General features: G+C 31.2%; 7 protein-coding genes, 2 long non-coding RNA genes and 1 pseudogene across 11 annotated transcripts; 6 read left to right on the forward strand and 4 right to left on the reverse strand.

Annotated features, from left to right (window-relative positions):
* The first annotated feature begins 9,107 nt into the window (after nucleotides 1–9,107).
* Nucleotides 9,108–59,778, forward strand: LOC123268596. Its single transcript, XR_006510260.1, has 3 exons — nucleotides 9,108–9,567; nucleotides 59,298–59,426; nucleotides 59,491–59,778. It is a non-coding gene; the product is annotated as an uncharacterized LOC123268596 (long non-coding RNA).
* LOC123268582 (potassium voltage-gated channel protein Shaw-like) lies at nucleotides 18,560–42,764 on the reverse strand. The gene is made up of 5 exons (XM_044733805.1): nucleotides 42,294–42,764; nucleotides 33,432–33,830; nucleotides 32,959–33,249; nucleotides 28,378–28,719; nucleotides 18,560–19,259 (listed from the first exon to the last, which is right to left on the reverse strand). Exons 1-5 carry the CDS (start codon nucleotides 42,597–42,599, stop codon nucleotides 19,248–19,250), a joined length of 1,350 nt encoding a protein of 449 aa, XP_044589740.1. The 5' UTR covers nucleotides 42,600–42,764; the 3' UTR covers nucleotides 18,560–19,247.
* Nucleotides 59,779–59,893: 115 nt separating the features above from the next.
* Nucleotides 59,894–60,521, forward strand: LOC123268597. Its single transcript, XR_006510261.1, has 2 exons — nucleotides 59,894–60,083; nucleotides 60,153–60,521. It is a non-coding gene; the product is annotated as an uncharacterized LOC123268597 (long non-coding RNA).
* A 1,401-nt stretch (nucleotides 60,522–61,922) lies between these two features.
* Nucleotides 61,923–89,827, forward strand: LOC123268575. Of its 2 annotated transcripts, XM_044733791.1 has the most exons (15): nucleotides 61,923–62,733; nucleotides 63,021–63,439; nucleotides 64,004–64,284; nucleotides 64,344–65,047; nucleotides 65,126–65,625; nucleotides 65,693–66,065; nucleotides 66,413–66,631; nucleotides 66,713–67,213; nucleotides 69,923–70,210; nucleotides 70,268–70,553; nucleotides 70,650–70,922; nucleotides 84,792–85,222; nucleotides 85,291–85,476; nucleotides 86,268–86,614; nucleotides 88,706–89,827. In XM_044733791.1, the coding sequence occupies exons 1-15, from the start codon at nucleotides 62,563–62,565 to the stop codon at nucleotides 88,755–88,757; spliced, it is 5,031 nt and encodes a 1,676-aa protein (XP_044589726.1). In that variant the 5' UTR covers nucleotides 61,923–62,562; the 3' UTR covers nucleotides 88,758–89,827. The 2 variants fall into 2 exon arrangements, with proteins under 2 accessions (XP_044589726.1, XP_044589725.1); XM_044733790.1 differs by having other exon boundaries at nucleotides 69,923–70,553.
* Nucleotides 89,828–95,460: 5,633 nt separating this feature from the next.
* LOC123268578 (protein bowel-like) lies at nucleotides 95,461–104,966 on the forward strand. Of its 2 annotated transcripts, none has more exons than XM_044733801.1 (3): nucleotides 95,461–95,483; nucleotides 99,964–100,751; nucleotides 101,049–104,966. In XM_044733801.1, the coding sequence occupies exons 2-3, from the start codon at nucleotides 99,985–99,987 to the stop codon at nucleotides 101,878–101,880; spliced, it is 1,599 nt and encodes a 532-aa protein (XP_044589736.1). In that variant the 5' UTR covers nucleotides 95,461–95,483; nucleotides 99,964–99,984; the 3' UTR covers nucleotides 101,881–104,966. The 2 variants fall into 2 exon arrangements, with proteins under 2 accessions (XP_044589736.1, XP_044589735.1); XM_044733800.1 differs by lacking the exon at nucleotides 95,461–95,483 and adding an exon at nucleotides 98,113–99,244.
* LOC123269740 (1-phosphatidylinositol phosphodiesterase-like) lies at nucleotides 104,794–109,563 on the reverse strand. Its single transcript, XM_044735576.1, has 2 exons — nucleotides 109,165–109,563; nucleotides 104,794–104,802 (listed from the first exon to the last, which is right to left on the reverse strand). The coding sequence occupies exons 1-2, from the start codon at nucleotides 109,561–109,563 to the stop codon at nucleotides 104,794–104,796; spliced, it is 408 nt and encodes a 135-aa protein (XP_044591511.1).
* Nucleotides 109,564–111,665: 2,102 nt separating this feature from the next.
* Nucleotides 111,666–114,168, reverse strand: LOC123269741 (annotated as a pseudogene).
* Nucleotides 114,169–121,470: 7,302 nt separating this feature from the next.
* LOC123269742 (pescadillo homolog) lies at nucleotides 121,471–140,415 on the reverse strand. Its single transcript, XM_044735577.1, has 2 exons — nucleotides 140,082–140,415; nucleotides 121,471–121,751 (listed from the first exon to the last, which is right to left on the reverse strand). Exons 1-2 carry the CDS (start codon nucleotides 140,413–140,415, stop codon nucleotides 121,471–121,473), a joined length of 615 nt encoding a protein of 204 aa, XP_044591512.1.
* Nucleotides 140,416–156,505: 16,090 nt separating this feature from the next.
* Nucleotides 156,506–159,864, forward strand: LOC123268586 (protein odd-skipped-like). The gene is made up of 2 exons (XM_044733811.1): nucleotides 156,506–157,280; nucleotides 159,037–159,864. The coding sequence occupies exons 1-2, from the start codon at nucleotides 156,823–156,825 to the stop codon at nucleotides 159,341–159,343; spliced, it is 765 nt and encodes a 254-aa protein (XP_044589746.1). The 5' UTR covers nucleotides 156,506–156,822; the 3' UTR covers nucleotides 159,344–159,864.
* A 53,596-nt stretch (nucleotides 159,865–213,460) lies between these two features.
* On the forward strand, nucleotides 213,461–215,821 carry LOC123268584 (protein sister of odd and bowel-like). Its single transcript, XM_044733809.1, has 2 exons — nucleotides 213,461–214,623; nucleotides 215,351–215,821. Exons 1-2 carry the CDS (start codon nucleotides 213,800–213,802, stop codon nucleotides 215,655–215,657), a joined length of 1,131 nt encoding a protein of 376 aa, XP_044589744.1. The 5' UTR covers nucleotides 213,461–213,799; the 3' UTR covers nucleotides 215,658–215,821.
* Nucleotides 215,822–288,358: the final 72,537 nt, after the last annotated feature.

A 288,358-nucleotide genomic window follows, 5' to 3' on the forward strand; every position in this document is an offset into this window, starting at 1 on the left:
ATAAATATTGAAATTTAGGAAAAAAAATAAAATTTTAAATCGTAAGCATTACAGTAATTATTTTAATGTTGTTAAGGACGATGCAGATTTGATTTTTTTCTTCATATTCAGGATGAGGTTGATATTTTTGCGACGATTGTTTTTATTGAAATGTATTTTCTAATCAGTATTCGTTTTACGCGACCTGAGTATTATTAAATTATTAGCCAAAGTTAAGAATGGATATGATTATAATATATATTTATTATTTCATTTTTAAATTAACATATCCGTTTTGCCCGTCCTTCCCCTATGCATCCTTATTCACTTGCTTTTACGAAAAAAAAAAATTTACTAAATAACATCGTAATTTTCAATAATTCAAACAATATTCTGTAGACGGCAGCATCGTAAGAATTTTTATGTTACTTATTACTTACATTATTTGTGATAATTACGATGTTAACATCGTAAAAATTAATGAGTAAATAGTAATTTTCGAAATATAAAATCATAGAAGTTAAGATATTGAAAAACTAGTCCTGGATTAAAATGTTACTATTGTAATTTTTCATATGATTTTTTTCCGTGAACTTTATTCAAGATTATCAATTTTTTCAAAATGATTTTCTTTGTTCAAGATGTTTTCTCTTAAGCCCGTTCAATTTCATCTTAGTGTAATAAAATTTTGAAATCTGTAATTTATAAGTAAATTAATTTTTTGCCCTTCAGTGTAACGAAAATTTTTGTTCCGCTTAATTTATCAAAATTCAGCAGCTTGTTTAAAAAAAAAAAATAGATCACTTCAACAATTTTTCATATTTTTTATACCCCAACTTATAACCTTCCTACTTTATTAATAACAAAATTTATTAATAAATTTCAGACGAAAATAAACACCCAGGTGTGTATCAAAGGCTCTGCACCTGGGCTGCTATCAACAAAATGAACGACTTCCTTATTGGTACATGCCTGTCATGATTTACGAGTTACCTAGCTGCAGAATAGAGCCTAGTCTAGTCTAGTCCAAGTCTCAACCCGTTCCTCGGCCATTAACCACAGCTAAGCCCGTAAAACATTCGTTGATGCAGTATCTGCGAATCCATGTAAATCGTGCAGTTGATAACCCAGCTGGGAACGCCGACATTACACAATCGTACCTATAAATACAGTTCCCGTCTTCAAGCTCTTTAGCTTTCTACTCTCCACTTCACAAACTCCTTCTTTCTCTCTCACTTCTGATGCACGGCCTCTTTCCGCTGGATCACTTCGTCTGCCTTAGTCGGGCGCGCTAACCAGCACGATCGTAATTTAGATAGCTCTATTGAATCTGGAAAGACAATCAGGTTTTTTTTATATTCTGTGGTATCTCTGATCAGGCATTCTTATCATCATCACTTTTTACGCCCGCAATCAGAAGCTCCCTCCTATCACCCGGGAATCTCGACTTGATATTTCAGCGACTCGGTGTTTTTGTTTACCATTTTATTTCGTTATCGCGATTGTGTGTGTACTGGATGTATAATACACGATGTAACAAGCCCCTGTTATAGATAAACAAAGTCATTAGTTTAGATCTTAAGTCCGTAACAGACCGGCACTCGGTTATCAAGTGAGTTTTCAAGACCCTTGAGCTTTACTTGGTTCGAGCATATCCAGAAGAGGGTGAATCTCAAGAGACCTTAACTTCAAAGCTTAACTAACATCTCTGGCATATTCACACAGTCATCAGCTGGAAACACCCACAAGGATCTACTAATTATTTACATACTTTATTATTATTGATAGTATAATTAGTGTTTTTTTTTAACTTTGCGCTATTAAGACCGATGATTTTTGAAAAATAGGAAAGTTATTGGCTTTACCACACGCAGAAAAAAATTTTGTTAAGATAACCTAAGATATGTTGTAACAAATGAATTTGTTAACATAGGGTTAACAAATTATATGTGAAAATAACAAAATTTAGGTTACAACAAGTTATTGAAATGTTATAACAACAAAACAATTTTGTTACTATAGTAAAATCTTTAAGTTGATTCAGCAAAATTAATCTATTAAGATAAAATAACAAAGAGAATTTGTTGAAGTAATAAAGAGAATTTGTAAGAATCGCACTGAGAATTTGTTGGGATAACTTTGCCACAGTAAATTTTATACGAATACATTTAAATATATGTTATAATTCGGAGATTAATTCAAACATAATTCAGACTTTAATAACATATTTAAATTTTCTATTCTTTATTTTTACATCTATTTTTCTTCTGATTGTTTTCATAAAATGCTATACTATATATTATTTTTGTATGGACGGCCGCAAGAAGTTTCGACTTCAAGGTCGATGAATAAAGAAATAATAATAATAATAATAATAATAATAACAATAATAATAATAATAATAATAATAAGACTGTAACACCATAATAACACCATAATAATAATAATAATAACACCAAAGACCGATGTTACCGGGAATTATCCAACACCTGAGCGGGTGGAAGCTTTTTGGACTGAGTTGTATGGAGATCAACCAAACGTGAACGCCAATACTCCAGCTCTGCACGACTTTAAAGCATTCTGTCGGGAACACCGTAGACAGAATGCTGATGAAGAGAGCCCTGCAGTCAGTGTGAATGAAGTTCGTTCAGCTCTAAATGGCAGCAAAAATTGGGCTGCCCCGGGACCAGATGGCATAAATGTCTTTTGGTGGAAGAAGTTTACTTCTACCCACCTCCATCTGGCCCGTATATTTACATCGTACATTAGAGCTGACGAACCGATTCCAGACTGGCTCGTGGAAGGGCGAACCGTACTGATACCAAAAAAAAGGTGACTTGTCTGACCCAAAGAATTACAGGCCTATCACCTGCTTGAATGCGGTATATAAAATTTTTACAAAAATTTTAAACAACCGTATTTTGCATGAGATAGAACCTGTATGGCAACAGATATATGAACAGCGTGGCAGCAAAAGAGGCCTGTCAGGTTGCAAAGAGAACTTGATAGTTGATCGATGTGTCACACAAGATGCGATCTACTATCAACGCAACCTGTCAATGGCCTGGATCGACTATCGCAAGGCATTTGACTCAACTTCTCATGAGTTGATTTTATATCTCCTCAAATGCCTGGGGGTCAATCCTGAAATAGTGGAATGCATTCGGCGTACAATGCAGCTCTGGCGAACGCGTTTTCACATTAGAAGTGGAAACGCATTGCACATAACCGGAGTTGTAGAGTACAAACGAGGGGTCTTCCAAGGTGATTCCTTAAGCCCTCTGCTGTTTTGCATCTCACTGCTGCCTATATCTGTTGCTCTCCGTAAAACTCGTGGGTACTCTGTGGGGCCTCCGGGTGATCGAAAATACTCGATTACCCATCTGCTTTATATGGATGACCTGAAGCTTTATAGTGCTGATGAAGATCATCTACAGGCGGCTCTTAACATCGTAGCAGAGTACACGCGGGATGTCGGAATGTCTTTTGGGTTGGACAAGTGTGCGGTCGTACATCTGGCGAGGGGTAAGTGCTCTGTCACGGGTGATGATGTCGAGTTGGTAGATGGGAGCGTTTTAAGACAATTAGACGCCGGAGAGTTGTATAGATATCTAGGAATGGAAGAGCACCGCATGCATGCGGTCTCCGAAGTCCAAGCAACTCTCCGTAGCGAGTATGTTAGGAGACTCCGGAAAGTTTGGTCCTCCGAACTTTCCGGTAAAAATAAAGTCTCCGCTACTAACACGCTCGCTGTCCCAGTCTTACTATACTCTTTCGGTGTCTTAAAATGGGCCCGAAAGGATCTGCGAGATCTCGACATCAAAACCCGTAAGACTATCAACATGAACCGGAGCATGCACCCCAATTCATCAGTCGCCAGATTATACCTCTCCCGGTCCATCGGTGGGAGAGGTCTGCAGAGTTTGGAGCGGCTGCATGATCGTTTGGTCCTGGGTTTAACACACGAAGTTGTCAATTTCACTGCAGACGAGGATGACTTTCTTATGCAAATTGTTCATAAACATGAGAATGCGCATAAGGGGTCGTTCTTGTATAAGGCAGCTATATATGCAGCAAGAACCCTTGGTCTTGGAGAGATAAACGCTCTTATGGAACTCCGAAAGGAGGAATTCAAGAGCGTCATCAGGAACGCCGAGGAAAAACTACTCCTAGGCGAACTGATGGACAAGTCCATGCACAGCGTGTTCTTCAAACACGTGCGTGATCATGGCTTGTCCACCCAGCTGACGTTTTCCTTCTTAAAGTCAGCTGGCCTGATGTCCGAGACTGAAGGGTTCATATTTGCTTGCCAAGATGGTGTCATTAACACTCTAGAATACCGTAGCAAGGTGCTCCAGGTGCAGCTTCTGGACACGTCATGTAGGATGTGTAAACAACACCCGGAGACGCTCATGCACCTTTTGTCAGCATGTCCTGTGCTGGCGAGAGGTGCATATATCCAGCGTCACAACGCTGCCCTGAGAGTACTGTACTACTATCTTCGTCATTACTACGGTATTGACGTGACACCGGTGCTGCCTTATCTGCCAGGAGATATTCCCCAGGTTGTTGAGAATGACAGTTGCAAAATTTATTGGAACATGCCGTTTGCAACAACTCGGCGGATAGATCACAACAAACCTGATATTGTGCTCTTCGACAAGGCTACTCGTGACATTTATGTCATTGAGTTCTCGGCCCCGGCTGAATACAACATCTCAGCCAAAGAAGAGCACAAAAGACAGATATATCAGGATCTCCTGTTTGAAATTGGCAAACTTTACCCAGGTTACCGTGTCAAGCTCGTCGTCCTGATTGTTGGCGTCCTCGGAGGGATGAAACAGTCTTTTGTATCCTCACTTGCCAGAGTTCCAGCTTGCTCATCAAAAGCTGAATTCTTGGCGGTCAGGATGCAGAAGGCTGTCATACTAGGTTCCCTCCATCTACTTAGGAAAATGACTTTGGCCTGCTGTGATCACTAACCGCCTTGTTGTGCGGAGTGGTCCAGCAGTAATGGATGGAGCTCAGGCTGGGCCCTCGGAGAATCGGACTCCGGGGACAACCCCCCTGAGCATTTAATAACATAATAATAATATAATCAGAACCCTTGGTCTTGGAAACGCTCTTATGGAACTCCGAAAGGAAGAATTTAAGAGCGTCATCAGGAACGCCGAGGAAAAACAACTCCTAGGCGAACTGATGGACAAGTCCATGCACAGCGTGTACTTCAAACACGTGCGTGATCATGGCTTGTCCACCCAGCTGAACTTTTCCTTCTTAAAGTCAGCTGGCCTGATGTCCGATTTTGGGTCCACACATATCGCCGCATTTGTAATAAAAAATAGTATGTGCAACTCGTGCGACGTTGTCGATTATCCACTCAAGCAAAATATTATCCACTACCAATATACTATTAGACTATTTTTAAGCAATTATTTATTTTAGCATTCTAAATTTTATTTATTTGGAATGCCCCCCCCCCTCCCCCCACTCGGGGCTTTTTTCTTGGACCCCAATGGAGCTTGCGGTTCTGCTATGCACGATATACTATTTTTGCTTTTCCTTAATTAATTTTTCTATTCAAATTTGAATAAAACTGAAGACGAATTTAGGACACTGGTGCGACAAAATAGTGTAAGATACTCGTGGCTTAAATTAAATGAGCGATCATTCACGGCGTGTCATAATCGCTCATTTAAGCGACTCGTATCTTAATGTACTATTGTGACAGCAACAAAATGATTTTGTGATTTAACAAACTGGTTTGTTAGTACAACTTGAAACATTTTGTTAATGCAACTAATTGATTTGTTGTTATAACTATACTTATTTATTACCACAACATATTTTTCAGTTATCCCGTCTTTTGTTATTTCAAAAAAAAAACATTTTAATGCGTGCACCGTTTCCAAAAATTGAATTGTTATTAGATCTCCACAGTCTGAGGTTCTAAAAAAATTCCATTGAAATGTGACATGTATAGATTGATAAATAAATTTTTTCTTAACTATATCTAAAATTACAAATTTATGAAAAATTTTTTATAAGAAATATAAACAATAGAAGATTTAAAACGGGGTTTTTGGGGGATTAAAAATGTATAGAAAAAAATTTTCTTTAAAAATAACCTTAAATTAAATACAATCGTGTGACATAATGCGGCCCTTCATTATTACCATTTTTTACACAAAAATTATAAAAAAATTTTTTTTTTGTCGTAATCGCTTCAAAAGCTCAACTTTTGAGCGCTGGGTGGCGTCCGTAAAGGGATTCTTTTCTAGAGATTCTACCATACCGTCTTTTTTTTACAGTCTAAGCCGTGAAGTTTACCTCTCCCTTTTTATATGGACTTTTCGTGTACACCGAGATGGAATTGAGAGAAATTGTAAAAAAATAAGTCACATTCTAGTGTACCGACCGACGACGAAATGCTCGGCTTCGCCTCGGACGTTAAAATTACGCTCGTTCCAAACCTTCTCGCCACAAACCTTAAGCTCATATGGAAATATCGTCGCTGTCAGAAAACCGCCACTTTACGGCCTTATGACATAAATATCTATATTTTATAGTAGAGTAGATAAAATTTATGGAAATTTTTTTTTAAAAAAACCTAACAATTATCTCACTTACCGACAAATGATGAAATCATGCCATCCGTCATACGATTACCGTGAATTTAATGGTAATTTTTAAGAAAAATTTCTTTGAATGTAAGTATCAATTTTGGACTTCTATAAAATGTGCATTTTGATTTATTAAACTTTTGTTTATAATTTTAACACAATATATTATCTATAGATATTAGTAACAATGAAAACCTGTTCATTATATTTGATATTTGTCATTTTATCACAAATATTTCTCAGCTATACTTTATTACTTGCAGGTGGCTCAATTCTTTGATTTAATTATTTTTTATTTAATCCTGTATTGAAAAAATAAAAATTAACTTACTTTGAATACATAAAAACTTTTATTTCATCTAAAAATACATGATCAAAGAAAAACCTAATTTTATACAAAACTAGGGTGTGTTTTTTTTCATAATCTCATCGAGTAAAAAGTTATAACCCGTGTTTAACGCTCTTAAGCAGGTAAGTCTTAAGTATGCATAGTTAATAAGTGTTTATTTTTTTATTTTAATTATTATAAACATGATTATGCAATGCATTTTAATATTCTAACTACCTAGTTAGATTTTAAGAAAACTCCTCACGTATTTTTCAGTAGAGATTCTTTTAATAAAAAATTAATAATGATTTTTCGTATGGATCAACATTCACAGAAATTTACCACAGCTTCAGAACAAAAAAGTCGTAAAAACTTTCCTGTGGTCTAATTGTGAATTTCACACATTTAAATGTTATCTCTGACTCCAGTAATATGCTAAACAGTAGCGTAATGTCGTCTCGTGAAAATTACACACTAACGTTAACATTTTATTTTTTACTGTAACTTTATTTGCAGCGAAAGTTTTTCTGATATAATTTTCTGTCCCTGGATACCAATAAAAAAAGTTTAGGTGCAATTTTTATTTAGTTCGTTCTAAAATTTGTTGAAAACAATCCTCCAAAAATAGGTAAGTCCAAATGTGAATGTCTAAGCGATCATGTTTTACGTAAATTGATCAAAGTAAAGTTTTAATGTACAAGTTTTTACTGATAATTTCAATAATTTTTTAATAATTTTATATCAATAAATAAGTTAATTAAAAATGAATTATAAGAAATTAATTTTTATTTAGAATTCAATTCCAAGACTCAGGTTAGTTTTTCAGCGAATAGTATTTTTTCCATAAGAATTGAACGCCCTCTTTCGTTCCAATGCATGAATCATTAAAAAAGAACCAATTAAAGACTGTATTACTGACGGTCAGCAAGCGAAACAATTGAGTCTATAGACTATAGTTTCAGCTATTTTCAAACTGTATTTAGAAAAAATTTTTATATCTGGCTGATCAAAAAACAAAAATTTCCCCAACTGCCAGCTCATAAAAATGAATAATAATAAAAAAATAAAAAAAAAACAATTTTAAGTTGCAATTGCGATTCTAGAACTTTTCAGAAAGTAGATGAGAAGATTAAAAAATAAATTGAATTGAAAAATAGATTACTTAAAAAATTATTGTGTTAACTCATTTATAAAGACTTGATTAATCCACACTATAAGCAATTAATCGATTAAAAAAAATGACTGTAAGTTTAATATCATTTTTCTCCTTAACACTGTTTTATTTTGTATAGTTTGTAAGTACAATAGGACTGTCAGCTACAATTTATAGGGCAAAACCTTAGAATCTTGATTTTGAAGCGTTATTTGAGAACGCTTCCGTGCTCACGCTTAAAGCATACTAAAATTAGTAAATTCAAAAGTACACACTTCAAAAATCTTGCTTTGAAATTATACAAAATGTGTTTTATCTTTCGACTTTAAATTGTATAAATTTAAACACTAATTACACCGTGAAACTAAAGTCATTTACAAAATTGTCTTTAAATTCCAGATACTTTGAATACGCACCGAATTTACACGAAAATCCCTGAATTCTACAACAGAAGATTGAAATACCAAGAAGTAAATATTTCGCGTGTTTATTTGACTCAAACTTTAAACTGAGCTTTTTCGAAGAAAATGTAATCAACAACTCTATATAGAATCTTTGAAAATCGTGTCTCCAATTTTTAGAAAATGAAACTTTTTAATCCACTATAAAAACCAGTTCATGTTTCGTGGATTTTCCTAGAAACAACATGCTTTTTATTTACTCCGTTAAAAAAAGTTCCATTTCATTAATTAATTTTTCCGGCGGACCGTTTTATCCACCATTGTAATTTACTAATTCATAAGTTACGATAAAAATTATAGTGATAATTATAAGAATTATAATGGTACTTGATACCCGAGGTACAATTGAATTGACAAGACAAAAGATATGAAAAGGAGCATAATAGAAAAACTTGACTCTTGTTGCATGTCAACTTACTTCAAAAGACATTTCTAAGTTTTTTATGCTGTATCATGATGATAATCATAATCATAATCCACATTTTTCTTGAGGCACATATATGTGCACCGGTGTATATTTCCGTCTCAGTTACTCTTATTGTCAACGCCAGGAGCCAGCCAGATGATGCTTTTTCGCTCGAGCAGTATAGCCCAGAGTGGCGAATTCAGAGCCGGATACTTCAGTGAGTGACGTAGTGGCTGGTCGATGCGACGCTTGCGCCGTCGACGGCAGCGTCATGTAGTTAATGACAACCATACCATCACAGACCGTCTTCTTTCACCCCGCTTACTGTTTTATTTTATTTCGCCCGCACTTTCATTATATTACACAGTTGATAGACACATATGTTTTTTTATATCAATTACTGTCATTATCTTGTTATTTATAATTGTAGTCATTCCATTTGAGGATTAATGTTTGGGTAATTATTTTGCTTTTACTGAGAGGACCGGGAACTTGCAATTTCATTTCGTATTCATGTATACGTTCACATTTCATATGCATGGAAATCTTGGAAATTATCGTTAATTAGTATGTTATGTTTACTTATACGAAAAGATATTGAATTTTCCACAAGAATAGTAAGTATAATACATATAATTGTTATAATAATGAGAAGTCTATTAATGTTGGAATTCATAAAGACATTGATTTGCACAATTTCAAAATTTCAATATTGTTTCAAAATATTTACATTCCTTGATCAAAGAAAAAGTTTCATTTGAATGAATAAATTATAACTCTTGGATGGAGATCAAAAAATATCTATTCAAGAATTTCATCCTTTAATCGAGTAATTTATTGTGTTCAAACAAAGTACGAATCCATTTTTACCCTATTAATTTTTTCTCTTGATTTCAGGCAGGTAAAATTGATTCAAGATGATAGTAATTTCTTTAGCCAATTTCACATTGATTCAATCAAGTTATTACTTTACTTGTTTCAAAAATACATTTTTTGTCATATCAACCGCGAACGTTGGATTTTCGAGCAACATACAGAGAGCGCAAAGAATACGATTTCTGGCAATCTATACTTTAGTTAAGTTACCTCGCACTAGTATCAAAATAGTTATTTTCGATACGTATGCGAAAAGATTAGTATATTACAACCCTAGGCCAGAAAGTTGGATTTCCTGGCGCATGGGATATGATGGCCATCATATCACATACGTCAGGGCATCCAACATTCTGGTCGTGGGTTGTATACTATTTTTCTGCCCTCCAGGCGGAAAGTGGCAACTTTCGGCCCGCTGCGCTAAACGAAATTGCCGCTTTCCACCTCTGTCGGACAGAAAAATAGTATACAAACCTATGGCAGGAAAATAATAAATATCTCAGATCACATATATGTCGACCTCGGCTTCGCCTCGGGCAACATATATGTGTTCTGAGACATTTCTCATTTTCTTGCCACAGGTGTGTAATATACTATTTCTTGCTCTCCAACCGAAAGAACGCAACTCCGTGGAAGGGGTTTTGCCGGGCGCGAAGGGGGCGCCGCCCGACTTTTGCAAAGCCGAGGCTTTGGTGGTCGGGGCGGACATAAAAAAAAAAAAATAAAAATTAATAAATTAAAAAAAAAATATATTATTTTAAAGTTTTCTAACAACTGTTCTAATTAAGAGTGATAAAATGCACAGAACTTGGCACAAATATTTAAACTCGTTCTAATAACAGAATTTATTTTTTTGAGTTGATTAAAAATTAATTTTTAATTAGTAATCGACGACTAAGAAAGATTAAAATTAAATTATTAGAAGCTTGTAGAGTACATGTACTTATTGTTTTATAAACATTGCTTGACTAGCTGTCAAAATATAAAAGAAAGCAAATAAAGTCCACAAAACTTTTATATTTTATTTTGTATAAACTTTTTATATAAATCATTTGTGTAGTGTTATTATTAAATAGTTCATTAATAATAATCTAGTTATAAATTATTTTTTATTACTTTGACATATTCTGGTTAGTTTATACGCTGACATGTTACATGCGGACGATGTTGTGACTGTTAGACAGTTGAAATTCGCGCCACGAAAATATGAAAAAAATGCGAGGTTCTGTGCTGTCCGGTCAGAAAATATGCGTAGCGGGCATGCGCCAAAACGAGCTACAAATGTTGCTCTTTCTGGAGTAAAATGCGTCCAGAAAGAGCGTACTTTTGGCTAGGAGAGCAAGAATTAGTATATTACACACTTAGGGAAGTAAAGTAAGAAATGTCTCAGATCACATGTAATTGTTGGCCGAGGCGAAGCCGAGGTCAACAAACATGTGATCTGAGGCTTTCTTATTTACTTCCCGTGGAGTGTATACTATTTTTTTGCTCGACGAAGGCAGAAAGCGGCAACTTCGCTTAGCGCAGCGGGCTGAAAGTTGACGCTTTTTGCCCGTCGAGCAAAAAAAGGTATTTTGGTAAGCCTGAAGTGACGTCACGAGGCGGAGATTATGGGCGCATTCTCAACAAAACCGAGTACGTTGTTATTGATCGAGTGAAGCGAGACCGGATATTACGTACCTGATTTTGTTGGGAATGTATCCATAACCTCAGACGAGTGTCATCACTTCGTTTATTACCAAAATACCTACCTTTGCGGATTTGTATCGAACAAAATTTGTCGTAATATCAACGGCAAAACTCAGATTTGAGAGAATGTAAACAAAATTTATTAGAGTTTAAATCAATATTTTTAAGCGGATATAAAAATCTTGTTTACAAGAATCGACTTGTCGCCAAAATTTTTTTTTTCGATTTATACTTTCCCTGGCGGACGATTGTAGAAGTAAACGAAACTAAATATCCTATAGTAATTTTTAGCATCTGTGTGGGAAAACAAAGACAGATAGAAAGAGAGATGTCACTTATCGATACGTGTGCGAGAAAAGTAGACTCAACTATAGCTGGCCAGATATCATTCATTTTATCCCTCTTAACTATAGCTCAAAAATTCAAGTTTCGCGGTTGGTATTACAAAAAGTAACTTCTCTCTCTTTCTATCTGTTTCTAAATTTCTGCACGACTACTAAAATACGCTATAGATGAGTCGAATTATCTTTTAATTTAACAAACGTCCGCTGGGTGGAGTAAAAATCGTAAAAAAAAATCTTAGTAACAGTCGATTCTTGTAAACGATCTCAGCATATACGTGCGTTTAATCCATCGCTATTTAATCTCGTGTTACATAATTCTTGTGCCTTTAAATAAAATAAACAGTAATTAAATATTTTTGACTGTTTTCTCAAATCCAACTTCCGCAATTGATATATACATTTTTAATCATTAACCAGTGAATTTCTACAATACGGTTTCACCGTATAAAGTTCGTTCTTACCGAGCGATCTGTCAGTCAGCATCGGATACCCAGGGGGTAATCACTTCTTGCCCCCTCCACGCCGAATTTTGTCAGTCCGTTTGATTCACTCCGATAACTTGACAAACCAAAATTTCGAGAAAAATCACTACCGTTGATTTGGTAGCCCTGAGTTATAGATAACAAGTAAGAATTTCTATATTATCTACAAATCGTTCAGAACGTTCGCCATTTTCGAACACGTGCTTGTATTGCTGAGATGTGAAGAGTTGTGATCAATTGCGATTCAGTTTTATAGCAGCGCTAAGCAAATTTATAATCGTGCTTTAATTAAATTGTTATTGTGTGTATGAAAAAGAACATTAATATGTCTTGGTGTTGCGTTAATAGTTGCCGACACACAAAAAAAAATTCGTGCCGATTTCACAGGTTCCCGAACGACCCAAAAGTGTAAGTAAAATTTATTGTTTGGTTAGGTTAAGTTATATTGATTATGAAATTAAATGATATTTGATAATTATTTTAATGAAATATTTATGACAGAAAAAAATTCTTTTGAAATGCCACTAGTAGAAATTATATGAAACCAAGAATTCAAATTTTCAGAAATAATACTTAAACCTTTAAGACGTCACTCTTAACAAATTTTACAAATAGTAACCTACGGGGAATGAATTCCGAAAAAATAACCTCTCCAACAATCATCCATCTTCAGGATTTATTACATTTCGCTCCAACATCTTCTGTTGAAAACCTTTACAGTTCATTAACTCCTGAAGAAGAGATGACAATAACAGATGACATCCCAATATTACAACTGCAAGACACAGAAGATAATTTCGATCTACAAATGAATTTAATTTTTGGTGATCCAGAAGAAAGTGATGATGGTGAACTAGTTACAGAGAAAGAATTAATTTCGGAAAAATTACTAATGTAAGACTCGAGGTTTATATTTTGTATACCACTCATATTTATTTATACATCTACAAGTAATAACCCGACAATGACTACGGAATGTGACAGTTAATGAAAGCCAATATAATTAAGGGATGACAATGACTGGGTGACGTTGTACTAGGACCCATCGCGTGAGGTCCTCATGAAGGGTGGCGTCGGAATGCCCCTAACAATCTCTCTCGTAGTCCTCTCAACCCTCGTTGAGTGGGGGCGAGTCTTGTCACGGGCTGGGGGTAAGACCTTACGTCACAGATCTCGGGCCTCACGATACTCGACAGTCGTCAGCCTCGGCAATAAGAATAGCGCTGCTTACACTAAGTAATCTGTGTAAGCTTATTCTTACGAAATCTTGTCAGCAATGCAAGTCGTCTGTTTTGACTACTGACACGAATGGCTATTTCAGCTTGTCATCGGTCACAAAACAAAAAATTGTAAACGCAACAATTTTTTTTAATGATAGTATAAAAGCACGACTCCACGAACAAAATATACTCAGAATAGCCAGAGAAATTATTACTAATGAATTATTACTAAGTTCAAGTGCTTGCTTGAAACACTTCAAAGCTTTAAATGCAGAATTGTCCGAAAAAATTATAAGTTTTCTCGTCCGGCAGCAGTGTTTTTTGTTGAATCGCAAAACCGAGTTAGAAGAAATGAAAACCGCTAATGCTAATAAGATATCAGTGCTAAGCGGAAAGGGTAAATAATTGATAAATCTAGTCGTTTGCCAAAAATTTATATTGTACTGATGTAATGAGCTTCATCATCACTTATTAATACTTAAAAATCATATTTTTAAACTACGTATACTTTTGACACTAAAAAAAAATATTTTAATGTGTTAGCAAAGAAAATTATATAAAAAATCTAAGTTTATGAATGACTATTAAAAAAATTTAGGCACATCAAAATGTATGTAATAAAAAATTGCAATATTTAAACGAAAATTTTTATAGTGTTGATAACAATTGTTTGTTGCAATAAAAATTTTAAAAATAGTATGATTCAATTTTTGTCGTTTCAAAGATTGAAAAAAAACCATTGTGATAGTATTAATAACAATTGTTTGTTGTTAAGATAATTTAGAAAAAAGTATTAAAGACATCCTACCATATAATAATGTTTGTAATAAAAAATTGTAATGCTGTGATATTTTGCAAACTGATGTATGATTCAATTTTTGTCGTTTCAAAGATTGAAAAAAAACCATTGTGATAGTATTAATAAAAATTTTTTTGTTTTATAATTTGTGATAATTTTTTTGAATTGTTTATTTAAATACTCCTAATTTGGTAAAATTTTTTAATGGAACTCACCTTAAAAGTAAAGCCTACTGTCTTATTTCTAATTTTTTCTTACAATATAAAGACATAATTTCATTTTTTTACCGCTTAAATTCGTTACATCTCTATTTTCTTATTATCTATTTACTTAACTATATATCTATTAGTTTTATTTAATTAACATAAATTTAAATTAGGTTCAAAAATTAAATTTAACATTTGTTTTTCGAGTACAATAAAAAAAAAAAAAAAAAAAAAAAAAAAAACAACTGTGTATCGGACTCGAACCCCAACTCGAAAATCAATAGACCGAGCACTTCAATATTTGATCATTCGGTGCTATGATGTAAATGTTAAAGATATTTTAAATATTCATTTTGGTACATCAAGTTATTTGAAAAAATTTGTTAATTATTGTTTTTTATGAATTAAGGTCAGAGCCCCAATAGATGCTTAGGAACCAGTATATTCACGAATATAGAAAGATGGTTGGTAGATGTGTGGTTAAACTGGAGCGGCTTGGAAGGGCTGGTGCTATGAATCGCAATGTACGCGTTAAGTTCGGCAGTCAGAGGTTTGTTGATGAGGTTATGAAGAGTGTAAGGAGTAATCCTGTGAAGCTGGGTGCTGTAATGCCTAAAGCGCAAGTTCCTGATGCTCCTGTGTATGTTCATAGGCGTTATCCTTCTTCTCTTTACAAGCTTCATGCTGATGTGCGTAAGGCTTATCCTAGGATCCAGGCTAGGAGTGTCTGGATTTCTTTTGCGTGTGTTAACGTCCGGTATGCGGAAGATAAGCCTCCAGTGAAGCTGTTACCTTCAACGGGAGTAGGTCCTTTGCGGGGTCTGCTTGATTAGCAGCGAGTTGCTCCCTCGGTATCATCATCATCATCACCTGGAGGCGTGTCTGACATTGTGGTTGGCACTCTGCGACCTCTGTTTAATAAAAAGTGTATGAGAGTGTGTCATGTTAATGCTCAATCGTTAAGGAATGAGCGTCATTTAGAGATTTTTAAAGAATATTTTCGTGGGAATAAGTATGATGTTATTGCCGTGTCTGAGACTTGGTTAAATCATTTAATATCTGATGATATGGTGTTCCTGCCGTCGTTTGTGCTTCATCGTCATGACCGGTGCCTGCGGAGCGGTGGTGGAGTTGCTCTCTATATCAGGGATGACCTGATGTCTAAGTGTGTATAATAGGAGGGGTGATGTAAGGGAGGATTATTTACGCCTGCCTAGATCTAATTGTCGGATATTTGAGAACTCTTTTCTTATCCGCGGGATACGCATTTGGAATGCGCTACCCCCAGAAGTAACTAAAGCTGAAAATTATGAACTGTTTTGTAGTGCGTGCTATAATTGTTATTTGCTAAAGTATTAATTTATGATATTGAGCTTCGATTGTCATTATTGTATGCTGCTGTGCCTTGAATGATATTGAATGATATTAGTTTTGCTTAACTGTGCTATTACCAGGTTTTCTGGCAACTTGTCTCATATCTACCACGATTATAATTTATAATTTATAATTCACGTTATTATTTCATTATAATATGTTATTATTTTATTATTTTCAATTTATGTAATTACATGCTCTGTATTTTACACTGATTATAATGTATAATTATGATGGTCCTGAGGGAGCTAAGGCTCTAGGGTCAATAAAGTTTATTATCTATCTATCTATCTATCTATAGATATACAAATACATGGAGTGATCATATACTGGTTCCTGAGCATCTATTGGGGCTCTTCTTACCTTATAGGCTTGTAAAAATTATTGAATTTTTGAGGATGAAATTATTATCACCTTTAATTTTACGTTTTCAAAAACTCCCGCTTCTTCATTTCGGCTTCAGGATACACAAGCAAGAGTGCACTCCCATATTCTTTTTACATTGCTGCCTTATTAAAAAAATGAAATACCGTAGATCACGCTTTTAAGTTGGTATTGAAATATCCAACCGACTGACAAAATTCGGCCCCATCTAAATACATTAAGTGCTTGTCCCCTGCGGATACCGTTGTGAACGATGTTTACTATAAATTTATTGAATATATACGGTGCATACGCAAGTGAATCTACGACGTTATGACCGACACTGTACGCTCAATATACTGTCGAAATACGGTAATTTTACGCTACTGTCGCGGACAATAAAATAGAAAAAAATACTTTGGACAGTCTAGACCGGGACTCGATCCCGGCCCATCTAGTTGCGCGCCCAAGACTTTACCAGTTCGGCTATCTGAGACACAGTTTGACACAACTAATTCAGTCACCTCATAAAGTGTCAAAACCAAGTCATTTTTTTCATTGTATAGATAAAATATCTTAAATAAATTTATATTTTTTCCATGACTTCAAAAAAATAATCGTAATAAATAATTCAAATTTTTGATGATTACGAAAATCTTGATTTCGAAATTACGGTGAAATTATTAACTGTTTAAAAAAAATCTGGAAAAGAAATTCCTAAAAATTTAATTGTTAAAAAAAATATCTCATAATAATTTTTCTTGATAACAAACAATTTGTTCGTAATTTTTAAATTAAAGTTTTCGTCTCTAAAAAAAAAACTCAAATCTTTAATAATGGATTCGAATTTTGAAATTACGGTGAAAATATTTGACGTGCAGAAAATATGTTTATAGTTAAGTTGAAAATAAATTATAATTTATTAATTAATTGTTGAATAAAATATCTGCCGATAAAAAAAAAAAAAAAAATAATATTGATTATTATATTTTTCATAAACAAAAAGTATTATGGTTTTTCATTTAATACTATGAAAAAATACAACACTTGTTGTAAGCCATAAACTCTTCTGAAAAGTATTGAAATGATGAATCTCTGTTGATTGCATGTAGTCTGATTAACTTTTTATGATTTTACTTTGAAATAAACAAAATTACAATAATTTTATATTTTTTAAAAATTTTTCATCCCGATTATTTACTGAAAATTTCTCATTTACCTATTTTTTTATAAACATTGAGTATTTTTAATGAAATAAAAAAAATAAAATATAGTCAACACTTTTTCATCGTTGACTAGTAAAAAATTCCTGACTTACCGACATTATACGCTCGTTTCACGGTCGTTTCACTTACAGACTACGGTGCATCTAATACCACCGAGTTACGGTTTTTTGACAATTTATATGTTTTCGAATGACTGTCAAATGACGGATGATCGATCGATGATCTACGATTTTTACTCAGGTAAAAAATCGGAGAAGTCAAGTAAAAATTTGGTTTTTCGAAGAGTGAAGTATGATAACTATACAGAATAAAAATCATAAAGTAACAGTGAAAAGCTTTCACAATGATACTCGTCGTTCACTGTCAAATGACGGCCGTTCGATAGTCAAGTGACGGTCATTCGACGATCATTTGTCGACACTGTGAATTCACGGTACATTCACCGTCGTTTCACGATTATTTTATCGTGACCACGAATCCGCCAGGGAAATTATTATTTATCCGAAGAAAATATGTTTGGTTTGAGAATTAAATTATATTGGATTAAAAATTTACTTCCAAACCAAGCATGAATAGATTTCGGTAACAATGATAATGATAACAATAATAAATTTTTATAATTCTTCTAACCCGTTATCACCTATTCGATCATTTTTCATGCTAGTATAAATCTAATTTCAAGTGGATGGAAATTCCATCTTCACTAACAATTTGAGACAATTCGTCTTCGGATAGTTAGGTCGATGGGCAACCATCGAACTTGAACACTAGTTAGCTGGTGAATGCTAGTATCTGTTCGACTATATGTTAAGTATTAACGATGGAAAGCTACTGAGAATAAAGGGCAACTTTGAAAAATCCATGAAAAATTAACCAAGCCAGGAATCGAACCTGGATCTCCCCGATTACATGTCAGGATGCTTTACCAGTTAAGCTACCGGGTCATTCTCCACTTACTTTCTCTCAGTATACACTTAACTCTCAGTATATACATTTTTATATTATAAAAAATTTTATTTAAACAACAAATTATTTAAAATTACAATTTATCAATCTACTGGATCTACAAGTTTATCAACACTTGATCCCTGGTCACGGTATTAAAAAATATTTTCAACTAATAAAAAATAAAATTAATTTAAATGCAACGAGTAGAATGCAATACTTTGAAAATTGAACTGGGATAGAATAGAACCTTTCTTTGAGAAAAATAAATAAAAAAAGTATTAAACTAAAAAGGATATCGGCTTGCAAACATCTCTAGGATCTTTTATCCACAAATAGACACGAGGGTGATAGGTTGAGTGAAGCCTTTTTTACGTGGCTTCTTGCGTTAACATTTCTCGAATCCAAGGGGTAAAGACGCAGAAATCCACCACGGAATTTGTCAGTCGATTCTTTTTCACTCAGCTCCCTCTCCTTTTTCTTCTTCCAGCCAGGCTACTTTTTCCTTTTTTGCTTAACTCTTTTTATCATATCTAGAATGTCTCTAGGAAACGATTGAATCCTTTAGCAATTCTTTTTTTAGACCCCTCTGGGTTTATCCATCTCGCTTCCTCGTCTTCCTTTCTACATTTCCCTTTTTATACTTCATTCTCATGCGCTACAAAGAGACGCATCACTTGTTCTCTTTGATATTTTGATATCCGGTACAGGAAAAATACTGAAATGTTTGGCTGCATTCACTCAATAAACTTAGACCTCGCATTTCTCCTCTTCGTTTATATAATTGACTGTCGGAAAAGGAAAATTCTGATTAGATATTCTGCATTTCATTTTTTTCTAATAAATTTTGTAAGAAACAACAAAATTTTCAAAATTCATCATTTATTTTATAGACAATGCTTCTGTCAATCAAAAAAAAATTTCGGTTTTGGACAGAACTCTATCAAAAGTGAATTCCAAAAACTACACTGAGAGACAATTTTATTCACAGCGAATAAAAACGCGTATTTGGAATTTTTTATGTTAGTACTACTTGTCAATAAATATTAATAAAAAAGACCATTCGGCAGCCGAAATGGAAGTAGATTTCATCATGAATAGAAAAAAAATATAACGAGGATTGTATACAAAACTAGGGTTTTTAACTTCTATGCAATCGACAAAAATATATATCGACGGAAAAATTTTAAAACCAGTGCAACAGCAAATTTCATAATTGGCATAGCGGAATAGGACATAATTTTAAGACTACCCGTGAAAAAATTTTCTGATCAGACTATATCAGGCCTGATATAAACCGTCCATATCAGGCCTGATATGGAAATTGGCCATATCAGACTATATATGCCTTGATATAAGTATATCAGACTATGTACCCGCCCGGGTAAAAAAAATTATATATCATTATATTACATAATTATAAATGAAAAATGGCCCTATATAATTATGTATAATTAGGTATAATTATATATAATTATTTCCATAGGAAAAAGAAATCGGCGCGAGTGGCAATCGAACCGAGGACCTACTGCTTGAAAGAATAATTCACTACCGGTTTACCAAAGAGACTTACTTGGAGAACAGAGTTTATTATAACTACAAGTAATGCAAATCGTATACATGATCGATTCGTAGTGAACGAAATTTTTTATCTAATTTATTAATTATTAATTGCCAATATTTATATATAATAATGGTATCTATATGTAGATTTATAAAATTATCTATGTATACATGAAATCGCAAAAATGATTCTACGATATATTGTTAAGGTATTTCGTTGCTTTAGAACTTATAATTTCTTTGAAATTAAAAAAATAATTGGGGTAAAATCAGAATTGAAAGCTTAAATTTTGATGGAATTATTTGTTTAGTATATGGAACTATATATTGCTGGAGGGCCTGGCTAACAATTTTTGAACTTGACAAAACTAATAATTTTTGTGAAATAAAATTTTTTTTTAAGTTCCTATTATTTCATCCGAAAAATACTATATATTAAAAGATTGTTAATCATTGGAGTAACAGACTCTTAGATAGAAAAAGAGAATGTTTTATGGTAATCACAAAATACCCACTGGAGTAAAAAAATTATTTAGAATTGTATATGATTCATATATAATTGTATATGAATTATATATACATTCATAATTATATATAATTAGATATGAATCATATATAATGATATATAGATTTTTTACTCGGGTATGCCTTTATATGAGTACATAAGACTAGTTATGTGCTGGTAAGGGTATGAGTATATCAGACTATATGAATCCATATCAATCCTGATCAGGGATTTTTTTTCAAGTTTATCAAAGTATATATAACTTTATAAGGTTATACCAGGGCATATCAGGACCTATTAAAAAATAATGTAAAATTAGATATGAGCATATCAAGCTATATCAAGTCTGATATAGACATATCAAGTTGATAAGGCTTGATCAGGCCTGATATGGCCAATTTTCATATTAGGCCATATCAGGACATATCAAAAATTAAATATGGACATATCAGATCATATCAGGCCAGATATGAACATATCAAAAATTTTTATATAGCCTTATCAGCTCATATCAAGCCTGATCAGAATATTTTTTCACGGGAGTCGATAAGTTGGCTTAATCAAAAGGTATTAACAAAAGTTTAAGTGTGTTGAATTCTAGTATAAGGTTCGTTGCGAATTGTAAACGCTATCATTGTGACAAGCCGCATTATATCGTATAAATATATAAATACCCGGGGAAAAAGGTTTAGATCTCACCAGATATAATTTTATCTGGTCAGATCTATTTATATCTGATCAGATATGGGATTGGAGACATAATCAGATCTAGTCATATCTGATGAGATCTAAACAGATATAACTATATCTGAATTGGAAAATTCATCAGACATGATCAGATCTAGTCATATCTGATCAGATCTAAACAGATTTAACTATATCTGAGTGGAAAAATACATCAGACATAATCAGATCAAGTCATATCTGATCAGATCTAAACAGATATAACTATATCTGGGTTGAAAAATACATCAGACATAAAAAGATTTTATTATATCTGGCCAGATATAACTATATTTGTGAACTATTAATAAATACTTATAAACTATTTTAATAAATATACTTTCCTCCCAAATAAATATTTATTAAATGTTAAAAAATATTTAATAAAATTTAATAAATTAAATAATTGTCTTTGAATAAATTAATTTGTTAATAGTTAATAAATCTTTCTATCAGCGTATATTGATAATTAATAATTTGCAAATTTGATAAAAAACTTTGTTCATTACGCATCGATCATGGACACGATTCACAGTACTTGTAGTTATTACAAACTCTACTCTTCAAGTAAGCCTCGTAGGTAAACAGGTAATGAATTAGTCTTTCAAGCGTCGGGTCCCTGGTTTGATTCCCGCGCTCGCCGTTTTTTTTTTTTTTTTTTTTTTTACGGAAATAATTCTATATAATTATATAGGGCCATTTTTCGTATATAATTATGTATGAGTATATATAATCTTTTTTACCCGGGGAATTTAACAATCTGACCAGATCTGTTTATATATGGCCAGATCCAATCTGTTTTTCCCGGGTATACATTCATAAATAAACTTTCAAACTAACGGAATTTTCGGAACGAGCTCGATGAGCTAAATCAGAAAATTTTTCAAATGTTACTACATGAGAAAAAATGCAATAGTTAGATTTATATAAAATTTATGAATAATAATTGCATTGATATTAATATTAATAATGATAATAACAATGATCTAATAATAATAATGTTATTGATATTGATTAAACGATGATAATGATTACAACATAAAAATTCTGAACAGACTTACAACGTAAAATTGAAAATATCAAACCATAAAATTTATACCAAGTTTAGGTCGTAAATAAATGGGGAGGTGTAATGTCAGACGATCATTGAATAATAGCCGCACGGGTTGTAATTGTCCATGTCCAGGTAGTTTTTATTATGAATATATATATATAACAACACATGCTAAATTATTCCCACTATTCGCAATTCTATTTATAGGCTGAAAGTTTTATGAGAACAAAATTGTGAAAAGTGGTCGTTAACACAATTTTGAAGGCAAAAGTGAGTTTTATGATTAATTTTTATTGTTCCGGCCTTTTCTAATAAAAAAGTATATCCACGAAAAGAAATAATTGATCAGATTTTTATTTCACTTCACTGCTTATAACCTTAATTATTATGATTTATCATAATTTTGAAAATTTTTTCAAAAACCAGTACAATAACAAATTTCATAATTGGCATAGCGGAATAGGACATAATTTTAAGACTAAACATATGATATGGTACTCAAATTGAAGCTTATTTAAAAAGCTTTCAGATGCAATTTACAGAAATTTAATAAGTTATCCTATTTCGAAGTTATTCGGGTAAAAAAGTGAAAAAATATGAATTTTTATAATTTTGAAAATTTTTAAATCCTGGCATTTATAAAAAATTTTACGACTACACATATGATAGAGGTACTTAAATTGAAACTTATTTAAAGAGCTTTCAGATGCATTTTACAGAATTTCAATAAGTTATCCCATTCAAAAATATTCGAGTAAGAAAATGAAAAAGTATGAATTTTTATGATTTTCAAAATTTTGAAATCCTGGTATTTCTAAATGACTTGGCCGATTAAGCTCATCTTCGAACTTGACTTTGGTATTTATCTGTAGAATAAGTATGTTGAGTTTGGTAGAAATCCGTTGTAAATTGGCGACGCTATCGTCGTGACAAGCCGCGTTATACCCGATATATATATATATATATATATATATATATATATATATATATATATATATATACATACATATATAAACTTTTGAACCATATGCATTTTCCGACTCAGCTTGACGAGTATAGTCGAAAAATAGCAAAATTTTTTAAAAGTTCCGTCATGAGGACCAATGCAATAGTTAGATTTCTATGAAATCTACTAATTACGTATAAATATCATTTGTTTTGCAGTGGATAAAATTTTATTAGTATTTAATAAAATTTTATTAGATACTAATATGTGTTTATTAAAACCACCGCCAGTCTCGCTTTAACGGTAGCCATCTTTAATGCTGAAGTCAAGGCGTAAAATTTGGAGTTATTGTTTATTAATAGTGAATAAAAATTAAAATAATTATTAAACAGTGAAGAGTGTCTATTAACCAATGGATGTTTTATTAAAAGAAAGGGATTTAGATGCATTGTGGCCAATTTTTCAACGCAAATAAAAATTAAAATTTCTTTAAGTAATTCAATGTACATATGTGTATATTTATAACCTGCTTGTGGTTAGCCTTATTTGATTTTTAATTTTAATGTCAGCACAAGTGCGAATGGTACCATTATTATATCATGTAGTGATTTTCAATAAAAGAAAAGTTAGTTAAATATAACAAATTCTAATTATTTTTTTATAAATATTCATAACAATGAAGTTAGCTGTCAGCTGTCAATTTTAAAAATGTTTTTAACAAATCAATCACAATAAAAAAATGCTTCTGAAAATTTTCACTTGTAATTTTTATTAATTTTCACATGCAGAACTTTTTTATCATATTATTTTTATAATAATTTAATTGCTATAAAATAAAAAAAAAATTTTTTAATTTATCTGTCAACTTCAGTGTCATAAATATTTATCTTTAAAAATTAAAAAAAAATTTCTATGTATTTTCATTATAAAATTCCATTTCCTGATATACATTTTTTAATTTGAAACTATGGATAATCGTCAATAGTTTACCATTATTTGGTGATAATAGATAGATTTATTATAAAATTTGTTGACAACCATTTATTAACAAAACAACACCGATTATGACGTTTTTGTCTTATTATTCATTGATTACTAAAAAACTAAGTTATTTTGTGTATAAATAAAAACGTATTATACACTAATTAACGCGTATTAAATACTAATAAAATCTCAAAACTGGTCCAAATAAAAATTTTATTTGTATTTAATAAATTTTTTATTTGCGCATGAGCCAAATACGTGCCTTACTAAATACAAATAAGCGTTTATTAGTATTTAATAAAACTGTCTCTCAGTGTAGATGAAAAAACTTGATAAAATAATTTTTAAATATTTATACTTTATGCATGATACATAAAGTCAAATAAATGTTCTGTTTATGTAATGCACTATTATCAACTAAGAGTGCTTGTTTAAAAGTTTGTAGAAACTTATATCAAAGACGTAATTATTCCATTTATAATGTAATATTTCAATTAAGAGACATTTAGTATTTATGATGACGATGTTCATAATGCAGAAATAATTTCTCAGAAGTCTCAAGTGAAAAGGATTTTCAAATTTAGTCTACTCAAAGCTTCGAAATCATCATATATTAAATTTGTGAGTAAAGGAGTTCATCATTATATAATATCATTAAAAAGCAATTAAAGATCAGCCATGTGCAATAATGAATTTAACAAAGAATTAGTATCAACGAAATCGATGTAATTTACGGAAAAAAAAAGTATAAGTCATCAAATAGATACACAAATAATAAAATATTTTCTTCTTTGGCTGGAATGACTCGAAACTTTATGTAAAAAATTCAGCTATTTATTTTTACTCGCTATCAGTTTTTGAAAAAAAATAAAAAATTTTGTTTACTTGTTTAAAGTTCTATTTTTTCATCCAATAAGCAATAATAATAAGCTTTAATTATTTAAAAAAAAAATAACCTTAACATATGAAAAAAATGCCATTCGGCCTCATCCGAAATGGAAGGTAAATTTCATGTGATATGAGATTTTCTTTATTCATGTTATTTAATTTGTTGAATAAAAAATGTTTATGTAATTTTTAAATTTTCAATCCGCAATAACTTTTAAACGAGTTAACCGATTATCACGTAGTTAACAACAGTCGATGCAGTTTTTTTGAATTCTATGATGAATTTCAAACCGTGAATTGATCAGATAAAAAATTTGGAAATTTGTTTAAAAAAAACGCTTTTTTCGATTTTTTTCATCAACGATATCTCACAAACGAATCAAGCGATTTTGACCGGTCCGGCGGGGATCGACGTAGTTTTTTGATGTTAAAAGCTGATTAGTTTATGAAATCGGTCGGTAAAGCTGTTTAAAAGTCATTATAAAAAAACGACATTTGAAAAAAAGTTTTCATTATTTTAAAATTTTTGAATGGCCCATAAAATTAATAAAAATCTTCATAAAGGATGAGTGTTATGGGTCAAATTGAAGGTAATATAATCAGCTTCACCATAAAGTTTCCAGAAATGAGCTCTTTTCTGTCAGTCAAAAGTTATTCGCGGGTAAAGTTACAAAGCTTGAAATTTACAAAATTTTGAAAATTTTAAATGGCCGCCATTTCTAAACTAATTAACCGATTTTGCTCATCTTCGAACTCGACCTCGGTAATTACCCAAAGAATATGTGTACCAAGTTTTATCAAGACCGGTTGAAAACTTTTCAAGATATCCTGATGACAAGACTGGTTATATTACATATATATATATATATATATATATATATATATATATATATATATATATATATATATATATATATATATATATATATAAATTTTTAACCAATGGTGTTTTTGGAATTTATTTGACTAATTATGACATATGATAGCAAAATCAGGTGAAAATTCCACCATGAGGACTAATGCAATAGTTAGATTTCTAACAAAATCTACCTAAAAACCTAATACACATAATTTTTTTGAGATTAGATTTATAAGTTTTAGCCTCTGGTCCGAATGTGAGAAAATTCAAGCGCTAGTGTCCATCTAGCGGATGATCGAGGTACTAAATTTGTAATTATGTAGATACTTCTTATAGTTATATTCGATATTGTCTAAAACTATTTTATTTACATGCATTAAGCGCGAGTGTGCACACACGGAAAAAAATAGTCGGTAGAGGCTGCCGATTGGCGATCGGTAGCAGCTACCGTATTTTTTCGGTAGAGGCTACTGATTTTTTCTGGGCGCATTATTATCAAAACCGAGCTATTAATCCGGACGAGCGTAGCGAGTCCGGATATAGTACGAGGTCTTGATGAGAATGTATCCATAGCCTCAAACGTGTGCCTTCACTTCAAGTTTGTCAAGATCCCTACCTTTGAGCATAACGTATCGAAAAAAATTTATTGTAATATCAATTGCGGACGTTGGATTTGTGAGAACAGTCAAAATATTTAATTACTGTTTATTTTATTTGAAGGCACAAGAATTATGTTAAACGAGATTAAATAGTGACGGATTAAATGTACATATATGTTGAAGTTGTTTACAAAATTCAACTGTCGCTAAGATTCTTTTTGCGTTTTTTACTCCACCCAGCGGACGTTTGTCAAATTAAAAGATAATTCGACTCTTCTATAGCGTGTTTTAGCGTAGTTGTGCAGAAATGTAGAGACAGATAGAGAGAGAGAAGTTACTTTTCGATACTAGTGCGAGGTAAATTAACTAAACTATATTGCCAGAAATAGTGTTCTTTGCGCCCTCTGTGTGTTGCACGAAAATCCAACTTTCGCGGTTGATATGTCAAATATGATATGAAAAGCACATTCTTAAGACGAAAAATGATTACTTAATTTTTCAAAATTTTTTTTATGGTGTAGATTTTTCAAGTTTATTTTTTTCTATCTCATCTGCACGGAAAAAAAAATCCTATGAAAAATTACAGTAGTAACATCGTAATCCAGGACTAGACTTTCAGTAACTTGATTTTTACGATGCTGCCGTCTATAGAATACAATTTGAATTATTGAAAATTACGATGTTATTTAGTAAATTTTTTTTCCGCAAAGCAAGTGAATAAGGACGCATACTATATGTTTTAATAAAAGAGAGACAGAGTCCAGTAGTTTGCGACGCCACCACCGAAAGATGACCAACTACTGTATGGAGGGTCTTATTATGTGACTGAACAGAAATTCACATATTCCTTCCGATAGTGTAAGGGGATAAACCTTGGACTTGTGGCGGAGAGGACACCGGGTTCGATTCCTCGGTGATACAGAATTATTTTTTCGGTAACCTAAACTTCTTTTTAATTTGAGTGATAGAAATTTACGATGTTTTATCGTATAAATTACGATGTTTGAGTTCTGGTCCGACACTACAATGTCCTATACTAAAAATTACGATGTTTTCATTGTAATTTTTTGTACAATTTTCTTTCCGTGTGCTAAGTAGGAAGTTCTGGAATGACAATAGCAGCTTATTTTTTTTTTTTTTTCTTTTTTTTAATATAATTAATTATTTTTGACTGGCAGTTGGAGAAATTTACTGTTTTTTGAACTGTCATTTATAAAAATTTGAAAGGGCAGCTAATACTATTGTTACTCAATTGTTTCGTTGGTTGACTGCCGGTAATATAAACTTTGATCGTTATTGTTTTTACGAATCAGATATCAGAACAAGAGAGAGCGTTCCGTTCATATAAAAAAATACTATCTGCGGAAAAATTTAGGATTCAATTGAAAGTAGAAGTAATGACTTACAATTTATTTTTAACTAACTTATTATCAAAAATTTTTTTCAAGTCATTTTTGTAATTTTTAGTAGATAATTATTTTTTTGTGTTGATGTTTGATATAAAATTATTAAAAAATTGAAAATAGTATTAAGTTATTAGTAAAAATTTATTGTATATTTAATTTTTACTTTGATCAATTTGGGTCTGTCACAAGCGTTTAAGACATACTCATTTGGATTTACCAAACCATCTGTAAATTTTTGGGTCTAAAGAATATAAATGACCTACAAGATAAAAAACAATTCTCAAATATCGTACACATGGTTTCGTCCCTTAGATTACAGATGGGGAAAAAGAGGGATCGGAAAATAATTGGGTTATCAATAAGAAGGGTAAATGATTACCTGGTCAGTGCCGTCACCAAAAGAAGTCTCGAAATGGTCGTTGATCTTGAGCTGATTGAGCCTCTGACTACGTCGGCGAGGAATTTCCGCGGGTAGAATTTTTCTTCTCTGCTTGGGTAATTTACTGCGTGCCTGGCTGTGTGAGTAGAACATAGAAAAATTGCTGACGATAATGGGCACCGGTAGGGCAATAGTCAATACCCCGGCGAGAGCACACAGTCCGCCGACGAACATCCCAGGAAATGTCTTGGGTGTAACGTCACCGTAGCCAACTGTCGTCATGGTTACTAGTGCCCACCAAAGTCCCTCTGGTATACTATTGAAGTCGTTCGACGGATTTTCCTATATTGGAATACCAAAGTCGCCTTACATATACATTTAAACATATATACACATTTAGCAACCCGTATTTATTTACTCACATATTGACAGCTCACAAAATATTACATTGTTTTAGTTTTTTTTTTTTTTTTTGTATTATTATTACTTCTGACGCTTAAATTTCGTTTCACGCTAAAACTTTTTTTCAATAACACAACAAACTATCCGATGACAAAGCAACCGCGACAAAATAAATGGATTTATTTATTTTTTGTTTTTTTCATTTTCTTATTAATTTTTCACATCTACGTCTATTGAATTGTGTCCACAATTCTCAATCGATCTCAATGAAACTTTGTGTACAAATACTTTAATTCAATTAAAAAATTAACGACATCAGTCAATAAGTTCAAAAGTAGTATTCAAAATTATTCTATTTTCATAAAAGTCACAATTCAGTCTGTTTTGAAAAAACTTTTCAGCTGAAAAATAATTCAAATTTGATGTATATGTCTTTAAATTCTAACGAATAGGTTTAATTAAACCTACTTATTATTTTCGAGATTTTTTCAATTTTCTTGATTTTATTAAATTTGGAAAAATATTTCAAAAAATTAATTCTAGGGCTTTGTCTTAGAATAATTTTGAAATACCATATCACAAATCCGATTTTTTTGAACAGATATTGATGATTATAAAATAATTTTCAATTTTCACCAAAATAATATTATTTTAGAATGTGTTATCAACCCTTTAAGCTATATATACGTTTTTTAGTAAATTATATAAATATGTAACTGATCTTACATTGTATGCAATGATTCTCAAACTTCATATACGGAAATAATATTGTAGAAAAAATTGCAATTGTCACATCGCAGTCCAAGACTAGATTTTCAAAATCTTCACTTTCATAATCTTACATTTTGTACGCCTCCTAACGCAAAGCGGTTGAGGTAGTGTTTTACTCCCGAGACGTCAAGGTCAAGCAGTTTTGTGATCTTCAAATGCCTCTTTCACAACCATAATACACTTATACGATAATATGAGTAGATGCACATCAAAAAAACACTTAAATTAAACCATCTTATACTTTCTAAAAATCGATTTATGTTGCTAATTTGAAAAAAAAAAAAATAGTATATTACGACCAAAGGCCAGAAAGTTGGATTTCCTGGCGTATGGGATATGATGGCCGAGGCGTAGCCGAGGCTATCATATCACATACGTCAGGGCATCTAACATTCTGGTCGTGGGTTGTATACTATTTTTTTTGCTCTCCAGCCGAATGTACGCAACCCCGTGGAAGGGGTTTTGCAAAACCGAGGTGAAGCCGAGGTTTTACTCGTCGGGGAGGGTATAATAAAAAAATAAAAATTAATAAATAAAAAAAAATAAGTTATTTTAAAGTTTACTAACAAACGCTCTGATTAAGAGAGATAACATGCACAGAACTTGTCACAAATATTTAAACTCGATTTAATCACAGAATTAATTTTTTTAAGTCGATTAAAAATTAGTTTTTAATTAGACGGCTAAGAAAAATTGAAATTAAATTATTAGAAGCGTGTAGAGTACATGGATTGTTTTATAAACATCGCTTTACTAGCTATCAAAATATAAAAGAAAGCAAATAAAATCTACAAAACTTTTATATTTTATTTTCTAAAATTTTAATATAAATTATTTGTGCAGTATTATTATTAAATAGTTCATTAACAATAACCTAGTTAGAAATTATTTTTATTTATTTGACATTTTTTGGTTAGTTTATACGCGGACATGTTACATACAGACGATGTTGTGACTGTTATATACAGTTGAAACTCGCTGTATAGGCCGGTCGCACCACGAAAGTACGAAAGAAAGCGAGGTTCTGTGCTGCCGGCCAGGAAATATGCGTAGCGTGCATGCGTAGAGAGCAGGCCATAAAAGTTGATCTTCCTGGAGTCCAGTGCATCCCGGAAGAGCGTACTTTCGGCTAGGAGAGCAAGAAAAAATCGTTTCGACAAAAATTATTCGTGGACGTCCTGATGTCGGTACGTTGATTTGTACGTACCAACGATAACTCCCAAAAAAGTTGATTTATCGAGACAGGACTTTTTTTTATTAGTTCCAGAATTTGATGAACTAGTGCTGTATTTCATGACAGTAGCCTAGCTTACGTAGTTTTTTTTTATGAGTTTTTATTAAAATTCACTATGATGCACACTTACAAAAACAATAGTATATTACACTATTAGAGCAGAAAGTTTGAGATTTCTGCACTGCGCGCCATGATCACGACGCGCAGTTCAGAGCTCTTAAAATTCTGCCCGTGTAGTGTATACTATTTTTTACAACACCTGCTCTGGAAGTTGACTTTTCGAGTGCTGTGTGTCATCTCCGAAGTACTCAATAGTTGCATACTTGACTATATGTGTTTCATAAACGCACATGTTTGGTTAAGACCACATAACTACACGGATTCCGCCTAAACTATACTACTATAGAAATATAACCCGACGAACACAATCTGAGTTTGACTCAGTCCGTCGTTTTTATTTTACTAGAGACTACTGAAACGTCATCTGATGCCGCGATAATAATTTATTTTTTATTGTTCATGTGAATCATACACTAAAAACAACGATCAGTCCTAACCCTTATTTATTTATGTTGCAATGCAACTGTGTTAAACGCAAAAAAAAAGTAATTAAAAGAAATTATTTATAATATTCCTCTCAAATTCAATTTCCAGAGCAGTAATTGTAAAAAGTATTGTATGCTACAGGTGGGATAAATAGCAAATATGACAGTCGTGATTACGACATTCGCTGTAAGGTTTACGAGACATTCGTATGACGACTCGTGTGGTTGTCGCAACTCGCCTACGGCTCGTAGCGACATCTACCACACTCGTCTTCATAAGAATGCCTCATAAACCTTACGCTCATGTCGCAACAATACGACTGTCAGATTATTTGCTACTTATCCCACATATAGCATAAATAACTATTTCTTTATAGCCGGTCGAAAGTACGTAAAATATTTAATGTACTGCATCGAAAAAAAATGAATGCCTGTCCCCGACATTTGCGGCACGAGCGAAGCAAGTGCTGCTGGTCGGGGGAGGAGGGGGGGGGGGCAGGCATCAAATAAAAAAAGTTAATGTAAAATCAAATAAAATATAATTAACAAACATTTTTTTTGAAAAATTTTTAGATTAAATAAAACTAAAGTTTCTTGAATTCAACAAACATTATAAAGATTATTCTCGGTTAAAAATAAAAAAAAACGAGCATTTTATTTGAAAATTAACAATAATTAATAATAATCAAATTAAATTGTTGTTACTGCGTACATTTTTAACTTCCCGCTAAGAAAATTGAAAATTTTTTTAAATGATTCATTAATTAAATAAAGTTGATCCATTTTACACACGTCACTGTCAAACTGAATCTTAGTTCAGTACAACCTGGTTATAAGTTACATCGGATGATCTACTCACTCTTATGGCAGTTATATCTATAATATATAAAATATTTCATGTAAGTAGAAGAAAGAAAGAAATATAACCAAGTTGTATTGTACTATCAATAGTAAATGATCAGCGTAAACAAAAGATAATTAGTAACAAGTGACTAATGTCAGTCGCGATAACGAAAGCATATTTTGCTCCCACTGTTATAATAGAGGGCGAATGTGCAGCTTTACCAATGCACGAATCTTTAACTTTCTGCCTCGAAATAGGTGCAAAAGATGCGTACTTTCGACCGAGGTATAAAGAAAAAGAACTTTTCTTATTTCTCTTCGCCACTTCATTAAGTTAAAATGAGATCAAGCAATCTTATTATTACTACATTTTTTTAAACTGCGTGCGCATATGATAAAGAAAAATAGGCATCAATTATTACAAAAAAAAAAAAATTAGAAAATACTCTGTAAGAAATTACTTAATTTTTTTTTTCTTTTAAAAATCAATTATACGATTTATTTTTTTTTTTTTGTCTTTTTAGAAAACAAATGAGCGTTATGAGACGTACACTTTTGAATTTCCCAAACTTATAATTTTACGTCGTAAAAATTCTTATATTGGCTACTTTTATACGCATTTTTTTCAATGTAACATCGTAATAAATTTTTAAGTGTAAAAATATGAAAGTGAAAATATTCAAAGTTAATTTTTTTCCGTGCGGTCTGCTAATTTTTTCGATAAATTAAACATTAAATTTTAAAGAAAATTTCTTCTTATGTATTGATAAGAGAAAAAAAAATTACCTGCAATCGCTCAGCGTAAAAAATGAGACTGGCAAAAACAACGATCCCCAGAACAAGAAAGTAGACCAAAAGTCCCAATTCTTTTGCAGAAGCCTTGAAAGTATGGATAAGAATCCTCAGTCCTGGTGAGTGCCTGGTCAATTTGAAGAGTCTGAGCACGCGGACAATCGAGAGAACTTCTAGGTAAATGTTTGATTTGGTCATGAAAAGTTCGGTGTAAAAGCTGAGTGTCGCTGCCATATCGATTACATTAACCGGGGATACTACGAACCGTTTGAGGCTGGGACTGACCTAAAAAAGTCATTAAAAATTACAGAGCGCTCAGTGGTCATTACGATTAATTTAACGGCGTGCACTGGCGGGGCTCCAACTGGTGGACTGGTATGTGGCGTTAAACGTAAAATCCACAATGGATCAGATGAAAGATGAGAAATGTGGGATGAGACCGAACGAATGGATAAAAATAAACTTACGAGACACCTGATGATGATTTCCAGAGCAAACCAGGCATTGCAAACGTGCTCGATGTAATAAAATGCTTTACGAGCGGAAGACGCTCGCGGATTACTGCCCCCGTGATTTGTTTTCAGGCAGAATGATAGGACTGAGAGACAGATGAAGAGGATGGATAAACAGGCAATATATTTGGCAAATGCTGATGAATAAGGCTCGTCTACCACCGCCCAAATACGTGGCTTTAGACGTTGCCATCGTGTTAACGTTCCACGCGCGTACTCTTCCTCATATCCGAACAAATGTGCTATTTCTTGCTCGGACAGCTTCATACCCTCTACGTCGAGCTTGTCGAGAATCGCAAGGGTCGCCTTTGTGTCCTTGTAAGTGCTGTAAGTGCTCCAGCAGCATGGCTCAACCTGGAACATTTATTTTATTTTAGCTATTTTTCGGAGAAAAAATGGATTTCATTTCCCTTCTTGGGCTTTTCTCCTTTTTGGGATGCTTTGTTGTCAGATTTTTAGTGAAATTGATTCTAGCCAGTTTTGATATAGATTTATTAACCAAACCAAAAAATATACACTAAAAAAAAAGTATTCTTCGACTGAGAATATTTTTTTTTGATAATAAAAAACCTTGGTATTGTGTTACTCAGAAAACGCGATATTTTGATGATCACAATAAGTTTACTGATTATCACAAAACCTAGATAGACTGATTATCACTAAATGTTAATTTACTACACAGTAAAAAATTTTGCGTCATTGCGTCAAAAAATTTTGTGTTAAAAATTTTTATGTTAAATATTTTACACTTTTTTGTGTTAATTTAACATTTTTCTGTGTTAATTTAATACAATTAATGTTAAATTTACACAAAAAAGTGTAAAATATTTAACATAAAAATTTTTAACACAAAATTTTTTGACGCAATGACGCAAAATTTTTTACTGTGTATAATCAGATGAATGAATAGACAATTAGATGTTTATAACCTCACTTTATTGGCATAAATCAATTGACTTATAAAACTAACAAAACAAATTAAAATTAAAAGTGTAACAATAAATTTTTTTTCAAGCTAACATCACACTGTAAAAAAAGCGGTGTTAAAATTGACTCATTTTACACACCGCTATGTAACACCTGTGTATTAACACCGGTGTAGCGGTGCTCTTTTGCGGTGTTAAAAATCCTGTGTTAAACCGATGTTATACCGGTGTAACAGTAGAATAAATTTACACCGTATCGGAGTATGAATATTACATGATACATAAAACACAATTAATATTCAATATTTATCAAAATGAGACAAGTAACATTTAATTAAGAATTTTTAATTCATAAAATTACGCAGAAATCAATTTAATGAATGTTATACAACAAGTTAAATAATATTTACAATATTAAGTCAAATAAATAGTACATTACATACCTAGGGCAGTAAAGTAAGAAATGTCTCAGATCACAGATAATTGTTGGCCGAGGCGAAGCCCAGGCTTTCTTACTTACAGCCCATGGTGTGTATACTATTTTTCTCCTTGACAGAGGTGAAAAGCGGCAACTTTTAGCATAGCGGGGCTAAAGTTGACGCTTTACGCCCGAAGGGGAGAAAATTTTCTTTAACCAAAAAAAATTTTTCAGTTTAAGAATTTTTTTATTCGAATCAAGACGATTAAGTTTTTCAAAATTATTTTCTTGATTCAGGTTAATTTTTTTCCGGTGACCTGGAAATTTAAAATCCGAACAAAAACAGTTTCACTGTAAAAAAATCGCGCCAAGTCCACGTTCATAAGACTATTAAGAGAAAAAAAAATTTTTTTTTTCTTCACAAAAAGATATAAAATAAAAAAATTGAAAAATCCAAGTAACCGATATGATTGTATACGATTTTCGAAAATTAAAAAAAATTTTGTTGTAAATTTAAAAATTAAAAAAAAAATTTTTGAACGTACTTGGTGTGCGTCATTGTGTATTTCAATTTTTTTGAAAGTCCTAGTAAATAAATTTTACGAATTTCATTAAAAGTAAAATATTTTGCAACCACGCACACCAAGTACGTTCCAAATTTTTTTTTTTATAATTTTTAACTTTACACCAAAATTTTTTTTAATTTTCGAAAATCGTATACAATCATATCGGTTACTTGGATTTTTCAATTTTTTTATTTTATATCTTTTTGTGAAGAAAAAAAATTTTTTCTCTTAATAGTCTTATGAACGTGGACTTGGCGCGATTTTTACAGTGAAACTGTTTTTGTTCGGATTTTAGTATTTTTGTAATTATAATAAAATTTACAATTGGTACCAACTTAAGTATCGCGTTGGCTGCATTTTTTATAGCAAACTATCCCTTTGAAGCTACAGTTTATGTAAAAATAATTCAAGCGCACCCTGGCGGATGTAGATGCAAGCCTTGAAATATCTTTTTCAACTGTAGTTTCCCATCTATTGAGGATTACCATGTATTCTCGAATTATTTAGTCTGTGGCATGTCACTTTTTACATCGAAAAAAAGTCAGGATCTAAATTTTTGCGTTGCTATAGTTTGTGCTGATTAAATTTAATAATTTCAAGCAGATTAATTGTTATGATCGACTATTGTTAATTAATGTCAGTAAAATAAAGTATGAATTACTGTTATAATATACAATTTAGAAAAAAAAAGTACCGTAGAATTAAATAAAATTTGCAACCTCAAAATATCGTCCTGCTTACAGTAAACACAGTCGGTAGTCTGGCGCTCCGTTTACAACGGATTTGAACGGAACTTGGCGCCAGATTCTACCGAATCTGTGGATTACATGGCTTTTTTTATTTCCAGTCCCACTAGAATTCTCGACGGAGAGAAATGTATAGGAACCTTTCCAAAAATTATGGGAATAAAATGATCATTATAGGTATCAATTCTATGCTCATTATGGGAACCATACCCATAGTTTATTGGAAACGTTCCTATACAATAATGGAATAGCTTCAATATATTATGGAAATGGTTCCTATAATATTATAGGAATGGTCCCTATATTATTAAAGGAATGGTTCCTACAATATTATAGGAATGGTTCCTATACTATTAAAGGAATGGTTCCTATAATATTATGGGAATGACGCACATAATAATAGAAAAATGTTTATGTTCATATCAATGAAGCAATCATTTCAAAAATATAAAGTAATTATTATATATTTTTTTGCTAATAAATTTTTTTTTTTTCCACGGAGAAAAAAGTATTGCTATTACCACGATACAGTATAGTGATGATCACGATCCCCGCATGACTATACTTTAGATGCGCATATGCCTAATCTAGTGGATCGTGATTATCACGATCCACATGGATTCGGATATCGAGTGTCTATATTGCTATAGTTTATAGATGATTAGTTGTCTTGAATTAAATATTAATTATATTTTATTGCAGATTATTATTTTTTTGGTATATTATTGTTATTAACATGAATACAAATTCCTTTTGTAGCTTGATTAGTTAAAAATTTTTGTGTAGATTATGACAGTCAAGAATTGGGTTAGGTTTAAAAATGTTTAAATAATAACTTACAGCAGTACTGTAGGAATTTATCTCATATGACTTTTTTTTTTATTTTTACAAATATTATTATTATTAGTTTAGAAATTTGTATTATCGAAGTATTCATTTAAAAGAGGCAAATATTTTTATCATAAGAAAAAAATTTTTTAATGGAATTTTTACTCCTTTATTACTGTACATTAAGGTGTGCCAAAATGTAACTTCCGTGGAGAATCTTTTAAAATTGCAATTTTGAGTTCCGCTTTTAACAGGGGCTGCGTTTGGGCATTTCCTGAGATATTTTGGTGTGAGACGATGTATTTGATTTTCATAGAATTTTTTAACAGAAGCTTAGTTTGGGCATTTCCGGTGAAAATTCAAAATTTGGCCGGAAGTATCCAATTAAATCTCCTGTTAAAAAATTCTATGAAAATCAAATACATCGTCTCACATCAAAATATCTCAGGAAATGCCCAAACGCAGCCCCTGTTAAAAGCGGAACTCAAAATTCCAATTTTAAAAGGTTCTCCACGGAAGTTATATTTTGGCACACCCTACTGTACATATTTCTTACAATAACATATTTTTGTATAAAACAGTATGGGATCAAATCATTTATGCTAAAAAAGACTTTTATGAAAACAAAAATTTTATTTATTTAATACAATATATAATGTACATTGTTTTTCCTTATCAACGCAGTAGAATTATATACAATAACCACGGACACAGCATTAACACAGTTAACATAGGAAGATTTATTTCTTTACTAGCCTTCAAAAATCGACACAAGTTTTTCAAGATTTCACTCGAGTAATTTATCAACAACCCAATCATCTATATCGCTATTATTATTAATTCACTAATTTATGTAATTATCACTATTTCATCACCAAAATTATAAGCAAATCCACTCGTAAGTTTCAGACTTGGTTATGCGTGGTGGCGCTGAAGGCGTCGTGGATCGTGATAATCACGATCCGTTTCGCCGTAGTAAGGAAACGTTTCTTTATGATCACAATACGTTTTGACATATTCACATACCACGGCAAGTGAATAAAAGAATCCAAAGTATTGAGTATATCAGGTTATAATATAGTGAAAATGACAATACTGTTTTGAGCTAATCACAATACTACGTTCACGATCCACTGGATCGCTACAATAGCAATACTTTTTTCTCCGTGTTGTAAATAAAAATTGATCTTTCAATAGAGTGAAAAAATTTCTTTTTTATAATTTTTATTCACGTGTGTACTTAATCTTAAATTGTTTATTCCAACTCAGTTATTATTATTTTAGATAATATTGAAAAATATTGTAGCAATTCTAAAATTTCTCTAATAAAAGGGATATTTTCTTACTATATAATTAGAGGAGCAAAGTAGATATGGAAATTGATTGTTTATTTTTACAATTTCATTTTATTTTTAAAACAAATTATTTATTTACAATACATACGTTGAATATTTATTAAATCCACCTTTTGAGTATGTAACTTTTATTGTTTATATAAACAATATTACTTACTTTACATATTTCAAATGATGTTATTGGGAAGCAAGTAAAATTATCGAAATTATTAAATATTTCAAATGCTTCAAACTGGCCATCGAAGTCACAAATAACTTGAGTTGTAATGATAAATATCTCAATATTATAAGACATCATCACTATAATATTATTAGAATGGTTCCTATAATATTATAGGAATGGTTTCTATAATATTATAGGAATGATTCCTATAATATTATAGAAACTATTCCTATATATTATGAGAACCATTCCTATATATTATGGGAATCATGCCGATATTACAGTTATAATTATAGGTATCGTTCCTATATTATAGGAACCATTCCCATAATTATAGTAACATTTTCCAAAAATGATGGGTACAATTCCCATAATTTAAGTAATCGCTTCTAAAATGGTATAGGAAAACATTTCATTAAAATTATAGGAATTATTTCCATATTTTTTTCTCCGTGTATTAAAATCCATATATTCAATACTTGATTGCTTAATTATTGTTAACATTAAAATTTCTCAGTACTCGCATACCATTTACACTCTATGACACCTCTAAATCGACGATTTTATCCAGTACAAAAGATTGGGAAGATATTACGTCCCAGATATTTTTATTATTGCAAAGAAAAAAAATCGAATTTCTATCGAAGCCGGGGATTTTACTTTAAAATGAGTGAATATTTATCATTGATAAAATGTGCACAAGAGTATAAATAGATATTACTATAAGTATGAGCATAAGTACAACTATAATGGTAAGATGATAGTGGGTTGAGTTATCACTATCAGTAATATTGGATCGGGTGAATTGTCAAGTTTGGTCGAAACTTTTGTTGTGTTGGTACATCCGTCGCGCTTTAACGTGTCTTGCTCTTGTGCTCTTCTACGATAAACTTTCTCGTTCATGGATACGTATACTATACTGTACTATAGTACTATACGATAGTATACATATAATGTTAGAGGGGGGGGGGGTTAGGTGAGAGATCACATGCAGAGGCGAAGAATGAGAATAGAAAAACCAAATGGCAAAGAATATTGTACCAAGTTCTGGCACGAATTCTCAAAGAAGTGTGGAGTAAAAGTCTAGTCGAGTCGAAAAATAAACTAGACTGGCTATACTCAACTAAAAAAATAAACAAAATGAAATTCGATAGAATGAGATAGAGTCCCAGTCTAACATACGAGATGTACTTTACCGGTTATACGACTCCTTAAGCTTTTTATAATGTGTAAGAAACTTTTCACGTTAGATAAATTATTTTAATCCTACTTTTTTTTATTCAACAGCTTAACTTTTTAATTTTGTTTTGTTTCGAGTATAAATTGCTTTTCAGAGTTTTATCGCTGAATATTAAACAGGGTTTTTGTTATGTGATCAGACTATAAATTCCACGCCTCGTAAGGGGGAATGTTTAGAAAGATGCTTTATCCGAGTTGTCAAGTTCAAATGAATTTTTTTAGTTTAAGGCTGTTCGGACATAAATGCACTTGTAAAGATCAAAAGCTAATTTTTTTATATGTAAAGAATTACTATCACATACGTCTAAATTAATTTTTTGGAATAGATCTGACGAAGGATTATCGTTAAATAAATTATTAAAAAATTGAAATTTAACATGTAATCTATAGAGAATATTGGGTAGATGCACAAATATCGATTTATGTGACTACCTCTTGTAACAATTAAAAAACAAAAAACTTCTATTTTAATTAACCAACTTTCTTAAAATACATTAAACATAAAATGAAAATTTTCTGACAAAGGCTTTTAAAAATATTTTAATGCAAAAGATAAGATTTTCACGACAATATCAGTCTACCATACTTAAAAATAAATAAACCACATGATTCAGCGCAGTGTGGCAACGTTGCACAGAATAGAAAGCGCCAATTTCGAATTTTAATAATTCCTGTGTAGTTTTATGGGTTATGTTTTTCAACAACATTACATAGTGAGATAAACATAAACAGCTGTTAAGCGCGATGTTGCCAGGTTTACGTTTTGTGAAAAAATCCTTGAGTTAAATGTTGACTATTTATTGTTCTTGTTAATTAAATTATTTAATTAACTAATAAATAATAACGATTGGTAACGGTTAAATTATAATAATGAATTTTCGTATTAAAATTTTTAATTTTAATAAAAAAAAAAGTTTAAATTCTATTGTGACTAACGGAGTACTGTTCAAACAACCTTAATCACATTAATTGGATAGTAATAAGCAGCAACGTTTTTGAAATAAATTTTTTTACAGTATATTTAGTTAATTTTTTCAATTTTCTTATCATAAGTTGGAACATGATATGAATTTTTACTTAATGAAATTTCATAGAATGAACAATGATTAAAATTTTTTTTTTTAATTGAATTGTTGGTTTTCTCAAAAAAAAAAATCAGAAAAACGGTTGACCCTGAAAGCCATCCCTGCAACTTCCCGCTAATTCCATACCTAGGCGCTTAAAATTGCACTTATGACGTTTGCGAGCTATTCGAGCATAAAAATACAATTTATGTGTTATTTTGAGCTCTCCGAGCTCAAAGAGATAGCTTTGCTATGCTTTTGAGCTCTTCGAGCTCAAAAGTCTTATCAACATTCGATGAAACACGATTTTTCTAATTTTCAAACTGCTGTAACTTTTTAATAAATCAATCGATTTTCACGCGGTAGGCGGCGATCGATGTGGTTTTTTAAGCTCTATAAATGATTTTGAACAAAAAAATTGATCTGATGAAAAATTTCGGAGTTATTACAAAAAAACACTTTTTTCGATTTTTTTCGACTACGATATCTCACGAACGCATCAACCGATTCTGACGCTCTATGTGGCGATCGATGCGGAATTTCAAGGTTAAGAGCTGATTAGTTTTTGAAGTTAATCGGTTCAGCCAATTCGGAGATATTTCAAAAAATTAAAAAAAAAAAAACAACTTTTTTTGTCACTTTTCTTTCACATTTTTTGCAATTTCTCGAAATCTACTGGTCCGAATCGGTTCCAACTTACAGGAAATCTAAGTTTGGCAAAGCCCTTTCGAATGACATCAACCGCGATGAAATCGGTCAAGCCGTTCAAAAGTTACGAGAGGTTTACACACACACACACACACTCACGTACGGACATCATCGTGAAAATAGTCAGGAAAGCTTCTTAGGACCTCAAAACGTCGAGATCCGATGAAAACTCGATTTTCGAAAAACGGGGTAAAACCAATAACTTCCCGATTTTTGAAAATTTTCAATTTTCTTAGCGGGAAGTTAAAAAAAAAGAATCTCAATAAATATTTTCCATAATCAAAGCAAAAAACAAAAAGTTTTTTTTTGTGATGAAATGAAAGTTGTCAAGCGATTTTTCTTTTTTCCAAATTTGCATTTATGATTTTTTTGTTTAATTTAAAATTTTCCACTAACACTTTTTTTTTCAACTTTAAATTTTAGTTGATTGATCATATAACACCGATCACAAAATTTAAATTCGATTCCCACATTTAACTTTTAGATTGTTTTTTCAAATTTGAGATTTAAAATAAAAATATGTTGTCTCGAAATTTTTTAAAAATGATTAATTTTGATTTTTAAAATTAAATTTTGAATTGTCTACAATAAATTTTCACTTTCTAAAATTTTTAATGACAAAAAATCTTTTCTGAAATTTTACTTTCCTTTTTTTTAGAAAAACTGAATTTAAGAATATATTTCTTCAAAATGAGAAGTCTAAATTTTCCGAAAATTGTTTAAAATACGAAACAACAAAAATTAAACACCGAAACTTTAAAATAAAATTGTATCATCACAAGCTTTGAATTAACAAAGAAATACCTGATTAGAGTCGAGACCCCAGAATTCAAGTTCCTCTTCAAATAATGGACCGCAAACATCACTGGGATAATGAAGCTTGCCGGTTCGATAATAATTAAGGACTTGATTAAACACGCCGGGATGCCTGTCGAAGAAATATTCATTTAAATTTGAATCATAATTAACAAGTGCTTCTGTTAGCCGCGATAATCGAGTAGCTGGTATTTTTTTAAGTGTAGATTTATAAGTCTCATGCCTCGTGCCACCAACATTCAAAATAACTTTATTTAATTCCATCTGTATTTTATTATTCGTTAGATCTTTCATCGAAAATTTAAATTTATCCACGATAATACAACACAAACTTCAAATTAATATTTAATTACTCGCGAAAACATGAATACATTGATCAAAATTAAAAAGCAACAGCACGCTAATATAAAACAATATTTATCCACTTGTACTAACTCTATAATTCGTGTATGCAGATCATTAAATTTAAACATACTGATTCTATTCCAGCGAGGCCTTTTTACGCTCCTATAAACTCTACGGTTTATTTATGACCCCAGATGGCGTTCGCTTCTCATTACTCAATCTACATTATCAAATTTAATAAATCATTCATTAATTTCATTTCATTTAATTACTATTCATCGATTACATTATTTATTAACCTATCGATTGATTGAATTATTATTAATTTTTGAGATCAACAATTATTAAATATTCATGTTTTTAATACCATTTGCATAATTTACTATCAACCCTGTTTAATAATATTCATTGAAAAAATTAAAAAAATTTGTTATATGCAAATTATATATCTATAAATATATACTGAGAAATTGAAATTATTGAAAAAAATTCAAATCTCATGATAGTGAATTTTTTTCAATGAATATTTTTAAACAAGGAATATTCAACCACATTGAATGATCGCGTGTTTTTTAACTTTCCGCTAAGAAAATCGAAGATTTTCAAAAATCGGGAAGTTATTGGTTTCATTCCAATTTGCAAAAATCGAGTTTTTATCAGATCTCGACGTTTTAAGGTCTCAGGAAGCTTCCCTGACTATCCCCGCGATGGTGTCTGTATGTGTGTTTTTTGCAATAATTACCGTTCAAAATTTTATGAAATTTGTAGATTATTAAATAATTGTAGTTAGATAATAAGTCCACTAAAGTTTTGAAAAACTCAAGAGACCATCCTTATCAGTAAGAAAAATTTAAGCTTTCAATGTTTTACGATTAAACATCGTCTTATGAGGAATTACAGTTTTTATATTACACAAAGTACCGTTCAGATTTTTTTAACTTCCCGCTAAGAAAATCTCAGATTTTCAAAAATCGGGAAGTTATCAACAGACTCGATAGAGTCTGGCGCCAAGTTCCGTTCTCAAGCCAGACTACCGAGTGTGTATATACCGTAAGCAGAACGATTTTTTGAGGTTACAAATTTTTTTTCAAATTTATTTTGATTTTTTTTTTATATGATATTTTATAATAGTAGTTCATACTTTTTATTACGCGTATTACTTGATTATTATCAATTATCTTTATAATTTCTATTTAAAATTACTAAAAATAATCAGCACAAACTATAGCGACCCAGATTTTTAGATTTTAACTTTTTTCTTATGTAAAAAGCGGACGGCCAGAGACTAAATATCATAAGAATGCATACTAATCTTATAATAGATTGGAAACTACAGTGAAAAAAAGATATTTGACAGGTTGCAATTACACACGCCAGGCGGCGCAAGAATAACTTTTACATGAACTATAGCTTAAAGGGGATAGTTTGCCTCCGGAAATGTATTAAATTAAAATTGTCAATTTTTATTATAATTACAAAAAATACTGAAATCCGAGGAAAAAACAGTTTCACTGTAAAAAAATCGCGCCAAGTCCACGTTCATAAGACTATTAAGAAAAAAAAATTTTATTTCTTTACAAAAAGATATAAAATAAAAAATTAAAAACTCCAAGATACCGATATGGTTGTATATGATTTTCGGAAATTAAAAAAAATTTTTTTGTAAATTTAAAAATTAAAAGAAACCAATTTTGGAACGTACTTGGTGTGCATGATTGTGTACTTTAATTTTTTTTAAAAGTCCTAGTAGATAAATTTTAGGAATTTCATAAATAGTGAAATATTTTGTAACCACGCACACTAAATACGTTTCAAAATTGGTTTCTTTTAATTTTTAAATTTACAAAAAAATTTTTTTTAATTTCCGAAAATCATATACAACCATATCGGTATCTTTGATTTTTTAATTTTTTATTTTATATCTTTTTGTAAAGAAATAAAATTTTTTTTTCTTAATAGTCTTATGAACGTGGACTTGGCGCGATTTTTTTACAGTGAAACTGTTTTTTCCTCGGATTTCAGTATTTTTTGTAATTATAATTGATTTTACCCCGTTTTACAAAAATCGAGTTCTCAGCAGATCTCGATGTTTGAAGGTCACAGGAAGCTTCCCTGACTATCCCCGCGAGGGTGTCACTATGTCTGTATGTAGACATAGTCTGTGTATTGTAGAACGCAGACGTGCTTTTACATTGGCATTTTTATTGTGTTATTTGTGAACGATATTTTGGTTTCCTGATATAGATAATTATCTTATACTGTACTCTTAATTTCGGACTCTTTCTGAAATAATAATTTCTTACTCTCATTATCAGAGAAATTTTATATTTAAAAAAAAAAAACGGTGATTATTTTTGATTTAGATTAGATTTAGTTTAGCTGTTTTGATTAGAAATTTACGTGTGCTACCATCTTACGGATTGTGCTAGAATGTCTATGTGGTGTGGACTGTGTCTGAAGGGCATTAGTGAACCTACGTCAGCTGTACAAACAAATGCTGTTTGCAAACATTACTTTCATGACACATGTGTAAAGGTGCGATGTGGTTTATCAACTGTCACGTGCGGCCACTAAGGTTCATGATTATTGCCCAGCTTGTGTTGTTGATGTCTCACCGATATTAAAAGAAATTAGTGAAAAGCTGAATAAAATAGATGATGTAGATAAGAATGTTGTTAATTTTGGAAAAAAGTTCGACAATTTTAATGATAAAGTTGACAAACTAATAACTGACTATGGTCTACTGCAGAAAAATTTCAAAGAATTGGAGGTTAGGCTTACTAAAATTGAGAAAGCTACACCTGCTGTTGATAATAATCTTTTGCAAGAAGCTACAGCTATTGCTAAAAGCCTTGCTGATGGTGATTTGGAGGCTAGGACTCTGCAGCTGGAGTCATGTTCGCTTGAAGATGAGTCAACTATCAGTGGTCTTCCTGAATTGGATGGAGAAAAACTTGAAGGCGTAGTTGTGCAATTGACACAAGTTTTGAAAGTACCTGTTAGTGAATCTGAGATTGCTATTGTGGAACGGCTTGGTAAGAGGAGTGGCAGGGGTCATCGCAGTGTTCGTGTCAAATTTAACAGCCTGAAGCATGTTAATAAGTGCGTAAAGTGTATTAAAAACAACAAGGTGAAAGTTAGTACGTTAATGCCTGGTGTTCAGCTTCCTGATGCCAATGCTACGATATATCTTCATCGTAGACATCCATCATTTCTGTACAAACTTCGTCTTGAAGTTCAAAAAAAGTACCCGACAATTCATCCCAAAAACATTTGGATCTCTCATTCTTTTGTGAATGTTAGGTACGCTGATAACAAGCCACCTGTTAAGTTGAGACCTTCAACGGGAACAGGTCCATTGGAGGATCTTATTCAATAACGAGCTACTGCTCCCTCAACGTCTTCAGCTATCTCGATCCCTACTGTGTCTATGGCCTTGCTTTTGAGTCTTTCGACTTGTAATTTAAAGATTGTCATAGACGTGGTTATCTCCGCCTACCACAGGCGAATTGTGTCATGCATGACAATTCATTTTTAGTTCATGGCATACGAATTTAGAATGCTCTGCCAGCTGAGACTGTGGCTGTGGATAATTTGGTTGAATTTAAAAATGCTTGCTTCAATCATTTCTTTCAATGTGATACTTAAATTTGAATTAGATTAAATTATATTTAAATTCGATTTTCACTATCAATTTCAATTGGAATTCTTGAATACCTATGCGTCTTAGATTTATTTGTAATTATTTTAATTATCACTCTGAATTATTGCTTTAAATTGATATTAAATTAAATTATATTTTATAATTATAAGATCTTTCTATCTATCACTAAAAAGCTGTATGTGAACGTTTCATTAATTAATAATTAATTTGTACTTAGTTTTATTATAATACGTAAAAATGTAAATTAATGTATTATTATTGCTGATGGTCCTGAGGGAGCTTAGGCTCTAGGAACAATAAAATTTATTATGTATGTATGTATGTATGTATGTATGTATGTATGTTTGTATGTATGTATGTACGTATGTGTGTGTGTGTGTGTGTGTGTGTGTGTGTGTGTGTGTTTTCAGAGGGGGGGAATCCTTTTTGCGGATTCCAGGCATAGCTGTTTCGCCTGGATATGTGAAGACTCGATGCAGCGTCATACTAAAACTCGACGCTAACGCCCCTACTCACTAAACCCTAAACCCCTTTGCTCTTCCTTCTGGTGGCTAAGGTGTTAACTACCTTCCTTCTATCTTCTGATATTTGCTCTTCTTCTTTCGGTGGAACGCAAGTCTTTGAAGACTTCTGTTGCAAACGTGTTGGTAGCGTTCTAGGCAGCTTCTGATGACAACATTGCTTCCACTAGTGAATCTGGTTGCATTCTCTGGTTCAGGATCCTCTCCAACTCTTCACGCTATGGATCGAAACGAGGACATACAAAGAAGACGTGCTCCGCATCTTCAGCAACTCCCGGGCAGGACGGGCACTCCGAAGAGTCATCGTGCTTAAAGCGGTGTAGATACTCTCGAAAACACCCGTGTCCCGAAAACATCTGCGTAAGATAGTAATTGACCTCGCCGTGATTCCGGTTAATCCAAATGTCGAAAGAAGCTTCCCTGACTATTCTCGCGATGGTGTCTGTGTGGCTGTGTGTGTGTGTGTGTGTGTGTGTGTGTGTGTGTGTGTGTGTGTGTGTGTGTGTGTGTGTGTGTGTGTATGTATGTAAGTATGTAAACCTCTCATAACTTTTGAATGGCTCGACTGATTCAATCGCGGTTGGCGTCATTCGAAAGGGCTTGTCCAAACTTAAATTTTGGATACAATTTGGATCGATTCGGACCGATCGATTCAGAAAAATCTAAATAAAATTGTAAACAAAATTTTTTTCAAAAGTGGTTTTTTTGGAATAACTTTCGAACGGCTCTATCGATCAACTCCAAAAACTAATCAGCTGTTAACCTTAAAAAACCACGTCGATCGCCGCTAATCCAGTCAAAATCGGTTAATTTGTTCGAGAGATATCGTGCAGGAAAGAAAACCCAGAAAAGTTTTTTTCAGAATTACTCCGAAATTTCTAGTTTGATCAATTCAAACTTAAAGATTTTTCATAAGACTTAAAAAACTGCGTCGAATGCCGCCAACCGTGTGAAAATCGGTTCATTCATTCAACAGTTATTGCGGTTTGAAAATTTAAAAAATAGTGTTTTATCAACCTTCTATCAAACTTTTGAGCTTGAAGTGCTCAAAAGCATAGTAAAGTTATCTTTTTGATCTCGGAGAGCTTAAAACAACATATAAATTGTATTTTTGAGCTCGAAGAGCTCAAAAACGTCGTAAATGCAATTTTAAGCGCCCAGGTATGGAATTAGCGGGAAGTTGCAGGGATGGCCTTCAGGGTCAACCGTTTTCCTAATTTTTTTAAAATTGAGAAAAGTAGAGTAAATAATATATTAAATAAAAAATCGAACAAAGTTGTCCTAAAACAATTCTTATATTTTTAAGGTTACTAATAAACTAATTAGCAAATTTTTGAATATGAGAATGGCGAGAAATTTTTATTTAATAACATGGACTTTTCTCGAATTTATTAATCAAAATTTTTTCAACTTAAAGTTTCTCATAGTCTGGGGTCAGTATTGATCCGTTGAATCTTTTACAATTCTGTAAATAATTATCGTGATCTGAATTTTGAAGCATCTTCTCTTCGGAGTGACGTAGTACTTAGGGTTGTCGAAGTATAGTATTAATAGTTTGCGGAAGCAGTAGGTTCATTAGAAGCTAAATCAACTGGAAAAATTCGGCATCATTAGGAATTTGATTTGAGTAATACTTTCCTTCAAAAATAAATAATTTATGAGATCGTTACACAGGAATTGCATTACAGTTTTATACACTGATAAAAAAATTATCTTGACTCAAGAGCCAAAATCTTGAACCAAGAATACCATTTTAAAGAAAATTGTTTTCTTGAGTCAAGAGAATAAATTCTTGAAACAAGAAAATTTTCTTAGAACAAGAATAATTTCTTGAGACAAGAATTTATTATCTTGACTCAAGAAAATCATTTTCTTCAAAATGGTATTCTTGGTTCAAGAGTTTGGCTCTTGAGTCAAGTCATTTTTTTTATCAGTGTAGGAATCAATAATGCTTATTGGATACTGAATGGTATTGAAACTTGAGTAAAAGATTTTATAATTACCTATTTACTATTGATTTTTCGCTAATTTTATTTTGTCTAGGTCTTCAAAAATTAAGTTAAGCTAATCAATTGTTGGCAGAAGTTCTGTTTTGTTGCTTATCACTTGTTGTTCTTCGAATACCTTGGAAACTAGCCGCAATCAATTGATCTAATTATGGTCTTGAGATCTCAGGCTTGATAAATTCTTTCGATTGCTAAAAAAACACAAAAGGTTAAATAGCTTAAACTAATAGATTCGGTGTTGGAAAAATATCGTAACAATGTCGATTGCTATGTGCCATAATTTTTTTAATCATTTAAACTTTATGTGTGACTAATATTTTAGTAATCTGCGACAAAGAACTAAAATTAATCATTCTACTAGACGAAAATTTCAGAAAAAATTAATTTTCAACAATATTAAATGTGTGGGAATGATAAATTCATTAAATTTAAGGATTTATTACCTTGTCACTCCACTAAAATAGATAAATTTAATTTTGCAAAGGATTGAATAGTCAAAAAAAAAAAATTTCGTTGATAATTAAATTTGTATTTGAGTTAAAATTTTTTTTATGCTTGAACAATTTTTATTTCTCAGTCAATTATTAAATTGATTATGTGAAACTGATTTGACTTTATTAAAAATTTAATCTAAATGTCTCAATGGAAATTAAATTTATCCTCGTTTCCTTTTTAACTTAAGATTTAATTCAATTTAGTTTAATAAGTTTCGATAAATGTTAAAAATAAAATAAAAAAGAAAAAAATTTTCTTTAATAACTTCTCAACTGCTATGGCAACCAATTTCAAATTTTTATTTGCTCTTAAGCTGTTGTCAAAAAATAAAAAAAATTAGGAAAACGGTTGATCCTAAAGGCCATCCTTGCAACTTCCCGCTAACTCCGGGAAGTTAAATTAACATCTCACTTATTTTGTTTTTGAGCTCTTCGAGCTCAAAAATATAATTTTTGTGTTATTTTGAGCTTTCTAAGCTCAAGGAGATAGCTGTTATATGCTTTTGAGCTCTTCGAGCTCAAAAGTGTGATAGAAGTTTCGTAGGACATTATTTTTTGAAATTTCAAACCGCAAAAACTTTGGAATGAATTAACCGATTTTCTCGCGAATTACGGCATTCAACGCAATTTTTTGAGCTCTTTGAAGTATATTAGAGCGTGAACTAGTCAGATTAAAAAGTTCATAGAAATTCTGAAAAAAAACATTTTTTTCAAGTTTTTTCGACAACGATATCTCACGAACGAATCAACCGATTTTTATCGCACTGGTGGTGATAGACGTGGTTTTTCAAGGTTAATAGCTGATTAGTTTTTGAAATCGATTGGTAAAGCCGTTAAAAAGTTATTCTAAAAAAACCATTTTTCGAAAATTTTATTTTTGAGATTTCTAAAAATCTAGCGAACCAAATCGATTCAAATTTTCACGAAATTTAATGGAAATGATACTCTTTTGATCGCCACCCATCTTGATCCGATCAGTTGAGCTGTTCAAAAGTTATAAGAGGTTTACACACACACACACACACACACACACACACACACACACACACACACACACACACACACACACACACACACACACACACACATGTAAAAAACAATAGCTTCCCAATTTTTGAAAATTTTCAATTTCCTTAGCGGTAAGTTAATTTTTTTTTTTTTTTTTACATAGCTTTGAATTTCTTCAGTCGATTTTTTAAGTAAGTTATTTTTTTCTTTCAAGAAACTACTCGAATGCTGCAACATGCGTCAAAATCGTTCAATTCCTTCGGGTGATATCACTCATCAGAATTATCCGTATTTTCCGACACGACAACTTGATTTATGTGCTCAAAAAGCTTAAAAACGTATAGAAGTTGTGTTTGTAAGCTGAAGAAGGTCAAAAGTTTGTATAGGAAATTTTTTAGCCAGAAATTCTAGGGATGGCTTGCAGGGTCAACTGTTTTTCAGATTTTCATTTAATTCTACTGTTTGAGTTATTATCAGACTCCAACCCATTGATATTAAATAAAAAATTTGATTTTTCTTTTAAATTTACATGTAATTTCTTGCGATAATGTTTCTATTCAATAAACGTAAATATTTTAAAAATAAGAAGATTTTTATTAAATACAGAAATTGTCTACCGCGTACTAATGAATAGAATATTTACAAACGTACTAAAAGTTTATTTTTTTCCGCTTAACCTCTAGGTATTCAGGTCATCGAATTAAGCGTTTCCATATTCGATTAGGTCGGAAGCTTAGAAAAATAGCTCGACGTAAAATCAATAAGATTGTGATTTTCAGCAGTGGGTCCATTTCTGTGCTTATAAAAAACAGCTGGTATATATTCCAGGCTATAGAGTACTCTATTGTTTAGCTCTAATTATATACTCAGCAGGTGGCCTGAGCTTTCGCATGCAGATTTTTCGTAAATAAAATTGCAGTAAATTTTCTTAATCTAAATAAATTTCCGTGCAAGTAAGAAATCTATAATCTAGGATATGGTAAATTCTTCTGCTTTTAAATTTCTGTGCTGTAAAATAGAGCGGTCGAATAAAAATAAAATGAACAAGATCTTAGAAAAATGAGGAGTAATTCTTATAACCTGACTGTTAAAAATAGTCAGTCTATTTGAAATCTCCATAATTCATTGTTATTTATCGCGTAAACTTTTTCTTATAATACATTACCGAAGCGACGGTAATTTAAAAATTTAAAATAAACTTTGGGTGTTTACGAGATGTTCCTGTGATTTATAATGTTCTGGTGAATATTATAATTGAGCTTATACATAATATCCTCCAGCAGTTTCAAACTACTAATTTGTTTGCAACAATATTTCATCGTTGATCCACTACGCTGCACACACAATTATTCCGCTCTAAATTAGCTTCAGAGAACAACATATATTCTACATTTTCATTCTCTGCATTATATTTTACATCATACCGTACGGCATCATCTACTCTTTATAATTACCAACTTTCCGTCAAGTAGATTTTGACTTGATCTGCCGAGATTTATTTTATCCGCCACCACTTCAAAGACTTTCTTATTAAAAACTTCGGTAAACTTCCTACATCCAATAATTATTTATAATCCGACCATCGTTTTCGACATTTGATACAGTTTTCCTCAGCCTATAAAATCATAATTTTGAAAATTAAATGCCTGAAAATTTTTTAAAGTTGAAAGATTCGAAATAACATCCTGCTAGCGCTTATGATGTCATAAAAAATTTTTAAAAAAATATAGATAGTTATTGACAAAAAATAGATGTGCAGCTTTACATTGATCAAATTGTTTTTTATACTTAACAATTAATTTATGACCATCACTCATTAGAGATGTAAGGTAGAAGGACCGGCTTTGGCCATCTTAGGAACATTTTTGGCCATTTGATATTCTAGTTAATTTGTAAAAAATTTAACTATTCAAGTACAACTTTTATAGAATTTATGAATTAATACATTTAAACGAATTGAATTCACAAAGTCTTGCACTCATGGAAATATTTATACAATAATTTGAAAATAAAGTGGCCAAAAAAGGTACATTGGCCATAAACTGTACTTCTACCCTAATGAAAAATATCAAATCTATGATAGTATAATAAATAATCTTAATTAACTTTGGAAATGAAAAAAAAAAAAATTAGAAAAACGGTAGACCCTGAAGGCCATCCGTGCAACTTCCCGCTAATTTCATACCTAGGTGCTTAAAATTGCACTAATGATGTTTTTGAGCTCTCCGAGCTCAAAAATACAATTTATGTGTTGTTTTGAGCTCTCTGAGTTTAAAGAGATAGTTTTTCTATGCTTTTGAGCTCTTCGAGCTCTGATAGAAGTTTGATAAAACACAATTTTTTAAATTTTCAAACTGCAATGACTTTTGAATAAATGAATCGATTTTTACGTCGTTGGCAGAATTCGACGCAATTTTTAAGCCCCATGAAGAATCTGTAAGTTTAGTTTGATCGAACCAGGAATTTCGGAGTAATTCTGAAAAAACCCTTTTTTCGATTTTATTTCGTCAACGATAACTCACGAACGAATGAACTGATTTCGACCGGACTGGCGGCGATCGACGTGGTTTTTTTATTTTAAGAGCTGATTAGTTTTTGGAATCGATCGGTAAAGCTGTTTGAAAGTTATTCCAAAAAATGTCGGAGTTATGTTGAAAAAATCCTTGTTTCCAAATATTTCGTCGAGGATATCTCTCGAACTAATCAACCGATTATTACGTTATTGACGGCGATCGATGCGGTTTTTTAAACTCTAAAAATGATTTTATTTCACCAAAAACGATCCGAAAAGAAATATCGAAGTTATGTGAAAAAACACTTTTTTCGGTTTTCTTTCGTTCACGCTATCTCTCGAACGAATCAACCGATTTTGACCGAATTAGCGGTGATCGACGTGGTTTTTCAAGCTCAAGGGCGGATTAGTTTTTGGAGTTGATCGATGAAGCTGTTTAAAAGTTATTCCAAAAAAACCACTTTCAAAAAAAAATTTTTTCCGATTTTTTTTGAGATTTCTCGAAATTTCTCAAAATCTATTGGTCCGAATCGATTCAAATTCATAGGAAATCTAAGTTTGAGGAAACTCTTTAGAACGCCGTTTGGTATATTCCGATCAGTTCAATCGTTCAAAAGTTATAAGCGATTCACATACTTACACACACACACACACACAAACACACACACACACACACACACACACACACATACATAGTGACAACCTCGCGGGGATAGTCAGGGAAGCTTCCTGTGACCTTCAAACGTCGAGATCTGATGAAAACTCGATTTTTGCAAAACGGGGTGAAAACAATAACTTCCCGATTTTTGAAAATCTTCGATTTTCTTAGCGGGAAGTTAAAAATCATATCAAACAACACTTGCAGAGCAGTAAAAAAATTTTTGAAGTAAAACTTTTTTAGGCGCGACTAGGGAGTAACTCAGATTTTTTTTCTGATGGAAGTAACGCTTACTATATAGTCTGTGTAGTTTCCGCTATTCAAAAATAATAATTTGGATTCGTCGTAAGTAAATGTTATATACTCCACGCTTATTGACTTATACGCCAGCTAGTGGCAAATATTATAATCAAATAGGATTATTTATTTTCAATATTTTAAAACGGATTAATTGTGAATAGGTAGCAAAGTGAATAAAAATTCAACAGTTTTAAAAACATTATTTAAAATTTTAAAGTTTTTTGAAAATCTCTTATGAGTATACTTGTTTATTTATTACTTTTGTAATAAATAAATTATTAATAAATTTTCTGACGATTGCGACATTCTATAAAATTCAATTTGTAAAATCCAAAAGTTCACGACTTATAATGCTCATTTAATTATGAAATATTAAAAAAAAAAAAAAAAAAAAAAAAAAAAAAAAAAAAAAAAAAATTGATGCATTTTTTCGCAAGTTATAGTGTTTTCAAAGTTTCATACATGACGGACAGGAAAATTTTTTGACTTATTTTGAGGTTTTTTCCGTTTCTAGTAAACTAAATCAATTTTTGAAGTGTCAAATTAATCTCCATTAAATTATCTTAACAATAGTATGCAAAATATCGGTGACCGTCTCTTTTTTCTCATGCAAAAATTTCTCGCGACAAAAATTGTCAGCAATAATTTCTTGTACAATATTTTTTCACACAAAAACCATAATAAAAGGGACATGTTAATGTTTTTTTTTTTAGAAATAATTGTACTTAATTGTAAATAATTGTGAGAAATTTTTGCTGAGAAATTTTGGCGGGATTAATAAAGGCGGGGAGCCAAATATAATTAAATTATAATGTGATATTTATTATTCAAGTTAAAATTTAATCATTCCAGTGATATATGCCGTCAACACCAAAGAAGTTTTACTTCAATCGCGCGTAAAGGTTACACGCACACACTTTTTTTTTTTCTCTAATCACGCTGAAATGATAAACCTCTAATTAGGTATTTGGTCATTCCGTGTCTGATAAGGATAGTCAATCACAATGATAATTCGGTTTTTTCTTTAATTTTGTAAGAATCAGAAAAGTCCCACTAGTTTTTTAACTGAAATTTAAGAAGCCAAATTCGACAGTACGTATTTTGCGTTAGAATACTCAAGAACAAGTAACAATGTGGCAAAAGGATCAATTTTTTGGTTTTTATATTTTTGTTGTAGTTATTTTTTGTATAGAATTTAAATCTGCTGATAGTCAGAATACCAACACCGAGTCGTCAGGGTAATTAAACTATCTTTCCATTTGATGCAAATCTATTCTTGGGCGGTAAATTTATAATTTTTTGTAATAAAAATAATAAAAATTATTTCAGAACTCACAATACTATTACAAATGATTTGTCAGAAAGAACGAACATGCGTTGTCGAGAAGGATTCTATCTAGCGAGAGAGCTTTGTTACAGATTCCCAAAGAGTAAGTTAACTATGCACACAGTAAAAAATATTGTGTATTTGCGTCAAAAACGGTCTGTGTTAAAAAATTGTGTGTTGATTTTTGTGTGTTAATTTGACACTTTTTTTGTGTTACCTGGATTTTAACATGAAAATAGTGTTGTTTTCAAGACCAATGGTTAACACTTTTTGTGTGTTACTAGATAAAATGACACAAAATTAGTGTCAAGCGGGAAATATTAACACTAAGTTTGTGTTGTTGGCGCGTCCTTTCTTCAGTTTACGCGCCAAACGCATTGTTTTACCGGACAGCTACTTAACCACTCGGGCGTATAAATTAAAGTGTCTAATTTTATGAAAAATAGTTTATTTAATTATATTTGATAAAAAAAAACCAGTTTGTTCACAATTAAAAAAAAGAAAAATTGATATTAATTAAAGTAAGTAAAAGTTTACTATATTTATAATTATATAAAATGCTCAACTAACCTCACTTTCTTATAATAAATTTGCTACAAAAATTATTATTTAACGTTAAAATTTATAATATTTATTAAAAATGAAAGACTTTGAACAATTTCTCTGTTAGTTTAACAAATTCATCAAAAAAATATAAAAAAATTTATTGATTTTATGTTTTTCTTTTGCAATTTTACTTTACATTTTCTGACACTAGTTTTACTTTTTGTTTTGTAGATGACAGATAGTTCACAAGGGAATATTATGTTTATTTTTCATTGGCTAAATAATAAAGTTTGGGCGAAATTACAACTACCTGTTACATTAAATGATTTCATTTTCAAACGTTAATTTCTATACTTTTTGACATTTATTTATCAAACTCATTCTTTATGTATGTTGTAAAAAATAATTGTTTATTACAGCTCGTGAAGTCTTTCCCAGTTTGATTGAAACAGAGTTTTATTTCACTGATTCAGATGATGCTAGGTTGGATGATATTTTGGTCGACTACGTTCTCTCAGGTCCCAGAGGTGTTACATTAAAAATAAAATGTATTGATCATAACATCTCGGATGGTGAGTTTTTTTTAATTACACTATTAAGACACATTACGTCTGATATTAAACATTAAAAATTTTAATCCGACAAACGTAACAATTCCAGAAAATTTAGAATGTTCACTGAATTTACCAGTTATTGAGTTTGTAAATTCATCATCATTGGAAGATATAAGTCCTGTTGCTGGAGAAGAACATTATGAAGTTCCTGCTAAAAAGCAAAAATTAAAATCTCATGCTCAAGCAACGGTTCTTACCAAAGAGGTGAGTCATGTATAAAAATTTATAAAATTCTTCGTTTTTACTTTGAAATTACAAGTTGAAAATAAATATTTAGATTCATGTGAAAAGAATAATAAATTGTTCAACTAACAACTAATTTTCGTTTTAGAAATTACAAAAAATAATTCTTAACAGCCCAAATGGTTATTATTTTTGCTCATTCATTTTTATTTACTCAAATATTTTTTTCTCTTATTTTATTTATAAATTTAATTATTACCTTAATGTCCGTATTTGATGCTAAAAATAAAATTAAAGAAATTAAATAAACTAATTTTCTTGATAAGCGTGAAGATTTATTTATTTTTAATTGATTCCCTAACCTTTATATTCAATAAACTCAAATAATAAGTGAGTTAACACTTTTTTTTGTGTAAAATCAACACAATTCTAGTGTTAGATACAGTCGACACAAAATTAATCTTAATTTTAACACAATATTTGTGTTAAAAATTCAACACTATTTTTTGTGTTGAAAATTAACACTAAAATTGTGTCGACGGATTCTAAAACTAGGATTGTGTTGATTTTACACAAAATTTTTTACTGTGCACGCATAAAATGATTTTGTTGAAATAACAAAAGACGGGATAACTGAAACATTTGTTCTGGTAACAAATGGGTGTAGTTACAGCAACAAATCCATCAGTTGCATTAACAAAATGTTTCAAGTTGTACTAACAAACCAATTTGCTAATTCACAAAATCAATTTGTTGCCCTAACGAAATCATTTTTTTGCTGTCACAAAACGACTTTGTTGCTATTACAAAATGATTTTGTTGCAATAACAAAACTAATTTGTTGCTAAAATATTTTCCGAATCAGCTATAGCTGATTATAGCATATTTTTAAATCATGTATTCACTTTATTACTTTAACAAATTGTCTTTGTTACTCCAAAAAATTCTTTTTGTTATTTTAATAGAATAATTTTGCTGTTTCAACAAAAAAATTTGTTATACCAACTAAAGTATTTTGTCGAATCAACTTAAAGATTTTTCTATCGTATCGAAACTGTTTTGTTGTTATAATATTTCAATAACTTGTTATAACCTAAATTTTGTTATTTTAACTAATAATTTGTTATCCCTATGTTAACAAATTCATTTGTTACCACAAAATATCTTACGTTATCTTAACGAAATTTTTTTCTGCGTGGGGTTAATAGATATTTGTATTAAAAAAAAAATATCGATAAATTTTGATATTAATTATTCTTTAAAGACACTTTATACAAAGTATCAACGAAATAATTTTTATTTTTTTGATAAATGAAAACAAAATTTAAAATGTAATAGGATAATGAGCGTAATATAGCTCTTGCACGCTTTTACTAGAAGAGTTAAAAAAAATTGACAATTTTTTTTTTTTTATATTTAAAACGTAGCGAAATACTTTTAGGAGGATGAGGGCAGATTCCTGTTAACAGCGGAGCCCTTAATATAAATATTTAGAGGTCGCTCATTGCAGGTTTCTATTTTACATTCAAAAAACACCAAAAATTTTTTTCAACTTTAAAGTTTTATATTTCTTCAACGGCTTATTAGATTAGTTAGACAAAATATGATTTTTATAAAGAATTGATCTTTATACAAAAAAGGTCTGTTATAGTTTTCGGATAAATTGAATCCTTTAAAAGTTATTTAAGGTGAAAGTTCAACTTATACGAAATTTCAGGATTTTTTATTTTTTTTTTGGTAAATTTATCCGATTAATTTCAAAATTTTGCTCTAAATAATCTTCTTTGATCTTTTTTTAAAGTTTTAAGATTACCTCCGTTACATCATTGAATCAGTTTTGTTAAAACAACTTGATTTAGATACTTTTTACCAATATAAATATCATAAGTATTCATTTCTATTATCAAACCTAATATTTTTGCACTATAATTATTTTTTCTGATCTCTTACGGTGAATGAATAGCTTTCGTATATTTTAAAAGAATTTTTTGTAATTAAGCTAAGCTTACAGGTCTTAAAAATGGTTTTAAATTTTGCAAGCTACAACAAAAATCTATCAAATTATATATTTGACCTCAGTGAACTCGAAAAAATTAAAAAAAACTTATTTTTTGAATTTGAAGAACTTAATAAAATTTTGAAATCAATAAAAAGGTCCTTAAACAAGGTTTTTTTTTGGAAAAACTGATGTTTCAATTTTATTGACATTATTTCAAAAAGTATTAGCAATAAAATTTCGGAATAACTCAGATAGATTCACCGAAAAAGTTAAACAACCCCAAAATTTTACATAAGTTGAACTTTGACCTTAACCCGTAGTGGTCATTATTGGTCTAGATGACCCGAGGCAATTTTTGAGTTGCTCTTGCTTCGAAGATAGCAACAATTTTTTCCGTGCATGGGATCAACTAGACTCAGTATGACCCCTACGTTATTTTTAAGAAGTGTGACCACTACTGATTTAATAACGTTTAAAAAATACAATTTATCGACAAATTATAAGAGACTTTTTCTGAATAACTTTCTACACAAGTATTCTATAGTCTTATTCCTCTACCTACACTGAAAAAAAAAGTTCTTGACTGAAGGGTAAATTTTCTTAGCTCAAGAAAATATTAAGGAAAATTGAAAATTTTTTGAATGAAGTCGGTTTCTTGAGCCAAGAAAATTTTTTCTTGTTCGAAAATAACTTTTGTCTTCCTTAAAATTTTCTTGGTGCACAAAGTTTTTTTTCTGTGTACTCTATTATCTTAACCAATAAAATATACGGAAAAAATTCATTGATTTTGCACTACAGTTGTCGAAATTTTTCAGAACCTTACAAATTAGTCAACCACCGCAGGGCTTGTGATCACCTCGCAAATACGACCTATGCCAACAGGATGTGTGTTTGTTTAGAGAACTATTATCTCGACGACAATCACTGCTACAAGATCCCCTTAGGTATTATCCTATTATTTGAATCATCAATACCAAAACTAACATTCTTTTTTTTTTTTTTATCTAGGTCCCAATGATCCAGTTGATTCTGCCAAAGGTTGCACTTACCTCATTGGTACCTTTTTCGACGGAGGACACTGCAAAACCAATAGATCTATAACTTTCGAAACAGTTGAAGATTACGAACCTCCAATGTACGACCACTTTGATAATTTTAGTTGCCCACCAGAGTTTTTCCAGTACAATAATTTCTGTTACGGATTTTTGGATGCGAATTGTTCAGCTCCATCAGACTGTCTCTCTACATCCTACTCATGCCAATCAGGCACTTGTAAAAAAGTAGATAGCCAAATTGGTAAAAGTACATTATCATTGGAACCAGGAGGTAAATATGAGATGCTATTTTTCATTTTTTCGATTCTAGTCATCTTTTATCACTGACATCTTCTAATTGATCTTTCCTTAGTCTCAGCTTACTGGACAGACGATGAAGAAATCTACGTTTCACGAGGATTTCACATCAGCGCATCTCGTGCTCTTTCTTGTAGTAGTTATTTTCTTAGATTGACACTGTCCTTTGCACAGAAACTCTTTCCTCAGAACTTTGCTTCATGTTACGTCACAAGAGGACTCACAAGTACAAATTCAAAGTTTACCCAAGTATGTTCATGTAATTTTATCAACTTATCTTGTAGTTACCCTACTTTACTTTTTCTTACATTTTTTCAGATGCTAATAGCTCCCTCTGCAGAGTGGGCAGCACCTCCGTATCCTTTCGATAGAGCCATCTACGGAGGACACTCTGGGGTCGATCAACCAATTTTTATTTGTCGCACCACGATCTCTAATTTTCAACATTCCGGAATACTCCTGCCTCCCTATTACGATATTTGTTATTATAATGCTTATACTTTATCTTCAAACTCCACGCAGTTTGAAGTGTTAGTTGAGAAAGAAATTTCCACTACAACATCAGTACCAATAATTTATCCCTCTTAGATTAAATCGTATAGAAGCAGATCTATTGATGCTTGATTAGATGTAATGGGTCAAATGACTTAATCAGTTTTAAAATAAATAGAAATTTTTAATAATTTATTTAATTTAACTTCATTTTGTATCCTTTTTTTAAAACACATTTTCATCTATTTTTGTATGCTATTCGCTGAGAGAAAAAAGTAATATTCAGAAAAAAGAGCACTCGTAAAAAAAATTTGATGGAAATTTTGAACACCTTTATTTATTAGCTGAAAATATCATATTTTTCTTGTTGTATTTTTTTTTTTTTTTTTTTTTTGTAAAATAAAGTTTTTTTTTTATACCAGAAAAAAACAATTTGAAAGAAAATCAATAAGTATTTCATTCAAGAGCATCATACTAGTAGAATCGATTAAATATATTTATTTTTCTGTATAGGAGAAAAAAAATTAATTTAAAAACAAAAAAAAGAAAATGCGATCTCTTTAGCTGAATAAGAAAATTGTTAAAAATTTTGAACAATTTAACTTCTTGTAACAAAAATGCTATTTTTTTTTTCAAAAGTAATTTTTTTCTCTGTGTTTCCTATACCTTAATTAATCTTATCTTTATTGTCTGAGATAACAAAAAGACAACACTATTTCGATAAATTTCCGATCAAAATGTATAAAATTTAAAAGCAAAATAGCTAGTTCAATTACAGACTGTTTAGACTAAGAACAGATCAATCTTTTTGGCCCAATTTGATTAAATACAATATAAAGAGCATATATGTTCAATTATTTCAGCTACAAGTCATTTAGACTGAAAACAGATCGAAAATATGCAACGATCGAAATTCGACCTCTGAAAATTTAGACACAATTGTAAAACAGATTATATCTATTTATTTACGATAAATCAAATTCCGTTTCTTTCAACCCTTACTCAGTAAATAAAATAAAGATCAACAAATTGTTTTCAATTTTTTTGTCAAGCTCACATAAGTTTTGTGTCAACTTTGGAACTTGCGACAATATGACTTCAAATTACTCAGTAAGTTAGCGTCAAACTACTGCCAGAAATATACATAAAGTTGCCCACAAAGTTTCATCTGAGTTGACATTAATTCATTCTTAAGTACAACTGTTGTTGTACTGTAGCCGTCAACTTGATGTCTTATTCCGGCTATAGATTTACGTAACTTTCGCCATACCTATAGCTAACAGGATACCTTTGAAATTGAAATTTCTTATTGAAAAATCACCGAAATTATCATTTTGCATCACTGGTATTGCAGAATTCTTATTACTTCCCATCAAGTGATAAAGTTCTTTACAGTCGTCAACTTTTAATCGCTTACCCTAGTTCCAGCGTAAGCAACAGATTCCGCTACGAGTAACTTCCTCAGTGGTAAGTGATAACGGCTGGACCAGCGCGCGCGCATCGGATGAAACCCTGCGCTCTATCCATCGACTCTCCCCACCCAGCAAAAAAAACACGACAATTCTTCATCCCTCGGTGGGTGAACATCCCTCGGATATGCAGCAGCAGTAGCAGTAATCCCCGAGATGTCTTGCCCCACTTTTATTTCGCGCGCGTGAGAGAGAGTAGGCGTCAGGGCGCGCGTTGAGGACGCCGCCCGTGGTCGTTCCTGGTCGCGGATTCCTCGTTTTTCTCAATAAAATATATATTTTCGATAAGTAAAACTAAAGTTGCTTTACTGGGCAAAAGCTTGCTCGTTCGAGCGACAACGACGGGTAGCAATGTCCTTCCAAGTAAACAAAGGAATGAATCCGAAGTGAATTAACTAAAAAATCCATATCCGTCCGTGTAATATTTATAAAATTGACAAAAATTATCCTGCGCCCAGTCATCGATTAAGTGAAAGCTCCAGCTCGAGGATGTGAAACGTAACAGTGTTTTTTCTTGATTGAGTGGCCTGGGTGCTGTCCTAGGCGAAGATGAGTGTGAGGGTGGCGACTAATATAAATAACTGGACTCATTGCTATTAAGCAGCCTAATTTCCGTTTAATCAAACATCATCATCATCGTTATCATCATCACTCATCTTCCATAATTACATTCTTACCCACTTTTTCTTATCTCCGATCGATAAGCTCAAGGAGTCCACGATTAAAGCGGGTGCGGCTTTTAATTGGAAATAATTATTCAATAAGGGATGGCTGGTGTCTCATCAGCAGCCATAAGAACACCCATGGGTAGAGCACGCATTTACCGAGGCGCCGGTTCACCGGCCTCTGAAATCGCCATGGACCCAAGAAGTCTCCAAGATTCATTCAACTCCAGCTCCAACACCTCATCCGGTGTTTATCTCTCTAGCAATCCACAGGTCTGCTTAATCACTAAGTATTTCTTAAGTCTACTCTTTCTTTCTATCTCCAAAGTTGAAAATCCGAGAAATTTGTTTGTTTTGCTGGGCGAGATGACCTGTGAATATAAGCACTGAAGGTTCGACAAACGAGCTGCTAAATTTATCCTCACGGGTCAGAGCCTATTGTTGTGATAAGCGACGAGGGTGGATCGTGTGTTTCTCGAATGATTACTCGCGCCTCTGACCCTCGTTCCAAACCTACCCATTCCTTGTAACTCCTCCTCACAAAATATTTTAATGTCCAGGTTGACGTTTCGACCCAAGTTGACCTCAATTCAGCGATGATCCACGACTGGGACAGACGGGCGACTCCTTTGTACTCGAGAGAAGACTTCAAAGAGCAGTACTGTATAACGAGCCGCCAATTGGACGCAGTTGAGAAATCCAGCGGTGGAATCTTTGGTTGTCTCTCTGCCAAGGGTCTATCACCCTGCACAGCCACCAGGGTTTCAATCTTGTCAGCGTGTGTCCGAAGTGCGTCAAGTGATGAAAATCTGTGTGACGCACCGTACCCACGAAAACCTTTTCAGATATTTTACCAGCAGCCTTATCCGTCATACCACCGAGGAATCACTCGCTATGATCTAGATGATGAGGAGTGGGTCAATACTTCGTACTTTCGAAGGCGTCCTACGTCTTTCTGCACCATTGCTGATCCGAAAAGGTAACCTACTTTTGTTTTTCAGGATATTGTCATTCAGTAGCTGTAAGTTTGTAGAATAAAATAAATCAGAAAGAGAATTGTCGGGAGAAGCTTTAGACACTCAACCCTCGGTCAATTTACAGGAGTGTTGTCATCATACATTCACTGTTGCATGATATTCTATTGTCCCGTATATATTTTTCTTCTGTCCGATCGTGCCCAATGGCACGCATCGTTTATACCCGGTTGTTTCCGTAGTATCATATTGGTATTGAAAAACAAGTTTGCGTTTTCAATTCAAGATAATGCCATTCATCACACTGTAGGGTGAGTCTCAATAGCAGGGATACTGAAGTAAGTGAGGCTGGAAAGTGATACAACAGACATAATTCTTTTTTTCCTATTCCTCTTTCCGTAATACTTTGTCTAGTTCACACGTACATACACACACATGCTGCCAGACAATTTAACACGGTAAATAAGTACAGAGAACTATTGGAAATGGCGATAGGGATGAGGATGGAGCTTAGTTTTATTTATTTATTAAAGCTAGGGTAGTGATGCAGTGTGCCGTTTTTTTGGCAGATACACATGGCTGCAGGAAGACGAGGAGTCGATGCGATTAGAAGGCCCAAGATCGGTATTGACAGCGATAAACCAACCACATGGCATCCACAAGCCGAAGCACGTAAGCTTTGCTCGTTCACATACGTTAACATCATTTGAGATTGCATCACGTAGCAAAAGTCCACCGAGACCACACGCTCAGGAACGTCTGATTGATACTCAGCCGACTGCGCAAGCGTGTGTACCAGCGGGAATGATCCACCCTTACCCACCTCCGGAACCTAAAATACTTATCTTAGGTAATGTTTGTCCGCGGAAATAAACCTGGATTATACTTTAATTAAACCGTTGATTGCAGAGAAAAATAAGCGGGGCGTTATGAAAACTCAGGCTACGCAAACAGAATTGCCAACGGGCTTGAGACGAGAGCCTCCGGTGACACTTAGTCCTAGGACGATACATCGGGTGAAGATGGTGTCCCAGGGCGCCCAGACCAACGGGATAATCAACGGCAGGAAATTGACCAAGAGCTATTCGGAAGCTGGCCAATTTGGCGCGCCTCTAGGCACTAATGGGACCAATAAGGAGGAGCCAGTCGAGCATGAACCCTTGCAGAGGACACAAAGTGAAGAGCCACCGAAATCTCCGTTTCTCATCGACTCGCCGCCAAAGTCACCAGCCAGAGACCAACTGGGCAACGATTCACTGGTAAACGGTGACCTGGAGCTCACGGGAAAGCGGCTCTCGAAGGAAGAAGAGGAAATTTTGATTGATTTTAAACCAGCGCCGGTTTCTCCAGATGCACGTGCGATGCTGAAACAGATGCCGTTGGTCTGGCGGAGGCCTATTACTCTCCAGAAAACGTTCTCTGATGGGGAAATCCAAGTAGAGAGACGCGAATTAATTGACGAAGCCGGAGCGCCAAGCTATCCTCACACTTGTCGTCGTAATTATAACGACATATGGAGTCGCAACATCAGGCCACCCGTCCAATTTTCATCTACGCCTGATGATTTATCGCTTCTACGCACTCAATCCCCTCATGATGATAATCACGAAGAGGTGACGAAATTCTTTATCCCAATCCGATCGATATTATGTCGTGCTAACTCAAGTATGTTATGTTCTAATAAATTCCAGGAATTCCACGAGAATATCATTCGCCGAGGACTATTTCGTAAAAGAAGTGTTTCACTAGAAGACGGCGTTCAAGATCTTGCTTCCAGTGATTTCAATCTACCCCGATCGCTTCCTACCTCCCCGACCTCGCCGACTGCTAGTCCGAGAATCCGAAAAATCGAAGAAACTCCGCGTTATGAAATACGCCGACCTAGTTTCCTAAGAACATGCCCAATAGTTGGACCAATTACTTCTCCATTTGCATCAAGTGACTCGTTGAATAACGACGTCACCAAGGACCACAGCGACGGGATTTGGAACGAATCTCAAGCTACAGTGCTTCAAGCAGACACTCTCGCTCTTCTCACTCCTTCGTCTCGTAGAAGGCATTTGCTACTACTCCAGCATCAGCAGCGGTCTTCTATGGACACTGAGACCCTGGACGTGGAAGATGACATCGAAATTTGTCCTCCCAGTCCAAGGATTCTTCTGGAACCACCATCGATTGTCAATACCCCCAGGTAAGGCATCATCCACTTATTGGTTATTTTACAATCTAATCTCCCGTTATCGATTTTTTTCTGATAGTGAGCCACTGTTGACCAATGGTCGTCCACGAAGTGGCCTTCGACGACGCAGTCCTGGGCCTCCCTACTCCTTGCCACAATCACAGTCATCAAGTGAGCTGGCTTTGAGCATCAATCGCACAGATTCCGGTAGAACAGATACCACCGATCGCTCAGAAGCCTCAACTACAGAAGACTACGTCACTGCCAACACCTCAACTGGCACAGGAACCACCACCGGAACATCAGCTACCATCAGTTCATGGTCACGACCTAGTGGGTACCATGCGTCGTCAAGTGCTGCGGCGTCTGCTCCCGCTTCTACAACTGCTACAGCTGCTGACGGTAGCTCATTTGAAAGTGCTAGCTCAATTTATAGCCTTGCCAGAAGCGAGGTAAGATATAATATTCACTATTCAATATATGATGATGATGATGATGATGGAAGGAGAACAGATCCCCCTTTCTTCTCTCTCAAGATGTGTGGATGATAAAAATCTTGAGCCGGGCTAGGTTCATTTATCATTTTTTCTATGCTTCTCCATTATTTTGTAGAATCATCCCCTTTTTCTGTACAAACGCCTCAATCATTCATAACACGCTCACCCTCAAGGCGCTTTTTTTTTTAAACTACATTCATATACGGTTCTAAGCTTTTTATAAACATACCATAATGTTTTCTTATGAATATTAGATGCGTTATTAAATTGTGTATGTCATAATATCACTAAAAATAATACAGGCGGTCTTAGAAGAACTACCACCGAGCCCCAAGGCTATCTTCGAAGAAATAGAGATGCCATTTGACCTAGCAGATCTAGTCCCGCCCTCACCCGCGAGATCTTCCAGCAGTAGCAGTTCTGGCAGCTACGATCTTGAAGATGCTATGCCGGATCCTTGCCCTGAATTCACAATGGCTCCACTGAGCGGACACGCCTCTGAAGCTGAATTGGATCACGACGTACGTTTTCTGAATATTTATACCCTAATTACTCAGATAACTAGAGTTTCCATTTCTTAAGCTGTCATTTTAACGTTTCAGTATACCAGAGCAACAGAGATCAGGCGACTGTCATCTGGTTACATTGAATCGCCTCCGGAACCTCACACCTGGACAGACGAGCCAAGACGGAAATCATTTGTTCTTGAGTTTCCGACTGGACTGGAAGACCACAGTCATCATTTAGACCGAGCAGAGTTGCTGTTGGATCCAGATGTCAGTCCAACTCCCAGCCACCGACATCGTCCACGTACGAAAGTTAACGCCGGAAGGTCTCCGTACAGGAACAACAAGAAGCGGGACCCGCAGTCTCCAATTTCTGCTTTATCGAGAAGTCCTCAAAAGGAAGAGTGGAACAGAGACATTGGAGACGACCCGGTCCAAATTCCGACCTCAGATGATTCTAGTTGTAGCCATCACTATCACATGCATCACCATCATCATCATGTACACAGAGACAATATGGAACGTCATCGCAGGACCAGAGAGAGCCCACGAAGAAAAACTAGTGGATACGTTTCAACCCGTCGACGAAGCAATGAGGTATGTCTATAGTAGACTGCGTCAGAATAAAAAAACTTTTTTTTTTGAGTAAATACATCTAAAAAGTTTCTTTGTTAGACCAAAAAAAAAACCTCCTAGAAGATGAGCTTGATATCTTGAAAATTAAGCTGGCGCATGGGGGGGTCCCCTTTCCCATTTAAAATACATTGAAAAAAAACTTTTCAGAAAAATCGAAAAGGGTCGGGTTCAAAAATGGTCGATTTGGCATAAAATGCCCCATGTATAATATAAAAATATAATATAAATAAATATATTTTTCTTGCTCTCCTAGCCGAAAGTGCGCTCTTCCTGGACGCACTTTACTCCAGGAAGAGCAACTTTTATGGCCTGCTCTAACGCATGCGCGCTACGCATATTTTCTGGCCGGCAGCATAGACCCTCGCTTTCTTTCGTACTTTCGTAGCGCGACCGGCCTATACAGCGAGTTTCAACTGTATATAACAGTCACAACATCATCTGTATGTAACGTGTCAGCGCAGAAACTAACCAAACAATGTCAAATAAATAAAGATAATTTCTAACTAAATTATTGTTAATGAACTATTTAATAATAATACAGCAAAAATAATTTATATAAAAATTTTAGAAAATAATATAAAAGTTTTGTGAATTTTATTTGCTTTCTTTTAAATTTTGACAGCTAGTAAAGTAATGTTTACAAAACAATCCATGTACTCTACAAGCTTCTAATAATTTAATTTCAATCTTTCTTAGCCGTCTAATTAAAAACTAATTTTTAATCAACTTAAAAAAATTAATTTTGTTATTAAATCGAGTATAAATATTTGTGACGAATTCTATGCATGTTATCTCACTTAATCAAGGCATTTGTTAATAAACTTCAAAATAACTTATTTTTTTTTTATTTATTAATTTTTACTTTTTTATTATGTCCGCCCCGACCAGCAAAACCTCGGATTTGCAAAAGTCGGGCGGCGCTCTCCTCACCCCCGGCAAAACCTCGGCTTCGCCTCGGTTTTGCAAAACCCCTCCCTCGGGGTGGCGTACTATCGGCTGGAGAGCAAGAAAAATAGTATACAACCCACGACCAGAATGTTGGATGCCTTGACGTATGTGATATGTTGGTGATAATATCCAATACGCCGAGAAATCCAACTTTCTGACCTTGGGTCGTAATATACTATTTAACTTCGCGCTAAGAAAATTGAAAATTTTCAAAAATCGGGAAGTTATTGTTTTTACCCCGTTTTTCGAAAATTTAGTTTTCATCAGATCTCGACGTTTTGAGGTCCTAGGAAGCTTCCCTGACTATTCCCGCGATGGTGTCCGTGCGGCTGTATGTATGTATGTGTGTGTGTGTGTCTGTGTATGTGTATGTATGTAAACCTCTCATAACTTTTGAACGGCTCAGCCGATCGGATCGAAATAGGTGGCGATCCAAAGAGTATCATTGCCATTAAATTTCGTGGAAATTTGAATCGATTCGGTTCGCTAGATTTTGAGAAATCTCAAAAATAAAATTTTCAAAAAATCATTTTCTTGGAATAACTTCTAAACGGCTTGACCGATCAATTCCAAAAATTAATCAGCTCTTAAGCTTAAAAAACCACGTCGATTGCCACCAGTCCCATCAAAATCGGTTAATTCGTTCGAGAGTTATCGAAAACGAAAAATTTCGAAAAAAGTGTTTTTTTTGAAAAATTATTGAGCCCAAAAAATTACATCAATCGCCACCTAAAAGGTGAAAATTGGTTGATTGGTTCGTGAGTTATCGTTGTCGAAAAAATTCGGAAAAAGTGAATTTTTCAAATTTTTCTAAGATTTTCGGTTCGATCAGTTTGTATCGAAAAGTATATCATAGATTCTGAAGAAGTGCGTGGAATACTGCCAACCGCGTAAAAATCGATTCATTCATTTAGAAATTATTGTAGTTTGAAAATTCAAAAAATACTCTTTTATTAAACTTCTATCAGCCTTTTGAGCTCGAAGAGCTCAAAAGAATACAAAAGCTATTTATTTGAGCTTGGAGAGCTCAAAATAATACGCAAATTGTATTTTTGAGCTCAAAGAGCTCAGAAACGTCATAAGTGCAATTTCAAGCGTTTAGGTACGGAATTGGCGGGAAGTTGCAGGGATGGCCTTTAGGGTCAACCGTTTTCCAGATTTTTTTTTCTTCTATACATAGATCAAATTTAGATATAATTGACAGACTGAATATAGATGAATTAAGTAAAGAATTTTACAAAATGAGATAATTTGTTGTCGAAAAAAAAAAAAAAAAAAGTTATTTTTGACTTTTTATAATTTTCGTTTTTAAAGCCTTGTAACTTTTTTCCTATGCATTTTAGCGAAAAAATGAAAGAGACCTTTTTTGTAGAGAATTCAATTTCCTACAAGATAACGAAAAGGGAAATTTGAAAAAATTTTTGACGATTTACAATGAAAATACAGAAAAAAGTTTTTTTTCAATGTATTTCAAATGGGAAAGGGGACCCCTCCCCCCCATGCGCCAGCTCAATTTTCAAGATATCAAGCTCATCTTTTAGGAGGTTTTTTTTGGTCTAACAAAGAAACTTTTTAGATGTATTTACTCAAAAAAAAAAAAAAAAGTTTTTTTTTTCTGACGCAGTCTAGTCTATAGTTGAAACAGAAGAAGTACTCTTTATCTTAGTTTCGCAAAAAAGTGATCTTCTTGTAATTATAGTACCATTGATGACTCAATTACAGGACAAAAATGCAGCATTCACTGGCAGCTTACCCAGGCGTAGATCTCGACCGATTGAAGACTGCTCCAACCGACTCAGCCCAGGAAGCAGGTACCGCAGTCCAGGCCACAACGGACACACCACGGTGATTGTAAAGTCTCCGTCGTGTTTGGAGACCAGGTTAAAAGCGTTGTCAGCAGAATCGTTGCGGTCTGTCAGTCCCGGAAGCGATAGTGTATTCTACAGTGAAAGTGCTGATCTGTGTGCTACCCACCACGACACTTCCCACTGCCATAGTTGTGGAAAGGAGGTTGGCTCACTTTTCAAAGATAATCCCAAAAATTCGACCAATCACGATCGGTTTCAGGTTATCGAAGAAATAGTCCAACCACCCGCTGGATTCGCGGACTCACCAGAAGGTCCGCGAACCATTTCCAAACATTCCGGGCACAGGTTGTATAAAAAGCTCGACAAGCGGTACAGATCAGAAGACCGTGGCGAGCGAAGGTATCATCGAAACAACGGAAGGTCTGACGTTCGAGCCAAATCCGAGGAACGTGGAGGTCGTCCTTCCAGCAGAGGCTCTATTGAAGATGGAATTCGACGACGTCTTCAAGCCAGAAGTACTGACGTCAGTATGGAAACATTAGCATGTACGTTTTTATCGTGATTCATCAATCATCTTCAATCATCCGTCAAGATTGTTAGTATCTTGAGGTCTTAATGGATGATGAATCATTTGCTTGCAGACCGGGAAGACGAAGACACTTACATCGAACCCTACACCGGAAACGAGTGGATTTACATTGGGGAGCTGGAAGAGAGTCATGTTTGGAAGCGACCCGACAGCCGTGATGGAGATGATGAATCATCAGAGGGTCCAATAAAAGACCGCAGAGGCTCACAAGGATCCACCCAAAGTGAAAAAGACTTCCGGAAAAAATACCAGACAGCTACTCATCGCATGGTACATCGTAAGAGCAGCGGAGAAATGTACAAGCGAATGCAGAGCAAGAGTTTCGGTAAGAAATCATCCAGATTACTTTTTAATATCATTAATGTGATCGATTTTTATTTTTCGCGTGTACATGCGTATGTTTCTTCATCAAATCTGAAAATTGAATGACTTGACCAATTAAAATCTAGCTTGTAGCCTTCGTAAAAGCTTAGTTAAACTTCTAGTGTGATGCAACACATACTGTTAGACTTAGATTCAAATCCCTTCGGAAATTGAATTCCTTACGGAGCAAGTCCTCATTAATTTTGACGTAACTCTCATTCCGCAACCAAAATACCAATTTTGATCGAAATTGACGATTCATTTTTCTATGAAAAATTTTCACAGACCAGACAACTTAACGTTGTAACATTTTTTGTAACGTGTCAATATCAACATAATTATGATAATTATTGTGTATAACGCATTATCTGGGTCACTTAAGCAGATGCTTAACATTCCCGGCCGTCAATCCGTTTGACGTTTTCTCCACCAATAAAATGAAGGTCGTTTTATTTTTAATCCTCTCTATCACGGTCGAGTCGTGTCTCAGTTGGCTTACGGCAAACTACAAACGCGTTCCAAGTATCCCTTGCACTTTCTTTTTTAACTTTTTATCATCATCATCTTCATCATCATCATCATCATCACCAACACCAACATCATTGTAAGCAGCGAAATGTATGCAGTATCCGCACGCTTACACAATTAAACACGCCTCACAAACCTTGGTTGTTTTTTTAACTTTCTGAGGCGTCATCTTATTATCCAGAAATCGTGTAACCACTCTAAAACAGTGCTGTCTACGGGACGGTTTCATGACACAAGACACACTTTACTAGCTCGAGTACTTTCGCTCGGTTTTTTTTTTTTTTGTTTTTACACTTTAATGTGCATTCCGACATCTCGTGTTACAGTTTTAAGTAGTCGTTGGCTATAAATGACTATGAATATTCTCGAGATCTTCGTTTTGGATCTATGCATTTCCTACAAGCTGCATATTAAATTTTTTTTTTTTTTTGTAATGATGTAAAACTTTAATATCATAAAATAACTTTTTATTTTAGGGTCTATAAAACATTTTAGGAACTCTTGAGCTTTCCTGCAGATTGTTTCATTAATATTTGCGTAAGCTGTAAAAAGTTACGGCAGATACTGTAATCGCTAGATTTCTGTAGGCGTTGCAGGCTTTAGGTGCCTATAAAAAATTTTATTCTTTATTACCGAGGCAGTTGCTACTTTTTTTTGAGATAGTTGCAGGGTTCTATTTGTATTTTTAGTAATTAGAGCAATCAGGTTCGCGAAAATAATTTTAAATGTTGAATTACACATGGAATCCCAGCGGGTATGGCGGAAAATAATGTGCTGAAAGAATAGCTTAAATCTTGGCACAAGCATTACGGAAGAATTATTTCCGCTATAACTGTGCAGTTAATGTCTTTGTAGCTATAATTGTGAAGGAAATGTCTATGTAGCGATAATTACGGGTGAAATTCATTTATGGAAATTGTTAAAGGAGCTTCTCTGCAATTTTGGTTAACTTTTAATGTTTTATGAAGACTAGCGAATAATATTCGAAAAATTCAATTTTTTTTCAGTTGATTATACTTTTTTAAAAATCAAAAAGACATGTTATACTTTTTATATAATAGATCTTCTTATGGATAATATGGACCTATTAAAAAAAGTATGGAACCCATAAATAATTTTGATGGATAGTTATCGTGTTTACAAATTTTACTATGGATAAAAATATTTTTATCCTAAAATTTTTTAAGAGGAAAATTTCCAACAAAAATGGCTAAAAATTTAATTTGAGGATAAACATTTGCAACTTAAATGTCACCTTGACTATCGTAACAAAAATTTCCGGATATCAACATTTTTGCTATCTAGATTTTTCTATAAAAATATTTATAAAGGAATTCTCTGTAAAAATCATAACAGAAATGTTTATAAATTCATTGTCTTGTTGTTCATATCCATAATTAATCCATAAAATGAAAACAATTCACAGTTTGATGGAAATATTTATTCGATGTTTATTTAAATTTTCCCAACGTTACGAAATGTTTATATTAAAAATATTTTGCAATTAAAAATCGTTGTAGAGAAAACCGTACTTAAAATTTGTAACATTTATTTTTTTTCTACTTCCCAAGTCATAAATAACTAAAAAGCATTACAAACGTAAAAATCATTTTTAAAATAATTAACAAACTCTTAGCACCAAAAAATTATATATTCTAATTAAATAGCACTACTCAAATTGAAATATGCAATCTAAAAATGAAAATCCGCGTGATTTTTCGTCTATTAGCATATTTACAAAAATAAAAAAGCTCAACTGGCAAATGGCATCTGCGAAATTTCACGATAAAATACACATGTGTCTTTCGGATGTTGATGTTCTCCGTTCACCGAATAAAAAAACTAATAATAATTACAAAGTATAAAAATGCCGGTTCTGTACTACATACTACATTCTATGTGTCATGTGTAACAGTTATAAGTGTAAGAGTTATCTTAAAATAGTATTCGCGTAATACATGACTAAATATAAACCCGCTGGTCTGTGACTGTTTGAAATTGTTATACATACATATATATATATATATATATATATATATATATATATATATATATATATATATATATATATATATATATCACTTTTTTGTCTCTGTTATAACTCGTTATATTTTGAGAGGGCGTCTCCGTCGGTACACTGAGGTAGGGTTTGGTAGGGTCGTGACTGGTATACCTATACCCAATATAATACAGATGCGTTGAGAAAACAGATGCGTATGTGTAGAATGTTGTACAGATAAGAAGGAGTAAGCTGAATAAGAGAAAGATAGAGATAAAGAGTGGATTTGTGCTGACGGGGTGCAGGGGTAATCTCAGGCCAAAGAGCTTTTGGCGCTAGACTCTAGTCAGTGGGTCAGGGCGGTAAGCTACACATTCCATGAGGCCGTTGCCTGACAATCACGATATCTCGAGCATTCTAATCACTTCTTAGCCTATCGTCAGTCATTATCAGCTCGTATAATTAATTAATAATTGAAAATTGATTGACAAACGCGAGTGTTTGTGTCCGCGAACCCGCGAATTGACAAAATGGTTTGCGATGCTGCCGGAGGATACCCCGCGGAATTAGGAGAAGACGTTTCGCTGAAGAGTTCCCTGGAGGAACTCTTGAAGTGCATGCTCAGAGTTTGGTGCCGCGAAGGACAAGCCCTTACAAAGCTAGGTGCTCCAGAACCTGGTAAATATTTGGCTTATATTGTTTTCGCTTGAAATGTCAATTAATATTCTTGGAAATTAGTTTCTGCTCAGAAAAAAATTATTGTATTAGAAAATATATTCCCCGTTTTTAATTTAAATGATCTGAATTTGAAGTTGTTAATCTGTAGTTAAACTTCGGAAATTTTTACTGTTTTTGATCTGTTTTCATTTGATTAATCGTACTTGAACTTACTGTTTTGTTTTCAAACTTTGAAATTTTTACTGTTTTTGATCGATAATTCATAGAAATAATATTATCACGAAAAGAGAAGATTTCGTCTAGTGTTTTCAAAGATTTTGATTCTAAATGTTCGAACGATAACAGTTGACTAAAGTTTGCTTGGAGACGATCAAAAACAATTAAAATAAAATACTGAAGATAGATACGCAAACTCTTCTGTGAAATAGGTACGCAAAATACAGTCAAATTAAATGAATCATTAAACATTTTAATTTGTTTTAAAACAAATAAATTTTTTAGTCAAACTATTTGGTGGTATTTTCAACTTTTGGTTGCAAACATCTCGCCAAACTTTCTTGAGGTCACTTTGTGTATAGTTAATTACTCATGGCTTAGACAATGTTGATCGCCAGATACAGGAATTTGGCAAATTGTCGGAGCCTCGACCTTGCTTGCATGTTTTTCACCGACCGACTCTAAACTTTAAAGTTTAAAGTGACTCTTTAGTAAATATTTACTACTACAGACTAAAACTACTTTGCACGTGTCAAAAAAAAACATCTGCGGCTGCTATTGCTTAAAGAGATTGCTTAGAGTCCAATGTCCAAGCGATTACGAGTAAAGCGATTACGACCTACTAATGGTCAAAAAGAAGACGCCATTTATTTAAAACGTGAGTGACTTACAATTAAAAAAATGCCATTAGAATATGACATGTATAGATCGATCACTCAAAATTTCTCCTAGCTGTATCCAAGATTGCTAAATGATAAAAAATTTTTGGAAAGAAATATAAGCAATAAAAGATTGAAAAATGGGTTTTTTTGGACTTGAAAATAAGCATCAACTTTCGACTTTTATATAATTATAAATTCAAATTATTTTTTCACGCTGAATTTTTTGGTGATTAGTTAAACCTTCTTAAACGCAATGATGAAAAAAATTATTGTTTTTTTCATAAAGTATTATCGTAATTTATAAACAATGGTCAGCCGCTATCCTTTGATCAAATAGAGATAGAAATTTGTTTCAATTAGCATTCATAAAGGGTGGAATATTAAAATTACGTGGAAATGATGAAATTTGCCAATACAAAATTTTCTGATTTATTCAATTTTTTAATTTAAGACAAGTGTTTACGGACCCTATAGACTTTAGACCCTTTTGTAATTGATCCGTTTTCCATAGGCGTAGTCACTGAAATATACCCGGAATGTCTTTTAAAAATGTCATAAGTTTTGAAACTAGTGTTTTTCCATGACATTTATGTGTAAATAATATTCGAAAAATGCGATAGAAATTAAAAAGAGAAAATTGGAGTTCAAAAAATCATTTGATTTTTGTAAGGCGAGAGTAGAGCACTACCTCATCTGCGTCGCTTAAGAGGCGTGCAAAAGTGATTTTTTGACATAACTTCATAATTTTACATTGAATCGTTTGTTAGTTAATAAATGATTTTTTCGTGCATGAAAAATTGCGTCGAATGCTGCAAGTCTCATCAAAAACGATTGATTTGATTGGAAGATATCACAATCAAAGCTTTTACAAAAAGTATGTTTTCAACAACCACTAGATTTTTAAACTCGAAAAAGTATAAACGTTGTGTTTTTGAGCTCGAAGAGCTCAAAACTTCAAAATAGATCATTTTTCGAGCTTTTTGTACATAGCGGGAAGTTCCAGGGATGGCCTGCAGGGTCAGCCGCTTTCTAAATTTTTTTTACATAACTTTTTTACATATATTCTATATTAATTGATGCATAGTCTAATAATATCTAAAATTCGTGATTTTTAGCCAATTGCAGCATTTTTTTGATTAATTCATTAATATCTCGAAAACTATGGCTTTTATTAGGAAACATCAGGTATTTTTATGTATACATTTATAAAATGTTCAAGGAACAAAGTCAAATTTTTTTGAATAATTTTAGTAAATATTGAAGATGTAATAAAAAAAAAATATAATTGAGCGCGGCGTCACGCTCATACGTTGACCAGTCTAGGGTTAAAATACCAAATACATGTAATCATGTCTTTTAGTCCAAGATCAATATTGCAGTAAAGTAAAAGACCCGATAAATTGTTTACAAGATTATGAATTTTAGTTGTAAGATGAATTTTATCATATTAACAAAGTAACTATCAGCTGATCCATGTAAAAAAACTAATAATTGACGTTAATATGTTGATTCTTAATAATTAAATTAAATTTTAAACTTGTAATGGATATTATCCTGTTGCAGCTACAAAACTAGGCCTGTAGTAGCAATAGGCTTTTTCTGTTGCAGCTACAAAACTATGTCTATAGCTGCTACAGGCCTAAGACCTGTAGCAGCTACAGTTTTTTTTTTGTGTAGAAACGGGCCAGATAAGCTGATCGTTAACATGCCCACGGGATGGAATTAATAATCCAATTAACCCATCTAAAGATAACATCTGAAGCCTTTCCGATGAGGACACTGTCTTCTAATTTCGTTCCATTTTCAGGTGAAAATGGAACGAAATTAGAAGACAGTGTCCAGTAGGACCTATTGGACCTATTGGAGTCCAGTAGGAAGTAACTGCCAGAAAAAGATCATTAAAATATCAGCTAATGAATCACTAGAGCAACTTACTTAATTGCCTCCTGACAAGTTTTTTCCTTGCAGTGGTAGGATGTCGAGATACAATCCTTATGTTCATGACATTGAGTGCCCAGAAGCGCGGAGACATTTTCCGCTTTTTCAGGTGATTCCTGTTCAGTAAATCAAAATTTATAGTCTAAAAAATTGATGCCTTCTGGCTGTAGCTATATATTCACTTACGTTATAGGAGATTGACATACTCGTTTGATTTTTTTTTTCTATGATTAGTTTTTGGAAAGGACACGGAAAGAAATTTTCTTTAAAAATGCCCGTTAAATTTACTGTAATCATGGGACATAATGCGGCCCTTTCATTTATTACCATTTTTTAAATGAAAATTATGAAAAAATTCATTTATTTTGTGGTAGACTTCATATAAAATTTACCGAAAATCGAATAAAATTTACAGTAGACTACGGTAAAATTTGTTGAAAAAAAGTTAAAAATTATCTCATTTATCGACAAATGATTAAATCATTCGTCCCACGATTACCGTGAATTCAACGGTAATTTTTAAAGAAAATTTATTTCAGTAAAGAAAAAATAATTTAGAAAACAATTTTTTTTTTAATTTACAGAGAAACTCTTAAGATTTGTTGTTAAAAATTATTGGGTTTTATTTTAGAACTTACCATTGGATTTCCGGTGCACAGTCCGAGGAAAGTTATGAAAGAAATTAGACCGAGAAAAGTTGATGAAGAAATGAAATTCATTTTCGTTAAATGTTCACTAATTTTATTATTTCAAAATTGTGAAGTAAAGTTTAGTGGCGATGCAGGCTGAATTTATACCAAACCAAATCGTGACTTCCAAACGTCGAAGGTCGCAATTTATTTTATAGCTTGATTATTTTTCAAGCTTGCAACGTTGCAGATTTTTGAAACATGCGACGTTCTATTGAATAAACTTTTTTTTTATTTAATTTTTCGATCTAGACTTTTTTTTTTGTTTAATCAAATAAAGAAAAAATATTGTTATGGAACTCTTAATTTAGTTTTTAACTTCCCGCTAAAAAAATCGATGATTTTCAAAAATCGCAGAGTTATTGGTTTCACCCCGATTCTCAAAAATCGAGTTCTCATCAGATCTTTACGTTTTGAGGTCCTAGGAAGCTATTCTGACTATTCTCATGATGACGGCAGTGTGTGTGTGTGTGTGTGTGTGTGTGTGTGTGGGAGTGTAAACCTCTCATAACTTTTGAACGGTTTGACTGATTTGAACGAAGTTGGTGGTGTTCGAAAGGGTTCAGCGAAACTTAGACTTCCACGTGAGTTTGAACCGATTTGGTGCTATAGGTTTTGAGAAATTAACAAAAAAAACGAAAAAGGAAATTGGTAAAATCATATTTTTTCGAAAGAACTTTTGAGCTGTATCAATTAATTCCATAACATAATCAGCTCTTAACTTGAAAAATGACTTTGAATGCCGTTTGAAAATTCAAAATCAATTTATTCTTTCGTAAAATATCGTTGACGAAAAATTTTGAAAAAAATGTTTTTTTCAAATAACTTCGAAATTTCTATTTCATTCATTTTAAACGTAAAGAAATAACTATAAGCGTTCAAAAAACTGCATCAAACTTCGCCAATCTCGTCATCAACAAAACCATGTCAATTCGTTCGTAGGATATTTAATTTTAAATGTTACAAAAACGTGATTTTTTGACATAACTTCATAATTTTATATTGAATCGTTTGTTAGGTAATAAATAATCTTTTTGTGTTTGAAAAAATTGCGTCGAACGCTGCAAGTCTCATAAAAAATGATTGATTCGATCGGATGATATCACAATTAAAGCTTTGACAAAAAGTATGTTTTCAACAACCACTAGATTTCCGAGCTCGATGAACTCGAAAAAAAATAAAAGTTGTGTTTTTGAGCTCTTAGAGTTCAAACTTCAGAATAGATCATTTTTCGAGCGTTTTGTACATAGCGAAAAGTTCCAGGGATGGCCTGCAAGGTCAACGGTTATCTAGATTTTTTTTTTACATAACTTTCTTACAAATAATCTATATTAACTGATGCATAGTCGAATAATATCTAAAATTCGTGATTTATAGCCGATTGCAGCATTTTTAACTTCCCGATAAGAAAATTGAAAATTTTCAAGAATCGGGAAGTTATAGGTTTTACCCCGTTTTGCGAAAATCGAGTTTTCATCAGATTTCGACGTTTTAAGGTCACAGGAAGCTTCCTTGACTATTCCCGCGATGGTGTCCGTGCGGCTGTATGTGTGTGTGTGTGTGTGTGTGTGTGTGTGTGTGTGTGTGTGTGTGTGTGTGTGTGTGTGTGTGTGTGTGTGTGTGTGTGTGTGTGTGTGTGTGTGTGTGTGTGTGTGTGTGTAAATCTTTTATAACTTTTAAACGGCTCGACCGATCGGATCGAAATAGGTGGCGATCCAAAGAGTATAATTGCCATTAAATTTCGTCAAAATTTGAATCGATTCGGTTCGCTAGATTTTGAGAAATCTCAAAAATAATATTTTCAAAAAATCGTTTTTTTGGAATAACTTCTAAACAGCTTTACTGATCAATTCCAAAAACTAATACGTTCTTAAGTTTCAATAACCACGTTGATTGCCACCAGTCCCGTCAAAATCGGTTGATTTGTTCAAGAGTTATCGAAAACGAAAAATTTCGAAAAAAGTGTTTTTTCCACATAACTTCGACATTTCTTTTTGGATCGTTTTTGATGAAATAAAATAATTATTAGAGCCCAAAAAACCAAGTCGATCGCTACCAAGAACGTGAAAATCGGTTGATTGGTTCGTGAGTTATCATTGTCGAAAAAATTCGGAAAAAGTGAATTTTTCAAATTTCTCTAAGATTTTCGGTTTAATCAGTTTGTGTTCAAAAGTATATCATGGGATTTGAAAAACTGCGTAGAATACTGCCAACCGTGTGAAAATCGATTTATTCATTCAGAAATTATTGCAGTTTGAAAATTTAAAAAATACTGTTTTATTAAACTTCTATCAGACTTTTCAAAAGCTTAGAATAGCTAATTTTATGAGCTTGGAAAGCTCGAAAGATCATATAAATTATATTTTTGAGCTCGAGGAGCTCAAAAACGTCATAAATGCAATTTTAAGAGCTTATTTATGGAATTAGCGGGAAGTTGCAGGGATGGCCTTTAGAGTCGACCGTTTTCCAGATTTTTTTGGTTAATTCATTAATATCTCGAAAACTATCGGTTTAACTACCAACTAGGAAACTTATCGGGTGTTTTTTTGTAGCCCAGAAAATTTAATGAAAGATTCCGAATGAATCTTTCTAATATCATCGATAATTATCAACTTACAATCAATCAAATATCGGTTAAGTTAAAAACTTACTTAAATTCTAATGGATTCTTGAAAAAAATATATTTTTTTTTTTTTTTTCAGAAAAAAAAAACCGATTTCTGTTTGATAAATATTTATCGGTGACTATAAAAAAATGAATCACAAATATTTTAATAAGTCTGTTACGAATTGAACGACTTTTCGTGAGCTTGGAAATTATCATCAGACTTACTACCGTCATTTTTAGTAGTCTAACACTGTAATAAGTGATTCATAGTTTTTAGCTTTGTTTTAAGTAAAAATATTTTACGCTACCTCAGAAGTTGGTTTAAAATAGAAACGCCGATGAGTTGGGTTCTATTTAACCGACTGCAATCGGTAAAAGTTATTTTTATAGTAGATCGATACGCAAAATATGGAGGAAGGGAACCCGAGTCGAAATTAAAAAAGTGATTTGAGCCTTATGAGCCTCCTTTCTTTTGTTGTTGGGTTTGCATTGAAATTTAAAACTGTATTTTCACCCTTATCGGCCTAAAAATAGGCTGTTGAGGTCGACATCACAGTTTTAAAACTGTATTTTGAGCTTAAAGAGCCTACAACGAGGGTCTGTAGGTTGATTCCATCTTTTTATTTTTTAGAACATAGAATTTTTTCATAATAGAAAGAATTTTATAAGTAAAAAACTGGACTTAGAAAATTTTTAACTTATATCTTTGCAAAAAAATTTTTTAGTGTAGTTGAAATAAAAATTATGACTATTGTAATTAATGTTGCAACAATTTATCAATAATCCATAAAATATACGGACGGTAATAAGCAATAACATCTCAACTTATATTTTTTTTAACGTTTATCGTTAGCATATTCGGGTTAATATATGGGGCATTTCATGCCAAATCGACCACTTTTGACCCCGCCGATTTTCGATTTTTCTGAAATTTTTGTATCTTTCTCTACCCTACTAAAAACAATTTTTAAAGTTTTTTCAAATTTTTTTACCCAACCAAAAAAAAGTTACGAGTTATTTAAAAAAAAAATAGCTTTTTTTTGTTAAACAACCATAACTTTTTTGAAAATTGACTTATTGGGATGTTTTTTTTTTAATTTTTGTTTTAAAATGTACTTTTTAGAAAAAAAAGTCAGAATAATAATTCGAATTCATATTTAACGTTTTTTTTTTTTAACCTTTTAGAAGAAAACGAAAATTTGGGGATGATGCTCATTTTTAATTTTCGATTTATTTTTTTAAAAAAAAACCAGTATATTCCGCGAATTTCCTGAAATTTTCAGTGGCATTTTTTTTTCTTTCTATTTTTTTTTTAGAAATGAAAAAAAAAATTTTTTCCTTCAATGTTTGTTTTTTGTTATACCACTCTGAAAATTTTTCACCAAATTTAGAAAACTTCAAAATCCGAGAAAAAAAAATAAAAAAAAATTCAAAATGACAATCATCGATAAGATTGGATTATTTTTTCGTATTTTTTTTTTTTTTTCAAAAACTAATGTCTAATTGTGAAAGAATACTCAAATTCTCCTGAATTTAGGATATATCAATTATTTAAACGTGTAAAAAAATAAAGTCATATTCCATTCAAGTTTACTGTTTATAAATCATTCAACAAAAATGTTTTAGCTGTGTAAATTAAAATAAATTCAATCAAATTTTATTTGAAATTAATTGCCTCAAAATTTTTGAAAGTTCATACGTTGCTCCAAAATGGATCGAATAACAATTTAATTTTTTTGTTTTTGCATGTAGTTTTGGAAAAAAAATACAAAAAAACATTCAAAGCTTCTTATGATTTTTGATCTGACTTTATTGAAAAATAATCAAATCTTTTTGATGATTATTATTTTTAATTTTTGTTTTTATTTTTTTTCTCGGATTTTGAAGTTTTCTTAATCTGCTGAAGAATTTTCATTGGTTTTACGAGAAATAAACATTTCGAAAAAAAAAATAGAAAGAAAAAAAATTCCACTCTGAAAATTTCAGGTAATTCCCAGAAAATACTGAAGTATTTTATAAAAAAAAAAAAAAATCGAAAATCAAAAATGGCAATCATCCCGAAATTTTTGTTTTTTTCCGAAAGTTTCAAAAAAAAAAAAAACGTTGAATATGAATCCAAATTATTATTTTCATTTTTTTCTCAAAAGTACATTCAAAAACATTCATTGTAGATTTATAAAATTATCTACTTATACATGCACTGATAGAAGGATTTGTTTATAGTTAAAAAGATTAGTTAATATTTAACAAATCATTTATTATCAGCCATTTGTTAGTCTTTAATAAATATTTCTTAGTATTTAAAAAGATTTATTAATATTTAATAAATGAATATCAGATTTATTAAATACAAACAAATCATTTTAAATACTAAAAAATATTTGTTTAATATTAAAAAGTGGTCTCTAATAAATGATTTGTTAACCACTAACAAATATTATCCACAGATTCGGTAGAATCTGGCGCCAAGTTCCGTTCAAATCCGTTGTAAACGGAGCGCCAGACTACCGACTATGTTTACTGTAAGCAGAACGGTTTTTTGAGGTTGCGAAATTTTATTTAATTCTACGGTACTTTTTTTACCCAATTCGTTTATCATAACAGTGATTTATAATTTATTTCACCGTATTAATTAATTATATTCACTTATAACAATTTATTTACTTGAAATTATTAAATTTTATCATCACATACTATAGCTCGCTCAGAAATTTCGATCCAGACTTTTTTTTGATGGAGAAAGGTCAGCGCCACAGACTAGATAAAATAAAAATGTGTAGTAATCCTCCTATAGATACGCAACTACAGTTAAAAAAAGTAATTCACAGCTTACATTTACGGCCGTCAGGGTGCACTGGAATTATATCTACATAAGCTGTAGCTTCAAGGGGATAGTTTGCAGTAAAAAATGCTGCCAACGCGAGATTTAAGTTGGTACCAATTGTAAATTTTCATTATAATTACAAAAAATACTAAAATCCGAACAAAAACAGTTTCACTGTAAAAAAATCGCGCCAAGTCCACGTTCATAAGACTATTAGGAAAAAAAAATTTTTTTCTTTACAAAAGGTACAAAATTAAAAAATGGAAAAATCTAATTAACCGATATGATTGTTTATGATTTTCGGAAATTAAAAATCTTATTGTAAATTTAAAAAAAAATTTTAGAACGTACTTGGTGTGCGTCATTGTGCATTTCAATTTTTTTAAAGTCCTAATAAATAGATTTTACGAATTTCATTAAAAGTAAAATATTTTGCAACCACGCACACTAAATACGTTCTAAAATTTTTATTTAATTTTTAAATTTACAATAAGATTTTTTTTAATTTCCGAAAATCATAAACAATCATATCGGTTACTTAGATTTTTTAATTTTTTAATTTTGTATCTTTTTGTAAAGAAAAAAAAATTTTTTTTTTCCTAATAGTCTTATGAACGTGGACTTGGCGTGATTTTTTTACAGTAAAACTGTTTTTGTTCGGATTTAATACAAATAAATCCTTCTATCTGTGTGAAATCGCAAAAATGATTCTACGATATATTGTTAAGGTACTTCGTTGCTTTAGAATTTATAATTTCTTTGAAATTAAAAAATAATCGAGGTAAAATCAGAATTGAAAGCTTAAATTTTGATGGAATTATCTGTTTAGTATATGGAACTATATATTGCTGGAGGGCCTGGCTAACAATTTTTGAACTTGACAAAACTAATAATTTTCGTAAAATAAAATTTTTTTTTAAGTTCCTATCATTTCATCCGAAAAATACTATATATTAAAAGATTGTTAATCATTGGAGTAACAGACTCTTAGATAGAAAAAGATAATTTTTTATGGTAATCACAAAATACCCTCTGGAGTAAAAAAAATTATATAGAATTCTATATGATTCATATGAATTATATGATTCTTTATAACTTTATAATGTTATATCAGGGCATATCAGGACCTATTAAAAAATAATGTAAAATTAGATATGAGCATATCAAGCTATATCAAGTTTGATATAGACATATCAAATTGATAAGGCTTGATCAGGCCTGATATGGCCAATTTTCATATCAGGCCATATCAGGACATATAAAAAATTAAATATGGACATATCAGATCATATCAGGCCAGATATGAACATATAAAAAATTTTTATATGGCCTTATCTGCTCATATCAAGCCTGATCAGAATATTTTTTCACGGGATACCACTTGTAGGCTGAAATTATGGTTCTGATATACGCGTCATTGTAGTCGAAAAAATCTAAAACCATAATTTTAACCTATAACTCCTCCAGTAGGTTGTGGAGGCTCAAAATATGTTTTTAATTTTGACTCGGGTATTCTTAAAAGAAAATTTTATTTCGTCATTATAAATATGAAAAATAAAATTTACTTTCGCCTATTAGGTATTTTTAGGTTATTAAGTATTATTAATTAAAACAATCGGAACACCATAATACTTGAAGGCATATACGTTCAGATTCGAATTTGCTAAACATATGAAAATATCTATTGCAGAGAGCGACAAAACAGTGATTGTAAAACGAGAAGCTGGAGGCGAATTTGGGTTCCGCATCCATGGTTCCAAACCTGTGGTGGTGTCTGCAATTGAGCCAGATACTCCAGCAGAAAGCTCTGGTCTGGAGGTGGGCGATATCATCATGTCAGTAAACGGGAGGAGTGTGATGGATGCAACCCACTCAGAAGTGGTACGATTGGCACATTCTGGACCAGATATCCTGGAACTAGAGGTAGCAAGAACTTGCAATGTCCTGGCCCCAAGAGTGGCCCGAAGTCCAAAGGAATCTGGAGACGTTGCTGTTTACTCGGGGTACTTGTGGAGACGTGCCACCACTGTGAATCCTGCAGGTATTGCCACTGATAAGTGGGTCCGAAGGTGGTTCGCTTTGCGTCGTGATAATTGCCTTTACTACTACAAGACTGATTCGGTAAGGATGGTTAAAAGCTGAAGAATCTGATGATAATTTAATAATTGATGTTTTTATTTTGATTTCAGGATGCTCAGCCGGTTGGAGCAGTCATGCTCTTGAAATACGATGTCGAAGCTACCCCTGAATTGAGGAATTTCAGTTTTGTGATTAGGAAACTAGGAGCACCCTCGCATCATCTGGCTGCTGATAGCGAAGAAATGATGCAGAATTGGATCACTGTTATCAAGGAGGCTGTTGAAAGAAATAATCAGGTAAAGAATCGTTCATCCGATTATCAAATTCTCGGAAAAATTAAGACTTTGATTGAACTGCTGCAATAACTTGTTCATTTATTTAAATTTAGTTGTAAATTTAAGGAGCTAAAGAATTTTCCAGTTTTTTGCATGCTTTAAGCTTGAGCATGCCTTAAGCTTGAGCGTGAAGGTGTCCTCTACTATCGCCTAAAAATCAAGGTCTAAACATTGTAAAATGTTAAACTTTCCTGACTAATCTAAGAGATTAGAGAACAAATTTTTGAAGTCATTAAACTTTTCGCACGAAGCTTAAAATTTAGAAAAAAAATCAAATATACACTTAGAAAAAAAAAAATTATACAAAATTTATCGGAGATTGCATGTGTCAACAGAGAAAAAAATGTTACAATACAATTGCACTTTTCCCCTTTTCGTTTTTAAGTTGTATTTTAGTCGGAAAATAAAACGAGGTCTAGTTCGGTCATTGTTGCAGACGGAACCGCATTGACCTTAAAAACAATTTACTAGAACAAGCGTTCTAGTCACTTGAAACCAATAGTGGAAGCGTGAATATAATTTTATTTTCACTTCCCACAGTGAAAAGTCGATATAATAGTATTGTGAATTACAACGGGTCAACTTTTAGAAATTAATTGCTGGTTCTAATTGTGATTGTTAATTTTAACTACCATGATTGAATTATAGCTGATAACATATAACTACGAGTGTTCTAATGACCTAAAAAAATAAAAACTTCAAGGACTTGAGAAAAAATATAAATATTTACTTTTATTCTTTAATTTTAACAGGCGGATACATGGTTAGATGCTTCGGTGCGAATGCAGCAGTTACCAGCCTGTTCAATTCAGCGGCCGGACTGTTTTGGCTACCTGAGTAAGCAGCAAGACCGAGCGAAAAAGACCTCGTCACCCACTGGATGGTCCAGGAGGTACTGTGTTCTGAAAGACGCTGCACTATACTTCTACGATGACGCTAATGCGGAAAAGGCTTTTGGAGTTGCTTGTCTTCATGGATTCAAGGTCCACGGTAGCGCGTCCCACGGAGGCGGTCGCAAACATGCTTTCGAACTGCAGCCACCCGATCCTACCCAAAGGAGCTACACTTTTGCTACCGAAACCGAAATGGACAAAAAAAGGTACAAATTTATTGTATTTATAGGAAATTTATAATTATCGATAAAAAGGGTTGATGAAGTTGATTATGCGTGACCACATGTGATCAGGTGTGATCATGACCATATGTGATCATATATGGTCATAAGTAACCATAAGTGATATATATACATATAAATCACCATATATTACCATAAGTGGTCATATGTGATCAGTGATCACTGATCATATGTGATCATAAATGGACTATGTGGACACTGTTATGCATTAATGTGTTAAGTGCTATGAAAATCCTATGTACTTAACACACTATTGCATAACACAGTTCATGTATGTTCATATATTTAACCATTTGTGATCATGAGTGAATCTATGTGATCATATGTGATCACATGTGACCATATATGATCATACATTTGATCGTATGCAACCAAAGATGCTTATATACGGATCATAAGTAACCCTATATGTACATATAAACCACCATATATTACCATAAGTGGTCATATGTGATCATAAATGACTATTTATGTTTATATATCTAAGCATATGTGACCATGAGTGGATCTATGTGATCATATGTAATCACGTGTGACCATATATGATCGCACATTTGATCATATGCGACCAAAGAAAGTCATATGTGATCAGATATGATCATAAGTAACCATATATGTACATATAAATCACCATACATTACCATAAGTGGTAATATATGATCACTGATCATATGTGATCATAAACGACTCTGTACGTTCACACGGAAAAAAAAGTGGCTTTAAAATCTCATCAGGTGATACAAAAATTGTATCACCTGTGAAGTCAACAGAGGTGATGCTAAATTTACGCCACCCGTTGATACAATTTTTGTATCTAATGTATTTTAAATGGGACTAACTTAACGGTAATATTCGTATCCTCAAACCTTGAAATAAATTTTTCAAGGCAATATTTTTTTAGCATTGAACATACAAAGTCGTCGGCCATGTTATTTTCACGTTTTTTTATAACAAATTCTTAATAAATAAAAAAATACATACGACACAAAACATCAACAACAAATATAACCTATGCAATATTCAGTCGCATGCGTGTAGCGCACTCATAATTTACTTCACTGTGATGTGGAATCTACATCACGGTAATACAATATTTGTATCACCTCAAACCAAAACTAACGCCACTCGGGCAATCGGGTTTTTACATCATTAGTGATGCAATTTTTAAATCATCTTTTTTTTCCGTGCATATACCTAACCATATGTGACCATGAATGGAACTATGTGATCATATGTGATCACGTGTGACCATATATGATCGTAAATTTGATCATATGAGACCAAAAATGGTTATATGTGATCATATATGATCATGTCTGACTGTATGTGACTATATGGAGTCATATCAGATCACATATAAAGTTTAATCTCTTCCAAACACGTCACACATGAACCCATATATATAAGTGATCATATGTGGACTCATGCATTATCATATACTAATGTGATCCAATAAAAATTGATATGTGATCGTATGTGACGTTGATTCTGGTACTATTTCTTTACACAAAGAATCATTATGTAACCATTTTTAAACATATATGAAGTCACACATGTTTATATGTAATCAGACAAAATTTTCAATGGTGTAACTGAATATCGATGAAATAAAACTAGTAACTAGAGCTTGACATACAAAATAACATATCATATGTGATCATTGATCATATGTGAAATCGTACAAGCATAACACGTGTGATATAAAATTTTATCGTCGATGATACATAAAGTTTTAAAAACTAGTTTTATATACAGAGTTACATAGTGTCATATGTGATCACATGTAAAATAACATATTTTTAAATGTAGTCAGACATGGTCATGTATAGTCATTAATGATTATACGTACTAACATAAATACGGTCACATTTGCACTATTTCTTTATGAGGCGTTTTTCCGCCCTTTCTTCGTAAAGTAAATAATCGATGCCTATTTATAACATAAATGAACAAGGTCTCTAAATAATTATTAATAGCAGACGCAATAATTAGATTATAGAAAAAGGTTAAGAAAAAAAAACAATATTATGCATAATTATAAATATTATTTTTCAGGTGGCTGGCTGCGCTCGAGTACTCAATCGATCGGTGGATAAAAGTAGGTTGATCGGTTCCGTTAATTGCTTACAATTAGAACTAATTTATGACTTTAATATATTTATAAATAATTATATAATTAATAAAATAATGAGTACGTGGATCTTGGTTCAATCATGAAGATACTAACGACAATGTTCATCGAATTATAAACAATATTAATATAACACAAAGAATACTAAATCATATATATAAAAATAAAAAAATTATATATATGAATATAAATGTTAAAATTTTTATTTTTAATTCGATTATATACGAAGTATATACATAAATATATATTATAAAATATAAATAACAAAACGAATCCTCGCCGTCCCTAACGATATCGTTCATGTAAAAACAACTATTGTTGTTTATTTAAATTTGTAAAATCATTTATTTATGTCTAAATAGTTTAAATTTTATTTATTTTATTATTTATCATTTATGTATTTATTGATTAATAAATTATTATTTATTTCAACAGACGTTTTAATGCACCACTTAATCACGACGCTTAATATATTAAAAACACAAATAATTACAATCATAAAAATTACAATTAGTTTTTTAATATTATTATTTGTATATTAGGTATATTGTACCATAGAAGAATAAATAAACATAAAGAGATTATTTAAAAAAAATATATATGTATAAAAACAAATAAACGGGTGAATGTATGTAAAATTATCGAGCAATAGTTTTATGTAGAGTTAATTGGAGTATTAATTGGGACTCGATTTATCCAATTAGTAAATTAACCAAGTAAATAATTAATTAGATGAATATTTTTTGGACTAAAACCGTAATATACTTGCTTGTCGACGATTATTATTACAAGTAATGAGTCGGCTGTTTAAAGTAGTTGTCATGGTACAATATTGTCAAAAAATCAGAGATTATATGCGCCGCAAAAGTATATAAGCTTGTAGCTAAGTAATCCATCATTTTTACGCAAGACTGTACCCGTGGAGACGCAACCAATACAATTGTTTCTGTCTGGCTCCGTAGATATATAGTTTTTCATAAATTGTTGAACTTTCATTTGTTATTTATAAATAATTAGACGGTCAAAAATTTTTTTTTAAACTCACAACAAATACATTAAAAGACTGTCAGTTTTTTTAAAGTTTCTGACAGTTAGTTTTCTTTTTATAACTAAAAAACTGGTACAGAAGTGCAGAGAGCGTATGCAATCGATGTTAAATATCAAATTTTTAATTGAATTCATCTCGGGTTATAGGTGGTCAATCGACTTCAAATTTTAAGGGAGAATACTACTGTGACGGTCGAAAAAGAAGGTGATTTTCGGGAATTTTTTTGACAGGGAAAATAAAGGAATTTGGGGATTGGATTCTTTTTATTTTATTAAGGGTACATTAAAGATTATTACCCTAAATTTTTCTTAAAAAATATTTAATTATTACAAAATTATTAATAATCTCGTAGAGCACTAGAAAAAATTTCCCCCTGCACGGTCGTATCGATAACTCAAAAACGGACCATTTGAAAATAAAAACCCAAATTTCTTTTTAATCAGTAAGGATGTAGTTATCGTTGCACGTATGGAATTTTAAAAATTTTGATTTTAAAGATTTTTTTAACCGGGTTAAAACAAAAAACAACAGTAAAAATAATGAGAAAATTTTCAGTCACCATTTTTTTGAAAATTAAAATATGCCATTTGATAAAAAATGAAAAAAGAAGGATTTTGTCAGTGTCGTATCTTTATTTTTTTTTTTTTTATGCAGAGCTATCGCAAGTTCAATACCGTTTGATTCTTAATTTAGACCTAATATTCGCTAGCTATAGAAATAAAGTGAAAATCCGTTCTAACTGAGATTCGAACCCGAGCCGCGCGCTTGCCAAACCGATAACTAACCCCTACACCGTACGACCGATGAGCTGACTCACATCTCATCATTCTTATAAGCTAAATCTATATGGTGACGATTTTTCTGAAAGTTTTTTATCTTTCTCTACCCTATTAAAACAATTTTCAGAATTTTTTCAAATTTTCTTACCCAACCGAAGAACAGTTACGAGTTATTTAAAAACAATATCTTTTTTTTTTTTTTGGTTAAATAACCATAACTTTTTTGAAAAATGACTTATTGGGATGTTTATTTTTTGAAAATTTTTGTTTTTAAATATACTTTTGAGAAAAAAATGAAAATAATAATTTGGATTCATATTCAACGTTTTTTTTTTAAACTTTCGAAAAAAACAAAAATTTCGGCATGATTGCCATTTTTGATTTTCGATTTTTTTTTTTTTTTTTTATAAAATACTTCAGTATTTTCTGCGAATTTCCTGAAATTTTCAGAGTGGCATTTTTTTTCTTTCATTTTTTTTTTTAGAAATGAAAAAAAAAATTTTTTTTAAATGTTTATTTCTCGTAAAACCAATGAAAATTTTTCAGCAGATTTAGAAAACTTCAAAATCCGAGAAAAAAAATAAAAACAAAAATTAAAAATAATAATCATCAAAAAGATTTGATTATTTTTCAATAAAGTCAGATCAAAAATCATAAGAAGCTTTGAATGTTTTTTTGTATTTTTTTTCCAAAACTACATGCAAAAACAAAAAAATTAAATTGTTATCCGATCCATTTTGGAGCAACGCATGAACTTTCAAAAATTTTGAGGCAATTAATTTCAAACAAAATTTGATTGAATTTATTTTCATTTACACAGCTAAAACATTTTTGTTGAATGATTTATAAACAGTAAACTTGAATGGAATATGACTTTATTTTTTTACACGTTTAAATAATTTACATATCCTAAATTCAGGAGAATTTGAGTATTCTTTCACTATTAGACATTAGTTTTTGAAAAAAAAAAAATACGAAAAAATAATCCAATCTTATTGATGATTGTCATTTTGAATTTTTTTTTTGTTTTTTTTTCTCGGATTTTGAATTTTTTGAATCTGCATTATTACAAATAAGTATTACAAATAAGTATTTGAATCTGAAGTTTTTTAAATCTGCTGAAAAATTTTCAGAGTGATATAACAAAAAACAAACATTGAAGGAAAAAATTTTTTTTTTCATTACTAAAAAAGAAAATAGAAAGAAAAAAAAATGCCATTGAAAATTTCAGGAAATTCGCGGAATATACTGGTTTTTTATAAAAAAAATAAATCGAAAATCAAAAATGAGCATCATCCCCAAATTTTCGTTTTCTTCTAAAAGGTTAAAAAAAAAACGTTAAATATGAATTCGAATTATTATTCTGACTTTTTTTTCTAAAAAGTACATTTTAAAACAAAAATTATAAAAAAAAAACATCCCAATAAGTCAATTTTCAAAAAAGTTATGGTTGTTTAACAAAAAAAAACTATTTTTTTTTAAATAACTCGTAACTTTTTTTTGGTTGGGTAAAAAAATTTGAAAAAACTAAAAATTGTTTTTAGTAGGATAGAGAAAGATACAAAAATTTTAGAAAAATCGAAAATCGGCGGGGTCAAAAGTGGTCGATTTGGCATGAAATGCCCCATATATTAACCCGAATATGCTAACGATAAACGTTAGAAAAAATATAAGTTGAGATGTTATTGCTTATTACCGTCCGTATATTTTATGGATTATCGATAAATTGTTGCAACATTAATTACAATAGTCATAATTTTTATTTCAACTACACTAAAAAAATTTTTTGCAAAGATATAAGTTAAAAATTTTCTAAGTCCAGTTTTTTACTTATAAAATTTTTTCTATTATGAAAAAATTCTATGTTCTAAAAAATAAAAAGATGGAATCAACCAACAGACCCTCGATGTAGGCTCTTTAGGCTCAAAATACAGTTTTAAAACTATGATTTCGACCTCAACAGCCTATTTTTAGGCCGATGAGGGTGAAAATACAGTTTTAAATTTCAATGCAAACCCAACAACAAAAGAAAGGAGGCTCATGAGGCTCAAATCACTTTTTTAATTTCGACTCGGGTACCCTTAAATGTTTTCACATGAGATTTAAAATCAGTACAGTAGTTCTTCTGTTGGTTTATTATTGTTAAATAAAGCAGGAGGAAGTTAATAAATAAAGAGACTCTGGTGCTCAAGATTGTGCCATATTTAAAAGCGATACCCAGATTATTTTTCGACGGAGCTAAACATCACCGAGACAGTTATTTGCACCCGAAATATTTCGGTATCGATTTGTATTCTGGTTGTTTATTTATTTATCGTAATTGTCCTCGGAGATCGAAGGACTGACCGATTCGATGAACAGATAAATTATAAATGCTTGTAAATATAATAAATGACACCGATAACTTGGAGCAACAAAGTAACAAGAGCTCGTTGTTCAGTAAATAATTAAAAGAAAGCGTGGTAATTGTCGACCAGGGAATTGCCGTGGTTAATTTATCGGTTATTAACACTTGAAACGCGTCGCGACCTTCGGATGTCGACATACGCCCAAGAAAACGTTAATCGACAATTATTTTATTTTTTAAGAGGTTTTAATTATCTAAATATTTAAGATAGTACCCGTACTAAATACAATCTTACTATAAATATTTAATAAGAAATAATATTTAGAGGTGGATATACAAATAGATTTATTATTAATATTTTCATCGGAATTATTAAGCACTAGAACGATCGGTTATTTATAAACAAACTTATTCAATTAAAGAGACAGTTTAATATATATACATAAAACAAGATTTATTATTATTAATAAATAAGTACATAGATATACTGAAGATATTATTGTAAAAAAAATATATATTATAAAGCGACTGTATTTTTAATTTTATTTAATATTTAATTATATTAAATGTGTTCGTGGCACTGCCACTTGAAAACATAAATAATTGAAATATAACTAACAAAAATCAACTAAAACGCTCAATTTAAAATCAGAGGTAATAAAAAAGACTTGTAACAAATAAAATATAAAAAAAAAAAAGATAAAAACAATACCAATTAAATGAATGTAAGATCGATTTATAATTGTATCTATTGTATTTTATAAAAGAAATTTTTTATTCTTTTTTAAAAATCGTTTCGGCTCCATCATAATTTTTTTTATTATTTTATTTATTTTTGATATAGATAAATATTTCTGTAAATATTCTTTTCAATCACTAATAAAGTAACGATCATCGTTACCGGCTAACAGTACTCAAGAAAATTATTTTAGCAACATAAAAAAATCTTAATCAAAAATGATTTTCCTTTGTATTAATTAAAATTAAATTTTGTGATAAAAATATTTAAATCATTTTAAAACTATCACAAGTGTAAAAAAATAAATTAAATTAAATCAGTATGCTCACTCTGTATTTATGTTGACTAATAAAATTAAAAAAATAGAAGCCAAAATATCGTAAAATATTTCTTCTCCTGTCATAAGCACAATTTTATTGATATAATTACATTTTTAATTATTTTATTTTTCATTTTAATTTATTGTGGTTTTAAAAAAAATCTGTGAAGACTAATTCAACTTTAGAAAGTTTAGAAACCCTTAAAAATAATTAGTGAGTGATTTTTATGAAGTTAAAATGCGTAAAACTGCAGAAGCTTAACGAGTGGAAACAGATTTTTTTTTGGACACCCTAATGTGTATATATTTAGTTACAAAACCTGTTAGTTTTCATTAGTGTTAAATTTTCCAGGTACTTGCGGTGGATTTTAAGCCCACTGATAGTCGTGTAGGTCAAGAGGAAAAAAAATATCACAAAAAAATATATATTCTTTAAAAAGCAAGTTAAAAAAAAAAGGCAATGTACCAGGTCATCTGTAAATGTTTTAACAAGACTTGTTTTTCTATTATTATTCTAAGAAAAAAAATTATGGTGAAGATAACATGTATTTAAATTTTCTACAGAAAATTTTCTCAATTAGAATTACTTAAATTTTATTTTTAACTGAAATAATTATCAACTTTTTTATATAAAAACAATTTTTCAAGAAACGCAAAAATCAATAAAATATGTTTTTCTATGAAGATGACAAAATGTTTTTTTTTTTTTTTTTTTTTTCTCAATGAAAGCAGTTATCTTGACACCTTTGAAAAATATCTTATTAATGATAGGAAAATGAAAATAGTTATCTGCCCTGAAGTAATATTCAAAGATTATCTCTAAAACCTGTAAAGGTGCTATCAAAATATTAAAATTCAGAAAGTTTAAAACCTTGACTGCAATTGGGTTTTTAGTAAGTTAAAGAATTAAGTGAATATTCAAGTGTATTAATTTTTTTTTCCGTTCATTAAAAATGGTTTGACATTTAAATTTGTTTTGGTGCAGACAAAGGTAAGTAAAAAATAACAATTCTCAAAATAATCGAACTATATTTAAGGTAAAAAAAAATTATTTTCTGATTTTTTAATAAAATATCTAAAATATAGAGTATTATTAAAAATCTTTGAAGAAATAAAAAAAATATTCCTTCACATAAAAAAATATCCCTTGATAAAAAAACTCAAAATTACCAAACAGGTTATTGAGGATGAAAACAACGAATAAATCCTTTACGGAATTTGTCTTCGGTCATTCAACGGAGGCACTTGCTACTCATAAAACTCATACTGAATACCAATTTAATAAATTCCTCACTCGAATCAGGATCCAAGGCTTTGATCTTCCTCAAATAATTCAGCATACATACGCAAATTCTGAAAAACTCAATTATACATTTATGTATTCAGTGCCTCTACCTCTTCATTCCTCTTCTGAGAGTCCAGGCTATACTTCAAAACAGGATAAATTTTTTAGAAACTGATAAATTTGAGGTAAGGATTACATTCATCAAGCACATAAATATTTTAACGTGAAAATATAAATTTTGATTCCTACGAAAATTTTAATTAGATCTAGGAATAAAATTTTTCAATTTTTGCAAGCGATTTTTTTTCGCATAAATCACAAGAAATAAGCAAAAAAAATTTTCTGTAGCTTATAAATTTTTCAAAAACCTTTTGAAGTGTAATCAGACTATTATAGTCAACTATCTTTAGTTAAAATAACATTAGTAATTTATTTATACTATATATCAGTATTATATAGCACTGATGACCAGTAAAGATGGTACGTTCTCATTACGTGTCGTGCTGGTATGCCAGAATAAAATGAAAGACCCCAGCCATCTTGAGTTTGTAATCTGTCTTTATCTGACGCACGAGGAACTGAAAAAATTGGCTTCCCTCTCTCACCGGTTCAGTCTCTTTCTCTCTTATACGGAGCGACAGAGAGCGAAAAAGAGCCACAAGCAGTCCAGGTCCAGATAGGGACTACGGTGCCTCGGACAAGTGCGGGGCAAGAAGAGAGGGAACTAGTTCAGTGAACAAAACAACATCGGGCGGTTGCACGCTAAGCAACGCGCGCCGTACCACTACACTTTGTATATATATATATATATATATATATATGGCTAAAATGCTTCAGACTTCAGACATATTTTCATTTAATTTCATCCAGCCTTTATTGATACATTTTCTTATACTTTTAATATTTTTTTTAATACTCGTCCGTGAGTTGAAATAAAAAATAAAATTAAAAGTAAAGTAAAGCTACCTTTATTTACTTTATTATATTGAGAAAATTTCCTTTTACCATACGGAGGAATGGAGTTTGAGATAAAATTAGTTGGACAATTAAAATAACTTAGCACCTAAAGGGCAGGTTATCTCAAAGTTAACGCGCTGCTAAAGAGACAATCCGTGTACCGGGCGTTCGAGGACGTAAGAACTTTCTCAGGGACAGTGTAGTATTCAGGAATTACATTGCATTATATTTATGAATGTGTGATACATTATTGTACGGATAATAGCCTACTGGATTTTTAAAGATTTAGCAGGAAACGTTTTTATTATGATTCCTATAAAAATTTCGGGCTTTGTTCCCTGGAATGCCTTGCATCGTGATCGAGGCTTGTCCAGATCCAGATCCAGATATAGGATGTATATTCACAGGCGAAGGTTTACTAAATTTAGCTTACGAATTATATTATTCGAGGGACTTTGGTTTCTGGTCACGCAAATCCCGGGACACACGTAATCCCCAATAAGCAAAGTGGTCTCGCTTTTAAATAATAATTCTTTTATGGTCCGTTTGCCAGGAGAAGTAACAGATCTGAGACCTTGTTCCCATGTACTAAAAAATTGAGGCTGAAATTTTGAAATTTTAGACTCGAAATACTGGTCAATGAACTAAAATTATTGGTGTTGCTTTTTGTTCAGAAGGTTATTATCAGAACGGTAAAGATAGAAAAAAAATATCTAGACGGTAAATTTTCGATAGGTAAAAAACTAAAAAATTCAAAATCTTGACTAAAGGGTGAAGTTTACAATAAAATTGAATTTTCGGTAAAAAAAGGTCTCTTGAGATTTTTTTGGGTATTCAATATTATACCTAGAATTTTGATTTCAACCTTATAATTCAAAATGATGCATAAAAATAATTTGTTTCTTTTTAGTAATTTGTTACAGTAGCGTGAAAAAATTTTCTCATTTGTTATATCCTTCAAGAAATCCAGTATTTAATACGATTTTCACACCATCAATTTCTAATTTTACACGTGGTAGCACATTATCAATTTTTTCCAGCTTGCTCCTGAAAGAATTTCGACCTACAAAAATCAAGATAACAATTATAAATTATAGTACAGTTAAATTTTTTAAGCGTTAAAAAAACTCTAATTTAAAAAAATCTAGATTATTTAAAAAAAAATTTTACATTTTAATATGCGTTACAAAAAAGCATGATTAGTTTATTCTAAAATAAATATTACGTTAATTTGTAATCTCAAATACCAATATATGGCATAAAATTCAGTTCAATGACAAAATTTTTCATAAGATCTATCATCCATAAACCCCGGTGCTTTAAAAATTAAAAACTAAAGATCGTTTGAATAAGAAGACGACAAAATTTATTGGGGTCTTACAACAGAATAGCTGTCTAATATAAACAGTGAAAACGGGTTTTGTGTTTTAGTTCACAACCATCAAACGGCAGGAAGTTTGATAATGGTGTTAACTTTTCCACCTTAAAAATGAAATAGAAACAGTGTACTAACACAGGTGTCTCCAAATAAAACCTATGAGAGCGCAAACAATGATAGGAATAATAAGGTAACTTGAATAAATAGATGAGACCCGTAAAGGGAAGACTAAAATATCCATATATATCAGCAGCAACTGGTGTATATTGTACAGTGTAAAGCCGGCTGGGCGTCGGCGAATGTAAGAAATAATATGTAATGTAAAGAACCAAGTGGTATTGGTAAGAAGTAGACGATCTCTTCGAAAGCGCCTCTGGCTAAGCAAATTCCGTCTCTTTTCCAGCTTCTCTGTCTATAGCAGACTCCAGCTGGTACTCGCACAAATCCGCAGATTCGATCATGGATCACGGATCGCAAATCAAGCACCAATACCGAGCCCAAGTCTAACTCCAGCAACAGCATCTTCAGCAACAATGACAATGACAATGCCAACAGCCATCAAATCCTGGCAAATTTTGATTTGGTTGATCTAATGCCATAGTCCATAAACCAGAGGTGAGATGTCCCACTGAGAGGGCGAGTTAAATTTGAGTAATACGGCCCTGATAGCATTCTACTTGGTCCAGGCTCAGGCGCAAGCAACCACTTCCAACAAGTTGAGGTCCTCGAATATAAAGCCGGTCCCCTTCGCCAGCCGATTCTATCTTTGTCTTAATCAGGCCACCAAGATCTTGCCTTCTTGTCGAGCAGCTTCTCCATCTTCCATTACATTATATTACAATCCCCCACTGTTCAGCCAGATATAGTTAGTTCTTACACTGGCACATTCGCATTCAAGGTATCTCAGGTAAAGCCTCTACTCTACTCCCACTATCTACCAACTGGGGACCAGGTAACTCAACGAAGAAGGAGAATTCTTAGAGCAGGACGGAGGTAGCAGAGGAAGAAACTGTGTAGCACATCCAACATCCAACATCCAATATCCAATCCAGCAGCAGCGCTACTAGCGGCAGCCAAACGCAAAGAAACTCACCGCTGTACTCATACTGCTTCTCTTCTACCCATCGGTTGCTCGACACACAACTCACACACAGACACTTAAACACACATATTCACACACTTAGACACTGGCATGTGGATTGAGGTGGAGGTAGCTTACCTGACGGCGTCCAACACGCAGTTAAACGCGCTGGTACCTCGAACCTGCTACTTACCACTTGTGTGCTACAGTTATGTCGAATCAGTTTAAGTTGCTACTGGTGTACTCTAGTTTCAGCTGCACTATTACGTGAATTAGTATTGTGCCACTATGACTGATAGCTGACTGCTGTTAGATCAGCAAACTCAAAGAAGATCTCCTGGTGGATCAGTCATCGGATTTTTTATCAGTTATTAGTTGATCCCAACTAGTGTCAGTGATGTGTTGCTAGCTTGCTTTTTTTTCAAAAAGGCTTAATGCATTATTGTAGCTCTTGTTTTGTGGTGTGATAGTGATTGCAATGAAATCCTGGATCTGGAACTAACGCTGGAGAATTTTATACAAGGTCACAGGTAATTAAATCTTTGTATGGATGCTTTGTATCTGAATGCTGTTGAGTTCCAGTGCTTAATAGCAAAGGGGTTCTTAAATCTCAAATATACTTCAATAAGGAAATCGGTTTTGGTAGTTTGATACTGGTGTCTACAAGAAATGTGTGATGATGTATGCAGCGCACGGATATTTAATCGGTGATTCCATGATGGCGGCGGAGGACCAGCCATCACGGCCCCGCGGAAGCCATGTTGGCAGGTGTGCTTCGTGAGATAACCAGTCTCTTGTGGTAGATTCGTGGAACGCGCTCGCGTATGATACCTGATTGCTGCCGATAGAGTGCGCGTTTTTATGTATACACATCTACACTAAGACAGTTAAGACTATGATTAACGATTGTAATTAACACCTTAGACGATACTAGATGATATTACTTGAGCATGGATTTTTAAAAACAATACACGCCAAGAAATATTGTAGATTTTATTGAATGTAATATTTTATAAAATCTTTTAATCTAAGAAATTTTCTCTTCTCATCTTTTAATAGCTTAAAATTTTTTCATTTTTTAATCCGAATAATATTTTCTTCAATTGAGGTATTAAATTTATCAAAGTCAAATTTTATTTTTCCAAATTAATGAGCAACAAAACATTTCTTCATCAACAAATGCTGTATTCTTAAAAATTTGATGTTTATAATTAATTTCTACATTCTAAAGTCACTGCTCTGTTTATAGGTACTGAGCCAAGGAGACAAGATGCCAACGGACTTGGTGATAACCTCTTCCGCGGCGGAAGAAACACGGTCGAGGGACTTGCTGATATCCACGAGGAACACATCTCATGGATCAAGTTCCTCAAACTCAGGAGGAGGCTCTGGATCTTCTGGATCCCGACAGTTTGATCCAGCAAGCTTATCAGCTTACCACCACCATCACCATCATCATCACCATAGTTTCGTAGCGGGGCTAGGCCATCCTCATCACCGGGAGTCATCAGCTTTCGTTCCGGTGGTACCATCGCGGCTGCATCTAGCGCCTTATCCTGGAGATATGCATCCACATCTTTCAGGACCGCCTCCGCAACCGAATTCAGCGAATTCGAACCAGGAACATGATGCTCCAGATGGCCCACCAGTGAGGAAGTCTTCTAGTTATGACATAATGGCGATGATGGCTGACAAAAGGAAGGAACTAGCTGCAGCACGAGCTCTTCTTCTGCCACCACCTCCACTGTTGGAGCCTCCGCAAGGATACCCAGTTTTTACGGGTCCATTTCCTGGTAGCAGTGCCATGTACCCACCTGGAGGACCTCTAGCTCATCAGCACCTAGACCGGAGATTGCTTCGTGCTCCAGGAAGAGCATCTAGACCTAAAAAACAGTTCATTTGTAAATTCTGCAATCGGCAGTTTACGAAAAGTTATAATTTGTTGATTCACGAAAGAACTCATACTGACGAGAGACCGTATTCCTGTGATATATGTGGAAAAGCTTTTCGACGGCAGGATCATCTTAGAGATCATCGGTAAGGATTGATTCATATTAAAGTTTTAGATCATTTTTATTGAAAACTGGTTATTTTTACCGAATATTGGTGTTCCTATTGATTCATTCTTACTAATACAAACCTACTAGTTGAAAAATTTTTGAATACCCTATTTCCATCCACCCTTTTAAACATTTCACCACCGAACAAAGTTACCTTCGTCAAAACAATATCCGTTCTAAAAAGATCAGTTTCTAAACTTATAACACCACCAAATTAGATCAGATTAACACGGATAATAACAAGATAACTTTACTAATCCTCATCATATTCCAGGTACATCCACAGCAAGGAGAAGCCGTTCAAGTGTGGCGAATGCGGAAAGGGCTTCTGCCAGAGTCGCACCCTCGCAGTGCATAAGATTCTTCATATGGAGGAGTCACCCCACAAGTGCCCAGTCTGCGCCAGGAGCTTTAATCAGCGCAGCAACTTGAAGACGCACTTATTGACCCACACCGACCACAAGCCCTACGAATGTACATCCTGCGGGAAAGTCTTCCGAAGGAACTGCGACTTACGTAGACATGCACTTACTCACGCAGTAGGTGACGTCCCACCCGAAGCCCTCGAGGAAGCTCTTCGAGACGACGACAGTCCTGAAGAAGATGGCCCAGAAGCTTCAGGTCCGGGTCCTTCTAGTTCAACTTCTAGTTCAACGTCTTCCAGTAATCCGAATCCTAATCCCAGTTCTAACTCAAACCCCAGCAGTTCCTCTTCAAGCTACACACCTCAGAACCTGACACCAAGACCTCAGCTGCAAATTCGACGGGATTTGCTCCCAGTGAAACCAGCTACCATTACCAGTAATGGTCAAAGCAACCCCCCAGCTCATTTACCGCCACCTCCTCCTCCACCACCACCAATCCTTACCTCCTACCGCCGAAGACTTGGATCACCTGGTCCGTCAAGGGTTCTCCTGGAGATTCAGGAACGAGAACGTGAACGCGAACGAGAACTTGAACGACAAAGGGAACGAGAACGGGAACGCGAAAGGATTCAAGAAGAGAAGTCTCGGGCTCCAAGAGCTCCAACTCCGCAACCACCGCCACCACCTAGACCCGCACCTGCTAGACAAGGATTCACCATCGAGGACATAATGCGCCGGTAAAATAATAAAGAGACACTAAAAGTGCTTATATTACTTATATTGCTTTAGACTGGTGTCAGAAGAGCCGGAATCCGCTTAACGGATTCGTAATGACTTTAAAAAAAAGAACGGTGTGGCATGCTTCTGTACCATCAATCATCGGACTCTTGAGAGTCGAGGGGCATCCATTATCCCAAGGACAAAAAGATTTGAATGTGCGTGAGAATATATGTGTGTTGGTTTGAGTATGAGTAAGTTAAAAATGAATATCTATATGCTTTATGTATTTATAAAGAGAGACTGAAGGCGATTGGACTGAAGTTAAGGAAATGGCGGAGTCATCCTTCCCGCAGAGATTTCAACTCCCAACTTGAGGATCTAAGTTATATCCAAGACACTGCTCATTGCCCGTACTCGTTTAATGATGTAACGCTCATATATTAACTATTCATAAGCATAAATCCTTTTTTTTTTGTGGTGATCAACAAGTACAATCTCAATAGTGCAACGACCACTAATTCTACATGGTAAAAAATTTTTAAATATTTAACCTTTTCTAGTTGACTTTGATTTTTTAATTTGTTTAAGTTTTGATTGCAATCAGAATTTTATTATTCAAGAAAATGTATACTTATTTTTGGTAAAATCTTTTACTGTGTAGAAATGATGGTTATTTAGCTTCCAGCATCACACATTATCGTTATCAGTAACTGTAAGTGAAATTTTAGGTTAAGAACGCTTCGCAGTGCAATTGGTCGGTGATAGTACTATTATTTTAATCAAACAAAGGAAACCTAGCTGGAATTTAAGAAAAAGGTTTAAGTTTAGTGTAGCAGTTACAACTATACGGCAAGTAGTATCCTCCAGCAGGGTTTCTATTCGGTGTAAATAGATGTGGCCTGTGCCAATTACGTTAACAAAGTGAGCATAGTGTGATTACAAAAGTGCTTCCAAGAATTAGTATAAAGCTCACTGTTGAAAGTTTAAATGATCCTCGAAGATACAAAGGCTGGATTCGTTCTTTGTGGATGCAAAATTTACCCGCTTAAAACCAGCTACGGACTCTTATGTCTCGAGAATCCAGTGTAGGGTATAGGACACTAGCATCTACGTTTAGTTTATGTGTGTGTATGTGTGCTACCGTGTGACAGGTGCAATCGTTCTGGAAACCGGCGGTAGATGTCGGGTGCCAAGGATTGGTTACCTGTCCGTTAAATCTATTCGTGAATTAATAATAATAAATAGTAGACCCTCATCTCATCAACACAAAAACCAGGTCTATACCCGAGTATTGGTTGATGGTATACCTGCACTTTCTCGTGTAGTTTTCAAATAAATGTTAACTATTAACTAGTCGCTTTGTCCGGGTCTATGGACGATAAATGGTAGCAGTCTTTAAAAAAATATCACAAAGGGACTAGACCTTCAAGCTTCTGTTCTCATACTTCTTTTTCTGCCACCCGATATTGCGCCATAAAAGAAATTCTATTTGTACCACTTTACCGAGAAGCAGCCATAGGTTGCCGGAATTTACTGAAAAATAGCTCATTTTCAGTTCTTTCTTATACTTGCCCCAAAAAAGGGCTTTTTGTACGTTTTTTTCTTTTTTGAGTGTTGAAGAGGCCCAAACAACCATTAGAAGGAATTTAAAGGTTTTATCCGCATCGGCTTACATCAATTTTGCCAAATTATAAATTTTTTTTCGAAAGAATTTTTTCAAGTTTCTGCAAAATTTTCCCTGAAAAAAAAACGTATCGATTATGAGTACAAAAAAAAAAAATTTTTTTTGTACTTTTTCTAGACCAAACATAACGAAAAGAACTCATCTGACAATAAATAATTGCTTAGATAAACAAAAAATTATAGAAGAAGTTTTGAAATTTTTAACATTTTTTTTCTGGGCGCCAGTAGAAAAAAGTAAAAATTTTAAATTATTGATAACTTCAAAACTTTAAATTTTTTTTTAATGCGTTATAATACCTGTTTTGTCCCCTCAACATCTTTAAAGATTATTTCAAACTTAAGAGCTCTTTTAGGTCAATATAGTAAAAAAAGGACGAAACCGGATCCTCTAAAAAAATCTATTTTTTTTTCTCCGAAGAAATCTATTGTCAACATAAGTGAAACTGCTACCAAGCATATAAACTTAAAAATTTTATCAGCAATTTTTTTTAATTTTTTTGTAACTATTTTGAAGCCTTTCTGCACAAAGGAAAAATATTGGACATATTTTTAGAAACTGAGATATCAATTTCATGAAATGTCATGTATTTAAATGGCTTAATACCTATTCCACTTCAACAAGTTGACAATATTTCATTTTGCATAAAAAGGGCGGACAAAAAAATTCTTGAAATCGTATTTTTTCCTGGGCGGAGCAAATTAATTTCTTTTAAAAAAGGATAAGAGTGTGTCTGTTTTGCTTCTTGGAGAGCACAAAGAAAAAAAATTTTTAAAAATCCTATGTGGCTTCTGAGCATGTTAAGATGTGTGTGTTTGTGTTGATGAAAGATACAAACGTAAATGCTAAGTGTCTTATACCCTTATGTTATTAAGCGAACTCAAATCGGTTGAAGGATCTCTTAAAGAATTTTTAAAAAAGTACTTTATAAATAAAAAAAAAAAAAAAAACTATGAAGAAACGAGAGATGAGGTCGTATTAATTATGTGATAATTTAGGTACATTTATCATGTAAACGTATAATGTATTTTGAAATTGAACAATATTTTTATTTAGCCTAATTAAGATACAAACAATTTTAATAAAATAAGTAATGTCATGATATAATGAATGTGTTGGTTGTTAAATTTATAAATATTAAAAAAAGTGATTCTTGTTTTTGTGAAATACATTGAATTGATGATTGACTATGTATAGTACAATTTTATCTATTTTCTTATAAGCGGTTGTGACGAAAATTGCGGCCATGTTTTTTAGGATACCTATTTTTATTATTAATATTAATATTATATATTTTTATGTTTAATGTACTGTAATGTCAATATAAGGTCGAGTATTGTTACGGAAAATACAACTGATGTAATATACGATAAGATTATAAAACAAATATATATAGATGAACAAATAAAGGAAATTATTATTCAAATGTTTTTGTTTTTCTTTCATTTTTGATGTTCGGGCTTACTTTTTAGGTCAGTGGATTTTTTATTAACTGTACAAATAAGACATATTTATAAAAGGGTTGGAGTAGAAAAATTATGTAAAATGAAATCAATTCTAAAAATAACGGTAAAACAAATAAAAAAAATTATTTTTAATTTTTTTTTATTAGTTGCGCATCTATTATCGATTCTATAAAATTTTTGTTGGTATTAAAGGTCGATAGACCTCCTAGGAATCCTGTAATTTCTTTTTTTTTGGGATATTAATAGTTATCTGAATAGAAACTATCGAATTTTCACGAATTATGGTAAATTTAAATTATAAAAAGAGTAAATAAATTTATTAATGATTAAATTATTAATGGTTCATTAAGAATCGCTCAAAAAGGAAATATTACTACTTTTGACAAAAAATAATAACACAATGAATTAAAAATATTTATTTGTAGTAGATTGAATTAGTTATATTTGGTCACAATATAGTTAATGATAACATCGATAACGTTATCATTTGGATATAGACGAAATCAGTTAATATTAGATTCTTAGTAAAACTATAGATGACGATAGATGAAAATAAAGAAAAAAATATTACGCCCTGATAGACAGCGCTTTCTTAGAAAGTAGTTGACTTCCAGCAGTTACGGTTAATTTAACATCAAGTTGGCGGTAATTCTTCACTAAATAACAGTTGTAAGCAAATTGAACAAAATCTACGGCTGCAATTTGAATACAAGTTAACACTAAGCTTTTAGTTGAATTTCCTTTCAACTTTACAACAACTTGACTAAAATACTTATACAGCAACTCTTGACGTCAAATTGCAGAATAACTTATAGACAACTTAACTAAAACCGCTTGGTTTGCTAACTCTTTCCATCAAGTTGGCTACAAATTTCGGCAGTAGATTGACGACAAGTTTGAGTTAAGGTGGCTATCAGGGACTTTAACCTGTTTTATGACAATGACTGATAGTGAAAAGTGAAGACCTCTAAATTACCTTCGGTTGTAATAGTAGAGTTTACATAAAGTGAGAAGAAAATTTGTATGATCTTTTGACGGCTAAGTAAATTGTAAAAATAGTCATCTCTGATAACTTGCACACAAAAAAAAATTTACTTGAATCAAGTAAACAATTTTGAAGAACTTCATATTCTTGATTTGAGAAGAAAAATTCTTAAACTAAAAAATTTTTATTGGTTTAAGTGAATTTTACTTGATTCAAAAATTCATCGACTTGATTCAAGACAATAAAAATCTTCAAGATTATTTTCTTAGGTCAAGAATTTTTCTTTTAATTCAAATTAACTTTTTTTTCAGTAGATCACTTTTGTTCAACTTGATACTCGTAAATAAATTGTACGTAATTTTTAAAGTCAAGTTGAACTCAAATATTTCATGTATATTTACCACCAATTTAACCACCAATTAATTATGATTCGAAAAGTCCAATCTTTTCGTAACTATTTTGGATCTCAAGGAGCTCAAATATTTACAAACTTAATCATTCCTATCTTTTTTTTAGCAAAAGCATAGCGATAAGTCCCACAAATGGCCTATAGGGTCAATTTTTTTTTAATTTATTATTCTATATTATGGATTTATTGAATTTTTAAAAATCGGGAAGTTATAGGTTTTACCCCGTTTTGCAAAAATCGAGATTTCATCAGATCTTGACGTTTGAAGGTCACAGGAAGCTTCCCTGACTATCCCCGCGAGGGTGTCACTATGTCTTTTTTTTTTTTTTTTTTTTTTTTTGTAAAGAGGTACGAAAAAAGATCTTCAAAAGACACCGGTATCGTTAACTCTGCCGCCCATCTTCCGGCAGATATCGATAGTCGGTAGTGTGGAGATTTTTACCCACTAAAAAAAACATTCCTCTTCCCCTCTCCTCTAGATGGTACGGGGAGGACTGGATTGGAACCGCGTTAGCATTACTTCAATCCAGTCGTGCTGCGTCTCACGACGCCTACTCCTGGCTACTGGTCCCTTTCTGCGATTTTGTCTTTCAGGAGGTGCTGTGCATAAACTGCAACAGCTGACCAGTTTTCCTCTTGTTTGATCATATAGGTCACCAGGCTTGAGGGGGAGAGCCTGGTGCCTATGATCTCTTCGGTGCTTCTTCTGTAGTCCTTCCATCGAGCACACTCGAAGAATGTGTGTTCGGCGTCGTCGATTTTATCCGGGCAGTATGAGCTTCTCGAGCAGTTTTCCAGCAATGTCTAGCATACAGAGTGGTCTAAACGACGAAGGTGTTATGGGGGTTCCCTTACCTTTGTCTAAGAGAACCAATCTCTGCCGTTTCCAGACCGCGGAAAAGGTGCCAGTTGCCAAGCATGCGTTGTAGGTGTTCAGGAGTAAGTCTGGGTATTCCAGGGCTATAATCTTGATCACCGATGCCGGGATGCCATCAGGTCCAGGTGCCTTTCCTGTTTTGAGTGACTTGGCCGCGTCTTGATGTCTGTACGTATGTGTGTGTGTGTGTGTGTGTGTGTGTGTGTGTGTGTGTGTGTGTGTTTTTTTATTAACTTAGGGGGGGGGGGAATCCCTTTTACGGATTCCAGGCATAGCTGTTCGGCCTGGATATGTGGCGACTCGACGCAGCGTCATACTAAAACTCGACGCTAACGCCTCTACCCACTACATCCTAAACCCCTTTTCTTCTTTCCTCTAATCCCTCATGGAAACCGCCGTCAGGCATTATTTCGTGAGGGGAGGATCTAGCTACTGCTATTCCTTCTGGTGGCTAAGGTGTTTATTTTCCTTCTTTCTAGTTTCTGTCATTTACCCTTTTGTGTGTGTGTGTGTGTGTGTGTGTGTGTGTGTGTGTGTGTGTGTGTGTGTGTGTGTGTAAGTATGTAAACCTCCTATAACTTTTGAACGGTTTGACCGAATCTATCACGGTTGGTGCCATTCGAAAGGGCTTGGCCAAACTTAGATTTTGAATACAATTTGGACCGATTCGGACCGATAGATTTCGAGAAATCTAAAAAAAACTGTGAAAAAAATTTTTTTTTAAAGTGATTTTTTTAAATAACGTTCAAACGGCTTTATCAATCAACTCCAAAAACTTATCAGCTCTTAGCCTTAAAAAATCACGTCGATCGCCGCTAATCCGGTCAAAATCGGTTGATTCGTTCGAGAGATATCGTGAAGGAAAGAAAACCGAAAAAAGTGTTTTTTCGGAATTACTCCGAAATTTCTCGTTTGATCAATTCAAACTTAAAGATTCTTCATAAGGCTTAAGAAACTGCGTCAAATGCCGTCAACCACGTGAAAATCGGTTCATTCATTCAAAAATTATTGCGGTTTGAAAATTGAAAAAATAGTGTTTCATCAAACTTCTATCAGACTTTTGAGCTCGAAGAGCTCAAAAGCATAAAAAAGCTATCTTTTTGAGCTCGGAGAGCTCAAAACAACACATAAATTGTATTTTTGAGCTCGAAGAGTTCAAAAACGGCATAAGTGCAATTTCAAGCGTCCAGGTATGGAATTAGCGGGAAGTTGCAGGAATGGCCTTCCGGGTCAACCGTTTTCCTAATTTTTTTAAGTGCCAAGTATACATGTAGCATGTATTTTTAAACTTTCCAAAAGTTTTATTGGTATAATCTAAATTTTTACAACGCTTAAAATCATAAAATATATTAAGTACTCATTTTTAATGAGTATTACAATTCAACCGGTTAGCATTGCAGGACATCTTCTCCAATCACATATGAAGAGTTATATTAATCATAATTATAGCAATTGATTACTATCGATGATTTTCGTAGCGAGTTCAGCTGTCGGAAAATCGGCTATAATGATATACAAGGTGTTTCTGGGATTGCGAAAATAATTAGTCATTCGTGGATTCATGAACTTAGCAATATCGAATGGTGATTCCAAAAAGCCACCATGGCCAGATAAATAATTAATGTAGCATAGATTATATATATTCGGATCGAACATTTTATCTTGAAGGTTTTTAATCATTTTCCATTTGTCTATATATGCATCTAAGTAGGTCATTTGCCAAAAGTTTTGAGTCGTGCAGGGTAAATAAACTATACATCTCGAGAAACTATGGTGAACTTGGCCGAATAAAATTTTTCCACGATGTTCTCCGATAGTGTTACTGAGTGACCAATATCGGACGAATCGTCCTTCGTTTTGAACATATTTTTTAAAAATTCCACATACGTTCAAAGTTGAATTTTCAGCTTCATACTCCTCTTGCATTAGCAATATTACTAGCTCTTGGCGATGAGCTTTCAAAAATATTTTTATCTCTTTTAATATATCTTCAAACATTTGGTTTAAGAATACGAAATTATGATGCATCGCAAATTCATTGTTTTTGCGACGAACTCGCATATCAAACACGCGAACGCCGAATTCTAATTGTTCAGTTATATTCATCACTTGGGTGTTCGTTAAACGACCTCTCACAGAATATGCTGCTGAATCATGAGTCCCGAGAAGTGCGACTGTGTTCAATCTCCGCGAATCTGGCAGATTCGACAAGTGAGTACTTGGATTTGTCTGGGAAACCGGACGTGTCGGTCGAATTGGCTCTAGGATAGGATAGCCACATCCCATTGTTTCCGAACACAATATTGCTACTATTATTATTAGTAACAAAATTTTGAACATTTTCTTTATTTTTGATTTACCTGGAACATAAACTTATGAGTTTAAAAGATGATAAGCTTGGTTAATATTAACGTCTACCGAAAAAAAAATTATATAGAAAATTACAATTCTCGTCTTAATCTAGGACTAGACTCGAAATACTTCACTTTCATAATTTTACATGTTCATTGCCGAGTCAGAATAATGAACCTACATAAACCTACATGAGCCTACAGGACAATTTTTAATTGTTTTAATCGATATTTTTATCTTGAATTGTTTTGATTGATCAATATAACCTCACAAAATATACTCATACCAATATTAAATAGTACAATACAAATAAATTTAAATAGTAACTAAAAAATTATTGATAAAAAAACTTAAAAATTCAATTTATAAATTGGATAATATCGATCAAAACAATTGAAAATTATCCTGTAGGCTCATGTAGGTTCATGTAGGCTCATGTAGGTTCATTATTCTGACTCGGGAAAATTTACAATGTTCCATCGTTAAAATCCGTATAAAAGTAGTCAATATACGAATTTTTACGACATAACATCGCAAATTTTGAAACAAAAAAGTTTGGAAAATCCGAAAGTGCACGCCTCATAATCTCATTTTCCATAATAAAATTGATCAAAATAAAATACATAGTATATTACAACCCAAGGCCAGAAAGTTGGATTTCCTGGCGTATGGGATATGATGGCCGAGGCGTAACCGAGGCTTTCATATCACATACGTCAGGGCATCCAACATTTTGGTCGTAGGTTGTATACTATTTTTTTTGCTCTCCAGCTGAAAGTACGCAACTCCGTGGAAAGGGTTTCGCAAAATCGAAGCGAAGCCGAGGTTTTGCCGGGCGCGAGGGGGGCGTCGCCCGACTTTTGCAAAGCCGAGGCTTTGCTGATCGGGGCGGGTATAAAAAAAAAAATAAAAATAAATAAATTGAAAAAAAATATGTTATTTTAAACTTTACTAACAAATGCTCTGATTAAAAGTAATAACATGCACAGAATTTGTCACAAATATTTAAACTCGTTCTAATAACAGAATTTATTTTTTTAAGTTGATTAAATATTAGTTTTTAATTAGTAATCGACGGCTAAGAAAGATTGGAATTAAATTATTAGAAGCTTATAGAGTACATTGATTGTTTTATAAACAATAAACATTGCTTTACCAACTGTCAAAATATAAAAGAAAGCAAATAAAAATTCACAAAACTATTATATTTTATTTTTTAAACTTTTTATATAAATTATTTGAGCAGTATTATTATTAAATAGTTCATTAACAACACTGCAAACTCAAGTGTTTTACTTTTAAACACATAAAGTATTTAAAAGTTTGTAGTCACTTTTTAAACATTTTATGGTGTTTTATTCAATGGAAACGTTTTAGGCGTTTAATGCACTTAAAGTGTTTTCATTAAATCACTTAAAATGTGTTATGATCTAAAAACATTTAAAGCGTTTTATAAATTTTTTATTAATACATAAAAAATTAAAAATCATTAAATTATTTTTGTAGGATTATTTATTTATTTTATTTTTTTTTTTAAGTTTCAATTCATAAATGAATAAAAATTACATAAAATTATAATGAATATTCTTAGGGAAATTTCATTTTACATTGCATGCAAATTACATTTTTGTTTTTTAATTATAAACTATTGAATTTTTTTAAAGTAGGTGTTGTTTTGTATTTTTAATCTAAAATAATCTTTAATTAAATTAAATTATATCAGAAAGAGAAAACATTTGAACAAAAAACATTTTAGTTTCACACATTCCAACTCTAAATCACTTTTTTTCTATCAAAACTTTTCTGTTTTTCTTACATAAGAAAATATAAATTGCTATATTTAGCAACTATTTTATTGTATTCGTGTATCTATAGATTATTAATTTTTAATGAAGTGACGTACTAAAAAAATATTTCCATAACAATTTGAGTTTTACATTAATAAAAAAATAAATTAAGATTTTTTTTTTCAATAAATTAAAATTAAATAAAATGCTTGGTAAGTATCAAAGTAAAAATTAAGTCCAATACATTACTTATTTATTTTCTTCTTCTTTTTCTTTTTCTTCTCGTTTTCGAATGAACTTCAATAGAACTTGATTTTTTTTATTTATAGTTCCCAACACTTCACTGTCGATGTACTCTAACATGTTTAAGTACTGTTTAGGAAATACCGTGTCCCAAACATAGTAAGCTGCTAATAAAGTAGCTACCACCTTTGGTACTGTAGGATTGGAAACTTGAACTCTGACATTGGTATCAGCAACAATAAAAGCAGCGCTAATTTCTTTATTATCAGAGTATATAATAGCTCGAGGAGACTCGTTCTCTTCAGTCACAAGACAATCAGTAGATGAACGTGCCTGTAATAAAATAAGTTTTGAGTAAGGTAAAAGATCCAGTTATTGACACTGGCCTAGTTATTTACACTTGCAATTTTATTTTAATTAAAAAAACAAATCAACTCTAATAAACTAATAAGTATATTTTTTAAATCATAAATTTTAAGATAATTTATTTTTTAAGAATATTTTATTTTTTAAGAATATTTTATTTTTTTAGTTAGAACATAATTGCAAGTGTCAAACAACCATGTCCGTGTCAATAACTGGGTTCTTTACTTTAATATTTATTTGTTTAAGTACATATTAAAAGCACATTAAAAAATGATCTAGCTTTTTAAAGTCTTCGTTTCTATACAACTAGAGTATTAATAAACTCACTTCATAATAATAGAAAATATAATAAACCTTACTTGTTTAAAAGTAAACAAAGGCTTAACTTCCTTCTTTACTTTTCTGGTCACAGCATCATTCAGTTTTATTACAAGGTTTCAATCGAAAAAACATCAATTGTATGTTTTTAAATATCGAATCCTCAGTGGTATTTTTTAAATTATAAAATTCAAAGAGTATCTGTTTAAAATGAATTTTAAGGAGTAATTACTTTTTTTAGAGTATAAAAAAATCAAAAAACTAAAAAAATTACTTACCGAATCACAATCATTCAAATGGGGATATTTTCTTACCACTTCCAAAATTGACTTAGCTTCATTTTTTATCCAATTGAGACGCTCATTTAATGTTAACTTAATAAGACGTTGGACATGAGACGTATTACCTTCTTTTCCTTGTTTTTTCTCTAATTCCAATAAAGCTCGGCTAACATTTAATGTAGAAACCTCAGATCTATAAAATTTAATTCATTTATTACAAATAATTTTTATAAATAATCATATTGAGAGAAAAAAATATTTTTATAAAGAAAATATGTTTGGCTAAAAAGATTTATGCTTAATAAATTCTTATCAACAGTAATTTGTCAGCTGTTTTCAAAATCAAAATACATTTCAAAATAAAAATTTCCAATAAAAAAATCTCTCAAATGAAAAAAAAAAAAATATCTATAAAAAAACATATTTTTTCTTAATCTAATAAATAATTATGATATGTAAAATTATTTAAAACATACGTTTCATTTGATACTTCCACTTTAGACATTTTGGGGACATGATTGATATTTTCTTCTGCATTTCTTTTTTTTCCTTGCTTTTTTAATGTGGTTCTGTGATTCCTTATCCAGGTACTTAATTGAGTTCTCACTATATCCTTTAATAGGAAAAAGTTTTTATTTTAAGTCTAGTAAATTTACTATTATTTTTATTAGATTATTGTAATTGAATTATTGACTAATAAAAAAAAATACTTACGTAACCTTTTGGACCACCTTTTAGTAATGGATAAGCTGATACAATGGTGCTAGCAAGATTCTGGTAGTCAATTTTCATCGGCTGTCCATCAGTTGTTTCCCATAAAAATGATGCCCAATGATAAATCAAATCTTTTTGTGATGCTAGAACTCCCAAATCTTCAACTTTTTTTTTCAAATCATAAGTTAAAGAAGGTAATATTGCTGGCATCTTGATAGAACCTGGTCCGGTTTTAACGATACTTATCATTTTCTTTGACTGATCAATTTTTTTTTCGTCAACACTAATTTCACTATCTAGTGGGATTTGCGACTAAAAAAAATAAAGTTAAATAAATACATAATACTTAAAAATAATCAAATTACATATTAATTTTAATTGATGATGAAAATTCAACTTAACAATTAATTCAATTTACTAACCTCAGAATTTTCTTTAGTTGATGATGCATCATCATTTTGATTTTCGATTTATTTTTCTGATTCTAAATCATTCAACAGTTCTGTATATAGAATTTTATAGGGAAAATTTCCATCATTTCCTTCTAAAACATCAGTTGCAGCCTCAGGTGTTGGCAGTAAAAGAATATTTAACTTCTCTTTATCTTCTACAATGTCATCATCTTCCACGTCGATCCACACATCTTTATCATTATCTTTTTTTTGTACAACAATAACTTTATTTTCAATAAACTTTTTTAAACACGTATCTCGTTCACAAATATCATGAATTTTGTCTCGTATAATTGCAACGTCAGAGACACTTGGATCACGTTGAAACTTTACACATTTTGAACGCCCTTGCAAAGAACAAAAGACTTTTTTGTCCATTTTTATAATTTTTATCAATAAAGAAATGACTTTACGAATGTATACTTAAACTTATTCTATTTTTTAAATTGATTATTAGTAACAATAAATTTACATTTGTTATTAACACGATAAGGGTAAGACTTATCATGGAATGCACCTCAAAAGCGGGAAAACAAAATAAGAACGAACCTACTCGTGCTGCTGGACTCGCTAGCTTGTGTACGTGCGTGTGTGTGTAACAAGCGCTAGACCAAGAAGCCGCGTAGCGCCAATGTGTATGTGTGAGATGTACACATAAACTTGACTGAGAAGCAGCGTAGCGTCAACGTGTATGTATTGGAATATGAGAATAAACTTAACTGAGCTAAAACTATATGTGAATATTAGTGATACAGTCAATCAGTCGTTATACATTTCTCGATTATAACCACTAAAATTTTGATGTGACATATAAGTCTATAGCGATAAAATATATTTATTTTTTTAACATAAAATAATAATAAATAAATAATGATTCTTGAACACGAAGATTTAATTTTTCCGCATCCTGTCACATCTTTCAAACTCAATAATCAACAATACATTCCTTTAATTAATCATGAACGGTGTGAATTTATCGGTTAAAATAGGGTAAAAATATCCATGTATTATAGAACTTATAATCTTTTTTTTTAATCATCTTCCAAAACAATTACACATCTACAAACTTATGTATTTATATTGAACTTATGTGTAAAGTATACCTATGTATATACACCATTTCAATTTTCAATGATATATTTTACATTTATGTAAAGTATTCTGTTTAATAAGTGTTTTACAATAAAAATGTTTTACAGATAACCGTTTTTTTTTCTAGAAACGATTTATTTGCTAATACCTGGTTAGTTTCAAAACGTTTGACTGTATACTAAACGTTTCACAAATTAAAAATGTTTTATTATAAAGCAGTTTGAAGTGTATTTATTGGTAAAACAGATGAAATATTTTAAAACTAAATACCAAAGTGTTTAAGATAATTTCATTAATCACTTAAAACGTTTTAATACAAAACATTTAGATTTAAAAAACACCTCAGTGTTTTACTTTAAAACATGAAATAAAACACTTGAGTTTGCAGTGAATGATCTAGTTTAAAATTATTTTTATTTCTTAGACATTTTTTGGTTAGTTTATGCGCTGACATGTTACATACAGACGATGTTGTGACTATTATAGGGTAGAAGTACCGTTTTTGGCCAATTAACATTTGAATTAATTTATAAAAAATTATAATATTATAACCATATTTTTGTTGAGTTTTAAAAGACGTATATTAAAACAAATTGAGTTTGTAATGGTTTATTAATATAAATTCATTTATATCGCTTATTTGAACAATAAATGGCCATAAACGGTAAAGTGACCACAAACGGCACTTTTACCCTATATAAAGTTGAAACTCGCTGTGTAGGCCGGTCGCGTCACGAAAATACGAAAGAAAGCGAGGTTCTGTGCTGCCGAGCCAGAAAATATGCGTAGCGCGCATGCGTTAGAGCAGTCCACAAAAGTTGCTCTTTCTGGAGTAAAGTGCATCCCGGAAGAGCGTATTTTCGGCTAGGAGAGCAAGAAAAATACTTTTAAATCCTTCGCGCCATTGTCCACCCAGAAAAGAAAAGTACTGCGCATGTGTTGTAAACTAACCTTATTTACATAGATATAGATATACAAACGATGAGTGGATTTTAGTTTATTGCTAATTATAATTAAATTACATTGAATTAGACCGTGATCTTCGAAAGTACTTAGTTTTGGATAATGTTGAAGCGTATAAAAAATGAACTTGATCAGTTAAGTTTTTCGGCAATTATCGTGACCACGCCAGTTTCCATACATACATCAGACACACGGACGTCCATGAAATAATTTTTTTTATTTATTTAAGAAGCAAAATGTCATCATTGTTGAAACTAGTATTTTTCCATGACATTTATGTGTAAATATTATTCTACAAGTACGATAGAAAATAAATAGAGACAATTTTAGTTAAAAAAATCACTTGATTTTTGTAAGGCAAAAATAAAGCACTACCTTATCCGCTTCGCTTATGAGGCGTGCAAAATTATGAAAGTGAAGATATTGAAAGTTTGATCCTAGAATACGATGTAAAAATTATAATTTTTCCGTATACATGCCTTTTAACTAAGTGCTCATGTCATATGTGAATTAGTTGAAATAAAGTTCAAAAATACAACAACTTTTCACAATAATTATAATTTATAATATTTATACGTATGTGAAACAAGATGGACATGTCTTTAATTTTTTTTAAATAACAAAATCATTAAAATCAATAGCAAAAGAATACTCAAATTGTATCAAAAATGACTATTTGAATTCGCAAATTGATATTCAGTTTAAATACTATTTAAAACGTTATTACTTACTTTTTTAACTTAAATTTTTGACAGACTTTTGTACTTTCAACAATTCTTAGTTTACCGAAAATTAGTTCTCTCCCGCGTTCTTTAGAATAGTATCCATCAAATTTGTCAACTTTTAATTGAACTGAGAGTAGTGAAAATAGTAAAGCTTCTAATGCTTCCAATGTTCAATAATTTTTAAAAATAAAAGTTATTTTAATATCTATTTTTTTAAAAGCAATCTATGTGTTCATTGGAGCTATCATAAAAATTACGGTGATAGTAATAATAGTTTTTATGACCCCAAAAAAGTATTTAATTTCTCACAAATTCGTAGAAACAATTTCTGAATTATCAGTCATTTATCGCACTTAGTGAATCGTTTCATATTTTTTAATAGGATTATCGGGGTTTTTATCGTTCGTTAAATCTATTTTAAAATAATCTTTATCTCAGATAGAAACTCATGTAGCAATTAAATTTTTTAACGACAAAAATGTTTCTGAAAAAAAAAAAAAAAGACATACCAAAGCTAAATTAAACAATTGCTCGAAAATTAAATTAAAAAAAATGAGATATCCTTTTCAAGCTTCTAAATTGCTCACACAGTTGCCACCTATTTAGTTTATATTACAACTTCTTCACAATGATATAGAAACCTAAGTAGAAGAAAAAAGAGCTCTTTTAAAATTTTCTTACTCTTCGGGATAGCATTATCAATCAACATTAAAAAAACTTAGAATACCGAAATTGGAACATAAAGTTAAGAATATGCAAATTTACAACTTCAACTCATAATTCATTTGGTATGCTAACTTTACAAACAACAATCTAATGATGAAATCAAATTAAATGTTCTCTTTTCTGGTAACTTACCATTAGATCATATGAGCCAATTCTTACCAACTCAGGATATGATAGTGTTCATCTCAATCATCTCTAGATGGTTCATAGTTTATTTTACCATCCTTGTGGAAGATAACTCAGATAATCAGTGTTGCACTACAAGTTGATTATCAGTAGTTTGAAATCAATTTTAGTACCATAAGTTCACTGCAATAACTTGTACTGTTTTTTGTTATCAATTATACTCAAATTACGTAAAAATTAACGGCTAACTTCACTATAACATTGACCTCTCAAATTTTCGTTTGTATACTATGATTTTTTAGATAAATTATTTAGTACAATCTTAATTTTCGACTATTGCATCGGACGAAAAAAGAATTTTACCCGACAAACTAAAAATTGATTATCACATAAACACGGAGAGAAATTTATAGGAACCTTTCCAAAAATTATGGGAATGGTTCCTATAATATTATAGGAATGGTCCCTACATTATTAAAGGAATGGTTCTTATAATATCAAAGGAATAGTTCCTATAATATTATAGAAATGGTTCCTATAATCCCGGGAAAAAATAATCAGACCTGATCATGCCTGTTCATGTATGATCAGGCCTGAAATTAGACCTGAGCATGCCTGTTCATACCTGATCAGGCCTGTCCATGTCTGAAGGATTAAATACGCTTAGGTCTGACCATGGCTGATCAGGCCTGTCCATGTCTGAAGGGTTAAATACGCTTAGGTCTGATCAGGCTTGTTCATGACTGATCAGGCCTGTTCATGTCTGAAAGGTTAAATACGCTCATGCCTGTTCATGTCTGATCAGGCCTGTTCATGCCTGTCCATGCCTAGAAAATTTAATTAAATTTACCCTATGGTAGGTTTTTAATGATAATCAAAATACTTTTATTTATTGAATAGTAAAATATGCCGTTTATTGATAATTTACAAATTTATTAATCGAAATTACACTTAACATATTCAAAAATTTTTTCTTACCATATTTCGTCCTTAGCATGAACAGGCATGGACAGGTATGATCGGGCCTAAGCGTATTTAACGCTTCAGACATGAACAGGGATAAACAGACATGGACGGGCATGAACAGACATGAACAGGCATGATCAGGCCTGAGCGTATTTAACGCTTCAGACATGAACAGGCATAGACAGGCATGACCATGTCTAATTTCAGGCCTGATCATACGTGAACAGGCATGAGCAGGTGTAATTTCAGGCCTGATCATACATGAACAGGCATGGTCAGGTCTGATCATTTTTTTCCGGCTAGATCTGATCAGACTTGCGTAGTCAGAGATGTGATAAAAATTTTTTCTTTGATGAAATATATGAATAAAATATATTATAAAATCAATTTTTATATTATATTTATGATAAACTTATTTGATACGTTATGTACTTCATAGAATTTTTGTCACATAAGATAGCAGCACAGCAGGCGGGAACTTCGAGGCGCACGGATATCACCAAAGTTAAGCAGCATTGAGCGTGGTTAGTAGTTGGATGGGTGACTGCTGGTGTTACAGCCGTACAATTATATGTAATCATTTTTTTTTTTATTTTAATTCATAATAGAGAATTTCGTATGACTCTATCAAGTATTATATCCATAAAATTAAGCAAAATAATTCATTAAAAGTAACAATGGGCTTTCAGACCTGATCATGTCTGATCAGGCCTGAAGACTCATGCCTGTTCATGTTTGATCAGGTCTGATCATTTTTTCCCGGGATATTATGGGAATGACGCACATAATAATAGAAAAATGTTTATGTTCATAATAATGAAGCAATCACATCAAAAATATAAAGTAATTATTATATATTTTTTTGCTAATAAATTTTTTTTTGTAAATAAAAATTGATCTTTCACTAGAGTGAAAAAATTTCTTTATCATAATTTTTATTCACATGTGTACTTAATCTTAAATTGTTAATTCTAACTCAGTTATTATTGTGTTAGATAATATTGAAAAATATTGTAGCAATTCTAAAGTTTCTCTATTAAAAGGGATATTTTCTCACTATAAAATTAGAGGAGCAAAGTAGACATGGAAATTCATTGTTTAGTTTTACAATTTCATTTTATTTTTAAAACAAATTATTTATTTACAATACATACGTTGAGTATTTATTAAATCCACCTTTTGGGTATGTAACTTTTATTATATTTATATGAACAAAATATCACTTATTTTACATATTTCAAATGATGTTATTGGGAAGAAAGTAAAATTATTGAAATTACTAATAATTTCAAATGCTTCAAAGGGGTTATCAAAGTCACAAATAACTTGAGTTGTAATGATAAATATCTCAATATTATTAGGCATCATCATTAGAATATTATGGAAATGGTTTCCATAATATTATAGGAATGGTTCCTATAATATTATAGAAACTATTCCTATATATTATGGGAACCATTCCTATATATTATGGGAATCATGCCAATATTACAGTTATAATTATAGGTATCGCTCCTATAACTATAGGAACCATTCCCATAATTATAGTAACATTTGCCAAAAATTATGGGTACAATTCCCATAATTTAAGTAATCGCTCCTAAAATGGTATAGGAAAACATTTCATTAAAATTATAGGAATGATTTCCATATTTTTCTCTCCGTGAATATTTTCAAGCAAAGGAAATTTTCTTAAATCTCGAAATCTTTTGATTCTTTTAAAACAATTTCTTTTGACTAAATATCTTCTTCATTTGATCATTTTCTTTCTATATTGAATTCAGAAAATTATTAAAAAAATTTGAGAAGAAATAAAAATTTATTTGAAACAAAAAAATTTATATTTTTTTCCATTCTGCTTCTCTTATCTCCATTAACTTAGCTTTTATCCATTTCTTTAGATAATTAAATTCCACAGCTATGTTGTCTGTAGGCTGTTTGTTTGTCGCTTCTTTGGCTGCTTTGTCTGCCTCTTCATTTCCCTTCAAACCTTAATACTAAATGATCCAGCAGAGGAGGACTTTTTTACCCATGGTTTGTACTTCGAGAATATAATGACAAAGCTTCACTTATCGCGGACTTCACTCCAAGAAGAGTCACCTATGACTTTCGACAGAAAAACACAGGCTATAATTACGAGGCTGAAAATTGGTCACACCAAACACCCATGGATGGATACTATAAAAAGAAACGAAGAAAAAATGTCAATGCCAACAAGATCTAACAGTGTACCATCATCTACTAACAGAATGTAGAATCTACGACAGCCAATGAACCAAGTGCTTCAAGACCAACAACATCAAAACACTCCTGGGAACTACTTACTAAGCTCATCGATCAGATTTAACCACAGATGAAAATTTTAAATCAAATAGACTTATCAAGTCCATATCAGTTAATTAGTCAAAGTACAAAGTTCAAATTGTTAGCAAATCTAATCTTTTATTAAAATTGTTAATGTAAATAATCCGTCAAATTTAATTGTGCAGTAGTCACTAAAGACATTGGTAGTCATATAGCGATTTGTAAATAAATAAATAAATAAAAAAATTTAGTAACATTAAAGAATTTTCACATTCTATCTAAATAATGTTAATTGAAAAATATTATTTTCCTGTCAACATATTGACTATTTTTTCACCATCAATTGTCTTTAATTTATTTATTTATTTATTTGCCATTACATAAACCCAACAGTTCAAAAGGCCAATAACAAGGTTACTTAATTTTCACAATGTTGGAGATTTTGACAAAGTAAAAACTTAAGTAGAAGTATGAATCTATACAAACTGAATTTCTATATTTAAATAATTATTATAATTTGACAAAGTTGTTTAATTACAAGGAAAAAAGCAAAAGAGATGAATTAAGGCTACACATGCAGAGTTACATTTATTTTTTAATTTCAATTGTTGTTAACCAGGACCAAAGTGCCTAAATTAAATACATTGATATATTAATAAGAGTTAAATATTGGTGTTACTCAAATTAAAGATTGTAAATAACAATAAAAGTGTTATATAATAAATTACGTAACTTCGACTTAAGCCCCCTAACATTCCAGTAATAAATGTAACTCTGCTTACATGTAGTGTTTAAGATTGAGCAGCACTCTACATTTGATTTTGACGAGGTAGTGGTTTGTTGACAATTGTCGTCCTGCCATATTCCTTGTCACTAGACGTATATTGGCTTCTCCATCCGCAACACGACGTTGAAACTCCTCCCGAGTGCTCTTGTGCTGTAATTTTTGCCGTTGAGTGCGATCGTTCGTTACCACAACATTGCTCAGGCCCAAATCTGGAGGTAGTTGACTGGCTTTGTTTCGTATTATGAAGCTCTGGATTAATTTATCAGGATATCCTGCGTTAGTAAATATTATTTTCAACGGTCTCGGCTTTCCGAGAGCCGGAGAATATTTACCAACTCAGAACTGTGATGTCGGCGATGAGGAGGAGGAGTCAATATCAAGTGCTTTGCATAGTTTGGTTTGCATATTGACTATTTTTTCACCATCAATTGTCTCTAATTACCAAGAATAGTAAATTTTCGAAACATTAAACTCTGTATTTTCTTTCAAAGCTCTGAAACGTCAAAAAATTTCAACAAAAATCTCAAAAACCATCTCAATAAATGAAATAACAAATTATCATAAAAATAAAAACTGTAATTTACCAAACTTGAGCATGTAAATCATCAACTAAAACAAATCGATACAATTAAAACAGAAGAACTGGCAGTCTTCGACTATAATAGGAGCATAGCTCCCAAAATCCTTTGTCTCTTGTACATAAATAACTGTCAAGTAGTGAACTAAATTTCCGTCAAAAAGGATTGAGTTGGAGTCAAGGTCCCCAGTTAAGCGTATAACAATGTTGGTAATGTCGCAACTTGCAACTCAACCGAAAATGATCCATTTTCCTGATAAATTTATGAGCTCTGCACTGTAGACTATAAACACGTAAGCCTTTCAAGCTGAACATATAACCTGAATGCAACTTGAATACCCTTTGGACCCCCGGAAGCGGGCGATATTCTTGAGTTGGGCCCCAATACAAAGTTCAATGAGTAGGGCCCGACACAGAATTAAAATTGCCAGCCGACAGACAAGGATAGAGCACAAACGAAGAAGGACCTGAAGTATGTTTCTATCCTTCTACCTACAGGGGGCCCAGTGTTTACAGAAATAGTTACGAGTCTCGTTTGGCATTAGGTAGACACCCAGCTGAAAGATATTAACCTTAACGTTATGTTAGCTGTACGTACTAATACTAATGTGGCATCGAGGACCCAGGACCCGGGAAGACTTGACTAAAACTGGACCTAGGAAACGTAAATGTATTCAATAATATTCAATAATATTCACCCGTGACGAAAACACGTCAAGGTACTTAGTTTCAGGTAAACATACCCTAAATCTCTGGGCTGGTCTATTTATCCATTCGCCTTTTTACAAACATTCAGTAACACTAACAATTGCTACGAAAACTCCTGTCAGGATTTTTTGACTTACTATTACAAATATTTTGTAGTCAAACATCGCTAGTAGACTCGTATTGAGTATGGACACGGAATTGGGAAAACGTTGGGTGGGCGTAACTGCTCCGAGATCAGCTATTTGCATCATTTCAGGGCAAATGACCCTAAACCTCCCCTATTGACTTATTGGAGGCGACGTTTGAACTTCTTTTGTACGGCAGAATCCCGGCGAGATCTTAATTAAATATTGTTTACTGACTGTCAATATAACTTTTATAGGAATATGGCGGCTGATTAAGAAGCGAGGACCTCTATATGGGTGTTTGTCGAACATGACACCAGATGTTGACTGAGATTTTATTCGCCGTAGGAAAACATTATCTTAATTAATGTCAATAGATGACGGTATCGATACTTGTTAGCTGTTAATTAGACACTTGTTCGATCGAATTTTATTTTATGAGAGATATTTTGTCATTTTTATGGCGTTGGGTTTGAAAAGATATTGCAATCTTGAAGGGAGAATTAAGTGGCTCAAAAAATTGTTAATAAATATTTAGTGAAAGCATAGTATCATTTTGTAAATTAAAATTTTGATTGGTTCAATTCTTGGCAAAAAATATTAATAATTTTTGACGTTTGAAAAATATATTGTACGTATGAAATAAAATGTAAAGTTCGGTAAATTCAAATATGCATGCCTTAAACCCTCATGTCATGACGTAAAATTATAAACGTCGTTACAAAAAAAAATATGCAAGAACAAACTGAAGAAATAATTTCAATAACAAGGTTAATTACAAGAAATTAATTTTATTTAGAATTCTATTTTAAAGCTTATTTGAATTTTTCTGTGAATGGGATTTTTTTTCATACGTATTGAACGCTCTCTTTTATTCTGATTAATTTGTAAATTTGTAAATCTGTAAATTTTACTAATGGGCAGCTGAAAATAATTAATTAATATCATTAAACAAAATAATGTTAAGCTGCAATGTCCATTCCACTAAAATTTTCCATGAGTCAGATGGAGAGGTTAATGACAGAAATTTGATAATTAGAAAAAATTTTTATAATTTTAGCGATCATTTTTTTTAACAGTGCGCTTTTTGCGTCATTCACATGTAAAGTATCACTGTCGGATACAATTTAATGTAATAAAACGTTTGAATCTTGTTTCTTGTAAAAGAATAACTAAATTCTCTTTAAGACACTGTAAAAAATAAATTAATTCAAGAAAAAATTTACTTGAATCAAGAATAATTTTTTAGTTCAAGAATATTCCCACTCAATTTATGATGATCGAATTCTTCAAAATGATTCTCTTGGTTCTAGAATTTTTCTCTAAAAACAAATTATTTTTTATCAATGTAGGCGAAAATAGAGAATACTTTGCGCTTACACAAAGCATGCAACATTGCGATTTTATCATTTTACTTTTTTCTTTCAAAATTGAGTATCGAAACAAGAAAGTATGCCTGTTTGTGGTAGTATAAAGTTTTTTTTTATAAATATAGAATTTTAAATAACAACAACGTGAAAAATTACATAGTTACATATTTAGGTAAACGTGGCAAATTAATAGTTCTACTACGGCTATTAAATAGAGAAAGGTACTTCTAAGTTTTCATTTGCAAAGTGCTCGATCAAATAATTAAGAGCCGTCTAGAAATTAAGTTTTTATGAAATTCAATTCTTTCGATTGTTCAGTAAATGGACTAAAATGTATCCACAAAACTTAACAAAGTTTTTCAAGTTAGATCTCTTTATTAATATTACATTCAATATTTGAATTATCATGTGGATTAAAAATAAAGTGTAAGTTGATTTGATTAATACTTAAGTCACAGTAAATTTATGATGCTAACAATAAATTCATGTCGAAAATTTAATTTTTTTGCTTCAATCATTTCTCTAAGATATTCTGACCTCTGTTGGGGTGTGAACGTTTATTTTTGTAAAGAAATCATTTTTTGTTCCAAATAATATTTTCATAAACAGTCAGGTTAATTTTTAACTTCCCCCCAAGAGAAATCTCAAAATAACTACGAAAAAAATTTTTTTTGAAAGTGGTTTTTTTGGAATAACTTTTAAACGGCTTTACTGATCAATTCCAAAAACTAATCAGCTCTTAACATAAAAAAACCACTTCGATCGCCGCTGGGCTAGTCAAAATCGGTTGATTTGTTCATGAGTTATCGTTAACCAAAAAAGTGATTTTTTTCGAATTACTCCGAAATTTTCGGTCGGATTAACTTGTGTTTAAAATATAATCATAGGATTCAAATAACTGCGTCGAATGCTGCCAATCGCGTGAAAATCGGTTAAGAATACTGTTTTATTAAACTTTTATCAGATTTTTGAGCTTGAACAGCTCAAAAATGTCATAAGTACAATTTTAAGCGCTTAGGTATGGAATTAGCGGGAAGTTGCGAGGATGGCCATTAGGGTCAACCGTTTCCTCAATTTTTTTGGGCGTGATTACACTCAATTATTTTCCACTGTTCTATTATATTATATTATCTTCATAAGTTTCCATCCAAAAATAGTTAAGTTATAAACCTTCAGTTTTTGAAATTCAACGATCAAAGTTTTTGTTAATATTAAAATTAGTAAATTCGACAATTTTTCATCTTAATTAAATCATCCAATTAAATATTCTCACGTTAGAGAAAGTTTACTTTTAGAAGAAACTTATAATATAAACCGAAATTCACCTCGGCTTTTTTCTGATTATTACCTATTTTTCGTTCAGAAATTATTCTTATTTTTTAATTGGTCTAGAGACTTTCAACACCAAAATATTCATATGCGTTTAACTTTTTTCTTCCCCTTTAACTTGAAATTATACCAAAAATTCAACAAACTTTTTTTTAACGAAAACGTTATAAAATCCAATGATTTATTTATGTTTACTTCTGTCATGTAATTTTAAATATATTTTTACCCCGTCGTCTTGTGAACAATTTGTGGTCCGGTTTTGGTCGTGACAAGACCGCAGAATATATAAACGTAACCCACCCACGCATAAAACCTCACATTTTTTCCAGAGATCCTGAGTTATTATGCTCTAAATTCTCTAGTTTATTTCTCTATAATTATCCACACTTTCTTCGGAATGATTTTTTGTCCTTCAAAAAATATTTTTTTTATGATTCAAAATCTTCTTAATTTTTTTTATCAGTCTGATAATAAGTTTTGCAGTTTTCGATAAATTTAAGCATTGGAATTTTATACAAAAATTTTTGTAAAAATAATACTATCAAAAACACCCGGAAGCAAGTAGTTGTATTCAGTCTTGACTGCAGATACCAGGTACAGTATAGTAAGGTAATATTGTCGTATATCCTGCTAAATATGAAGTGTAGAAGTGTAGACAGGGCTAAACTGGACTAGAATGGAGTAACAAGCGGCAAAGTAGCCAATATAATACAGCAATTCTGTTCTATTACCATGGTACGGTGGGTTATACGACAGGCTGTAAAGAAATTCGTCAACGCCACGCGACCCTCAACCTCAGCAGGCTATTTTCAAGGTGGGCATTACATTATGCCTCAACTGAAATCCTAAAGAAGCTCTTCTGTGCTGTTAACTATTGAGATGTTTCTAAATAAAAGGAGAGGAAATCTTTACCACGCGACTTCAAGGCCGTTTTCGAGGACCAATAAATTACGCATGGTAAAAAATTAATTTAACAGCCAGTGTTATTTTTTATTTCTATCGTTATTTATTACCGGAAGATAAGTTTTTTTTTCATGGGTTCGAAATTAGTGCAACGCAGAAGTCAGTTTTGAAATTAAGTAATTAATTATTTGTCCGATGGAAAATGATGATTGTTTTGGAAACGAGAGGAAGATTTTGAAAACTTACAAGGTTATATCCCTAATTAACCCGACTAGAAATTTCAGTGAGGCAGTGATTTGGCGCAAGTAAGGCATGCCGAATTCCAAACTTGCAGTAAGTGAGGCATCCAAACCAGGCCGAAGTTTGGGATGTAACGCAGTTGCGAGGCTCAGCCTAACTTGGCTTCCTGATTAGGTTGCAGTTTGGAAACCAAATTCGCAACGAAGAATCCAAATCTAATTCTTTCTTGATTTTTAGCTTTTTTATTATCAAGCGAAAATTAATAATAACAAATGCTTATTTTTTCATCTTCTTTTACTATTTTAAGTATAAATATTAAATTTAGGACTAAATTTTTTAAATATTTCATGAATAAAAAAAAAACAAATTCTTTGCTGCTTTTATTTAATATTATTTTTATTATTTAACTTTGTTTTTCGGTAATTTTTTTTTGTTTTTTGGAGCGTTTTTTAATGTGAAGAGTTTTTTTTTGATTGGTAGATTTGATAAGTCAAGGGGGAAGGAGATGATGGAGGAGTTAGATACACTAATCACACATAACACTTAACTTTACTTCACACTCGCCTTAATAGTAATTATAATTAGTAATTATTAATTATTAAAAATCGTACATGTCGAACGCGAGACTCGAACACGGTACCCGACGCACGAGGGCCCTATACCATACCGCGACGCTACGCCGATGATGAGCGACCTCTTACTTCAAGATACTTATAAGCACAACCAATGTTCGGCTTGCCTAATTTAAAACAAATAAGATTCGAATTGGGCTAGCCTAAGTTCGGAAAGCCAAGTTCGCTCCAAACTAGCAAAACTCAGGTTATCGTTACTTGAAACCAGTTCGGCGTTCCCATAATATATCAGACTTAAGGAATCCATTAAACTTTCCTAGTTACGTTCAAATATGGCAAACCAAACATTTCGTTCTGCCTACCTTGGTTTTTATGAGGTATAATCTAGGCAACCCTAAGTTAGGCAAGCCAAACTTGCCCCGAATGGGTTCTTCGGCATATGCCTCACTGAAATTTCAAGTCGGGTACATGAGACACCATGTTTATATGTACAATACACAAATACTCTCATAAATACACACTTTTATATGCATAGAACTAAAAGGCTTAACCTTGGAAAGACTCAAAGCCAAATATCTTCTCCCACTCCGTTTTAGAGTACTTTGGCAAGAAACGCCGAAGTTCGTCAAACGTTTGGAATGCCTAACTAGCAGGAAATTATAAAATCCAAAGGTCTACGGAAGTTCGGTTTGCCAAACTTAAAAGTAATTGGGGCCATCTATGGTAAGACGAAGTTTGGCGAATGTTTGGAATGCCTAACTTGCAGGAAATTATAAAATCCAAAGGTCTACGGAAGTTCGGTTTACCAAACTTGAAAGTAATTAGGGCCATCTATGGTAAGACGAAGTTTGGCGAATGTTTGGAATACCTAACTTGCAGGAAATTATAAAATCCAAAGGCTTACGAAAGTTCGGTTTACCAAACTTAAAGGTAATTAGGGACATTTATGGCAAGCCAAACTTCGGCAAATCTTTGGTTACCGTTACTTCCAGCTAGTCAGGCATTCCAAAGGTTCGCCGAAGTTCGGCTTGCCATAGATGTCCCAAATTACATGCAAATTTGGCATGCCAATCTTCGTTTTGCCTAACGTGGATTTAAGAAGGCGCAAATTAGGCTTGCCTAAGTTAGGTAAGCCAAACTTGCCCCTCACTAATTCTTCGGCATTCCTCACTACAATTTCTAGTCGGGAAGGTATTTTTTATCTTTTTTTCAACTATTTTAACTTTAAAACGGATTTTTGACACTAAAAACAAATATAATTTGCTAAAAATAGAATTCATTATAAATTTTTTTGAATCATGAAATTTCGATTTCAAGAATTTTTTTTTATGCAATTATTTCATCAACCGAAAAATTTTAAACTGTTTTTTATCAAGCCGAGAAAACATATTATACAATATAAAAAATAAAGAATTCCCTTCGCCGATTTTATTTTTTATTAATAATATTAATTTCACTTCTGAAGAGTTAAATCAACTAAAAATCATCCAGCGCTCCGTAAATTTTACAGTGTATTTGAACTTATTGATCTGTATTCGAAACTATGAAAATTTTATGCTGTATTTAATCTAATAGTATTCAAAGTATTTTTCGTCTTTTTACAGTCTAATATTTTTAATAATTTATTGTTATCCAAATCTTATGCTATTTTTAATATAACTCAGCTGAGTAATTTAGTCTTTTATTTTAATTTATTTAATCTGTACATAATTGCTCTATTTTCGAGCTTTAAATTAATTAAAATTTGTATTATGACTAAATAAGAAAATGAGATCAATTCTGACACCTTGAAAAATTTTAGCTCTAAATCTCTAAAAGACATAAGGACACTAAAATTTTGAGACTTAAAATTTTTTATGTATTAGCAGTCAAATCAATGTGACTAAAAGGAAAGTTTAATGGCAAAAATTGCTCAAATTCTAGTGTAAAATGTCTATCGTATATTTATTTATTTATTTATTTAAACAAAGGCCCAACAGCAAATGCTATTGACAGCCTTAGTAGAAACAATCAAGTTTTCACTCAATTCTAACCAGTAACTGGCAAGTCTAGTCGAACTGGCCAGTTACTAGCCAAAAACTCGATTTCATTTCTACTAGGAGGCCCACTAAGTACATTCTTATTGGCAACAGATAAGATATAATATACATAATTAATAAAACGCTTACTTAGGATGGTGTAATTGCTCAAAGCCATATAGTTATAAGAACATTTATACAGTAATATTACAATGTAACTACTAATCATGAATTACATAATGTCCGAGGTTTTATGGGTATTTTTAGCTTTCATTATATAAAATTAATTTAAATGAAAAATTTTTATTTATTCCAGAAAAAAAAAATCAAATTTTTAGACCCAGGTAGTTCAAAATTTCTTTTTATTGTGGTCCAATTAGAATTCAATATTTTTCAAGGTAGATGATAATTTTTTCTCAAAATAACAATAATTCCTGTAAAAACCAACAAATTGGAAAATTTACAGCATGTTCAACTTCGACCTTGAATAGTTTCTATCATAAAATAATATAAGACCTTTTTTGTCAATCGTTACATTTCTTAGAAAAATATATAACAGACAAGTAAAGTTAATGTTTTCCTCAATAGTCAAAAATTTTATTTTTCTTTTTTTGAATACATTTTTCCACTAAAAATATTATTTTTCTTTTACCTCTTTTTAAAAAAGCAGTTAAATTGGAAAAGCGCATTTTGCAATATGAATCCACACATGTAATGCAGTTAGATATAAATCTCAACATCTAGGATGCTTAGAATGTTGAAAGCTGGTGCATTGGCCCGAGGCGTCTAGCCGGAAAAGTGGTAGAAGCTAAAGGCATGTAGAGGTAAAGCCAAACTCGCTCAACTCGGGCTAAAGCTCAAAGCTGTTTGCGGAGAGTTGGAGAATGAGATGGATCCTGGATACGATACGCAAGCACAGGGCGGCTTGGGGTAGTTTGGGCGTGGGAGTCCAGAAGGAGGGGTTGAAGCCCATTACTGGCACAAAGGTTGCCACCAGATTGCCGTCGGTACGCGCATCGGAGTTAAACCGTTTCACCGCCTCTGCCTCAGCCTCAGCCTCCGCCTGGCCTCTATTTTCAGCGCCTCAATTCCGCTTGCTACGCTCGTTCGTATTCATCATTCAAATTCAATTGGCTTTTATCTGCTGTCCCGCGGCGTCGGGTTCAGTTTGTGATAGAAGCATACAAGGATAGGAGGATACAACCCGGCACAGGGCACTGATCACAGAGATTACAGAAACAAAGACCTGTCTGCAAATTATCAACTTATCTACTAAAAATACGTAGCAGTAGAAATGAATATATTAATTCCGAAATTATTTTTTGTCTTCAGGACTTTTGCTTCTAATGAACACATAAGTGAGATCTGTGGAATATTATGTCAAAAAACTTTATTTATTTTTTAGATGACCAGGAAATTTGTGGAAAAAACATTTAATTATATCATACACAGAAAAAAAAATTAGGAAAACGGTTGACCCTAAAGGCCATCCCTGCAACTTCCCGCTGATTCCGTTAATACATGGCCGTTTTTTATGAGCTCGTCGAGCTCAAAAATACGATCTGTGTGTTGTTTTGAGCTCTCCGAGCTCAAAACGATACTTTTTCTATGCTTTTGAGCTCTTGAGCTCAAAAGTCTGATAGAAGTTTCATAGAACACTATTTTTTGAATTTTAAAACCGCAATAACTTTTGAATGAAAGGTCCTATTTTTACGCGGTTGGCGGCATTCTACGCAGTTTTTTAAGCCTCATAAAGAATTTTTAAGTTTGAATCGGTCAAACAAAAAATTTCTGAGTAACTCCAAAAAAAAAACACTTTTTTCGGTTTTCTTTCGTTCACGATATCTCTCGAACGAATCAACCTATTTTGACCGAATTGGCGGCGATCGACGTGGTTTTTTAAGGTTGAGAGCTGATTAGTTTTTTAGAATCGATCGGTAGAGCCGTTTAAAAGTTATTCCAAAAAAACCACTTCTGAAAAAATTTTTTTTCCTATTTTTTTTTAGATTTCTCCAAATTTCCCAAAATCTATCAGGCCGAATCGGTTCAAATTAACAAAAAATCTAAGTCCTTTCGAATGGCACCAACCGCGATGAAATCGGTTCAACCGTTCAAAAGTTATAAGAGGTTTACATACTTACACACACACACACACACACACACACACACACACACACACACACACACACACACACACACACACACACACACACACACACACACACACACACACACACACACACACAGCCGCACGGATGCCATCGCGGGAATAGTCAGGAAAGCTTCCTGTGACCTTAAAACGTCGAGATATGATGAAAACTCAATTTTCGCAAAACGGGGTGAAACCAATAACTTCCCGAATTTTGAAAATCTTCGATTTTCTTAGCGGGAAGTTAAAAATAATTATCCACTGTAGACAACGAGAATAAATTGAAAAAATAATTTTAATAATAAATGAACTGCAATAAATTAATTTTATTTACAATTCAATTTTAAAACTCATTCCAATTTTTCCGCGGAGATTAGTATTTTTTCCATTCGAATTGAACACTCTCTTTTGTTCCGATATGTGAATCATAAAAAAAAGAGACAATTAAATCTTGTATTTCGCGATATATTTGAAATGCATCACTATTGATTTGTTGATCAAAAGTCGAAATTTTTTTAAAGTGTTCAAAAATGAGCATTTTTACGACTTTGAAATTTTTTTGAAATTGATTTAATTTTTGCCAGCAGTTGTTTAAAAAACACATTTAAAGGCGCTTCAAAATCAAACTTAGCGGGAAGTGTTCTAGGGTTGGCCTACGCGGTCAACCGATTTCCAGATTTTTTTTAAGGATTTTGAAAAAAAAAAACATTTTTTTAACGCTGACATAATAACAGTCATGCGCAATATATTTCAAATATTTTTGTTTCGACGCAAATAGTTCCACCAAGATCGATTTTTCAAATTTTATAAATAATTTTTTCTATAATATTTTTTAATTTGATCAAAATTAGTATGAAATTCTCAGCAGCACGTCAGAAGAGTAAGTCAAATTTATATTTACAACAATACTAAAAAAATTTTTTTAAGCAGCAAAAGCACGAGGCACGCTTACATCTCGTAATAGCCTTGAAAAAATTGGAGGCCATGTAAGATGTTTTAATGAAAGCTAAGTAATATCGAAAACAGTAAAACAGAATTATTATACCCTCGTAAAACCGTAACAATGCCGTTGTAAATATGAAAGTTTTTCAGTGTCCAAATTTCCGTTTATACATTTTTACCATTACATACTTATGTATAAGTACGACTAGCGCTACATAGTACTACATTGTACATCATATTGTAGATTGTTCAGGGATGGAAACACCGATTTCGGGAAACATGAGGAAACAGATAAACTATAACCTAAAACAAGGACAAAGGAGCCATTGAGCATATTATTGCCACCATAAATATCCTGAGTCGCGTGGCTTCAAGGCCAGGCCTCGTTTGCTTCCGTTAAAAATTCGAAAACATATTTATCATCTACAAAACACTATTTCATGATTTGTACTTTACTCAAAAAAATTTTTTTTAAGAATTTGAATTTTTATTAGAATTTATTTGCTTTGAAATTAGATCAAATATTTTCAGTCTTAATTTCAATTAAAAAATCATAATTTCAGAAATATTCTAAGAATTAATATTTATGTTCAAGATATAGTTTTAATTAGAATTTTCTGGTTAAAAAAAAAAAAAAATGTATAAATATTTCTAATTATACAGAAAAAAAAATTATTTTCTTACAATTCAACTTTTTTCAATGAGCAAAAAATTTGGAGTTAAATATCTATCTTTAAAATTTATTTTAGAATCCGGAGTATGAAAAAAGTTTTTTTTTCTAAAAGCACATCACGCTAAAAATTTCTTTTTCTCAATCATCCACAGATTCGGTAGAATCTGGCGCCAAGTTCCGTTCAAATTCATTGTAAACGAAGCGCGAGACTACCGACTGTGTTTACTGTAAGCAGAACGGTATTTTGAGGTTGCAAAATTTTATTTAATTCTACGGTACTTCTTGTTCCTAAATTTTATATTATAACAGTAATTCATGCTTTATTTTACTGATATTAATTAATTATATTCAATTATAACTATTAATCTACTTGAAATTATTAAATTTTATCAGCACAAACTATAGCAAGCTCAAAAATTTCGATCCTGACTTTTTTTCTATGTAAAAAGTAACATGCCACAGACTAAATAATTCGAGAATTCATGGTAATCTTCCAATAGATGGGAAACTACAGTTAAAAAAATACATTTCATAGCTTGCATCTACATCCGCCAGGGTGCGCTGGAATTGTTTTTACATAAACTGTAGCTTCAAGGGGATAGTTTGCTATAAAAAATGCAGCCAACGCGAGATTTAAGTTGGTACCAATTGTAAATTTTTATTATAATTACAAAAAATACTAAAATCTGAACAAAAACAGTTTCACTGTAAAAAAATCGCGCCAAGTCCACGTTCATAAGACTATCAAGATAAAAATTTCTTTTTCTTTACAAAAGATATAAAATAAAAAATAAAAATCCAAGTAACCGATATGATTGTATTTGATTTTCGGAAATTAAAAAATTTTATTGTAAATTTGAAAATTAAAAAAAATTTTAGAACGTACTTGGTGTGCGTCATTGTGTATTTCAATTTTTTTAAAGTCCTAGTAAATAGATTTTACAAATTTCATTAAAAGTAAAATATTTTGCAACCACGCACACTAAATACGTTCCAAAATTTTTTTTTTAATTTTCAAATTTACAATAAAATTTTTTTTAATTTCCGAAAATCAAATACAATCATATCGGTTACTTGGATTTTTTTATTTTTTTATTTTATATCTTTATGTAAAGAAAAAAGAAATTTTTTTATCTTGATAGTCTTATGAACGTGGACTTGGCGCGATTTTTTTACAGTGAAACTGTTTTTGTTCAGATTAATTTATAATTGAGTTTTGAAAAATAAATTTTCAGGTTTGTCTAGAGGAAAAATTTTTTTCGTAAAAAATTCTAAACGAAAAAAAAATTTGGATCGCTTTAATTGTTTGTTTTTAAAGGTAGAATATTCATAATTCAATGCGCTTTTTTTTGCGTTTTCATATTTTATACCACATCGTAATAAACATTTTTTTTTAATAATTTTTTTCATGAAAAAAATTATTTCGGAAAAATTGAAACTCATATGCCTTTTAAATATTAAATTAATTCTAATAGCAAAAAGAATTCTTCAATTTAAAAAAAAAAATAGCGACCACTTTTATGTTAAAAAAAAAGTTTAAAATTTTCCTGGTCATGAAAAAAAATATGTCAACTCTGAAAAATTAAGCATACTTATAAAAAATTTTTTTTATAGCTTATATGTTAACAAGATAATATACATATAGATATTTACGTAAAGAAGGAATGGAAAGATTGAATCCAGAGTCGAAAGCGACATATTGTTTTCGTCAGTATAAAATAAATGAAATGATCTGACATATGAGTCGAACAACACATTTAAAATAAAAGTAAAAAAAAGAGAAGGCGCTACTGCTTATCCGAGCGCGATAAGACGTTCTCGGATTTATCTGTACGTTAAGTTTATGAGTAATGTCTACAGTTGATGGATAAATATAATCTTTTCGAACGTATTGTGTATAGAGAGTTAAATTTCTTTCCGGGAAGCAAGGGACTTTCCGCAAATGATCAAAGCTGCCGATGCTGGCGGCGCGCCTTCGCACGTTCAAACATTGATAACGTTTCCCCGACCACCGGCTCTAACTCTGTAGACGATAGGATCAACCTCTTGGGCCTCATACTGATATTTTTAGGTGTTATGTGTACTCTACATACCTTTACACGTCTATAAATACATAAACATAAATACGGTTATTTTTTTTATTTTTTTCACGCGGTCTGACTGATGTTTGATATCTTGATGCAAGTTTATCAAGTAACCTCCATTTAGGTAGTCCAGTAACGATAAAAAATATTTAATAATATAAATGAGTCAAGTGTTTTTTTTATATTTTTATTGGGTGTAATTAAAAAATATTCTTTTGTTATTCTATTTTATTTGTTTTAAACGGTGCTAAAAGTTTTTTTTTATTATGATAATAATTTATTAATAAGTTTAGAAAAATAAAAAAAAAATTTGGATCAAAAAATTTTAATAATCTGGATTTAAACTACGATTAAAAGTATTTTTGATCTGCCTTCAGTCTCGATGACTTATAGTTGAAATAGTTAAAATACTGTTTATGTTGTTTTTCATAATAATGCACTGTAAAAAATTTCGGTGTAAAGTTGGACCCAGGGACTTTTACACCGCCGTGTGTGTGAAATTTCGGTAAATTTAATACGGTGTAATTTAATGTTTTACACTATTCCGTGTTACTGTTATTGTTATTATTCAAAACTTTGAAAATTTAATAACTATTACCAGCAACCTTGCAGTCTCTATGTGACTGCCGTGACTTGTGAACTATAAATAAATAAAATTTTGCTTTCTTAAATAATGACTTCTGTTAAATTGCAATGTACTTTTTTAATTATTAACGTTTTTAAAGATATAAGCTCATTCCGATGTTACACTCATCAAGACCTTTCATTTGAGTACCCACATTAATTTTTCATATATTTATATATATTATATATATGTATATATGAAAAATATATCAAAATGCATGTGGGTACTCAAATGAAAGGTTTTGATGAGTGTAACATCGGGATGAGCTTATATCTTTAAAAATGTCAATAGGTCACAAGATACAAGGTCATTTTTTAATTATTGATATTATCAAACATATAAGCTCATCCTGATGTTACACTCATCAAGAGCTTTCATTTGAGTACTCACATGTATTTTGATATATTTTTCATATATACCTATATTTAATATATATAAAAATATGAAAAAATGATGTGGCAATTAAAATGAAGATTCTTGATGAGTACAACATCGGGATGAGCTTATATCTTTAGAAATATATATAAAAATATATTTAACACTATAAACATTCTCATTTTTATCAATAGACTCTAACATAAGATCCACCATATAATTAGATAAATTTTTAACAACTTGAATGTTAACATTCTTGTTGCAGACTTTTCAATGCTATTAAGATTTACGTTGGAATGATTTTTCCCCGTAAAATAGCATAATATAAAAAAAAATATACTTTTGAATATTTATTTCTACATGTTTATATTTATAATCTAATTTCGTACAAGTCTGAAACTAAACAATCAAATTAATTAATGAGAAATTTTCAGGAAATACATTTACACGCTTCGTGGTGTAAAATTTAGGATTCACATCACACCGTTCAAATTTAACATTATACTTAGTGCGATTTTCACACCGTCCGTGTTAAAAATTTTCACACCGAATCATTTATACCACACCGAGTCCAAAAAATTTTTTACAGTGTGGGCTTGAAGGAATCAAAAAGAGGCTGATGATGTGATAAAAGAAGTCTGATTTTGATTTGGAAACTATCGAAAACGAATTAAACAAAATTTCTCTGTAGAATAGATACAAAGAATAAAGATACATAAAAAAAATCATTTTTGCCGGAAATCCTGAGGAATTCACATTTTGACAAATCTCAATTCCCCATGAATTCTGGGTGAAATTGTACACAGAAAAAAAGGTTCACTTGAGCCAATAAAATATTTTTCTTCCTAATTATTTTCTTGACACAAGAAATTTCACTTATTCCAACAAAATTGATTCTCTTGCTTTAAGAAATACGTATCTTGATCCAACAAAATTTATTTAAGTCAAGAAAATCTTGTTGTTTTGAGAAAATTCAGCCTCTTGCTCCAAAAAATTTAGTTCTTGATAGAAGTAAATTTTCTTGTCTTGAGAAAATTTCTCTCTCGCTCCAAAAAATTAAATACCTCGATAGAAGTAAATTTTCATTAATATTTTTATTGATTATTATGTTCAATGAGAAGATCAAATAATATTGAATCATTTTTTTCATTGAAAATGTATAATTGCACGCCAAAATAATATAAAATGGGTACCAAAATGTTCAAAAGAAAAATTTTTTCAAGGTGAGAAAATTTTTTTCTCAGCTGAAGTAGGTAGCGCTGCTTTCCTAAAGTATCTTAAAATCTTAATCAAATATAAAAATTTATTGTATCAAGTATTTATGATAATTTGAATTAAGAAAAAATTACTTCCACCAAGAATAGAATTTTAAGAAAAATTTTTACTTCGGCGAACACAACTTCGGTCTTCCTTCCGGCACCCGAAAATTTTATTGAACCAAGAATTTTGTTCTCCAGTCAAGAAATTTTTCTTTCTGTGTAAGCAATAATTTTATTAAATACTGCAGTAACTATTTTGAAAAAAAAAAAATAAAAATAAAAATGACATTTTTTATTCACTAGAGACTATGTCCTGTGCAGAATTTCAGCTGGATTTTGGTAGATAAGGCTCGATATAGTTTTCTGTATGGGATGACGAATTGTAGTTCATTCTACAAATCATAAATGATTCTCGGAGAACTCTGAAGGAATTCCGGAGCAGACTCTTTAAAATTTTGCCAGAATTCTTCCGGATTTCACACATTCGAGAAAATGGGTTATTTTTTTTTCTTTTCGGATTATTAATATTTCTTACGGAAATTCGGAAGAATTACGGGAAGACACTGCGGACGTAAGAATTTCTGTGGTTTTCAGGCTTGAGGTAAGCAGACTATCGATTTTATTCAGCAATTGATGGAAATTCACACAATTTTCTAGATAGTTTGATTTGTCCATTCAGTTAGTCTAGTCAACAAGTTCAAAAACGTGAAAAATAGAGATAAAGGTCCTAAAAATATGAGCGATAGCTCATTCGATTCGGAATCACCTCTAGAAAAATGTTTTTGAAGGATTTTGGTGCAGGTAAAAAATTGCAATTGTTATTAACAAAATAAGATGGAAAAAAAACGATATTTCGTTTTTTGTTAATAACTCGAAAAATATTAATATTTAAGCAATTTTGAAAAAAGCCCGTTAAAGAGGAGAAAATTTCCAAGAAAAAAGTCCGTACTCCCGGAACTCTATCTCCATTATTTATAATTTTAATTTGACGTTGAAAATAGGGCTCCGCGCGGCTGTTACGGCATGCGCGCGCCGCCGCTAAAGAGAGCTCAGCAATAAAAATAATTTTTTTATAACATAAAATGTGATTTTAAAAATTTGAAAAAATTCTAATATCTTCTTAACACTTGAAAGAATCGAGCCGCGAAGAAAAAAAAGTTTAATCACCATTTTTGAAAAAGTTAACTAACAAATTTTTTCCCAATCTCCGTTGGCATAAACAATGGGATAAAAGGTATAAATAATTGGCCTATAAATTTTAAACTTCGTGGAGCCCTTTTGATATATATACTTTATAAGATCCTGCGATAAATTTTCATTAAAGTTTATTAATTTGTTAATTATGATTTTTATAACTATTGAAAAATTAAAAATCTAAAAAAAGTTGATAAAAATTTTTTTTTCAACTAATATTTAGCTATGCCTGTTTTCACATTAAGCAATGGCAGTAATTAATATAGGTTATGAATTTTTTACGTAATTTGTTTATAAAATTGTTTTAAACAAATAGAGAAATTCAATATTTTTGAAAAATTTTTTTTTGCTATTTGGTTGTCCACAAAAAATTATGATTTTTAAAAAAAAAAATTTTTCTTAATTTTAATTTTTAATTGTTTAAAAACGATTTTTTCATATTTCGATTGTTTAAACAATTAGTTAAGAAAAAATTTTGCTTTTAAAAATCATAATTTACACTTTTAAATAGTTTGGCAAAAAAAAAATTTTTTTTATTAATTATTTAATTGTTTATTAGTTTAACAATTTGTTATAAACAAATATTGACCAACGTTATATTTTTTTTCTGAAGCAGAAAAAAATTATAAAAACAGCCATATATAAAAAAGTTCCAAAAAAAATGTTCTTTTATTTATTAGAATTAATTTTAATATTATACGGTACGGTAATTATCGCGACTACTTGATTTGTCAGTTAAAAGATTGATATATCTTTTAAACTATCAGAGATACGATAAAGGACATTCAAGTCTTTTTTATAGAGAATGAATTTTTCTTTCAGATGGATCTAAGATCAAGTTCGTATCTATTGTTTATTAGCTATTACATGCATTTGTTTATAAAAATTCTGTATTTTTTGACTTTTTCGTATCTTTTGTGATCTTTAACTTGTTAAATTATGCAGATACAGCAAAAAACCTTCAAACAATTTTGTTAAGGGATTAATTTTCTAACATATTAATTGTTAATCATACTTTTATTGCTAATTGTTTAAACAATATACTTACTGTGTTTGGTGTTCATTTGACTGGAGCTCCGTTGAACATAAATGTATTCTATTTTATTATGTAAAAAATCAAAATTCTTTTTGTGTATATTATTTAAAATTGTTCCCGTGATTTCCTAAACAGTTTAATAGACTTTTCATCGAGATTCTACTTATTTATTGTAATTTTCATCCCAAATTTCTTGTTTTTATTTTATACTATTTTATTAATCTATTTAAAAATAACTTTTTCGGTTAAAGTATATAAGATTTTTTATAATAATGAATTAAGGTGGTTGAATAATAATAAAATTTGTTCGATTACATTTATTATCTTTATTTTTATCCTTTACAGTATTGCAAATAGTTTTTACGGTTTTTATTTTATATTTGACGTTTTCATTTTTTTTCAAAGGAGAAATTCGTGAAGTACTTGGCTCATCAACGTTAGAAGTCCGAGAGACTTCCACCGTTTCTTCAACTGCATTATCCTCTTCTATTTGATCTTCTTCTTCCTTTTCTCCTTCTTCTTCTTCTTCTTCTTCTTCTTCTGAATCAGTATCATCTAATCCATAGATCGATCGTTTGAATTTCTCGTAAGCTAATCGTTTTGTATTTCGCTTTTCTAACTCTTTTTCCGAAATATAATCAAAATCATCATCATCATCTTCTTCATCTTCGTTGGCGTTTTCAGTAAGTTGAACCAGGTCAGTAGCATTTGAACAGCTCTCCCCTTTACATTCTTTACATGCTCTAGTACACTTCATCCCAGCTTTTTTGCAACTACAATTTTTGCTGCAATTTGAAGTTGAGCAGCTGCAGTGTACCAGTTTCAGTAAATCTATTGGTGCCAAAGGTTCTGTGGTTCTAATCGGTAGAAAGAGAGTTTCTGTTTTCTGCCATCCCCAGTCTTCAGGATTTTTAAATTACCAAGCCATGTCTGCACTTGATAATAAGCTCTTAAAGAATGTTGATGTGTAGCAGAAGCTGTTGGTGGTAAAGTTGCCAAATTTACTGCGGTAGAGTTTGTGACACCAGTTGAGAAGCGTTCGATTCTGCACTGGTTAATCGTATCTTCTTTAGCTGCAAATAATTTCAGCATAACTCGCTCTCCAGCTTCTTTTATCTCGCTGACTGACGATTGAGAGTTATAAAACTTTTCTACTTCCTGTTTCAAAATTGGGTCTTTCTGGATGCATTCCAGTAAGCTGTGTTTACCTTTTCTAAAGATGGAACTTACTGTATCACACCCGGTGAAAGCATGGCTAAATAGTAACAAATTCTTAAATTTAGCGTTTTTATCAGCTTCGTAAATTACATCTGGTGTTTTTAAAATCTTTGGCTTCCACATAGCTATATATTTGTCACTAGGTGCTAAATCGATAATCATTGCAGCCAAATCCACATCTGTGCCTACCACGATAACTTTTTTATCGAACTTCTGTGTTAGTTCTATTGCTGTATGTACTATCAATACATCCGCATCTTCAATTGCTTGGGAAACAGTGAAGCTATCTTTTTGTTGTAAATAATTAATTAGATACTCAACAAATCTCGACTTATTTTTTAGATTTGAAAGGAAGAAGTCTTTATTTCGCGGAATTGGCATATCTTCAGTAAACTTTACCTCTGGAGAAATTTTATTTCGTACTCGTCTGTAGCGCTCATAAGATTTGACCCCAAAGTTGTCGATGTTATAACCATCAAAAACAATTGTAGCATTCGCAGAGTAATGATTGCAAACGTATGCTGAATAATCCTCAAAGACTTTTTGAAATGTTCCATCCTTACGCCAAGTAACTTTATGTAAGAGAAATCCACCATCGATGACGTAATTGTAATTTTTATAAACAAATGCATGTAATAGCTAATAAACAATAGATACGAACTTGATCTTAGATCCATCTGAAAGAAAAATTCATTCTCTATAAAAAAGACCTGAATGTCCTTTATCGTATCTCTGATAGTTTAAAAGATATATCAATTTTTTAATTGACAAATCAAGTAGTGGCGATAATTACCGTACCGTATGATATTAAAATTAATTATAATAAATAAAAGAAAATTTTTTTTGGAACTTTTTTATATATGGCTGTTTTTATAATTTTTTTCTGCTTCAGAAAAAAAATATAACGTTGGTCAATATTTGTTTATAACAAATTGTTAAACTAATAAACAATTAAATAATTAATAAAAAAAATTTTTTTTTTGCCAAACTATTTAAAAGTGTAAATTATGATTTTTAAAAGCAAAATTTTTCTTAACTAATTGTTTAAACAATCGAAATATGAAAAAATCGTTTTAAACAATTAAAAATTAAAATTAAGAAAAATTTTTTTTTAAAAATCATAATTTTTGTGGACAACCAAATAGCAAAAAAAATTTTTCAAAAATATTGAATTTCTCTATTTGTTTAAAACAATTTTATAAACAAATTACGTAAAAATTCATAACCTATATTAATTACTGCCATTGCTTAATGTGAAAACAGGCATAGCTAAATATTAGTTGAAAAAAATTTTTATCAACTTTTTTTAGATTTTTAATTTTTCAATAGTTATAAAAAATCATAATTAACAAATTAATAAACTTTAATGAAAATTTATCGCAGGATCTTATAAAGTATATATATCAAAAGGGCTCCACGAAGTTTAAAATTTATAGGCCAATTATTTATACCTTTTATCCCATTGTTTATGCCAACGGAGATTGGGAAAAAATTTGTTAGTTAACTTTTTCAAAAATGGTGATTAAACTTTTTTTTCTTCGCGGCTCGATTCTTTCAAGTGTTAAGAAGATATTAGAATTTTTCAAATTTTTAAAATCACATTTTATGTTATAAAAACATTACTTTTAATGCTGAACTCTCTTCAGCAGCCGCAAGAACATACCGTAACCACCGCGTGGAGCCTTATTTTCAACGTCAAATTAAAATTAAAAAAAATGGAGACAGAGTTCCGGAAGTTAGGACTTTTTTCTTGGAAATTTTCTCCTCTTTAACGGGCTTTTTTCAAAATTGCTTAAATATTAATATTTTTCGAGTTATTAACAAAAAACGAAATATCGTTTTTTTTCCATCTTATTTTGTTAATAACAATTGCAATTTTTTACCTGCACCAAAATCCTTCAAAAACATTTTTCTAGAGGTGATTCCGAATCGAATGAGCTATCGCTCATATTTTTAGGACCTTTATCTCTATTTTTCACGTTTTTGAACTTGTTGACTAGACTAAGTATCAATTACGATAAATTAAGAGAATCCCGAGGAATCCCAGAGGAAATTCTTAATGTTTCTGATTTCAAGCTAAAATAGATAGAGTGAAAATCCTATCAATTCTAGACATTTTTTTTCCAATTGTTACTGTAGTTTTTAATAAAACTATCACTTACGATTTCATCCGGAATTCATCGGGAATTCTTCTGGAATTCAGATTTGTGTCGAAATCGGAAATCAGAATTTCTGGCAGATCACCGGAGGAATTTCGCAAATTTTTTACCTGGGTTGCACCCAGGGTAACTTTAGTCTAACTTTATCACTCAGACATTCAAAGTAAAAATCTTTTGAAACCAGTACACTAAGAGAAAAAATTACTTTTGAGAAAAAAGAGCATTCTTGTTACGAGAATTTGAATTGTTGGAAATTTCCAACACCTTTCTTCTTCAGCTGAAGAAATCACATTTCTCTCATAGTAGTTTTTTTTATGAAATCAAGTTTTTTTCATTCAGAAAGAAACAATTTGAAAGAAAGTCAACAAGTATTTCATTCAAGACTTCGAGTTTTTTATGACAAAAAATTATTTTTTTTTTTTTTAATATATTTAATAAATTTTACTAGTATTATGGATTAAATGTACTAAAAAAAAATTTTTTTTGGTCATAAAAAACTTGAAGACTTGAATGAAATACTTGTTGACTTTCTTTCGAATTGTTTTTTTCTGTATGAAAAAAACTTGGTTTTCGAAAAAAAAATACTTCAATAAAAAACGTGATTTTTTCAACTGATAAAGAAAAATGTTGAAAATTGTTAACTATAATTCAGTGCAAATCACTCCAAAACCAAGTGCGTTATTTCAACACACAAGTATGTACTATGCTTTGACGTCATTGCGTCAAAAACATTGGTGTTAAAAATTTTTGTGTTAAATATTTAACACTTTTATGTGTAAATTTAACACTTACTCTATTAAATTAAGATTTTTCTGTGATGTCATTCAAACTGAAAATAAATTGAAACTACTCTCAATAGTAGATCAAAATCAGTCAAATTTTTGAAAAGTTTCAAATACAGATCAATAACTTGTAATTTAATTCTAAATTTTTTGACCTGGGATAAATACATAAGATAAAATAAAATTCAAAAACCAAATAATGATTACATCTGACAGCTCCAATAAAAATAATAAACAGCTTTTTTCTCACACCCTTCACACTCGTAATAACATGAGACATTCAAACATCCTTTATTACATTAGCGATTTCAACGCTACCATTGAATGAAGCCAAACAATTTTCATAAAATAAATTCATCTGACACCAATTGAAATACATATTTATACTAAACAACTATAAGTAGTTATTGAAATAAAATCCTATCAGCTATAATTTAAATACAAAGCAGATCTAAGAAGAAATATTTAAAAAACATTTCTAGCAAACGCTTACAAAGTCGTAAAAGTCACCCACATTTTTACTTTTATGTATTTAGTGTGTATTTATTTTTCCAATTTTCTCATGCAATTGGTCATGCTCCATGTGGTTAGGACAGTGTTTCACTTTATGAAGGTTATTGTGCATTGTCATTACATCATCGAATAGAAGTGAATAAAATAATTTCTTTATACTTAAATACATTATGTGATGTTATTCAAAATTTTAAACTGTGAGCCCTTTGCTTGGCTTCTATAAAAAATTTTCCTGCCCCAGCAAGTAAATTAAAAGTAGATATAATATAATATAATTTATAAAGATGCATTATATTTACATATGGGTACCGGGATCAAAACTCAGTTTATATCAATACAACTTGTATTATATGTATTGAGTCACGGAACGGAACACATTAATCATAATAATATCATACACGAGAAAGATACAAGGTAGAGGTATTGTATGAGTATAGACATGCTATGATATGATGTATTGTGTATTATAGGTATATAAAAGTCAAGCCGTGTCGCGGGTCGCGGGCAAGTCGATAGCGGCGTCTTTGATGCTCAACTCCTCCTCTACTCCTATCCTGCGCGACAGTACCTGCTCGCAATGCATGAAGTATCTTCTTCGCTTATATATACTCTGTCGAAGGTTATTTTTATAAATAATATATCGTATTGTGTAAATATGTATAAATAATATATGAAGTAATGGTAATTATATTTATGCTTAAATTTTTGGACTCCAAATTTGAGGGAAAATTATTTTCATAAGAATTGGGTTTGAAATTTTTTATTCTGAAGGTTTTATATCAATAAAACGTTTAATTTAGTGTTTTGAAAAGAACACTGAAAAAAAAAATTATCGACTGAAGGATAAATTTTCTTGGTTCAAAAATATATTAAGGAAAATTGAAAATTTCTTGAATGAAGTCAAAGTTTCTTGAGCCAAAAAAATTTCTTCTTGCTCTAAAATATTTTTTGGCTTTCTTAAAATTTTCTTGGGGCAAAAAATTTTTTTTTCTGTGTATGTACTATTATATAAGTTATTACATATGAATAATTTGGTATAATTTCTTTTTAATTTAATGTAATTTTGGTTTCAATGCAGAAAATTAATTTAGAAAAAATATGGCAATAAAAAAAGAAATTTATTATTCCAAGCGTTTATTACTAAAGAAAAGATTTTTTTTATAAAAGCAAAAATTGATAGTAATAGTAATTCTTACAGTATTTGTGATTTTACTTCATATTTTATCAATTCTGGTGAAATAAGTTTTATGAACAATAATAACTTACGCGACAATAGATAAAGGTGAAACGGTCCAAAATTTTTACTTGCAAAGCGGTAGATCGAGTAATTAAGTATCATTCAAAAGTTATATTCGATACACTGAGAGAAAACATTTCTTTTTTAATGTGGACATTCTTGTGACAAAAAATTAATTTGTTGGAAATTTTCAACAATTTTACTTCTTAGCTGAAGAAATCAAATTTTTTTTCACAGTAACTTTCTTGTTGGAAAAAAAATTTCTCGATCTGAAAGAAAACAATTTTAGATAGACAATTTGAGAATTTTCATCTGAAATTGTTTTTTCATAGATAGAGAAGTCATAGATAGAGAAGTCTATAAAGAAGACTTTTACACCAAATTTCAAGTAACGCGGTTCAGTATAGAACGAGAAATCGTGGGTATATCGTTTTAAAAAGGACAGTTTCAAGAAAAACGCGTTTGAAGTTTCGCGTAAATTTTCTCGCAGTCTAGTTCCGACCGAGCTCGTTTGGATGCCGCGTCAGCAAAATAGCCATTTCTCCGAAAACAATTTGAATTTTTTAAAATCCTCCTGAAGAAATATTCTTTTTTTGGTAGAGAAGTATAACCGGAGTAGCTCATATTATTAGCACCGTCCATACTACGGCAAGCATTTTTACAAATATAAATAATGCTGTGATGCGGGAAAGAATAGGAGTTACGGTAATTATTACGTGAAGCGTTCCACATTCACGTAACAGGATATTGGTAGGAAAGGATTGAGAAAGAAATGTGGAGAGGATCATCTTAATGTGAGTTTATAGAATATGCGAGAAAAAATTATTAGATAGCTCGGACTGGGATTCGAACCCAGAACCTTCCGAAGACATGTCGGCTACTCTACCATTTGAGCTATCCGGTCTAGACTAAATTTCCATTCGCTTATTCTATATACATTAAGTCACACCGTCTATCTTACGGCAAGCATTTTTACAATTTTTTTTCATTTCTAGACCATAATACACCCTTAAAATTGAAATATTAATTAGTTATTTTTCATATGAAACTTGCTACAGCGCAATAAAATTCATTTTAGTTTAAAAATTCTGTACTTGGATTTTTTTTCGATTGAAAACTGCATTCACTCCGTTGAAGGAGAACTTCAGATTTACTCCGTAGCCCGAGTATTTTAAACTCCGGTACTCCGAGTGATTACTTTAGATAATAATATGTCGTTTTAATTAATAGTCCTCTTGTTTTACTTTGCCTTTTATATTATATCACAGAATCAATTTGTTCTGATATATTTTGATTGGCTTATTCTAAATTGTAATCCCTTCCATGTTAGATTCATAAATTTTTTTAAAGAATGTGTTCAGTACTTTGAAGAATACACTTGTTAAATCACGCTTTTAAAATATTTAAGTGGATAAAAAATCTTAAACACGACTTGATTTCCAAAAAAAACTCTAATTTTTTTCTTAACTTTTATCTCAAAAAAGATTTATTGTGACAAAAAAAATTTAACCCTTTTTCTCCAAAAAATTTTTACAGCCACTGTCAATTTTTCTCGAAAAAAAAGAGCCATATTTTTTAAGTCCTCTAATTTTTTTTAGTCGGGAGTAGTAAAAAGTGTAAACTCTATAATAGGAAAGAATAGAATAGAGTCTAGAGTAAAAAAATTAAAGTACTTTGGGCATCAGACTAGCAAGTAGCAGTAAACGCCAAAAGGTTCGAGTAAAATATCTGGTTTTTTTAAAATCGGAGTCAAGGAAAGAATTGTAAACTGTATTTTGGTAAAAATCCAATACATAATGTAATAGAACGGTCCCGGCCACACAGAAGTAGAGGAAGGCTATATACTTTTAACTAGTAAATACAGAGGTCACCAAAAAGTCCTGCCGTTAAAAATAATATATTAACTTGGACATATGTATCAGATTAGACAAGAGTGAAAGAGGCGACTCTCAAGTATCTTATGAAGATGAGGATAAAGGACTCGATAGTGTAAAATACTTTTATTTAGTATTGGGCGTTTTCGAATTTTCTAAGGGCATCTGTTTTAGTGGTGATGCTTAACAGAGCATCCCTTCAGTTTATTTTATTACTTACACGTTTACACTTGTCAATAATAATAATAACCATAAATTTTAATCACTTTTTGATAAAAAATCAAAACTCGACCACCCGATTTTCTGTTTAATTTATTGCTTTCATATTTTACTTAATTAAAAAAAAAAAAGAAAAAAATACTGCAGTCAAAATTTTCTCATAATTTTTTGAAGTTGTAATTCTTTCAATTTATTACATTCAAAGTTTCTATTGTCTCATCATGTAAAAATTTATGTATCATTTCCTTGTAATATTTAGAAAAATTATGAAGGCCGAAAAAGTCATGGTTTTTATTAAAAACTTCTTTTGGCATTTATTTTTTTTTTTTATTTCTTCAACTTCAACTTTAACATTTGGAAATTTTACTATTACTTGGAATTTTGATCTAAAAGTCTGCATTTAAAATTTAAAAAACAAGGCAAAATATTTTTCTTGGATTTCCGGGACAAATCGAGACGTCGTAAAATTTTCGAATATTTCTGATGAGACAGAAAACAGAAAGCATTTGTTTTGTTAAAAAATTTTTATTTACGTCTTATTTTCTACTTGTTACGCTACAGTTTCTCCCATGTGTTTGTATTTATAAATGGTTAAAATTTCAAATAAAGCAAAATTAAAACCGAGGTTAAAACCCAGATGCTCTTAATATCGTAGCTATACAATAACAGCTAAGAGTTAATGTGTTCTTTTGTAAATAAACAAAATACGAAAGGTAGCAAAATAATTTTTTTCTTAATTCTGACGAACAAGTAAATTATTGTCATACAAAATTAAAATTTTTCATGCCAAAATTTTGACGCATAGAAAAAAAATTTAAGTTGAGCAAATTTTTCTTTCTAATTTTTTTCTGGAGCGAAAAAAAATTATAATCGTTTTAAAAAATGTTCTTGTCTAAGTAAACTTTAGTTTCTTGCTCCATAAAATTTTCATTTTGGAGGAAATAAATTTTTTTGTCTTCAAAAAATTTTTAATGTTCGTAGAAATCAATTTTTTGTCTCAAGAAAATTTAGTACTTGGCCGGAGAATTTATAAAAAAAAAAAAAAAAAAAAAAAAAACATTTTTCCGAATTGAATTAAAAAAAAAAAAAAGTTACTTTGATGTGATAAGAAAATTTTTTCCGTGGCTTTAACATGGAAACTTTTTTTTTAAATCAGTTAATACTTAGGCTAATAAATTTGTAACTTGAAAAAATAAAAAAAAAACGTGATCTCTAGATCTTGACTCTAGTCAAGTAAATATTTTGTCTTCATTAAAATAATATTATTTAAATTAAGAAATAAATCATTTTAAAACAATTAATAAAAAGTTTTACTCAAGTGTGAAAAGTGCGTTGATTTAAAAAAAAAAATTTTCTTCAATCAAGATTAAAAATTCAAAAATATTTCACTTCAGAAAAGAGAATTTTATTCTTCCTTTAAAAATCTGAAAATTTTTTAGAATCAAAAAGAAAAATTTTTTTTTCTGTGCGCTTTTTTCTAATTTAAGAACAAATTTCACGATTTGACAAGAAAAAAATGCTACAATTGTTTATTTTCCGGCTGTGCGCATGCTTAGTTCGCAGAAGGAAGCTTTATCTTTGTCTTACTCATTAGATTGTTTTTTACGTTTTATTCGTAAAATTTTGGATATTTTGATTAAAAACAAATTATTGAATTGATCCATTATAAATTTGTTAACAAGAAAATAATTTTTTTTTTTCAATTCAAGCCTTTAAATTCTACGTTGAAAGCAATTTTGCCTGAACTAATCGAGTGGTAGTAAAATTAGCATATCACAGGCTGTAACTAAAAAAAAAAGAAAAATACAAAATTATAAATGTAAATGGAAGTTTGAAATATTAAGGCCGAAATAATTCAAATTTTCTATTTACGCGTAACTGCCAAAGGATTCTGAAGGAGTAGAGTGAAGGACAAAAGGATTGTGTAGGAAACTATAGCATTGCTATTGAATAGAAACCGTTATATATTTGTCGAGTTAACTGCAACATAACAGTAACAGCTAGTCGGGTTGTAAATAGGGAACAACAAAGTTCGGAAGTTAAAGTAATTACATCCCTGATTCTTAATTTCCTCGTCTGACCCTTTTGCGTCAATGAGCCAATAAATCTTCCAGTCCCATTTTGCATACAAATCTGTAATTTATGTCAATGCTTAAAATACTTGAAGATTCTAACGAATAATTTATCTGCTGCTTCAGTTTTACGACAGATTAATTTATAAGACCTAATATAATACGAACGGCTGGATTATTTTTTCAACACTTGATTAGATAAAACGTGATAAGTAGCCCGTTATTTATTATAAATCGTTCCAAGTGTCTGCATTCATTAACTCTCAAGTTGAGTGCCAGAAAATGAAAAAAAGTAACGTCATGCAGTCTAGTGGATTTTATAGTCAATATTAATTATTTTTTCCGTTTTATATTCGGTGTTGTTTGAGATTTTTTTATGATTAATCATTGTATAACAGATACTTTTGATGGCCCTTGTAGTGAAGTCAAAAATTTATATAGTAGTATATATAATAGATTTAATAGAGTTATATTATATTGTATTATAAATGTATATGTAATATCAAAAGATAAAATGAAAAAGGTGAGGGATGAATAGGGTTTTGGATGATTAAGTTTCAAGTTAATTAACAAAGACCCTTTAGCTACGCGCTATCTTGATAAGACTTTACGTTATATGTGGGATAAGATGAACACTTATGAATACTTTTTAACCGGTTTTTCTGAACAAAATTTAAACTAATCGATTGAATATAAGAATTAATTTAATTTATAAGAAAATTTCTTTCTTTTGTTATAATTTAAAAATTAAAGCTCGAATTAATTATTTTATATCTCGGTTTATCATTTTATTTTATTTTGCAAACTTTTGTTTTTATATTGATTTAAGAAAAATTCTTGAACCAAAAATATTATTTTGAAGAGCTTAATCATCTTAAATTAAATAAAAAAAATCTTCAAATAAGTCGTTCTTGTTTCACGTAAATTTAACAAAATTAAAAATAAATTTTTAAAATTAACAAAATTAAAAAAAAAATTTTCAGAGTGAATTTATGTTCTGAAGGGAATAAATCAATTGAAAATCATCGACTCCGCATTGATTCTGAAAATTTTTTACAGCGTACCATTTTCTTTCATTAAAAAATCTGAATATTTTTAAAGAAGACTGAAATTTTGAAAAAAAAAGAATATTTACTTGAACAAAATCATTTTTCTTCTGTGCACATATTTGTGCATACCAAATGACACAAGAAAGTTCACACCAAAACGACATAAGTATTTATATTAGAGACGTGAATTTTTTATTGAATGAAAATAAAAAAATAATTCTTACTCATTTAAAAATGATAAAATGCGTACTTAGAGATTTTTAAAATTAAAACTAATAAAAAAAATTTTTTAATTCCTGTTAAAATTCAAATTTCAAAATTTTTTTCTCGCAGATCGAAAAAAATTTTTTTTAAGTAAAATTTATTTTATACTGGTGAAAAAAAAAATAATTTGGCTTATAAAACTTGTTTCAGTTATATAAGAATTAATTTTAGTCTAAGAATTCTCTCGGCGGATGTTTTCTGGATCAAAATCCAGACTCACTCCGGAATCACTCCGCTGAAAAAAAAAAACTGTGGATTCATTCCATACGCGGAATGTTTAATTACTTCACTCCGGTACTCCGAGTCATAGGAGTGAATGAGGCGTAAAATTCACTCCTGATTTTTTACAGTGCAAATTTTCAAAAAGACAATATTTTTATTGACCAATTAAAAAAATAATTACTTGCTTTTAATTTTTACAAAAATATAAAATGTAATATTTCTCTAAAAATTCTCACGCATCATCATTTACATCACACAAAAAGCCAATAAATTATTGTAATAATACCTAAAATAAATAAATAAACTAATGACTCTATTCAGAATCTTATAAAAATATTTACCTACTAGCAATTCATTCAAATTAGAATTTAAAGTTTCCAGTGAAGAAAAATGGATTTACATAATTCAATGCACGTGTATTTATTTTTCAAGGTTCTAAAATATGTAACTAGTCTACTTAGTTTACAGCTTACAGATGAGTACAATAGGAATTCCCAGTCTTCAAATTTATCGTGTCGTCATTCGTTTTATCACTCGCGTTAATACTCGAGCAAATTGACGACGATGTAAATAATATTACGTCACACTAACTATCAAACACTGTCTTAATTTATAATTGTCCAACGTTAGTTTTTTTAATTCAGAAAAAAAAGACCCGCTGAAAATAATTTCCAGGTTTAACTGAACGTTTAAAATTTTTATTTCTGCAGCGCATGCTTCATAAAAAGAAACATAATAACAGTAAAAAAAAAGTTAAAGACGGCACGAGCCTTGACAGTGTACTCGTTATTTTATTTCTTTATTGACCGGCAGGGGTAGCGGATCCATATAATAAGAAAGGGAAAAAACCCGGCAATAAAAATTAACAAAAAGGTTATATTTAAAAAAAAATTAAAGAATATTTTTAACTTCAAATTTTTTCTTCCTTTCTTTTTATAAAATTTTACTTTTCTTTTTTATTATTCAGGTAGCAAGGGTTTTTCAAATAATGCGTATTTTGTACTTAAAAAATTTTAACTTTTTTGAGAAGGTAACTTGGTTGTAAAATTAAAAAAATTTAGTCATCCTTAAATAAAAATTAAATAATTTTCTTGAATAAATTAAATTTTAGAAGTTCAATTTTCAAGGCCACAGTTATTATAAAAGTGTTTTAAAGGAAAAATTTGTAGGTCAAGTAAAATATTGAGTCTAAAAGCTTTTTGTGTATAAATACGACTCAGACTACTATATACCTCGGGACACAGTACAGAGAAAAATATTTAAACGTAGTTGTGACAATAAAAACCGACAAGGGAACTCTAGCGACTGCCGCTACTGCGTTACCGTTGAAATAATAATAAAAATAAACATAAAATAATAAAATGTATTGTTTGTTGGGGATTACGGAGCAAAGCATGAGAAAAGAGACCTGACTCGGTATTTAGTTTTTGTTGAGAAACTAAGCACTATGTACACCCAAAACTGTCGTTTTTATAAGCATAAGTATATATTTTCTAGTCACCTTAATTGTCCACTGCTCGGAATATTTTTCCTAGATCTTAAATACGTCAGCCGTTATAAATAAATACAGAGTTCATCGGATTTTGGGAAAATGCACCGTAGACTGTTCAATTTTTTGACTTTCGACCAATAGGAAAAAAAAATAAATAAAATTTAGCTTTGCTTCAAAAGCTGATAATTATCTATTTTCCAAATTTTTCCATAGTTCTCCAAGATTTTTTTTTAATATTTCGTGGCTTTTAAAATTTGGAAAAATATTTTAAAAAATAAATTCTGGGACTTTGTCTTAGAATAACTTTTAAATACCACCTATTATATTTTTTAAACAGATGTTAGTTTAAAAAATGTTATTAACTTTTTTGGCTTTTTATACATTTTTTAGTAAGTTTTAGAGATGTAGACATATATGCATCTTAAGGAGGTCTAATATAATTCAGTGTAATTCGAAAAAACATTGTCTTGTTCTAATACTTTGACCAATAAAAATCTTGACATTGACGATTTAGTACCACAACATTTTTTGACTTCTTAGTAAAATTGCATTTTTAAAGTTATTTCAATTCGAATATACTGAAAAATTATTTTTTCAAAAATGTTATTTTTTTATTGCATAATTGTATAAATCTTATAAAATTACAATATTTGTAAAGTCCAATGATTTTAAGTATGTGAGCAATTTTCACAACTATAATTATTCAAATTTTTCATACAATCAGTACAGCTCATTAATTTCATTTTGTCTAAAAATAATGAAATTTTTATCGAAGAATTTGAATTTTTGAATTCAACAGTGAACTGCTTAATTAGAAAAAAATTTTTTTGATTATTTTTAGTTCTTTAAAATTAGAATAGAAAAAATCACTACTCATCTAACAAGGCGTTAAAATAATGTAACTCACACTTAAAGCTATAATGATAATGATCTACGAAATGGAACCATCAAATAATTTGGTCCTAACAGAAATGAGTGCTTGAAAGGCGATAAAAAGATCGGCAGTAACTCTCGAGTAGGAGTTACACCTGGACATCCAGCTGTGAGGTGTTGTTAACGCATAATGAGATTACCTTGCAACCTATATATATATAAATATACTAACTGGTGGATGAGCAAAATGAAAACCCGAGAGGATAAAAAAGGATTTAACAAGGACTGAAATCATGTTCCAATTAGTAATGGCGTTATTTAATCAATTGATTGTATCGGTATCCTTAAATATATGCACCACGGTAGATTATACGCATGTTACCACGATCATGAACCACTGGGAGGTTAATATTAATATTTATATATGTATTATGAAATGGTTCAGTGGCCTGGAATCGGACCCACACGCCATAAATTCCCTCCACGCACTATTAAGCGGTTAACAACCAGTTAAATTTGCGAAGCGGGCTGATATCGAGATGACGTCACGCCGCCATCTTCTCGTCTCTTCACTCCATGTTGTTTATCGCATCGCCTCGACTTTTAATAAGTCGATCGCTTATTATCAACTAGTATATACAGCATACATGCTAATTTAATTTAGTGGATGCTATAAAAAAAAATAGCTCATCTCGATAATATCAATTCGACTACTTAAATTCTCCGCTAAAAAATCGCCAGATGTCCTGCTCAAGTGCGTAATTTATTTGAGCTAATGACTGCCTTATTCGCATCTGCATTATGAGATGGTTAGAAAAAATTTAGATTATCGGGCAGCTTCTGTCACTAGACCTTGAATCTCCAATCTTTAATTAAATGTTAACTTAAACACTTCGAGTTGGTGTGTCAATAAAAAAATTGATAACCGACGTAACGTTAGGTTTTATTTATGTAAGCATGTGTGTCGGTATCAGTGTCAGCTGACGCGCTTATTAGTCGTAAATTGTTGACTTTAAATAATATTACACGTCATAGATCTAATGTAGGGATGATTGATGTTAATGACGTTCCATTTTATTAATTTTTAATATTGATAGTTTGCCTCAGGATTTTAGTTGATTGTTATAATGCAAATTGGGATAAATTATAAATATGTAAAAAAAAAACTTAATTTTTCAGGATTGTAAAAATTGAATTTTTTGTAAAAAAATTATTTTTTTTATTTATTTTAATTCAAAACTTAGTCATATTCTACTGCAAATTCCGCGTAGAATATGACAAATATGACGAAAATGTATATTCTTAAATTTCTGGTAAGAAATTAAATTTCCTATGCTTATTACATTTTTAATAATTTTTTTATAAAATTTAAAAGATTCTAGAGAATATAAATAATCTTTTTAAATGATCAATAGCTTTGTTCTTGAACTTCAAATGCGATTTCTGAGTAAAATAATAAAAATATGAAAAAAATAAATTCTTATAATTTGGTAAAAAATTAAATTTCTTGTCAAAAAATATTTTTTTCAATTTTTTACATGAAAAATTAAGACATCAAAAAATGTTTTATCTATTCTTTTATGAATCATTATACAGTCAAACCTGGGTAAGAGAGAACTGGGTAAGCGAGAAAACCTTATAAGTGAGAATAATTCTCAGGTCCCGAACTTTGACCCCCCAAAAACCTCCATAAGTGAGAAGCAAATAACCTGTATAAGTGACAGTCATTTTTCTTGCCCTGACCTCTATAACTAAGAGCCTCTTTTGGTGAATGTACACAAAATATAAAATTTTCTAATTCTTGAACTTTGAATGCTAGTTCTGGAAAAATTAATAAAAATACGACAGAAGTATATTCTTCCGTAAATTATCACACTGCAAAAGTATCATACTAACATTCTTACACTTTAGCCCGAAATTTCCTACAAAAAACTTTTCAAGAATTTTTCCCTCCCTACAGTCTTTGTTATACAATCTCAACTAAAACTCGTAGCTCAAAATCTAAAAATTTCTATTATTTTCAATAGAAATTAAAATAAAATTTTTTCACAATCGAATTTATCCTCTTGACCTCCTGATTTTGACTTCTAAATGTTTACAATTTTTTCCTAAAAGCAGTCGTTCTATAAATTAGAGACAATCCATTGAAAAGCGAAAAATTAGATTATTCTAGAATTGAGTAATTTGTTCTGTAATAAACATTTGGGGGGTGTATGGAGTGAGAATGATTTTTAAATGACTAAATTTCTCCAGAGTGAAATTAACTCCGAAAAGAATATATTTTCTATTAATAATAAAAAAAAAATCCAGGGGGAGGGATTAATTTACTGGAAAAAACAATTTCAGATTCTCTCCGTACACTGAAAAAAAAAAAATTCTTGCTTGAGGGTAAATTTTCTTGGCTCAAGAAAATATCAAGAAAAATTGAAAATTTCTTAATGAAGTCAAAGTTTCTTGAACAAAGTCAAATTTTTTTGAGCCAAAAAAATTTCTTCTTGCTCCAAAATAACTTTTGTCTTCCTTAAAATTTTCTTGATGCAAGAAGTTTTTATTTCTGTGTATGAATGTTTAACTTCTTCTCTCCGATACTCCATTAAGAGATGGGAGAGAAAATTCAGTTTTTACAATATAAATCGTGGGAGTAAAGCACAATGTTTTGAACAGTACCGTTAGTACTCATTGTCAGTGATTAGTAGTGAGTATTTTTATCTTTGTAGATAAAAATCCGTGAGTAGTGAGTAACAGTACTATTTTGTTCACTCAATAGTCTTGTCTTCTCGTACCTCCTATAGCGTATAAACTATAGTCAGAGATAAAGTAGCGTCGCGACGCCTTGGGGGCAACAAAACCTCGGGAGCAGAAGCCACGCCCCGGTAGACTTGGCGCCCAACCGGGAGCTCGAACCGGTCAAACAGGAGGAGCTCCAGTCGAGTGCACCTACACACCAGCAGCTTCACCTTCCTCAGGTCCTACCGAGTCCTACTACCTACTGCATAAGATCCCAGTTCTTCAGTAACGTTTTGACCCTCTTACTAAGAGGTGCTCATTTTTTTCTATTTTTTTTTTTTCTAAGTACCCGACAAGTTTCGTCTAATTTTACGTCAAGAAAGTGAAGTGATTGTTGAACAATTTTTTGGATTTTTAATAAAAAATTTGTATTTTTTTTAAAAGTGATTAGAGTACTCAGAAAATGATGGAAACTGCTAAGATGGAGCCTTTGACGCCGCCACACACTCCGCCGTCACTAAATGTAAACCCGGGACTGGGTCGATGGATGGGCTCAAGAATGGGACCAATGCACCCAGGAGCGCATCTTCCCGGATTCCACGCGGCTTTTCTGGACCACTGGGTCCGCGGAGCTGCATTGATCGCGGCCCGGGGGTCCCCCTACGGATTGCCAGCCCACCCTCCACACCCGGGACAGATGAACCCTGGGCAACCCTTGCCTGGACCCCCGACCTCCTTCCTCGCGAGAAGACTCCCCGGTCAACGGCCCAAAAAGCAGTTTATTTGTAAATTTTGCAATAGGCAGTTTACCAAAAGTTACAATTTGTTGATTCACGAAAGGACACACACTGACGAGAGACCCTATTCCTGTGATATTTGTGGAAAGGCTTTTCGGAGACAGGATCATCTTAGGGATCACCGGTAAGCTCAGGAATTTTTTATCGAGTTTATTGTTGAAGAAGAAAATTTTTCAGTGGAAATTATTTTTTTTTTATTTTAATTTTTTATCAAAAAACATTTGTTTAAAAAAAAACAAAAATTTTTTTTACAATTTAATATTTGATTGCAATGATAAAAATTGAATTTAAAGTTCGCGTTTGAAGGAATTTTATTTTTACTTTGATTTTTTTACAATGAAACAATTATTTTAAAGAGAAAAAAAATTTTTTCAACATTGTAAAATCTAGTTGTGATGAAAAAATAGAGTTTACAATTTTTAATACAAAAAAAAGATAAGACAAATGTCAATGAGAGAAAAAATATTTTCAGTGAATCTCATTAATTATTAGAAAATAAATTTTAATTCAATTTTTGAGTAAAAATGTTTTTTTTTTATCTTGATTGTTTTTATAAAAAATAAATTGTTTACGGAAGAAAAAATATCTTTTAACAATTTAGTATCTAATTATAATAATACAAATTGAGTTTAAAAATTATTAATGAAATAAATTTTATTTTTACTTGAATTGTTTATTAAAAAAAATATTGTTTTGTGAAAAGGCAGTTGCTTATTGAAAAATAAATTTTTTCAATACATCTAATTAATTATTAGAAGATAAATATTAACTCAATTTTTGTGAAAATTGATTTGAGGATTTTAGTTGTTTTGAGTGATTTGAGGATTTTAATTGTTTATAAACAATCAATTGTTAAAATTTTATTGTTCAAAAACAAATCAATTTTTTATCAAAACAAAAACAATTAGGAACTTTAAAATTTGATTTTTAGAATTAAGCTCAAATTTTGAAGCAGCAGAAATTTTATTTATATTTTTGTTCCACTTCAATGATTTAAATTGATTGCATCATAACACTTTTTAATTGTTTATGTACCTGAAAAATCAAGGACAAATCCAATTGTTGATTTTATGAAGCTTGACCACAATTAATTTAATAAATTTACATCACATAAATTTCTTAAAATTCTAATTTCACATAAGTTAATTGTTTTTATTCAGAAATCCAAAAATTAATTTTTTTTTGTAAAAGAAAATTTTTCCAATTTTTGTGTTTGTTAATTACTAGAAAAATTTCATTTGCACAATTATAACAATTTTTTTTTAACAATTTATCAATTGTACACTTAAAAAAAAAAATAAATTACAAACAACATTTCAGTAAACTTAAAAAAAATTTGAAAATGTCCATTTATTTAAAAAATATTTTTCTGTTATATGCATCAAAAATGATTTTTTTAAAAACAATTTACGAATTATTTACTCAAAAAAAAAAAAACAAGTTAATCAAAAAAAATTTCCAGTTACAAATTTTCAACAATTTTTTTTTTTTCTAACGATTACTCAATCAATAATAAAAAAAAAATTTATAATAGAATTTAAAAAAATTTCTTGTTAAAAATATTCAACATTTTTTTTTCAAACAACTGCTCAATTTTTATTTACAATTATAAGGTAAAAGCCCCAATAGATGATCACGTACCAGTATATGATCACTCCATGTATTTGGATATCTATATTCACAAATATAGGTATACAAATACATGGAGTGATCATATACTGGTACATGATCATCTATTGGGGCTTTTACCTTACAGTAAAAAAAAAAATTTTCACTAAAAAAATTTTTTCTGTCCATAAAATATCAGCAATTATTTTCTTCATCAATAAAATTCTCTATTTAAAAAACAAACTAATTAAAAATTTTTATTTATTCTCCAGATACATCCACAGTAAAGAGAAGCCGTTCAAATGCACAGAATGCGGAAAAGGATTCTGCCAAAGCCGAACCCTGGCAGTCCACAAGATTCTGCACCTGGAGGAGTCACCTCACAAGTGTCCAGTCTGTTCGCGGACCTTCAACCAGCGAAGTAACCTGAAAACGCACTTACTCACGCACACAGAAGTGCCCCAGGATTTGAGGGTCGATACTCAAACAAGCCAATCGATCCTGCCGATAAGAACCGAGTCCATGCTGAAGAAGCCCCCCAAACTTGGGTTTAGCATCGAGGATATTATGAGGCGCTAGATAGCAGATTATCCTTGACAAGAATAGTTAATCTCTTGCGTACTTTTGTTTTATATTTTCTATTCTCTGTTTTCTATTGTTGATTTTTTTCTATCTTTCCTGTAAATATGTACCGTCTTAACTGGAAAGTATTTATATAGTAAAGCTGAGGGTCCGGACCACCCAGTAGGGCCACTTGCGCCTTGCTATGGCTCAGTACGGATGTACTTATCCAGTAAAACCTTTTAGTTGATACGTTACCACTTAACTTATTAAGGTAGAGGTGTAGTTTAAGGTGTAAATACGATTACTATAACTGTTTATATCGATGTTTTTATGTTTAAGGTACCTTTCTCGCGTGGGAGGTGAGAGAGTGTCTATGTGTATAAAAGGTCTTATGTTAAAATGTCTTTCTTATCGGTTAATTGAGTATTTAAAGAGTACCTTTTACTTCGTTACCAACGTTTGTTAATTTTAAGAAAAAGTTGTACCATTCTTCAGGAATTTTTATTCTCTCAATTTTTATTCAATTGAAAAGAAAGTTGAAAGTTGAATTATTGACATTGAATGAAAATTTGGAGATAATAATGTTTTATTCAATTTTTTTTTTTGACTGAATAATTTTAGTTTTTTAAAATTGAGCTTAGAAAAAAATAATATCACTCTGGTATGATTCAAAAAATAATTGCAAGTCACAGAAAAATTTATTTTTACATTCAGAAAATGAGTAAGAAAAAATTCACTTGAATTTTTTGTCATGTTTGAAAAATTGAATATTTTGAAAAAAAATTTTTATTAAAAATTAACTTCAATTTTCAATAACATTGATGTCAGTTTTGGGAAATCTTTCATTTTAAAAATTTTATTCAATAATTATTTTTAACACGAAAAAATTCAAATTTTACCAGAAAATTAAAAAGAAAAATTAATGAAATTTTTTAATAAAAATTTTAAACACTGCGAAAATTTTGTGAAGAAAAAATACGAAAAAATTGCCGAAAAAAATCTAGAAAATTTTCTATTAATTAAAATTCTAAACCAGTAAAATGAACTTTAAATACAAAATTTTTCCGATCAAAATAAATCTAATTTATAATTAAAAAAAAAAATGTAGACTATACCTTGTTACAAGACATAATACCAAAAAAGTATCTGCGTAGTATATAAGTGCGTATATAAATTAATATATATATCCACTCTAATAAATATATAAAATTATAAATTATCCTAGTCGTTTAAGCGATAAAAAACTTAACTTATATTATAAAAAAAAACAAAACCCTCGAAAATATAAATAAAAGACTTACTATCTAAAAAGTAGATTGAATATTTATTGTTCGTAAATTTTTTCTATCACCTAGTTTTAAGGGAACTATATAAGATAATATAATATAATAATTTATGATCTTGGATTCCTAATACGGAGCATGTTTCAGCTCAAAGATGTAATAATTTACAACTGGGCCATTTATGTCTTTATTTAAGCTCTTTATTACTTTGCAAGTACTAAAGGTACTTGAGTACTCACTGAAGAAACAGAAGCACTTCTTTTTTCTTTGTATTTTATTTTCCAGGTCATGGGTTCGAGACAGTCTAAATATAGTACTGTTATATACCTTTAAATATTCTCTAGTCTAGTTTAGTTTTTTTTTCTATTTTATTGCAAGCGGAGAAAATTTTATTTTATTTTTTTACAATTTTTTTGTGATTTTTCTCAGTCGATTCAATAATAAAAAAAATGAATTTATTTTTATGTAAGTAAAAAATTAAAGAAATTGTTATAAATTGGGACAATTAAATAAACGTGGGAGTAAGGTCTGGAATGTCTGAGGCATTTACCAAAAAAGTTTTCACCCTTAGACTAGACACTGAGGCTGAGGCGGTTAACTATAGCCTAAGCGACGCGGGGAATTGAGATTGGAGATTTTTATTATTTTTTTGAGGGTCAGAGGATCCTGAGGAACATATGTGTACCCTCTTATTAGGGCGTGGGTCTTATCTAGAGGGTCACCGAGCGGCCGCGACCTCGAACCGGTCCCACAGACGGGGTCGAATTCCAGGAGTTAAGATACTTGACTGATGCAGTCGTTTATTTCTTTATTTTTATTTCTAGTTTTTTTTTTTTTTTTTTTCTAAGGTCAGAGGAAAGTTTCGAAACCTGCGGCGCCAAACGTTAACGCCTGCCAATTTTTATTTTAATTGTTTTAATTCTTTTGTGATTTTTTACAGACCTTAACGAGAATTTTTTATCTTGAATTAACAAGATATAGCTTCCAATTTGATAAAAAAATTGCAATTTTTTGCAAGTTTGGCTTCGATTAAGAATTTTATTAGATAAGAAAATAAATTTAAGAAAAATTTTACTGGAAATAAAGAAAAATATTTATCCTTCCTAGCATTTGTTAAGGAAGAAACGATTTTTTATAGAAGCAAATTGATGACAATAAGTATTCTTACAGTATTCGCGATTTTATGTTATATTTTCTTCATTTTAGTGAAACGAATTTTATCAATAGTAAAGAGATTCGTGACAATAGATCAGTAACAGAGAATTGGTACATACTTTTCAATTGCAAAGAAGAAAATTGAGTAATTAAGTACGGCTTCCCGCCTTTATTAATCCGCAAAAATTACCCATGTCAAAATTTCTCAGCAAAAATTTCTCATACAAAAATATATCTCAAGTAAAATATCTCAAGACACCCAAAAATAAATTAATCTGACGAAAATTAATCATCATTTACGAAAATGCTTATATATCTTCAACAATAAAATGGCCTTTTGATTATGGTTTTCGTGTGTGCGTGAGAAAATATTGCTAGGATAAAATATTGCATAAGAAATTTTTGCTGAGAAATTTTGTTGTAGGTAATTATTGCATGAGAAATAAAAGACGGTCACCATTAAGTACCATTCAAAAGTTATACTTAATCCTTCAAATACTTGACACTTCTTCAAACATTAAACATGTTGATTTGATGCCAAAGATTTATAAATTTTATTATTAATTACTTTTAACAATACTAATGCTTCTAAATTGTGTGGAACTTAAATATAAATCTTGAAATTTAGTTTACATTATAAAAAATTGAGTGTGAATTTTCACTCGTATAAAAAATTTAACTTAAGATCATTGAATCAAATTTTGATAAAGATTATTTTGTTTTTCAGTCTTGTTGATAAATCATAACGTCGAAAGTGAATAATATTAAATTATTAACTTTACTATGTTTAATTAAATAATGTTAATCTTAAATGTTACGGAAATTAATTTACATATGGTAGTTTTCAAGATTTTTAAACAAATTAATTACTGTAAAAAAAATTTATCAAAAAAATTCTACTATAGTGTACTATATTGATGCATTTTTTTAAATATAAAAATTTATTTGTTATTTCAAACTTAGGAAAAATGTCGCATTGATTTATAAAATGACCAAATACTCATTTTGTAATTTTTAAATTAATAATAATCATTTTTTCATCTTTCCTTAACGAACAAAAAAAAAGAGAAAAAATTCACTTCGCGGATTCTTTTTTTATTAATAATGTAAATTAAATCCTTCTTGGAGTACATTTCACTGCGGAGATATTAAATCAACTAACAATTATCCATTCTGCAAATCAATTCCGCAATCTTTTGCAATATAAAATTTCAAACTCTTTCTGAATTAATTATAATTTTGAAACTGGATAAGTGAAATGAATAATTTTTTGCTGAAACAATTGCGAAAAAAAAATTTTCGATTGCTTGTAAATTCCGTCAAATTTTTCAAAGATATTTCTCTACATGTTATATTTGCGGGTTCTTTTTCAAATAATTTATTTTTAGTCTCTTTTTCATAATTCCATTTCACCGCAGATAAAAATGACTAATTTAAATCCATCAAATAACTGTGATTCAAATTATAAAATTTTTGTATTTAGCTTTTACTTTTGCTAAAAAAAAAATTTTTTTTCTTATCATTTAAGAAATTAAAGCCATTCAAAATAATTGTAAAAAATTTGTGCATTAAGTATGTAAACTTTACAAGAAAATTGTTCTGCAATTTTAGATATCAGTAAGTTAATGAACTAATGATTCATAGCTTAATTATTGAGACCCGATTACTCTAAAAAATAATAATAATTATTATGACTGAAAATAATTTTTTCCTTTCAAAATAAGAATCCCCTTTAAATATTAAAACTCAAAACGCTAACCAACTTTAAAAATTTCATTAAACTAAAACCCACCAAGACGACTAGAACAGAATCAATGACCGTAATTTTTTTGGCAGACATAAAAAAATAAAGCACACAGACACCCTGTTCCCATAATACCCGGCGGATTGTTAGCCTGTGGTTAGGGCGGTACGGATTTTTTGTGACCGGCAATTAGGTAAACGTCTTTTCGACCGGGATATTCACCCGGCACACTAGATATGTATACATTTACGACCTATTATTTAGCAAACTCTACTAAGTAAAGCCAAGTCTAGTCTAGTCTGGTGAACTATTCTTTCTCACCCCCTCCCTCCTCCAACAAATTCGCACAAGAAAGAAGAAACGAGTAATTAGCAAATGAAATCAGTACCTCACGCATCTCGTTTATATCAACAGCAGTTCAGCGAACGGTTACCGATCGAGTCATGATTTGAATATATGTTAATCCTCTGGAAGCTTACGCCCACGCGTACTGTCACCAGAATCCGCCAGGTGCTGCCATCCTCCGGGCTGGTGAAAAACTGGAGGGTGTCCTCTAGCCCCGCGCTAATGGTATTTATTTTGAAAAAAACCCGTGGGAACATTGCTGCTAAATTATAACAGAGTAATCGCAGATAATCTTTCTCGCTCTCAGCTTTGTTTTTGCGGTTTATTTATTTTAAAATTTTTTTTTTTTTTTTTTTTCGTCGGTCAAGATCTTGTGGGCAAGAAGATAAGCAGCAGGAAAATAAAATAAAGTGTGCGCCCGTGCGAAAGCTAAGCTAGTGAATAGTGAGTGTTATGTAGGAGTAGGCGTGACGGGTGCGGTCATCTTTTGGCCTCTGGGCTAAACTCTAAACTACTTTGACTTACTTTTGTTGCCGTTTCGCAAGAAAAATTTTTCTTTTGACATAAAGAAATAATTGGTGTTTTTGAAAAAAAATTTTTCAGTGGGAAATTTTGAAAATTATAGTGGTAATTATTTAAAAGTTTAGATTCTCACAATAATTATAATTAATGGCAATATTTATCGTAAGGAATAATGTAGACAACGGGTTTATATTTTATGGCAGTCGGGCGGTCTTTTATCTATCAAGACATTAATTAATTATACTGCTAATTTGAATATTACATTGTACTAAGTAATCGTTTTCCGTGATCTTTCACGCTTTTATATTTATTAACCATGCAGACTGATTAATATTATTTTAATTATTCATTTTATTCAATTCCAGTAGCACGAAATTTTATGGAAGAGTGAACACAGTTTGCATATAATTGAAACAGGAATTTGATGCAAGCAGATAAATTTTGCGTGAAATTTAGAAGCATTATTGAAAAAAATAAATGAAAAACAAAATTGTATTAATTGACAAATTTTTTAACTATTAACTTAAAAATTTGAAAGTTTTCTTAGAATGAAAAATTTTTTACAGTTTTTTGAATAAATCAAGTATAATTAATCAAAAAGAGTGTTGGCAAAAAAAAAATTTTTTATCATTTAGAAAAATTAATTATTTTAAAAATTTAGTAATTAAGGTAAAATAATACTAATTTTTTTTTAATTTAAAATCGATCAGTAAAACAATTTCAAAGCTATACGATAAAAACGTACAAAAAATTTTTTTTTCAAATAAACATGATTTGATTACTTTATAATTTCGACTTGTAACTAATAATTTTTCAGAGACTCTAAATTTTCATGGAAAATTAATAAGGATTTAATTTAATTGCCGACGGATTTCTGCGAGATTAAATCAGTGCTTTAAAATATCGAGCAAGCAAAAATAGCTGCATCAGTAACAAAAAGTATTTTTTTCAAATTTATTGAAGTTGAATGTGATAATTATATTTTTTTTATACAAATGAATATTTAGCTTTATTAGCTATATATTCTTACGTATCTTTAAAACATTTCAATCAATAATGTATCCAAAAATTAATAAACAAGTAACTTTTTGATTAAAAAATAACAGAAACAAAATTTAGCTTAGATATTTCCTGTTCTTATTTTTCCTTTTGAGATTTGTTAAAAACATTTCTTTCGAGTATTTAGTTCCTTGTGTCAGCTGATTACAAATCTTAAAACTATAAAAATTCAACGTACATTTTTAATGGCAAAATCATATTAATTTCTAGTGTTACAATTATGTTAATGTTTCTCTATATATTTTTACAAAAACCGTCTAAAGTCAAACAATCTATTATTTTGTAAATTAACATACAAACATTACACTTAACTCTTTGCTAAGTTTTACAAACAATTATTAATTGACTGTCCAGCAAAACGAGTGAAATAAAAAATAAACGTGTACCTGAAATGTACATTAAAAATATAAACATCAACGTTCTAATTAACAAATTGTCTGATTCCATTTGTACAAAAATACAATTAGTTCGAAATTTATTATCACTTTAAAAAGCATTCAATATTTAATAGAAGTATAATATATTTTGGTTAGGATCATTCAAATAATTTATAATTGGGCTATTTCTACGTCAAAATATTAAAAAATCACCCCTAAAAAATAAGGAGTTAGACCAATTGCTAATTAGGCCGTCGATATAAATCTGAATTCCGCTAACATCCACAAAAACAATAAAATAAAAATGAAATGCATCAGAATTAAAAATTCCACAAAAATGATCATATCCCAAGCTTCCAAAAATTCTTCATTTAAAATTTTTCTTCGATTATATACAGACTTGCAAAAAATCGATGTTTAATCTAGCTAGAAGACACTACAATCTAGCAAAAGTTGATCCACAAAACCTAAGCACAATTAAACCTCCGTTGGCCATGGCACTTAAGCTAAAAATTCCAATAGGAACAATTGCCTGCGAATTCCTCCGGCGTACGAAATTACAAGCCTCTAAAATAGAAAACAATTAGAAAGCAATTGGCCATCAATCACCATTCACCAGTGGAACGAAATAATTGAGTATAATAAAAAGCGGATAGTTTAATTGGCGTTTTGTCGGATTATTCGGTTGGGCAGTGTGCAGGCATACCCCAGTCTCCAGATAAAAGAGATAATATTTTCCTCTCGGTAAACCACCAACAATCCACTGAGTGTCTGAGTGTGTGAGAATCCCTTTCGTGACCGCGGGTCCCCACCTTGGATAAAATCCCCTGAAGGCACGCGCTCAGCCGCGGGGGATCCCCTTCGTCGTTCTCGTCCCACACCAACCTTACCACACTCAACCCAACTCTTTTTTCTCAATCTGGACACACCAGAAAGGGCCAATGCATAAGACCATATTTCATCTCCATCTCCGTCTCTTATTCCCTCAATCTCAATCTTGCTCCCCTGCAATCACCAGGTCCTCACTGCCGAGCTGACTGCTCGCCCACTTGCCCCCGAACACGCAACAAATCCTCTGATTCGCCGAAAAATCGAATCAACCAACCACCCGGGTGCTCTTTTCCAGCTAACCAGGCCTAGGGCCAAGGGTAGCTTGTAAGACGCCTTTGAATCCTCCTTGAAGCCCTGGAACCCCATCCAAGGAAGGGGTTAGTTAGGCGCGTGGGTCCATCCTTGTTCCCACGGTTTCCGAAGCACATATCGCACAACCCCACCCTTTTTAACGACCCCCTTTGCCCCTTCTTGATGGTCCGCTCAGTAGAGATGCCTCTCTTTCTTCTCTCCTCGAGTCTTAAATCCAAGTAACGTATATATTCATCCATCCAATACGCCTCTACTCTTGAGGATGGTCCTCCTCTGTAACCTCTGAAGTTTCTCTGCCTCCCCCCTTCCTTTTCATGCCCGTGGGCCCCCGCGTTGGCGGCTAAGACCTCTGACCCCCCATTACCCGGTACCGGACTGACTTGTCTGACGCGACTCCTACGGATACATAAATATACCACGTCCCAAGTCCAACACACACATACAAACACACACAAATGGTAATATAAGTGCATTTTAGGCATCAACTGCACATACCAGATGAGCTCGCTCAAATCAGTATTAAGAAATGATTATACTTCCCGGCATTATACATTGAAGGCGTGCGAACTGAGGAAAGTAGTCCGTTTCCGAGGGCAATTGGATGGGCGGATTGCCGAGTTGGTTCTGTTAATCCTGGATAACCTGGGCCCTTGGGCGATGATGCTTAAGTTCCTGATGCTTTTTGCCGATCAAGGGGTGGGAATACCTTGAGGGCTTGCCCAGCTTTCGGGCGGCTTCTTCGTCAGTCGGTGGCGCCCAACCCTCGGGAGTCACCTTGGGCTGGATCAAGAGGAACCCAGCACCCGCAACTGCCACTCATTTCCGAGCAGAGTAAATGCAGCGAGGTCACTCCTGGGAGCACCCGCGGGCAACGCTACTTCTGAAGCTGCCAAGGTATTTTTAGCTTTGAACAAGTGCCAAGTATTTGAGAAAGTGACCCGGAGGGATGTGAAACTACAGTGGAGTGTTTTGGGCATTAAATACGCATTAGGGTTTTCAAGGGCACCTTTAAGTTAAACTGACGTTTGCTTCGAATGTTTCAAGCGAAATTTGGGTCAATTTTTAGTTATTCTAGGCATTTTATTATTTTGATGGACTCTCAAATTTCAAATTCACAACTAGAATAACGTTTTATATGAGGTTCCAAACATATTTTTCGCAATTCAAAATACATTTTAGAAAATTAATTTGGTTTTATTGTGGACACAAGAGTTAATTCACGACAATTTAAATAGAATACAAAAAAAAATTTATTGATAGAGGAATATCAATTAGAATAAAAGTTTACAAAGACGGAAAACTTGTTAGATTGTCAACACTATTTGAAAGACTATTCTGATTCACCAAAATTCTGTTCAGAGTCTGAATAAAGTTTCTTACCGACAATTATTTATAAACTTTTTATTTAAAAACCCAAAGCTAACCAAATTTATGTACTCGCTAAGAACGCTCTGGAACACAAAATAAAACGAAGGTGCACGTCACGGCTGACAAGCATGCGTTTACTATGGAACATTTTTAAGTTTAATACCTTCTACAGTAATTTATAAATGAATACACGGAACCCAGTACTAAATTATTTGAGAAATCTTCAGTATCAACAGAGTTTAAGAAATTACACGGTTTAAATCCAGTTTTATTTACTGGAGTAATCTGGTTAAAATTGCTGGTAATTTTTTCCTTTTTCCAGTACAAATTTTTGGATATTTATCGGTCCTTTCCTCACCTTTGTCACAACAGGTCGTTGAGGGAGTATTAATAAATAATCAAACAATAATTACCATAAGTACAAAACGAAAGCCCTAGAAAAGTGACTAGATAAATTTTACTTAGTCATAGAAGAACATGGAAAGCTTCCAATCGAGATGCATTATTCGAAAATATTTGTCCCTCGGAGCTGTTACGTTAGTTTATGGGGAACCTCGATAATATGGACAGATAAATATTAGCCGGTAAACAGGTTAGCTGATTACTGAATAGTCAACAATAAATATATTTATACATAATACGATATTATCTAATAATGTGAGAGATAGTATCGAATAACCGACGAAAATAATGATTGATCGAGCAATTAAATTCCGTTGTCATGGGCTCTCATGCCAGGCATGGTTACCTGAGGACCGGCATCGGTGTATGAGCACCACGGGGTGTCCCGGTCGCAACAATTGCCGGTAATGAGCCGCTTTTGACCTCTAGTCCAATATATGCATACCTTTTACACGCCCCCGTCTGTGATGAGTGAATTTGCATCTTCATGGGCACCAGGCCCTTCTTCTTCGTCTTCTTCTTCTGGGACTAAGAGCAACATAGTTCGAAACTCAAAACTCAAAATATCCAACGAATTCCAATCTTCCCAATTGAGGTCACGATTGTTCTAGTCCGAGGTAGAAGTTTGGAAGTCGATAAAAATTACAAGGTGATTTCCGGAATTAAACAATGAAATATTTAACAATTTTTTATCAAAGAGCCGTCGATGCCGAGTTTAAAAAAATTTTCGAAGCATGAGCAAGAGACGTAAATTTTGGCGTGGGTGTACAAAGAGACACGGCCGGAATAAGAACATGTTTAAGCAAACGTTTTGCATTGCAGTAATGCATGGTCTTACATTGTCCCGGCGGGCGGCGCGGACTTTGTTACAAACGCAAGCGAAAACGTTTTGACTCGATTAATCTTTATTTATAAATATATATACCCCTCGCTGGGCCTGCCGATATATCAAAGGACACTCCGGCGATAAAAAAGTTACTTTAACTTCAACTTCTACTGCAAATTTAAATACAACTTGAAGTTAACGGGGCATAAAATTACTACAACAATAAAAGTCCACGAATATCACTAAACATTCAAGTAAATACGTCTGATAGTTAAAAAGTTGGGAAAATCCAAAAGTGCACGATTCATTATGCTCATTTAATTATGAAACAATAACAAATAAAAATGTGAAAAAATAAATTTCAAAAAATAGATGTACTAGTACAATAATACACCAGCACTCCTGGGAGAAGAAATGTGCATAATATGCATAATAGGGTGTGTCAAAATTCAATTTCCGTGAAGAACGTTTTAAAATTGGAATTTTGAGTTCCGATTTTAACAGGAGCTGTGTTTGGGCATTTCCTGAAATATTTTGGGTTGAGACAATTTATTTGATTTTCATAGAATTTTTAACAGAAGCTTTGTTTGGAAACTTCCGGCCAAATGCGGAAATTTCAGCGGAAATGCCCAAACAAAACTTCTGTTCAAAATTCTATGAAAATCAAATAAATCGCCTCAACCAAGGATATCTCAGGAAATGCTCAAACACATCAGCTTCTGTTAAAAGCAGAACTCGAAATTCCAATTTTAAAAGGTTCTTCACGGAAATTGAATTTTGGCACACCCTAAAGTTTAGATATATCACCATATATTAATTTTACATAGATATATAGTCTTTTGGTTTTGATTATAATTAAACGATACTGAGTTACACACACAGAAAAAAAAATTAACTTTAATCAAATACATCATTCTGAAAAACTTTATCTTGATTTGAGTAAAAAAATTCTTAAACTAATTTTTACAGTGTTTAAACTAATCTTTACAGTGTTGCCATTTTCGAATAAGGACCAACTAATTCCTTCAAAGAATTTACAAAAAAAAAAATTTGACTCAATAAATGGCATTTTTGGCAATTTACATTATTTTTCGGTTTCATACTTGACGGACAGGAAAATTTTTTGAACTATTTTGATGTTTTGTTCTATTTCTACTGTGTCAAATTAATTTTTACAAACTATAGAATTAGTCTCCATTAAACAATATTGACTATAGTATGTAAAATATTTTAACAAGGCTATAATAATAAAAAATGCCGAAATTAGGCAAAAAAAATTTTTCGATCGTAAAAAACTCTTTGATGCTTGACATCGTGAGTCGTGCAAAAACATTCCATTTCGATAATTTTGAAAAACATGATTGAGAAAATTTATTTTTTACGTCAATTAATCTATAAGAGTTGATAGATGCCTGTAAATCTGATAGTGCCCAAGAAAATTATGGTATCAGCTGTAATTCTTTAATTAGCTTTAGAAAGACGGTGAAATTTTACGGATATTTAAATTCATCTCAGGTTGGCAATAGCCTAATCGGCTCGGTACCTGCATTTCGAAAGAGTGGAACCAGGGTTCGATTCCGGCGCGCACCAATATTTTTCAATGATTATAAACTAAGAATATGTGCGTTTCATTGCAAGCCTCTGTACCGGTCGGATTTTCTGTGGTTTTCCCCATATAGTTATGGAGGTAAAATGTCATTATAGAAGTACCTCCATACTATTTAAGACCGTAATGCAAATGCAGGTACTGATTATAACGCGTAAGTCGGCCACAGTCGCAGCACATGTGTGTCGGGCATGAAAGAAAAAATCTCGACATGCAGGGGGGTGGGGACGAAAAAAGTGGTTGAGAGTTATAATGACGGGATTGAGAGATTATATTGCGGAGAAAAAAGTGGAGAGACAATAATTCCCCGCCCTCCCTTGTAAAACACTCTACAGTGATACAAGTAAAACCATCATCAATTATAAATTAATCTCAAGTTTTTAATTGTTGTTTTTTTGTTTATTTTATTGTTCCGATAGTTAAAATATTATTCTCATGGATGCTGTGGTTTTTATAAATGCTGATTAATTTTTTCCATTGATAAATTTGTAATGTGACAACTTAAAAGTTACCATTTGTAAATTTTGAGTTTCACGCTGTATTATATCAAAAAAAAAAAAAATAGAAAAACAATGAGGAATATTGAAATTATCAAACAATTAGACTACTTTATCAAAAAGCTAGACTCGAAAACACACCAAAGAACAAAGAATAAACTGAAAAGAGGCTTAGAAATATCTTCTTGGGTGAACTATTTAAACGAGCGATTCCCATGGTATGGCATCAAAACTATTTCTCACATCCTCACCTCTACTCGGTCCTTTCTTTCCTACAGTTGTTTTATTTTTATATTAATCTCTCGAGCGGTGACCAGCCACCCTCAAAAGTCGCATCTAATAATTGACTTCGTTGAAAGTCTCACTCCTTGACTAATCCTCCCTCAACTCTTATTATACCGTCTCTTACACACTTTTTATTTGTTCCCTTTTAATATCACTCTCGACCATTCACCATTCAACTTAAAACCACGTGTTACGCCATTCATGTGCTCCTCTAACAGATTGTTTCTCAGAATTTTAACCACCAACGCCAACAATAACAATATTATAAGCCAAATTACACGACACTTTGTTAAGGCGTTGCGCGATTTGTCGAGTCTCGCCAACATGCGACGGCGTCCTCACCTATTCTGCATTAAACTCCATGTCTAATTAAAGTAATTGACTGCTTTACTCCATTGACGTTGAAAATAACGAAAAAATTCGTCTTTAATCCTCAATTTGTTAAAATAACCAACTCTTCTCGTTATCGTTACCTTCAAAGTCAATCATCCAGCACGGCGCCACTAGCATTGCTAATTAAGCCCATACGCATTACATATTACGAGGGTCGTTACAGTAAAGCACTCTTTCCAACCGAGTACAGGTTTGCGTGAATTGACGTAAGCACGCGGTTACTCTTTGTAAAAGTTACTTTCCTCATGCCCGGTATTCAGTATCCAGGAACGAAGGATCTCACTGCAGATCTTCCTTTCCACCTTGCAGATGTTTTACCAGCATCTTTCATATAGACTTTACCGTTTAGCTGTTAAAGTATGTTTGCACGCATACTTAACCCCAACTCGAACTCACTCACATCGAGAGTCTTCTTTGTTAGTTATACACTTATACTCATCTGCAACAGCTCAAGAGGTTGGATAGCATTCAAGACTTTAACGCTAGCAGTAGCTAGCTTTTAAACTTGTATTATTACATAATAACTTTAAGAGATTATAAATTATCGTTAAGTTATTTAGAGGCTGCTTTCCCGAGCATCGATCCTCGATCCTATTGTATTGATTCGGTAACGGCTTCTTCAGAGTAGACGGGAATTCCTCAGTGGTTAGAAATTTATTATTGTGGGACGATCCTTATCCTTGGCCCTGTTGATTAAGCTCTTTTTTGTCCACCTATCGTTTATTTCTATATTTTATATTGCCTGCTATTATTTGAGCTATTTATTTTAGTCACTTCTTTTGGTCGTTGAGTCATATCACCGCTCACTACTGGGAATAACTTGAGATTGACCATCAATTTTTATGACATTTAAATTTCGAAGGTCATATTGGAAATATTGAATTTATTTTGAATCGCAATACACTGTTATAAATTTTTGTAAAATTACAATCATATTACAAAACAAATAATAAGTAAAATTACAAATCAGTGTATAGCAATGCAAAATAAAATACAATTCATGTAATTTTCCAACACCTGTCAGGAAATCTACTAAAATGTATTGTAATTTTACAATCTTCATGTATAAATCTAACACGCATTGTAATATTACAGAACCGTTCGTCAATTTTTAAGAAAAAGCTTTTTAATTTTGCAAACATTATTTGTGATCTGATTCAGCATAATTGTATGTAAAATCACAAAAAAATATTGTAATTTATATTACAATAATTTCATAAAAAATTTAAAAAGCTTTTTTTTATCTTTACAATTTTCATTGTAAAATTACAAAGTGCAATGTAATGTTATCAAACAATTTTAATTACATTACACGAATTGTAATTTTACTTTACTGGTTTCCAATTATAAAAACAATACTTTTCAGTTTTACAAAAATGAGACTGATGTATTAAAAAACAACAATGTCCTTCATATTTATTTTTATTAATTTTTAGTCTATGGTTGTTTATTTGTAATAATAACTTCGAGGCATCATTTATCTTTTATGAATTTTAATATTACGCTCAAACGGTCATTTCGAAATCAATATATTTGAATGAGTATATGTTAGACTTTAATTTTTATAATATTCAATGAATTATAAATAATGTAAAAGTTAGTTATTTTCCATCAATAAACAGCATAAAATAACAAAAATAATGTAAATAATAAATAATAAGCGTAATAAATAATAAGGTCGTACGGCGTAGGGCGTTAGGTATCGGTCTGGCAAGCGCGTGGCTCGTGTTCGATCCTTAATCAGGGTAAATATGATTTTCACTTTATATCATCAGAGTTGTCAAAATTAGATCTACGTGAGATGCAAAATCAAGTCAGCGCTTCATAAAAATAAAATAACAACAAATATTAAATCAAATCTTTCTTTTTTATTATTTCAATTCAAGTAAAATTCAAGGAAAGTATTGTAATTTTAAAAACTTAGCTAATCTAAAAATATTTGTAAAATTACAAAACCGTTTTGTTAAATTAGTAACCTCAAAGAGCTGTATATGTTTTGTAATATTACTATACCCGATTGTAATTTTAAATAAATGTTTTAACTATTAGCTTCCAATACATATCTTGTAAAATTACAATAGAAATTTTTAACAGTTTAATGCAAGCGAAATTATTCAGACTACGGCATTAAACTTAAAATTTAAGATGGTAACTTTTACAATTCTCACATTTCGGACTTTAAACTCGGAATCCAGAGTTTATGTCTTGGGTATCGTAAAACGCGTGACCGTATAAGAATTAGAAGTTGGAACCCCAACTATACGGCGAACAAGTCCAACAAAACTTGACCATTTCTTTTATGCATCCATTATTGTTATTATTGTTGTTGTTAGTATATATATAAATGGAGAATGAAAAGGGATGTGAAGATAACCCATTAAGTTAACTTTTAACGAAATGTAGATGAGTAATATGGGTTCCCATATAAAGCCCGTCAGACAAGGGTGTCGCGATTCCCTGCTGTGACTTGATAGCCTCATCTAGGTCTAGACTATACCCGGTTGTTGAATTAATATGTAATTAGTCCTCGGTGGTTGGTTGTTCACGGGTACAAAAAATTACCTCAATAATTTTCGGTGAAATTGATTCGAGCTGTAATAAATTATGGAACATTTCAATGGTATTATAATGATAACTTGTAATGAGCGATAGCTTCTTCAGTTTAATGATACCATTTTGCAATTTAGTGCAGTTTTGGCTTCAATCAAGAATTTTATTGGTCAGTAAAAAGAATTTAGGAAAAATTTTACTGGAAATAACTAAAGAAATTTATTATCCCAAGCATTTATTACGAAAAAAAATTTATTTCAAGAAGCTAATTGATCGTAATAGTAATTCTTACAGTATTCGCAATTTAGTTTTATATTTTCTTTATTTTATTAGAATAAATTTCATCAATAGTAAATAGTTTTGCAAAAGTCGATGGGTGGAGGGATATAGTCCAAAGTTTTAACTTGCAAAGTGGTAGATCAAGTAATCAAGTGCAATTCAAAAATAATATTTGATAATTCAAAACACTTCTTTAAACACTAAACTTGTTGATTTGATGCTAAAGATATTAAGCTATTGTTGTTAAAAAGTAAAAATTAACTATTTTTTTATAATAAAAAATATACGAAAAAATGGTAAAAAATCACGAATTATTTTAACAGCCCTCTAAAAAATGCAAATTTTCACTTTTATTTTTTTGGAATTGAGGTTCATAGAACATACACATATAAAAAAAGTAATTTTTCGCCTGAAATTTTTTGTCTGAAATCAATTTTTGCCGTTGATTTCAGACAAAAATTGTGGTTTCCATCGTGTACACCAATTGCTAAGTCGGATGACAACCTATGATATGTATCAGCTGATATCTCCGCTATTTTTTAAATTACATTTTTGTAAAATATGAAAAAAATACTAATAAATATATGTATAAAATAACCTGATAGTTTCAATAAATAACATTAATTTTTTATACCTTAAAAAAATTAATGAACATCAGCATGAAAACGTCCTTCTACACGTATTTCCCCCCTTAAGCAATATCAATACGTCTAAATACACTGCGAGAAAAAAGTTCTTTTGAAAAAAATAAGAAATGTTTTAATAAAAAAATTAATTTGTTGAAAGTTTTGAACAATTTTATTTCTTAGCTAAAAAAATAAAAATTTTTTTTACAGTAACTTTCTAGTTGAAAAAAAATTTATTTGATTTGGGAAAAAACAATTTTAGATGAAAATAAAATAAACCTTTTTTTAAAAAGAATAACTGTGAAAAAAATTATGATACTGAAGTTATAATTTTGAAAAATTTTCACATGTGAAATTTTTTTAATTGAATTTTTTTCATAATAATTTTACTGCTATAAAATTCTAAAAAAATTTCTAGTATCGTTAACTTCAGTGTCATGAAAAATTTTTATTTCCTCAGCTAAGAAATAAAACTTCTGAAAATTTTCAACAAAATAATTTTTTATTAGAAAATTTCTCATTTTTATCAAAAAACGTTTTTCTCTTGATATATTGTGTGACTTAAAAATGATTCTTGATGTTATTTGATTAAAGTGTTAGAATCTTTATATATTAACATCTAATTTTCAAGCCAGTTAATAATTTTTTAGTAAAGCAATTGGAAAAAGTAGTTATAAAAATAATAACATTTTTTATACTATATATGTGTTGCATAGTAAATATATTTTAACTTACCTTGAATTTAAACTCATTGAATCTTAGCAATTCTAATTATTAAATAAAAACTTTTATATTTTGAAATCTAGCGAATAATTTTATTATACAGAAAATTGTTCCTCACCATCGAAGGAAGTGAAAGACTTCAAAGTAATTTTTCATGAAATAACTGAAAATTTAAATAAACATCGAATAAATATTTCCACCAAACTGTGAATCATTATTTTTATGAATTAATTATGGATATGAACAACAAGACAATAATTGAAAATGTTGATTATAGATACATAAAAATGTATCTATTACTCTAAAGGAAGATTCTCGATCTGTTTGGCAAATGACTGAATTGGATCGATTGTTAATCGGCAGACAACACTATGCGGACAGGACGGGGATAAGTTATGGCTGGAGGAATAATTACACGCCGGTCCCTCTCGCGTTGTGGTCGAGTAGCATCTCAAAGCATCAGGCAAAAGACAATTTTACGCAGCGGGACGTCCGTGGAGTTATATATACTAACAGCGAATTATTATTTTTTGGTCCGCTGGTATGGGATTTTAAAATATTAACAACGGGTTACGGTGGCTCGAGGCACTTTTTTAAAATTGACAGACACCGCATCCGTCAACTGCTTTAACGAAATATATTTCTATTGTCAGTTTTGCAATAAATTTTGTCTTACGTTTTGATAAATGCAGCCGACATTTATCGAATTCTTTCTATAGGAATTAAATTGTTCATTTTTTTCAAAATCGTTCAAATAAAGCCTTAAACAAATGGTGTAAAATGAAAAAGATGACATACGAAAAAATTTCAGAATAAATAATTTCACTTCAGAGTCAAACGGGAAAATTTAATTTTTTCCATATGACACACTTAACAACAGACTAAATGAATATTCGTACACTAAAAAATATACTAATTAATAATAGAAAACTTCACTGCATATCTGAATAAAAAGTTCAAATTTTATATATGTTCTTATTTTACTTTGTTTTTGGAAACGCACACAAGAATAAATAACACTTCACTTATTCAGGTATGACTTATTTTCACCATATATTCTTAATAAATATATAGAGGAAGTTTAAGAAGTATAACACTGAGTCATTCAGGAGGAAAAAATCAACAGGTATTTTGATCGCCAAAATAGAAAAATTCACTCCCGAAAATGGTGACGAGGGTCAGAAAGAAAAATCTGCTATGGGAAGAAGAAAGCTTTTTCCTGCTCTCGGTGGAACCTCCGGTGATGTAGTCTCATGAAAGCCTGTCTGCGACGTGTCTCGTACTTGTAGAAGAGCAGCTCAAATCCAAAAGCAACAACTCCCCACAATGAAAGCCCGAAAACGATCATGTAGCTCAGCAACAAGGTATCAAAGTCGATGTATTCAAAGTTAACACTTTCTTCAACTCGTTTCATTTCTCAGTTTTTTAGTAATATACTTATCATATCGATCTTTCAAAGAAAACGAAAAGCCTGTATCAACATGATACAAACTTGCTTTATCGATTTTATCCTTGATACTCAAATTTTTCCTCGACCAATATATATAATACTTTTTGAAAATCACGTCTTTTGATACATGTACATGTTTGGATCTCGACGAATAGTACAACTGATCAGTCCTAGACTGAATACAAGCAATCGAAGCATTAAATTGTGCCTCGACTGCGCATTTAGATAGTTCGAAAAAATTTGATTTTTCCAAATATTGTTTGTCTTCATCAGTAACCCACAGCTTTTCGTTGTGTAACGTTCCATCATAAAAAACGTAGTACCTGTTATCGTACACAGTAAAAAAATTTTCGTAAAATTTAACATAAAATTTTGTGTAGATGATTTTTTTACACAAAATTTATGTTAATTCTACACATACTGTTTGTATTGATGAAATCAACATAATTCTGTGTTAAAAGTAACACAAAAATATGTTAAAACTTTCATTGGCTGATTCTCGGATTTCTACACACTTAAATGTTATCCATAACACAAATAAAGTGTTGATTGTAACTTTTTCTTTGTGTTACTCAGATCAGCCGTCAAATATGTGAGTTTTACTAATAATTTAAATATATATATATATATATATATATTTTGTGATTAAAAAAAATACATGAGCAATTGAAAATAATAAATTAAAGGAAAAATGCACATGTAGAAAATTAAAAAAACTGTAAGTTTATTTTCTAATAATTTATTAATTTAAATTATTTATTTTTTTGTCTAATTCAAAAAAATAAATGAAAATTAAATTAGCCGACATCTGAAAATTTTTACAATTTTTTTTAATGAAAAAATTATTACAAAAAAATTAAAAAAAAAAATTTCACTTGTAGAAAATTTGAAGAATTATTCTTGTAATTTTTCTTAAGTATTTTTTAACTTGTAAATAATTTGTCAAAAAAAATCAACATGTCTGCTAGATTCATAATCATAAAATTTATAATTTTTCTTATTTTATTTATTTCCTCATAATTTAAAATTTGTTCTGTCTTCTAGATTCACACTAGAAAGGACATTAACCTTGTAATGAATTTTAAGGTTACAATTCTGTTATCGGATGTTTAAATATAAATTACCCTTTATTTACTTAGTTTTTAATTGCTATACACTACAATTGTATATTTATTAGCTGCATTTAAGTATTTTACGTAATGACACAAATCAAAATCCACCAAATTAAAATGACGTTGAGGCTATCACATTTACATGTCTATCTTGTGTGGCATACGTGACTATATATGAAGAATTCTTTAACATAAATTTTGTGTTGGTTGGCCAGTAACATTAAAAAAGTGTAGTTTTACTTTGAATTAACACTTGAGTGTGTTAAAAAATGGATGGATTGATCAATACAAACCGTTTGTGTAGAATTAACATAAATTTTATGTAAAAAAAACATCTACACAAAATTTTATGTTAAATTTTACGAAAATTTTTTTACAGTGTAGAGGTTTTTCAAGGTTTTGACGTTGCGCTTCAACGGTTTTGACAGTATCGCAGACACTTGGCTCTGGAAATCGGGCATCACCGTAAAGATGAACACGAACCCGAAGAGGTAGATTATCCGCATTAACAACCGATCCAGCGGTGTGAGGACTCCCATGCCCGCCGTCAAGCTCATAACATACAAGATACTACCACTTATATCAAATTTGTTGTTAATCATCACTATGATTGCTATCAATATCAGGACAAAGATGGTCAAAAACAGAAATTGATAGTTACAAGTAACTTGACTGACCGCCTTTAAATAGTTTGACTTTTTCGTGAGAATCGAAAATTCAAATTCATCATATTCTGTTATTATATCCATGTATTTATAGTTGGTATCTGCTAACTGGACTGTTTTGCCTATAACATCACTCGTTTTGTCAACTTGTAACAGGGAAAATCGAACTTCCCGGGGTCATTATCGACCACTTAATTAACGCACGGTAGGTAAGGGCTTTCCCTTACCTTTCGATTTTTGACAAGTAGTTTCGACTTGTCACCGGGCGTGCTGATCGAAAGTCTCCACTACTGTCCCCGAAAAATGAAGCGGGGCATATCAATAAGAAAGTTCGAGAGCCGGAGTTCGAGGGTTATACAAGAGCCAGCAAGAAAAACTTCGAGGCTTTTTCCCTTCTGGAAGCCAGTGGCTTTTCGCCTTTGTGAAGCAGTGACCTTGTTGAGACCAGTTAAGTCAATAGAGTGCAAATTTGGACGTCGAGAATAAAGAGCAACTGCAGAGGAAGTTATCGTGGCATCTTGGAATTGGACAACCCTGACCGCAGGCCAGCACCCTGGTTCGAGACGACAAGACGCCAAGCAGCTGAGCCCGCCAAGTTGGACCGGAGTATTAGTCGTCGTTGGATAAAACAATAATTGAGTCTCCAGGTATTTTCGATTATTTTAGGCCAGATTTGATTATTAATTTAATGAAGAGGCTGATATAATTAAAATTAATTTCTCGAGCGGCCATTTTTATATTAGCGAGTTCGTACCTTAGTTATATATTGTCAAGGTCAATTAGTTAGTTTTGTCGCTGAACTTTTATATTGAAAATTAAATTTAATTGATTAATAGATTAATAAATTAATTTTAGTTAAGAATTTGCAAGACAAAAATTTGAATAAGAAATGAAAATGCGTAATTAAGTTAGTGAAGGTCATCTTAGAAAGTTTTATGGTTGGAAATTTTGTTGAGACGCTTTAAGATTACAGTAGTTGAATTTAAGAGTTTTTTTTTGTAGAATTAAATTTAGGCCGGTGGGCTAAATTTAATTAAAGTAGTTAATTTAGTGAATAAATTTATTGAGAAATTTAGTAAATGTAGAAGATGAGTAATGAACTTTGTCAATAAAATTATTTAGTGGATTTTGTAAAGATTAATTAGTGGAGATTGAGAAATAAAATAAATTAGTGAGTTTAGTAGAATAAATTGATTGATAATTTTAGTAGAAAATTTAGTTAAGTAAGTTGAAAATGAATTTAGTTAAGTAAGATGGATTAATGAATTTAATGAATTAAAATTGAAGGTCGGAATTTTGTATTAAGAAATTCTTGGGCGTAATTTTGTTAAATTTGTAGAATATGAAGTTTTGGGATTTAGTTTTATTGGTAATTAAGATGTATGAATAAGTAGAGAATTTTGGGAAATTAAGTTAACGTCCGGTCGATGATTTTATATGGAATTTAGTAAGATTATATGGTATTCCGTCAGGTAGACGAGGTTATTTTATGTGAAATTAGTTCTGGTAGTTGAAATAAATTTTTGTTAATTATTGTCAGGTTGGCGTAGTTAATAATGAGTTCATTTAGTACAGATGCGTAATGGTCTATGATTCAATAAAGAGTTTAGATGCGTAATGGTCTATGATTAAAAAGAGTTAGATGATATTTAGTTTGTAGGATTTTGGCGAATGCCTGCGTAGGCGAGAGGTTCTCACAATTAAGTAATTGTTAGGTTAATTTTAAGGGTAGTATTGTTAAGAAAATTTGTTAATTTTAATTGTTTATAATGAATAAATAATTTTGTTATTGTTAATAATTGTTTCTCAGCATTTATTTACAGCCTTCTCCCAGACTTCTCACGACCCGATCTTTCCCTTCTCATGCTACCCCGGTTTCTGGGACACCGAGTATAAAATCCCAGTGGCGCCCTTTTCAAAGAGGAAAGGGGTGACCAATTGGACCGAGCTAACCACCCGCGTAACAAACTAAATGTTTTAAGTATCCATTTGCGAGAGATCTATCCTTAATAGATTTAGAAAAAAAAATAGGATGCAAGCCTGGCGTTAACATGGGCTAATAGAATGTCAATAGTTCTTTGACCCTGCGTTGACTTTAAATACTTAGATAATTCGATGTTGACTTTATCGGAAGAAATATTTTTGAAATAAAAAAAAAATGCTAAATTTATCTCATGTCCGTTCAATTCTTGAGTCTTGTCGAAATTATACTTTTACATATTCTTTTATCTGAAAATAATACATCTGTTTTAGACCAATAGCCTAGTAACAAATGACATTAATGAATGGATTTCTAAAGCATCACCTACCTTTTAAATACTTTAAACCATATAGAGTCGATTTCATCTTATTACCGCTATGTTTGTCAATCTGGACCCACGGCGCTGGAGCGTTACTTTTAAAAGGATTTAAGGTAAAAACATTCGTCGAATCTTCATCACTACACATGTAGTGAGCAGCTTACAAATCCTGCTGCCACATAAATTCCAGTACTTTTCTAGCGTTTGCGCACCGAGATTCAGATTCGACAATCAAAAACAGCGATTTAATGCTCCATATTAATATAGAGAATTCTCGATTGTTGTAGATGCTCCAGGGTTATCTTCAGATTTTTCATTGTATCGAATAGGAGTATGTACGTTGGGTATGCGGACATGAAACCAGTGATCTGCTTTTTGAATTCACGATCGATGACAATCAAAGAATTTTCACCTGAATCCCAATCGTTGCCTAATAAATCTTCGGAGATCACCACCGAACTTGTATTACGCGTGATACACATTTCTGCTAATTCTTTCTGTAATCAATTCAGTGTTTAAGAAAAAAAACGCTAATTTTTTTTTAAAGAACATTGAAAAATCGTCAGAGTATTTCTGGATAAGGAACTTTGTTGAAAGATGAGCCCTTAATCCACAGATTCGGTAGAATCTGGCGCCAAGTTCCGTTCAAATCCGTTGTAAACGGAGCGCCAGACTACCGACTATGTTTACTGTAAGCAGGACGGTATTTTGAGGTTGCAAAATTTTATTTAATTTTACGGTACTTTTTTTCCTAAATTGTATATTATAACAGTAATTCATACTTTATTTTACTGTTATTAATTAATTATATCCACTTATAACAATTAATCTACTTGAAATTATTAAATTTAATCAGCACAAACTATAGCAACGCAAAAATTTCAATCCTGACTTTTTTTCGATGGGCAAAGTGATCTGCCACAAACTAAATAATTCGAGAATGCATAGTAATCCTTCATTAGATGGGAAACTATAGTTAAAAAAAGATATTCCACAGCTTGCATCTACACCCGCTAGGGTACGCTGAAATTATTTTTACATAAACTGTAGCTTCAAGGGGATATGTAGTTTGCTATAAAAAATGCAGCCAACGCTAGATTTAAGTTGGTATCAATTGTAAATTTTTATAATTACAAAAAATACTAAAATCCGAATAAAAACAGTTTCACTGTCAAAAAATCGCGCCAAGTCCACGTTCATAATAAGGTGGTGTACACAAATTATTAATAAATAATAATTTAAAGGCTCTACACATAATAAGACTGTCCAGAAAAAAATTTTTTTTTTTTTCTTTACAAAAAGATATAAAATAAAAAAATTAAAAAATCCAAGTAACCGATATGATTGTTTATGATTTTCGGAAATTAAAAAAAATTTTGTTGTAAATTTAAAAATTAAAAAAAAAATTTGGAACGTACTTGGTGTGCGTCATTGTGTATTTCAATTTTTTTAAAGTCCTAGTAAATAGATTTTACAAATTTCATTAAAAGTAAAATATTTTGCAACCACGCACACTAAATCCGTCTTTCCTCAGCTAGGACTCTGAGAGGCAGAGTACCGGAAATAACACACACTGCTTCCTCTGATATTGTGCGCAAGGTGCTAGCTACTTGTAGGGCACTCAGTCGATATACTGGTCCAGCCTTTCTCCATGATTCTTGCGTCTTTAGTGCATCGGCCCTAATGGGTATTCCGTAAGTGAGCACCGATGTGACTACTGATGACAATAATAGCCTCCTGCTCTGCTTTGGGCCTCCGACGTTCGGCATCAGTCGTGCGAGACTAGCTCTCACTGCTGACGCTTTGGCACTGACATGTTCCACTTGCTGCTTGAAGTTGTGTCGGGCATCAAGCATCACTCCCAAATATCGGATATAAGGTTGTGATGTGATTTCTTGTTCGCCGACTTTCAGCTTAATGGTCTCTACCACTTTTCTGCTGGTAATAAGTACTGCCTCAGTCTTGTGTTGCGCCAGTTGCAGGTTCACTGCGTCCATCCACCGGTTAACGTGCTCAAAAGTGAGATCGAACATATGGTTTATCTCGTCAAGGTGTTTGGCAACGATCACTATGGCTACGTCATCTGCATATGCTACGAGTTTGACGTTTCTTGGCAGAGTTAGTCTTAATAGACCGTCATACATAATATTCCACAGAAGCGGGCCTAGAACTGAACCTTGTGGTACACCTCCAGTAATATCATACTCCCTCGGACCGTTCTTCGTGTCATACTTCAGGACCCTGTTTTCAAAGTAGCTTGCTACGATCTTAAGAAGGTATTCTGGTACATTCTTCTCTTGGAGGGCCTGCATAATGCATTCCCAATTGGCGGAGTTGAAGGCGTTTCTGATGTCTAGAGTCGCCACCAGGCAATACTTCTTCGTTCCACCCTTCCATCTGGTTCCTGCGATTGCTTCCTTGGCCGCATCAACAACCAGTTTGATTGCGTCCAGGGTTGATCGTCCTTTCCGAAATCCATACTGATTGTCTGCCAGGAGTGGGTCGACTACTGCTTCAATTCTCTGGTGAATTATGCGTTCAAATCCGGTGGCTTTTTTCCTTTAGGAAGCAGCACTAACTGATGCTGTTTCCACTTTTGAGGAAAAATCCCTTCTTTGAGGCAGGTGATGTAAACATCCAGGAATAATGCCGGTGCTGCCTTTATAGCTGTTTTTAAGGCAATATTAGGGATTCCGTCTAATCCTGGTGCTTTATTATTCCCTACGCGGTTGCAAGCCTCCGTCAGTTCTTCTTCCGTGACAGGTGGAATGTCCTCCAGTTTGCCTTGAGCTAACTGGTAATGAAGCTCGCGTTGCTGCGGAAACAGCGCGGTAACGATTCTCTGCAGAAGTTGTGGGCATGTGGGTGTCGGCATTTGTTTGAATTTTAGGTGAGTCATGGCCACTTTGTACGGTCTACCCCACAGGTCTTTGTCCACCTCGTTGATGAGCTCTTTCCAGCATTGCCTCTTACTATCCTTGATGGCTTTGTTCAATGATCGACGGGCTTTATTGTACTCTCCGACCCGCTCTGCAGAATTAGGTCGTCGATAGCCACGCTGGGATATTCTTCTTTCCTTTAGACACTCTTTCCGAAGAACGCTGATGTGGTCGTTCCACCAGTGTACTGCCGGGCGTTGGCTTATGCTGCGTTTCCGGACCATACTTGCGTCACAGGCCTGGACAACTCTTTTCATCAGGTCCTTGGTCATTTCTTCTGCGGATCCAGTAGTAATCGGTTCACTATTCAGGGCTATTACCAATGTGCTTGTGCCAAAAGACTTCACTTTCCATCCAATGGTATTGAGTGACTTGATTGGTCTTGTATTCCGGTCATGTGATATTTCCCCGAGAATTGCCTTGTGGTCGCTGGCTGTGTAGATATCCATCACCTTCCAGTCGTATTTCCCACTGATGAGGCTGCTGCTGACGAAAATGAGATCTACAATAGAGCTTGCTTCTCCTTTAGTATAGGTTGGCGTATCACCACTGTTGAGCTGGACTACATCTAGTGTAGTAAAAGCTTCTAGTAGTGCTTTTCCTCGCGCATTGGTCTGCTTGCTGCCCCAGTCTACTGCTCAGGAGTTGAAGTCACCGGCAATCGCGACTGGATAATGCTGCTTGGCGTCCTCGGTCAGTTTGTCCAAGAATTCAGTGAATTCAACAATGGATAGGCTAGGTGGTGCATAACAGCTGTAGAAACGGATGCCGTTAACTGTTTCTGCTACAAAGCCGGCATTATCACTGTTAACTACACTCTGGAAGGGATGCTTACCACAGGACTAGATAACAGCCTTGGCAGTGCTGTCAGATTTCCAAGGCTGGGTATTCAGGTGTCTGTATGGCTCTGCTATCATTCCTAAGTCTAACTCTAGTTCTCTTGCTGTTTGCATAAGAAGATCATGTGCAGCTTCGCAATGGTTTAGGTTTAGCTGCAATATCTTCATGTCTGTTTGTTTGTTATCTTCTGGAGTGCCTCTTTAAATACTGGGCACCTGGATGCGCCGGCATGATGGGCCGCGTTCTCCGCACTTTGGTCCGCGTATAATACACATTTCGCTAGGTTTTTGCATTCAGCAATCTTGTGTCCCTCTTGTCCGCACCTAATACATAGCTTAGACCGATCCACATTGCTCTTGCACTCGGATCCATGGTGTCCAAAGTGCCAGCACTTGAAACATTGGATTGGTCTCCTCGTAGCTCTGATTCGGCAGTTGGCCCAGCCGATCCGGACTTTACCGCTTCCTAACAATATCTTCCGCGCTGCAGCTGCTGCTAGTGTCACAACAGCTGTCTGAGTACCTCTATAGGCCTTACGAATCTTAATTGTCCCTAGTGGTATCTCGCAGGTTTCTCCGATTACCGTTCGCAAGGCGGCCTGAATATCCTCCTTGGTTGTGGTATCGTCAAGATCTCGGATTTCGACGTCTTCCTGTGGTCCTTTGCAGATTACCTTCGCGTCTTCTTGGAGGATGCCCGCGATGGTCTTCTGTAAGGCTTGGCCTCGGTCAGTGCTCTTCCTCGAAAGCGTAATCAGCAAGCTCCCGGTCTTAGTTCTTTGGATCTTATCCACTGTAGTACGGACCTGTTCGTCAGGGACGTTTTGCTTTATTCGCTTCAGAATCTCAGCATACTTTGCCGTCTCTGCTGGGCGGATGATCAGTGCGTCCGGCCTGATCCGTTTGCGCGGTTTTTTCCGCTTAGGCTCTGGCTTGGGCTCCTTCGGCGGTTGCTTCTGGAGCTTTTTTTTTGCTTGCTCTCTCTTGGACTTCCTTGACTGGACTTTTTGCCACTCATTCACCTCCTTTTTTCCGCCGTTCTGTGTTACCGTGTTTTTCTGAGGACTTGGTTTAAGGTCCTTCTTCTTCTTAGTACGGCTGGTCATTGAGTCTGGGGAATTTCGCTCCTTCCTTTTCCCAGGCCTGATATCAGTTCCAGTTTCCTCTCCGTCTTCGACAACTGACTCGATGTCACCCTCACCACCTGTGTCCATCTCTTCGACAAACGTGTCGGCTTTTGAAGGTGAAACCGCTGTCGCACTCGTCTTCATCACGACATTACCGTGTTGCTGTTGGATGTCCTGCCACTCTTTATCCAGTTTCTTGAACCTTCTCAGGGCACTGCAGATGTTCGTCGACTTCGACTTGATCTCCTTGTGGATATTTTGCTTGGTTTGGAGAAAGTCCTGCAGTCCACTGACTAGCTTCTCTAGATGTACCAGAGCATCTGTCCTCTTCATCTTTGCACTAAGTAGCAGTGCGTCTTGCTGGGCATGAGGCCCGTTTTCACTCTTGTTTGTTTCCTGTGAATTACTCATACTTTTTGATTTACCAGCGCATCGTATGGAGTGGAGCGGGTTGCCATAACTAGGAACGGGTGTACCCTCGGAGATAGTACTCCTACCCCAGTTCCCTGAGGCCTAGCCGACACTTAGCCAGTCCCGGAATACACGGACGGACTAGACTCGCTCGGAGCGGTGAAGATTCCGATCTCCAACACTTACTGCGTACTTTCTGATCAAGGCCCGAAGTGGCTGGCTCCTGATCCACTGCTGCAACTTACACCTCGGCAGAGCAAGCTCACATCAGCCGTGGCCTGCATCGTCGGAAACTGCGATACAGTTTCCGGTCACTCCCAGTGGGTCACAGCAGAGAACGATCGTCTTGCTAGGTCAGTTAATGTGACCAACCCATTACAGGGGAGTTTTGTCCACGGGAGCTTATTTTGTTTGGTTATTTTGCTTGGCTCCTACCCGCTGTACCTCATCAACTAAGAGATTAAGTGTCATCCAAGGACAACGAGCATCCTCCCATCCGCTCGGGGAGACGCGTCCGGTAGCAGTTTCTCCTCAGCCCCAAATGTGTGTGTGTGTGTGTGTGTGTGTGTGTGTGTGTGTGTGTGTGTGTGTGTGTGTGTGTGTGTGTGTGTGTAAACCGCCTATAACTTTTGACGGTTTGACCAATTTCATTGTGGTTGGCGCCATTCGAAAGGGCTTGATCAAACTTAGACTTCGAATACAATTTAGACCGGTAGATTTTGAGAAATCTCAAAAAAACTAACAAAAAAAATTTTTTCATATGTGGTTTTTTTGGAATAACTTTTAACCGGCTCTACCGATCGATTTTAAAAACTAATCAGCTCTTAACAGAAAAAAACCACGTCGATCGCCGCCAAGCCAGTCGAAATCGGTTGATTCGTTCGAGAGATATCGTGAACGAAAGAAAACCGAACAAAGTGTTTTTTCAAAATTATTCCGAAATTCCTAGTTTGATCAATTCGAACTTAAAGATTATTTACGAGGCTGAAAAAAACTGCGTCGAAAGCCGCCATTCGCGTGAAAATCGGTTGATTCATTCAAAAGTTATTGCGGTTTAAAAATTCAAAAAATAGTGTTCTATGAAACGTCTATCAGACTTTAGAGCTCGGAGAGCTCAAAACAACACATAAATTGTATATTTGAGCTCGAAGAGCTCAAAAACATCATAAGTGCAATTTTAAGCGCCTATAGGCATATAAGACGCTACTGAGGGGCTAAAAATGACAGTTCCGGAAAAAAACAAAAGAAATTAATCCTTTGAGGCGTTATTGAGAAAAAAAATTGTTATTTTTAAAAAAAAAAATTTCTTATGTTATTTAAACGAGAAATCGATATTTGCGAATTGCCATCTCTAAATATAAATATTTAAATCTCATCCTTTCGCAGGATCCTTATCTAAAGATACTTTGACGATTTTTCAATGTTCTCTTAAAAAAAAAAATAATCGATTTTTTTAAATACACTGGAAAAAAAAAATTTTTTTTCACCTAGAATACTAAATTTTTTACTCGAGTTTTCTTGATTTAAAAAACTGGTTTTCTTAACCTTAAAATACCACGTTTTATAATAAGGCTAGTTTTTTAACAGTCAGAAAACTTTATTCTTATAGTTAAAAAACATTCGTATTCTAATCATAAGAATACCAATTTTTTATCCATAAGGAAAAATTTCCTAGGTAAAAAAACTTTTTTTTCAGTGTACTGTAGTAATCAACGAAGGAATCGTTGATCAAAACTGTTAATCGTTGTAAAAATTAAATAACTTACCACATGGCGATGAATCTGCGAAAATCGTCTTGCGGAATCAGAAATCTTGATAGTGTAACACATCACATGACAAATTATCAAAAAATAAAAACATAAGATAGACCTTTTTAACCACATAATCAAACTGTTTCAATTTTCAATGACTACAGATTATCTAGGATTTTGAAGCACGTCCTTATCCTCGGAAATGCAAATACGACTGAATTTTCTACATTAGTAACAATGAAGTCTTGTTGCTACAACAAAGTTGATCGTTAACCTGAATTTATAATGCAAGCCCATTAGTTACGAAATAGGACACTTCGATAAAAAGCATTGTTAAAGCATTGTAAAGAGTTTAGATGCGTAATGGTCTATGATTAAAAAGAGTTAGATGCGTAATGGTCTATGATTAAAAAGAGTTAGATGCGTAATGGTCTATGATTAAAAAGAGTTAGATGCGTAATGGTCTATGATTAAAAAGAGTTAGACGATATTTAGTTTGTAAGATTTTGGCGAGTGCCTGCGTAGGTGAGAGGTTCTCACAATTTAGTAATTATTAGGTTAATTTTAAGGGTAATATTGTTAAGAAAATTTGTTAATTTTAAATTTTTTAATTGGAATAAATAATTATAATTTTGTTATTGTTAATAATTGTTCCTCAGCATTAATTTGCAGCCCTCTCTCTCAAGCTTCTCACGACCCGATCTTTCCCTTCTCATGCTACCCCGGTTTCTGGGACACCGTGTATAAAATCCCAGTGGTACCCTTTTTAAAAGAGGAAAGGGGTGACCAATTGGACCGGGCTAACCACCCCGTTACACAATCATTGCATAAACTTATGATAAATTTTCAAACGAAGTATGGGTTATTAATTAAAACTTATTCACATCACTTTCCTTATCGATTAATCAGTTAAATCTCATGTACGAATGAAATCAATTATCAGAATGTGAAACAATGGATTTTTATCTCCTACGGAAAGATTTGTCAATATTTAAGATTAAAAAAATCAAAAATCAATTTTTGGGCTTAAATTTTTTGGTATTCCACTTTTATCTGATTTCGAAAGACTTTGGAATTTTCAGATAGGTGTTTCTTTTTTTGGCGGTATGAATTTAAAAATTTTTCTATGACAAAATTTTTTTTCCTTTTAAGCTTACACTTCATAAGGTTATTCTGAAAATTCATGAGTATGCATAAATAGCCTTAAAAATTTATGTTAGAAATCAATTAAAACGATAATTAATTATTCAGTATTAAAAATTCTTCATTTATATCATACTATTTATTTGTCTGCATTTATATAAAAGTTGATAAACATAGGTACTTAAGTAATGAAGAACAATTTTGTTACGTTCAAAAGTAAATAATTTCGTAATTTTGAACAGCTCCACATTTAAGATTTAATATTTCCGAAATGGCTCAACTTACTTCATTCTTCATCTCAACCTTTTTTAAGAAGCATTTAATTTCCTTCAAAAATATGTCTTGGTCACGCTTAAACAACAAATAATTGTCAAGTTAAGAAATTCTAAAGTAAAAAAATAATTTCCTATGTTATTTAAACGAGAAATCGATATTTGCAAATCACCATCTCTACATATAAATATTAAAACCTCATTTTTTAGCAAGGTCCTTGTCTGGGGATACTCTGACAATTTTTTAATGTTCTTTGAAAGAAAAAACAATTGATTATTTTAAATACTGTAGTAATCAACGAAGTAATCGTTGATCAAAACTATAAATCTTAAAAAAAATTAAATAACTTACTGCATGATGATAAAGTTGCGAAGATTCTTTTGCAGAATTGAAGCCATATTAAAGCAAATTTTAAGGGAGTTCGGAAAGAACGGATAGGGGAAAGGGGGGGACCTACTCGGTGGGAATTTTTCCGTAATTGAAAAAATAATCAGACAGCCCAGACTGGGAATCGAACCCAGATCTCTCGGTTACGCGCCAAGGGCTCTACCAGTTAAGCTATCCGAGACAAGTACTGACGACTTTATTCAGTCACGTATATAAGACCCACCGAGCAAACAACGCCACCGTCCATCTTACAGTAAAGAGCCATATTAAAGCAAATTTTAAGGGAGTTGGGAAAGAACGGATAGGGGAAAGGGGGGGACCTACTATAAGGTAGAACAAAGTCATTGTCCTGGACAGGCTATCCTTAGAACTTTCCGCTTCTTTCGGGCTTGAAACGCTCGAAAATCTTCTAATTTTGTGGTTGAGTTTTTTTCTCTTGTAGCTAAAAAATTCAAAAATTTTTAATTTTTTAATAATTATCACTTTCGAACGCGTTTTTTAATTTTGTCTAGAGTTAATTAGTCAAATATTTTGAAAGTTATTTAGAAACAATAAAACTTTTTTTTGTTTTTATTTTTTTGATTTCTTTGAAACAGCACCACCAATTGGCTTAAAAATCTAATCAGATCAAAGTCTTAACAAACACTTTCGAGCACCTTGTCACTCATCTCTATTGGTTGATTCAGACTAAAGATATCGTATGACAAAATTTTATCTACATACATACACACGACCAGGCGTCTAACCAAGAATAGTTGGAACGTCTTTCTAGAACTCCAAAATGTGAAAATTTGAAGAAAACTCGCATTCCCAAAATCAGATTGAAGTTAATAACTTACAACTTATCAAAATTTATTTTCATAATAGGAAGTTAATAATAAGTATTTAATAATTTTAAGAAAGGGTATTTTGACTGCGGTTTAAATCCCGTAATACCCCTCAAATTAATCGGTTTCCAAAAAATTCCAAATCTGCCTCAAAATCAACCTTGCTACCCCGGAATAAAATCCCAGTTATCTCCTGTCAATACTTCCAAATTAAATTACCAGCTAAGCCTTAACTAGTTATCCCGATCCTCATTATACCTCAACCCAAAAAATTAATAGAGACGCAATGACTTGTACGTCCGCTGATTAAACGGTAATTAAACCCCAGCTACTTAAACAAAAAAACTGGCAGCTGGTCTAAAAAATAGCTTACTCGCTCTCCTAAATTGATGATGATCATCATCCTCAATTTCAACTCCTCTGGTCAATCGCGTCCATTGTCCCAAAGTATTAAAGACAAGGCCGCTATGAATTTGAGCATCACCGGTCGAATGACACTGAAGAGGGTGAAAAATAACAGACCATTAACCATCACCACCAAAATGCCTTGAATGTCGCTTATTAACTCGCTTTTATTCTAAAAATTTCCTTACATTAGTTGATCTTTTCAACAAAAGTCTCTCTCTTCATCATGATTCCATCCTCGATCTCGATTCTGACAATAAAAGCTAAAAGAAAGAAAGATGGACCACGCCTTACTTCACTTCAATAGAACTACAATCTACAAAGTAGCAACAATAGGCATAACGCATTTAATATTCTTCGTAGACAATAGACAATAGCAACAGAAGGTCCATCAGGAGCCTGAGCCCTGGTCATCGCTGGTGATGATGATGACCAATTCATACCACGGTAAGGTCACTCACAATTCAACATCCAGATTTTGGAGGCTGAAGTTATGATTCACTGGATTATTCATTTGTATTTAACCGGCAGCTACCTGGCAGAATTGGACCCGGGATCAGTGCCACCAATTTAGGGATTCTGGAGCCCAGGGCCCCTTTTCAGTTTTTTTTTATTTCTTTTATAACAACACATGATCTCGAGAAACTGCTTCCAGAACTTAACCGACAATTAATAATTTCTGGGCCAGACGGGCAGCGGTAGCTTACTCTGCTTTTGGTAGAGACTTTAAACCTTTTTCTTAAAACTCGATCTCATGGCAGTCTACAGCCGACCGTAGAACACCCGCTGATCGGCGAACGATTTTTCAACGGGGGCGGAGTTGCTGTACCGCAGTCAGAATTACGTCCAAGAATCACATCAACGGTCTATTTCAACGAGGTATTGCAGGTAATTAGTGGTTTTTTGGGTATGGACGCAGATTTTATAAAATATGTTATTTTATAATATTTTAGGATGGCTTTGATGGATCAATTTATGGTTCATTCCATCAGAAGATTTTGGTGAAGCCAAGACGAGTAGTTGGGTTATTATAATAATGTTTTTGGGACGGTCACTGATTCTAAAGATATCGGTGACATGTTGGGGATAATTTGTCATTTTTCATTCAATGATACTTGTAAGGATAGTGAAAGAAGGACTTAAGGTGAATGGACTGATTTTATTAGTGATCGACGATTAGTTTAAGTATTGTTGAGATTTAGTTAAAAGAATCTGAAAATGGGTTTAACTTAAATATTATGACTTTAGTAGATATTTGAGCTCTACGTACTCAGAATTTTTAATTTTTGTTACACTGATAGAAGAATTTATTATTTTTTCTATTGATATACAATTTATCCATTTAACAAGTGTAACTGATTATTTTTTAATAAAAATTTTTTTGGCAGGAAAATCCTATTATTAACAATTAACAAATACTAATAAAAAATTAAAAAATATTTATTAACTTTAAATAAATATTTTTTAAATTATCTCATGTTGAGAAATCATTTATTAACAGTCAATCAAGCTTGTCGAATATTAAAAAATTGTTCTATCAGTGTAATACTTTTTTGAATATTGCACGCCTCATAAACGAAGTGCTTTACTCTCGTCCCACAAAAATCAAGTAATTTTTTGGACTAAAATTGTCTCTATTTATTTTCTATCGCACTTGTAGAATAACATTTACACATAAATATCATGAAAAAACACTAGTTTCAACACTTATGACATTTTTAAAAGACATTTTGCTTTTTAAATAAATAAAAAAAATGTTTAAAAAAATTATTCCGTGGACCTCCGTGTGTCTGATGTATGGATGGAAACTGGCCTGGTCACGATAACTGCCGAAAAACTCAACTGATCAAGTCCGGTTTTTTTTTTTACACGCTTCAGTATTATCCAAAACTGTCCTTTCGAAGATCACGGTCTAATTCAATGTAGTTTAACTATAATTAGCAATAAATTAAAATCCACTTATCGTTTGTATATCTATATCCATGTAAATAAGGTTCGTTTACAACACATGCGCAGTACCTTTCTTTACTGGGTAGGCAATGGCACGAAAGATTTAAAAGTATTTGTATTTTATTTTAATGAATTTTATTGATTAAAGACGTTTAATTGTGATCTATTACTTTGTAGGTTTTTGAGTAGAATAATTTATTATTTTGTTAATAAATTGATCAGTAATAAAATTTGAAAATTATTTAAAAAAACACTTCTTTCAAGATTTTTAAACTGCAATATTTTTTTTGATAATTGCTGGATTTTAATCAAATTTTTAGCATTCAACGCATTTTTTTGAGAAAAAATTTTTACATTAAAAAATTTATTAATTGAAAAATTTGGAAGTAATTTTTAAATGACACTTTTTTAGACATTTTTACATACCGATATCTTTTGAACAAATCATTTAATTTCACTCGAGCTTATGGAATTCGATATAATTAAATTTATTTTTTAATTCTTTTTATGAAGTCAATAAGTAAACACTCTATCACGTCAATTTTAAATTTCCAAAATCATTTCAATAGAATTAGTTTTTTTCTTTCTTAAAAAGTAACAAATTTATTCAGACTTATTTTTAAAAAATGAACCCTGTGAAATTTTTGAAAAACTAAGATCTTCATTAAAAAAATTCCATTACAGACTATAACTCACAAACAGTGACAATAAATCACCAAAAATAAACCAAAAAAACTAGCATATAATACTCAAACCCAAACCAAAAATAATAAGTCACAGGCTGTAAATTTAAAAACTGAAATAAGCGATTAGTAAAAAAATAATAAACAAACGGCTATGTAAATCAGCTTAAGCAGTAATTGGCAGCAAAAAAGCTAATTACCAAAACCCGATCCAACCTGCTCGATGGAATGAGCCCATCAACGCTCAGCATGACGTCGCGACACCCAATTCCCTAGGTAACCGCTAGATTACCCGAATAATCTACAAACAAAAAACATCCTCGATAACTGGTTTACTCGCATTTTATACTCACCCTCTGCAGCTTCGAGTCTCAAAATAGAAAATTTTTTATAACCACTTACCGCTTTTTAAGGATTTCATATTTCAAGGCTTTTCTCCGACGAGGTAACACTTTTTTGGAAACAACAAAAACACAACTCATCACTAAACAGTATAGTGATTATCATAATCCATATGGATCCGGAAATCTTACGTCTAAATCACTATGGTCGCGATACTGTTTTCTTACTACATGTCTCATTCGTCTGAATCGTACGTATCGCGATGCTTCGAACGCCATGTCGTTCATCTCGATCGGTCAATTCGTTCTAAAGATATCGTACGACAAAATTTTGTTTATATACATACATTATACACATACACGGCCGGACGTCTACCCGGAAATAGTCGCAACGGCTTCCTAGGACCTCAAAACATGGAGATCTAATGAAAACTCGCATTCTCAAAATCGAACCGAAATTTATAACTTCCTATTTTTGAAAATAAAATTTTTAATTTTCAAAGCAGGAAGTTAAAAAATAAAGAATTCACTCCACGGAATTTTTTTTATTAATAGTATAATAAATAAAATTCTTTTTGGAATAAATTTCCCTTAAAGTAATTAAATTTATCAAAAATCATCCACCCCGCAAAATTTTTTCCGTGAATAAAAATGACACCAAATATTGTCTTTATCAAAATCGGTTAAAATTAGGTACCGTTATCCTCCTACGTCTTAAATAAAAGACAATTCATAAAAAAAGAGTTCGAAATTCTTGGTACCAAAAAAAACCCCGAGATTAATAAATTATTTTTTACAAAAAAGGAGGAAAAATATTTCCAATTACAGTTTTTTGTGAAGGGTTGCCTTAGGGCACGCGGCAGGGGGTCTACTTAATGGCGACCCGTGCCCACCGTTCCTCATCTCTTCTTCTTCTCTCCTTGTACCTTCTATTCATCTTTTTTACATAACTCTGACACCGACAATACCTACTCGAGTCTTTATTTCTCAATTTTCTCATGCATCTAAAATAAGTCAGCTTTACCTTTGGCTCACCGGAATCGGGATTCTTCCTCTTATCTTTGTCTCTGTCCGTTATATATAATTTTCCTCCCAGCTTTTATCTCTGGTATTATATTTAGGAGCGCATCAAATAAAAGCAGATGTCGGTTGGGTAAAAAAGAAGGAAAAAAATAAGCAGAGGCAAAGACGAATTCAGTGCTGATACTCGATCGATGGTTTCGATCTTGAGTCCAAACTGCGGGTGATCATGTTGCGTCCAAAGATCCTGCTGCTCTTTCATTTTATTAAACATTTTAGTCTGTGTATACTTCCAGTATGTGTCTGCAGATTCTCAGTGACTTAAGACTTTAACTTCGTAGTCGTATAGTATAGTATTATATGCTATATTGCATTATATTGTGAAGAGAGTAGAGAGTAGTTGAATAATCCGTGATATGTTTTTACTCTTTGCCACACGCGGTGGACACTCGGACACTGCGACAGATCCGAGCGTCTGCTTTACGATCCGCTTATAAGTCGGTTTAAATTACGACGACGTCGCTGGATTTTTATTTATCTGCTCACTTTTCAGTTCCGTGATCCATTATTTTATGAATTATAAATTTTATTTCGTAATCTCTTTATAGCCAACATTTATTTCAATAAGAATTATCATGAAATTTTATTTCATTTTGACGTTCCGTTTTACCCCAATGTTTCAATTGTTTATGGAAATTTTTTCACTAAAAAGAAATTTTAGTATTATCAATTTTTACACTTAAATTTTGCTTACTTGTGATTTTTGAACAATTCGTCAATTGTTTGAGACAATTGAAATTGCTTAAAATAAAGTTAAATAAACTAATTCATTACGTGGTTAATTATAGCTTTTTAAAGATGATATTACACTTTATTAAATAAACTAATTCATTAAGTGGTTAATTATAGCTTTTTAAAGAATATTACACTTTATTTATTGATTGAATCATAATGGAAAGAAACATCAGCGTATTCAACAATTTGATAAATAATTGTTGTCGGAAATATTTTTCTATCAATGGTAGCCATTCATTTTTTGAAACAATTCTCATCATTAGTTTTTTCATAATAATTTACCGTGTTAATTGTTTTAAACAATTGGAATTATAAGTTTTTAGTGGAATTTGAATCACGATTGTTGATATAATTTTGATTAAATATTCTAACTTTAATTTTTGAAAGAACAAACTTTATAATTTATTAATTTTTTCAAACGATTCTGTTCATTGATTGCTTTGAAACAATTTAGCTTGCTAATTGTTTTATACAATTTTTACCATTAATTATTCTTGAAGTTCAATTCAAAACTGTCGAAAATATTTCAACAATAATTATTATCATCAATTCTTGATAGAACATAATGAATTATCAAATTTTTGAACAGTTATAGCCTCGAATTGCTTAAAAAAAATTAATCTTGACAAATGTTTAAAATAATTTAAACTACAAGTTTCTAATTACAATTGTTATAAATTGTTTCACGCCAATTTCTGTCATGAATTTCTTTTACAATTGAAATCTTAATTCCGTTAAAATATTTTATCTTTTCAATTGTTTACAACAATTTCAATTATAGGTTTCAATTTATAATCTAAGTAAACACTTTCATAACAATTTCTATCATCATTTTGTTATGGAAAAAATAAAGTAAAAAATTTCTTAAACAATTGAAATTTCAATGTTTTCAACAACTAAAATTCTAATTGTGTGACAAGAATTGAAATTTTAATTGTGCGATATCAATTGAAATTTCAATTGTTTTAAATAATAAAAATTTCAATTGTCTTACAACAAATGAAACTTCAATTTTGTGACAACAATTGAAATTTGAATTGCTTTCAATATCAAAAATCTTAATTATTTTCAATAATAAAAATTTTAATTGTTTTTAATTATAAAAGTCTTAATTATATGACAAAAATTAAAATCTCAATTGTTTTTAATGATCGAAATCTCAATTATTTCCAATCATGAAAATCTCAATTGTTCTTAGTTTTTTTGAAACAATTGATATCATAAATAATAAACAACAAATTTCGATCATCAATTTATTAAACAATCGAACAAAAATCTCAGTATTTACCTCCTTGCAACAAACTGTTCTTCGTCATTTTTTATACGATCAAGTCATAATAATTTCTTGGAAAGAAAAAAAATATAAAAATGATAGAGCTACCATTTTTCCATGGATAAAAAACTTGGTGCCCATGTATCGCCTGGAGTACGATATTTATCACAAATATGACCCTTACTTTCGTGACATTATGTGGAAGGCTCAAAGAAATTTACAACACAGAAGTCCTTTTATTAACTGACCAAGTGACTATTGGATTTAATTCGTCGGGTGCATATCTCGACTCTCCTCTCTTAGCTCTTAGGGATGAGCTACAACGAGGCTTCTCAGTCATAACGAGGTATATAAAAGCCCGAATAAACGTACATAAAAAATAATAATCGATAATAAAAATAAAAAATAAATATCTCATGGTACGCCGCGACACACGCAGCGGGCGTCCGGCACGAAGACCTTACGACCTGACTGGTAACTCCTGCGCGACAGGGCGCGATTCTTTTATATATGTGATACACACACATGTTCACATATGTGCCCAGTAACATCAACAACACACATCTATACCTATTCACAATAATGATCAATTATCAAACTGTCATTCAATGGCTGTGACGGAATGCACAACGAATCGATTGTGCTTTTATTAATTTTTTATTCGCTTTTCTTATTCATCGTCCTTTGTCTTCTTTATCCTTTGGTACTACTATAGGCTCTTCTGGGCACAAAAGATCTAGAATAGATGATATTGATCCGAAATTAACATCCACTAGATTCAATAATTACTTGCTTGAATCAATTTAATGAAAATATGTGTGTCTTTTCCATACAGCACTGATAAAAAAAATTTTTGTCCAGAAAAAAATTCTTTGGCTCCAGAATCGTTTAAAATAAATTTTGGTTTTTTGACAAAATAATATCAATATCTATTGTCTATGAAAAAAAAAATTGTCAAATTTTCTAAAATAAAAAAAAATTTTTTTTTATTTCAATTAAATAAAAAAAATCGGCCCTGCCCGGGATGAACGGGAATAGTTTTCAAATTGATTGAAGTTTTTTTTGAAAAAAAAAAAAAATAAAATAAAAAAGTGACCAACTTTGAAAAAATAACGATTTTGCTAAAAAAAAACCGATTACTTTATAGAATTAATCATATTTAATTTTTTTTTGTGTATTTTTTCGAAAAGTTCATTTAAAAACAAAAATTTTTTTAAAACAAAGGTACCCAAAGGTCAATATCAAAAAAAGTTATGGTTATTTGAAAATAAAAGCCATTTTTTTGAAAAATTCAAAACTTTTTTTAGGTTGGACAAAAAAATTTGAAAAAATTCTCAAAAATGTTTTTCAAAGGGTAGAAAAGAATGATAAAGTTTCAGCTAAATCTAAAAGGGTCGAGTTCAAAAGTGGTCAATTTAGCATGGAATACCCCATATATTCTTGTGACAAGAAAATTTTTTTAAGAGTAGTACTTTTTTTTCTCAGTGTAAAAAATTAAATGCTATGAAATATTATTATTTTCGAATTTTGCACGACTCACAATGCAAAACATTAAAAATTGATCGAAATTCTATTATCCCCTTTTTAAGCTGTTTTTTAGAGGGCTGTTAAAATAAGTCGTGATTTTTTACCATTTGTTCATATATTGTTTATTATAAAAAATAGTTAATTTTTACTTTTTTTTTTTTTTTAGAATTGAGGTTCATACAAAAGATACACATATAAAAAAAGTAATTTTAATACTAACTTAAAGATGAATCCATTAATTAAGTCATTTCTTTTTATTGTTTCAGAATTAAATACCTTAACATAGATATTATGAATACCTTAAGCATAGATATTCAACTCGTTCAATTTAACTATAATTATAATTATTTAATTAATGGAAATCTGAGCTGACAATTTTTATTTATTGTGCATAAAATATAGACAGTAAATAAGTGTTTCTTTTGCGTATGGGCTTTTTTATAATAATAGCTGAAGTTGAATTAAGTAAGCACGGAAACATTGCGAAACATTTCAAATAAAAATTATTTAAAAAATTTACAATAATAAATTTACTCACTTTTTACTTTACTCTATAAATTAAAATAATAATATAATTTTCACTAAAAATTCAATAAGCATTATGAGTCGTGTACTTTAAAATTTTCCAAACTCTCCGATAAAAAAAAAAGTGAAAGTAATAAACATAAAGCTGGTGTGTGTATCTTCTCATAATTCACAATATAAAATTGTTTTATTATATATTTAGAGCGTCATTAAGCAGCCAAAGTTAAGTCTGGTTAGGTCGTCGCCGTACGCCGTACAGCCCGTTTTTAAGACCGGTCATTGTACGGGCATCAAAGTGCGGTCGGGAGGTAAAGCCCTAATCTTTTTTTTCCGTTTCCAAACGCATTTTTGCGGATTGCCGAGGAAGACGCTGTTACCAGTGCAGGCATTTATCCTCCGTAACGCGCCGGTTATTATAATTATTAAATATTGGGCTTTTTCACGATACCCGGTAGTTAGTACGCTAAGAAATTTTTACTACTGTGAGAAAGTTTCAGAGACTTATGTATTTTTGGGCGCAATGATCACCTTCTACTACTAAGTGCTTTCTTGTGGTGCTTCCGAGTGGTCATCATTTTTAAAAAATTAAACTAACTTCATTTTTTCTTGTTACGATCCATGTTTATAAAGTACGATTTTTTTCGTTGAAACTAAAACTTACAAAAAGTAATGTATAATTTCGATCAAAATTGTTCAAATTAAATATTTTATTTTTTTGCCTACCTAGAAAAAATTTTCTTTGTCATAAAAGTAATCGATCAACTGAAGAATATTTTAAATTTGAATTTAGTTATTAGAATTACTTACATTTAATGAATTTTGATGTTAGTTTTATGCAATTATTATTTCAATAAAATTTTATGCAATTAGTTAAATATTTTTTTTAATAAATACTTTAATTACACACAATTTTTCTTTACTATGAACTATTATCCTCGATGTATATTCTGTAGTGAAAAATTTTAAAAAACAAATTAATTCAGGAAAATTAATTAAACGTTTAATATCTTATTAAATTAAAATTAAGATTTTTCAAAATAGAAAGTCTAAAAAATAACAATAATATTTTATCCATAATAATATATCCAATAATAATTCTATTTTGTGTGCGATAAACTGCATTGAAATCTTTTTTTATTTTACTGGAAACTCCGGTAAATTTTACTCAGATAAACTTTAAAAAGTATCGCTAATGATTTCAAGACAATCCGGTAATATTTCTCATAAATTTAAAGGTAAATTTTGAAGAAATATTTTTTCTGTGTAACCTCGAGATTCATTTTTAAGTCCCATATTATTCAAATGTACTAATATTTTTTAAAGTATAATTAACAATAAAATTTATAAATGTTTAGCCCCAAATCAATATGTTTAATAATTTAAGAAGTATCAAGGCCAATTATCGAATATAACTTTTGAATGGTACTTAAATATACTCGATATTATTTTCTTAGACACAGAAAAAAAATTTCTTGAACCAAGAAAATTATAAGGAAGACCGAAGTTATTTTGGAGCAAGAAGAAATTTTCTTGGCTTAAAAAAATTTAACTTCGTTCAAGAAATTTTAACGTCATTCAAGAAATTTTCAGTTTTTCTTGATTTAAGAAAATTTACGTTTGACTCAAGACTTTTTTTCTTTCTGTGTATCAACAAACTTTAAAATTATACCAAGAAAATTAAGAATTTTATCCAAGTATACCCAAAATAACGATGCCTGAAATCTCGAGCGGACCACTAACATGATCAAAGATAGTGGGGCAGTCACACACAAGGCCTCCCGCCGCGAAATCGCCGCCTAATCATTCTTTAAACTTGCATAAACAAGTCCCGACAAGTGGTGCTCCGTCCTTTACGTCCAGAGAAATGAAAGCTAAATATCCATAATCCGTAACTTCAACTATAACTACTATAGTATACTGTAAAAATACAAATATAAATATAAATAGCTTCGAAGATATAACATATATAAATATCAAGTAGTTTATTCACTTATTAACTCTCCTCATTCACATATTAATATCCTCATACTACATCTCAGCTACTCACTAAAATCCTCTCCAAATACTGGCCAATGCCGAACTATAACTATGGTCTCCTTCTACACATACATATTTGAAGAAATATAAAAAGACGGAAAAAAGGTTAAGAGAGACCGGCATCAGACGCGGCAGGGTAAATCTAAAATGCAAATATACTCAACAAATCACAATCGGTGACAGGCACATCCAGAGTTTTAAAAAGAGGAAGGAGATGATGATGCCGGTGGTAAGACCCCCTGCTAGTTATTTCGGCGCTGCTCGCGCGCGTTCATCTACTACAGATATATATGAATATTAATAATATAATATACCAGAAGAATATATTATATATTATATTATACTATACAATATCGGTGTTTTAACTTTGGCACTGGCCAAAGCCGAACAAAAGTACTAACTATTCATTGATATATACAGCGTTGATTGGATGAAGACTACCATGTTTCAGAGTTATTTTGGACGATAAGGCCCAATGTGAGGCCCAAAAATTGGGTCTTATATTGGTCCTACAAATACGGCCCATAATATGGAGTTACAAAATATTGAATGTAAAATATGACATTTGTATAGGCTATTTGTATTTGTATATGACGAGAAGCTCTCTAATTTTAGAAGAGTTTTTTATGGGCCTTATGCTTATTCCTTATTGAAAGGCCCATTTTTTACAATCAGACTGATGGTTTTATTTATTAATCACAGGTAAATAATAGCCCTGGAAATGTTATGTAATGATAATAGTAAAAATTCTTGAGGTAAATTTTTAGATTTATGTGGAATTGAATTGGGCCTGAAGATAAAAATAGGACGGGGTAAGGAAATAGCCTTTGATAGTTAATGCTGATGCGTGATGGATGGGTGAGAAAGGATCTATGAAAAATGGGGCTTATTGTGTCATTTGATCACTTCGGAGTGTTCAAGCAGTTCATTGTGGTGAATCAGAGATGTTTATGAAATATGAATGGGAATGAAAATGTAAATGGGTCTTAATGGATTAGTGAGGGGTATTGACAGTGAAAAATTTGATAAAATCAATTTTTTGGTGATTTGGGTTGAATGGGCCGGAAGATTAAAGGTTTGAGAGGAATTGGTAGTTGGAAGTTTGTGGAAAATGGGTTTGGTTAAGCTTATGGGAAATGGGCCTTCTGGTGGAAATGGGCCTGATGGGACTTGTTTTGGTTTTCAAAATTCATAGAATTTAATTTATCAGTGCTGTTGTTGACACAAATTCTAATTTATTTTTTGTAATGCGCTTTATAGGTTCACAATAATTTTTTGGAAAAATTGTTGATATTTTAATAATAATAATATATTTATTTAGCTAAGTATCTATTTTTGTTTTACAATTAGTTTCATGCAGTTCATTAAAATATATTTTAGTTTCGTCATTTGCACCTCACATACGATCTATTTACAATTTATTTACATTTTATCATTTAATTTCACAAAGTATTCTACATGTTTTTTTATGTATATTTTCAATAACAATTTAAAAATTTTAATTATACACGGAGAGAAAAATATGGAAATCATTCCTATAATTTTAATGAAATGTTTTCCTATACCATTTTAAGAGCGATAACTTAAATTATGGGAATTGTACCTATAATTTTTGGGAAATGTTACTATAATTATGGGTATAGTTCCTATAATTATAGGAACGATACCTATAATTATAACTGTAATATCGGCATGATTCCCATAATATATAGGAATAGTTTCTGTAATATTATAGGAACCATTCCCATAATATTATAGTGATGATGCCTAATAATATTGAGATATTTATCATTACAACTCAAGTTATTTGTGACTTCGATGACCACTTTGAAGCATTTGAAATTATTAGTAATTTCGATAATTTTACTTGCTTCCCAATAACATCATTTGAAATATGTAAAATAAGTAATATTGTTCATATATATTGTTCATATAAATAATAAAAGTTTCATACCCAAAAGGTGGATTTAATAAATATTCAACGTATGTATTGTAAATAAATAATTTAAATAAAATTATGAAAAAGAAATTTTTTCACTCTAGTGAAAGATCAATTTTTATTTACAAAAAAAAAATTTATTAGCAAAAAAATATATAATAATTACTAATAAATTAAAGTTATCAGGAACGTGGACCAAGGGTAAAAACAAATGTTACGTTTTCAAATATTGCAACCTTTCGTTGTTATTTACAACTTCTTCAGGCAAGATTTGAGGTTAACATTTATGTAATAACAATAATCTTCTGAAACACTTGACAGCTGATTCGAGTAACATGTTTTTGTTTATCAATTAGTTGCTTGGTGGATAAATGTTATACTTGCTCTTAAATTTGTTAGCAATACTGTATTATATTAAGTAGTTCTTCCTTCATTTATAACTTTAATTAACGATGAAGTGTTTCAGAAGATTATTGTTATTACATAAATGTTAACCTCAAATCTTGCCTGAAGAAGTTGTAAATAACAACGAAACGTTGCAACATTTGAAAACGTAACATTTGTTTTTACCCTTGGTCCACGTTCCTGATAACTTTAATTTATTATTTATATCATGGATGAAAGTAATTTAAATAAATATAATAATTACTTTATATTTTTGATGTGATTGCTTCATTATTATGAACGTAAACATTTTTCAATTATTATGTGCGTCATTCCCATATTATAGGAATATTATAGGAACCATTTATATAATATTATAGGAACCATTCCCATAATATATCGAAGCTATTCCATTATTGTATAGGAATGTTTCCAATAAACTATGGGTATGGTTCCCATAATGAGCATAGGATTGATACCTATAATGATCATTTTATTATAGGAACCATTCCCATTATTTTTGGGAAGGTTCCTATAAATTTCTCTCCGTTTAGTTTCTTCTCTTATTTCCGCGGGAATTTTATTATACCAAACTAAACCCCTGTATGTTATAGTTTTTTCTGCTGTAACTGTTTTTTTTTTTTTTTTTTTTTTTTTTATTTTAATTTCAGCATTTCTAGTATTATAATGAGTTGTACTAAAATCGAATTCATCATATATTTTTGAAAATTAAATGGGCCTTGAATAAAAAATCGATCTTATGTTAGATTAGGTCGTAAAATAAATGGGACTAATGACACTTATCATTGACAAAAATTTACATGTTTAGATGTGTATAAAAAAGGGACCTTGTGTAAGAAATGGGCCTTAAATAAAATTTTTTATAAGTACACGTAAAAAAATGGGCCTCACACGTTTTAAAAGCAAGAGAACTCAATAATTCACATTAAATAAAATTAATTACTATTTAAACATATCGTCCTTCCGAGCTGTCATAACTCGAAATATAAGGCCCATTTATTGGGACTTACATTATTTTTCGTAACAAAAAAATATTTGTTTTTTTTTTAATCATTCTGTTGAAAAAAAACTCGACTGCTTCACGCAAACATACACAACAAAAAATGTCCCTGTCTACACGAGCCTGCATTATTTATGCTTCGGGCCCAAAATAATAGCACCGAGAAAGATTATATATACATATACACATAGTGACGGCGGCAAGCACCAGGATCGTGATGTTGGTGGTGCTGAAAGTATCACATTTATATTTGGTTATTTAATATCACATACATGTGAATACATATACCACATATGCATGTATAAATATAAATATAAATATAAATATGTAAGTATAGTTAAGTCTGGATGGCGCCGTAGGTGGAGTCAGTTGAGATGGCACTTTATCTAGTCGTCGTGTTCGTCCTGATCGGGGAAAAACGGTGGGGCCTCATGTTGCGAGAATCCATACACACCATCAGGTTGCGGATGAATTATTCGGGGTCCAAATGAAAACCGCGGGTGCTCACAGAGACCACTCCCGGAACAACTTTAACTGTGGAAATTAATAATCGAAACCGATGATACCTGTTTAAGAATATCCCGTAGTACGCTCTACGCGGTAAATCCTCTTTGATTTTACTTTTTTTTATAAACAATTATTATTTTTCAGCCTTTACAAATAATCGATAACGCTGCTGGATAAATATATTTTTATCTTGTCAAATACTTGAGTAATTGATCAATTTGTTTTTTAAATTATTATTATTATTTTAACTTTTCTAATTTGTATTTTGCCTGCATTATATTCACACTGCAATTATGTAAGACGATAAAAAAATTTTTAACTATAAAAAATAACACAATTATTTTTAACAGATCTGACATTTAAAAAAAAATTTATTTCGTTAATTATATCAATAATAAGTTACTTATAACTAATTACAAGAAATTAAAAAAATACCAATTAAAGACCGTATTATCAGCAGTCAGCCCGTGAAACAATTGATTATAGTATCAGCTATATCTTTAAAAAGTATTTAGAAGTATATTTTTATATATATAGTTACTCAAAAGACAGAAAATTTCTCCAATTTCCAGTTGAAAAAAATTAATTACAATTAAACAAAACAATACCAAGCTGCAATTGTCATTCCACAACTTCCTAGAAGGCAGATGAAGAGACTTAAAAATAAATTGAGTCAAAAAATTGATTTTTTCGAACGTTATCGTGTTTATCTCTCCATAAAAACTTTAAAAATCCACACGATAAGCAAATGAAATTACTTGTTCAAATGTAAAACTACACGGAGAAAAATTAATAATAGTATTTACTATACGAAAATATTAACTCCTACTATCTGAAATGGTAATAAAATTAATTAGTCAAAAAATAATAGGTGTTATCATTGACAATTGTACTAGTTACTATTAATAATGGTAACAATTACTATCGAAAATGATAATTGTAATTATTAAAAATTATAACTGCTATAATCGAAGATGGTAACTGTAACCATCTCAGATTGTAAAAATTCTGAAAGAAAAAATAGTATAAATTTATTTTATTTAATTCTTTATTTGCATCCATATTTTAGTTATGAACATTTTTTCGTTTAAAATATTAAAACAAATAATAACACAATCGTTTAAATCCATATATGATAAAAATTTCCAAATATTAGAGCTGTTATTGATTATTTTGAATGATTGACTATGATTATCAAAATAGCAATCATCCAAGATTTAGGTTAGTAAAAAAGTCTTATTATTATCAATTATTAATATTTTTTCACAAGATAAAATAATGAAACATTATTTGATAGTTCCATTATGATTCAAATAAAAGCTCTTGATAAGTGTAACATTGGAATGAGCTTATATCTTTAAAAATGTCAATAGTTAAGAAATGACATTGTATCTTGTAAACCATTGATATTTTTAAAGATATAAGCTCACCCCGGCATTACACTCATCGAGACCTTTCATTTGAGCACCCACATCAATTTTTTATATATTTATATATATTATATATATGTATATATGAAAAATATATCAAAAATGCAAGTGGGTACTCAAATGAAAGCTCGTTATGATTGTAATATCGGGATGAGCTTATATCTTTATAAATGTCAATAGTTAAGAAAGTAAAGTACACTTTAACGAAAATTATTATACAATTAAGAAAAATTTTATTTATTATAGTTCGCAATTCTTGGCAGTCACATAGGGACTGCAGGTTGCTAGTTTTGATAATTTGTGCATTGAATTTCTTCAACAGAATGCATAACTTGAACAGGTCAATGAGTTTATTTCATCTACTAGCTTTAAGAATATCATTTAATTCAATGCAGAAGAAAAATTACATGTAGTCAAGCTGATTCGGTGCATTTCAAAATACGATACCATCAACTGGAGCAAAGAGTATGCTCTCTTTAATTGCAATTGTTAAAGGGAAAAATTTAATTTAAATAATTAGATAATTATGATTAATAATTAGTTTAAAGCTTCATTGTATTCAACATTTTTTTTTGAAAATCTTAGATTTTTTGAAAATTATGTTTTTTAAAAATTTTTTGTAAGATTAAAATTTCTTCTTGAAATTTGAATTTTATTGAAAATTTTGATTTCTTTGGGAATTTCAAATCTTTTTTGAAAAATTTGGCGTTGAAACTTGTGTTAGACAAACACAAATTTAAATATACATTCAATCCGAATTTAATCCAGATTTTTTGTGTACTACACTGCGCTACAACGGCTTTTAGTTTATTTTAAATATTTTTAAATATTTTTTAAATGTTATTTTTAAATATTTTTTACTAGCTTAGATATATAGCTATTATTATTACTGATGGTAACTGTAACCATCAGGTTATATTAGGAATTACGATTTTGATAATAGTAGTAACTAGTTAAAATAATAATAGCTATTATTACTGATTACCATCATAATAGTAGTAGTAACCATCAGGATGGTATCTACTACAATTCAGATGGTTTACGTAATTATTTCAATAATATTTACTACTATCGAATTCAGTTAATAGATTTTATGATAACTAGATAGTAAACTCTACTATAAAATTTTCTCCGTGTAGCTACTAGCTACTAGTTGATTTAAAAAAAATCGAGATAAGCTCAGCGATTATTTTTATCTTAACAATGTGCTTTTTGTATTATTTATATGTATGTTATGATTTTCAAATACGATTTAATGTGACAAAAAGCTGTTGACTTGATTATTAGGCCATATAATATAGCATACTTTTTTACTTGCTCTAAAGACGTGAAAAACTTTGATCATCAAATTTAATTAGTCTGTGAGTGTAGATGGTATCAACCCTATTTTCTTGATTAGCTTTAGAAAGACGGTGAAATGTTAGCCTATTGAATATCGTCAACTTTATCCGTGTGGTTTATTTATAAAAATAATATTTGTTAAAATAAAATTCGATGCTTATAGATTCAAACATAACAAGGTGTCACTTATTATAAAATTCGTTTATTCTCTTTCGAACATTTTTTAAATTCATCTCAAGTATTTAACTGTAACTTTTTTGTTTACTTTATTGTTTCGATAGTTACAATATTATTTTCATTGATGTTGTGATTTTTATAATTGCTAATTAATTTTTTTCATTGATACATTTTCGATGTGTCAGTTATGAAAGTTATCATTATACCGAAAAACAATCAAGATTTTTGAAATTATTGGAGCAACTGAACATTCTATTAGAAGTAAATTTACCTATTTGTTAGAGTTTAATTGGATGAATCAATCCGAAGAGTGTCCCTGTCGGGGTTCTAAAGGATTGGTTTAGCGGGATGAAGCAGTTTTTTAATGGATTAAAACCCTCTGCTCGGTTTATGTATTATGTATCCTGAGATATTTATTCAGGTTTTTATCTGTTTAGCCGGGGCATCAGCAGCGTGAAGAAATGTGTTGTTGAGGCGTGTAAAGGGAATAAGCGATTGTAAATGCTTGCACACGGTGAGGCGCAAGATGCGTCAAACAAAATAAAAACAAGTGGTCAGAAAGAGCAACAACAGTCCGATGAGGTGGTTAGTAGCGATCTAATTATCTACGCGGCAGGAACCAAGGCCTCCCCCTGGGAACTGCCAGGAACCAGATCATATTGACCGAGTGCCGGGCCCACATACCGAGAAAGACAAATAGTTACAATAAACATACTTTAAACAAGTGAGATCTCCAGATATAACCCAATTATTAACAATCGTACCTCAAAATAACCCCATTTGTTCCAAGTCAACAAGCAGTCTTCTGGGTAACCCTTCTGTAGCTCTATATTTTGATACAGGTATAAATTTAAAGGTTACTTGTTTGAGGATAATTATTTAGCGGGCAAATGTTTAAAATATCATGAAATTTTGTAATTAAAAAAAAAAATTAATCAAAAGTACTTTATTTTTTCAAATGCCGAGAAATAATTATCTTTATAGTAAAAAGTATTCGCTTGATTCAAGAATATTAAAATTTAGAATTTAGCAATTAGAATTGCTGACTTTTAACGAATTTTAATTTAAGTCAAGTTATAATAAATTTATTAACACATATTATTATTCTTGCTACTATTTTCTTGCCATTGCTTCACGAAAAAATAGTTTATTTGACAATTCGCTGTTCCAGTTTGAAAATTTGACGTCAATTTATGAAGAGACTCACACTTTAACCAACTGACTTCAAGATTCATTTCTAAGTTGTATGCTATACATACATATTAATATTATTCAAATAAATTAACAATAAATTTTATAAATCTTTAGAATCCAATCGACAGGTTAAATGATTAAAGAAATATTCAGTGTTCAAAGTAGCGATAGAACTTTTGAATGGTACTTAATTACTCGATCTACTACTTTGCAAGTGAAAACTTTGGACTATCTCCCGCCAACTGTCTATTATCGCAGAATAATTTATCGTTGATTTAATTTGTTTAACTGAAATTTAGAAAATATAAAAAAACGCGAATACGTATAAATGACTATTACCATCAATTTGCTTCTTCAATTGAAATTTTTTCTTCCGTAATAAATGCTTAGAACAATAAATTTCTTTTGATATCATCAGTAAAATTATTCAATTTATTTTCTTATATGATATTGATAAAATTTTTTTATTTCAGTACCAATTCTTGGAGTCTTTTTCATAATTGTGCCGTACACTGAGAAAAAAAAAATTTTTGTCTAGAAAAAAATTTATTGGTTCAAGAATCGTTTAAAATAAATTTTGGTTTTTTCACAAAAGAATATCAATATCTATCATGATAATATAATATTGGCATTAATTTTGATAGATCAACAAGCGAATAGGTTCACTTGAATTAAACAAAAAAAAATAATTCGATCAATTCTTGAAACAAGAAAATATATTCTTGAAAATTATCAAGAATATATATTCTTGTGACAAGAAAATTTGTCAAGAGTAGTACTTTTTTTTCTCAGTGTACTAGTAAAATTTTCAATATGTCTCTTATTACATATAAATTGGATTAATTATAATACAGCACACTTTTCATTTTTGTGACTTACCAAAATTTTGAGCCTTATGTTTTAAAATTTTTTATTTCAATGAAAAGAATACTTACCAAAATTTTGAGCCTTATGTTTTAAAGTTTTTTATTTCAATGAAAAGAATACTAGATTGAATGAACTACTGGCCCATTTTTAGACCTTACTCTGATTTGGGCCTTAAATATTTAGTAGTAACATTTTTTTTTCTCACAAAACATTCACTGTAATTTGAGAATGAATCACTGTGCCATTTCTGGGCCTTACCGAAATTTTCGGGCCTTATGTAATAAGCAATCGATGATTATGACAGCAAGCCAATAAAAATTACCGATAAAGCCAGGGGGAGCCTTGAAGGGTCCGCTTAGTCCCCACCCAGCGGCTCGCTTAGTTCCCATAAAGTTTCAAGACGGTGCTTGGGCCCAACAATGCCGGTAAGGGTGGTGGGGGCAGGAACCGTCCCGGGGATGCCTGGGTGACGGTCAGCGAGCGCGAGGTGACCTCTGACCCTTCTAACGTCTCTCGTAGCTCGGCGTGGGTCGGCACTCGTCGCACCCGTTATCCCCGTTCGTTACGGTACGATACACGTTGCCGCGGCGTGGGCGAAGTCACAGGAGGGACTGTAGTGTGCAAGTTGGGCCCGCGGGCAATCCTGGGACCGTGAGAACACCACCTATAATATTATTTAGTCTGGCTATGCTCACTCACACAAAGCTTTGCTACGTTAACAGAGATAAACATACTCTCCTTGAGTACGTCTTTCTCTACTCAGCTTTTTTTCATGCTTACAACAACCACCACAATAACAATAACAACAGCAACAACTGATCCCCACTCAAGCTGGCCCCAAGATGAGCACCACTATTCTAGGCCCATGGGCGCAATACACGGTCTTACTCGTAAGCATTAATTGCCGTCGTAAATTGTTGCGGCTTTTGCTGTATGTACTCATCCACGGTCCCTTTAACCCAAGAAGGGGCCTTACGGGCCCACACTTAACAATAGAAGACCGGTCATTGCCAGCAATCCTCATCAGTTTGATCTGTAACATTTTCTATTAATTCTTGTTCACTCATATATTTTCAGAGTTATCTAAAGCCTTATTATTTTATATTATTTTGGGCCTTATGGGACCTATAATAAAGCTTATCAACATCAAGAAAGCTTTTGGCCCAAAATATCATAATTTCTATCAATACTAAATATGCCAAATGAAACCTAAATTTGGGCCTTATGCGTCTTTATTATGGGCCTTATCATAGATTTTGTTTATTTTCCTCGCAACAAATATTAATATTTATTTAAAAAAAAAAATTAGGCTTTATTGCCTTTTATTCAACAATAAAAATAAAAATCAGATAGACTGTCCTTAACTCCAGATTTTGGGCCTTGTTGTGAATGTAACAGGATCTATAGTTGGCCTTGTAAGCATAAATATCTTATTGCATAAAATGCAATTTTTTCTCGAGACACACTTCTAAAAAATTGGGTTTCATATGGCTCCATTTCAGATCTTGTCAGTCCTGAATATCTAAGTCATTTATTAGTTCTGAAATATTTTACACCTGTTGATCTAACTATTCAATATTTAGGGCCCTATTATCTCTACAGTGGGTCTTATAAGTCCTGTAATAAAAGTTATCAACATCAAGATATTCAAATACTCAAAATATCATAAATCAGTCTCAAGACTAGAAAATGGGCCTTATAACCCTAATTATGGGCCTTATTGCAAATTTTTTCATTTTTCTACCCCAAAAACTTCCAAAAATCAAAAAATAGTCCTAATGACACCAATAATGGACCTCAATAAACATGAACCCGGACAATTTTCTAGCAATCTATTTATAACCCTTAGCCCCACGGGGCCCGATTACATAACTCCCAATGTCAGCCAGTTAATTGACGTCGACATTAGATTAGTAGAGCCATAAATCCACATGGAATAAAATACTGATGGACTGGTGGGCCTGATCTTGGCATGTGGGCCCGTTGCATTGTTTAAGTGGACGTCGCTCGCGTGATAGAACCGCACGCTTATGGAATATGCCTCTCGGGTCTCAACTGAGCCTCCCCCGCATTCACCAATACTCATTCTCTCTCAGCACAAGCACAAGCATAAGCATAATAACAGCATCAGCAACCAGAGATATTATATGAAACGCGTGTTGCCAGGCTGTGAATCCGAGTAAGGCCCATACCAGCTGTCGGGGTCCCGTGGCCGTCTCCATCTCTCTTTCTCTTACAGTATCCCTCTCTCTCGTCGAGTCCCGGTTGTAAAACAGCTCACGCTCAACTATTCAACTCGTACATTAAAATCTTCTATTCGAATTTTTAGTTCTCTCGAAACGCCCGGCAGATGGCTCCACCAGCAGTGCCCAGCAGCGAGGTGCTCGTGCAGTTGTCAGGGCGCTTTCGCACCGCGAGCACCTACAATATTTCTGTCCATTTCTGTACAACTAAATTCATTGTTGCTCTCCGTCAGTTTGCTAAAATGCTGCCGTTTATCTTAGAGGCCACGTGATTTATATTTTATTGCTGTGAATTTTTAACTGTGATCAATCTTCGTCCTTAAAAACATTCATAGTGAAGTGTCTTGTTACCTTCAAGCAATTGATCCATCATTATTGTTCAAATTGGTGACAAAGTTGGGACTTATGAGACACAAACTGGTAAGGATGCAGCAAAACAAGGAAGCGCAGAATCCAGGGACCGATTTGCGCGAGGCCGAATCCTCCACCGAAGGACTAGAGTCGGCCTTGCCGAATTTTGCGCTTCAAAACGTCACGCTGTCCTTGCAAAGTGCTTTGTTGGCAACCTTGCAAAGAGCAGCTTTGTTTCCTCCAGGTGCTGTTGCAGCAGCCCTCAATCTCCAGGCTTTTGAGACATACTTGACGCTCCACAGACTCCAGGTTACTTCGGCAACTGTTCCAAGCTATTCATCAGCACAATCACGTCTTCCACAGCCATCATCATCAGCTACGTCGACTTCAACATCAACCTCGTCAACATCAACATCAACTTCGACATCTACATCAGGAAAAGTTGAGCTAGAAGCTTTGCAATCGACAAATCTTGACGATGATGAAGTGTCTCATCTGGACTTCGTAGCAGACCCCGATGACCTGGCTCTGTTGGAGGAAGACGAGGTTTTCCGAGAAAATTTGGACTCTTCTATGAACCAGGACATCTTGCTGCAGCGAATCGCCGAAACTTCTCAATCGCTCCCCAAAGTTCCGCAGTCTCCGAATTCGGCGATTTCTTCCTCGGTGGCTGCTACTTCTACGAGCGACTCCAACATACCCAGGAGTTGTCGCTCCTCCAGGCCCAAGAAACAGTTTATTTGTAAATTTTGCAGTAGGCAGTTTACGAAAAGTTATAATTTGTTGATTCACGAAAGGACTCATACTGATGAGAGACCGTACTCCTGTGATATTTGTGGAAAGGCTTTCCGACGGCAAGATCACCTCAGGGACCACAGGTAACTTTTTAACTTTTTACACTGTTTTTTTTTGTTTTTAACTAGTTATATTTACTTAGTGTTTATGTGCTCTTTATATTTTTTTTTCCAAAAAAATTTTTATGAAAGCAAAAAAAAACTATCTGACAAATTTCCTCTTCAAATAATGAATTTTTTTGATTACAAAATTTTATACAGTAAAAATTATTTTCTATCAATTAAAATTAACATTTTTCCAGCCCTTTCGTTTCAAAATTCGAAAATATATTTTTTAAATATTTTAAATCTTATTTAAGAAAAAAAAATGTACATTTTTCTTTATTTTTTGTGCAAGGATTTCTACTTTCATAAAAATGTCCAAAAAAAATAAAAATTTCAATATTTTTAACATAAAAATTTTTTTTCTCACAATTAGTTCACAAAAAACTTCAGTCAAAATAATTGAATGCCTTAACTTTGACAAATGTCGGAATTAAGGCATTCAATGGTGTAACTAACAATTGATAAAATAAAAAAAAACTTTCTATAAGAAATTAAAAAAAAAAAACTTGGAGGCAGTAATTGAAAAGGCTGGTTCTTAAGAATAAAAACAATGAATCGGGTTTTTACGAGCCGTATCGAATCGACTCGTTAGCTAAAGTTTCTATTTCCTGCATTCTTAATGTCATTAGTCCGAGCCCATTCACCATGCATTATAGTAATGATAATAATAATAACAATAATAATAATAAAAGTTATTTTGTTGCAGGTATATTCACAGCAAAGAGAAGCCTTTCAAGTGCGCAGAATGCGGAAAAGGATTCTGCCAAAGCCGTACCCTTGCGGTGCACAAGATTCTCCACATGGAGGAGTCGCCCCATAAGTGCCCGGTCTGCGCGCGCAGTTTCAATCAACGCAGCAACTTGAAGACGCACTTATTGACCCATACGGACATAAAACCGTATCACTGCGCCTCCTGCGGAAAAGTTTTCCGAAGAAACTGCGACCTCCGCAGGCACTCGCTGACCCACAATTTGGGCCTCGGGCCCAGCTCCGTCCTCCAGGAAACTTCCTAGTGATGTATCATTGTCACTAATATTGCTTGTTGATATAGTAAGACTTACTGTGATCTCTGCGTCGACGATCCTCAAAATTGATCACACGCTCATGTAATCCTTGTATATTTAGTTACGATTTATCATTATGTATAAATACTTAAATAAATTTATTATTATTATTATTTTATTGCTTTAACACGATTGTTTGCTTATCAATTTGTGTATGAAAATTTATTAACCGTGGATGTTTATTTAACGTCATCGCTTCTCGGAACAATAGCGATAATTAAGGGGCCTTCTAACTTATTAATTGGGCCCGGGTATCGTGACTACACCGGTTTCACCCGTGTGACTGAACAAGTACCAGATAAAAGTAGGAAAAAAAAACATAGCTGGAGATCGAGATGAAGAAAAAGGTGGCTCGTGTTTCAAAGCTAAACCACCGCCAGGTGCAACTCAGGGACATCAACTCGATTTCGCTCGTCTAGAGTTACGGGACCATGGGCCTACTCCACGTGGCCCGAACATTATATTTTTTTATTCAACATCAGTTGTCTTTGTTGGATTTTAATGTTTTGATTTTTTTTTATTTTGGGCATTAGGTCCCAAAATTTTATCCTGTCTAGATCCACAGTCTCGGTAAAGTCTAGAGCTAAGTTCAGTTGAAACGTCCAGACATTTTTTAGAACTTTCCTTACGAAATTATGAAATCAAAATTTTTTGGTCTTAAGGCCCATTTTCATTTTTGCTGGGCCATAATTTTCATTTTCGGTCCATAAAAATTATATTATACCAAACTAGAGGTCACAATTAAAATTTTACAAGTTAAAATTTGAAATTTTCATAAGTTCAAATTTGACTCGCAAGAAATTTAGGACCCGCCTATCATAAGTCCCAATTTTGATTCTAGTATCTATTAAGTACATATATTTGGATTTGATCGTAAAATTTGAATTTGTTAGCTTATTCTTCGAGAGCTTAAAATTTTGCATAATTAAATCCCTCATCTAAAATTTAATCCGGATCATGTTTGGACCTTAAAGCTCACTTTTACACTAATACTTTGCAGTACAAATTGTTCCACTCTAACGATGAATGCCACAATCTAAATATGACGTTGAAAAATCGGTTTGGGGACTTAAGGCCAAATAAGTCCCAAATTTTATTATACGAAAAATCTACATATTTTATTTAAAAAAAACAAATCCACAAAACGATTTTGCGTCTTAAGTCCCAATTTCAGCAATAAGTCCCAAAACAAACTTTTAAAAATTACCATAAAAAACACCTAAATTATCAAGATTACGTCATGACGCTTCCGCAGTTACAAGCCCGTCGTTATCAGAAATCCCCTCAAAAACGTAAATCAATAATTACCGTGTAAAAAAACACAAGGCTAATTTTTAAATAAAACAAGTAAATTCTGTTGATTGAAGAGCTGTAGAATGGGCCTTATGCCCATTTAAAGAAGGTGTGGACGCGTTAACATTATAGAAAACATTCTTCGGATTAGCACGGCAAAAAATAATGGGATGAGCGACTTGGGTGGGGGAACGGGCCCACTCTCGTACTTTTAGACTGAAACACTGCCGTAGCGGGGGAACTCTTTTCGTCTCTTTGTTGAGTTTATATTTAAATACTCTTACTCTCTCGCGGTTGTAAGACGACAACGAGGACCACACGCACGCGCCGCCCACAGATACGGTATCACTCGCTACAACGACGTGATCTGCATGCGCATGTCCTCCTTCATCACTATTTTGTTTTATTTTTTTTGATCCCAGTCAGGACACTCTTGCCTTACTGTCGGGTCCAGATTTCTTTTTTTTTTCTTTTTTACATAAAAATCCGGTATTTTTCCTCAGACTTTTTCGACTATTCTGATAAATTATTCGCGGGAAAGTGTTTTGCTTTTTTTCTGGTTAGACAAACACCTCAAGTAAGAAACAACATCGTGGAATGGAAATAAAGCAGCTGAAACAAGGCAACTGCTTGAGAGCGTGGGCGCGTTACGTTTTTTTGCGAACATCGCTGGATCGATTTGAGAGAAATATTTTCACTGGATTCTTGGAAATTATTTTTGGTGATAAGTGTTTTATTTTTTTCATTCCCGGTCTTGCTGGTCGAAATAAAAAAAAAAAAAAAAAAAAAAAATGAACCTCGAGCATTGGAGATAAATTTTTTTTTATCTCTGCAATGTGGTATAAGGACGATATACGAGTTAACGCTTAGCAGTATATAGCATACAGTATATTGGGCCTTATTGCGGATCGGCGCTTTGGTACACGATACACGGGTGAGCGTGTTCGGGACACAAATAGAAAGAAGAAGGAAGAAGGCAGAAGGGCGGCCGGCGTTTACACGCCCGAGTAGAGAGTCACATGTAAGATGTAAGATGTAAGAGAGTGTGAGGTCTCACGCGGGCCCGATATGTAACGTCTCCATACTCAGCAAACGAAGTTGTACTTGCCGATATACGATCGGGGATGCTCTCACGTTCATGTTCTTCTGGCTCGTGGGGAGCAGGCCCACCCGCAACATCCACCGGTTCTGTTTTCTCTGAGGTACACTTCAGGCCCAGCGACAAACTTTAATTTATATGAGCTTTAATTTACAGATGTCATTGAATTCCTGTTTCAGTGTTTCGGACTTTCTTGGGTCGATTTATTTAGGTACTTTGATTGGAAGGTGAATTGGGCCTTAAGGCCTTTTTTGTCAATGCTAAAATTAGAGAATAATGATCAAAGTAAAATTAATTTATACATTATTTAAGGACTTAAATAACGATAAAATTTATTAGGTCCAAATAATGGGCTTAAAGTCCTAAAGTTAGGAACCTAAGACCTACTTTCAAAGCCTGAACTAAAATATACTTTAAAAAATCTGAAAGAGTCATTAATATATCACTGGGCCTAAAAACAAGGTCTTAATCTTTAAAATTTGGGCCTTAAACCTTAATTTTTTGAAACCTGTAGCAAACAAATATTTTGAAAAATTGAAATTTAGCATTGAAATTCAAACGAGAACCTAATTTGGGCCTTAAATCTCGAATTCAAAGAATCTATTGGAGGATTAAAAACTTTCTAAATCTGAAGGTAAAATTAATATCTCGCTGGCCCTAAAATTTAGACCTTGAGTCCCAAATTCGAAGTTAGTCCTGAAAAAATCAATAAGGAATAAAATTTTTTTTAAAAATCATAGTAATCGTGGGACGTTCCGCAATTTCTGATCTAATTACAATTTTGCACGACTCATGATGCGAAGCATCAAAGAGTGCTTTACAATCGAAAAATTTTTTTCGCCTCAGTTCGGCAACTATTTTTATTATTATAGTCTTGTTAGTTCACGGAATCAATTTATTTTGCATATTATTCTCAAGATAATTTAATGAAGATTAATTTGACACTTTTCAAAAATTAATTTAGTGCAATAGAAACGGAAAAAAACATCAAAATAAGTCAAAAAATTTTTCAGTCCGTCATGAATGAAACTCCGGAAACACTGTAACTTGCGAAAAAATGCATCAATTTAGTTGAATTTTTAACTTCTCGCTAAGAAAATCGAAGATTTTCAAAAATCGGGAAGTAATTGTTTTCACCCCGTTTTGCAAAAATCGAGTTTTCATCAGATCTCGACGTTTGAAGGTCACAGGAAGCTTCCCTGACTATCCCCGCGAGGTTGTCATGGTGTCTGTATGTGTGTGTGTGTGTGTGTGGGGGGGGGGGGGGAAAGTATGTGAACCGCTTATAACTTTTGAACGGCTTGACCGATTTTATCGCGGTTGGTGCCATTCGAAAGGGCTTGACCAAACTTAGATTTTGAAAACTATTTGGACCGATTCAGATCAATAGATTTTGAGAAATCTTAAAAAAACTGAAAAAAAAAATTTTTTTTCAAATGTGGTTTTTTTGGAATAACTTTCTAACGGCTTAAAGGTTCAATTTCAAAAACTAATCAGCTTTTGACCTCAAAAAACTACGTCGATCGCCACCAGTCCGGTCAAAATCGGTTGATTCTTTCGAGAGATATCGTGAACGAAAGAAAACCGAAAAAAGTGTTTTTTCGGAATAACTCCGAAATTCCTAGCGCGATCAATTCAAAATTTAAGATTCTTTGTGAGGCTTAAAAAACAGCGTCGAATGCTTCTAACTGCGTAAAAATCGGTTTATTCATTCAAAAGTTATTGCGGTTTAAAAATTCAAAAAATAGTGTCTTATCAAATCTCTATCAGACTTTTGAGCTCGAAGAGCTTTAAAGCATAGGAAAGCAATCTCTTTGAGCTCGGAGAGCTCAAAATAACCCATAAATTGTATTTTTGAGCTCGAAGAGCTCAAAAACGTCATTGGTACAATTTTAAGCGCCTAAGTATGGAATTAGCGGTAAGTTGCAGGGATGGCCTTCAGGGTCAACCGTTTTCCTAATTTTTTTTTTTTAATTCTTTAAAAGAATTGTAGGTCATCGAATGCGAATGGCTAGGTAATTCAGTGTCGTTTATGTATAATTAATAAAATAAAACAAAAACCAGAAGACTGTATATCTATAAATATTGTGTGCATTAATCCCCCTAGAGGCGTTTGCGCATTGTGGTGCTATTTTAGCTGTTTTATATTTTTTTTTTTTTTTACACTCTTTATTTTATTAATATTTCATAATTAAATGAGCATTATGAGTTGTGCACTTTTGGATTTTCCAAACTTTTTTAATGATTATTCACAAATACAATATTAAAAAAATAAAGAAAACTATCATTATTTTTTATTGTAGTGTACTGACAAAAAATAATAAACCTGAAACATTGATTAGATGAATAATTATTATTTATTATTTCAATATTAAAAATTACATAAAAATTGGATGTTTTTCCTGAAACCACTACAAAATTTAGTGGAGTCTCCAGTTAAAATGAATTTGATTAATGGTATTATTTGTATAAATCAAATATTATTAGTAAAAATTTACATTAATGACATTCGTAATTTTTTTTACTGTAGATATTATGCTGTATAAATTATAAAGTAAAATAACATTAAAAAATAAATTAGATCAAAAAAATTAATGAAATATTTAATCTTATCAAATAACAATCTGATTTCTCCAAAATATAAAACTTATAAAAATAATAATAATATAAAAAGAATTGCTGTTGTAAATAAATAGTAAAAGCAGCTTCCTAGATTATAACAACCGGAATAAAAATTATCAGAAAAATTACAATTGTTGAGTTGTAATCCAAGACCAAATTTTCAATATTTTCACTTTCATAATTTTCCATTTTAAAAATTACGATATTAAATCACAAAAATTCGTATATTGACTACTTTTATACAAATTTTCACGATGAGACATCGTAAATTTTAAAATATGACATTATAAAATAGAATATATTGAAAGTTCGGTTCTAGATTACGATGTGACAATTGTAATTTTTCCTACAACTTTTTTTCCGTTATAGTCCGGTAATTTTTCCCATGATTCTAACAATAAACTTTAAAGAAAATTTCTTTCTTTCCGTGTTCATAATTTTTGCTAATTTTCAAACTTAATCAAAGTACTAGACCACAGCTAGTTAATAGTAATCCTAGTGGGCCCAATTTAGAGGCTTGCGTAGGTGCTGGAGTATAGACAGGATGGAAAGCTACGGATAAAATAAGTATAAATACATATATGAAATACTAATACAATATCCATAGTCTACGAAATACGAAATACGAACAGGCGGACAGAATGACGGACGGCATAAGACCCCGAAGGCATTCTCGAATGCGCCGGTTCGAGTCCCGGTGACTTCTGCGATACAGTCTCAACACTTGGTGTCTTCCCGTGGTTCGCGCCTACGCACTTTATCTCCTGTGTATTAAATACACAAAGCATAAGGCAAAAGGCACAAGGCCCACCCTTCGGGACTTAGCTCTTTTGAGGCCCGATCTTTGGCCAACTCACTTCGCTACGGTTCGCGGTGATGCTTTAAAAAATCATTGTCTTTGTATCTGTCCTTCCTCTATCTTGCTCTAGTGTATTGTACCACGTGCGAGATTTTATTTATTGAGCCCTCAGCGTCAGGCTCGAGGCGGTCGCGGGCCCACAGGCCGCAGAACGGGGCATAAGACCCACGACAACACATCCATTACTGTTTTCACTACATACTATATGTATATGCTATTGCAAGGAGACTCTCTTGCTGTTAAGATGAACAAGGGGATCAAAAGATCTGGAAATAAACCAATACCTTACAACCTGTGGTTATGTCGGCTTTTGTATGACTATTTTATTTTTTGTCTTTACTTCGAGGATGATTTGCGTATTGCATGCCTCATAAGCGAAGCGTTGAGGTTGTGCTATACTCTCGACATTTCAAAAAAAGCCGTTTTCGCGAAACTGAAATTGATTTTTGTTATTTATACCGTACTTACAGGTTAATATGACTTCACTAATATCAAGTCAAATAATTTGTCAGGAACATAAAATATATTTCAATAACAACTTTTTTGTTTAACATAGTAAACAATAGTATTAAACATAATCTTTTCTGGACGTCCGTGTATGGATGGGTGTATGTGGCAGAGAAATTGGTCGGAAAAATGATCGTACCGGAATAATTTTTTTTTTATTATCTAAAGTAACACACGGCGGATTTTCTCAATTAATATGAGCGTTCAATTTACTGTCGTTAAATTATTATTTATAAAAAACTAATATATGACTGTGGATTTTTTTGTATACCTATCTATACATTTTATTATAGTATTTTTTTTCCTCACCTTAGAATTATAGCGCCACTAAACCATAGCAGAGTTTTCTGTTTTTTATTATTTTGCTTTTTATCTTTTATTTTAATCAATTTTATTGTGAAAAATGAGATTATGAGGCGTGCACTTTTGGATTTTCCAAACTTTTTATAAATTTATTTTTACTATAATTGCTACAGATCATTTTTAATCTTTGTTGAAAATAAATGTGGTTAAAAAGTTTAAAATTCTGAATTTTAAGTAAAGTAAAAAACCCCATTATTGACAGGGCCCCCACTATTGACACCATATTTAATTTTATGATTTCATTATGAAAATATTTTAATAATCACAATTGTTGACATTTCATGACAATCTTACATATTTTTATTATTAAAAAATAGTAAAATTTAATTCCAAGGTATAAACTATTTACCGCAAAAAAAATTTCATTTTTTCAAGTAGGCCAAAGCTGCTTATACACGGAGAAAATTTTATAGTATAGTAGAGTTTATTATCTAGAGTTAATATAATAGAGTTTATTATCTAGTTATGGTAAAATCTATTAACTGAATTCGATAGTAGTAAATATTATTTAAATAATTATGTAAACCATCTGAATTGTAGTAGTTACCATCCTGATGGTAACTACTACTATTATGATGGTAATCAGTAATAATAGCTATTATTATTTTAACTAGTTAATACTATTATAAAAATCGTAATTCCTAATATAACCTGATGGTTGCAGTTACCATCAGTAATAATAATAGCTACTATCTAAGCTAGTAAAAAATATTTAAGAAATTAAGAATCTGCGTTAGCGTGGATGCAATTCTGAATTAACTAAAAGCAGTTGTAACGCAGTGTAGTGCACAAAAAATCGGGATTAAATTCGGATTGAATTTATATTTAAATTTTCATTTGTCTAAAACAAGTTTCAACGCCAGATTTTTCAAAAAAATTTGAAATTTCCAAAAAAATCAAAATTTATATTTATATATATATATATATATATATATATATATATATATATATATATATATATATATATATATATATATATATATATATATATATATATATATATAATATATAAATATATGAAAAATTGATGTGGGTACTCAAATGAAAGGTCTCGATGAGTATAATGTCGGAGTGAGCTTATATTTTTAAAAATGTCAATAATTCACAAGATATAAAGTCATTTATTAATTATGAATCTAGAGATAGAGTATTTTCTCTTAATAATATAGATGATAGGATTATAATTAATTCAATTATAATGGAACCATCAAATGATGTTTCATTATTTTATCTTGTGAAAAAATATTAACAATTGATAATAATAAGACTTTTTTAGTAACCCAAATCTTGGATAATTGCTATTTTGATAATCATAATCAATCATTCAAAATAATCAATAACAGCTCTAATATTTGGAAATTTTAATCATATATGAATTTAGACGATTGTGTTATTACTTGTTTTAATATTTTAAAGGAAAAAATGTTCATAACTAAAATATGGATGCAAATAAAGAATTAAATTAAATTAATTTATATTATTTTTTCTTTCAGAATTTTTACAATCTGCGATGGTTATTGTTACCATCTTCGATTATAGCAGTTATAATTTTTAATAATTACAATTATTATTTTCGATAGTAATCGTTACCATTATTAATAGTAACTAGTACAATTGTCAATGATAACACCTATTATTTTGTGACAAATTAATTTTATTACCATTTCAAATAGTAGGAGTTAATATTTTCGTATAGTAAATACTATAATTAATTTTTCTCCGTGTACGTTTGTAATTTCTTAACAATATTGTTAAGAAAAAAATACCTTATTTTCAAATCCAGATTTCTCAATGTTTTTTTTATGTAATTGCATTGTTTAAAATTATTTTAGATTATTTATAGTCTAAATAACCATATAATCATTTATTTATACTTTATCGAGTTAAAATTAATTTTAAAACAGCGGATATCAATGATGGCGACACAAAAATTAACTTACGTCAACCACGACATAGACCATAATGTTAGGTAACCTAATCCCCTCAACATACATATCAACATATTAATGTTTACATACTGTCATGTGATTTTATAAGAATCAAAGTATTTGAGACTACAAAAAATTGCTAAAAAAAACCTGGTTAAAAATATAGAAAAGCTAGGTCTTAAACGAATTTTAAAATAATAAAAATTATTGATAGTTTTGCATTAGTTAGTAAAAATGATTATTGTTAATATAAATTTAACTGTAATAAAAGATCTGTCAATAATAGGGTCAATGGTATGTCAATAATCGGCTCTTTGAATTTTTGCGCTGTCAATAATACATACATTCGACCTGTTGATTTAAAGTTGATATAATAATTATTAAATTTATTGCTATTAAAGTTAATTAATTAAATTATATATGTATAAACAATGATTGAGGTGTCCTGTAAAAAAAAAAAAATTGTCAATATTGATTTAAAATATAATAAAAAAATTCAATTATTCATGATCACTCTTATAGTGTCAATAATGGGGGCTTTTACCTTTTTTACAAAAAGGAAAAATTATTCGTGGTAAAATTAGTTTTATTATCTGAAAAAAATGTTTAAGAGAAAAAGTTATTATCTTGGTTAATTAAAGTAAATTTTTTTGCCCGAACAAAATTTATTTTTTGCTTTAAAAAAAAAAATAAATTTTAAAAACAATTTTTGTTGGTTCGAGTAAGTTTTTTTCCTGGATGCAAAGAAATGTAATTTAAATTAATGCCAAAAATTACCCGACTTTGTTGTAATTACTCGCAATTTTCACTTTTTGAAAAAAAGTTCTATCAAGTAACAATTAAAAAAAAAACCTGTAACTCTTAAAAAATTATAATAAAAATTATCTAGTTGTTCTTTAGAATTTCTAGTCTTAAAATAGTTTCTATTATGACAAACATTAATAATTAAAATAATTTTCTGAAGTTTAAAAATACATTATATAAATAAGGAAATATAAAAATAAGCTAATTAGGTAATTATTTGATTATTTTTAAGCTTAATTAATTATTTAATTTCATTCCAAAGTATTATAAAGGAATTTATTGTCAAAGTAAATATTATTATTGAAAAGACACACAAGTATAGCAATTGATTTATTGATCATATTGCCGTCAAAAACAATGGCAAGACGTAAAACGTTTTTAATAATAATCTTTTTGGCCATCGTTGCGGCTGTCATGATTAATCGAGCTGTGGCTTATTGTAAAAACAATAGAAATTTTGTAAGTATTTTAATTTTTTTCTCTTACATTCAACCCTATTTTCCAATTACAAAAATTGAACATTTTATTTTAATTGCTTAAATCGGTTCAAACAATGAAAATTATTCAAATTTTCAAACATTTAAAATTTTTTTAACAAAAAATTATTTTTATTCCATTTCATACCTTTTTTATTTATAATTATTCCAGATATTTCAACAAAATATAAATTAATAAATATTTATTTATTTATAGTGTACAAAAGATCAAGATTGTTGCTTAAAAACTTGTGTTTTTATAGACTATGGTTTGCGTCCTGTTTGTATTAATAGGTATTAGCAAAATTATTCTGTTTATTTTTTACGATATCCCGAGTCTACCTCATCATTAAACGAGAATTAAAAAAAATTTTTGGTATGCTAAAAATAAATTTTTTTGATCAAGAAAAAAATTTTTGTTTTAGTTAAAAAATTTCATGACAATTTTTTTTATTTAAGTAAATCTTAGATTGAATTTATTGTAACATTTATGGCAAATAATCAAATTAAATTCCTATGACTTTGTAATTATGTAAAAAAAATAAATAAATTGTTGTCATATATAAATATATAAGTGTACACATATAATGTTTGAAATATAAACAAAAGCCACAGGTATTACTGTGGTGTGTCGAAAGCCATATCTTGCTCAAAATACCAATTAAATACGTCTATTCAAAGCCGCAGTGTGAAAAAACATGACATTTGTGGTAACAATGAATCATCCTCTCTTAGTGCAGAATTAAAAAAAAATAAAAAAAAATAATTTTATGCCTGATTCTTATTCTCTTAGTCAGTAAAATCGACATCACACGAACAAGCTCAAGGATGTGAAGTGTGTTATGTGTTAAATATATATGAGTATTTACAGACGCACCCGGGATTATTCTTACCTGCCTCTCAAGGAACTCTCGTTTCGATAACTCTTATCTCAACTTAATGCTTAGAGGCGTGGAGAAGAGCAGGTACCGGAGCCTCAATAATGTCAAGATAACGATGCTCCGATAATTTACTGGATTAAACATGAGCACATCGTATTAAAGGAATTTTTTTTTCTTTTAATTAGTAAACAATTATAGAACAGAACATTAAAGATTAGAAAATTCAACAAAAACTACTGAGCATTTTATTTTTATAAATGCCAAAAAAAAAAATTTTCTTTATTATAAAAGTAAAGTACTGAAAATTTAAATTTCGTAATTAGAATTTTTAACACTTGTCGAATTTACGCAGGAAAAATTTTTTTGTCATTGTATAAAGTGTAAAAATATTAGTATTTGATGTATAAACATTTTAGTGAATTATTTTAACACAATCGTTTGTGTGGTTCGGTTAATCTGCTTTTCAATAAATAAAAATCTTATTCGATATTTAAGTAACACTAAGTTTGTGTAAAAAAAAAAGTCATCAACACACATTGTTGCGTTTAATCTGACGAAAATTTTTTACTACGTAAGCTTAGAACTAATTAAGATATATTTAGTATTATTTTTGCTAATTCGACAAATAGTTACAATACACATCCCGGGTCAAAAAATTTAAACTGATTTTAAGCTAAATGATCTGCATTTGAACTTATTGATCTGTATTTGAACTTTAAAAAACATTTTTATCGGTATTTGATCTACTATTAAAATTATTTTTGATCTGTTTTAAGTCTAAATAACCTTTTAGTAAAATAATTGAGCAGCTATGAATATTTTATGTTGTTTCTAATATTAATTAATATAATGTTTATAATACTTCTAATAAGACTAAAAAGTTTTAAAAGTTTGATCGGTTTTTAGTCTAATTAATTTGTAGATGGACTTAACGTATTGTTTTCAAATTCAATCTGAAATCTTATATTGTTTTTGATCTACAATTTTCACTCTAAATGTTCGAAGGCCAAAAGTCGACTAAGATGGCGACTTATAATTTTTTGACTCAAAAGTATCTCATTAAAAATTATAAGTCGCATTTATTTGAAAAAATAAATTAATTTTAAATATATTCATGCGCTCTCTTGTTTTATGAACTGAACGTCAATTACAACCTTACATCTGTCATATTTATTTGTCATAGTTTAACATTTCATGGATTATAAAAGTTTTGTAACTGCGAATATTAGTTGCAGTGATAACTAATAAATTTGTATTAACATACATATATAAAATATTTCTCATCGTTTGATTATGGATCTAAATCTAGAGTTATCTAATTACCGGGATTAAATACAATGTGAATACATCGACAAGATTAAAATGTTGACAAGATGACAAGATTAATAATAAGTTTTATACTTTCACGCATCATTTAATGAGCGGTATTCACTATTTGGTAGTGCAAAGAATACCGTTTGGTATACATTGCTCTACGAAATAGTGAATGGTCACTATTTCAGTTTCAGAGAATGAAAAGCCGTGCCCTGTAGAGGATCTTCGAGGACATGAATAAAATAATAATAAAGAAATATATTATTATTTTTATTATTATTATTAATATTATTATTATCAAATTCGTAAAAGGTCAGTTTTTCATCTACAGGCGATGAAAAACCGACTAAAAATTATGGAACGTTTTGGTCTGTTTTTGACCTTGATGCGATCAAAAACAGCTAAATGATTGTGACAAAAAAAGTCTGATTTTGGTCTTGAAACAATAGAAAACAATTTTATTATAACATTAAAAATGATCTGAAATTGGTCTGAATTGGGAATAGTACGGGCAAAAACAGATTAAATTCTTATATAAAATAGATACACATAATAAAATTAAATTGAATGAAAAATATTAAAAATTTTCATTAATCATAAAACAGATTAAATTTTTTGACCCGGGATACTTTAAACAAGTGAAATCTCCAGATATAACCCAATTATTAACAATCGTACCTCAAAATAACCCCATTTATTCCAAGTCAATAAACACACGAAAAAAAATAAATAGTAAACGCAACATGATGCAGTCTTGGTAAATAAACATGACGAAATCATGTTGCATCACATGATTCGTCATGTTTCGGCTACATAACAATCATGTTGCGGTACCATGAGAAAATTATGTGGCAGCAACATGATTTTCATGTTTCGGTTACATAACAATCATGTTGCGGTACCATGAGAAAATCATGTGGCAGCAACATGATTTTCATGTAGCCTTAATAGCATAAAATTAAGCTGCAAAAACTAAGTATTTATGAATCAGAGAAATTACTTATTATTAAGCAACTAGATTTTTTCGGATTTATAATATTTACAAAATTTACAATATTTATAAAATTTACAAAATTTATGCAATAGCGAACGATGTTTTTCTTGTCATGTATGGTATAACACCGATAGCATTGAATCGTCATTATCATACGTGGAATGTAAAAATAAATAGTCACGCTAATTATGTAAGGAACCTTAATCTTTTACCTCCAATTGTACCTTGTCTATCGATAAAAAAAGGTTGAATTATATTGCAACAAGACACTTAATTTGAAAATAATAACAATTTAATTACTTTTATCACAAACCAAAGCTATTGGTTATAAAAATTGTATATAATTTGAATAAACAAAGATATCGTTCACGAATTGTATAATTCGATAATTTACTCTTATTTTCACCTGCAATATTATAAATCCTAAAAAACCTAATTGATTTATAATAAATAATGTTTCTGAAGCATAAATATTTAGTTGATGCAGCTTAATTTTGTGCTATTAAGGCTACATGAAAATCATGTTGCTGCCACATGATTTTATCATGCTACCGCAGCATGATTATCATGTAGCCGAAACATGACAAATCATATGGGTGCAATATGATTTCGTCATGTTTATTCACCAAGACTGCATCATGTTGCATTTACTATTTATTTTTTTCCGTGCAGTTTTCTGGGTAACCCTTCTGTAGCTTTATATTTTGACTAGCAGTTCACCTCGGCTTAGCACGGGTATTTAACAAAAATTTTTGAATTATTTATAATATAAGATAGCCTATGTTACCCAGGGATAGTGTAGCTTTCCAACAGTGAAAAAATTTTTCAAATCGATTTAGTAGTTTCGGAGCTTATTCAATGCAAACAAACAAACAAACATACAAACAATCAAATCTTTCCTCTTTATAATATTAGTATAGATACTGGTATAAATTTAAAGGTTACTTGTTTGAGGATAATTATTTGGTGGGCAAACGTTTAAAATATCATGAAATTTTGTAATTTGAAAAAAATTAATCAAATGTACTTTATTTTTTTAAATGCCGAGAAATAATTATCTTTGTAGTAAAATGTATTTGTTTGATTCAAAAATATTAAAATTTTGAATTTAGCAATTAGAATTACTGACATTTAACGAATTTAAATTTAAATTAAATTATAATACATTTATTAAGTAACACATATTATTGTTCTTGCTACTATTTTCTTGCAATTGCTTCACGAAAAAATAGTTTTTGTAACTCCTGCTTCCAAAGTTCAACATTCGAGCCTTGCTCAGCAAACGCAAAGTTGCGTATTTTCGTGATGGTTGCATACACTATAGTAGCGTGCGGAAAAGTAGGCGGAGTCAAACTTTCCAACTGCTTGACCGTGCGGGAATGAAAATTATCTACAATAAATGTATAAGATTCATAGAATGTATATGTCCGCCACTACCACTACAAATCAAACTATCAAGCATACTGAGGCTAATTCTAGCGCCTGCGCATACCAAATAACCACACATGAATAGCAGCTTGGCGATCATATGTTCAACTCTGTGCAACTACTAACCATAACTGCGTGTATTATTTATATTATGTATAATTTTTTTATAACTGCTATAGTTCAGCTAATTACAATATTTCTTTGTAAATAATAATTTTTGCTAGAATCAGGATATTCGGAAGGAGAAACTCAACAATATGAAGATGATTTAGTTTAATTTATAAGAGTATATTTAAAGTCAAAGAATGGCACGAGTGCTTTATTTAAAGTATTGAGATAAAAAGATACAAATTACAAGTATGTAAGTTAACAATGATCCGCACAAGTGGTCAGCACGAATGTCAGAAAGACACTAACTATGGTTCCTTCCCTTTTGGTAAGACCCATGTACTGAGGATACAAAAAGGTCATAAAACTGACCGAGTTACTAGATTCCAGGTAACTCTGTACGCATCTTCGATGCTGTATGTATCGTTGTTATATTCCAACAATTTCTCTCTGTTGAACCTTGAAAGCAGTCGTTACAAAAAATATTATTCGATACATATGTCCCAACTGAAGCATTCACAGGGCTTAATTGAGACACTTGTCAAAAGAAACGACACGTTTACAATAAGACCGAGTACGCTTACCCCCACTCGCCTAACGGCTCGTGGGGGTAATCTGCGTACTCGGCCCCATTGTAAACGCGCCGTTTCTTTGACTCGTGTCTCAATTTTTAAGCCCTGGGAATGCCTCACTTCGCACATATGTGTCGAAAATATTTATTATTAGACAGTTCGCTGTTCCAGTTTGAAAATTTGACGTCAATTTATAAAGAGACTAACATTTTAACCAGCTGCCCTCAAGATTCATTTCTAAGTTGTATATACTATTCAAACATATTAATATTATTTAAATACACTACTCACAAAAATTAAGGGAATAAAAAAAAATGAAAACTTTTTTTAGATTTTTGACGGGCTGTATTTCAGCGGAAACTGTTCGTATCACAAAAATAAAAATGCATTTTAAAGCTCCGAGACTCTAGTTTTTACATCTTGGGGTTAAAAACTTTTTAGGAATTACGGTTACAACATGATCCGAAAAAATAGAGCGAAAAAAAAAATTTTACAAATTTTTGATTTTTTTTCTTCGCTCTACGGGCTCGGAAAAATTTTTTCAGACAAAGCGACCTTATGGAACAGATAGCCTGTTTATTCAGCTTCAATTGCATTTTTTATTTAGCTTGATACGATCATTTGTTGCGGAGATATCCGAGATTAGACGAAAAAGGACGTTTATGTTTTTAACCATCAATATCTCTGCAACCAATAATCGCACAGCAAAAAAAAAAGACAGTTAGAAACTGGAAGAAATTCCTAATAAAATCCCAAAAAAAAATTCCAGAAAAAAATTCTTTTCGATGTACTTTAAAGAAAGTTAAAAAAAGTGACTTTTTCCCTTATTTTGGTTAATCGACTGAATCTTAACGAATATCGACGGGCAAGCTAGACATTGCAGGAATTTTTACACCTCAATGTACCCCTAAAAACTGTGTAAATTTTCAGATCGATCCATTGAGTGGTTTTTCCGCCCCGAGTATTCAAAATTTTGAAAAAATTAAAGGAATAAGATTTTATCCATTATCGTGCTGCAATCTTCCGAAAAATGAAAAATTGATTTTTTTTGTGTTCCGCTCTCAATTTGCCTCGGCTGATTAATAAATTTGAATAAAAAAAAAAAAAAACGACAAACAATAAAATTCAAAAATTAAAAAAAAATTTTTGTTTTTTGTAAAAAAAATTTTTTTTTTTTTTTGAGAAAAAAAATTTTTTTTTTGCCCTCCGGGCGGAAAGTGGCAACTTTCGTCCCGCTGCGCTAAACTAAGTTGCCGCTTTCCACCTTCGTCGGACAAAAAAATAGTATACACTCCTCGGGAAGTAAATAAGAAAGCCTCAGATCACATGTTGTCGGCTTCGCCTCGGCCAACAATTACATGTGATCTGAGACATTTCTTACTTTACTTCCCTAGGTGTGTAATATACTATTACTCAATTAACAATTTCTTGGTACAAGAAATTAGATGACGATTAAATATTCTATTATTATTAATTATTAATTTCTGAAGAGAAGACTATCAATATTTATCTTTGAATGATAGATAAACAAGAGAATAGCTTTATTTAAATTAAGTAAAAATTATTTCAATCAATTTAACAAGTTCTTGAGCTAAGAATATATATTCTTGAAAATTTTCAAGAGCATGAATTCTTGTATCAAGAAAATTTTCTTAATAAAATATTTTTTTTCTCATTGTATTAAAAAATATGACCAGATTTGACTCTTCGAATGTATTTGATGCCTGCCCCCACGACCAGCAGTACTCGCTTCGCTCGTGCCGCAAATGTCGGGGCAGGCATCAAAAACATACTTATCAACATTCAAAGTTAAAAAAAGTAAAATTAATAGCGTACTTTCGACCGGCTATGAAGAAAAATCGTATACACTACACGGCCCAAAAGTTGAAATCTCGTTCCTGCGCGTCGTTATGGGCGCGCAGGGCCGAAAATTCAACTTTCGGCCCTTGTAGTATAATATACTATTAACTCAAGTTTCGAATGTTCCATAAAGTCGCTTTGTTTGAAAAAATTTTTCCGAGCCCGTAGAGCGAAAAAAAAAATCATAAATTTTTTTTTCGCTCTATTTCTTTGGATCATGTTGAAACCGTAATTCCTAAAAAATTTTAATCCCAAGATCTAAAAACTAAAGTTTCGGAGCTTTAAAATACATTTTTAATTTTTGCGATACGATCATTTTCCGCTGAAATACAGCCCGTCAAAAATCTAAAAAAAAAATTTGCATTTTTTTTTTATTCCCTTAATTTTTGTGAGTAGTGTAAATTAACAATAAATTTTATAAATCTTTAGAATCCAATCGACAGGTTTAATGTTTAAAGAAGTATTTAGTGTTCAAAGTAATGGTCTAACTTTTTAATGATACTTAATTAGTCGATCTACCGCTTAGCAAGTGAAAACTTTGGACTATCTCTCACCAACTGTCTATTGTCGCAGAATAATTTATTGTTGATTTAATTTGTTTAACTGAAATTTAGAAAATACAAAAAACCCGAATACATATAAATGAATATTACCATAAATTTGCTTCTTCAATCAAAATTTTTTTTCCGTAATAAATGCTTAAAACAATAAATTTATTTTGTTATATTCAGTAATATTTTTCTTACATTCATTTTATTCGATGATTAAATTTTTGATTGAAACAAAGCTACAAAAAATTTTTAAAATGTCTTATTAATTAAATAGAAAGCTACACGGAAAGAAAATTATGGGAACCATCCCTATACCATTATGGGAATGGTTCTCATCAAGCTATAGAATCATTCCTATACTATTATAGGAATTATTCCTATAATATTATGGGAATAGTTCCCATAATGCTATAGGAATCATTCCTATACTATTATAAAAATTATTCCTATACTATTATAGGAATTATTCCTATACTATTATAGGAATGGTTTCCATAATTTATGGGAACTATTCCCATAATAGTATAGGAATGGTTCTCACGATATGTAGGTTTAAATCCTATACGGAAAAAAAAATTGGGAGTGTCACATGATACATTCCTGCAGCAGATACATGATTTTCATGTGACAGCAACATGATTTTCATGCAGCAGGCAATAATAGTTAAAGCAACAATAATAATTAAATAATAATAATAATTTATATTATTAAGATAATAAAAACAATTTTGTCTTCTGGATAGTTATATGATGAAATCGATTTTTTTAGTAAAATTTAGTGTCATTGCAAAGGACTTGACTTGAATTTGTGCCGTTTCAAGGTTTCATATCATTCTCATCGATAGTCAATTGATGATGATAAGTATTTAGGTTGCATTCGAAAATGCTCTATCTCTAGACATATAATTGAGAAATGACCTTGTATCTTGTGAACTATTGATATTTTTAAGGATATAAGCTCATCCCGATGTTACACTCATCGAGACCTTTCATTTGAGTACCCACATCAATTTTTCATATATTTTATATATTCATATATATGTAAATATGAAAAATATTTCAAAAATGCATGTGATGATTTTTTTTTACCGGAGACTCCGGTAATGTTTATAGTAGTAAATCTTTTGATTTTACTGTAATTTTTAAGACTAAATGAGTAAAAATAATTTTTAATCTAATTAATTTTTTACGTTTTACTACAGTAAAAATTAATGGTACTTTTCTGTATTTTTTACATTGTGTTTGTGAATAATTATTGAAAGAATTGTAATTATAATTGTAATTGGGAGATCCTGGGAGATCCAGGTTCGATTCCTGGCTTGGTTAATTTTTCATGGATTTTTTCAAAAAGTTGCCCTTTATTCTCAGTAGCTTTCCATCGTTAATACTTAACATATAGTCGAACAGATACTAGCATTCACCAGCTAACTAGTGTTCAAGTTCGATGGTTGCCCATCGACCTAACTATCCGAAGACGAATTGTCTCAAATTGTTAGTGAAGATGGAAATTTCCATCCACTTGAAATTAGATTTATACTAGCATAAAAATGACCGAATAGGTGATAACGGGTTAGAAGAATTATAATTGTAATGTATTTCTATAGATCAGAAATTCCCGAAGGTCCCACGATTACTGTGATTTCAACGGTAATTTTTAAAGAAAATTTCTTTCCGCGCGTGTGTATATATATATATATATATATATATATATATATATGTGTGTGTGTGTGTGTGTGTGTGTGTGTGTGTGTGTGTGTGTGTGTGTGAACTTAGATTTGGAATACAGTTTGAACCGATTCAGACCGGTAAATTTTGAGAAATCTCAAAAAAACTACAAAAAAAATTTTTTTCAAATTTTTTTTTTTTTTTAATAACTTTTAAATGGCTTGACCGATCAATTCCAAAATGTAATCAGCTCTTAACATCAAAAAACTACGTCGATCGCTACCAAGCCGGTCAAAATCGGTTGATTCGTTCGTGAGTTATCGTTGACGAAAAAAATCGAAAAAAAGTATTTTTTTCGAGCTACGGCGAAATTTCCAGTCTGATCAAATTGTGTTTGAAAGTATATGATAGAATTTGAAAAACTGCGTCTGATGCTGCCAACCGCATGTAAATCGGTTTATTCATCCAAATATTACTGTGGTTTAAAAATTCAAAAAATAGTGTGATATGAAACTCTCTATCAAACTTTTAAGCTCAAAGGCATAGAGCAGTCATCTCTTTGAGCTCGGAAAGCTCAAAATTACATACAAATTGTATTTATTTGGAAGAGCTCAAAAACGTCAAACGAATTATCAAAAATTTCAGATATTAATTGATAAATAACAACCAACACTTCGATTACTGTGTAAAAACATTTTTTTGTTACGTTTAACAATTTGTAAATAAACAGCTGCTCTCTACGTAACAATTAGCAACACAATATAAAAATGAGAAAAGTGAGAGCGCCACTATTTTATTTGCTGAGCATGGGGTATTATTAGTTCCAGGATTAAACTTGGTATTTCTATAAAGACTATACCAGTTTCCTTACAGTAAAAATACGTATTTTTACTGTAAGAATACTCGATCAATAATATTTTTTATTCTGAGTAGAAAAATACTTTATTATCAGTGTATGAATTTGAATTAGGATTTAATTTGAATAAGTTAACAATTTTGGGTGCACCGTCTTTAGTGTAAATTTGAAAATGAAGATAAATTAGGTCTAGTTAATAATTTTTCATCGGTACAGCTTCTTATTGATCGTATTATTTTAGTACTCTTACCTTCGTGCCAATTGGTAAGCATAAATTTACGTTGTCATTGTTTATTCCCGTTTTATTCAGCTCAAACTTAAGTCCCATACAAATTCCTCCAAGATTTTTAGATTCTAACCTATGAATACACTTCTTGGAACAACAAGTTTCACTAAAGTGACACTATAATAAAAATATCTTATCAGTAATTTTAATGTCGATCGTTATAGAAATTTTTCTGAAGCAATTAGCGTACATACCTGTTGACCTTCACTTAAGCAAGCTTCCTTGATAAATTCTGCTTTCATATCCACAAAGAATATTATATTTAGAACTATAAAGTAATAAATTAACTGCATAATTAATTTCTTTATTATCTTTAAAAATTCTTTGAAATATATTTGTCAATACGTTTAGTTTCTTGAATAGTTTGTCACTGTTTCTGTACGCAGGTGAATCGTATATGTTGATAAAACTCAAAACTCAAAATTGACTTTAATCGTTAAAAGACATTTTTATCACATCATTAAATTGCTATTTGAGTTATGAGATATGAAGCGAAAGCCTTCGAAGTCGAACGAACCTCAAGACAATGAAAACCAAAATAAAAAAAAATTTATAATTAATAAAAAACTTTTTATTAAATTAAATTAAACGTGTGTTTGAAGACTTGAAAACTTTTGAATTATTAAAAATTAGCAACGGAACTTAATGTCACTTACAATCTCGCTGTCTAAAAGTTATTAATTTGAAGTAAATACTTTTAATTACATAGGAATCATTGCCTTGAATTTGTAGTAATCAATATCCGAAAGTTATAAATTTTAGTCTATAAACGGAAAAAAAAGGTGATGTAAAATTTGTATCACTGTAGACGCTAATTTTGTATCTAATGTATTATATCCTATACTTTACTATACTATGATACAGCATTTTCTATAGTAGTAAACCGAATATAGCATCACCTGACGTAAAATTTGTATCACTTTTTTTTCCGTGTAGATAAAGTTTAATTGGAAGGGCATTCCATAGTGACTGGTGGGACATTTGACTCTGGAATTCCATCAATTATAAGCTACAATTATGTGACTGAAACGTATACTATAGTAAAATGTATCTTATAATATTGAAGAATAACTAATTAACAGCATTCCTTTGTCAAAAACCTCGATTACTTTTTAAGTTTCTCGTAATTATCGTTTGACTGAGTGTGATTGGTGGGACATCGAAAAATCCTTCTCTTTTAACGCGGTATACTTAAAGTCGAATTTCAGTTCGACCACTAAACTTTTAAAAAATACTTTCCTCTCAATACAAGGTTATCCTACAAACATTAAATATTATGAAGAATTAGACTGATTACGTACGTAGAAACAATTAAAAAAATTGTTTTTTATTGTGACTGGTGGTACAAACATTTGTGACTGGTGGGACAAGTACAAAATGTCTACATCAAGTTGTTTATTAAAAAGACTTTAATGTTATTTTAACCTTATAAACATTATTGTTTATATATTTAATTAAAAATTATTTAGGATAATTAGAAAAAAAACTAATTAAAAAACACAAATAAAGGATTTAGCATGCTGACAACACGATCTTGATAAACTTAGGTGTTAATTAATAACGAACATAAAAAAATTTGTTTTTAAAACTATAATAATAAATATGTTAGATAATAACAAACACAAAATTAATTTGCTCTTAAAATTCGTCCCTTTTTTATCCTGTTTTCGTCAGGTTATGAATCTTAGGAGAATAGTAAATATGTATGTACTCAGAAAAATATACAAGAAATAAAGTCAGAATAGGAGAAGATTCATAAATAAAGATGACACGCAAAATCGTAGAACATTCCACATTTTTAAAATTAAATGATGTTGTGAAGCGGGAAAGAAGAAGAGTTACGATAATTATTACGTGAAGCGTTTCACATTCACGTAACACGATAATTGGGAGGATAGCTTGCGAGAAAAATCGCCAAATTAGTGATTATTTAGGTTAAAAAAAAATTCATCATTTAACTGAAGATCACTACGAGAAACAAAGCTGTATATTTCAGTACTTCAAATAAATTTTATCATCCATTGACTAGAAGCCAGTGTTCCACCAGTCACATGTGACTGGTGGGACATATTTTAAATGATCTTCAAAACTATATTTTGGATTTTTTGACAATTATAAAAAGTTTAAATTATTTTTAACATGTTTATTGTTACTTCTACAAAGAAAAAAAATTGAACAATTCAGATTTGAGGTTGGGAAAACAACTTTTCTATCTTTTTGCGTGACTGGTGGGACATGTGATGAGCTTATGTTCAAATACGAAATATACAAAAACTAACGTATCTTTTCGTTTGAATCACACGTAATTCTTTTCTTTATTCAATTCTTGTTCTTAAATACAATGAATCACTAGCTGTAAGTAATAAGATGATTAAAAAAACGTGTTGCCGACTTAAACAACATTCGGCCCGGATACCAGTTAGTACGACTGAAAGGTTACTACACGTAGAAAAATTAATAATAGTATTTACTATACGAAAATATTAACTCCTACTATCTGAAATGGTAATAAAATTAATTAGTCACAAAATAATAGGTGTTATCATTGACAATTGTACTATTTACTATTAATAATGGTAACGATTACTATCGAAAATGATAATTGTAATTATTAAAAATTATAACTGCTATAATCGAAGATGGTAACTGTAACCATCTCAGATTGTAAAAATTATGAAAGAAAAAATAATATAAATTTATTTTATTTAATTCTTTATTTGCATCCATATTTTAATTATGAACATTTTTTCGTTTAAAATATTAAAACAAATAATAACACAATCGTTTAAATCCATATATTATAAAAATCTCCAAATATTAGAGCTGTTATTGATTATTTTGAACGATTGACTATGATTACCAAAATAGCAATCATCCAAGATTTGGGTTACTAAAAAAGTCTTATTATTATCAATTATTAATATTTTTTCACAAGATAAAATAATGAAACATCATTTGATGGTTCCATTATAATTGAATTAATTGTAATCCTATCATCTATATTTTTAAGAGAATATCATTGAGAAAATACTCTATCTCTAGATTCATAATTAATAAATGACTTATATCTTGTAAATTATTGACATTTTTACAGATATAAGCTCACTCCGACATTATACTCATCGAGACCTTTCATTTGAGCACCCACATCAATTTTTCATATATTTATATATATTATATATATATGTATATATGAAAAATATATAAAAATGCATGTGGGTACTCAAATAAAAGCTCTTGATAAGTGTAACATAGGAATGAGCTTATATCTTTAAAAATGTCAATAGTTAAGAAATGACATTGTATCTTGTAAACCATTGACATTTTTAAAGATATAAGCTCACCCCGACATTACACTCATCGAGACCTTTCATTTGAGCACCCACATCAATTTTTTATATATTTATATATATTATATATATGTATATATGAAAAATATATCAAAAATGCAAGTGGGTACTCAAATGAAAGCTCGTTATGATTGTAATATCGGGATGAGCTTATATCTTTATAAATGTCAATAGTTAAGAAAGTAAAGTACACTTTAACGAAAATCATTATACAATTAAGCAAAATTTTATTTATTATAGTTCGCAATTCTTGGCAGTCACATAGGGACTGCAGGTTGCTAGTTTTGATAATTTTTGCATTGAATTTCCTCAACAGAATGCATAACTTGAACAGGTCAATGAGTTTATTTCATCTGCTAGCTTTAAGAATATCATTTAATTCAATTTAATCGCATTTCAAAATACGATACCATCAACTGGAGCAAAGAGTATGCTCTCTTTAATTGCAATTGTTAAAGGGAAAATTTTAATTTAAATAATTAGATAATTATGATTGATAATAAGTTCAAAACTTCATTGTATTCAAATTTTTTTTTTGAAAATCTTAGATTTTTTGAAAATTAGGTTTTTTACAAATTTTTTGTAAGATTAAAATTTTTTTTTTTGAAATTTTGATTTCTTTGGGAATTTCAAATTTTTTTTGCAAAATTTGGCGTTGAAACTTGTTTTAGACAAATAAAAATTTAAATATACATTCAATCCGAATTTAATCCCGATTTTTTGTGTACTACACTGCGCTACAACTGCTTTTAGTTCATTCAGAAATGCATTCACGCTAAAGCAAATTTTTAATTTTTTAAATATTTTTTACTAGCTTAGATAGTAGCTATTATTATTACTGATGGTTACTGTAACCATCAGGTTATATTAAGAATTACGATTTTGATAATAGTATTAACTAGTTAAAATAATAATAGCTATTATTACTGATTACCATCATAATAGTAGTAGCTACCATCAGGATGGTAACTACTACAATTCAGATGGTTTACATAATTATTTAAATAATATTTACTACTATCGAATTCAGTTAATAGATTTTACCATAACTAGATAGTAAACTCTACTATAAAATTTTCTCCGTGTAGGAGAGAAAAATCGATTTTCTTATTGATTAAAAAAAAATTTCTTTACAAATTCGTAAAATATAGACTTTTAATAATAAATTAAGACTAAATTAGAATTAACCAGAGAAATTTTAAAATTTTAGTCATTGTCCCATTTTGCATGGAATGTCCCTGGAATTATTTTCGGGTCAGTTGACATTACACCGTTAAATAAAGTTGACAATTACTTTTGCGATTCAATAAAGGTGATTATCACAATTTTTATTGTATATTTGTCGATATTAGATATTAGTCGATACAAGCAATGCAGTAATTAATTCACTTTATTTGTATTGAAGCTAATCAGGAGGCGAGTAAAACAAGTTGACATTTTTTTATAGTACCGAATAATATTTCGATTCAAAATTAATATTCTTTGGGAAAAAAAAAGTATTCTGTAACAAGTAGTCTTGCGTCAAAAATTTCTTGCCTTCAATTCTGTTTCTTGGCTCATGAAATTTTTATCATCGATCGATAACTATTATCACTTGCATGAAAAGTATCATCTTCAGTCGATAAAGAAAATTCGGTAATAATTCTTCAAGACTGAGGGCCAGTTTTTCAATCCGGGATAAAAATTTATCCGAAATAAAAGTAATAAAAAAAAATTGGGAAAACGGTTGACCCTAAAGGCCATCCTTGCAACTTCTCGCTCATTTCATACTTAAGCGCACAAAACTGCATTTATTACGTCTTTGAGCTCTTCGAGCTCAAAAATACAATTTGTGTGTTATTTTGAGCTCTTCGAGCTCAAAAAAATAGTTTTTCTATGCTTTTGAGCTCTTCGAGCTCAAAAGTCTGATAGAAGTCTAATAAAACACTATTTTTCGAATTTTTAAACTACAATAACTTTTGAATGAATGAACCGATTTTTACGTGGTTGGTAGTATTTAACGCAGTTTTTTAAGCTTCATAAGGAACCTTCAAGTTTAATTTGATCGAACAAGGAATTTCAAAGTAATTCCTAAAAAACGATTTTTTTCGTTAACGATAACTCACGAACGAATTAACCGATTTCGACCGGGCTGTCGGCAAAAGACGTTTTTTTTTTTATGTTAAAAGCTAATTAGTTTTTGGAATCGATCGGTTGAGCCATTTAAAAGTTATTCCAAAAAAACCACATTTGAAAAAAATTTTTTTTGCAGTTTTTTTTAGATTTCTCAAAATCTTCTGGTTCGAATCGGTCCAAATTATGCCAAAATCTAAGTTTGGTCAAGCCCTTTCAAATTGTGCCAACCACGATGAAATCGGTCTTCAATTCGATGAAGTCGTTCAAAAGTTATAAGAAGTTTACATACGGCCGTACACACACACACACACACACACACACACACACACAAACTTGATTTTCGAAAAACGAGGTGAAACCAATAACTTCCCGATTTTTTTCAAATTTTCAATTTTCTTAGCGGGAAATTAAAAATAAATAATTCAGCGACATAATATTGCTCTCAGTTAGTCCTCCATGAATTTGGTCATTCATTCGAATAAAAATAAATAAATACATCATAAAATTATAATAACCTCTTATTGTATCTTATTGTGTCAATTAAATTATGTTAAATTAATTAACACAATTATAAATTAATAATAGATATGTCAAACGCAAGAACCACAGCCAATTAAGTATTCCATTGAAATATAAAATGTCCTTGATGATATGATCATAAATACGATGAACTAGTTGAGTTTTGTCGGATAAGTATTTTGGAGGGAAGTTTTGTTAATTTGTAAGTGAGGTAGTTTTTTGTTATTATCAGCATCATTATTATTATCCGAATCATCGTCGGAAGATAAAATAAAATTAACAATGTTCTCCATAAGCTATGAGAATAAATTGCGTACAATATACTTCTATTATCAAAGAAGAAATAATTATAATAATATTATTTATTTTTATTTTATTTATTTACAATCAGCAAGTTGTCACAGTTGAAGGTTAATATTTCTGTGACATGTGGCTAAATGTTTATTTATTTTAATTTAAAATAAGTGACTGAATTCAGGGAGAACTACTCGTAGGCAATATCACTGTGCTGAATTATTTATTTTTTTAATATATTGGCATTACTTTTGTATCTGATTAAATTTTATCCCGAATTGAAAAACTAGCCCTAAAAATAATTTCGTTTTCTTCTTAGAACGCTATATTTTTGATTCAATCCACATTTTTTTTTATTAAAAATAGTGAAAAAATCTTTTTATATAAACAAAAAAATTTTTAATTTATTTTGGACTTTTTTGATCAGATAAGACGTACACAGTAAAAAATTTTGCGTCAATGCGTCAAAAAATTTTGTGTTGAAAATTTTTATGTTAAATATTTAACACTTTTTTGTGTTAATTTAACACTTTTATATTTTAATTTAACACAATAAATGTTAAATTTACACATAAAAGTGTTAAATATTTAACACAAAAATTTTTAACACAAAATTTTTTGACGCAATGACGCAAAATTTTTTACTGTGTATTTATTGTCTCGTTACAATAAAATACTACTGAAAAATTTTCTGTTCCAGTATATTTGAAAATTTATTTTCAATCCACTGATTGAGAGTAAATTTTTCAATCAAGAGATATCTTGAAGCACGAGAAAAATTACAAACAAAAACATTTTTGTTTTTGGATCAAGAAATTTTCTTCAGTTCATTTCACAAAAAAATTTACCGATACAACCGTACATCAAAAAATTTTTTCACCGAATGATTTTTAAGATTTAGTCATAATTTTGTTATTAATTACAATTAAAAATCTAGTGTTCAAGCAACGATGACTGCTGTTTATATAAATGCATCTATCACAAAGCTAATTTACTTAAAATTTGCATCGGAAACTTTGATTCAAATTCACTCTTTCGTCAGACTACTTTGGAATCTGTCTGGTAAATGTCATACACAAAAAATGGGAGTTCTATTTTTTGGAAATAAATTAAATTATGTCAAAAAATTTTCCACGTCAAGTAATAAACTATAATTAAATTCCACCCCCGTGGATAGCAAAAGTGAATAAACGTAAATTTTTTGGATAAATATGCACGCGTGGTGAATAAATTTGAATTTTCATTACAATCATTATCATTAATTCACCCATTTCACACACAGGGATGCATGTGTGTAGATATCTTCCATTCATTAAACAACTTTTCTTGTTATTACTTAATTTGTTAAAAAAAAAAGAAAAAAAAAATTTTTAAAAAAAGTATCAATAAAACGAATAAATATAAGTCAAATGAATTCCTTAATCAAGTTTATACATATTAGGATGTCGACAGGTCAATTTGGTGTCTGATGAGGAGATATTAAAGTGTATACATTACGACGGTTAAATTTTCCGGTTATAGAGTGGGGGTAAGGCCCATGTCGTGCTGTCGTGACGGCTTACGTTTGCCAGGCAACCAATATGGTAATAATGTGACATGGTTGTCGGTCGCGCGTCGTCGGTTCTCACCGGGAGGGCCCGACGATCTCACGGTGGGACTTACGCCGCGAGTTTGAATTTAACTTTACATATATAGTTATGTGTATGGCGTGTGGGCCCCCTGTGAAGCGGCAACGGGGCCTTATTTTCTCCCCGGCACGCGGCACACCCCCTTAACTTAACTTAAACTTTAAATATTATTATAATTATGAGCCGAAGCCTTTTTAACAGTACACCGAAATTATTTAACGAGGCTTTGTCCCCTCCGTGAGACACGGGCCCATTTGAATCCAACAAAGACGACAACAGGCCCTATCTTGGAGACTGGGATCTGAGAAAAATGGCCAGTCACCGATCACTGATACGAGGAATGCCGGCTACTCCTACGCGAGGAATTAAATTTTTTATATGGAAAATTATTAAGGATTTTTATAAATATAAATGGGCTTTATGGACCCCTTGAGGTCCGTCGGAGGAATCTTGCAGCCCGGGAACGAGGAACGCAAGTTGTCAAGCAGAGACATGAATATATTTTATTTTGCTGGTCATCGCCGTCCAACTTTTCGATATTTCTATGTTCTGTCATTCCTTACTTGTAAAATGAGGCCCATCATCTAGTGGGACTTCAAAGGGCCCGATTTAAGAAGAGATATATGTTTTTTTTTTGGTTTGTTTCATTAGAGGTTTTATTTTCTTTTTAATTTTTATGAACTATTGAGGTTTAGTTTGGGAGTTTTACACTGAAACATTTGGGCCTTATGGTTGGAAACAAAGTTTAAACGAAGAAATTTTGTTCCACTATTATTTTAGAGTAATGAGAAGTAATGAGAAAAATTTTAATAAGTCCCAATTTTTAGTTCAGCCCAAATAAGGCCCCAATTTTTTAAAAATCATTATACCAAATTTTCTATTTTTTCACTTAAGATGACACTATTAAGTCCTAAAATATAAGTAAGGCCCAAAATTAAACCAGACAAATTTTATCTTCAAATTTATTTGGTAAAAATCAAAAAATGATCAGTTGAATCTCAATAAGGCCCAATTTCAAATAAGGACCAAATCTTGATGAAGCAATTTCTATATATTTTTCTACTGAAACTTAAAAAAGAATTTCAGTTTCAAAATTTATCGATCCTGAATAAATATTTACCACCAAAGATTAGGCCTTATCGTGACACTTAAAGCGCTTCAAAAAGAAGATAAAATATTAAGTAACTCGATTCACTCAAAGGCCCAAAAATAAGACATTGTTTATAAAGACGTAAGACCCCTTCCGCTTGTAGATGCTGAGATGAATCGCGGTGCGTGAAACGTGTGTCGAAGAACTTGACAAGTTTAATAACGGGGGGAGTCCCAGCTTAAAGTTTAACGGGCCCGTTCATTCTCGACTATGGGCCCGCATTCCCGTACAAGATGTCGCGCCGATAAACCGTCCTAAGAGTTATCTTTTCCCCTCTTCACTATAAAACTCACACTCTTACTTCTTACTTCAATCCTCCATATCCAGTACCAGTGGGCCTGGTGCTCCCCTCCGCCTGTGGGCCCGCAATTCATTTAAACAGTCCTCGAGGTGGTCGCACGACAAATTACTCTCCCTGATTCTTCTACACGCTCACACAAACACACAACACACACTATTTTACATCCAAACGCCCGTACCATGAAAAAGAAACAGTATGTAGGTCCCAAAAACTTAACTGGGCCCGAGATGGGACTATCTCCATTCAGATCTTCCTGGTCAACACAAGTGAGCAAGCAGACAAGAAAACGACCGGCATCTTTCCTTCTTTTGGTGACATTTTTTTCTCCACTCTCCTCGCTTCTTGGGACTTTTTGGGCCCACTCTTTTTTTTTTATTTCTCCCACACTTTTATCTTCATTTTAATGTCTCTTTATTGAAAAAATCTATAAATAATATATAAACATAGAAGCGAGTAACTGTTTTGGGCCTTAAATTGGGCCCTCTGGCTCTGGGACCTACAGCGGGGATTTATCTGGTATTGTTTGGTGTGTATAATATTTATGTACGTTCTGTGGAGCCACAATTAAAAAAACACAAATTTTCATGGAGAGATGTTTATCGCTGGTAGAGTTTGAAGGTGCTTTTTGGGCCTGATACGTATCGGGGATCACGAATTGACGGAGGAATTTTTTTTTCGCACCCCTAGGGACACATTCTTTTACTTTATTGTTATTTTTCTTCTTGTAAATACTATTCGTAGTATTTATAATGTGTGAGCTGTAGAGTCCCAGAAGGCAACGGATTTTAGGGCCTTAACTGGGACTTACGGATCGACGGGAGACAGACAGCTTCCGGAAGCGTCGAGATAAATCGATCAAGATTACACGTTCTTGCAACATTTCTTTCTCTCGACGGAGTATGTATATAGAGATATATCTTTCATAATGCCCATTTTTAGAAATGGGCATCACGGTTTCGACTAATTGAGCCAAGTCACAATTGGCTCACTGTACTATATCTTTATTTTATCGAACTTACCAACACCTTTCTCAGGTTATACAAATTGACCACCCACTTACACTCAGGCCCCAAAACCATCAGGCCCAATTTTTAGGACGTGTCATAAATATTTATCTTCCGTCGCGTAAACGACTGGCTGCTTACACAACACTCTTAAAATATTTTTATGTCAGTATAAATTTTCAAAAATGGTCTACCATTTTTAGATAAGGCCCTGTTTCCGGGACTTATAAAATTTACTTTTTATACTTAAATAAAATCTAGTCTTAATTTCATCATATTCGTGCCTTTCTTTAAGAAGTTCTCACAGAAGTTGATTTTTTTATTTGATAAGGCCCAAATTTTCTGGGCCTCAGAAACATCTTTCCCAGACGTGTGAAAAATGTCACTTGAGGTAGTTTGGGTGCCAAATGACTTCAACTTAACCCCATATTTTTTTATATTCATTCGAAAGATTATGATTTAATACATCTATAGAAAAAAAATCAGATTTTTTTACCACACCGTTTAAGAGATATAATTAATTAAAGTTTTGCAAAAATACACGATCTCTTATGAGTGATGTCCTTGTTCAATAACTCCGGAAATGGAAGATTTATAAAAAATCGGCCAACTTGACCCCATAAAAAAAACTTTCCAATAGATAGAACTATGTTTCATTCATATTCTATCAAAATTTGATAGATTTACCACATATTTGTAATTTAATTAATTTTTTAATATCAAAAATTGGTTTCTATCTTTGTTGTTTGTCGGAGACATTACTCCCCCATCTTTATCAGGGGCAAAATGGCGACTTCTCGGTGCGCGGCAAATTTTAAATAGAAATATATTTATAAAGATTTTTTTGCATTAAAATAAATTGTTATTAAACAAACATCAAAAGTTCACGTAAATTATAGCAGATTTAATATATTGAAATGATATTTGCAAATTTAAACAATAAATGAACACCGTAAGCAACTGTTTTAAGTACCGACCTTACATAACATATAACAGTTGTTATTGTTTTGTGACAGCCCAGTACTTGTCAGTTGATATTTTAATAGTTATGTTATTATAATTATTTAACCATAATTATGAATTGAATTTATTCAATTAAATTCTGATTAGAAATAATTTTATATTTTATGCTATTTTTCGAGTGATCAATTGCAAAAAAAAAAAAAATAGGGGAGCCTGGGGTACGACGGCCCCCTTAAGCCGATTTTTTCTTTTTGTGGCTTTTAATCATCGAATTTATTTATTTTCCATCTATTTCGAACGATCAGTCGAAATTTCGCAAAAAATCGAAATAAAAAATTTTTTTTTCTGGGGCACGACGGCCGCCTCCCCAAAAAATCATATAAAAAAAAATTTTTTTTTACTAAAGCTATTAACATCAAAATCTAGAGATTCTCCTCCCAGAAAACGGCGTCGAAGGAAAACCACGATTCTTACGAGTCTTGAGTATCGCCGAGAACTCGCAGGAAAAAAAAATCAACATGAAGCAAAAAAAAAAAAGACCTCAATCAAACAAAAAAAAAAAAAAAAAAAAAAAAAAAAAAACAAAATCAAAATCAAAAAATTTGAAAAAAAAAAAAACATTTAAAATATAAAAATGATGATTGCCGTTGTCTTTATTGCTATGGACTTTCCTCAGAGTCCTCATCAGAGTCATGGATTCAATGTAAAAATTGTAATAAATGGTCTTATGATTTTTGCGCAGGTATTGGTGAAGATTATTCTGACAAATATGTCTGTGATCATTATGAATAATCGTATATTCATTAAAATATCTCGATGTGATTTCCTAATCATCGAACATTTATATTTCATGTTTTATTCAAAGTTTAATTTTTGTTAATGTCTTAAAAAATTATTATAAACTTCATTTTTAAGCTGTTAATTAGTTTTAAATAGATAATAGTTAAAAATATAATTAATTTCTTTTATTGCGCTCAGAGATTTTAAACCCACGTACAAGAAAAAATATAGATGTTAATTAGCAATGAATTGGTTACATTAGTTTACATTGATTGAAATCACAGGTTGAGTTTTCAGGTTGAGCTTTTAAAATACGTAATATCTTGAACCAGACCTTTTTTTTTATATTTTTATCAAGTCAAAATTAGAAATATGAATTGCGTAAAGTAAGACATCCTTGGAGGAATTCAAATAAATTTTTGAGATTAGCTTTCTGTCTGGTGTAGAGGATACCGTGATTAATAATTAATAATATAATTATTACTATTTTAATTTCAAAAATTTGTGTATTCAATTTTTTATAAGCTATATAATTCAACTTTTCATTAAATTTTTCAGTTTAATTAAATTCATTCTGATTCATTGACCTGAAAAAGCCTAAAATAATGAATTTTTTAAATTTGTCATTTTTTTCGAGTGATCCATTATGCCCCACGTATCACAGACTGGCCCGAAATATCATAAAGGTCATAACTTGACGGAAAATGAAAAAAAAAATTTTTACCTAATTTATGAGAGGGGCCGTTCTGCCAGGGACTGTCGTGTACTATTCTCCCCTGTATGACTCAATTTTTTGTAAAATTTTTCAGTTCAATTAAATTTTTTCTGAATCATTTTACCACAAATTTATCACAATTTAAAAAAAACAAAAATTTTTTTTCGTTACAATTTTTTTGTTCGAGTGGTCCATTATGCCCCACATATCACATATTAGCCCAAAATATCATAAAAACATTACAGAGGTCGTAACTTGAGGGAAATTAAAAAAAAATTTTTACCTCATTTTTGAGGGGGGCCGTTGTGCCCCAAGGGGGCCTTCGTGCCCCAGGTTCCCCTATCTATTAATTTGACCTCGGATTGCGACGACCAAACTACCTTAAAACAAAAAAAACTGAAGTAAGTCCCAATAAGAACCAAAATGGCATAAGGCCCCAAAATTGGGCCTTACATGGAAATTTTTCTAAATTCGCTCTTTTTACTTAAAACATCGCAGCTTTAGTGTTAAGGCCCCAAAATAAGGCCTTAAAAATTCTTTCACTTTTTTCTAATAAAATCCATATCGAAATAGATAGAGCTTATTTCTCGAAGCTTAAGCAATTAAAAAAAAAGAGGTCGCCCACGCACGCGTAGGATAATTGCACTTGGTCTTCCTTCGTGTTCACGTACTCGCATAATCTGCATGCGAGGGACGGTCCCATGAAGTCTCCTCATTCTCCTCAGCATCAGAATGAGCATCCTCAGCCTCAGCCCCGGCCTGGGCCTCAGAAGAAGGAGGATGCAAAGTCAGTGGTAGAGGTCACAGGTCAGCCGTACTCGATGGAGCAGACGCGACGCCCACCAAGCGACACCCACGCGAAAAATCATCGGTCCTTTTCTGGGGCCTCATCGCCCTCATCTTCTCTCCCTCTTGCCTCCTCCTTTACCGACATCCCCTCCCTGTTTCAGAACCAAAGTACTGATCTTCAGACTCTGCAAAAGGTCTCTTGCCTGCCGCACCCTTTCACGGCTCTCCGAGATCCTCTTCTAGGTCGGAAGATTATTAATAATGGCTCTAGGGCGTACGTGTGGGCATGCTGCATATACGCTTCTTCTTCTTCTTCTTCTTCTTCTTCTTCTTCTTTTTCGGATCTTCTTTTTCTCGCATTATTCCCATCCGGGAAAAGTGAAGTTCTTATATGTATATTGTTAAATTCTCTCGGTGTTTTGTTCCCCTGCTGCTCTGAAGAATTTAAAGATGACCTTTGATGATCTACCGTAACCATATTTCCCTAAAATATTTATTTTTTTTTATTCTATCAATACAAAAGTCTATACTTGAGGTATTTTTATAAGTTGAGAAGAAAGAAGGTCAGTTGTAATTTTTAAGTCGGTTATATTTAAAGTAAGTGCTTTTTATTAGACTAAATTTTGAAGTTTTTTACTTTAAGGGGTTAGGTGAGTTTCGAAGGCTTAAAATAAGGATATTTTTATTAAATTTTTTCAAATGCATCAAAGGAATTATTTTATTCAACCTATTTAGAATATGAAAGATACACATTTGATACACTGAAATAAAATTCGTGAACCATGAACATAATTTTGAAAAATTTAATTATCTTAAATTAAGTAAAAAAATTTTTGAACAAAGAAATTTTTGTTGGTTTAAAAATTTCTTTTTTGAATGAAATTTTTTCTTATTTGAATGGCCGAATTTTCGAATTTTTTACACAAAAATTTTACAAAATACCTGTCAAATGTGAACCTTCCACATGCTAAATAGTTTAAAAAAAATATTTTATTTGATGTATCAAAAATAATTAGTAAAAATATGCCTTCGAAACCCACTTAACCCCTTATACGCATGCGATAGTTTCCAATTTAATAAAAACATTTTTAAATTTATTGTAGTCTTGCTTCAATTAAGAACTTGATTAAACAAGAAAATTAATTTAAGAAAAATTTTACTGAAATAGCAAAAAAAAATTTTTGTTTTAATTTCTTATAAGGGAAGAAAATATTTTATTTTCAATTTTATTTTACGAAAGCAACAATTGTTTGTTCCATTAAAAATTTTACTGCTTGAGACAGTTTTCAAAAAATTTAAATAATTGGGGTACAATAATTTTTTTCAAACCATAATATATAATATTACTACCGAAATTAATTTTCTATCTATCCAAAGCTATCAATTTATTCATTCTACAGTAACGAAATTTAGAACAAATATTTAATACGCACACATTTATATAAGTCGCTACCTATAGATATTTATACAACATATATATATACATACATACATCCATTTAAGGTATCTTCAAGGTTTTACATTTTTTCGTAATTTTGAAGTAATAGTTTACTTTAACAAAGTTTGTTATTTGTAACTTAAAAATAAGAACTTGAAGGTTGTAAATTAAACCTTGAAACAATTCAAATAAACGTACGTGTATAAGTAGCTATGGTTTTGAATATTTATCATAAATATGGTCTCATATGACAAATAAATTGTTTATTTTCACTGAAAAATTAATAATTTATTTCAGTGAAATAGTAATATTATTTGTAGCATCTGTGGCCCAGCGGTAGGAAGGAAATTTATTTGTTATAAGTCATCACAAATTATTTAGATAAACTTACAACTAACTTGATTTATTTGACACCGATATTTATTTTTTTTTTTTTTTTACAGATAAGTTACGTCATTCAAGTATAAAGGGTCTTTCCATAACAAATCACCGTTTTTCAAAAATCACAATTTTTTATTGAACAGAATTTTTTGACGTTTTTTTGTTTATATCAAAAGACGTTTAACTCTAAATTTTTAGCCCTTAATTTCTAAAAGTTTTCAAGATATAAATTTTTGAAAATTTCGAAAAAAATAGTGGTAAATCTTGTAGTGCACGGAAAGATTAAAACCCGACTGGTTCGTGTTCTGCACCAGACTCAATGGTGAGCGGATTACTTTGCACGGATTCTGGTGCGTCACCCGACTGAGTCGTGTGCGCACTAGAGTGAGTCGTGTGCGGACCAGACTGAGTCGTGAGCACACACGACTCAGTCATGTTCTGCACCAGACTCAGTCAGGTGATGCACCAGAATCCGTGCAAAGTAATCCGCACACGACTGAGTCTGGTGCAGAACACGAACCAGTCGGGTTTTAATCTTTCCGTGTGTAGTTTTTGAAGAAAATGATGAAAAAATTGAATTTTAATTTTTACATAACCCATGATGCAAATCACAAAGCATCAGAGTGCTTGACGATCGAAAAATTTTTTTCGATTATTTTGGCAACTTTTTTTTATCATTGTAACCTTGTTAGTTCAAGGAATTAAGATATTTTGCATACTATTGTCAAGATTATTTAATGAAAATTAATTATCTACTTTTCAAAAATTTATTTAGGGCAATCGAAACGGAAAAAAACAGTGTAACTTGCAAAAAAAAATCCTTTGATTAAGTAAAATTTTATTTTTTAATTTTTTAAACGAGTTTAAGTCACCAAAAGCAAATGGCTAAGTAACTCAGTGTCGTTTATTTGTAATTAATAATATAAAAAACCAAATGACGGTATACCTATATCTATTGTGAACATTTATCCCACTAGGGACGTCTGATGCGCATTATTGCCCTATTTCAGCTATTTTATATGTTATTTTTTCCACACTCTTTTATTTTATTATCACTTTATAATTGAATGAGCATTATGAGTCATGCACTATTGGAAATTTAAAATTTTTTTTTATTATTTTTCATAACTGAATGAGCCGAGCACTTTTGAATATTCTAAACTTTTCCAATTTTAAGTTTTTAAAAGCGACGTGTTTGAGTTTCTTGAAAAATTTATGCTATTATAGACTACAAAATAAATTTTTTTAACCTATTATTAAAGATAGAATTCGAATATCTTCGATGTTCTAACCCACTTTAAAAAAAATTTTGTTGCAACTCTGAATAATTTTATGAAATTATAGTTTTTATAACATGAGTCACTAAATTTCATCCAATGTTATAAAAAAATTTCTAAAATTCAACAATTTTATGTAATTATATTCAAAGTTGAAAATTTTTCAATTATATCTCCAAAAAGTTAGATGGCCCTTGTTAGAATTTCCGAAAGTTAAAAAAATTTTAATTTCGGAAGTGTTCGATTCAGTAAAATTCCATGTAAAAATTAGTTTAATTTCTATGAAATTTGATTAAAACATAACATTTATAACAAAAATGAAAATTTTTGATAAAAGCTTAGAAAATATTGAAACGTTTGAAATAAATAAATTAAAAACAAAAATTGTGAAACTGTAAAAAAAAAAAAATAATTTTTTTTAGTGTCCTTGATGGAGCCGAAAAAGGGGAGGTGTGACAATCGTGTCTCTCGAGTAGTTATCTATGATCTACTTCGCGAAATCTTCGGACATTAAAACACCAAAAACAGAATATCCTAGTGATATAGAGAGGCTCAATGTCACAAGATGATTGTTAGATCTTTTAATACAAGCAAAAGTTAAAAAAGTAACATAAGCCCGATGTTGTTCTCTTAGAAGAAGAAAGAAGAGAATTAAGTTTCTAATTCTGTGGATTGCTGAAGAGGCTAGTCCAGGAACCGAGTTTAATTTTTTATTTTATTTGTTGAATAGCGTGATATAGATGAAGAACGAGGCAGTAGGAGCCGTTGATGTTAAGAGGATTATCCGCCGGTTAGATAGTGATCTAGTGTTGTTGAGTGACCTGGCACCTGGAACCCAACAGATAAAGGTATCACGACTATCAACTATAGTAGATACCCAGATACACTTATACTTATACTAATACTTACACAATATATCTGAGGTGCTAGGATTACCAGGTTTTCTCAACAACTGACAAATTACATCAGTTTATTGATTCTTCAAGTTATTCGGCTCGTAAATTCTCACCATGTTTGATAAAATAACTCAACAGAACAGCAGTAACTTTCAAAACTATGAAAAAATATGTTGAACAGCAACCTCCGATAAGACCTATTATTCTTCGTTCACTGAAAAATAAATCAACTTGATTCAAGGCAAAAATTCTTGAACCAAGAAAATAATTTTTAAGAATTTCCCTATCTTCAATCAAGACGAAAAATTCTTAGATAAAGTGAAGTTTACTTGAAATAAGCAAAATTTCTCAGATCACGAATTTCTTCACTTAAATCAAGACTTTGAAGCTCTTCAAAATTATTTTCTCGGTTCAAAAATATTTTTCTTAAATCAATTTAATTTTTTTTTTTTCAGTGTTGGTATGATGAATTTTATAAAATTACTCGGATCATGATGAATAAATCTAGTTTTTAATTCATCAAATAATTTCTAATTTTAGATTCTTTTGCTATCTATAATTACACATTATCATTTTTATTTTACTTAAAAAGATGTCAGATTAATACCTAACAAGGCTAAAAATGTTATTCCTCATCTTCATTGATTGATGGATATAATAAATAAACAAATTAGGAAAACGGTTGACCCTAAAGGCCATCCCTGCAACTTCCCGCTACCTCCATACTTAAGCGCTCAACAATTCACTCATTTTTTAAGCTCTTCGAGCTTAAAAATATAATTCTTGTACAATTTTGAGCTCTCCGAGCTCAAATAAATATAGCTGTTCTGTGCTTTTGAGCTCTACGAGCTCAAAAGGCTGATGGAACTTTCATAGAACACTATTTTTTTGAATTTTCAAACCACAATAACTTTTGAATGATTTAACCGATTTTCTCGTGGCTTACGGCATTCAATGCAGTTTTTTGAGTTATTTGAAGATTCTCTAAGCGTAAACTGGTCAGACTAAAAATTTCATAGAAATTCTGAAAAAAACATTTTTTTCGACAACAATATCTCACGAACAAATCAACCGATTTTGACGAAGCTGGTGGCAATCGACGTGGTTTTTTGAGGTTAAGAGCTAATTAGTTTTTAGAATCGATTGGTTTAGCCGTTTAAAAGACATTTCAAAAAAACCAATTTTTGGAAGTTTTATTTTTGAGATTTCTCAAAATTTATCGACTTAAATTCTGTAAACTAGTATCAGAATTCTAACGGCAAAGGAACTCTTTGGAACGCCGCTTATTTCGATCCAATCGGATGATCCGTTCAAAAGTTATGAGAGATTTACATACACACACACACACACACACACACACACACACACACACACACACACACACACACACACACACACAAACACGGTGACATCACCACGGAAATAATCAGGAAAACTTCCTAGGACCTCAAAACGTCGAGATCTGATGAAAACTCGATTTTCGAAAAACGGGGTAAAAACAATAACTTCCCGATTTTAAAAAATTTTCAATTTTCTTAGCGGGAAGTTAAAAATTAATCCTCAATTGCACGTCTCGAGCGTTCATGTAAGTTAAAAATATTTTTAATTACAGAAATTTCATATTTTTCCAACACATACATATCACACTTTTTTGCTGAAAATAATTCAGGTACGTAATACATTATTTATTAATAATATTTTATATTATTATAATATATTATCATTCAAAATTTGATAATTTAATAATGACAAAATTATAATAATAAAAGAATTGTCAAAAAAAAAATTTCTTTAAGAAAGAATACACATAGAGTGACACCTAGAAGCGATTAGCGGCATTACAATACCATGCATAGCCATTTAAAGAGTTAGTGGCGCCACCACTCTCATCTGAGAAATCATGTATTCTTACATCTTTATCCATAAGTATCATATTTTATTTTAACAAATATTATTTTCATAAACAGAGCGTACGGATCAGAACGATGATCTTCAAGAAGCAGTTTTATGTATAATTAACGATATGAAATGTTTTTTTGTACATTAGATGTGTTTATTTATGTGTTTTCTTGATATTCGTGGACTTTTACTGTCCTAGAAGTTCAGTATGAATAAAAGACTACAATAGTATCGATTTTAATTTAGCGTTGGGAGGCGTGCAATTAATAATTTTAGGCAGCACAGAGCCGAAGGTGACTTCCTTGTAAGCTAGTACATCTACCGGAACAGCAGTCCCTATTACGCGTGAACTGTAATAACAGTTATTATCAAAATGTGAAATTGTTAACAAAATAGAAATATTTCGATCTATTGTTTTGCTTACCAATTTTTCAGCGATAATACATTTTTTTGGCAGAATCTCCATATTTTTAACAGGTTCATCAGACGGTAAAATATAATCAGCACAATACTGAAATGTAGACACACCTAATTATGATGACAATAATTTGAACAGCAATCACTGTGCATAAGACACTGAAAATCGAGTAGTTATTAGTAATTTTAACAAACCTTAATTTTTCTACGTACGTTTTGACCATAGATGACAAACATGGTTTTACTGAATCATCAAAACTGCTTGAGTTATTGTTTGATTTGCAAACGGCAATTTTTATTCTTACAGGGTGAAGACAATAGGAATTAGGACAACAATCTCCATTAAAAACGCACTAAAAGCAAATAAGTCTTTTATTTACAAGAAAATAATTTCAAAAATTACTACGCTACTGAGAGAAAAGTTCATAGTTTTCTGAATTATAAGGTCACAAGTATAAAAATATAGTTTTCTGAACATTTTTTTGGTAGTTACTTGATCTATGCATTAGTTTAAGTAACTGTTCATAAATGTAGTTATATGGACTCTATTTTAATAAATATTTTTCTGTTCTCGTGTTAAACAAAAAATTATTAGGTGACTGAAATATTCTTACGGACGATGCCTCAGATAGCTTAACTCGAAGATCCTTTAGAGCGTAACCAAAAGATCCGGATTCAATTCTCGGCCCGGATTATTTTTTCTGTTTTCTGAGTTAAAGTGAATCAAGATAACTTTTAAGCCCATAGTTAACTAAAAATAGTTTAAGTAACTATCTATTGGAGTACAATAAATAATTTTAGGAATAAGAAATTCAATTAAATGGTAGCGATGCTACTTGAATAAATTTTCCTAGTTCACAGAACTAGATTGTTCTCTCAGTGTATATTTTTGGAAGCTTTTGGTTATAATCTGTATGTATAATATTTCTTATATTTACCTTCATATTTTTTGAAAGACAAGGAAACTGCAGTACGTGACCCGACAGATTTTGTAATAAAATTAACAAAATAAAAATTTGATAAATCATTTTTAAAAATTTTCTTTGAGTACAATATGTGATTGTGCAGCGTAGGAACATTAACTGATTGATATATTTACGAAAAAACTTAAAAATAAGTATAAAATTTTATATGAGTTTACGCAATTAATTTCTTTTTAATGATCAATGTACTGTTAGAGGATATATTATGGACATTGACACTTGTTTGTAAGTACCTAAAATACTTTTAATCTATTTTTTTTGTCAGAGCCTATTAATGTTGAAAAATAAATGCTTACCAGAATGACAGGTAATAATGAACTGATCATAAAAAAATTAGAATCATCATAGTTTTTGTTTTTTTCAATATGACGTCCCGAGTAAAAACAGAATTCCGCCGCACCACCGCTGCACTACAGCCGTGACAATTTTGATTATGTTACAAGTGCCGCACTACCGCCGCACCAGCGCCGTGACAAGTAAATAAATTTCTATTCGCCGCACCACCGCTGCACCACCGCCGCACCACAGCTGTGACGCGCTCGGGTAAAAATAAAATTATTATTTTTTACGAAAAAATAATAAATTTTGTTCGACCGCCGCACCACCGCTGCACCACCGCCGCACCATACCGCCGTTTGATGGTATATACATTGAAATAAAATATTTGTTGATCATACAAATAGCTTAACTAAATTTTTTTAGTTAGATATGGCTTGCAGCGCAGTTGGCAATGTTCGAGACTTCCATGCAGACGATCCAGGTTCGAACCCCATCACAGTTCAATTTTTAAAATTCTTTCAGAGTATTTCGATAGGCGTGCCGCTTCTGTACAACCCGAGGACAAAATTAAAAATCTACATCAATAATACGACTAAAAAAATCAATAATTTCGCGGTGCTTTGGCCTGATTTAAAAAAAAATTTTTTTTTTTTAATATTAGACATTTGATTAAAAGGAGGTTGATCAATAGGTCTTAGATTAAGATTTCTAGTCGCATTATTTATTAATTAATTATTGCGTGATAAATTGATTATGATACCATTTTTTGTGAAAATGTAGGTATGATTTAGCATTGGTGCGGCGGTGGTGCAGCGGTGGTGCGGCGATGCTAGGGGGAGTAAATTTTTAGCGTGCGGCGTAATAGTCCGCCAAACGGCGGTCGTGCAGCGGTGGTGCGGCGGTCGAACGAAATTTATTATTTTTCCGTAAAAAATAATAATTTCATTTTTACTCGGGGTTTTGGTTTTTGATCCAATGTCATGAACTGATACATTGAATAAATAAAAAAATAACATTAATCCTTGATTGCAAACCTCTAGCTCTCATTTAAGTTAAAAGTATTTTTATTTACAGATACTTCATATTCTTCTAATTTACATACATATTACAATTTTTAGCTGAAACAAAATTTAGGTATGCATTATTTCCTTTATTAACAATATTTATTTATTTTTAGCCAGTTATTATCATTGAAAAGTCAAAAATATCATAATAACGAGAAGAGATTAATAATAATAAAGAATTATCGGAAAAAAATTAAATTAAAAAAGGAATAAAAGACAAGAAATTGAATTTCGCGCTTTTGATCCGGTGCTTTAAACGATTTGAGCGCTGCAAATGCGACATACTGTAGCACTTTGAACGTTGATTAGAAGAAGGAGTGAGTAACGATAATATACAGAATATAACTTTCAGAGGTCAACCACCACTTTACATATTTGAGTTGTTTGTTGCCAAGTTACCGATTCTAAGTTTTATTAATTACAATCAAACGTGAAGGATTTAGGTAGTCATTTGTAATACGGCTCTTCTTCTAAGAATTATGAACCTGTTAAAAAAAGAATAGCACCGATTAATAATACCAGTAGATAGTTATCGTGTTTACGAAGATTCGAACTGTCAATTGACAGCGCTCGTTTTTCGGGATATTTTATGCTCTAATTTGTTTTTAATTAAATTTGTTGCAAATTATGCTCGAAATTTTTCATAAATCACCTTCGATCATATATTTATCTATTTTTATTAACTGGAAATAGTATGAATAAATTTTCCGATGAACAAGCTTAAAAAAATCTTTTTCTTATAGATTTTCATGAAGCTTTTTTTATCTAATAACGACGTAATAAAGTCTCACGAATGCTCACAACATTTAATGATGCCTTAGACTAATAAATGGATGTATAAAAATATAATTGAATAAATCAAATGGATTTAATTCGAAGAATTGAAAAAAAAATTAATAATATTTGTTTAGTATTTAAAAAAAAAAAAAAAAAAAAAACTTTTGATTTTATCGACTTAAAATAAATGAAAAAATAATTTTTATTGTTTATTACCTTTTTATTATACACCGGGGCGATTATATATCCTTAGCATAAAATAAAACTAACATTCTCAATAAATAAAATTCTACTTAATATGAGTTATAATTCATAAAAGCAAAAAAATAAAAATGTATAATATAACCGTATAAAATTTAATGACATTTTAATACACTCGGAATATCCGTTTAAATTGAGACATTAAATATCGCATAGAATCACAGTCAATAGAATAAAAGACATATTGACCGAAAGATATAATATGTGTACATATACGTATTTATGTAGATGTATATATACGGAAGTCGTAAGCTTTTGGGACACATAATTGACAATAGTAAGGTATAATCGAGATGCGCGTTCCAAGTCTATGGACTGAGTCTTTACTATTCATCCTACTAAATGGTGTTATATCTGGTATATATATTATATTATATTATATTATATGGGAACATATTTGTATTGTCGGGAAGAAGTAAAAAAGACAGACGATGAAGTGACAAAAAATAATAAAAGAAGACAGAAAGATGACGTGTGAACTCTCGAAAAGGATTACAATCGTAAGCCAGGACTAACAGCCAGTCTGACGTCATAATCCGTGAAATATACTCTTTTTATTTTATTCTCAGAGAATAATTATTACTCGTGATTAATTGATTAAAAAAACTTAAATAATTTTAAAATTTCGAAAATCAAAAAGTGCACGATTCGTTAATAGAAAATTAATAATGTTTGGAAAATCCAAAAGTGCACACCTCATAATGCTCATTCATTTTTTAAGAAAAAAATAAATTGTGTAATTGGTTAAAAAAAAAAAATAATAATAATTAATTAACTTCTTACAGAGTAATTTTTATTTTTTTTTTTTTTTAATATCTGCGCACGCAGTCTAAAAAAATCTAGCTTGATCAAGTGGCGCCATAGTTTTCACGTGAGAGAAATAAGAAAAGTTCATTTGTTTTTATACGTGTGTATCTCAGTGAATTTTAATAAAAATTCAATTAAAAAAAAAAAATACGTAAACTAGGCCACTGATATGAAATACGGACCCAGTTTATCGAATTCTTAAACTAATAAAAAAAGGCCCGGTCTTGAAGTATGAATTTGTTCTGGAGTAATCGTTGTTACATACAAAATAGGGTGACATCAGGACGTCCACGTTAAACTTTTTTCGAAACGTTTTTTTTTTTTTTTAAATAGCAACATTAAATGATTTTAGAAAGTATAAGATGGTTTAAGTTAAGTGTTTTCTCGGTGTACATCGACTTATATTATTATCCAAAATAGCTTAACCTTGACGAGTCGGGTATAAAGCACAACCTCACGCGCTTCGCGCTATGAGGCGTGCAACTGTTTGGAATAGGAGGCGAAAGAAATTTTTAAATTGTAAAGCACTCTCTGATGGTTATTATTATAAGTTATGCAATTGAAAGAAACATCCCAAAAAGCTGTTGCTTATTAAGTGATTGGAACAATTCACGGAAGACTTTGAATTTAATTGTGACTTTTAATAGGATAAATTTGTAGAAAAATACTAGTCGTGTATGGTATAATATTCGGAAACGGGCCTGATGATGAATGACTAGAATCGGTATATCGATCAATTAGTATATGTAGCGTGTGGGAACGGTCGCCATCACGAGTTTTGGGGGCCCGTTCATCCGAAAAACGTCTACGGCTTACAGATCGGCATCAGATTCCCATCAGATCTCAACTCTCTACTCTCCGCAAACCTGTAATCCTCGATGGAATCCTTGCTCGGATCTGAGGGCCCCCTCACCGTTAACGGATTTACTTTTTTGACTCACTAAATGTAGACATTGGTGATGCTGCTGATACGACGATGCTCATCATCACAAAAAATAGTTCTTAAGGGGGTGGTCACTTCTTTTGGTCTGCTCCTTATTCTTATAGCGAGACAGTTCCCATCGTGTCAACCGGAGGCCTGATCTCTTCGGCATCACTTCATCTGTCTTGTTTTTTACTTATTTTTACATCGAATTATAATTTACATGGATCTCCGATCCAGACGTTGTACTTCCTCCTTTATTATTATTATTTCCTCATAATTAATTCTGTTACTTACTTCAATTTAATAAAAGCTTTTTCAAATTTACTGTAGTCTTGCTTCAATCAAGAACTTAATGAGACAAAAAAATTATTTTAAAAACAATTTTACTGAAAATAACAAAATAAATTTGTTGTTCTAATTACGGAAGTAAATATTTTATTTAAAGGAGCAAACTGATGGTAATATTAATTCTTACTCTATTCTCTATTTTATTTTATATCTTCTGAATTTCAATGAAACAAATTTTTTCAACCCTAAATAATTCCGCAACAGCCGATAGGCAGCGAGAAGTAGTCCAAAGTTTTCACTTGCAAAGCGGTACACCAAGTAATTAAATATCATTCAAAAGTTTTTGAATTCAAAAGTTATATTTGATAATTACATAATCTAATAAGGTTTTTTCAAATTTTTTTTTTAAATACAAAAACAAAATACACATACCACAAAAACACAAAATTAATAAATAGATAAATATAATTTGGTTAAATTTTATAAAATTGATACAGAAATAAATAATTAAATAATTACACAATATAAAAATCAAAAGATAAATAAAGTGTATTTTCAAAGTCAAGTATTTAATAATTCGAGCATTTGATATTTCTTTAAACATTAAACTTATCGATTTTATGATGAAGATTTATTAATCATATTTTTAATTTATTTTAATAATATTAACATGACATAATTTATCTAGTAAAATTTTTTAAGTAGACAATTTCTCAAGTAGAAAATTTCTCATTGTCAAAATTTATCAAGGACAAAATTTATTATGTCGTAATTTATCTTATGTTTAATTAAATGCTATAATGCTAATGCTGTAAGCTTTAAATTAAATAACTCATTGCTAATGTCGAATAAACACACACAAAAACCATGCTAAAAGGGCGCAACACGATTACCCGCGTTTGTGTTGGTCTAATGTCGAATAAACACACACAAAAACCATGTTAAAAGGGCGCAACACGATTATCCGCGTTTGTGTTGGTCTAGTGTCGAATAACACATTCATATCATGTTGAATTTATAATAGTGTTTAAGAAAATATAATATTGATATAAGAAATTTTAGGGATGAGAAATTATTGATGTGAGAAATTTTAGGGGTGAGAAATTTTTGTCATGAGAAATTTTAGGGATGAGAAATTTTAGCGATGAGAAATTTTTGTCATGAGAAATATTGCGGGATTAATAAAGGCGGGGAGTCATATGAAACTTAAAAAGACCATTCGGCAGCCGAAATGGAAGAAGATTTCATTTTAATAATAATAATTATTTTCTTATTTATCAAAAAAATGCTATTACTTAAACGACGAAAAGTTGAGGACCAAAGAATTTATAGCATAAAGAAATTCATTGAATCTTCATGAAACAGGTAAGAAATATGTTGATAACCAAACAAATATGTCTTAAATTGAGATTATATCATATGAAAAAAAAAAATTTTAAATGGTAAAAATAAAGAAATGTTAAAAAAGAATTAAAAAAAAAAAAAAAAAAAAAAATAAGAAAAGAACATAACGAAAAAAAGATATATGATGAATAGAAGATAAAAATTTTTAATTAAAATCATCAACATAAAGAGGTGAAAACTATCAGTTTTACTTAAAAAATAAACTTATATAAAATTCAAATTTTCTGAATTGAGCTTTATAAAAATCTAGAAGTAATAATAATAACTTAGTAACATTTAAAATATCCCTGTTTAAAAATATTGATTAAAAAGAATTAAAAATAATAAAATTTGAATTCTTTTCAATAATTTTAATTCATTTGGTTGTATATGTAGATATACACTTTTCATGGAGTGACCGCTTCTGAATTCTTATCAATCAGAATTCTTAACCAGGGATTATGAACTAAGGTAAAAGCCCCAATAGATGATCACGTACCAGTATATGATCACTCCATGTATTTGTATATCTATATTCATAAATATAGGTATACAAATACATGGAGTGATCATATACTGGTACATGATCATCTATTGGGGCTTTTACCTTACATATTTTTAATTAAATTAAAAAAATTAGCTCACAAATAGCACTATTTAGAAACTTAAAAAACCCCGCCATCAAACATATAATTTAGCGAGCTCTAGCGCTCTTATAATTTTATTTTCAAGAATGAAAATAAAAGTATAAAATATACGAGAAGAACGTGAGTGAGAATTTGAACAGGCAGGTCGTGTGTCGTGTCGTCGGGATGCAGCTTTTTGATGGCTATAATATCACACAGCGGGGTGGTCCTCTGTCAATCTTACTGATAAGTTATTCCTTAAATAATTATCAAGTTTACAAATAAATAAATTTAATTTAATAATTTTTAAAAAATTATACTAAAAAAAATTAAATTTTTTCCAGGTTTGTAAAAATACATTATTTTTTAGTACAGACAGCATAAGTTGTAAGTCCAACTTTCCTACAATGCCGAAAGCAGCATTCTGAATGAAATCTACACTAAAAAATTATTATTATTAATTTAATTGAAATTTATCAGAAGTAATAAAATTGTAGTTTAGCTCAAATCATATTATTTAGATTATAAATTTAAACTTACGCTTTGTGAGTCATCCACGCAATCTTTTGCAATAAGTCCGTTGATTGTAATGACACAGGTGAGTGTGATAATTATAAAAATGAAAAAAAAAAAAAAAAAGAGGTTGGCAATGGCCTGGTCGGCTCGATGCTCGCTTTTCGAAAGAGTGGGACCCGGGTTCGATCCCAGCACGCACCAATATTTTTCAGTGATTATAATTAAAAAATATGTGCGTTATGTTACGTTGCCTGCCTCTGGAAGTGGCAGAGATAGCCGGGCGGCACACGTCTGACTTGGACGATCACACATTTTAAGCAACAACTTGAATGGGTGACCACTTTAGTCAGCGTTGGCTAGCGCGAGGAATCTCTGCACACTAGGAGAGGGGCCTAATGCTCCAGTGGTCGATAAAGAAGAGTTTCTTATCAATCACTGTTGACTTAACCCAGCTCCGACTGTACTAACATGGGTTTTCTCTGGTTTTCCCATGTTACTATTCCAATAGCCGAGTGGTGAGGATCAGGGCAAATGCGGTACATAAGGCACAAGTCGGTCCACAGCCGCAATGATAAGGCAGAGTTAACTACACTGTTAAAAATTTCTATAATATTTTTACTAAAAATTTGTTGGAAGTTTTTACGCACCATAATATAGTAATTATAATACACAGTTTTGTAAATTTACTCAACTTTTTATTCCAACTCAATTTAGGAAAATTACGAAACAATTTTTGTAATTTACTAAACATCTATCGGCAATTTGTTTAACAATATTACAATACAAGATTGTAATTTTACAAAACAAATTCTATCAAAAATATTTTGTAAGTTTAGTACTCCGAGAAAAAATATTCAATATATATTCATATATATAGGTAGTTGATAGTTGAAATAGTAAAAAAAAAATAATTTGATCGATATTTGTTGTGATTTTATTTTTATGAAGCGCTAATTATATTTTCCGAAATTTGGCACTTCATACAGACCTTAATTTGCAATTCATTAAATATAAAGTGAAAAACGCATTTGCCCTAACTAAGAATCGAACGCGAGCCACGCACTTGCCAGACCGATACCTAACCCCCTACACCGTACGACCAACCAACCCCTCCATATCCAACTCCTAACTCCTGTCCAATCTCCATCTCCCTTAAAGTCTCAGATGTTTTTTTTAAATTCCTAATTTTTAACATCTTCTAAAATACTAGTGCTAACCATTAAGTGTTAAACCAAACAACAAAAGACATATCAAAATATTTTAGTTTTAGCTATAAAACAATTTATATAAGCAACGAGATCTAGCAAGTACTAGCCAGTTGTTATTTATCTTTAATTTAAGAATAGAAGATTAAGTTTTTATGTATTTTTATGCTTAAGTATCCAAGATTGTATTAAGAAAAATAAAAATAATCTTTTCAAACAAAAAAACCGTACGACCAATCGGTGGTTCAATATCTCATCATTCTTATAAGCTAATCCTACGGGGTAATGGAGCATTACGACTTATTTTTACATCATTTGTGTTATTTGATACTGTTTATTGATGGAAAATAACTAACTTTTACATTATTTATAATCATTAAATATTATTAAAATTAGAGTCTACACTGATAAAAAAAAATTGACTTGACTCAAGAGCCAAAGTCTTGAACCAAGAATACCATTTTGAAGAAAATGATTTTCTTGAGTCAAGAGAATAAATTCTTGAGCTAAGAAATTATTCTTGGTCTAAGAAACTTTTCTTGAGTCAAAATTTATTCTCTTGACTCAAGAAAATCATTTTCTTCGAAATGAAATTCTTGGTTCAAGAGTTTGGCTCTTGAGTCAAGTCAATTTTTTTATCAGTGTAATATACACTCGTTCAAATATATCGATTCCGAAATGATCATTCGAAAGTAATATTAAAATTTATAAAAGATATACGATGCCTCGAATTTCTTATTAGTAATAAGTTATTACAAATAAACAACTATAGACTGAAAATTAGTAAAAATGAATATGATGGACATTGTTGTTTTTTGATACATCAGTCTACATCAACAAGTAGACGCTATTATGGTTCAAATTTATAATCGTATTGAACTTCGGCTTTATAATTAAAAAAAAATTTAATAAATAAATTTAAAAAATATTTTCAAAAACATAAGAAATGATAAGGCAGAGTTAACTATAAGCAGAATGATAAGGCTTAGGGTGTAAAAGGGCGTTATTACGCCTGTACACTAGAAATCCGTATATAAATAATATAAAAATGAAAAATAATTTTGCCATGGCTTTATTTTTTTTTTTTATTTTACTTAAAGCTGAGCTATAAAGTTTTCAAGCTGAATTCTCAAAATAAAGGCTAGCAGTCTGATTATATACTCTAAAGTTAAAATAAAAAACTTAATAAAAATTATTTTTGACTTTTTATTTTGTTAGACAAGATTCGGTAAATTAAAAATTTACAGCGATAAAAATATGTTTTTAACCTGCTTGTATTTTTCTTGAGAAAAGATTTTTCTAGAAATTTATGTATAAATTTTTATTAGAACCGCCAAAGACACTTATTCGATTAATTTATCTAACTAAACTTTAATAATTATATAAACTTAGTTTCAATAAAATTTTCAGTTGCTTCAATAATTTAAATACTTCTCATTGTTCTTTAATTGTTTTCGGTACAACACAGCATGATCCCTACAATAAAAATACATGAGAGTTTAAAGTTAGTCAATAGTCGAAACTCGAAAAAAAAAAACGGGACACGATTCAACATTGGTTAAAATTAAAGCGGGTGCATAGCACGCCATTCAAATTTCAAACAAATATTAACAAATTGTAACTTTCATAATTGAAACATCAAAAATGTATTTATCAAAATTATTGATTAGCATTTATAGAAACCATTAAATTTATGAAAATAATATTTTAACCATCGGTACAATAGAATAAACAAAAATTTGAAAAATCCAAAAGTGCATGACTCATAGGACTCATTTAATTATGAAAGAATAATAAAATAAGAAATGTGAAAAAAAAAAATAAAACAGCGCGAATAGGACGATAACGCACAAGCGCCCTTAGTGAGATAAATATACGCAATATATTTAGACATACAGTGTTTTGGTATTTTTGTTTTATTAATTGTAATTAAACGACACTGATTTACATAGCCGCTCGCAATAGGGGACCTACAACTCCTTCAAAGAATTTAGTAAAAAAAATTTGACTCAATCGATGGATTTTTTGGCAAGTTACAGTGTTTACGGGTTTCATACTTGACAGTCGGTAAAATTTTTTGAACTATTTTAATGTTTTTTTCGGTTTTTTTGCACTAAATAAACTTTTGAAAAGTAGATAATTAATCTTCATTAAATAATCTTGACAATATTATGCAAAATATCTTGACTCCATTAACTAACAAGGGTATAATAATAAAAACAGTAGCCAAAACGAGGCAAAAAAAAATTTTCGATCGTCAAGCACTCTCTGATGCTTCGCATTATGAGTCGTGCAAAAAAAGTACCAATCAAACACTTGAGATAAATTTAAAAAGCGTTCGAGAAAGAATGAACATAGCGTGACACCTGGAAGCGATTAGCGATATTACAATATCATGTGTGGCCATTTAAGGAGCTAGTGGCGCCACCATCTGAGAAATCGAGTACTTTTGTTTCTATGTTATTATTTCTATGTTATTATTATAAACAAATCATACGGATTAGACTGATGATATTGAATAGGCAAAACATTCACCGTCATTCTGAAGCTAATTAAAAAAATTAGGAAAACAGTTGACCCTGAAGGCCATCCCTGCAACTTCCCGCTACTTTCGTAATTAAGGTATTACCCTCGCGACTTCCGTCGTCAAAAGTTTATGCTAGAGTGTACGGTACACATACTGGATAGTCATTATTGACAAGCCTAAAACTTTTTGCTGTTTATGTACTTATTTCAGCCAATCAAGATCGAGAAACTGATCGTTTGAAAAGTCTGGCAACGCTGCGTGAGCGTTGAGATATTTTATAGTGGTTATACTGTAGTGTTTTGGACTAACTGTAGATTAACCTCTGTTTTGACACATGCGTTTATTTATTTATTTACATAGATTTATTCAGAAATATAATTACAATGTCTGAAAAATTGACTTATAAAGGACGATTCATAAAAAAAGTCCTTGAAAAACGACAAAAATCTCTAACAAACATGAAAATAATTATGCAAATAACAAATAGAAAAAAAATAATTGACAGTATTGTTTTGTTTTTTCAGAAAAATCAGTAACTAATTTTTTTATGTTGATGTATTAACTAATTTAAAATTTTAGTATTTTTTTTATTTTTTCATCTGACTATTATTTTTATAACTTATGACAGATTAATAAATATTATTATATTAAAATTGTTAACTTTTTAAATTTTTATAAATATAGAAAAATACTTATTTTCATAAAATAAGTATCACCTAACGTAAATTAAACTTTTCAAATTTGTCAGCACATGCGCGTCTCATACTTTTTTCGCGGCTCACAAAACTTGCGCTGTTGCCACAGCTTTATTAACGTATCCCCTCCTCGGCTAAAGTCTGGTAAATTTTTCATTACTTATTAATAAATATCTCTGAAACTGTGTGGTAATTATCAATGAATTTTTTTTTTTAAATTGTTTAGTTGATAGTTAACGTTACTCTAGTTTTTTAAAAAGATCCTAAGAAAAGTTTCTGAGATATAAAAATGTTTGTAGGTAAACTTTTCGATATCCCGTATACCGTAATGTATAAGAGCGTTTAAAACTCAAACTTTGAAATTAAATATCTCGGAAACTAGATGGTCAAAAATTCTCAAATTGCGCCAATCGATGCAGAATTATATAAATATTAATCTGCCATACCCGTGTAAAAAAAAAAGTTCCGGAAACATTCCTCAGAAAAGTTCCGATTATGAGACGATCCGGAACTTTTGCGGAACTTTTCTGGAACTTCTCCGGAACTCTTTAGAAACAACATTTAAAAAGTTTACCTACAAATTTTTGAGTAACCAAAAATTTGAAATTCTTAAAATTTTTGAGGAACTTTTCCGGAACTTTTGCGAAACTTTTTCGGAACTCTTTGGAAACAACATTAAAAAAGTTTACTGAAAAACTTTTGAGTAACCAAAAATTTTAAATTCTTGAAATTTTTAAGGAACTTCTCCGGAACATTTGCGGAACTCTTTAGAAACAGTTAAAAAAATTTACTTACAAACTTTTAAGTAATCAAAAATTTGAAATTCTTAAAATTTTTTAGGAACTTCTCCGGAACTTTTGCGGAACTTTTACGGAACTTTTTCGGAACTCTGTAAAAACAACATTAAAAAAGTTTACTTACAAATTTTTGAGTAACCAAAAATTTAAAATTCTTAGAATTTACTAGGGACTTTTCTGGAACTTATCTGAAACTTTTCAGGAATCTTTCCGGAACTTTTTTTAAATGTTTTTTGGAACTTTTTTAATACTGTTTCTACAGAGTTCCGGAAACGTACCGCAAAAGTTCCAAAGAAGTTCCTAAAAAATTTTAAGAATTTCAAATTTTTGGTTACTTAAAAGTTTGTAAGTAAAATTTTTTAATACTGTTCCAAAGAGTTCCGCAAAAGTTCCGGAGAAGTTCCTTAAAATTTCAAGAATTTAAAATTTTTGGTTACTCAAAAGTTTGTCAGTAAACTTTTTTAATGTTGTTTCCAAAGAGTTCCGAAAAAGTTCCGCAAAAGTTCCGGAAAAGTTCCTCAAAAATTTTAAGAATTTCAAATTTTTGTTACTTAAAAATTTGTAAGTAAATTTTTTTTTAATACTGTTTCTAAAGAGTTCCGGAAAAGTTCCGAAGAAGTTCCTTAAAAATTTTAAGAATTTCAAATTTTTGGTTACTCAAAAGTTTGTAAGTAAACTTTTTTAACGTTGTTTCCAAAGAGTTCCGCAAAAGTTCCGCAAAAGTTCCGGAGAAGTTCCTAATAAATTTTAAGAATTTCAAATTTTTTGTTACTCAAAAATTTGAAAGTAAACTTTTTTAATGTTGTTTCCAAAGAGTTCCGAAAAAATTCCGCAAAGGTTCCGCAAAAGCTTCTCAAAAATTTAAAAATTTCAAATTTTTAGTTACTTAAAAGTTAATAAGTGAAATTTTTTTTAATACTGTTTCTTAAAAGTTCCGGAGAAGTTCCGGAAAAGTTCCGGATCGTCTCATAATCGGAACTTTTCTGAGGAATGTTTCCGGAACTTTTTTTTTTACACGGGAAGTTTAAAAAAATCCTAAGAAAACGACTCTGGCGAGGGTAATACCTTAAGCGCTCAAAATTGCACTTATTACATTTTTGAGCTCGAAGAAAAAAATTGATTACCAAAAAATGTTAAGCCTTATTCAATTTTCGGGCTTCATAATAAACTAATGTTTTGTGGTGATGATAGGCGTTACAATTGTAACTATAACCAAAGTTTACTGAAATAAATAACTGTGAGAGCTGGGCCTTATGGTGTCTTTGGGGGTCATTGTAAAATTAGGGCCTTACAAACGAAAATATACGTGAAGTTTAATTAAGTACATTTGAATAATTCTTTCACCATATGTCCAATTATCGGTGACAAAAGATGAAAGGCTTGGGCCTTATTGGGCCCCAATGAATAAACTTCTCGGCAAGCGTTACAACAAATGCTGGGAATAACTTCTAAGACACTTACTTGAGTAGAGCTAGTGTGAGTCTTATTGTGGGACTTATAAGGCCCAGACTGAGGCCCAGGCTTATACCCATCTTGCTTTTCAGTCCCCTTTATATTGACGTTGTCGACGGCATAATACCGGCCGGTGTCTCTTTATGATTAGCATTGTGTTGTTGGTGAGGCCCAACGACTCAGCACGAGGTCGGTTCTTATGCCAGACAAGGCCCATGACAACACAAGCTATGCCAAGCACGCGTCTGCTTGTCTCCTCTACTCGTACCAAGTACTCGCCGTTGTCATTGCGTGCGTGCCTTTATTTGTAATGCATTATTAACAACCATAAGTCCCATAAGGCCCCGTATTCACTCATGAGTTCAATCTTTCGTTCATCTTTCAACGCAAGTCTTTATCCTGCCCGACGTACCTCGCTTCAATGGATTACTTTTTCCTTTTTTTTTTTTTTTTTAACACAATTTATGTTTTCTTTTTCTTATACTTATAAATATATTTAAAAATTTAAAGGAACGTTTTATAGTCAATTGTCGCGATTGTGCACCTAACAATGATTTAACTTGACCCGAGTTCTAGTGGGTGGGCCGGATTCTTATCTTTTTTTAATTTACGGAGACTGAATTTTACAAGAACAAGCTGGGAGTTTTTTATTTTATTAATCTGATTTGTAAGATTTTAGAGATCTTAGTCTCTAATAAAGCCCAAAATAATATTTTATGTAAGGCCCGATTTTTGACAGTCTTAAAGTTTACAGTAATGTGCTGAACACAAAATTTTATTGGAGTTAAGTCCGAAATTTACTTAAAATCAGACCTAAAACATCATAAGGCCCATTTTGTTCAATTTTGAAGATTGTCAATATTATTGTTTTCCTGAAATATTTTACAATACTTACGGGTGATTCTCTGTAAAGACGTCTTAAATCTGTACAAAATTGTCCGACCAAATTATTTTTGATTTTATCAGAAAAAAAATTAACAAGGGCTACAAAACTATCAGCTTAATCATAGTAAATAAACAGCCGAATTAATTTTTGCTTTTTTGACATTTGTGTATCTTTTGCCATATAACATGACAGGGGACTGTTTGCCAGAGGACTGTTTTTTTTTTATCAAATTGAGAAAAATCAAGCAAACTATTTCAATGCATTCAACTTTTCAAGTTCTCAATGAATGTTTACATTAATTAGAATAATATTAAGACTTATGGATCCAATTTTATAAATAAATTATAAATAAAAATAGTTGCCAGGGGACTGAGTTTTGAAGTTGTCCAGACACATATTTCCAGCACAAACGGTGCTTTAACACTAAATAAAATGACGATAATGCGCTAACAGCCCTATGGTTATTAACTCAAGGCTAGTTAGATCCTTATAAACCTTACAAAAGGTAAAATAACACGCTGGATTTTTTCTTTTGGCTTTGAACTTCTGGCAGGGGACTGTTCTTAAAATGCCTGGGACAAACTTTGGTTTAATGAATTTAATGAAACAAATTAATTTTCGGTACTTTTTATTGAAGAAGATTGTTAGTTAACTAATTAAGTTTATAAACATTATGGACCAAATTATATATTATGGGCGAATAACTTAAAATTTAATCTTAAAGTTTTAATTTTGGGAATGGGACAGCCCAGGGGACTGTTATTTCGATGGTTTACGAATTTATAGCAAAAAAACCAAAATTTATTTCATTTTAGTTTTCAATACTCCAAATAGAAATGTTTTTTTACTTTCGTAATAAATTTTTTTAGTAACAAAATAACAATTTTTCTAATAAAAAAATGCCTGGGACAGAAAAAAACATCCTTACAGAGAATCACCCTTATAGATCATAAATTTACTAAACAAAGCTTATACTGACGTAATTGGTTTCAGAAAATTTTTATAACAATACAAATTGATTCCGAGTGAGCCAAAATAAGGCCCAAAATTACAATAAGACCCAAGAATAGAAAAATAAACTTCTTAATAATTTCTAATTGAAAATTGTTTATAGTCACTATAAAAACACGAGTGCGTAGTAAGGCCCAAAATTAATATAAGGCCCAAAATATAAAAAGATAAGTTTTCACGGTAACACGTAATTAAAATTAACGTAAGTTCACTCTGAATACCCCAACTCTACAACAAGATCTAAAATTAACATAAGGCCCAATTGTATAATAAGGCCCAATTTTTTATTTTTCAAGTATCGTTTACTTGCCTTCAAAATTCGACACGCCGGGTGAATACAGAGTCTTTGTTTAGATTAAAAAAAAACCTTTTTCTTAATCCTGGGCCCACTTCTGTCGCGTTATTGTGTAAGTATATCAGGCCCTGGAGATGCGAGAAGTGGGAAAGAAATGAGAATAAGAAGAGACCCCCTGGTGATATGAGACACACGGTAGCTCCTTTAAGTGTTCCCGCTCTTGAGACCACCGTGACATTTACTCGGAGATTTATTTTTTAAAAGTTTTATTTTTTTCCCAAATTCTACAATACTCACCGACGAATGAGACAATAGAGGTAACGAACCAGAAACTGACTAAAAAATTTTCTACTCGAACCCGCTGGTCTTTTGTCTTTTGTCACTTGCGCACTTTACTAGAATTATTTACGTTCTTTGTGTTTAGACAAAATCATAAAAGCTAGCCTCAAGAGTGGAACGATCTATTGAAAATTTTAGTGATAAATTAACGTTACTCTTGATATTAATAGTGAATTTAATACAGCGCCAAAAAAATTAGTATTGTATAACTTCAAGAAACAAAATTTTCTTTGTAGTACAAATAATCGTTTGGTTCAAGAATTTTAAAAACTATTTTAAAAGTTTAAAAAGTAATTAGAAATTCTAACATTTAATGGATTTAAATTCAAATCAAGTTAGAATGAATTTACTAAATAACACATATATTATTGTCAGTATTATTATTCTTACTATTATGCATGAATTATGAAAAAAGAACCAATTACAAACTGTATTAACCGTAATTAGCCAGCGATACAATTAAATATCGCATCAGTTTTCGTCAGTTATAATCAAACGAAACAATATTAAGCTGCAATTTTTATTCCACATCTTCCTTTAAATTAGATAAGGGGATTAAAGAATAAACTGAGTTGAAAAATAAATTTTTTCGAAAGTTATCGTGTTTACCTCTCTATAAAGATGTGAAAAATCTACGCCATGAACAAAATCACTTTTTTTATGTAAAAATAGCAATTAATCGATTTAAAAAAAATTTTATGAGTTCAGTGACTATGTTTCTTTTTAGGGGTCATTCATTAATTACGTAAAGACAATTTTGGTGACTTTTGAGCCCCCCTACCCCCATGTAAGTATACGTAGGATTTCTTGAACCCCCCCCCCCGCCCCTTTCTTACGTAAGATTCTATCTTGATCTTCTAAATAATAAAAATACGATAATACATGGAAATATGCACTATAATTTTTTCTATAGAACCAAACATGAATAACAATAAAAACATTTTAAATTTTAATAAGTTATTTTTTTTTCAATAAGCAATAAAAATTATTTAAATAAAATAAAAATTCGACTGTACACTTTAAAATTAAGAAAACTATTTGGAATTCAAAATGGAATGTGATTTTTAATATTAAATTTTGATTCACGAAATATTATGAAAGAATTAATTTTACCCCCTCCCCTCCCCCCTTTCCAACATAAGGGCATGTAGAAATTTTCTTAAATAAATAAATGAATAAATAAATAATATTCCGTCTGAAAAAAATTTTTATCACAATTTTTCAATTAGTTATACAATAGTTAATTAATAATTTTTTTCTGCTTAAGCGGAACTTCATTTTTTTCAAAAATCATCTAGATGCCATTCCGAGTCGAATGACACCTCAATCATAATTTTCGGAGATTGCTAAAAAAAGTTTATCAAAAAGGCACTTGTTGACTAGACGAATATAATATAATAGCTTTAACAGCTAAGCTCCGTAGCGCGCAGGCACTTGTACCGCTCGCCGCTGCGTCAAATAAAAATTCATATTATTTAAACTAATACTGGGCAGTGAAATTTTATTTTGAAATAAAGAACTTAAATATACAACGCGTATGACTAAAAAAAAAAAATTGATTACCGTACTGAGAAGTCATTAAAATTTCAATTTGCTTATTTAAAAGTTAATAAAAAATATGATAATAAACAAATGAAATTTGCAAAAGAATTTTAGGTTAAATTATAGATATTTTACTATGATCGCTGAAAATTTCGTTAAGGTATCTTCAATAGCTTTTTTAAAATTAATTTTTTAATTAAAAGTGTCGAAAATTTTTATTGTAAAAAAAATTGTTAAATTCAAAATTTTCAAAAACTGTTTTTAGGGATGATTTTCAGGTATGACTACTTTCGATAATTATATTTTAATAAGTTTTCTATCATCAAGTGGTAAAAGGGGGGTCCACTTGACGTGTTTTTGATTCGGTACAAATTAATGTGACAAGACTGATCTTGATTTTTAGTCGATAACAGAGCATACATTCACGCTAACGTTTAAGGCATGCCATAAAATCGCAAACTAAAATCTTTTCCTTCGTAACAATCACTTGGAACCCTAAATTTCTTTAGTTATTTCCAATTTCTAAATTTATTTTCTTGTTTAATCAAATTATTGATTAGAACAAAACAACAATAAACTAAAAAATATTTTTATCGCTTGTATGTAAAGTAAAAAATGATATAATTCATTTTAGTAAAAATTAATTATTCAAGTAAAACACAATGACAGAAACTTTTGACTGCTATAGTTAAACATTAAGAAAAATACTTAAAAATTTCAAGAAAAAATTCCATCTATTCCCGAAACGCCCTAATATATTTCTAGCTGGTTGATTCTTTGTGGCTAGACACAGTAGGATTTAAATGGGTGTATCTATCCTATTCCTATTCATTTAAATATATTTTTTCATGCCCAATGGTTTTGTAATTTAGTAGTAAATTCAGTAAAGAAGTGTGTATTCACCGAGCACTTTACTTATACCTACCGGTGTTATTTTTAAAGCCTATTGTCATAAAAGTCCGGGCCAGGTTGACCCGTGTCAGGCGCCAACTTGCGTGAATGTATCATTGGCTCTCCAGAGAGCTAAAAAAAATAAATAAAATAAAGTAGAATAGAATACAAGTATCATCAGTGTTTAGTTCCCTCTTATATCTTCCATAATATATATCGTAGTCTAGAGTGTCCATTGGAATTGGTATGGGTAGATGATCGCTTGGGACTTAACTCGTGTCGTATCCCATTGGGTCGGTAAGGCCCCACTGTAAAGGGGACGTAAGGGACTCACTGAGCTTTTGTCAAAAATAAAAAACCTCAAAGCCGTCTTTATTGCAGACTCAAGAATCCTCAGGTGTTGATTCAACTCAGCCTTTTTTACTTTTATTTTACTATTATTATTGTTATTACACACCGTAATGCACTTCCAATGCTTCACTGCTCGCTTTATGTCAATGACAAATTCGAGATTTATTTAATATAATGCCAGTTTAAGGTGGTCTTGTCAATTACATTAGAATGCTATAGCGGGGACTGTAGAAGAAAAAAAAAATTACCGAAACTATTTTGTAATCGATAAATTGCTGAAGATTAACACTCAAAATATAATTACGAATTCGACAGTAATTTTAAAGATTGGAATTTTTTTTTTAACAAAAAAAAATTTGCAATTACGGCGTCACTCACTCAGATCTGCCCACTATTAAAACCCTCTTCTCTTTTTAATTGCTAAATTGGCAGCAATTTCAAAGGAATTGAGGATTCATAGTCAGGGCTTTGGTTCGCAAAAATTTTTATTCGTTGCTTGTATAAAATCTATAGCGCAACACGGATGAAAAAGTACCCAAAAAAAGGTTTTTTTAAATCTTACTCATCAAAAAATATATTTATACTATTTCCAGTTTATGAAAATATGGAAACATGAATTTTATTTTTTGAAAATATTAGTTTTATTTCATACTAAGGAAATATAATCGTCCTGGTGTGTAATAAAAAGGTAAAGAAACATTAAAAATTATTTTTCATTCATTCCAAGTCAATAAAATCAAAAATTTATTTTTTTTTTTATACGAAACAAATATTAATTTTTTTTTTTTTCAATTTTTCGAATTAAATTCATGTGATTTATTCAATTATATTTTTATACTGCCATTTATTAGTCTAAGACATTGAATGTTGTAAGCATTCGTAAGATTTTATTACGTCGTTATTATACAAAAAAAAACTTCATGAAAATCTATAGAAAAAGATTTTTTTTTAAGCTTGCTCATCGGAAAATTTATTCATGCTATTTCCAATTATTAAAAATAGATAAATATGTGATCGAAGATGATTTAAGAAAAATTTCGAGCATTATTTGCAATAAATTTAGTCACAAACAAATTAGAGCACAAAATTTCCCGAAAAACAAGCGCTTTCAATTGACTGTTCGAACCTTCGTAAACACGATAACTATCTACTGGTATTATTAATCGGTGCTATTATTCTTTTAACAGGTTCATAATTTTCAGAGGAACACGGAAAAAAAAGTATTGCTATTTTCACGATACAGTATAGTGATGATCACGATCCTCGTATGACTATACTTTAGATGTGCATATGCCCGATCTAGTGGATCGTGATTATCACGATCCACATGGATTCGGATATCGAGTGTCTATATTGCTATGGTTTATAGATGATTAAGTTATCTTTAATTAAATGTTAATTATATCTTATTGCGAAGGTTGGCAATAGCCTAATCGGCTCGGTACCTGCATTTCGAAAGAGTGGGACCAGGGTTCGATTCCGGCGCGCACCAATATTTTTCAATGATTATAAACTAAGAATATGTGCGTTTCATTGCCAGCCTCTGTACCGGTCGGGTTTTCTGTGGTTTTCCCATATAGTTATGGCGGTAAAATGTCATTATAGAAGTACCTCCATACTATTTAAGACCGTAATGCAAATGCAGGTACTGATTATAACGCGTAAGTCGGCCACATTCGCAGCACATGTGTGTCGGGCATGAAAGAAAAAATCCCGACATGCAGGGGGGTGGGGACGAAAAAGTGGTTGAGAGTTATAATGACGGGGTTGAGAGATTATATTACGGAGAAAAAAGTGGAGAGACAATAATTCCCCACCCTCCCTTGTAAAACACTCTACAGTGATACAAGTAAAACCATCCTCAATTATAACCTCAATTATATTTTATTGCAGATTATTGTTTTTTTAGTTTTTTGGTATATTATTGTTATTAACAAAAATAAAAATTCCTATTGTAGCTTGATTAGTTTAAAATTTTTTTGTTGATTATGACAGTCAAGAATTGGGTTAGGTTTAAAAAATGACTTACAGCAGATGGACTTTATCTTATATAACTTTTTTTTTTATTTTTACAAATATTATTAGCCTAGAAATTTGTATTATCGAAATATTCATTTAAAAGAAGCAAATATTTTTGTCATAAGAAAAAAAATTTTTAATGGAATTTTTACTCCTTTATTACTGAACGTACTCCATACAATTATATTTTTTTGTATAAAATAGTATGGGATCAAATCATTTATGCTAAAAAAGACTTTTATGAAAACAAAAATTTTATTTATTTAATGCAATATATAATGTATATTGTTTCTCCTTATCAACGCAGTAGAATTATATGCAATAACCACGGACACAACATTAACACAGTTAACATAGGAAGATTTATTTCTTTATTAGCCTTCAAAAATCGACACAAGTTTTTCAAGATTCCACTCGAGTAATTTATCAACAACCCAATCATCCGTATCGCTGTTAATATTAATTAACTAATTTATGTAATTATCATTATTTCATCACCAAAATTGTAAACAAATCTACTCGTAAGAGTTTCAGACTTGGTTATGCGTGGTGGCGCTAAAGGCGTCGTGGATCGTGATAATCACGATCCGTTTTGCCGTAGTAAGGAAACGTTTCTTTATGATCGCAATACGTTTTGACATATTCACTATACCATGGAAAGTTAATATAAAAATCCAAAATATAGAGTATATCAGGTTATAATATCGTGAAAATGACGATACTGTTTTGAGCTAATCACAATACTACGTTCACGATCCACTGGATCACTATAATAGCAATACTTTTTTCTCCGTGAAGAACCGTATTGAAAATGACTACCTAAATCCTTCAAGTTTGATTGTAATTAATAAAACTTAGAATCGGTAACTTGGCAACAAACAACTCAAATATGTAAAGTGGTGGTTGACCTCTGTAAGTTATATTCTGTATATTATCGTTACTCACTCCTTCCTCTAATTAACGTTCAAAGTGCTAGAGTATGCCGCATTCGCAGTGCTCAAATCGTTTAAAGCGCTGGGTCAGAAGCGCGAAATTCAATTTCTTCTCTTTTATTCCTTTTTTAATTCAATTTCTTTCCGATAATTCTTTATTATTATTATTCTCTTCTCGTTATTATGATATTTTTGAATTTTCAATGATAATAACTGGCTAAAAACAAATAAATATTATTAATAAAGGAAATATTACCTGAATTTTTTTAGCAAAGAAGTGTAATATGTATGTAAATTGGAAAAATATAAAGTGCCTGTCAATAAAAATATTTTTAACTCAAATGAGAGCTCGAGGCATGCAATTTAGGATTAATTTTTTTATTTATTATGTACATCAATCAATGAAAACGAAGAGTAATATTTTTAGCCTTGTTAGGTATTGATCTGTCATCTTTTTAAATAAAAATGATAATGTGTTATTGTAGACAACAAAAGAATTGATAGAATTAGAAATAATGTGATGAATTGAAAACTGGATTTACGCAGCATGATCCGAGTAATTTTATAAAACTTACCATACCAACGAAAAATAATAAGAATAAAAATGAATACAAGATATCTGTCGAGCAATCCTTTATTCCCTCAATCCCAGGAAATAGTCAATAATTATATAGATGAGAGACGATCGGCCTGAACAGACCAAAGACCTAAGAGAACTAACCAAAGAGCTAGGCCAAAAGAACAGTAATAGCCGCTCGATAAATCTCCGAAAAAAAGCCACGGGAGATCACTATACATATAGACAATACTTTTAAATAGTTATTATTATATTAAGTATTAAATATTTATTATGTTTTATTTATAAAAATGAAAGTACTTAATTCAGCGGCGGGCGTTTTTAGTTTAAAAGAAGATTTTTTTTTCTTATTTTATAGAGTGTAATCGGATAAGGTGGTCATTTTCGAAATTTTTATGTTTTTCGTTTTTTCGCTTATCGGCCTTCTATAGTGACCTCCAGCTCCAGCTCCGGCAATACGGGACGCCGTGACTTCCTGGGTGAACTTTACGACAATGTAATCGGAGACACGAGAAGTTGCCGGTTTTGCATCACGCTCTAACTCGTTCGCGAATAACAAGCTGGCTTGTATTTTATAACCATCCTTAACACGTATATTTATAGATTTTTTGTTGCTTTATACTGCATTGAAGTCTACATTGTCTCGGGATATGTGTACATTCAGGCTGGGAGGCAAGTATAAACTTGATAAATTTTATGTGGATTTGATATTTAAATTTTTATTACTGATAAATCACTTGGGTTTTATATCAATTTTCATTTGTCATTATTATGGAAATATGCCTATCTCAATAATTTATTATTTATGCAAATTGTTACGTTCTTATAAACTAAAATCATTTTCTTTGTCGTGACAAAAATTGAAACATTATATTTTCTTAATGTACATAATAGAAGATATTGTGGAAAGTAAAATTATTTGTATAAATTTCAATAATAATGTGTTTAATTTTTGTTAGAAATTTTTTAATTTCACCTCAAAACAATTTTCATTTAAAAAATTTTAATATTTAATAATTTAATTTTAATAATTTAATATTAATAATTAAAATAATTTAATTAAAATAATTAAAATAATTTAATATTATTAATTTTAATAATATTCAATTGCACTATTCATTTATAAACTTTATTTTTGGTAAATTAATTTTTAGTTTTCGTGATAGAAAACTAAAATAATAAATCTATCTAAGTAGAAAATATATATCAGAAAAAGCTTCTATGATTTAACTAAAGAATGATACACAGAAAAAAAGGTTCACTTGAGCCAAGAAAATATTTTTCTTTCTAATTATTTTCTTGAGCGAAAAAAAAATTTTTTTTGACACAAGAAATTTCACTTATTCTAATTAAATTAATTTTTCTGCTTTAAGAAATACGTATTTTGATACAAGAAAATTTATTTAAGCCAAGAAAATCTTGTTTTAAGAAAATTCAGCCTCTTGCTCCAAAAAATTTAGTTCTTGATAGAAGTAAATTTTCTTGTCTTGAGAAAATTTCTCTCTTGCTCCAAAAAATTAAATATCTCGATAGAAGTAAATTTTCATAAATTTTTTCGATCGATTAACATGTCAAATGGAAAGATCAAATAATATTGAATAATATAAAATGGGTATCAAATATTCAAGAGAAAAATTTTCTCAAGGTGAGAAAATTTTTTTCTCAGCTGAAGTAGGTGGTGCTGCTTCCCTAAAGTATCTAAAAATCTTGATCAAATATAAAAATTTATTGTATCAAGTATTTATGATAGTTTGAATTAAGAAAAAATTACTTCCACCAAGAATAGAATTTCAAGAAAAATTTTTATTTCGACCAACACAACTTCGGTCTCCCTTCAGGCACCCGAAAATTTTCTTGAGCCAAGAATTTTGTTCTCCAGTCAAGAAATTTTTCTTTCTGTGTACTTAATTACTTAATCTAATGCTCTGCAAGTAAAAACTCTAAGCGATTTCTCGCCACCTATCGTTTGCCAATGTAACTATGTTCACAGAAAATAAAAATTGGCTTAATAAATTAAGAAGATATTTTTGAATCAAGAATTTTTTGTCTTGATTTAAAACAGTGAAACTTTTTAAAATTATTTCTTGGTTCAAGAATTTTACTAATGATTCAAGTTAATTTTTTTTTAAGTGTACGAAACTTACAAATACAATCGTGAAATTCTTATAGTTTTACGATATAATGATGTACCTTTTCTACGATTATTATAAGTTGGCATTTAGAGCTTTAATGAATTTGCTGAATTGCTAAATAAAGTGTACTTGCACAGAAAAAAATTTTTCGTCACTGTGTAAAGTGTAAAAATTTTTGTGTAGAATTTGACATTTTAGTGTGTAGAATTTAACATTTTAGTATGTTGATTCAACACAATAGAGTGTTGATTCAACATAAATTGTGTAAAAAAAGTCATCAACACAAATTTTTGTGTTAAATTTGACGAAAAATTTTTTACTGTGTGCGAAATAAATGGAAGCATAAATCTTACAAAATATTGATTCACAAGTAACCGTAAAATCACTAGCTAGACATTGATGTAGCTGTTAGACATTTATCAATAGTCAATTTTATAATAATAAGTGACAACTTAGTCGATATTATAATGACAGGTGAAAACTTTAAGCTATCCATCGCCATCTCTCGAGCGTCACAGAACTACTTACTTGATGCGTCTATAAAATTTGAAGATAACAATATTTTTTCATCATCATTAATTCTGTTAACAATTTTTGTTTTAGTTTTTTATGTGAATTTCTCAAAGATAATTAATTTCTACGAATGCTTTTCTAACGATTCATATTTTATTTTGACTGAATCAGCTAAAACAAGTTTTATATACTAAATTTTCTAATAAATACCTCAAACGATTCATTTCAAGTTTTAGTTTGTAAATATTAATTGTATTTTTCCAAAAATTCGACTTTGGGACATTAAACGAAATTTTTATAAAAATAATTTTAAATAAACATTAATGTAAAATTAAATTGAATTGATTACTTACTTTGATGTTCTTAAAATTAACTGACTTATGATAATTTTTAAGATGTTATAACAACTTAATTATTTTAAAGATAATTGATCAAAAAATGGTACTTGTAGAAATTAATAAAAAATATTGATACAATTTTTTTTGAATATTAAAAATTTTTCATATCAAACTAAGGAAAAATGTTATGTTAATTTTTAAAATTTCTGTGTTCATAGTTTTTAATTTTTAAGCGAATAATAAAAATGGATTTATTTTCATTTTATAAAAAAAAATAAACAATTTACTGCACAGGAATTTTTTTATTAATCAAATCAATAAAAATTTTTTTAGTGTGAATTCAATCAATTAAAAATCATTCACTGCGCAAATTTATTTACAGCGTATGTTCTGTAATAACTTTAATTTTATTTAACTATTGCATTATTTTATAAAAATATTTTTTAAATAAAATTAGTTCATTTAGAAATTCTCATATAATTCATTATAAATATAAATGGAGGAGTTAAAAAAAATGAATAAATCATAAAATGCACATCCTAATTTTCAAATTATCAAAATGTGAATTTTTTGTTTTTAATTTATGAAAATTCTATATATTCAGTGTTTTTTATAATAAAAAAAAAAAATAATTATAATTCATTATAAGAAATTTAAAATTATAATAACTTGACAAAAGTATAACCTTAAAAGAAATAAATGCTCGTGGGAATTCAAAAAAAGGAGTATATAAGTAGCATCAGAAGCAGAATAAGAAGCAGAAGCAGCAGGTTTCTATGAAGTCTAATTATTAGGTGACCCAACGAAACAAAAACACGCCCGTTAAACACGGCGTTATTTTAAAATGATATAGCTTTAGGTAAAGTCATAACCCCGTGATGGCTCTGATGCCCGAGTGATTACGGACCGTTTCACAAAATTTTAATTGGATGCTGTAGCTCAGTATATATATTATATATAAGTCCCAAAAATAAATTCCGTTGTTACGGCGGCTGTAAAATTGTAACTCCAAAAATATATTATTTTGACGTCGTTTCTCAGAGTAGAGCATCTGTACAAAATTACCGTAGACGGAGTAGGGAGAAGGCCCCTTAACCCTCTCTTCCCCCTTCTCTCCGCCCCATCAGGCCCCGTGGACTTTATGACAGACCCACTAAATGTTTAAGACTCTTACCAAAAAAAAAATAATAACAACAATAATAATAGTAATAATAAAAGGCACGAGCTGACGAGAAGGTGAGATCGATGACTTACCTCGAGACGTCAATTACATCTGTCAGGTGGGACTTGTTTTGGGCCTTACCAATAAAAATAATTTTATCATTTTTTTTCGTATAATTTTTCACTGTTTTATTTCTCATAAATACTTTTGCCTTTTTTTTTCAAGCCTATGAATCCATGGAAGTAGACACGGCCTGATTTTTTCGTAAGGCCCAAAAAGGCCTACCATATAATTGTTACGTTATTAAATAGCATTTAGCCGGCATATGAGAACGTCATCCGAGAAACAAAGTATCGTTTTCTAAATACAGTATCGTTGGCATTTTTTCGGGCCCACCTTAATTGCCGGGTCCCTTAGGTTATAAATATATATGGATATATAGATATATGGATCCCGAAATTGAGTTAAATATCTAGGAAAAGCAACATTTAATAGACATCTAGACAAAAACTAAGTTATCGGAGGATCAGATCGAATATATAGGTATTATATTTTTAGGGCCCTGAGGTGAGAGGCGTTGAGCGTTACTAATTCTTGATGAATATTACAAATGTCAGGTGACACATTCAATATGGCTGATTCTTTATATTTTGGGTCTTATAAAAAGGAATAATAACAAAGATAAATATTTTTAAACAGTTATCTTTTTTATTATTCTGTTATTTTAATTGGGCCTTATGTGAATTTTGGGACTTATAATAATAGTTTTTGTAGAGAGAGCTTTTAAATTCTCGATATACGAAATTAAATTTTGGTTACTTTTGGGCATTACTAATGGGGCCTTATATCAAATTTCGGCCTTGTTTTTTTATTCTTTCTAGTATTTTCAAATACATAAAAATAAAATTTAATGCAAAAAATTGTTTTGGGCCTGATGATAAATTCAGATTAAATGTTCAATTCAATTTGGGTCTTGTTGAATTTCTCCAAATTAGTAAATTCATGACTTCAATAAGTTTTTGTAACTGAATTTAAAGTTTTAAATCTTTTGGGCCTAGTAGAATATTTTGGAAATGTTAGAAGGGGATTTGGGTCTTATATTGTATTTGGGTCTCAATATTCGGGACTAAAAAATTAAAGCTTTTAATATTTTGGATTCTACTGTGTATTTCCGGGCTTAGTTTTGATTTTGAATCTTATATATGTTGCTTTTTGAATTAACTTAATGAACCAAGTTCAATTTTGGGTCTTTTTATGGAGCCTCATGTTTGCTTTCACGAAAAAATTTTTTATGAAAACTTAATTATTAATAGAAAATTTTCTACTGAATTTTTGGGTCTTAGAATGAATTCTGAGTCTGATAAATAAATTTGGGACTTTTTCAGATTTCTTCAAGCAAACAAATTTGTAACTTTAATTGGTCTCTAAATCTCTTTTGGGCCTTGTTTAAAGATCATTAGGTCTTATCTTGCATTTTGTTCCGTACAATTTAGGCTTTAAAGAATTGACACGATCAATATTTTAGATCCTAAAATAAATGTTGGGCCTTACTTTTGATTTTGGGCTTCTGTTGTTTACAGTTGAAAAACCAAAGATAATTTTGTATTAAAAATTGGGCCTCACGTTAACTCAAGTGAAAATTTATAAAATTTTAATGAGTGAGAAATTAATTACTAAATTTTGGGCCTTATGTTTTCTATTTTTCATCTAAAAGTTGGAATTTCACCTCAGAAAATTTTCTACTTAACAAAACACTAAGGCCCCATTCTATTTATCCAAATTGGATTATTCAAAAAAAATATTTAACAAATATAAGTAAATACACGAAAGATAGAAAGATAGAAAGAAGCAGAACTCTTAAAAACACATAAATTAGAGGCAAACGGCCGACGCTCGCATCGTTAAATTATGGATCGCTGACGTGGCGCTCTGGGGCCCACTCGGGTTTTATACGCATACACAAATATAAATATATAAAACATATCTATCCCCTCTATGCTCTACACATTATACACTATTCAAATACACTCACCGTCTTTTAATCCATTGTCAACGCATTTTATCATTTATTAATCCTCAAACAAATTAAATTAAATAAAACTAAATATTTATCTTTGAAAAAAATATTTTATCTATCAACACCAATACCAATACCAATATTTATAGAACTTGACAATTACTCAGCAATTAGCCACTATCAAAATTTTATCGAGCCAATAAACGCAACGACCACATAACAAACCACAACAAAATATATTTTTTATCTTTAATTTAAAGTGTAATAAATTTTTTATCAATTTAATGGGCGATTATTTTTTTATCGGTGATTAACAAAATAATTATAACAAATAAACCATTAAATAAATTTAATCTACCGGAAATTTATTGCCGACTGATAAGAAGCTAAAATAACTGTCTACTTTTCACACGTCTTTACAGCTCCTCGATTACTTTTATATGAGAAACCCATGAATGCAGATGCACTACAAGGTATAACATCAACCGCAGCACCTACTGTACCGTATTATCTCTAACTTAAAATAATCTTAAAGACACTGAATTTTATTGCCAAGAGTTTGCGTCCACGGTGGTCTGATATCATCCTTTTTCAATTTATAAATTTATATACATATACCTATATGTGTAGACATACAAATCAATAAATATTTTATATTATTAAAATTCTCTAGTTATCAAGGTCGCAACCTCCTGCAGCGAATTATAACTCGCGGATTAATAAAAATTTTTATTTATTTCTGGTTAAATGAATAAAACATTTTTAGGTCGTGTTATTACTTAATCAAAGTATTAACTTTAAATTCTTTTAATTAGATGAAGTTAATATAATTACATTACATCGTAAAAAAAATGTAAGGCCCAGAATTTTTAATAAGGCCTAAAATTAAAAATTTTGTTAAATGCTACATAAAAAGATTAAATCACAAGTAAAGAAAAAATTAACCTAAATTTTTGTAAGGCCCAAATCATTTTATTAAGGCCCAAAATCTATCCTTTTCTAAATGATATATATATAAAATACCAGCATATATAATTACAAAAAATTGTGAACAAAAATTTATAAGGCCCAAAATTTCTGATAAGGCCCAAAAAGGCCCTGGCTAAATCATTTTTAGATGCCACATAAAGAATCAAGAGAAAACATGAAATGAAATATTTTAAGACCCAAAATTTTTGATAAGGCCCAAATTTATTTTTTCATTTTTCTTGTAAATTAAATTTAAGATTAACTTCAAAAAATTACTAATAGTCATCTTATAAGGCTTAAAATTTATTTTCATAAGGCCCAAAATTTCAATGTTTTAGTTACCAAATTTAAAACTAATAAAAATCTCAAAGTATGATTGAAAAATAATTTTTTAACATTTAAATTCCGTTTAACTGTTCAATTTCAAGCATTTCAAAACCATAGACAAATAATTTAAAAATAAGTCCCAAAATTTTGACAACGGCCCCGAGGAATAAACTATTTTTATCTGTAAAATTTGCCTGGTAAAAAATCCTCTTACTAAAAAAAAAAATTTTTTTGCGTAACCCCCCACCCCAATCGGGACTAATGAACCTTGAAAAAAAATTAGCAAGACATTTTTAAAAGAATAACTGAAGTGAAAAAAGAAATACGAAAATGTGAAAGCAAAAAAAATCCGCACAGCTGGGCTCGATCTCTCCTTTTCTTCATTCGTGTTATATGTCCAGCTCGTTGCTTACTACGTTGGATATTGTTAGCTGGTGTGGTTGAGTCTCGTTGGTCGCGACCACACGCGTCGACAAGTAGATAAACTGATTGAATTATGGGCCTGGGCCTTTCTCTTCTTAACTATTTACATTTAATGTCCCGTGTCGCCCTCTCGGCCTTCTTACTTGTCCTCTTGCCGCACTAGTGTCTAAAAAGGGGTTGCCTTAGCAGCATTTCCAAATCAGGGATAGTTTGTCAACCTCAACCTCCAATTCAAATAATTTCACATTGACCTCACTTAACTTGACCAATCCGGAATCTAAAATCGACAATATCACACAAAGCGTATTCTAAAGCAGACACGGGTGATTGATTTATGGTTGAAGGAAAATGGCGATTCCTATATTCCCTAGGCGTCTGTAAATTTAGCATCAGCATCCGGCATGCTTCACACCTCGAAAAATAAATAATCCGTCTTTACTAGCGTTGTTGATGTTAGTTTATACGATGCATAAAAAGATGAATCAATAGAGTAAATAAAATTTAACATATATACACATAATATTATGAGCATATATAAATTATCGATTTAAGTGTTGCTTCTCATCGGCCATCGGCATACGAAAAAAGGTTACTACTCTTGGTTAACAAAATAGGCCTTTGTTTGTCCTCATCGACTGCATTAACAATTCGGATCCCAGGAATCCAAGATCTTGATGCTAGACTACGATCATAATCATGATGATGCTGCCGATGATGAGGATGATGATGAAGAAGCCACTGATTAATGAACCAACAAGTCTGTCTTTAAATTTTCCATCAGAAACCAGTGAGATACCCCAGGATATTTATTATCATACACACGATCGAATATGAATCGCCAATCGATGATGCCATTCGTATTTAAACTGTGTGAGTGGACACCCCGCGAAGAACTTGAAAGTCTGACACGTCCTATAACAAATGACTGTTTTATGTCGAGGAGAAAATGAAGGGAACATG

Source organism: Cotesia glomerata, linkage group LG7, assembly GCF_020080835.1.
Source record: "Cotesia glomerata isolate CgM1 linkage group LG7, MPM_Cglom_v2.3, whole genome shotgun sequence".
In the NCBI taxonomy this organism is placed as follows: Eukaryota; Metazoa; Arthropoda; class Insecta; order Hymenoptera; family Braconidae; genus Cotesia; species Cotesia glomerata.

Coding starts and splice junctions, on each gene's coding strand:
- LOC123268582 (XM_044733805.1), bottom strand. CDS start 42,599: ATGAAAGATCTAACGAATAATAAAATACAGATGGAATTAAATAAAGTT. Junction 33,250..33,431: donor AAATCATCATCAGGTGTCTC/GTAAGTTTATTT, acceptor TGACTTTTTTAG/GTCAGTCCCAGCCTCAAACG. Junction 28,720..32,958: donor TTTACGCTGAGCGATTGCAG/GTAATTTTTTTT, acceptor ATTCCAATATAG/GAAAATCCGTCGAACGACTT.
- LOC123268575 (XM_044733790.1), top strand. CDS start 62,563: ATGGCTGGTGTCTCATCAGCAGCCATAAGAACACCCATGGGTAGAGCA. Junction 62,734..63,020: donor ATCTCTCTAGCAATCCACAG/GTCTGCTTAATC, acceptor TTTAATGTCCAG/GTTGACGTTTCGACCCAAGT. Junction 86,615..88,705: donor ACCGAAATGGACAAAAAAAG/GTACAAATTTAT, acceptor ATTATTTTTCAG/GTGGCTGGCTGCGCTCGAGT.
- LOC123268578 (XM_044733801.1), top strand. CDS start 99,985: ATGCCAACGGACTTGGTGATAACCTCTTCCGCGGCGGAAGAAACACGG. Junction 100,752..101,048: donor GATCATCTTAGAGATCATCG/GTAAGGATTGAT, acceptor ATCATATTCCAG/GTACATCCACAGCAAGGAGA.
- LOC123269740 (XM_044735576.1), bottom strand. CDS start 109,563: ATGGGATGTGGCTATCCTATCCTAGAGCCAATTCGACCGACACGTCCG.
- LOC123269742 (XM_044735577.1), bottom strand. CDS start 140,415: ATGAAGTGTACTAGAGCATGTAAAGAATGTAAAGGGGAGAGCTGTTCA. Junction 121,752..140,081: donor TTCTAACGTTGATGAGCCAA/GTACTTCACGAA, acceptor TTACTAACGCAG/GATATCCTGATAAATTAATC.
- LOC123268586 (XM_044733811.1), top strand. CDS start 156,823: ATGATGGAAACTGCTAAGATGGAGCCTTTGACGCCGCCACACACTCCG. Junction 157,281..159,036: donor GATCATCTTAGGGATCACCG/GTAAGCTCAGGA, acceptor TTTATTCTCCAG/ATACATCCACAGTAAAGAGA.
- LOC123268584 (XM_044733809.1), top strand. CDS start 213,800: ATGAGACACAAACTGGTAAGGATGCAGCAAAACAAGGAAGCGCAGAAT. Junction 214,624..215,350: donor GATCACCTCAGGGACCACAG/GTAACTTTTTAA, acceptor ATTTTGTTGCAG/GTATATTCACAGCAAAGAGA.